Consider the following 283,761-nt stretch of genomic DNA (forward strand, 5'->3'; position numbering starts at 1 on the left):
CCTTAGTTATCCTTCATTTGAGAATGTCTTTACTTCACCTTCATTTTTTCATTTTCATGGGAAATAGAATTTGGGGTTGACAATTCTTTCAGCACTTGAAAAATATTATTTCCCTGCCTTCCATCCTGTATGTTTTTTTTTTTTTTTTTTTGCGGTACGCAGGCCTCTCACTGTTGTGGCCTCTCCCGTTATGGAGCACAGGCTCCGGACGCGCAGGCTCAGCGGCCATGGCTCACAGGCCCAGTCGCTCCGCGGCATGTGGGATCTTCCCGGACCGGGGCACGAACCCATGTCCCCTGCATCGGCAGGCGGACTCTCAACCACTGCGCCACTGGGGAAGGGGAAGCCCCATCCTGTATGTTTTTTGATGAGAAATCCATCGTCATTCAAATCATTGTTTCTCTGTACGCAATGGATTGTCCCTCTCTGGCTGCTTTCAAGAGTTTTTCTTTGTTTTTAGTTTTCAGCAGTTTGATTATGATGTGTCCAGGCATGGATTTCTTTGAGTTTGTTGTGCTTGGGATTTGCTGAGCTTCTTGAATCTGTGGGCTTGTGTCTTTTGCCATTTGGGGGAGTGTTCAGCTATTATTTCTTCAAATATTTTTTTTCTGCATTTTACTTCTTTCTCCTCTCTTTCTGGGACTCTCCTGACAGGAATGTTAGACCTTTTAATATTGTCCCACAGCTCTGTCATTGAGACTGGATAATGTGTACTGCTCTGTTTTCAAGTTCACTGACTCTTTTCTCTACCATCTCCATTCTGCTATGTAGCCCATCCAGTGAATTATTAATTTTGGTTATTGTATTTTTCAGTTCCGAAATTTCCATGTGGTTCTTTAAAAAAATACTTATTTCTCTATTGAGACTTTGTTTCCATTAGTTCAAGAGTGTTTGCTCCTACTTCCTGGGCATAGTTATAATTGCTGCTTTAAAGTATTTGTCTGATACTTCCAACATCTGCATTATTTTAGGGTTGGCATATGATGATTTTCTTTTCCTTTGTGAGTAGTTGGAAATTTCCTACTTTTTCACATGTTGAATAATTTTGGATTGTATCCTGGACATTTTGGACATTATATACAACATATCGTACTATTATATTATGATACTCTAGGTCTTATTTAAAACCCTGCAGAGAATGTTGATATTTATGTTTTGTCAGGCAGTCAGCTCAGTTAGGTTCAGGTTGTAGGTTGCAACCCACTTTCTCCAGGCAGTGGTTCCAACATCATTTCAGTTTTCAAAGCTGTTGCAGTGCTATTTGGATCCGTCCTGTGTACGTACCACCACTCTCTCTGACTCATAGGTCCTCCTTCCTTCCCTGCTCATCAAACCAGTAAGAAAGGGTTTTTTAAAGAGCCCTTTCTGTCTACATACAGTGTGCAGTTCTGGGTTTTGGGCTGCCTTTAAGTCTAGGCTGGAAAATACCAGAGGAAAAATAATAAGGAGGGGCAGGACACCAGGTAGCTTCAGAGAAAGGAATTATTATATTTATATATGCACTCAGATGTGTAAGTGTAACCTTTTAGTGCCCTGCTTCTTATCTCCTTGGCCTACCTGGATTTCAGCTGCATTTGTTGTGGACAACTGCAGAGTTCATAGAACTCCTACCTCAAGAATGCATGTGTTTTTCTATTTTCTCCTTCAGGGTCTTTGTGGCCCCCAGCATGTGCAGCTGTTAATGCCCTCTGGAGCAACCGTCAACCCTCAGCCAGATATGATCTGGTGGGTAAATAATACCAACAAACTGAATCCAACAGTACATTAAATAGATTGTACACCATGACCAAGTGTGATTTATCCCAGGATATATTCAGGCATTGGAAAACTCAAATGGATATTTGTATGCCAGTGTTCATAGCAGTATTATTTACAATAACCAAAAGTTCAAAACAACCCAAGCATCTATCAACAGATGAATGGATAAACAATGTGGGGGACTTCTGTAGTGGTGCAGTGGTTAAGAATCTGCCTGCCAATGCAGGGGCCGCGGGTTTGAGCCCTGGGCCGGGAAGATACCACGTGCCGCGGAGCAACTAAGCCCGTGCGCCACAACTACTGAGCTTGCGCTCTAGAGCCCGTGAGCCACAACTACTGAAGCCCGCGTGCCTAGAGCCCGTGCTCCGCAACAAGAGAAGCCACCGCAATGAGAAGCCCGCACACCACAACGAAGAGTAGCCCCCGCTCGCCGCAACTAGAGAAAGCCCACGCGCAGCAACAAAGACCCAACTCAGCCAAAAATAAAAAAATTAATTAAAAATAATCCACCTCCAAAATGTGGTATCTCCCACACACAGTGGGATATTATTCAGCCATAAAAGAAACAAAGAACTGTCACATGCTATTAACTTTGAGGAATCTTGAAAACATTATGCTAACGGAAAGAAGCCAGACATCAAAAGTCACATATTGCATGAATCCTTTTTTATGATGTATCCAGAACAGGCAAATCCATGGAGACAGAAAGCAGGTTCGTGGTTACCAGGGGATGGGAGGTAGGAGAAAGTTGGGAATGATTACATAATGGGTGCAGGGTGTTTTTCTGGGGTGATGAAAAAGTTTCGAAACTAGAGAGAGGTGGAGACTCCACATAGTGTAAAGATACCAAGTGCCACTGAATTGTATACTTTGAAGTGGCTAATGGTGTGTTCTGTGAATTTCACCTCCATAAAAAATAAAAACTTCAAAAAAAATAAAAAAAATAAAAACTTCAATCTATGGTGGAGTGGAAATATAAACTGCCCAAACTCTTAGAATCTAATTTAGTAATGTAGAGGAAAGTTTAAATGTATTTACTAGCAGCCAACTGCCAGAGCTCCCAATGGTCAAACTGGAGAGATTTGCTCATGAAAATCAAGTAGTATTGGATTATAACCCGAAGTATAAAATAAGTATTCATGAATCCATACTGACATAAATAAATTATTGAATAAATTAATAAGTGGGGGGAGAAGAGACAAATTTCTCATGGTGAATTCCAAATAATCAATGTAGATGCTCTGCCCTGGAGGAAGGGGAGTATAACTCCCCGCCCCTTTTGTGTGGACTGTGCACAGAGACTTCCTTTCAAAGAGTACATTATGGAAAAGGGAGCAGGGATAATAATTTTGCAGTTAAGAAACCTAATAAACTGTACTTCAGCAGGTTGATCAAGGCAACATCAATAGTCATAAACCACGTTGATCGTATATACCCTTGATAGGATATGATTAAAACAGCATTTTAGGGGAATTCCTTGCTGGTCCACTGGTTAGGACTCTGCACTTCCACTGCAGGGGGCCCGGGGTTTGATCCCTGGTCAGGGAACTAAGATCCCGCAAGCCACGCGGCACAGCCAAAAAATAAAATAAAATAAATGGCATTTTGCTTCTGTGATATACCTCCCTCAGCCTGTAACCCGATAAGCCTAATCCTGAGAAAACATCAGGTAGATCCCAATAAAGTGTCATCCTACAGTATTCATGACCAGTCCTCCTCAGAACTGTCAAGGACATCAAAAACAAGGAGAAGTCTGAGAAATTGCCACAGTTAAGTCAAGCCTAAGGAGACATGACATCTAAATATAATATGATGTCCTGGATGAGATCTTGGAACAGAAAAAGGATATTAGGTGAAAACTAAGGAAATCTAAACTGTGGACTTCATGTAATAATAATGTATCCAAATTGATTTACTAATTATAACAAATACACTGACGATAATGATGATGTTTATAGTAGGGGAAACTGTGCAGGGGTAGATGAGAAGTTGCTCATACATGTACTATATTCTCAATTTTTCTGTAAATCTAAAACCGACCTAAACAATGAAGTCTATTTTAAAAAATTTACCCAGGGCCTCCCTGGTGGCGCAGTGGTTGAGAGTCCGCCTGCCGATGCAGGGGATACGGGTTCGTGCCCTGGTCTGGGAGGATCCCATATGCCGCGGAGCGGCTGGGCCCGTGAGCCATGGCCACTGGGCCTGCGCATCCGGAGCCTGCGCTCCGCAACGGGAGAGGCCACAACAGTGAGAGGCCCGCATACCGCAAAAAGAAAAAAAAAAAAATTTACCCACCTTTTGCCATTGAAGGACATCTGTATATGGTGGTGAGGGCACAGACTCTGGATCCAGATTGTTTGGGTTCAAATCCCAAGCTCTGCCACTTACTATTTGTGGTTGGCAGCCTGCAAGATGGCCTACAGTGATCCCTGCCTGTTGGTTGTCATGCCATGTGTAGTCCTCACCCATACTGACTAGTGCGTCCTCATGTGACTGATAGGAGGTTGCAGAAATGATGGTGAGTGATTTCTGAGGCTACGTCACAAAAGGCACTGTGGCTTCCTCTGTGCTTTTTCTCTTGGATCACTCACTCTGGGGAAAGCCAGCTGCCATATTGTGAGGAGACTTGAGGAGAGGTCTACATGGTGAGGAACTGAGTCCTCCCACTAACAACCATCGCCAACTTGCCAGCCGTATGAGTAAGCTACTTTGGAGATGGCTCCTCCAGCCCCAGTCGAACCTTCAGATGATGGTAGCCCCAACTGACATCTTTTTTTTTTTTTTTTTTTTAATTGGAGTGTTGTGTCCAGGGACTTCCCTGGTGGTCCAGCGGTTAAGACTCTGTGCTTCCACTGCAGGGGACATGGGTTCGACCCCTGGTCGGGTAACTAAGATCACACAAGCCCTGTAGTGTGGCCAAAAAAAAAAAAAAAAAAGCAATGGTCAACAATGTTGTGTCCAGTTGACATCTTGATTATAACCTCATGAGAGACTGCTGCACCAAAACTATGCAGCTAAGTTGCTCCCTAACAGAAATTGTGAAATACTAAATATTTACTGGTTTAAGCCCCTAAGTTTGGGGGTAATTTGTTTCATAGCAATAGATAACCAATGCACTAATTCAGGGGTAGGCACACTTTTCTTTTCCATGAAGGACCAGATAATAAATATTTCAGTCATTGCAGGCCATGTACAGTATCTGTCAAACATCCTTCTTTGTTTTTTAAAAATCCTTCTAAAATGTAAAAAAACATTCTTAGATCAAGGGCTGTACAAAAACAAGCCAGAGGGCGTCCCTGGTGGCACAGTGCTTAAGAGTCCACCTGCCAATGAAGGGGACATGGGTTCAAGCCCTGGTCCGGGAAGATCCCACATGACGCGGAGCAACTAAGCCCATGCACCACAACTACTGAGCCTGTGCTCTAGAGCCCACGAGCCACAACTACTGAGCCTGTGTGCCACAACTACTGAAGCCCGCGCACCTAGAGCCCGTGCTCCGCAACAAGAGAAGCCACCACAATGAGAAGACCACACACTGCAACGAAGAATAGCTCCTGCTTGCTGTAACTAGAGAAAGTCCGGGTGCAACAATGAAGACCCAGCACAGCCAAAATAAATAAATAAATAAATAAATAAATTTATTAAAAAAAACAAAACAAGCCAGAGCCTCCCTGACATCTTTCCTTTCATCCTTTCTACTTTCCTTCCTTCCTTCCTCCCTCCATCACTCTCTTCTTTTTTTTTTTTTTTTTTTTTTTTTGCGGTACGTGGGCCTCTCATTGTTGTGGCCTCTCCCGTTGCGGAGCACAGGCTCCGTGCGCACAGGCTCAGCGGCCATGGCTCACGGGCCCAGCCACTCCACGGCATGCGGGATCTTCCCGGACCGGGGCACGAACCCGTGTCCCCTGCATCGGCAGGCGGACTCTCAACCACTGCGCCACCAGGGAAGCCCCCTTTTTAAAAAATTTTTTAAATTTATTTATTTATTACTTATTTTTGGCTACGTTGGGTCTTTGTTGCTGCGCGCGGGCTTTCTCTAGTTGTGGCGAGCAGGGGCTACTCTTTGTTGCAGTGCACGGGAATTTCATTGCGGTGGCTTCTCTTGTTGAGGAGCACAGGCTCTAGGCATGCGGGCTTCAGTAGTTGTGGCGCAAGGGCTTAGTTGCTCCGCGGCATGTGGGATCTTCCTGGACCAGGGCTCGAACCTGTGTCCCCTGCATTGGCAGGTGGATTCTTAACCACTGCGCCACCAGAGTAGTCCCTCTTCCTTTCTCTTTATCTCTCTCTCTCTCCCTTTATCCCTCCCTCTTTTCCTTCTCTCTCACTGTCTTTCATTCTTTTATTTATTCAGTCCTTCATTCAGCAAAATGAACACCTACTGTGTGCCAGGCCCTCACTGAGCTGCTGCAATTATATCTGTGACCAAGACAGATAGCCTCCCTGCTCTCCTGGGGCTCCCAGTCCAGTAGGGGAGACAGACAGCAAAGATGTAAGTAAAGAATCTAATTTATCATTATGCACTGTGATGTTTCCTCGGAAGGAAAAAATCAGGTTGCAGAGAGAGATAACTTCAGGGGAAGGATGCAATTTCATCTAGTGAGGGTGCTTGGAGAAGGCCTCTCTGATGGGAGACTTGAAGGGTGAGGAGAAAGCAGTCAAGGGAAAAGTGTTTTGGGCAGAAGGAACAGCTTAGGCAAAGGCCCAGAGGCAAGAAAGAGCTTGGAGTTTCTGGGAACCATGAAAGACGGCCTGTGTGCTGGAGTGGAGTGAGTGGGGAGTTGGGGGAGTTGGGGTCAGGGAGGTTGGCAGGGCCACATTGCAGGGCCTTGAGTGCTGCAATGTCAGAGCAGTGGGAACCTGGGAGGGTTTTGAGCAGGGGTTGCTGTGGTCTGATTTTCTTCTCTGATTGTCGTGTGGATTCCAGCAGCTTTACTCCCTCCCCAAGGCCTCTTGTCTGGCTCATTGATAATTAGGCCAGTGAAGGTTTATTGAATAATTCCTATGTGCTGGGTACTCACAAGAACTCTCTGAAGGAAGTAATGTTAGAGGTGAGGAAACCGAAGCACAGGAGGTGAGTAAATGGGCTAATGTCACACAGCCAGGAAGAGGTGGAGGCAGAGTTAGAATTCAGGCAGCTGCCGCCATGCTATCCTGTGGCCCCAAACCCCACCTCCTCTTCAGGTTTCTTGCCATCAACTCAGTTTCTGCCCGTCAGTCAACTGGGCCTTTCCACTTCAGAGCTGGTCAATTCCTCTCCTGCTCAAACACCTTCCATGGCTCCCTACTGCCCTTGATAATGACCAAGCCTGGTGTTCAAAACCCCATCTTTTTTTTTCTCCCTCTCACCTTCAGCCCGTCCTTGACATCCCAAGTTCAAGCCATCCTGGATGCCTTGCAGTCCCTTCAGCACTCCCTCAACCCCCACGGGCTGCTGCCTTGGAGTGGCAGTCCCCCGCTCCCACTCCAGGCCACATTGATGAAACTCATTCACCCTCCCCTGCCCCTTGGCTCCTTTCTCCAGTTGCCTGGGGTTCCCTGTCAAAGCTTGCATCAGGATCAACTGCAGAGTGGGTGCTACATTCATTCATTCATTCACTCATTCATTCAACAATCATTCCTCGAACACCTACTATATACCAGCCCCTGCTGTAGGAACTGGGAGTACCGCAGTGAACAAGACAGACATGGCCCCTGGGCTTAAAGAGCTGATATTGTGCGGCAGGAGAAATACCCAATTAACTAACAATCAAACCAATAAATATCACATACAATATATTTTTAAGTGTTACTGAGAGTGATGGGAGGAGGTCTATTTTTAGGTATGTTATAAAGCAAGTATCTTTTTAAAAATTTTCTTTTAATTTTATTTTTGGCTGCATCAGGTCTTCGTTGCGGCATGCGGGATCTTCGTTGCGGCATGCACGCTCTTTGTTGTGGCACGCGGGTTTCTCTCTAGTTGTGGCGTGCGGGTTTTTCTCTCTCTAGTTGTGGCTCGCGGGCTCCAGAGAGCGTGGGCTCTGTAGTTTGCAGCTCACGGGCTCTCTAGTTGAGGCGCGTGGGCTTAGTTGCCCCACGGCATGTGGGATCTTAGTTCCCCGATCAGGGATTGGACCCACATCCCCTGCATTGGAAGGCGGATTCTTTACCACTGGACCACCAGGGAAGTCCCCAAAGCAAGTATCTTTGAGGAAGTGACATTAAAACAGAGTCCAAATAAGGGAAGTGTTCAATCCATAAAGACATCTGGAGGAAGGTGTACCTGGTGGAGGGGACAGTGTGTGCAAAGGCCCTGAGGTGGGAGTCAACTCAGGTGTTGGAAGGACACAAAGAAGGCCAGTGTGATTGGAATGGAGTAGGAGTGAGAGGGAGGATGCAGGTCCAAGCAATGTCAGGGCAGGTTCTGCAGGGCCCCTGCTGAATGTTGAGGCAGGAACACATGTCTGGAGTTTGAGTATGATATTCCTTGCTCTTTATTTGTGGTTAAGCCCAGGGACCTGGGCATGCTTGGAGACAACCCCCCGAGAGCAGCAGAGGCCTCAGGGTCTCAGGACTCGCAGCCATGGGTGTGCATATATTCTGAAAACCCCTCTAGCTGGTCCAGCAGTTCCTTCTTGCCCACTGTCCCATCCACTGGCCAGTGCATGAGGAACGTCTCCTTGCCCAGGACATGGGTGTATCTGTGGGCAAGAGATGGCCAGGATGGTGAGGAGAGCTGGGTGCCTTGAAGGTGTGGAGACCTTTCTGACTTGCCCCTCTGCGCTGCCTGACAGACTCTCAGAGCCACAGCTTATAGTGTCCACTCCACCAGGCCATCTCAGGTCCCCCCACCTCTAGCCCATACTGCTGGGGATTAGAAAATGCTCCCCTCCCTCTGACTCTTTCCTGCCCTCTGTTGGAAATTTACATCCACATTTACAACATCTCCTTACGAATGGTGTTCCCTGGAGTTGTGCAGTGCACAGCCTGAACCTCCATTCAGGGCAGCCCTGAAACCCAAGACTCGTGTTGACAGGTGCAGTAGAAACTTTGACACCAAGGACTGGACTGGGGTAGGGAAGGGGGCCCAGGCCTGAGTCCCCAGGGCAGCAGGAGCCCCCCACGCACTCAGATTTGACTCTCCACAGGTCTGATGTCTGGCCCATGACGAGGTATGTCTCATGTTCTTGCAGCCCCAGGGAGTCACGGCAGGTGGCGTGAGTGACGAATTTCTTCATGGTGAGGGGCTTGGCAGAGTCCGTGCCTGGAGGAGAGGAGAACCAGTTTGTGAGCTTGCATAGGCCTGGCCCTCCTCCGCATTGGGACCCCCGGGGTAGGCCCCCACGCTCCCTCCTCTGCCACCTTGGACATACCACTCTTGATGATGGCTTGGAGCTGCATGTTGTAGTAGATGTAGGGGCTGGAGGCGGAGGTCTCCACAGACTCCAGCCTGGCCTTGTACACTGGGGAAGGGGTCCAGGAGGGTGTCGTGTTGGTGTCCAGCCTGCAGGTGGGCCGCCCCCTGCCCCCTGCCACTCCCCACACTCACCAAAGTCCACGCCAACCTCACAGGCTGCTGCCTGGAGCTCCTCCTGCTGCACGTGGTGGCTGTCCTTCTTTGGGGATGGGCACTGGTCTGGAAGGTTGGGGGAGGGGGGGCGGCTGTTCTAGCTGCACTGACGGAGGGGCCTTCCTCCCATCTGACCGCCATCCGGCCCCAGGCGGCAGCCGCTGGGTCTCTGGGTCTGGCCTTTCTGATCTGTAGGGTGCTCTCTCCTCCTCTGCCTCTCCGTTTGGTCTTTTTCTTTTCTGTTTCTCTCATCTGAGTTTATTATGTGTCCCTCCGTGTCTGTGTCTCCGATTCGCCTGATCTTTGGCTGTGCCTGAGTGTATGTGTCATTCGCTGTCTCTGGGTCTCCTTTTCTCTGTCTCTCTTTGCCTCTGTCTTGCTATCTCTCTGTCTCTCTCTCTCTCTCTGTCTAAACTCAGCCCAGAAGGCACCCAGGAAGTGATGAAAAGCTCTTGAACCCCTAGCCTGGCAGTCCCAGCCCTCCGTGTCCCCATGACCTCACCCTCGGCGCATCTGCACACGTCTCTGTGGCAGATCTTCCTCAAGGAAGCGTGCTCTGTGGGCAGGTTGTAGAAGGAGCTGCACCTCTGGGCTGCGAGAGGAGGCGAGCGACCGGGGTTGGCTTGGGCCAGTGCTCCTGGGGGCTGGGTGCATGTCTGGCTCCGCCCCCAGCAGGCCCCGCCCCACCTGACCCGCCCAGCGCCCCCCTTAACAGGTCCCTCCTCTTTAAAGAGCCTGCCCCCTTCTTGCCCACCCTTACCCAGCGGGCCACGCCAAGTCCCTTCTCAGCTCTGCCACACCCGCTTCCAGGCCCCTCCAGGGCCACTTTAACCACCAAGGAAGGCCACGCCCCTCATCACCACGCCCCTTGGGTCCCTTCCGGCGCCCTCTTGGCCACCCCTCCCACGGAGCCAAGGACCCCCTCTGCCACGCCCCATTCCCCCTTTTTGGCCCCGCCCCTCACCCCTCCCTTTTTTTCTGGCCCAGTCCTTCTCAGGCCCTGTACCCTCCCGGGTTACCCCTCCACCCCCAGGCCCCTGCTCACAAGGCTCATAGTAGTCGTAGACCATGACCTGGGCAGCCTGCAGGAACTCCGCCTGCAGCATCCTGTGGACGCGGAAGCCCAGCACCGTGTCTGCCTTGTGGGAGAGCTGGAGAAGGGAAGTCCTGTTTCAGCTGATCAGGGCCACTGAGCATGGGGTACTGACCACAAGGCCTTGGCCATAACCACTGACCGCATGGCCCTGACTACTGAGGAGCTGACGTCAGAGGGCATGGCCCTCGGACAGCACTGGCCAGGGTGCTGATTGTGGTTTCTCCGCCCATCTGGCTGCCCACGGACCTCTGGCAGAGGACACCTGGCCTTCCTCACCTTCTCCAGGTAGAGGACAACAGTGCTGTCGCTGGAGGTCGTCTTGGTCTCATACTGGAAGGCGTACCTCTCCACGTCGCTCGTGAGCTGGGGCAGAGGGTGAGGACTGCGCGTCGGCAGAGATCCTCCAAGGCACCCAGCCCTGGGAGCTCCAGATAGTGTGAAGCAACTCTTAGAGCTCCTGGCCCTTGTCCAATCAGCCCCACTGTTGGGGAAACTGAGGCACAGTCAGGGCAAGAATTTAGCTAAGGTCATACAGGGAGTCCCTCAGAAGTGACCATGGCCGCTGACCTTGAGGCAGGGACTGTGGGGCATTAACCTGGGGGTCTTGACCCAGGTAGATGCTGTTCTGCACCCGCTCAGGGTATGTGGGATGTTGCCAGGGCATCCCCGCCCTGCTCATTACCTGTTTGAGGTCATCCTGGTTGGGGTAGAAGCCGGTGAGCAGGGAGACCTCCATGATGGTCATTGTGGCCTCTCGATGACCCTGGTACCTGGGGATTTCACAGCACCAGTCTCTTCCCACTGTCCCCTTGCCCCTCTCCCACGCTCCCACTGTCATCACCTCGCGCCTGGACAAGGGCAGTAGCCTTCTCCTGTGTCTCCCTGTCACTCCTCTGCCCCCAAGAGGATACAGCTTTAGCAAACAGAAATCTGGTATGTTGCCTCCTTGCTTAACTTCCTTGCTTTACCAAAACACCTGGCCTCATCCTTTCACTTCACCTCCTTCCCCTCCGGCCTCTGATTGATTGCTCTGAAGTGTCAGTCTCTTGCCTGCCACTGGACCTTGGCACATGCTGTTCTCTCAGCCTGGAATTCTTCCTCCCTCTTTGCCCTGAAAAATCCTGTCATCTTTGCAATTTCAGCTGATGCATCACCCCCTCTGGGAAGCCTTCCCCAGCCCGCACACCAGATCATTCTCTAATTTGCCCTCCTGTGGCTCCGTGGACCTCTCCTTTGCCACATTTAATCACGGTTGTCATTTTGCATTGATTCTGGGTGATTATTCGGTTATTGTTTGTCTCCCCTGATAGTCTGTGAGCTCCACCAGGCAGGGAGGAGCTGCCTTGCTCACAGCTGTGCCCCCAGCTCCTAGAACAGAGCCTGGCACCAATTAGGTGCTCAATACATTTTTTTTAAAATCTGGGACAGACCTGGGTGAGGGTATTTGGGAGACAGAGCCAGACTGGGGTGGGGGCTGGAATGTCTGGAGAAGATGAAGAGAGGGGAGAGTCATGGGGTTCAGAGCTAGCCCTGGGCATCTGGGTCATGGTGTATGTTCACCATGCAGGAGCCCGCCTTTCTGGGACAGGGAAAGCTGGGGGGCAGGGTTGAGGTAGCAGGATGGTAGATAAGCATGGAAGGGTGGGGTAGGGGGCAGAATGGGGGACAGGCAGGGGAGGACAGGAGGAGAGGTAGGGATGAGGGGCCAGGCATGGAGAGGCAAGTTTGGCTGGTTCCCTCCCTCCACTCAGTACACAGGGAGAGCTGCTAAGGAGTTTGGATTCCAGGAAGTGGGTCCTTCCTCCTGCCCAGTCCAAGATCCTGGTGACCTGACCTTGTTTCCATCCGGAGCTGAAAGGTCACTTCCCCCTTTTTATTATCTGCAGAGAGAAGGCAGGAATTTAGAGGCTGGGTAACACAGCCTCTGGAGCCAGCTTCCTGGGTTCAAATCCTGGCTCTGCTATGACTTTGAGCAAGTTGTTTAACCTCTCTGTGCTTTGGTTTCCTAAACTGTAAATGGGATCATAATATTCCCAACCCAGCTGGTTAATTTTTTTTTTTTGCGTTACGCGGGCCTCTCACTGTCGTGGCCTCTCCCGTTACGGAGCACAGGCTCCGGACACGCAGGCTCAGCGGCCATGGCTCACGGGCCCAGCCACCCCGCGGAATGTGGGATCTCCCCGGACCGGGGCACGAACTCACGTCCCCTGCATCGGCAGGCGGACTCTCAACCACTGCGCCACCAGGGAAGCCCCAGCTGGTTAATTTTAAGTGAGTTAATACGAGTAAAGCATGTAACGTAATGCCTGATTAGTGCTTTATAGCTGCCAGTTATTATTACTATAGTATTACTACCATTATCGTATTACTTCTACTACTGCTACTACTACAGTTAAGAAATGGGGTCCAGGGGCTTCCCTGGTGGCGCAGTGGTTGAGAGTCTGCCTGCCGATGCGGGGGACACGGGTTCGTGCCCTGGTCTGGGAGGATCCCACATGTCGCGGAGCGGCTGGGCCCGTGAGCCATGGCCGCTGAGCCTGCGTGTCCGGAGCCTGTGCTCCGTAACGGGAGAGGCCACGACAGTGAGAGGCCCGCGTACCGCAAAAAAAAAAAAAAAGGAAAAAAAAAAGAAATGGGGTCCAAACCAAAGTCTTGGTCACTTTTAGTCCCTAAAAGTCTTAAGACTGGTGAGACTTGTTTCCCCGTACCCTGACAGTGAGCTGCCAGGGGCAAAGTCCTGTCTCTTCCTTCTTGGTACCCCAGACTGCAAACTCTGGAGTCCATTTCTGATCATCTCCACAGCCCCCTCCCTGGTCCGGCCCCATCATTTCCTGCAGGACCAGTGCAGTCACCTCTTCCTTGGTCTCCCAGCTCCCCCCTGTGCCCTCTATAGTCTGTTTCCCCCACAGCGGCCAGAGGGAGCCTGTGCGAACCTGTGCTAGGTCATGTCCTTCTTCTACTCCGAACCCTCTCTGGCTCCTATTTCACTCCAAGCAAACGCTAGAGTCCTCACCATGGCTTGTAAGTCCCTGCCCCATCTGCCCCATCACCTCTCCAACTCTTTCAACTAAAAATCTACCCCTTGCTCCTCTGTAGCCACACTGGCCTCCCTGCTATTGCTCAAACCAGGTGAGTTCATTCTTGCCTCAGGCCCTTTGCACCTGCTGTTCTGTCTGCCTGTAATGCTCTTCCCTCAGATCCTTCCTGGCTCACTCTCTCACTTCTTTCATGTCTCATCTCAAATGCCACCTCCTCAGAGAGCTTCCCCTGGACTTCCTCCAAGTCTGTAGCACCTTTTCCTACTTTATTTTATATGGTACTTATCATCACCTGCTATTATGCTTCATATTTATATTTTACAATGCAGATTCACTTATGTTATAAATAAATAACAATAAAAGTATAATATACTGTTATTGTTGTATTGTTTGTGTCCTACTAGAATGTGGGCTCCAGGAGAAGAAGGGATATTTTTCTTGTTCATGCCTACGTTCCCAGGGCCAAGAAACAGGGTGCAGCACCTAGTAAATGCTCAAAGAATAATTGTTGGGGAAGGGTAAGCTGGGACGAAGTGAGAAACTGGCATGGACATATATACACTACCAAATGTAAAGTAAATAGCTAGTGGGAAGCGGCCGCATAGCACAGGGAGATCAGCTCGGTGCTTTGTGACCACCTAGAGGGGTGGGATAGGGAGGGTGGGAGGGAGACGCAAGAGGGAGGAGATATGGGGATATATGTATACGTATAGCTGATTCACTTTGTTATACAGCAGAAACTAACACACCATTGTAAAGCAATTATACTCCAATAAAGATGTTAGAAAAATATTTGTTGAATGGCTGAATAAAGCAATAGAGATGCTTACTGAATGATAGCTAAAATAAAGTAATAAAAAAGAAGAACTGGGTATCCCTGAGTCCAGGGTCACCTTTCGGGGCTGTGTGAAGAGTCACATTCAGGTGGTACAGGTTGCAGGTGTCCTCCCAGGACTCTGGGGACCTGTGGTACATGGTCAGGATCTGTCGGAGGGGGAGGTGTCAGAGCCCATTCACACTTACTCCTTTCCTCCTTGCTTCAGTTCCTGCCTGCCCAGCTCTCTGCCCCATGGGGAATTCACAGCGAGGTCTTTCCCGTTCAATCCATGTGTTCAGTGGCCAGAACACCCTATATAGCCTAGGCAGGCCAGCTCTGTAATAGAACTTCCCGCAATGTTGGCAATAGTCTATCTGTGCTGTCTGTGTGGCAACCTCTAGACACGTGGCTTTTTTTTTTTTTTTTGGTTGTGCCGTGCAGCATGCGGTTCACCAGGGATTGAACCTATGCCCTCTGCGATGGAAGCAGGGAGTCTTAACCACTGGACTGCCAGGGAAGTCCACACATGTGGCTATTGAGCACTTGAAATGTGGCTAGTTCGACCGAGGAACTGAATTTCTTATTTTATGTAATTTAAAGTTAGCTGAAGTTTAAGGTGGAGCGTGACTTGCCTGAGGTCACACAACAAAGGCAGGGATTCAACTGTGGCTCTGTTGCCTGAAACATGATAGTGGGCTACCTTGAATTTGGTGACAAAGAAGGCTGTCCTCCTGGGTCATAGGGCATAGGGCCAGATGATGTAATGGAGCCTTCAGATATTGTGGGAAGGGTGGAGTTGTTCTCTGGGTCTTGAGAGGCACTCTGGCGGGAGAATCTTTCTTTGGGGGGCAAGGAAAGAGACCCCTTCAGGGATTCAGCATAGGAGGGGCAGAGGGGTCCAAAGATCTCTGGCCTCTGTCTTCCCTGACTCTTGACTTACTGAAAGTGAAAACCTCTATTTCCCCACCCGTCAAATGGGGCCCATATTTTTACCAGCTTCTCAGGGGGGTTTTGAGGTGTCCTTAGATTGATTCCTAACAAATGGTTGTGTCCTAAATGGTAGCTAAGATTATTGCTGATTTCAGTCTTGTTTTGGAGTCTATATTTGCCTCTATTTCCACCAACTGGGGGAGCCCTGGGCTCTAGCTAAGGAACACAAGACCTACCGAGATGGTGCCTCTTCCACTGCCGCTGGCTTTGATCTCTAGGTCATCCTGGGCAGAGAACTGAAAAGAGAGGGGAGGAGGATTTGAGGGGAGAAGAAGCAGCAAAACATGGCTTACAGGCAGTGGGGATGGAGAGGAAAGAATGCACGGGCACTGGGGCCTCAGTTATTTCCCTAACCTGGGGTCTAGTGACTCTCCCACCTCTCTCCATGAAGAAGGATTTACTTTTCCTTCTTTTTTAAAAAAAAATTTACTTATTTATGTATTATTTATTTATTTAGGCTGCACCAGGCCTTAGTTGCAGCATGCGGGATCCTCGTTGTGGCATGCATGAGGGATCTAGTTCCCTGACCAGGGATCAAACCCAGGCCGCCTGCATCGGGAGCGCGGAGTCTTACCCACTGGACCACCAGGGAAGTCCCTGCATCTACTCTTGTTTCCCTCATTCATTCTTCCCTCATCGGCCAGAGCAAAATTTTACAAATTCACATCCAATCACATCACCCCTGCTTAAATCCCACTGTTGTTCTTAGAACACTCTTGCCTCAGTGCCTTTGCACTTGCTGTTTGTTCTGCCTAGATATCCACAAGGATCACATCTGCCTTTCCATAAGGTCTTTGCTCAAATATTACCTTCTTGGTGAGACCTTCCCTACCCAGCCTAATTACAACTCCTTGATGTTCCCACCCCCTCCCTGCTTAATTCTTTCCCATAGCACTTGCCATCATTTAACACATTACATATTCTACTTATTCACATCGCTTTTTTGTCTATCCCCACTAAAATATAAAATTCTACAGGGACAGGGATTTTTTTTTTCTGTCTTGTTCATGGCCATATTCCCAGAACCTAGAAGAGTGTCTGACACACAGTAAGTGCTCAATAAAGATGATTGAATAATTGAAGGTGAATATCACCTCCTTCATGGAGTAAGGTCATGGAGATTACCTTACTCCCCATACCCAGGTTATTATGTCTTTTACACACTTATTTCATTCCCCTGTGTTCTGAAAGCTTAAAGTGGAACGTAGAATTATATCTATTGTCTTAATTTCTTTCTAGACTGTAAGTGCTTTGAGAGTAGGGACCACAGATGTTTCATAATGTAACCCAGGAGAATGCTTGGCAAACAGTAGGTGCTCAGGAAATGTTTGTGGAATGAATGAACCAATACATTGATAGTATAGCCAACGGTGATTAGGTAATATTGGTGAGGGGAGATTGCCAGGGACATGACTCTTGGTCTCATCTCCAGTGCGACTTCCGTGTGGACTTCCCAGCTGCCCCTTAGCTCCATACCTTTGCTGACCGCAGCTGGTAGGCATTGTTCTCATCGATGAGCCATTCCATGTTCAAGGCTCTCTTGGGGACTCTGATCTGGACGCGGAGATCCTGGACACCATCGAAGGGGACAGCTTCGCGGAAGCGTGTGAGGGCCTCTATGGCCACGACCGTGGTCTGGGTGTTGGGATGGGGGCCTCGGATCAGCACCGCTGACAGCTCACCGGAGCCCCGTGGGGCACGAGCACCACGGACAGCTCCTTCCGGTGGGCCAGTAGTGTCAGCACCTCGGCTAGCAACCCCCCCCCACCTCCACCCCCAGTTTCCGAGGCTCCAGTCACCTGGGTGGACTGGAAGCCTCCTCCCAGCTCCCGTTTCTCCAGCAGCCACTTGGCGATGGCGTGCGTCTCATTGTGCAGACCCAGCTCCAGCTTCTGCATCAGTGCATAGGCCGTGGCCTCAATGGTGTATAGGGAGTCCATGTCCAGGTCATCCACTGGCCAATGGGTTTTGTCTAGAAGATGGATGCCCACCTTGAAACGCAGCTCTGAGCCCACCTACCTAAACCTGCCCCCTCCTTGTGTCATACTGCCCAGTTTTTCTCATCTGCTATTTTATTGAGCACCTACTTTATGTGTAAATCTTTGCTGAGGAGGTGTGTGGACATTGCAATTTTCAGAACCACTCTAGGAGACAGGGACACTATTTAGAGCTGGGGAAATTGAGGTTCAAAGAAGCCCCTCCACATTCCTCTCAGTCCCACTGCAAATGCGTTTTTCTACCTCCACTCCTCTTGACTTGGGGAACGGAGAGGATGGGATCAGGACCCTCAGGGCTGGGAGAGGGCGGGCCATCGGAAGCAAACCCCTCTCAGTTACCTATGTTGTACGACCTTCTTTCCATCCTCGAACATACCAAGCACTTTCCCACTTCAGAGCATCTGCACGTGCCATTCCCTCTGCTTGGAATATCCTTGGCCTTTCACGTAGGTGAGCCTTCTCATCTTTCATTCCAGCTGAGGGTCCCCTTTTCACAGAGGCCTTCCCAGTTCTCCAGTCTATACTCCCCTCCCCTCATCATCTCTCCAACCCACCTTGTATATTATTATCTCAGCACCTGTCTCAATTAGTAATTCTCCTTTGATCTGTTTGTCTTCTACCTGCCTCCCCCAGGAACGTTGGGACTTCTGAGGGCAGGGACCACATCGGTCTTGTTCACCTTGGTTTCTCAGGGTCTGAGCTCAAGGGTTGGCACACCATAGGTGCTCATAAATGAAGAATCACATTTTGCTGGATTTGAGATCATACAATCCCCCTCTCTCTGCACCCCCCCCCCACCGTGACTGTGGTTAACACACAGTTGGTTGAAAAGTGGCCCACACCCACCCTGGCTGGCAACGCTGTCCAGGCGGTCGTTGGCTCGGGGACTCCTGGTGAGGGCCAGAGCATAGGAGACTATGGCTATGGCAAAGGTTGTCTGAATGTGGGGGAGTTTTTTCTCCAGGAAGTCACCGGCTTGCTTCATGCTGGCCGCCAAATTCTAGAAAGTCAAGAGAAGAGGCTAGAGGGGGAGGTGATCAGAGGAAAGGGTTCTGGGAGTTAGAAGAGAGGAAAGCACTAAGAAGAACATGAGGGCAGGGGAGCTCCCTGTGTGCAGGGGGTATGGCACCCTGCAGACCCTGCCCTCATCTTTGGGTCCTACCGGTATCTTCTGGTTGCACAACTCCTTCCCCTCATTCAGAGCAATCAGGACAAGAGCTGTGAGGGATACATCTGCCTCGGAGCCTCGGTAGCCACCCTGTGGATGCAGAACCACACCCATAATCCCTTTACCATCTTGGAGACACCTTCCCCAATCCCTCCTGACTGACCTTGAAAAGCTCCCAGGTGCTCATCTCTGGGCTGGATGATGCTGAAAGCAGGAGGAGGAGAGGGGTAGAGGAGGAGGAGCTATCTTGAGATTTGCCTGTGTGGGGTCTGCTTTGCTAAGAAAAGTTGACAGCCATGGAGGGTGCTGTGCTAAGCTCTCTGTGCTAGCTCAAAATATTCTTGCAGCAGCTCCATTCTCCTGATGAGCAAACTGAGGGTCAGAGGGTGAAGTGTCCCCATTGCTAGTAAATGACCGACAAGGTTCAAACGCCTCTTTCGTCTCCCAAGTTCCACCCTCAATCCCTGTACTGGACTGAATAATTTTCCCCCCAAATTCTTGTCCACCCAGAACCTCAGAGTGTGGTCTTAGTAGGAAATAGGGTCTTTGTAGATGTAATGAGCTAAGTTAAGAATAGGTTATACTGGATTAGGGGGACCCTGTATCCAGTGACTGGTGTCCATATAAGAAGGCACACACAGAAGGAAGAAAGCCATGTGAAGATGGAGGCAGAGATTGGAGTGATGTGGCTCAGGGCCTTTGCACATGCTGTTCTCTTCGCCTGGAGCTCTGTTTTCCATTCTTTCCTCTGCTGTCTCCTATTCCTTTTTCAAGTTGCTGCTTTACTGTCATTTCTGCCTGTAGGCTACCCCTGACACCCCCAGCGCTGGGCATGGCTCCTATTAAATCCTACCTCCTGCTTTTCTCTCCCATGGAACTTGGCACAGCTGTGACTTAAACAATCACTAGTTATAATTATTTGGTGAACTTCTGTCTTTCCCCCACTACCCAGCTTGTCAGTTCTACAAGCAGGGGCTGTCACTGTCTTGTTTACCTCTGTGTCTCCCCTCTCCCCAGCACAAGGCCTGGCGCACAGCAGTTGCTGGATAAATGTTTGTTGAATGAGTGAATAAATCACATCCCTAACGTGATAGGTGCACAGGACAGGGCTGGTATTCGGGGGAGACTTAGAGGAGGTGGCGTCTGATCTAAATCTAAAGAGAAAACATACTTTGGCTCGGTGCAGGGGAAAAAAGGGATGAGGCATGACTATACCATGCAGAGAGGGCAGCCTAAGCAAAGACACGGAGGTGAGTTGGAAGGACCTGTGAGCAGGGAGTGTTGAGGGGTGAGACTTGGGAGGAGATACAGAAGAGAAGGATACAGTAGAGAGATACTGTTGTAGGTGACTGTGTTTGTCTGTAGGTGACTGCCACAGGTGTTTGAGCAGGGGAGAGACCTCCCAGGCTGTTTGAAAGCTGTTTCTGGAGGCTGGTGTGGAGGAACAATTGGTAGGGATGGGTGTGTTGGCTGGGGGAACACGGAGGACTCAGACCCAGAGACAAGTGGGCCAGGACTGGCAATTCCTTGAAGTAGGGGTGGGCGATAGGTCCCAGATGTGCCCAGCCTCCCCACATTGTAACAGAGTGCAGCCTGGTCCAGAGCAGGGAGATGTGATGCTTGGTGCCGGACCTCGGCTCTTTCCTGTTCTCATTCTACCTGGGAACACGTCAGGGGGCTGAAATTCCCCTCCCAGTGTGCAGAGCCCTTGGGTTTTGTTTGAATGGCTCAGGCGGTGGTGGTGGGGGGTGGGCACCTTCATGGACCCCATGACCACAGGGCTTTCCTCCAAGAAGCTCCCGTCCTTCGCCTGTCTCCGGGTGACGATCCAGTTGGCAATGGTGCAGAGAGACTCAGGGTTGAGCGCCCCCATTGTCATGGTAGGGTAGGCCAGGGCGAAGACCCGGAATACGTAACTCGTGAGCCTGTTGGAAGGGAGACAGGATGAGTGATGGCTGGCAATAATCACCAAGGGGGTTCTAGGACAGAGGCGTCTACACTATGGAGAAGTCTACCCCAGAGACCACGGCCACTTGGAATGCTGCTGGCCTGCAGGCTGCCTGCCCCAAGACCCCTCAGTGGGGATACTTCTGGGGTCATCAAGCCCCCAGGCTGGTCCCTCAGGCTTCCTCCTACCAGTGTCCTCATCCTTACCAGGTGCTTCCTGGGTTTCCCTTGCTGGTGTGGTAGGTGCTATCTGCGCTCCGGTGGGTCAGCATCCGGCTGTACCCTGGGAAAACAGGTGGATGGGAATTTACCGGGAGAGTTGGTGCTTGGGTGTGGCTGTGAAGGGGGGGTTAGTTACCAGGCATAATCTGGGGGTCAGGGTGTGGGTGGGACTTAGGGGTGCATCATATCTAAATGTAACCTGGAGGAGGGGACTGGTCCAGGTGCATTAAGGAGGGAGCTGCGGGGCCCAGGTGTAAATGAAGGTCATGGCCACATGTGACAGTGGGAGCCAGGGTACAGCTGTATCTGGGAGTAAACTGGGAAACTGTGCCATTGGGGTGTGATTGGGAATTGCTGCTGGGGAGGGATCATGGAAGGTGAAACCCAGGAAAGGGCGTATCCTGAGGGGCCACTACCTGGGTGTTTTCTTGGGGGTTGTTTCTTGGCTGTAAACTAGAGATGTCAGTGTGTCTGGGTAGTCAGAGGATGTTACTCCTGGGTGTATTCTGGAGAGGGCACCTCTTGGGTGGATTCTGAGCCTTGCTACTTGGGTATTATCTAAAGGTTACCTGGAGGTTTCCCGTTTGGGTTTAACACTGGGGATGATAGAGTCTGGGTGTTACTTGGATGGAGCACCATCCAGAGCAGCTGGATGGAGAGGTGGCGTCTGTGTGTAACCAGGGAGATGGGGTCAGCGTCCAAACTAACTTGAGGGTCTCTGTCAGGCTGTAACCGGGATGTGTATCTATGGTTGTTACCTGGGGGGTTTGGATGTAACCTGGGAAGGTATTAGCATTCAGGTGTAACCGGAAGGCCACCACCTGGGATTATTCTGGAATTTTCTGCCTGGATGTTCCCTGGGGGTGTAGCCCAGGGCATGGAACTGATTGGCTATATATAACCTGGGACAGTGTCTGAATATAACATAACCTGGGAGGTTGCTGCTTTGGGGTTAACCAGGGTGTCTGTTATGAGACCTGTAGCCTGGGAGAGGGGTCAGGGTGAAGGAATAATGTGGGGGTCACAATTGGGGGACACCTGGGGGACTTGGTATCAGGTTGTCATCTGGGAGAAGAGTCAGAGTTTGGGTGCTATTGTCTGGGAAGGTCCAGTGGGGTACCCCAGGGGTACCTCAGCCACCCTCCCCAAGAGTCCCAGACACCCTCATCGAGGTCCCAGGAGGGGATCCACTCTCACCGCTGACAATGTTCTTCATCACCTGCTCCCTGAGCTCTACCCCAACCTTGTTCCACTGGCCCGTGCTATCCAAATAGCGGGCCAGGATGATCACGGGTGCCAGGGAGCTCAGCGTCTGTTCAGGGCAGCCAGTGGGGACCCTCAGCAGCCGCCTTGTTTCTTTGGGTGTCAGGCTGCCCAGGATGGTCTCTCCAAGGATGTCACCTGTCAGGTGGGCATGGTCTAAACTACCATGGCTCCCCGATGGGGACCATAGCTACCCCCAGCCCCTCCTGCCCCTGTGCCCAGGCAGGCTCTGGAGGAACCAGCCCCTCTTCAGCCCCCGCAGGAGCCAGCTCTGTCTAGGCACCTTGAATGCTGACAAACACTTCTGCCTCTGTGTTGGGCATCTTGTTCAAAAAGTCCTGTTTGGGCACCAGCTCCATCTGGGTCCGACCTGAGCAGGCACAACCTTGTGTGACAAGCAGGTTCTGGGACTGGGGAGGTCAGGGTTAGACTGCAGACTCTGGGAGAATCTCAGACTGCCCCCCTCACCAGATCCCCTCATTTCAGCCCCTCCCTCCACTGGCGCATGGTCCCAGGATCCCACGTGCTCCCTGAAGCAACCACAAACCTTGGGGGTTCAGGAGGATGCTATGGGATATTTGCTGTATCTGACCCCCTGCCTGTAGGATGCAATGAAGAAGAAAGTTAAAAACAATAGTCATAATGACAGTAAGAGGAAGTATTGCTTAGCTACAAAGAGCACAGACTTTGGGACCCAGATATCTGGGTTCAAATCCCAGCTCTTTTGCTTCCTAGCTGCATGACCTTGGGCAAATTACTTCACCCCTCTGTGTCTCAGTTTTCTCATCCATAAAAGGGAGAGTACAGCAATTCCTACCTCATAGAGTTGTTCTGAGGGTGCAGTGAGTTAATATTCTTAAAGAGCTATATTGTAAGTGCTAAAAAATGTGTTTGTTAAGTAAATAAAGTATTACTGGTGGGTCATGCACTGGTCGTGTGTAATTTTCTCAGCTCTCTGATTATTCATGGGTATGAGGATTATTCCCATCCTGAAAATGAGGAAACAGAGGCTCAGAGAAGTTAAGCAACTTGCCCAAGGACACACAGAAGAGACAAGGTTTGAACCCGAGCCTGACTCCAAAGTCCCGAAGTGGGGCCTCTGTGACTGAGCTTTCAAATCATTGTCTTGCACCTCACTCCTGTTCATCGATCTTGGGCCCACCTGCCCCTCCCGTGATCACACAGCCTGGAGCTCAGGAGAAGCCCCACTCACTGCACTGGCAGCAAGGGCTGGGGGTGCCTATTACCTGGACCAGGAGTGTCTTCCTCACGTGGTCCTGGACCCCAAAGCCCATGACTTTGACCTCTACATCCACTTTGCCTGTTTCAAGTGGGAGAATCACGAAGGGCACCATCTTGGAGGAGGTGGGGGGCACGACAACCACCTGGCGGGCAGGGGCTCCTGGCTTTGCCGCACTGCACAGTGACTCCTTGTGGGGGAACTCCACTCGGACCTGGGGCAGGGTGGGCAGTTAGAGGGTCCTGATGCATGAGGAGGCCCAGGACCCTAGAGTCACAGTCTCCTCCCTGCCCCCACCCTGAGAATCCTGAGTAGGTGACAGTGTAGCATAATGATTGAGAGTAAAGACCCTGCCTGGGTTCAAACCACTTCTGTCACTTAGGTGCTATGTGATCTCAGGAAAGCCATGTAAGTTTCCTTATCTCCAAACCAAGAACAGTCATAGCATCCATCTCCTGGGGTTATTGTGAGGCTTAAATGGGAAAATGTCTTAGAAATGTTTTCAAAAAGGCCGCCATTTCACTGGCTCCTTCGAATAATGGACACACTCCATCCCCCTTATAAGACACACTGACAGACATTTTTGGGGGGAGAGGGGAAGGCTGGGGGCTTCACCTTGACCGGGTAGGCCATGAAATTGTACAGCACAGCTTGGGTCTGGACCTGCTCATTCCTGATCACGGAGAAGGGCAACTTCAGATCCACAAAGAATGATTTCATAACTGTCAGCTCCAAGGGGTCAGAGACGCAAAGACCTAGAACCAGGAGAGCACTTGACGTTAAGCAGAGGCCAACTGCCCTGGGGCTGGCCAGGGCCACTGTTCTCTCCTATTCCTTCAGCACTGGGCTTGTGGGGTCACCTTGTCCAGCCTTGACACTGACGGCCACAAACTGCCATGTGGTGATGGAATCTGGCACGGTCACGCGGGTGCTGTAGTGCGAGATGCTGCAGAAAGTGCCAGGGTAGGTGGAAGGGAACATAAGTGAGTCTGTGCTGCCTGGACAGAGCCTCTGATTGAGGGTTACTGTCTTGGGCTTACCATCACTATGAAGGGGTCAGTGGGTCACCCAATTAAGGAAATTATCACCAGAGGGACATCATTTGGGTCGACCCACTGGGATCTTTATCCCCATCCAGGAAGTTTCCTGTCATGGGACAATGCTGAGAGCTCAATGTCACTCCTGGGGGCATTGGCCATGATGGATGGCCCCTGATGCATGGACAGGCCAGGCACCAGAGGCTGGCATGGGGGCCATAGTCCTACCCCGATTCACTTTTGGGCAGAGTAATCTTCTTCCAGAACCAACTTTCAGGGAACAAGCTCCGGACAGGCTGGTCCTCCTGGAAGATGTCATCAAAGTCCTCGTCTTTATCCACTGTAGGGAGGAGATGTGGGGCAGGGTTTCTTTTGCATGTCTCCCATGACCCACCAGACTCTTCAGTGGGGTCCTCCCACCTCATCCCTCTATGGCACATGTTACCCCTTGACCTGTCCATGGCACTCCATGTCCCTCAGTCGAGCCCCCCGACCCTGTGCCTCCTGCCGTGGCCGCCTCACTTGTCCCCAGAAGCAGCTGCTCCTCTCGGGCCTCCCGAGTCAGGGCCTCAGACACATGGCAGCAGCTCAGGAAAGCGGCGATGCAGACTGGTCCGTAGCGGACATGATGGGTCCTCTCCTCACACGACAGCCCCACTGGGCTCTCCCAGAGCCCCGCCTCACAGCACTTTCGCTCCAGCTCTGTCTTGAACTTGTTCACTGCAGGCCAGAGTTAGTGGGACAGAGGGGCTGGGTAGGACCTGAGGAAGCAGGGGCCCATCCACCTCAATGCCATGTACACCTGACCTCTGTTTAGCCATATCTCTGGCAATGCTGTCCCTAGAACTTTGCCTGTATCTTTCCCCCGAAGCTTCACATTGAACTCATATGATGAGTTCTGATGAGGAAGCTGAGCTACAGAGAGGTCAATTCACTGGCCCAGGGTCACACAGCTCACAAGTGGCAGAGCTGGGACTGGAATTTATGCTGCTGCTATTTCTTCTCCTTCACCTTTGTTTGGGACGGGGATTGGCAATGCCATGTTTATTTATTGAAGTTGTGATTTTGACTCCTGGTTTTCGTTGTGTGTTTTAAAAAAATGAGAACACAAAACTTGCTGTAGAGCATGATGTCAAGTTGAATGCTTCTAAATTGCGAACCGAAGGAATACACTTAAAGATAAAAAATATTATAGCGATTTAATAATCTTATTGTCTACCATATAACATGAATAGAACATCTATAGTTAAGTGATTGTTACCATAAATAAAACAACAGTTTATATTATGTACTTTTCTCAGAAGGTTAGCATGATTTTCGATATTGAAATTAGAGTTAGGGTTTTACCTCAATTTTTATTAGATTTCACTTATTTTCCCTTTATTTAGATCCACAAAGTCATTAGTGCTGCTTAAAAAGACTGAAAAATCTAATATTCATAGAATCCATGCTTCTAACAATAGCCAGTGCTGCCTCTCATCTTCCTTGAACTCTAGGCTTCTTGGTCCCGTCCACACCCTGGTCTTGGTCTACATATTATCCATCTCCCCTTTCATCTACTTTCCTGTATCACAGAAGCTAGACATCTAAAAACTACATTTCCCAGACTCCCTTGCTGCTAGGGTTCTGGATGGGATGAGATTCTGCCCCCCAGACGCTCTTGTATAGAATTTGGAAAGTGGAAGAGAGGTGGAGACCATTTCCCTGCAACGGTGGTAGCTGATGGGTGGGCTCCAGTCTATGTGTTTTTGTAACAGGCATAATTCTGTGTTTCACTATCTACCTGCCAGCTTCATGAGAGATATTGGCAGAGTTTCCTGAGATTTCATGCATTGAAACCTAGATTTCATGCATTGCAAGAACTACAATGGAGTGATCTTGAGTCTCAGCAAGCAGCCTTCCAACTTCCACTCCTAAAGTTCAGCTAATGATTTTTTAAATGTTTTATGGATTTTACACCTTTAATAGGATAGTAAGCACAGCAGAAACAATCACTTGTGAATATTTACTATAGACCGTGTATCTTTATAACTTTTTTTTTTTTTTTTTGCGGTACACGGGCCTCTCACTGTTGTGGCCTCTCCCGTTGCGGAGCACAGGCTCCGGACGCGCAGGCTCAGCGGCATGGCTCATGGAACCAGCCACTCCGTGGCATGTGGGATCCTCCCGGACCAGGGCACGAACCCGCGTCCCCCGCATCGGCAGGCGGACTCTCAACCACTGCGCCACCAGGGAAGCCCCAGCTAATGATTTTGAAAGCACCAAACTCTCATCATTAAATCACCTCCCCTCCCCGCCCCCCGACTGGAGTACCTAGAGTGGTTTCAGTTTTCTGTTCTAAGCCCTGATGAATACAGGTTAGGGAGCCAGGAGGGCACATCCAGCTTTAGCTCTGACCTGCGTTCCTCTTGGTCTCCAGCCTCTTCAGGGAGCGGCGGTGACGGCTGGGAGATGGGCTCTGGGGGCATTGCCAGTCTGGGGATCAGAGGGAAGAATGAGAGGACAAGTGTCAAGATCATTATCAACATCCTTGAGATTTACTGGGTGCTTACTGCATACCCAGTGCTTTATATGCATCACCTCTTTTTATCCCACAGCCTCTTCGTAGTCAAGATTTGCCTTAAACTTAAAAGTTGTGCAGGGCTTCCCTGGTGGTGCAATGGTCAAGAATCCGCCTGCCATTGCAGGGGACACGGGTTCAAGCCCTGGTCCGGGAAGATCCCACATGCCGCAGAGCAACTAAGCCCATGCGCCACTACTGAGCCTGTGCTCTAGAGCCCACGAGCCACAACTACTGAGCCCACGTGCCACAACTACTGAAGCCCGTGCACCTAGAGCCCATGCTCTGCAACAAGCCACTGCAATGAGACGCCCACGCACTGCAACAAAGAGTAGCCCCCGCTTGCCACAACTAGAGAAAGCCCGCGCGCAGCAATGAAAACCCAATGCAGCAAAAACTAAATAAATAAAATAAATTTATTAAGAAAAAAAGTTGTGCAATCTTCAGCAAGTCACTTAACCTCTCTGGGTTTTAATTTCTCCAGCTATGTAAAATGGAATAATCATAGTTCTATCTATGAGATCATGCATATAAAAGTACTTAGCACAGGGTCCAGCTTGTAGTAAATAGAAATTGTTATTTTTAAAAACATATTTATTTATTTATTTGGCTGCACCAGGTTTAGTTGCAGCACTCAGGATCTTCATTGCAGCATGCGGGGTCTTTTAGTTGTGGCATGTGGGATCTTTAGTTGCAGCATGCGAACTTTTAGTTGCCGCATGTAGGATCTAGTTCCCTTACGAGGGATTGAACCCAGGCCCCCTTCATTGGGAGTGTGGAGTCTTAACCACTGGACCAGCAGGGAAGTCCCAGAAATTGTTATTAATAACACTATTTATAGCTGAAAGAAGACCCTCCTAGTTGTCCCCAAAATATCCATTCTCCCCTATCGTTTGTGGCAACTAAACCTCCATCTTTTATGTATCACTCAGAATGAAGACTACATTTCCCAGCCTCCTTTGTACCTAGATAGGGCCATGTGACTGAGTTCTGGCCAATGAGACAAGAGAGAAGTGTACTATTCTTTCCACTTCCCTTCATCCTGGTGCCTGGCAGGAGGTCCTTGTGAGACTTCATCTTGGAATATGGCAGAGCAACAAGCTAGAAGGAGCCTGAGTCCCAGAATGACCTCTGGACTGTTACTGAGCAAGAAATAAACTTCTACCTGTTTAAGCTACTGTTAATTTGTATCTCTGATACACATGGCCAAAACTATATCTTAATTAGCATATGGTAAGTTACTTATATTATTATGTACATTTTATGGAGAGATAAACTGAAAATCAGAGAGAAAATATGTCCGGCCTGTGGTAAGTGGCAGGGTCCTAGATTTTAGCTCATCAGTTTCACACCAAAGTCCATGTTCCTAACCACTAGATAGCACTTCCCCCACCCCTGCCCTCTTCCTGCCCCCCTTATGTACCTGAGCTTGCCAAAGTGTCCATCCCTGTGCTCATCTTCATGTCCAATCCAGCATCCTTGAACACAGCAAGTCTGTCTTTCCCACTGCCTGCTGTGCAGCCAATGTCATGTTCCTCCACCGTATCCCAGACCTGAGGGTCAAGAGAGGAACCTGGATTTAGAGCCTGTATGACCCATTCAGGGAAGGTGCAATGGTGCACTGTAATTGCTGGTTCAAATAATAATTTTCACATAATCACCCATTTACTGAGCCCTTACTACCTGCCAATCTCTATGCTGTGCACAGGCTCCTTGAATCCTTGCAACCACCAATGTTGTTCATTTAATAGGTGAAGAAACTGAGGCTCCAGCTAGAATCTCCAGGCAATCTTTGGGTCCAAAGCCCACATGTTCTTACCTTCTTCTGTGTGAACTTGTGTTTGCTGTTCAAGATATAGACAGCCTTGTCCACGGCCACCAGCCCCACTGTGGCCTCTGCATCACCCGTCACCTTCAATTCCACCTGGCTGCTGGGCTGTACAGGCTGGAGGTATCCTTCATTCTTCATGCCAACCTTCAGCTAAGCAAGGAAAAAGAGAGATGTCAGGAAAAGAGGCTCATAGGTCACCAAGGGGCTTCCCCAAGTCCACTTTCAAGTTCATGCTCCCTCAGCTCTGATGGAGCATCTGGGAACTCCACCAGGCCAATCTCAACTCTACACATTTACTTGCATCTTCTCCGCCTCTTAAGTTGAGTTTTTTTGTTGTTGTTTTTTTGTTTTTTTTTGCGGTACGCGGACCTCTCACTGTTGTGGCCTCTCCCGTTGCGGAGCACAGGCTCCGGACGCGCAGGCTCAGCGGCCATGGCTCACGGGCCCAGCCGCTCCGTGGCATGTGGGATCCTCCCGGACCGGGGCACGAACCCGTGTCCCCTGCATCGGCAGGTAGACTCTCAACCACTGCGCCACCAGGGAAGCCCTAAGTTGAGGTTTTAAGGCCACATCACTTCTCCTTCCTCTCCTCTGCCTCCAGACTGAGAGCCCTTGAATTTGTACAGACCATCTCCCAAGCATTATGATGGTGGTGTACAACTTCAAGGAGTTTGACTCACCTTCTCCTTGCATTTGTCATTCACATCAATCCAAATGGAATCAGCTACCAATTCAGGGTCCTGCCCTGTTCCCCTTGGCAGTAAATAAAAAGCCAGGATGCGGAAGGAAGGAAGCATCTTTGAAGTCACATCAATAATGGCTGACGTGTAGACACTCCCATGACTTTTTAACTGATGTTTGGCATACACGATCTGACCCTTACTCAGGACCTTGGAGACAAGGGAGACTATGGATATGAGAAGGGTAGAACCAGCCCTTACCCTAGGCTATCCCAGCCCACAGGGGAGCCCCCTAGTCCTTTTGCTTCAGCCCCTAGGTCTGAGTCCATCCCAGATGGTTCTCATCAGCTCAACTTATCAGTTCGTATCAGGTCCTAACCCCTCACCAGGATGGTGAAGTGAGTGATCCAGTCCTTGGTTGCAGGATTTTGATGCTTTGTGTTGAGGCTCAGCTGGATGTTGCTGCCAACCTCTGTGCCCAATGTCTTCACCTCAATGTGCAGGAAGTTCCCTGACCCATCCTGAGTTGAGTAAGGCCAAGCTGTCATCCTGGCTGAAGCCTGCTCCTCTGGCTGGAGAGGTGCATCAGTTTCCACCTGGGGAGCATGATGGGCAAGTAAATCCCTAATAACCCTTCCAGCTCACACAGTCCCAGCCCCGTTCTCCCTGCCCCATAAGGTTGGTACCAGGATAGGGAGCTCCTTCAGATCTCCATTTGTGTTGATGGTCAGAGTGGCCACCCCACTGGACGAGGTATGTACTTTGTGGTTTTGGCAGCGGACGAGGACTTTGGAGGCTGGGGACCCATCAGGATTTGAGACGAAGACCTGTGGTGGAATCTGGCATGAGATCAAGGACAGGCCTGGGGGTGGCCTGGTGTAAGAGGTGGGAACTAATGCAATCTGGATAGGACTGCCTTGTACAGCTGTACGAGTTGTGCACTGAGCAACACCAGGGACACCTCTCATTTAGAGCCTATGAGTGGAGCCCCTAGAGTTTTGCAGAGTACAACTGTATGTGGCAGCCCTTGGTGTACAGGGGGGTAAGGGTGGGGGGAACTGAGGGTGAAAAGGGTAGGAAGAGATGTGGAGGGCTTGGGGAAAACTTGGAGTAGGATTGGCACCAAAGGATGTCTCCAGCTTTTCTAATGCTTATCAGACATTTCAAAGTCAACCCAAATGAATGTATGTAAAAATAGCATGCTTTCTGGACAAATGTAGCCTTAAGATAAACTTCTAAGCATCACTTTCCAGCCTGACTGTGATCCATAACACCCCCACAGATAAATTCTGGAGCCATCACTGTGCTTTGGGGGGACCTGGTTAAGACTTGAGGGAACCTTGGGGTTGGTCTGGAGGCATTATAGACTCAGCTCTCAGACAGATGAGCTCTGGGAGGCAGGTGAAACCTGTGTGGGGTTTTGTCGCCTGGGAAGGTCTGTTTCAGGGAGGCGTCCAGAGTCCCTGCGTGGAGTGAACCCAGACTCTGACCCTAAAGTGGAATGGCATCCCTGGCTTGAAATACTGGGGTGTCCTGGAGAACTTGATGTTGTATGGGCTCTGGACAATCTTCACCCCGGAGGTCTCGGCCTGGACCATCTCACCCCCTGGAGAGACAGGAGGATCGTAAGTTCTGCAGCAGAGGTTCAGTTTCCTGGGGAAAGGGCAGGCTGGTATGGGAGGCCCATCTTGGTGAAGGCAGGAAAAGACAGTAACACGATTTCAGCGCCTCCCAGCCCTTCCAGCATTTCCCCATTTCTCTGATGAGGAAACTGAGGCAGGAGGTGGCCCAAGGTCACATGGGTGGAGTGTCTGGGTTGGGAAAGGACACAGTGTCCTGACCTCAGCCAGGGGCGTGGGTGAGGGTGGCACCTGAGGAGAAGACAGTGACGTTGACAAAGATTGAGGCCCCAATGAAGTCCTCTTCTGGGCCTTGGAATGTGGCCATCAGTGTGTCCTTCTGGAGGGAGACGTGGCCGAGGCCTTCAAAGATCTGCTCTCAGCGCAAGAGAGAGGAGGGGAGATGGTTTCTTGGGAAATGGGTGATAGCAGAGGAAGGGGAGGTGGGGAAGGGGGAAAAAAGGGGGAGGAGAGGGGGAAGGAGAGACAGTGGGGGGGTCTCAGTCACCTCCACCCTCTGCAGGGAGCTTTGGATGGGGATCCGATGGGAATCCTGCTTCACCCCAAAGATGGCCAGAGCGTGTCCATCCACTGGCTTGTTGAATATATATCTGGGGGATGGACAGCCATCTCACTGGCTCTGAAGCACCCACACAACCTCATGTATCTGCAGAGACAGCCTGTGTAATCTCATGGGGCTGCAGAAACGGCCTTAACACTTTGGGAGGGGTGGAATTGGCCCCTGGTAACTTAGATGTTTCCATTACTGACCAACACAAGCCTGGGAGGTGACAAATATGTCCCTTAAGGCCTTGTTGGGTTGCAGATGAAGCCTGTGCAACCTCACAAGATGGTAGAGGTAAGCTGTACAGCCATATGGAGCCACAGAGAAATCTGAACAAGGACTTCACTGGTGGCGCAGTGGTTAAGAATCTCCCAGCCAATGCAGGGGACACAGGTTTGATTCCACATGCCCTGGAGCAACTAAGCCCGTGTGCCACAACTACTGAAGTCTGCATGCCTAGAGCCTGTGCTCTGCAACAAGAGAAGCCACCGCGATGAGAAGCCCACGCACCGCAACAAAGAGTAGCCCCTGCTCACTGCAACTGGAGAAAGCTCGCACACAGCAACGAAGACCCAATGCAGATGAAAGAAAGAAAGAAAGAAAGAAAGAAAGAAATCTGAACAGCCCCTGGGATGGCAAAGGTGGCCTATGAAGCCTCGTCAGGCAGTCTAGTTGACCTGTATAGCATGATAGATCTGCAGAAATGGTCTGTATAATGTCAAGAAGTGGCAGATATGGCCCTTACAACCCTAGATGGACAATATGGCCTGTACAGCCTTGTAAAGTTGTGGGGATGGTCTGTAAATTCCATAAGGCAACATATGTGACATTTGCAATTTCATAGAACTTCAGAGATGGTCTGGACAACCTCACAAGATGGTAAAGGTGCCTATGCAACCTCGTGGACCTTTAGAGATGGTCCAAACCATGAGATGTCGTATAACTCCATTAGGTAGGTAAGGTGGCCTGTACAACCCCAGAGGCCTGAAGGGATGGTCCTTATAACCTCACGGGACAAGATTGTCTCATGGGTGGCAGAGAGTGCCTCTCCTATACCCTAAGAGCTACAGAAGTGGCTCATTTCTCTCTACCCATTCAGTTTCTTGGCATTTCTGGTCCTCTGGCCAGGCTGGGGGTAACGGAACTCACCGGGCCTGGATATTCACACCCAGAGCCTCATCGTTGAGGTAGAAGAAAGTCTTGTTTGGTGTCAGCTGGACCTCAAAAGATGGGAGCACTGGGTGCAGTAAAGAGAGAGTCACCCTCAGCGTTTCACTGTCACCGCCCCCCCGTCCCCTCCCTGCCCCACTCGCTCCTTCCTCAGTGATTCTGGAAGCCCCCAAGGGCTGGAACACATAGTCCTCAGGCCCTGGCACACAGTAGGTACACCATGAGACCTTTGCATTTCCAGCCCCAGTCCTTGCGTGATCCACCTTGTCCACCCTGGCACACCCTTCTCACCAAACTCCTTCACTTCAAAGGTAGCCTTGAACTTCTGCTTGGGTGCACTTTGGTAGCTGGCTTCGATGCTCCAGGTCCCAAGACTGAGGCACAGAGAGTTAGGAGAGATGGAGCCTGAGAAGGAGAACCTCCCTCCCTCCACCCCTAGGGTCCCCAACTGGGCACCTGATGAGCTCTGGGAGGTGGAAGGAGTTTGTGAAGACACTGTCCTTGGCCAGGAGATCCTGGCTGATCACGGTGACCCCCTCCGGGTTCTGCGGGGATATAGGGGGTGGTTGGTTCATGCCCCAGGCCTTCAGCATGTGATATAACCCCAGTGTCTGGGATCCACCCTCCCCTCAGGAGAGGTCACCTTGATGTCCAGAGTGAATGTCCTGGGCACAGGATCCATCCTGTGGTTCACAGTGTACACCCGGTATTGAACTGGAGGAGGAGGGAAGGCTCTGAGCACGGGATAGAGTGTGGAGAGGGGGTGGGTATTGTCATTAGGATCTTGGGCAGTGGGGTGACCTTGGACAGAAGGACACCCTGGGGGGTGGAACATGTGGGCATGGGGAAAACTGGGGATGAGAGTCAGCGCCTGCCCCAGGCCAAGTGCCTGGGGGCTGTACCCAATTGCTCAGGAGTGTAGATGGTCTTGTCCGTCTGAATGAAGATGTAGCCAGCGTGGGGAGCCACCAGCACCAGCTTCTCCATTGATGCGGAGGCCGAGGTGGGTGCCCAGGTTGCCTGGATGATGACATACTGCGTTCCTGGTTGTGGCGGGTAGACCAGGCTCTCGGGAATCTGGGGAGAGATGCCCACACGCCTCAGGGCCTGCTGGGGTCTACATCCCTGCGGGCAAAGCCCTGGACCAGATCTTGGAGAAGCAATTGAATGGGAGCTCTCTGTTTCTGCCCTTGGGAGCAAGGTCCCCACGTGTGCCGCCCAGGTTGCTGCTGAGCAAAGGTATCCAGCCCAGCGCAGGGGTGGGGGGGGGTGGGGGGTGGGGGGGGGTGGGGGGGTGGGAGTGCGATCCCGTTTAGGCTCAGTTTCCCAGACTACCAGCAGAGGGCGCCTTTTATTAATTTGCACAGAGACGTTATACGGACTAATTAAGGCCTTTCTCAGAGCCCAGACCTACGGAACTTTGAGTTTCTAAATGGATAGGACATGCAAACTGGAATATATCTAGAATGGATAAACAACAAAGTCCTACTGTATACCACAGGGAACTGTATTCAGTATCCTGTGATAAACCATAATGGTAAAGAATAAGAAAAAGAACAGGTGAATGGATAAAGAAGTGGCACATATATACAATGAAATATTACTCAGCCATAAAAAGGAACGAAACTGAGTTATTTGTAGTGAGGTGGACGCACCTAGAGTCTGTCATACAGAGTGAAGTAAGTCAGAAAGAGAAAAATAAATACCGTATGCTAACACATATATGTGGAATCTAAAAAAAAAAAAGTTCTGAAGAACCTAGGGGCAGGACAGGAATAAAGACACAGACGTAGAGAATGGACTTGAGGACACGGGGAGGGGGAAGTGTAAGCTGGGATGAAGTGAGAGAGTGACATGGACATATATACACTAACAAACATAAAATAGATAGCTAGTGGGAAGCAGCCGCATAGCACAGGGAGATCAGCTCGGTGCTTTGTGTCCACCTAGAGGGGTGGGATAGGGAGGGTGGGAGGGAGATGCAAGAGGGAGGGGATATGGGGATGTATGTATACATATAGCTGATTCACTTTGTTATAAAGCAGAAATTAACACACTATTGTAAAACAATTATACTCCAATAAAGACGTTAAAAAAAGAATAAGAAAAAGAAGGTATATGTATGTATAACTGACTCACTTTGCTGTACAGCAGAAATTAACACAACACTGTAAATCAACTATGCTTCAATTTAAAAAAATGGATAGGACATAAGAGAAGCAGTAACTGCATCCAGGCCTTGCATCTCTCTCTCTCTTTTTTTAAAGATTTTCTTTTTGATGTAGATCATTTTCAAAGACCTTACTGAACCTACTACAATACTACTTCTGTTTTATGTTTTGGTTTTTTGGCTGTGAGACATGTGGGATCCTAGTTCCCTGACCAGGGATCGAACCTGCAACCCCTTCAGTGGAAGGTGAAGTCCCAACCACTGGACTGCCAGGGAAGTCCCACAGGCCCTGCATCTCTTCTCCAGTGTGCCTCTAGAGTCTGCCCCTCTCTATCCTTGCTGCTGACCCAGAGATTCCCTTGATGGCCACCCAACCCGGCCTGTCACCCACCATCACTGGTGCCTGGTCCATAAAGTGGTTTTCTGGTGAGAGAACGAGCTGAACCCTAGCCACTGGCATCTTCTTCATGGGGAAATCCCACACGGTGAGGTTCACCTTGAGGGGCCTGGTAAGGGGCTCTCTGGAGTCCGAGTGAGCCTGCACGTGGATGTTCTCCGGGCTACCGACCCGCAGGACCCGGGGGGTCACCAGGATGTACCTGCCAGCAGACAAACATGGGGGCACCGGGGGACTCAAGAGGTGGAAGTGATGGACGGGGGTCACATGCAGGGAATCATACAGATGGCAGATATCCCCTCAGTTCTCCAGACTCACAGTGGCTCAGCATGGGCAACGGGGGTCCCCAGGAGGAGTAGAATCAATCCTAGGAGCCAGGGCACATCCATGGCGGTGGGAGGACAATGTAGGGCCACAGGCCACAGATGCCTGTCCTCTTGTCCACCCCAGATCTGGTCTGTTTGTCTTGGCTTACCCTGGCCGAGTTAATATCTAAATGAACATGGGGAGGAAATTCCCATAAATCCAATGGGTGACGAGGGGGTTGCTCCGCCCTCCTCAGCCAATCCTCCGCGGGGTGGGGGGTGGGGGCTGGGGACAGTTGCATTGAGAAGTGTTCCAGGCCCCACCCACGCCTTTGGGGCCAGGGTGTTAGGAGGGCTCCCTTTCCCATCAGCCATGGGGTCTCGTCCTGAAGCCCTCTCCTCCCCCATCAGGGAGCCCGGGCCACGTGGCCCTGGGCATGCACTCGAGGCTTGGTTGGGATTGGCTGGTAGGGGCAGAAGGAACAAGGACTGTCCCCTCCTCTGCCCTTGTGAAACTGACGAGAGTGTCTGGTGTAGTTGTTCCAACTGGGGCAATGCAGGCATTATGTTTTCATTTCCCAATTGCAGGCATGATCAGCCATATGGCATTTAGCCATCTGACCCCGGGGACCCAGTGTAGTGGAAGCTTCTGGGAAATGCATGGGTCAAATGCTCTTACCGGGTTTCAGATCTTTCGGGGCCCAGCATGCACTGCATGGCTTTTCTCCTTCCTTGCAGGAGCCGATTACACTTGGTAAATCGTCCACTGTCTATTGTTCCTAAATCATGCCAATCTCTCTGGGCTCCTTTTCCAACAGGCAAATTATACGTATTAAACCAGGGAGGAAAACACATCTTGCTTGAAGCATTCCTGGAAGAAGGCTTTCTCTGGCCTGAAATAATTCTCACTGGCTGTTTAATATGCCCTATTAAAGACGTTGAACCCAATTTGTGGTGTCTGCCCCTTTGAAGCAGGTGGGGCTGCAGACAAGTTTGTCTGTTTCTTTCTTCTTCAGTGAAGTCAGTACTGCCAGCTTGGAGAGTCTTGCCTATTGGAGGGATCCAGACCTCGCCAAACAATGATAATATTCATTTATCCCACAAAAATTCATTAAATATTTACTACAAGCTTGGCCCTACTTAGCATGCTGAGGACACAGCAGTGACCACAATAGACAAAGTTGCTGCTTGTGTGGAATAGACTTTTTTTTTTTAATGAATTTATTTATTTTATTTATTTTTATTTTTGGCTGCGTTGGGTCTTCGTTGCCGTGAGGGAGCTTTCTCTAGCTGCGGTGAGTGGGGGTTACTCTTCGTTGCGGTGCATGCGCTTCTCATTGCGGTGGCTTGTCTTATTGCAGAGCATGGGCTCTAGGTGTGCGGGTTTCAGTAGTTGTGTCACATGGGCTCAGTAGTTGTGGCTTGCGGGCTCTAGAGCGCAGGCTCAGTAGTTGTGGCACATGGGCTTAGTTGCTCCACTGCATGTGGGATCTTCCCGGACCAGGGCTCGAACCCATGTCTCCTGCATTGACAGGTAGATTCTTAACCACTGCGCCACCAGGGAAGTCCCTGGAGTGGACATTTTTTGAGAACTTACTTTCTCCTTAAACCTCATAGCCTCCCGTGACTTGGGTTCACTGTGTGCCCACTTTCCAGACTCTATCTTTGTAGAGATTTGGGAAACTGAGTGTGTCAGACACAAAGGGGGTAGTCATTTATTCCTCAGGCATTTATCGTGCACCTACTGTGGGCAAGACACTGTTCTACATGCTCTATGTACACTCACAGAAGTCTCACAGCTGAAGTAAGGATTACCACCCATTGTACAAATGAGGAAACCGAGGCCCCGAGACGATGAACTTACCCCGGGTCAGGCAGGTGAACCATGAGGATGGGTAATGCTCTTAAGTCTATGGTAAACAATCTCTTATGAAGCAAAAAATCAACAGAATTTAATTAAAGCCTGGATCAGGGATGCAGGTGAGACCTAATTTAGAAAGTTCTAGAACACTGGTGTCCATTTGGAGTGGCATATTCCACTGTTCTCCCAGGCTCTCAGGGAACCTCCAGTGGTTCTGTTCAGCTCTCTTTTGGCTGGGGGTGAGCTCCCCCGCTTCACATCTTCATCCTTATACCAGGTGTCCACATCCCTGCCCCCATCCTAGGGGTTCCCAGGTGTCCAGGATGGGGGATATCCAAAGGTGAGGGGCTGCAGAGGTTTTATTCTCACCTTTCTCTCCAGTCTGGGCTCCTTCCTCAGTGCCAGTGTCTGTCTCCCGAGTGAGAATCTTTACCAGATAGGTGCATCCAAGCCTCTCTGCAGCACACTCAGTCCTGCAGAGGTCTCTTGAGTTTCTTTTCTTTCCTTTTTTATTTTAGCAATAAGCAGAACTTATTTATTTATTTATTTGTGGTACGCGGGCCTCTCACTGTTGTGGCCTCTCCCGTTGCGGAGCACAGGCTCCGGATGCGCAGGCTCAGCGGCTATGGCACACGGGCCCAGCCGCTCCGTGACATGTGGGATCTTCCCAGACCGGGGCACGAACCCGTGTCCCCTGCATCGGCAGGCGGACTCTCAACCACTGCGCCACCAGGGAAACCCCTATTTATATATTTATTTATTTAGGCCACACTGCAAGGCTTGTGGGATCTTAGTTTCCGACTAGGGATCAAACCCGTTCCCCCTGCAGTGGAAGTTGTTAGCGTCCTAACAACTGGACCATCAGGGAATTCCCTTGAGTTCCTATGTTGACTTGGAGGTGGGTCCAGGAAGGGAAAACTGCCCTTGGGTACCAATGCGCAGCAGAGGAGGCAGGAAAACAACTAGTGTGGGGTCCTTTGGGATATAGCCTTGCCACCCAGTGAACTGATGGATGGAGTCAAAAATGGATGCTGAGTGAATGAGTGATAGCAGGAATTCATATCTCATGCACTTGATCCCTCCAACCCACCCCAGTCCAGGTCCCCCAAAAGAAGAATGATAAGCATTTGCTCAATAATTAATAATGAAATAAATAAAATAAATTTAAGCACCTACTGCATGGCTGGCTTTGTTGCTGGGGACACAGCAGTGAACAGGATGGAAACCCCCCCTCATGGAGTGGATATTTACTGTAGCCACGTTCATCTGGACTCTCTCTTTGAATCCTCTCAGCAATCTACTGACCCATTGACCCATTTTGCAGGTGAAAAAAATCACAGAATGAAGTGTCCTGCCCAATACTGTACAGCTAGGAAACTGAGGCACAGAGAGGTTAAGTGACTTGCTCAGGGTCACACAGCAGGTAAAGAGATGGAACTGAGCTTCTGAATCCAGGTTTAAGAGGGAGCCCAAATTAGCAGATACAAACCATTATATATAAAATAGATAAACAACGAGGTCCTGCTGTATAGCACAGGGAACTACAGTCAGTATCCTGTGATAAACTATAATGAAAAAAATATGAAAAAGTATATATATATGTATATATATATATATATATATATATATAAAATCACCTTGCTATACACCAGAAACTAACACAACATTGTAAATTAACTGTACTTCAATTAAAAAACGAAACAAAACAAAGAGGGAGCCCAAGGAGGGTAGGAGGTCGGGAGAGTAACTATGGGCTCCACTCGGCTGGCCCCTGTCAGTGGTCAAGTCCAACCTCTCGAACGTGGCCACGAGAGGGCGCCAGCGAACCACCGGCCAGACGCAGAGTAGCGCTCGACCTCCTCCCGGAGGAATGTCAATGGAGGAGGGAGTAGACTTTGGCCTCTAGCCTAGAGCAGCTGCTACTGCAGCTCAGATTCCGCCCGCCTTCCCCTCCCTGGGACGACCGGTTTGCAGCGAGCCCGGGGCGGGCGGGACGGCCTTGCAGGGAGGTGTGCCCTCTGTTTTCACCCCCTCCTCCTGGGCTTCCAGCCCGAGGCTTTCCGGGAAAGGTTGGGCAGGACCCAGGTGTCAAGGAATAACACCCATAGCCACATAACAACGAACGTCTGTCACTGATGGTACACCTACTAAGTTCCTGCACTTACTGGGACTTTCTCTCCACCAACTCTTCCATTCTACGGATGAGGAAACTGAGGCTCAGAGAGGTACAGTTGATCGCTCTGGTAGGAGGTGTCAGGAGCTTCTTAGCGTGGACGGTATGCCGGGATGTGCGCAGTTTGGTCACTTCCAGTCCCAGCCACGGCTCCTTGGGTCATTTCTTGGTTTCCGCAGGGCTTTAAGAACTGGCTTTGCTTCCAGATCCCTAAGGGAATCGCATGCCTCCTCTGCGGGTCAAAGGAGGTTTCTGAAGGCAGTGAGGGTTTTCAAGAGAAGCTTATTGCTAAAAGGGGAGAAAGAATAATTTAGCAATCACGTTTGGGGTTGATTACTGGGTCTGAAAGCACCATGGAATTTCAATGATATGTGTCCCCACAGAGCTCACAGCCGGGCCAGGGAGAACTGCCCATAAATAAGAAGCTGCAAAGGCCCAGAGGAGCCTGCTCATCTCATCTAGCCTGGGGAATCAAGGAAGGCTTCCCGAAGGAAGTGGTATTTAGGCTGAGACCAAAAAGTTTCAGTAAATTAAGAATAATTGGATGGGACTTCCCTGGTGGCGCAATGGTTAAGAATCCGCCTGCCAATGCAGGGGACATGGGTTTGAGCCCTGGCCCGGGAAGATCCCACATGCTGCGGAGCAACTAAGCCCATGTGCCACAACTACTGAGCCTGCACTCTAGAGCCTGCAGGCCACAACTACTGAAGCCTGCGTGCCTAGAGCCCGTGCTCTGCAACAAGAGAAGCCATGCAATGAGAAACCCACACACTGCAACAAAGAGTAGCCCCCGCTCACCGCAACTAGAGAAAGCCCGCGCACAGCAACAAAGACCCAACACAGCCAAAAATAAAATAAATAAATAAATAAAATTAAATTAAAAAAAAAAAAAGCACGTTCAGGGGATAGAGAGGGGGCCTCTCTGAGGAGGTGACATTTGAGTCCCTATATGAGTTGAAGGAGGGAGACATGTGGATATCTGGGAAAAGTATTCTAGGCAGAGGGAAGAGCAAGTGCAAAGGCCTTGAGGTGGAAGTGTGTGTGGAGTGTTTAAGAAACAGCAAGGAGGTCCATGTTCTGGGAATGGAGTGACTTATAGGGAGAGAGTGGGATATAATCTGAGCTGAATATTCAGGGATCAGATTGTGTAGGAGGCCACACCGTTGTGGATCTGAATCTAAGTTAGAGAGAGAACCAGTGGAGAGTTTTGAAAAGGGGAGTGACATTTTCTTTCTGTGTTAAAAAATTAGTCTGGGGATGTCCTTTGTTCCTATGACTCGAAATCCAAAAGTAACAACGACGATAAAGATGAATAATTCCACAGCATAAAAATAAGACCAAATACCACCACAGAAAAGTTTTTAAAAAAACTGAGAATGGGCTTCCCTGGTGGCGCAGTGGTTGAGAGTCCGCCTGCCGATGCAGGGGACACGGGTTCGTGCCCCGGTCTGGGAAGATCCCACATGCCGCGGAGCGGCTGGGCCCGTGAGCCATGGCCGCTGAGCCTGCGCGTCCGGAGCCTGTGCTCCGCAACGGGAGAGGCCACAACAGTGAGAGGCCCGCGTACCGCAAAAAAAAAAAAAAAAAAAAAAAAACTGAGAAAAAGTATCTGCACTTCCTCCTATAGACCCCTTAATGTTCATAATATGTAAAGAGTTTCTAAGAATTAATAATAAAATATAAACAATCCCATAGAAAAAAAATTGAGCAAAAGTTGTAGTCATAATGTCCACAAAAAATGAAACAAATATTCTTTAATGCACTAAAAGACACTGGGCCTCACTCATGATAAAAGCAATGTAAGTTAAAATAAGAGAAATGTGAGATACTAATTTTTATGCATTAGATCAGCAAAACTTTGGGAGATCTATAATGCCCAGTATGGTGAGGCTGTGGGGAAGTAAGCATGCTAACATGTGGACATCAGTCCTCCCCCGTAGAGGTGAAATTGATGATGTTCATAAAAATTACAAATGCTTAGTTTCTTTGGCCAAGTAATCCCATGACAGAAATGCTTGCACATGTGTGAAATGAAGTATAAACACAAGGTTATTCATTTCAGTCATTTCTATCGTAGCCAAAGATTGGAGAGAGCCCAAACATTCATCAGTTCAACAAGATCAGTTGCATAAATTATTGTCCATCTACACAGTGGAATATATTGCAGCTGAACCAAAGAATGAGGAAGTCTTCTCAGGCTGATGTGAGAAACTCCTAAGACGTATTATTCAAGGAAATAACCAAAGTTCACACTTATGTGTATAGTATGTTGCTTTTTGTGAAAAAGTTAAAAAAAGTGAATATTCATGCTTTTCCACTAAAAGACTCCATATTTACTTTTAAAGTTGTGATAAAATATACACAACACAAAATTTACCATTTTGACCATTTTTGAGTGTACAGTTCCGTGGCATTAAGTACATTCATACTGTTGTGCCACCATCAGCACCATCCATCTCCAGAACTCTTTTTATCTTCCCAAACTAAAACTCTGTCCCCATGAAACACTAACTCCCCATTCCCCCTTCCCAGCCTCTTTAAACCACTATTTTACTTTCTGTCTACGAATTTGCATACTCTAGGTACCTAATATAAATGGAATCACACAATATATCTGTCCTTTTATATCTGGCTTATATCGCTAGGCATAATGTCTTCAAGGTTTATCCATGTTGTAGCACATGTCAGAATTTCCTTCCTTTTTAAGGCCGAATACTATTCCTTTGTGTGTATATACCACAGTTTATCCATTCATCAGGTTTTTTTTTCCTTGTATAATCAGAAAGAAAACCTGGATAAATAACTCGTGCAAGTTATAACAGGCAGTGGTGGGGGATCAGGAATTGGGCAGTTGAGGAAAGATGAGGGTAAGAGAATTGTTTAAAAAATATTTTTCATATATATATTTTATTTTTAAAAGCACTGTGAATGTTTTACCTCTTTGAAAGATATTTTTATATCTATAGGCAGGGAGGAAAATGCAGAAGAGGAGGAGGCTGGTGCAATATTCCAGGTGAGAAATCATGGTGGTTTGAGTAGGTTAGGGGCCAAGAAGGTGTTTTGAAGTGGTTGGTTCTGAATATACTTTGCAAGTCAGGTGAACAGGATCTCCTGATAGATTAGCTGTGAGGTGTGAAAGAGAGAAAGTAGAGACGACGCCAAGATTTTTGATTTGAGCAGCTAGGATGTAAAGATGAGGTGGTGGGGGCATGAGTGTAGAAATAAAGAGTCAAGGGTTAGCTGGTTATTATCACCTTCTGAGCTTTGGCCAATCTCTGCTGGTCACCAGTAGCATCCACCTGGAATTTAATAACAGCATCACTCCCCACACTGCATTTGTGTTTATAGTTGCCATCTGGATTGACGATGATTCTTCCTTATATGCAACAGAAACTGACTCAGTGTGATTTAAGCTGCAAAGGGATTTCTTGGGTAGATCCTGAGGGCTCACGGAATCACCAGCCTTGGAAGATTGAAAGGGACAAAGTGGCAGCACAGCGCAGCAGCTAAGATCACAGCTTAAATCATCCCCCTGAAACCAACCAGAGGCTCTGGCTTTTGCTGCCAACGCTGGCAATGCCACGCTCCTGTCCCTTCTGCTACCTCCTCTTCCTGACCCCTTCTGTGGGTGGCCAACTCTCAATTCTAAATCCTGTGCATCTGCAGAGTGGAATCAGGGTCACATGCTCACCCTCTAGCTTCAAGAGAAGCTGGGAGAGAAGGCCTGGTGTTTTCTTGCACCAAGAGTCTATACGTAGGGGGTTTGGAATACTGTACGCGCCACCTGCAAATAAATATCGAGTTCAGCTTCACTCATGGTGGGTATGATGGCTTTTTCTTCTTGGTAAGGAGATAAATGTGTCTTTTAAAATAAATTATTTAAAGGACTTTTTAAAATATGTTTTCAAATTTAATTTTTATTTTTTAAATTTTTATTTATTTTTTGCGGTACGCGGGCCCTTCACTGCCGTGGCCCCTCCCGCCACGGAGCACAGGCCCAGGACGCGCAGGCCCAGTGGCCACGGCTCACGGGCCCAGCCGCTCCGCAGCATGTGGGATCCTCCTGGACCGGGGCACAAACTAGCGTCCCCTGCATCGGCAGGCAGACTCGCAACCACTGCGCCACCAGGGAAGCCCTAATTTTTATTTTTTATTGGAGTATAGTTGACGTACAATGTTGTGTTAGTTTCAGGCATATAACAAAGTGATTCAGTTATACATATACAGGTAACCATTCCTTTTCAGTTACTTTTCCCATATAGGTTATTACAGAATATTGAGTTTAGTTCTAAAGGATTTTTTTTCTTTTTTAAGGCAAGAGAATGCTGGACATAAAATTCAGGACACTGGAGACCTTTGGGGTGAGGCAGACAGTGAACATCGATAATGTTCTAATGGTAGATTCTGATGGTGGGCTAGTGTGTATGCATTTTGCTTCTCTGCTCTGTCAAGTGCATATGTCACATCAGTCAGCATGTTGGATGGAAAGAGCACACTCACAGCGGGTAATTTGGGAAGTGAGGAGGACAGGAGCAATGGTTAAGGGGAGGGTCGGGGGTAAGGAGACGTGCTGCCCTGCTGGCAACCGTGGGGTCCCATCACCATCTTTAGTTGAAAGGGGCAAAAGGAGGGAGTGGTTCTCAGAAACTGGAGCTGGGGCTGAGATAGAGGGATGCTGCGAATCCACAATGACCTGCATAGAAGGAGCATGAGGGACAAACGCCGTGGCCTTTCCCCTCCCACTGGCAGAACCCAATGTAACCGGAAGCCAAAGGTGGAGGAAATTGATTGATGTAATCCTGGGGTGAGCCTCCCGGGTAAAGACCTCTCGCACATCTGCATTTCATCTATTCTTTAAAAAAATTAATTTAATTTAATAATTGACACAGGGAACTCTACTCAATACTCTGTAATGACCTATATGGGAACAGAATCTAAAAAAGAGTGGATATATGGATATGTATAACTGAATCACTTTGCTGTACACCTGAAACTAACACTAACACTAACATTGTAAATCAACTACACTCCAAAAAAATTAATTAAAAAAATCAATATTCAGGTCATGTGAAATAAAATTACTGGGATAGACTCCAAAAAAATAAAAAATAAAAATTGAGATATCATTCATATACCAAAAAATTTGCCCTGTTTAAATGTACAATTCAGTGGTTTTTGGTGGATCCATAAACTTGTGCAACCATCACCACTATCTACTTTCATATATTCTTTTTCAGGTATTCCAACTTTGCTTCAAAAGTCCAGTATGGGAGAGGGGAAGGGAGGAGTTGACTTGAAAAAATATTAAATAGCCCCCATTATCTCTGCAATGACTCAAAGAGACCTCTTCTGAGGGTCCTGGACTCAGTTTCCCTTTTCTTAGAAAAGATCACGAGAAATCCCTAAAGACCAGCATAGACTGAGTTGGACAGCCCCAGACTCGATTCCTGCCCCTTCCCCTCTGTCCCTGGCAAATGGGGATGTTCTGAGTGGCTTCATCTCATAAAACTGCAGAGCAAACATTAATTAAAAATCTTTGCCCAGAGCTTGGCATTCCAAGGTTTGAACACAAACCACAACAAAAACTGCAAGTGAAATGAAACAGTCTAGAGGACTTTCGTTTCAGCACTGTTATTGCTAACTCTGCTTGGTAGAAGATGACGTCAGGGGAGTCACCTGCCCGGGGCCACCCACTGAACGAGAGGAAGAGCCAGCATTTATGCCCAGAGTCCATTCACTTCCGAATTCTCAAGAGGAGGGCCAAGAAATTTGGGGACACTGTCTCAGGGGTTCAGATGAGACCCCTATTGATTTAAATTTTTTTAAATTGGGCTAAAATACACATAACACAAAATTTACCATCTTCACCATTTTTGAGTGTACAGTTCATTAGTGATAAGTACCCTCACATTGTTGTGTAACTGTCACCACCATCCATCTCCAGAACTCTTTATCTTGCAAAACTGAAACTCTGTCCCCATTAAACACTCACTCCCTGTTCCTCCCTCCCCCAGCCCCTGACACCCACCATTCTACTTTGCCTCTATGAATTTGACTCCTCTAGGGACATCATATAAGTGGAATCATACAGTATTTGTCCTTTTTGTGTCTGGCTTCTTTCACTCAGCATGATGTCCTCAAAGTTCATCCATATTGTAGCATGTGGTACGCAGGCCTCTCACTGTTGTGGCCTCTCCCGTTGCGGAGCACAGGCTCCGGACGCGCAGGCTCAGCGGCCATGGCTCACGGGCCCAGCCGCTCCGCAGCATGTGGGATCTTCCCGGACCGGGGCACGAACCCGTGTCCCCTGCATCGGCAGGTGGACTCTCAACCACTGCACCACCAGGGAAGCCCAGAATCTCCTTCCTTTTTAAGGCTGAATAAATATTCCATTGTAATGGGTGTATCACATTTTGTTTATCCAGTAACCCGTTGATGGACATTTGGGTTGCTTCCACCTTTTTCCTATTGGGGACAAGGCTGCTCTGAACATGGGTATACAAATATCTCTTCAAGACCCTGTTTTCAATTCTTTCAGGTAATACCCAGGAATGGAATTGCTGAGTCATATGATAATTCTATTTCACTGTTTGAGGAACTGCCATACTGTTTTCCATAGTGGCTGTACCATTTTACATTCTCACCAACAGTGCACAGGGTTCCAATTTCTCTACATTCTTGTGAACACTTGTTATTTTCTGGACAATTTTTTTTTTGATGTAGCCATGCTAATAGGTGTGAGATAGACCCTATTGCTTTTTAATTTTTTATTTAGATGTAAGAAATTGAACTTTATTAAATACAGTGATTGCTAGTGGTTACAAATATATATTTTGTGAAAAAATATACATACATTGCTGGTGCATGCACAAACACATTTTACTGATCAAGTATGTGACCAGAAAAGTCTGGAGACCCCTTAGTCAAACCAGCTTTGGCTGTGTGTATAGGTGGGGAGGAGGGATGGTGATGTTTGGATCATCCCAGAACCCACAGACCAAAGATAGCAAAGTCCAGAGGTTGACTGAGGCAGTCTGTCTCATCCTTCAAGGTCCAGCAACAATGCCCCCTCCTCCAGGAAGCCTCCCTTGCCTTCCCAGACACAACTCCAGCTCTCTGATCTGGGCTCCTCAGCCCAGGGTTCCAGAGTCCCAGGGTCCCTTCTCTCTGACCCAGCCCTGACCGCAGAGGGGTCTGTGTCTAGAGGCTGAGGGCTCTCTGGGGTCCCAGCAATGCCCAGGCACAGAATGGGTCGAGCAGAGTTTGCTGAATGAATGAATGAATGAATGAGTGGAGAGTCTGTATGGCCTGAGATGAATGTGAACCAAAAGAGGCTTGGCTGTCAGGGGTGAGGAGGGTTGGGTGAGGCTCTGCTCACCGGGGCCACACTGGGGTACGGAAGCAGCTGCAGGCCAGACATCGAAGGCCAAGGTTGAGGAGGCGTGGCCAGCGGAAGAGCAGGCGATGGGAGGTTTGCACATACAGGCTGCCGGAGGGGTCCACGGCTTTGAGGGCGGTCAGCGGAGTGTAGCGGGTGTTGGTCTGTCTGCGCAAGGGTGGTCTGGCTGAGCCGATGACCTTGACAATTACCTGTGGGGTAGATCCCTGAGTTTTGGGACCCAAGGAGAGGGGGGTTCTGTAGGGAGGGGCCCCCTCACATACCTGAGCCATGTCCTGGGGCTCTGGGCTCCCCACTCACCTTGGCCACATCCTGTGGGCTCTGTCCCACAGAGTGAAAGAGCTCCCTGGAGGCCGGGAGGTACAAATCCCGAAAGTAGCTCAGGGTGTCAGCGTCAGTGCCTGGGAACTCGGCTGTCGAAACCTGCTCCAGGAGCTTCCCTTCAAATTCGGTGGCCACCGGGCCCGGCTCCACCAGGGAGATGCTGGGAACAGGGGTAAGGGGGAGAGGGTCTTGAGCCCCAGCACACTCGCTGCCCCATTTTGCCCATTACTGTCCATCTTTCCTCTTCACGCCCCTGCTTCTCCCATCATTGTTTCATGCCTCCTTGCTCCCCCACCTCCTCGCTCCTCCCCTTCCCTTGTCTGTCCCATCACTGCCTTCATTCCCCAGTCACTGTCCAAGTGCCCGTCTCACAAGATGTTGAACTGCAGCAGCTGGACAGCCAGACCCTCGAAGAACCCCTCCATGGCGAACTTGGAGGCCGCATAGACTTCATTGAACACGACACCTGAGAGGATTACAGGAAGGTGGGCTCTTTGGGGGTCTGGGTGATGGGCTCTGTAGGTCCAGAGGGATGGGGTCTTGGGAGACAGCGCAAAGAGGATTTAGGGATCAGAGCATATCTGGGGCCAACCCGATGGGTGTATGTGATGGGAGCATATGGGGTCAGGATGAGGTTGTCTTGGGGTGCCAGGTCCCACCTCTTCCTGGCAGTGTTCCATCCACCCTCAGCCCAGGGAACTCTCCTATTTCCTTCTATCCTCTAAACCCTTGGGCCACTTGGGCATGGGATGCCCAGGGTCCCCAAGGGCAAGCGCCATTCACCAGGGTCTTTACTGGTCCCTGTTGAGCAGTGAATGTGTCCCCCTCCCTTCCAAGATCAGGAGATTCAGCTGCAAGAGAGGCTGAAGGGATGGAGCTGAGTAAATGCAGCTTTTCCATGACAGGGTAACAAGTAGGGTGGATTCCTTAGGGGACTGCTGGGGAGGGGGGCAGATCCGAGGAAATTTCCAGGGAAAGGAAGGGAGTCTAGAGAGGTTCAAGGAGGAAGGGCCCGGGAGAAAGGATGACAAGTAGATGGCCTCCATAGTAGGCCCATGGCAGACATCATTAGTCGATCTCTGCTCTTTTCCCTGCAGAACCTCAGAGTCCCCGATCTAGACATCTCTGGAGCCTGGTGGGAGGTGTTTGGCCAGAAGGAGCCTCAGGAGGAGTGCTGATGGTTCCTTTGAGTTTTGTGGGATGGTTGGAAGAAATTTTGGGAGGTTTCCAGAAGTGGGGTTGATAATGGATATGGATGGCCTTTGGCAGCATCTTACCACCCCTGTCTACTCCTGTACCATGATAGACATAGTTAATCTATCCCAGAACTTTTTCCTTCTGAGCTGCAGAATGCTTCTCAATGCAGGCATATTTAGGGAATGTGAGCTAAAACCTAATTGCCATCCTTCCAGCTGGGAGAGGGTCAGACGCTGGGAGGATTCCCAGGGGTGCAGCCCCAGGGCTCACCTTGCAGCCCCATGACACTGCTGACCACCACGATGTGGCCCCGTCGTCTCCTCTTCATGCCAGGAAGTACAGCTTTGACCAGACGGACGGCCCCGAAAAAGTTGGTATCAAAGACAGTCTGCATGGCAGCTAGGCTGAGCCCCTCCAAGGGCCCCACCAGGCCCACTCCAGCATTATTCACTAAGGGGGTAGGGCTGAGGGTTACTTTGAAGTCCCCCAACTCTTCTAGTGTCACTCCCCCAGGGACACTCCCTAAATGATCCCACCCCTCCCCCACTCCAAGTTCAGGGGTAGTCCAAGGTATCTTGGACGGACAAATGTGAAGCATTGATAATCTTTAAATATAGTTCAGCATTTGTTATAGGGGACTCTGAGCCCTGGGTAGGGAAGAGGGCTGCTGGGAACAGCCTCAACTTTAATGCATGAGCAATTCAGCTCTGACCCCAAATTGCATCAAAACAGCCACACCCTCCTTAGAAGACCGTTTAGGGACCATGAGTTGCTTCTTCATCATGCTCCTTCCCCACAATGACTCATCAAATTAATTTTCCCAACCACATATGGTTTTCTCCATATGTGAGAATTTCTATTTGATAAAATCCACCCTATCCCCAGGTCTCAGTATATTTCTTATATCTCTAATAAACTGAATGGTATCCTGGGCTCTTAGCCAACTGATCTACCCTTTCTGTCCAGGGTCAGATGTTATTAGGGAAACAAGAGAGTTAGTGCCCAGACACTGGAAAGAACTTGCTGTGATAAGGATCTATGCTTAGGCCAGGGAGGGGGCGAGTGACCCCAGGGGATGCTCAGACTCACCCAACACGTCCACTTCCCCTCCCTGGATGCAGCTGAGACACTGGGCCACTGACTCATCACTGCACACGTCCAGCTGGGCCACGGTGAGGGTCTGACCCAGAGCCTCCCCAGCGGCTGCCTCCAGTGTCCCCTTCTTTCCCAGGTCCCTCATAGTGGCCACCACTGGGGACAGAGAACAGAGTTGGAGCAGGCACTAGGTTCCTTTACCCTGTGTGTGGACTTACATGTTCCTGTGATATTTTGCATGAGTAGTCACAGAGGAATGGAGACCCACAGATTTATACACCTACATTCGTCATACAACCACAAATGCATTCTTGTGTACAGATATGTGTATATACTTCCATCCATCCATCCACTCATCTAGCAAACATTTATTGAGCATCTACTACACCCTATGCACTATTCTAAGTGCTGAGGCTATTGCATGAAATAAGATAAAGTCCCTGCCTTCACAGAATTCAAAACCAGTAGGTAAGACAATAAAATAAATAAAGAACAGATGGCTTGAGAAAAGAAATGCATGCACACCTAAAGTCAACATATGTGCAAATATGCACATGCAAGTGTGAATAACCCCATTTACATCATCAACATAGGTTCCAATTTATTGAACACCTATTATATGCCAGATAATATGCTAAACACATTTATAAACACTAACTCTAATCCTTACAAGAATCCTATGATTAGGTCATTGACTTATTTTCCAAAGATGGCCTCAACATCTTTTATCACACATGCTCTTCTAAAACCTAGCTGCTCACCCATCAGCCCATGAAATCTGATTCCTCTCCCCTTGAATCTTGTGGCTAGTTGGGAATCAATAGACTATGGTAAAGGTAACCCTGTGTGGCTTTTGAGATTAGGATGGAAAAGATGTTGCAGTTTCTGCTTTGCTTGCTGGAATACTCACTCTTGTAGGTTTCAGCCACCCTATAGCAGCCCAGCTGTCCTGAGGCCACCATGCTGGGAAGAAACCCAAGCTAGCCCAGATAGAAAGACCACATGTTCCAGTCTCCTCTGAGCCCGAAGTGCCCAGCTGAGCCCTTCCAAATTCATGACCTTTGTAGACCATGAGACATAGATGATTGCAGATATTTTACACCATACATTTTGGCATACAGCTGTGTATGCCATACACCCCATACATTTTGGGGTGATTTGCTTTTAGCAATAGTAATCAGAACACGTAGGTAATATTATTATCCCCATTAACACACTGAGGCTTAACACAGTGAAGTTTCTTGCCTGCTCCACCCCTAGCAAGTGTGAGAACTGAGATTTCAACCTGGGTTCGTCTGAATGCTGATCTCATGCAGCTGTACACATGTTTGTACCCGCCCCCCCCAACGCCTGCACCCACAATCACACACACATTTGCATGTTGTCTGTGAGCCCATGTAATTCACAGGTGCTGCACACATGAATGGGACCACATGCATCTACATATAGTGACAAGCATGGGCCCAGGGGCTGGGCTACCTGAGTTCAGATCCAGACTCTGCCAAGTTCCAGTTTGGGCAAGGACCTTTGGCAGTCGGTGCCTCAGTTTCCTCATTTCTAAGATGGGGCAAATGAGAGTGTCCACCTTTTCGGGGTGATGTGGGGATTAAATGACTTTCTATATGCAAAACACTTAGATGGAAGCCTGGCACATTGCAAGCAGTCAATAAGCATCATCTTTCAGCAGTTTTAGACACTCATCTGCCAGCCCACAGGGACACACACTGCACAACTACCTCTCTGCACACTGGCACCCAGACTGTCACACCCAAAGCTGTGCATGTCTCTAAGACAGAGGGTAGAGGGCTGGGAGAAGCAACTCTGCCAACTGGGGCAATGCCCTCACCCCTGCATACTCCTCTTAAGTAATGGCCCTTTGCTTACTTCGACTCCAGTGTGCTCTGGGTCAGAGGTTCCCATGGGCCATTGATCCCAGAGTGGCAGGGGGCCGAGTCTCTAGACCTAGAGCCCCCTCCTCCTTAAACCCTCAAGGTCAGGGTCACTTAAGAGGCTTATCTTGGAGCATTAATCTGGGGATGAGTGGGGGTGGGGACTCTTAGGGACTGACTAAGTGAAACCTCAGAGAAGCCCTCCCCAGCCAGCCCTTCTAAAAATAAATATCACCCACACCCACCCCACTTGTTTTATTTTGCTTCTGACCACTTATCTGCACTAGCCACATCACAGGATTTAAACATCTGTTTATTGTTTGTTCTCCCTCACCTCCCCCACTACATCACTACCTAGAACAGAGATTTTTGTCTATTCTGTTCGCAGCTGTGTCTCTAGCACCTAGAATCTGGCACCCAATAGGTGCATTAGAAATATTCTTTGGATGAGGGGATGATTCACAAGCAGAGGTGGGAAGGGGGCCTTCGTGTGTCCAGGGTCCTCCCCAAGCCCACAAATGCAGTCGAAGTCATGGACTAGTGGAAATAGTGCTGGGAGAGCTAAGGGTCTTGGGAAGCCATGCCCACCCCTGTCCTTCCCAGCCTCACCCTGGTCCCCTTACCCTGGTAGCGCTGCCTGGGGTCTCGAGCCAGCTGCACTGCGAGCTCCAGGCCAATTCCCGAGGAGCATCCTGAGATCAGTACAGTCCGGGGTGCGTCGGCCATGTTGATCCCTTCCTGGACGCGTGACCTCTGCTGGCCAGCACCTGACTCCCGCCACCCGTCCTCTGCTCATCTGTCCCCTCCTAAGCACGCCCCACCTGCAGGCTGAAAGGGCCCTGGGAGCCCCCAATTATGAACGGACTTTGGGCAGGCAGTTGGGGGGAATCCCTTCACTTCAATATAGTTCCTTCCGGGCTTCCCTGGTGGCGCAGTGGTTGAGAGTCCGCCTGCCGATGCAGGGGACACGGGTTCGTGCCCTGGTCCGGGAAGATCCCACATGCCGCGGAGCGTCTGGGCCCGTGAGCCATGGCCGCTGAGCCTGCGTGTCCGGAGCCTGTGCTCCGCAACGGGAGAGGCCACAGCAGTGAGCAGCCCACGTAACGCAAAAAAAAAAAAAATATATATATATATATATATTATATATAGTCCCTTTCTTTTATATGTCAAAAATGTCCTCTCGCTGCTACACTCAAAACTGGGGGCTTTTGTTATGATGATAAATTATCCAGGGCTGGGAGGAGTTTCAGGCGGTGTGGGGAATAAGTGGAGGTGTTCTCTTGCTGTCTCTACTCTGGGCAAAGAATCTGTAATTGGAGAGAGGGGACCAAGAGTGTGGTCCCAGAAGGGTCCGTTCAAAGAGAATGGGCAGAAATGTCAGAAGGTGCGATTAGACTATAGGAAGAACTTCCCAACAGAGCAAGGCAGAGCAGGAACTTTATGAGTGTTTTAGCTAGGAAAGTCTTAGTCTCTGATGTCCCTGGAGAGAGAGGAGGAGCAGCTTGGGGAGATTCCCTCTCCTCCCCCTCCTCAGGGCCCCCCTCCCCCTCAGGCCAGATGGGGCCCCACCCCCTCCTCCCTAAGGACACAGAGTCTCTTTGTCTGAGGAACCAGAGGCTGGGAGGGAGACACTGCCGGCTTCTCCCTCTTGGCCTGGGGGCGGGGAGAGTGGGCAGTTCAGGGCCCGGGATATGCCCCTTGGGTTCCTCCCTGAGGAAGCTCCTTCAGATCCAGCATGTCTGTGCTTGTTCAATTGCACAGACAGCTCCACCTGACCTGACCCGCTGGGGCCCCCTCACATGGGGGTGGGGGCATCCCAGTGGGGTGAGGGGGGGTTCCGCCTCACCCCCGGAATGGCAGGGGTCCACCCCTCCCTGTGGCAGTGCCCTGCTTAGGGTAGGGCCATACTTCCTGATTTAATGGGCCATGTGTGAGAATGGAGCTGGGGCATCCATCTGGGGCCTGAGACAGGCAGAAGAGGGCTAGGGATGGAGGTGGGAGCCTTTATTTGAAGATTAAGAGTTTGGGGAAAAGAAAGAACTGTGAGAACTGTGTTTTGGAATCTGTGGTGAGGGTTTGGGTGTGGGGCTAGGGACCCCATTTTGGAATCTGGGGTGAAGTTTGAGGTGGGGTGAAGATCCCTTATTTAGGGACCTGCAGGGAAAGTATGGAGTGAGGTCGGTACCTCTTATTGTGGGACCAGGCATGTGGGTGAGAATTTGGCATCAGAATTTGGGGCCCTGGCTGAGCCAGAAAGGATCTGGTATAAAGCCGTACCCCCTAATTCCAGGGCCTGGATGGAGGCTGAAGGTTTGAATGGGACTAAGATCTCCTTTGACGAGGCCTGTTAGGAGAAAAGGGTTTGGGCTAAGGCTGGGACCCCGGATTCTAAGGGTGAGTGGGAGTGACCCTCCTCCGACCCTGTGGGGCGAGGCAAGAAGGGCCCAGCTCCCGGCCCGCGGCTCCACCCCTAGCTGGGCAATCAGAGCTCAGCACAAACTTTCCCAATTCCACCCACCAGCTGTCAGCTACACCCCCCTTCCGCGAGCTCCGCCTGGCCCCGAGCTGGAGCGCAGGGCGAGGCCAGGGCGGGGTCTCGGGCAGTCTCCTGTGGATCCCGAGTGGAGCCGGCCGCCGCGAGAGTGCCCCGAGCCCGTGGAGTCGCCGCGCCCCGCAGCCGCCCCGGCTGGTCCCCCGCCTTGAGTGTGGGTCCCGCGGGAATGGGGAGTCGCCGGGGCCTGGGCCAGCCGCGGGCCGGCCTCTGCCTGCTCCTGGTGTCTCTGCAGCTTCTCCCCCGGATGCAGGCCGGTGAGCCGGGAGGGGGAAAATAGGACCCGGAGTGCAGGATCCACCGAGGCCCCCAAAGACGGCGTGCAGTCGGGAGTCGGGGGCGTGCATGGGGGCCGTGCACGTTGCGCGTGGCTACAGTGCGGTGTTGGGGGGCGAGTGTCTGACTCTGGGCGGTTTGTGAGTGTGACAGCTTGGGGGGGGGTCGGGGAAACGTGTGACCCTGTTTCCTGGGGGGTGCGTGGCAATGAATGCAATTTATAAGTATACATGTGTGTAACAATGTGCATGCGGCTATTTGGAGTGAAACTCTGTGTGTGCTGGGTGTGGGAGATGACGATGATTGTACGGACCTGGGTGATGGGATATGGCCCCTGGGCGAGTATGTGATTGAGCTGTGGGTTGGGGAGTGTGTGTCTGTGTGGGGGGCTGATTTTGAGAATAACCGTGTGTGTGTTATGCGTGTGATTGTGTGTCTCTGGGTGACCCTCTGAGGGTCTGAGGACTGTGGTTGTGGTTTGGGAGGCTAAATACTTGCCCATGAGGGTGATTCTCAGGGGGATGGTGGATGGTGAGCGGGGACTAGTAGGGAAGAGGGTTGATCTGGGATTCAGAGCTCCCTTTGCGTCTCCCCAGATAGCTTCACCTTATTCCCCTTCTTTCTCCCCTGCCCCTAATGAGCGCGCGCCCACCTCCTTTCCCCCCATCTCTGCCCCCCTCCCCCCTCCCCGCCCTCCCCTGAGCCGGGATCAGCACCATGGACAGGGCCTCGGGAGGGCCTCGGTGAGGGGCGAGGCGGGGCGGGGCGCGGGGCGGGGCGGGGCACGGGCGGGGTCGGGGGGAGTGGAGGTTGCTTCCCGAAGCTGAGCGAGCCTCGGGTGTTTTTCCTGAGGAATTTCTCAGGGGCCCCCCAGGGGTCCCGGGGGCCGCCGGACGGGTGAGTCAGCGCTGACGCACGCCCAGCTGCGCGAACCTGGCTGGACGCCGCGCCCCGCCCCGCAGGGTTCTGGGTGGGGGGCGCCCCGGGGTTCGGGAAGGTCGTGGTCCCTCAAGTGGTGATTGAGGGGGGCTTCCCTGGTCTGACCCCAGGTCAGGCCCTCCCCGTAATCCCTCCCTAAGGTGAACTCAGGACCCCAACACACCCACCCCCACTTTCTCACTTTCTCCTTTTCTCTGCAGTCCAGAGAGGTGTGTGTTTATGCGGATAATCCCAAGGTGGCCTATGCCCCACTCCCACGGTCACACATCCCCACAATCGTGCGGTCTCAGGCGTGCACTCAGAATATAAGGCCCCTAGGACACGAAGAACGTTAAACACCTGGGGCCCACGCCAAGGCAACCCCATCAGCCACCCGCCACACGGTCACAGCTTTTGTCATCCACCTACACTTTCAAACTCTCCCACATGCTTCCACTGGCATCCATACGACGCAGTCGACGTTCTCAACCAGTCACCCACTCGCTGACTTGGCCACACTCTCACATATAACCACACTCCTCCATCTCGAGTCTGAGCTATTACTATCACAGACTCCCGTGCATCACCTGCAGGACCTCGAGCTCACTGCCGGGACCCCAGGACAAGTCCAAGAACTGCACCTAATTCCTCCATCACAGGCCAAACTCTCACAGACATCGACACGCCACAAAGCACACACTCAGCTAGCCCCTGGTCCCTACAGAGTCACACACGTGCTTGCACAGACTCAGGCATGGACACAATCGTGCATGTACCTATTTGCACAGACACTCACACCTAGGCTCTCCTACTCATCTGAGAGGGTCCCAGCCATGTCCCAGCCCAGTCCCTGCCTGCCTTCTTCCACATCCTAGACCCCACTTAGCCTCTCCCTGGGGTCCTGACCAGCACAGGGGAGAATCTGTGGGGGAAGGGCAAGCCAGTTACTTGACAGACTGCCGCCCCCTGGCCCTGCAGGCAGGACTCAATGCCTCTTGTGTGACTCCTTGTCACAAAGCCAGCCATGGAAAGAAAGGGCAGTTGGTTTCTGAAAGGACATTACAGAAGGAACACAGATTGAAGCAGGAGACATTTGGGTTAGATGCTGGGAAAGACTTTTAAAATGTTAATGAGCAGTTGGTCAAGGAGAGACCCCTTCCCAGTGCATAGAAAGTGGAGTCTGGGTGAAAGGAGAGCCTGGGAGAGCCACACTGGGTGGAATCATGGACCTCAGCCCTCCCCTGGGCCCCCGCCCGGAGAGGGGGCAGCTGGGATGATCATTCCATGGGGGAGTGACCCTTGTGGTCAGCAGAGCCTGGGAGCCCAGATTTTAGCCCCAGGGGACTGTAACCCAAATACCTCTTAATAACAACCCAGCCACAGAACAGGCAATTAGAGATTAGAGATGGGGCCGGTGGAGGCAGCAGGGTTGGGGGGGTGGGTGCTGAGGGGGAGAGAGAGAGATGGAGGGAGTAATCCACACACAGAGATATAGAGAGGCACGGAGATAGAGGTAGGCAGAGAGAAACAGATGTGAGACCGAGGGAAATAACAATAGCAGAGACAGAGAGCTAGAGGGTGAGAGAGAACTGGGAAGTAAGAGAGGGAGGGAGAGAGAAAGACCGATTCAGAGTTGGACACAGAAAGTGGGACAGAGAGAAGGCAGGGAGGGGGAGAGAAGAAAAAAAGAGCAGAACGAGGTTGGGGGCAAGAGAGAGCTGAGGTTGAAACAGGGCTCTGGAGAGTCTGGAGACTGAGGGGTCTGACCCAGGAGAAGCTGGGTTGGGGGTGCCCTCATCCAAACCCCTGTCTCCCCCAAGTCTGGACCCCCACCCTGGATCCCAATGGTGAGGTCAGTAGAGCCGCCCCTGGGGTGAGGTCATGGCAGAATCTGGCTCCTGCCAAGAGGCTGGGTCAGGGGGTCAGTGGGACAGTCTGCTGTGGGGGAGGGGAGATCAGGCAGGAGTTTGGGGCTCAGGGGAAGACCCCACCCACCCTTGCCCAAGCCATGTGGTTCCACTTAGCACTGGCCAGGCTGCACCGGGTGGGGCTGGTAGGACGGCCTGGGTTAGGATCTCACTGGACCAGTCCCTTCCTTTGCTGGGATGAGAGGGAGAGGGTCAGAGGGAGGAGGTCAGGAGGTTATCAGAGAGAGGTGATCAGAGGATAAGGTCAGAGACGGTGATAAAATGGGGAGGTCCACAGGTCAGATGGAAGAAACTGGGATAGGAAGAGGGAAGAGGTCAGGTGGTAGTCAGAGGGAGGTGGTCAGGGTGAGGCAGAGGAAGATCAGAGGGGGTGGCCAGGAGACATCAGCGGGGATCAGAGAAAGAATGGTCAGAGGGAGGAGGCCACGAGTGATGAAGGTCAAGGAGGAGGTCAGAGGGAGGAGGTCATGGGTGATGGTGGTCGAGGAGGAGGTCAGAGGGAGGAGGTCACGAGTGATGAAGGTCAAGGAGGAGGTCAGAGGGAGGGGAGCCCAGGGAAGAGGTGGGGAGAACACACACAAGGAGCCCCTCCTCTCTAAGCGGGTTTCCCCTGGCAAGGGGGCTTCAGGCCTGGGAAGCAGCCCCAGGGAGCTGGTGCGGGGGAGTGTGGAGAGGGGGACAGTTTGGCTCTGGGGCTCAGGCCAGGAAGCTTTGATTCATCCCAGAACTAGGTCAGCTTTTTTTTTTTCTCACTGAAAACCAAGGGAAAAAAACAGGAGTCAACAGGCCGATGAGGCTGGAACAGCTGTGGAGTGGTGAGGGGGGTATGCTTCCCAGGCCTGCTCCTTCCCCCTGACCCACAAACATAGCTAGGGGGGGGCTGACTCCCCCCAACCCGAGCCACTCAAGCAGAGTGCTGGGCTTGTTGTAACTGCCCCGCACCCTGGCTTCTTTCCGTAGCAGACCCTGTGGATGTGCTGAAGGCCCTGGGCGTGCGGGGGGGCCAGGCTGGACTCCCTGAGGGTCCCGGCCTCTGCCCCCAGAGGGTGCCGCAGGGCGACCGGGCATTCGGGGTGGGCAAGGCCAGCACTCTCGGTGTCCCCACGTGGGAGCTCTTTCAAGGTGAGTCAGGGTGAGAGGGGCTGTGGTTCATCCTGGGAGCACAGGTCCCAGTCAGGCCATCTGAGCTGCCCCTTTCTCTCTGCCCTCCCAGCTGGGCACTTTCCCGAGAACTTCTCTGTGCTGATCACTCTGCGGGGCCGGCCAGCCAACCAGTCTGTCCTGCTATCCGTCTACAATGAGGGCGGTGTCCGGCAGCTGGGCCTGGCGTTGGGGCCGGCTCTGGACCTCCTAGGTGACTCCTTCAGCCCCCTCCCCCAGCAGGTCAACCTCACGGATGGCAGGTGAATATGGGGAGGGTGGGAGTCCCAGGAGAGGTGAGACGAGAGCACACCCCCACTGAGACTGTCCCCTTGTAGGTGGCACCGTGTGGCGGTCAGCGTGGATGGTGGGATGGTGACCCTGGTGGCTGACTGTGATCCTCAGCCCCCCGTATTGAGCCAGGGACCTCGATTCATCAGCACAGCTGGACTTACTGTGCTGGGGACCCAGGACCTCGGGGAGGAGACTTTTGAGGTAGCACTTCAGTGATGGGGGAAACTGAGGCAGAAGGCAGGAGGGAGATTTGTCCACAGCCTGAATCTGGAGAAGAGAACGGAGAAGGGAACTATCCAGCTTCAACTCAGCACCAGGAAGCTGAGGAAGGGAGTGCCAGGCATCATGATTTATCTTTGTGGCATGTGCCTGTGAGATTGTGAAGCCATGAATTGATCATTTGTGATGGTGCATACTTGGCTTATGGTGGGAGGATAAGGGTGTGATGTGTGACGGCTCTGTTGGTTGTGTTGGTGTGTGATTCCAGCAAGGCAGAGAGTCGTGTGGCTCTGTGACAGATGTGTTTTCGATGTGGTCATGACAGTCCAGGGAACTCATCATCTTGTTTCCCTCCTTATACCTTGAAGGGCACCTGGCACACAGTAGGTGTCACCATGTGCCGCGAGCGAAGGAACAAATGTGCCTCTGATGGGACAGAGGTTGTGGGGTGTGGCTTGTGGTTGTGGTTTGGTGTCACCCTGATAGAATCTTCCTTCTCTTAGTTTTTTGGGGCAGAGGGATTTCTGGGGCTATGGTGGGGCTACCCCCTCCCTATACTTAGCCTGCTTTGGGTGGAAAAACACCAGACCTTGATGCTTGGAATGGGGGTCAGAGTCAGCCTGCAGACCCCTTCCTAGACCCCCACTCTCTCCCCAGGGAGATATTCAGGAGCTGCTGATAAGCTCAGATCCTCAGGCTGCCTTCCGAGCCTGTGAGCAGTACCTTCCTGGCTGTGACGACCTGGATCCTACAGCCACAGGGGTGAGTAAGGGGCTTGTCCTGAGGTCGCTGGCTGAGTCATCCCTGGCTCCAGGTCTCAGGAATGAATGAATTCTGAGCCCTATCCAGGGGGCTGAGTGACCCCTGCCCTTAAACTGTTCTTAGGCATGAATGACCTTGACTTCAGGTCACATAACTGACCCTTGGCCCCTCATCATATGATTTACCTTGACCCCAGGTCCCAGGGCTGAGTGAGCCCTGGCTTTAAAACATAGGACCAATGGACCATGTGCCAGCATGACCCCAGGTGATCTGAGTGATGGGGCCTCCACTCAGGGAATCTGGACCCGACTGGAGTCCTCTTCCCAGGTACACCAGGGGGAGCCAGAAACCCCTCCCCCTCGGCGGAAGGGGAAGGGAAAAGGGAAGAAAAAAGGGCGAGGTCGTAAGGGGAAGGGCAGGAAGAAGAAGAACAAGGAAATGTTGGCCCTGAGTCCACCTCCTGTCTCCCTGGAGAACCAGGTAAGGGGTCTGCGATTTCTCCCTTCTGTTCGTTGACCGCCCTGCTTCTGGCCTCTGATTCCCACTGATCCCTTGTGCCTCATCCAAGGTCTCTTCTTCTTGTCTCCAATAACTGACCTTTGACTTCTCTCAGCTGACCAATCACTGTCGAGGGGTCTGGTCCTGTCTTAGGTGTTCTATCATATCTCCCTCCCAACTTCCAGGTCTGCAGGGGGACTAGAGAGAGGGGGCACACCCAGTTGAGTACCTTATGATTAGGGGGCTCTTGATGAGGGCTACTGCTTAAGGGGAGCCACTAGCTGGGGTGAATGATGGGCTCATGAGTTAGCGTGTCATTGTTTGGGGTTGACTGGTTGGGGTCATGGGTGAGGGTTACTCATTGGGGGTCGCTAACTGGGGGGACACTATTAGGCCTCCCTGATAGAGATTGCTGGTTGCGGGGATCATTGTAGAGAGATACTGACTGAGGTTGATGTTTGGGGGTTTCCTAGTTGGAGGTCACTGTTAGAGGTCATTGATGGAGGCCACTGTTGGTGTTATTGGTGTCTGTAGTTTAGGGTTAATGGTGTGGGGGGCTCATTGCTGAGGATCGCTAGTTGGGCAAGTCACCAGTGGGGGACCACTGATTAGAAGGCACTAGTAGAGTCACCAGTTGGGGTCACTAGCTGGGGGAGTGCCTTTCAGGGGATCATGGATGAGATAGTTTGGGAGTCCCCGATGGGTAATTCGTTGGGAAGTCATTGATGGGTCACTGGTTAGTGGAATTACTGTTTGGGGGTCGTTGATCGGGGAGCACTAGTTGAGCTCACTCATGGATATTCGTTGTCGGAGGATCTCTGGTTAGGAGGAATGATTGGTTAGGGGTCACTGGTAGGGCTTATTGGGGGTCACTAGTTAGTACTTATTGTGGGGGGGTCATTTGTTGGAGAGGTCTCTGGTTGGGAGAGTAACTGGTTGGAGTCATTGATGGGGGTCATTAATTGGGGGGCCACTGATGGTTCACTGGTTATAGAAATAACTGGTGGAAGGCCAATGATGCGGATCATTAGTAGGTGTGTATGGGTCATTGCTTAGGTCCCTTAGTGGGGATCACTTGTCATGGGTCATTAATTGGGGGTCATTAATGGGTCACTGGCTGTAGGAAAAATTGGGGGCCATTAGTTGGGGGTCACTGGGTAGGTGTCCCTGGTGTGGGCCACTGGTCGGGGTCCTTGGTTGGAGGGTCACTGGTTGCACTACATCTGCTCGCCGCATCAGTGGGGAGAAAGAGGGTTATCACTTCAGCCTAGAACAGAGACCCCAGGAGTAGCCTACCCTTTCTCAGCCCCTTCTTTAGCCTTCACCTGGGCCCCCATCACCTGCTGTGTGCCCTTGACCCAGTTCCTCTGCAGCTGTCCAGGCCAGGAGGACCTCCCACTCTTTCTCTGACTGCGGCCTGGCCGGCTGACCGACTGCTGAGATCTGCCTTGGGAGAGGACATATGGGATAGGCTTCCAGGAGTCTGGCCCTGAGTGGTGGACATTGACCCTGACCCCTGGGCTTTGGAGCCAGCCCCGCTCTGCCTTCCAGGCCTTCCAGCCCTGCCAGCCCTGCCCCTCCTCCACACACAAGGGCTCTCCCTGCTGGCTGTCCTTGTCCAGCCAGCACACCTTCGCCTGCACTGGGCAGCCCCCTGCCCCATACCCCTCTGATGTTTTTTTGGGAATCCTCCTCTGACCCCCTCCCTAGACTGGGTGCTCTGGGAGAGAGAGTCTGTCTCCTCCTTCGTCTCCCTTTTGTCTTGGTTGTCCTGACCCCAGACCTGGTACCCTCTCTGTCCTTCCTCCAGACCTCCACTGACATCCCCAAGACAGAGACACCAGCTCCAACTCTGCCTCCGACTCCCACGCCTTTGGTCATCACCACAACTGTGGCCATTGGCAGCAACGTCACCGTCCTAGAGGTTGTGGGAAGTGGACAAGGCTGGAAGGGAAAGTCCTGGGACAGTGGTGGTGGCAGACAATGAAGAGGTCAGGGGTAAACTTTGGTCTGTCCCAATGTCCTCAGGAGAGCTTGGACCCTGACAAAGGAACTGAACTGGGGACCGTGGAGACTGAGTTAGCCAGAGAAGAAGAAGAAGAAGGTGGTCCCACCATGGGCCCCCACTTCCGGGCAGCAGAACAGTCATGGAGGACTGAGCTCCAGATCTTCGCTGTGCGTCTGGGTGGCTGGGTTAGGTGCAGGGGGAGGGACTCCTACCTGGAGCCACACATAGCTGCATTCTCTTTTTTGCTTTCTTTTTATCTTGCCTAGAATGCCTTCCCACCACCCCAGTGCAGTTGACAAATATTTATCTACAGATACTATGCTAATGTGACAGGCATTGTGCTAATGAATGGCTCTGTGGGTAGGGTGACTCATTTGGTTTTTAGCCTAAGCCTGATGAGAAGCCACTTGAGATGGAATACAATCTGACTTGGGAGTTTTCAAAGCTCTCTCTGGCTGCTGAACAGCATATGGACTGTAGGGGGAGCCAGAGGGGCAGCAGGGAAACCAGCAGTCAAAAACAGAGTGGTGACCTGGATGAGGGTGGTGGCTGTAGTGGTGGCGGTCGTGATAGAGAAAAGTTGGACAGACTGGGGACATGCCCCATTTTGCTCTTGCTGCTGTACGTGGAGAACGATGCAGAAATGACTGGGTAGATGCACGGTGGCACCACTGAGTAGGATGGGGAAGCCTGATGGAGGAGCAGGTGGAAAGTGACAAGGATCTCATTTTGGATGTGCTAAACTGGCAACCCTTGTTTGATTGTCAATGCGAGTGATTGGTTAGAAAATTCTGGAGTTCAAGGAAGATGGTCTAGCCTGGAGATAAAGACTTGGAACTCATCAGCGGAGAGATGCTATCTTCAGTCAAGGGATGAGATTGCCTAGGAAAATAAGGCAGACGGAGAAGGTGTCTAGGTTCTAGCTTTGGTGTTGGACAGGGGAGAAGGTGAATAATCCTAACCATCTTACTCTGAGTGCCTGTTATGTGCTAAGCATTGTTTTAGCTTCTTTATCTTCCCGTGGGATATATACAGTCGGCATTCACCCACACATTTTGCAGGTGAGGCCATAGGAGTTGGATAAGTTGCCCAACATTGCTCAGCTATTGAGAGGCAGCTCCAGGATTAGGACTCCACACTATGCCCCAGGGTTCGTGTTTTTCACCTTGCTGCAGCATGGCCAGCTTGAAACTGGAGGATGAGCTGCTCAAAACATACTGGTTGAAGAAAGGACAGCAGAGACAGCTCAGAGGGTGGACTCTCTGCACGCATGTGTGCCTGTGCGTGTGCGTGTGTGTGTGTGTGTGTGTGTGTGTGTGTGTGGTGAGTGGGAGGTAAGTTAGCTGAGAGTTCTATGTCTCAGTTCCAGGGCTCACACCTCTTCTCTTTTCATCCCCTGCCCCAGGGCGCTGGGGAGAAGGGAGAAAAAGGAGAACCGGCCGTGATTGAACAGGTGAGGGGCCTGGGGCTGGAGGACGTGGCGGGGTCTGTGCTAGAATGGGGGTCACACTTATTTCTCCCCCAGGGACAGCAGTTTGAGGGACTTCCAGGAGACCCAGGACCCCAAGTGAGTCATGGCTGCATTCCCCTCTTCTTGTCTTTTACTTCCAGTTGGGGTATTTTATCCTCTGGGGTGGGGAGTTGGGGTGTAATGTTGCCAGATCATTTGAAGACGATTGGATATTTGAGGCTCAAAAGATGAGTAAAAATAGGGGTTGAGATGTAAAGTTGGGGGTTTATATGTGTCAGTATAGTATTGAGGGGCCAGGGGTGGCTCGGTGATGGGGTAGGAAGGTCAGCATGGGGTCAGTGTCAGTGGTGGTTTGGAAGTCAGCCTGGCTCAGACTTTGCATTTGTCATGACCTCTGTTCCTCTGTCCCCAACAGGGGGTGGTTGGCCCCTCAGGTCCTCCTGGCCCCCCAGGATTCCCTGGGGACCCTGGTCTACCGGTAAGAGACTTCCTCTGGGGTGTAAACTCCTGGGGGAGTGAGGTTTCAAGTTGGCAGCATGGCTGCGACTGGAGCTGGCTCTGACCCCGCCTCTTCATCTTCCTCGCCATCTGGGAATTATCATTCTGGCTCCTCTTCTGTCTCTGGGAGGGGGGGCTATCCCCTGCCTTTCTCCTTCTGTCTCTATCCCTGAGTGTCTTTCATCTCTGTCTTTCTCCCTATGTCTCTGTGCCCGTTTCCTCGTCTCTCTTTTGTCTGTCTGTCTCTTTCTGTTTTTGTCTCTTCCACTTTTTATGACTCTTTCTCCTTCCCTCCATTTCTCTTTCTCTCGCCTTCTCTCTCTTCTCTCTCTCTCTCCCTGCCTCTGTCTTTCTCTCTCTCCCTCCTTTCCTCTCTCCATCTCTCTGCCTTCACCTCTCTCTCTCTCCCCTCCCCCCATTTCTCTCTGTCCCCTCCTCCCTCCATTCTTTCCTCCATCTCCCTCTGTCTCTGTCCCTCTCTCAGGGCCCCGCTGGCCTCCCAGGAATCCCTGGCATTGATGGGATCCGGGGTCTACCAGGCACTGTGATCATGATACCGGTAAGAGGCAGATAGGATGGCCCAGCCTTGGGGAGTAGAATCCTGACCAAGGAGGGGGGCCTCTCCTGGAGGCTCCCCTCACTACTAGTTGCCCCCTAGTTCCAGTTTGCAAGAGGCTCCCTCAAAGGACCCCCAGTCTCCTTCCAGCAGGCCCAGGCTCAGGCAGTCCTGCAACAGGCTCAGGTGAGTGAAGGATAATTGGGAGACTGTCAGGGGGAGAAGGGAGGACACTGAGAGAATGCCAGAGATGGGAGTTGGTGAGTAGTCAGGAGACAGGTGGATATTTAACTTCTGATGATGGCTTTGTTCCCCTGTCTCTTCAGCTCTCTATGAAAGGCCCCCCTGGCCTGGTGGGGCTCACTGGGCGCCCAGGCCCCGTGGTGAGTAAGGAGGCTGCGCGGAGTGGAGAGTGCATCAGTGGAGATGACTCTAACTCAGATTCCCTCTAAGTGCATTACCTTATCTTTCTTCCTCCAAGGGTCTCCCTGGGTATCCAGGTCTGAAAGGAGAGATGGGAGAAATGGGGCCACAGGTGAGATTGGTGGGGGTGGGGACAGGGTTGATGGGAAGGGTCTTCTCACAGGGCTACAGGATAAAGTGCTAGCTGGGGAAAATGGCAGAGGGGCTGGGGTTACCCTTGCAATTACTGACATTTTTCTTCCTCCTTTCCTTTCTCTTCTAGGGCCCCCGAGGACTTCAGGGACCTCTTGGACCCCCTGGCAGACAGGGAAAGATGGTGAGTGACTCCTAGGTCCTCAGCTCATCCCTTATCCATCTCCCAACACCCAACAGGAGCCTCAGCTCTGTGCTCCTAGGGTCTGCTGGTGTCATTGGTGGGATAAGAGCACTGAGGACAGGGAATGACAGTACACTGAGGGTGTGACAAAGGAGTCTGGCCAGGTCCCCGAGTCTGGGAGGACTTGCAGAGGAATGATGCTTGAACTGAGATCTGAGGTATAACCAGGGAAAAAGGAGAGGAAGGGCATTCCAAGTAGAAAGAACAGCACATGCAAAAGAAAAGACTGCCACATTGGGGGAAATGATGAACAAGATAATTCCAGATAGTTTTTCTTTTAAATTTATTTTTTGGCTGTGTTGTGTCTTTGTTGCTGCGTGCAGGCTTTTCTCTGGTTGCGGTGAGCAGGGGCTACTCTTTGTTGTGGTGTGTGGGCTTCTCATTGTAGTGGCTTCTCTTGTTGGGGAGCACAGGTTCTAGGTGTGTGGGCTTCAGTAGTTGCAGCACACGGGCTCAGTAGTTGTGGCTTTCTGGCTCTAGAGCACAGGCTCAGTAGTTGTGGCGCATGGGCTTAGTTGCTCCGCGGCAGGTGGGATCTTCCCAGACCAGGCACCGAACCCGTGTCCCCTGCATTGGCAGGTGGATTCTTCACCACTGTGCTACCAGGGAAGTCCTCCAGATAGTTTTAAAGTGCCATGAGGAACATACAGCAGGGAAATTAATGGAGACTGAAGATGAATGTTCTTAATTTTTATGATGATGATAACTTGAACTAGAGAAAGGGCACTAGGGCTAAAGAATAATGGATGGGTTTGAGATATATTTAAGAGGTCAAATTGGTACATATAGAAGCCCTCAGCATAAGACACTGCATGAGGAAGGTGCTCGATACATGGTAGTAGATATCTTGATGATGTCACTTCCCCCATAGGGCCGCCCTGGAGCAGATGGGGCTCGAGGCCTCCCAGGGGACACAGGACCTAAGGTAGGTGATGGGGCCAGGACTGGGACTTGGAGGGACTGTCAGGGCAGAGGATTCAAAGCTCAGCTGGCGTTTCTGTCTTTCTTTTTTCTTCCAATTTATTTTAATTAATTTATTTTAAAATATTTATTATTTATTTATTTATTTTGGCTGTGCCGGCATGCGAACTCTTAGTTGCGGCATGCATGTGGGATCTAGTTCCCCGACCAGGGATCGAACCCGGCCCCTCCTGCATTGGGAGCATGGAGTCTTTCCCACTGGACCCCCAGGGAAGTCCCTCAGCTTATGTTTCTTTGTGCAGGGTGATCAGGGCTTTGATGGCTTGCCAGGGCTGCCTGGAGAGAAGGGCCAGAGAGTGAGTGTGTGAGACCCCTCCCCCATATCCAAGCCCCCTCCCGATGTTCATGACACCCTCCCCACCCCCAATATCAGAGCCTCCATTCCTGGGTCTGAGTCCTCACCCCTCATACCCCATCTCCTTTCCTGGGGGCTGGTCTCCACCTTTTGACTCTGAACTGCCCTCTGTGTTCCCCACTCCAGGGTGACTTTGGTCATGTGGGGCAACCTGGCCCCCCAGGAGAGGATGGTGAGAAGGTAAGTTTGGAAGAGAGTTAGGGGGTGGTTTGGAGGCTAGAAAGCCAGAACAGGAGCCTGGGGGAGGGGTGAAGTTCTGCACTGGAGAGTCAGGAGACCCCAGTGGGGCTCAAAGAGACAGGCTGAGAGTTGTGGGGTTAGGACTAGAGTTAAGAGGTTAAACCCAGGATTGCAGGTCCAGGATTGGGGTCAGGGGCCTGAATCAAATCACATATACGCAGTTGGCTGCATCCAGCCACACACTCTGACTCTGAGATCCCCTGGAAGGGGCTGCCGATATGAGAGAAGGTGATCCTCTGAGGGTTATACCTCCTCCCTCCCCAAGTCATATGCTTTTCCACAGGGAGCAGAGGGACCTCCGGGGCCCACCGGCCAGGCTGGGGAGCCGGTGAGTATCAGGGACCCCGGGGCCCCTCGCCTGGCACAGGGGAGGGAGTCAGGACTCATAGGACCTCAGAGCAGTGATGCTGGAGTAACATTCCTACCTCCTTGCAGGGCCCCCGAGGACTGATTGGCCCTAGAGGCTCCCCTGGCCCCTTGGGACGCCCGGTGAGAATGTCGCTGTCTCTCTACATCCCATTTGTCTTTTTCTCACCCTTCTCTCCTCTGCGTGTCCATTTCTGTTGCCTGGGTCCTCTGCCCACTCACCTTTTCACCTGTGCTTCTCAGTGTCTCAGACGCAGGCTCCTGTGCATGGGTCTGCCCTGGTCTCACACCCTCTCCTCCCCCAGGGTGTAGTTGGAAGTGATGGTGCTCCAGGTGCCAAAGGAAATGTGGTATGTGTTCTGATCCCGGACGCGTTCTGACACTCTGACCCTAGGACCACCCATATCCTTGTCCGCTCCCATGATCCCTCCATTTCAACTTCCCTGACACCTCAACACCATAATCCCTTTCGGCTTCACAGAACCCTCACTTTCTCCCCAGGGTCCTCCAGGAGAACCAGGCCCCCCAGGACAGCAGGGAAATCCCGGGTCCCAGGTTTGAGCTTTCTTTCCTGACGGAGGGGGCGGGTTGTAGTGGGGCTCAGCCGAGGTCATAGACCACTCCTGGCTTCCCCAGCCTCTGCACTTGCTGCCGCTTTCTCATGCTTTCTTTCTCTCTTTTTAAAAAAATGTTTCCAGGGAATCCCCGGCCCCCAGGGACCCATTGGCCCTCCTGGGGAGAAGGTGAGTGACAACTCTCCCAACCTTCCCTCCCCTCCCCCAACATCTTTTCCCTTCAACTCTGCCTGCAGGAAAATCTTCCCACCAGGGCCCCTTTTGTAAGCCCTGGATAATGATAAATTGCAACATTCCCTAAATAAGCTCAGAGTTACCAAGTGTCATTACTTGGGAGGGGTTGATGGCCAGAAACAGAGCCACACCAAGGCTAGATCAGAAGGGGATATTGTCAGGAGAGAGGGGAACCCTCAGAAGCCAGTCATAGGAAATATTACCAAGACTCATGGGCCAGGAAATTCCTTTGTCTCGGGTCTTGTGGTGTCATCTTTCTTCCTCTGCACATCTGTTTCCATCTCGCATGAAAAACAGGCTTCTTTCTATTGACATCTTAGTCTGTTCTTACCCCAACTTCTGTTTCTACACACACTCTTGTGCTGCGCTGTCACTGTTTCAGTCCCCAGTTCCTTATGACCTTACAGTTTCTTTATCCAAATCTATCTGATCATAGTTTCTATGAGGCAAGATATCCCTTACCTCAAAATTTCAGGAGAGAATCTGATTGGCTTATCTGGGCCAAGTGCCCGCCTCTGGACTTGTCAATGGTTTGCAGGACATAGGGGGTCACCTCATGCCTGCCTAGGCCCACACCTCTTCAGGTGGAGCTGTGGGCTGGAGGTGCTTCTAAAGGAAGAGGTGTGGCTGGGGAGTCCCCCACCCCAGCACATCTCTCACACTGTTTTTACATCCCTTGTCTCAGCCCTCCCAGAAGCAGAGGATTTCTGAGGCACAGAGAGGGCAGAGAGCTTGTCCAGGGTCACATAGCAAGTTTGGAAGAGCTGAGGATAGGTTTCCTGGCCAGTAGCATCTGTTTTTTCTCTAAGCTTGAGGTAGCTGTATGTCTGAGTAAGGACGTTCCTGGTGGAATGCCAGGCTCTGAGACCCTCTGTCTCCTCCTACTATTCATCTTCTTTCAGGGTCCCCCTGGGAACCCAGGAATTCCAGGCCTCCCAGGATCTGATGGCCCTCTGGTGAGAACTAGGTTCTGGGAGAAGGAGGAAGGAGAAGTGGGGAGGCTTGGGAACTTGGATGGCATATCAGGTCTCTGACAACTTAGAATGTTTATCTCCTAGGGTCACCCAGGTCATGAGGGCCCAGCAGGAGAGAAAGGGGCCCAGGTGAGTGACCTGGAGAGGGGCTGATTTGGGGATGAGGGTTGGCAGGCAGGGCCAGGAGTCGGGGGCTATTAAATGAGAAGAGAGATGAGGGCACTGGGAACATGGAGGGGGAAGAACAGGATGGCACTCATCTTATGTCCATCTCAGGGTCCAGCAGGGTCGGCAGGCCCTCCAGGCTATCCTGGACCTCGGGGTGTGAAGGTAAGTGATACTTGGGGCCTGCAGATAGAGTTTTGTTTTGTTTTGTTTTGTTTTTGCCTGTGCTGCGTGACTTGTGGGACCTTAGCTCCCCGACCAGGCATCAAACCCAGGCCCTCGGCAGTGAAAGTGCAGAGCCCTAACCACTGGACTGCCGGGGAATTCCCTGCAGGTAGGGTTGATTCATCAGCATTGACTTCTGGAAGCCAGCTCTATCAGAAACTTCTGTATGTGTGATGAGAGGAATCAGTCTGCCAGGCAAAGTGTGGTAGAAGTGACAATATATAGCTACTTTGGAGCTGAAAAGCCAAAGGGTAACAGTACAGCATGGTCGTCACCTTGTAGCTGAGAACAGTTAAACCCATTAGAGGCTGAACCCATTTCAATGTAAGCACACACATCACATCCAGGTCCAGGTCAGCACACTGTAATCAAGCAGAGGGTTGTTTTAAAGCTCAACCCCAGAGCCATACAATCTGCAAGCCCAGAAATGCTAAGACAAGCTGAGAGCTGTACTGAATAGAGATTCACGGTTGACCAAGTGCAGGGACATTGGAATTCACATCTGTATGGTAGCTGAGTCCAGTTACATTGTAGCCAGGTACAGGTAGCCATTACCTGTAGTCTAAAAACAGAGTTTGATGGTAGCCAAGAGCTGGCTCCTCATACTTTTGCATTATAGACAAGCTTAGTTACACTATAACCAAGGAGGTGGTTATACTGTAGCTGGCCACAAAATCCTGTGGGTGTCCAAACGCAGCGTTCCATTGTAGCCAGGCATGGTTTTCTATATATAGTTGACGGCTATGTTGTTTCTGAGTCTAGTTACATGGTAGCCACGGCCAGAGAACAATTGTAGCCAAGCTCAGTTACATTGTGGTCAATGAATTGCCCTGTGGCTAGAGACAGTCATGCTATTGTCAAAACACACAGTTATATTGTATCCAAGTATAATTTTGTTGTAGTCACTGAGTTCGGTTAATATCGTGTCTCCCTGTGTCTGGAAACAGTCATGCTATTGTGAAAACACAGTTGTATTGTATCCAGGTACAATTTCATTTTAGTGGCTGAGCTCAGTTACACTGTAGCCAAGTGCAGCTTTTCTTGTGGCCCAAGCCCAGAATTTGGCGTGAGCAGCATCTGGACGTGCACTGAGCAGTCTTGCTGTAGCCAAGCACAGACTCCCCTTGTTGCCAGGCACAGAGTCGCATTGTAGCCAGCACAATGGGAAACATTCCTTTGCCTTTAGAATGCAGCCGGCGCCTGGAATGTTCATCCTCTTTCTCCTGCCAGAAGGAACTGTGGACACAGTGTCCCTGGGAGATGGGAATCAATTACTTGGAAATTTGGCCTTCCCTGCACACCCCCACACAGATGACTTTGGGAGACTGCCAGTGGGAAGGGGCGGGGGAGAGGCAGCCTCTTGCACACAATACTAGCAGACTTTGGGGAAAGATAATTTCCTCTGGGGCTGACCCTCACCCCCCCCCTTCCTCCAGTCTGACATCCTGTGGGACTCTCCTGGCTGTTTCAGGGCAGGGGACTGAGTCTGGGGCCCTTCTTAAGTGGGGGGAGGGGGGACCTGAGAGCTTTTATATTTTTCAGGGTACCTCTGGCAACCGGGGCCTCCAGGGGGAGAAAGGAGAGAAGGTGAGAAGGGAGGGGATTCCTTGAGGGGGGAGCCCTAGTAATGGGGCTCTGGCTGTGTCCCTTCCCTGAAGCCCTGACATCTGATCTCTGTACTATCTTCCACCCAGGGAGAGGATGGCTTCCCAGGCTTCAAGGGTGATGTGGGGCTTAAAGGCGATTGGGTAAGATGACCTCCAGAGGAGGGGTCTGGTGGATCTGGGGGACTTGGGAAATAGAGAGAGGGGGTGAACTGGGGCAAAGACAGGAATGACAAAGGGACTGATGTCAGGAGTTCTTTTCTATTCCAGGGGCAACCTGGACCCCCAGGTCCTCGGGGAGAGGATGGTCCTGAAGGTCTGAAGGGGCAGGTGGGGCTTGCTGGTGAGGAAGGGCCCCCAGGCTCAGCTGGGGAGAAGGTGAGTGGACCTGGTCACCCCCTCCAGTCTATACCCCAGCTTCTAGCTGCAGGCAAGGTGTTCCCTGGCCCTTTGCCTTCTGCCCTCTGCTCTTTTTTTTTTTTGCATTTCGTGCGCCTCTCACTGTTGTAGCCTCTCCTGTTGTGGAGCACAGGCTCCGGACGCGCAGGCTCAGCGGCCATGGCTCACGGGCCCAGCCGCTCCGCGGCATGTGGGATCTTCCCGGACCGGGGCGCGAACCCGTGTCCCCTGCATCGGCAGGCAGACTCTCAACCACTGCACCACCAGGGAAGCCCTGCCCTTTGCTGTTTTATCTCCAACTTCAGGAGGCTCTCAGCTCCTTCAATTCCCCAGCTCAGCATTACAGAGCAATTCCATGCACATTATCTTATTTTTATCCTCATAACCACCACAGGCAACAGACATTTTTACACCCATTTTACAGACAAGGAAACTGAGATTTGAAATTGTTGAATGAGTTGCCCAAGAACATACCCCTAGCAGGCAGGGGCCAGGACTTGAACCCATGTTTCCCTGAATCCCCCCCTCCTACCCCTGCAACCATGCCCCAGCCTTCCTGCCCCTCCCCCACTGACCTCCAAGTTGCAGTCTCTGACTTTTGTCCCATAATCTCTCTGCAGGGCAAGCTTGGGGTGCCGGGTCTCCCAGGTTACCCAGGACGTCCGGGCCCTAAGGTCAGAAGCTAGCAGGAGGGTGGTGGGCAAGGGCAGGGTTCAGAGACTGATTAACATCTGGGGGTCCAGGCTGTGGTCTGAGGGTGTGAGCTGTCCACCCCATGGGGCATTGAAAGTGTAAGATGCGGGCTTTGGCATCAGAGAAACTTAGGCTCAAATACCCAGCCTTATCTGCTAAGTGACCTTGAGTAAGTCACACCTTACCTGCTAAATGATCTTGAACAAGTCTATTGAACCCATTTTCTCAGTTGCGAAAGGGAGATACCAGTAGTATCTACCTCATCAATTTGATTATGATAAAACTGATGATTTTGGTGGTAATAAAACTGTAGGATCCTTCTTATTTGGTGTGATTGAGGTTGGTTCAAACAAAAAGTCAGTAAGGAGGAGAATCATAAAAAATACATATTTTACATATCTTGAATTAATTATAACTTAGAATGTACTTATGTAAAACTGTACATTTGGCTGCCAATGTTTTGATGAATGAGGCTATTGGTAAGACATGTCTTTCTGCCTAAACCACACCCATATTACATCACTGATGATTTATAGTTTTTTGTTACATAAAGTGGAGCAGAAACGCAAAGACACTTGGGAAGAAATCTGAGTACAGAATCCTCCTTGAGTTCCACACTTTTGGTATCTTGATCTAGCAGTTATCTTGCTCATGCCTAATTTGACAGTGGTTTTTTTTAGTGACTTCCCTTTACACTGAGTCTTTTCCATTTAACCTAGATTTTACAGATATCTTTCTTTTCCCTTTCTACATTTCATCAGTTTTTGTAAGGTTTCATCAAGTCATATGACCCCAATAGCAAGGGCAACTGACATAAACAGGTTTGGGATTAACTCAAGGTATCAAAACTAAGAGCAGAACTCAGTCTGTTGGAACAGAAATTCATGGGAGTTAGAACAAAGCCTCCTAGCCAAGACTGATCAGTGCATCTTGGGCAACAAGCAATGAATACTTTACAGGAGGCCTGATATGTTGGCTTAGTTGAGGTCAGTGTCTTCTTCAGCTTCGGTTGCTAGAATAAAAATACCTTAGACTGGGTGATTTAAACACAGAAATTTGTTCTGGAGGCCAGAAGTCTGAGATCAGAGTGCCAGCATGGTTGGATTCTGGTAGGGCTTTTCTCCTGGTTTGTAGATGAACATTTTCTGTCTTTGTCCTCACATAGGGGAGAGGGAGAAGGAGAGAGAGAGAGAGAGAGAGAGAGAGAGAGGGAAAGAGAAAGAGAGAAAGAGAAATCTAGTCCCCTCTTCTTCTTATAAGGACACTAATCCCATTCACGAGGGCCCCACCCTCATGACCTACTTACTTCCCAAAGGCCCAACCTCCAAATATTATCACACTAGGGACTGAGGCTTCAGCATATGAATTTTGAGAGGACACAAACATTCAGTCCATAGCGCTTACTAATAATCAGCATGAATAACAAAGACAGCTAATATTTCTTGAGCACATACTATGTGCCAAGTACCTTTAAAAAAACAACAACCCACTTTCTATACATATCCCATTTAATCCTAATGAAAACCTTGTGAAGGAGGTATTGTTGGTATCCCCAGGCTACAAAGGAGACTGATGCTCAGAGGGGTCAATCCATTTGTCCAGGGCCACACAGTTAATTTAGTGATGGATCTAGGATTCAAAACACAGTTAGGGGTGAGAGGGGATATCAGAGCATATGATGTTTTCCCCCAGGTCAAGGGACGATGGGCAGGAAAGCAAGTACTGGAAGCAGTTAATTAACAAGTATTGAGTAAGCCACCACCATGTGCCAGGCGGTAGGGAATAAGACCAGAGCATTATGTCCTAGTCATTGAATAAGTAAACAGATGAGCAAGGTCATTTCAATACAAATATTATAGGGGGAACAAAATAGGACGTGATAAACAGAGCATGACTTGAGGATGTGGTGGTCAGGATGATGGCGGAAGGCTTCTCTAAGGAGGTGATGTCTGAATGAGATTTAAATGATGAGGAGTAGCTGGCTTTGTTGGGATCTGAGAGAAGAGCATTTTAGGCAAAGGCAGCCAGTGCAAAGGCCCTGAGGCAGGAATGTACTGGTATCTGAGTAGCATTAAAGAGGCCAGTGTGGCTGGAATGGAGTGAGCAAGGGAGGGGCTGCCCACTGGGGCTGGAGGAGCCAAAGAACTTTCTGGAATCCCTGGCCTGGAAATGCCTGAAAAGAGGGGGTAGCTGAATGGAGTGAGGGGCTAACGTCACCCACTCCTCACACCCATGTCTTCTCTCTCATTCTCTTTACTCAGGGATCTATTGGCTTTCCCGGGCCCCTGGCACCATTAGGAGAAAAAGGGAAGCGGGTGAGTCGCAATCCAGGGGTCAGGGGAGAGGGAAGGGCTTGCATGAGAGGAACAGAGTGTATGGCTGTGCATGATAGCACATGGGGCCCTAGGTGACTGTGTCTATGCCTGGAAGCACTTGTGTGCACACATATTGCCATGTGCAATGCAGGGCACATGTAGGTGATCCCACCTGGCATTACAGCAAATGTGCCTGCGTGTCTGTGTATGCATGTGCATCCCGTGTGCCTTTCAGTGCAGATTAGATGGGGTCTGGGTGCTGCAGCCTAGGGGCCTGTGACTGGGTGAACGAGGGCACCAGCTGCACGTACATTGTGTGACTATGGGCATACATGTGTGAGGGGGTATGTCGAAGTGTGTGGAAGAATAGGGAAATACACGTGTGTGTTTCTGCACACCTGGGGGATTGTGTATACATGCATGTGTTGTTTCGCTATGTGTGCACTGTAGCTGTGTAAATGGACATTGTGTATATGCACATGAGGATTTGTATACTGCTGTGTTTATCAGGACCGTGTCCTCACATGAATCCATGCACATACGTGTTTACACTGGATAGACACGTGTGCAAGGGACATATTACATGACAGGCTCCGAGTGTCATCTCGAAGCTGCGGTCACCCCTTGCATGCTGCAATGGCATGCAGTCATGTGTGCATACCATGCAGCTGTGATAAATAGGTGTCTGTGTGAGCAAATGTGCTTGTATGTGTGGACCTGTAGGTGCAATCATAATATAATTGGGTGCCTGTGATCTTTGCGTAGTTGCATGTGTAAGCTGTACTTATGCATGCGTGTGAATGAAAGGCTTGCAAGTGAATGTGGGGCAGACATCTTTCCAGGTCTCTGACTGGGTGCATTTGTGTGTTTGTGTCATGTATTTGCACCATCACCTTCTTCTGCTTCCCCCTCATCTAATTTACGTTCCAGGGGAAGGCTGGGCAGCCAGGCCTGGAAGGAGAGCGGGGACCACCAGTAAGAAAATGGGGGCAGGGCTGGAAGGAGGGGCTGCAAGAGGAGAAGTGGGCGGGAAGAGGGTTTGGGTTACTTCAGGTAGTCATGGTGGGGGGACCCAGAGGACTCATCCTTATCTCCTAGGCTCCCTCACCCTCTCACTTCCAATGTTTGCTTCTTTTCTATTCAGGGCTCCCGTGGAGAGAGGGGGCAACCAGGTGCCACAGGGCAACCAGGCTCCAAGGTATGGGGTGGGTGGGTGGTCAGGCCCCCCAAGCAGGCCCTCTGCCCCAGGCTCACCAAGTCCCCTCCAATACCTCCCTGTTGAGTTTGTTCTGCAGCCTGAGTCTCATTCATTCTATCCTAGGGTGATGTGGGCCAGGATGGAGCCCCTGGGTTCCCTGGAGAAAAGGTGAGTGAGTGTGTGTGTGTGTGTGTGTGTGTGTGTGTATGTGTGTGTGTGTGATTCTGGGTAGGAGACAAGCCCAGAAGGTGGGGAGACATTATAGGGCAGAATGCAGAAAAAGCACAGCCTCTGAAGTCAGAGAGCTGTGAGTTCAAGTCTTAGCTCTGCCATTCACCTGCTGTGTGACCTTGGGTGAGTCACTTAACCTCTCTGTGCCTCAGTTTCCAACTCTATCAAATGGGAATAACCACAGTCCCCATCCCAAAGGGCTGTGGTGGTGAATGAAATGACTTCCTGTGCATAGAATGCTTGACCTCATGCCTGGCCTGCAGGAAGCATCCAACAAGCTGTTGTCATTATGTGGGACTCGGGGGCAGGCAGGAGGGATGAGTGAATGATTTCTGCTTTCATTTCAGGGCCTCCCAGGTCTGCAAGGCCCTCCTGGGTTCTCTGGACCAAGGGGTCCCCCTGTAAGTGAGCTCACCCTGCTGGGGGGAAAGGGGGAGCCAGGCAGTGGGGGGACTCCTTGTTTGTGCCTCAACTCTCTCCCACCTTGTCCCTCAGGGCCCCCAAGGGAAAGACGGGCAACGTGGGCACCCTGGACCTAGAGGAGAATTGGTGAGAAACCCTTTGATCTCTGACCCATGACCCCATTAGGCTCTCCATTTCTTCCCCTCCATGACACCTCCTTTTTTTTTTTTTTTTTCATGACCCCTCCTTTTAACGTTTCTCCTCAGGGCTTCCAAGGTCAGACAGGCCCACCTGGACCAGCTGGTGTCGTGGGTCCTCAGGTCAGAGTGGACCCCACAGGTCTCCCTAGTTTTGCACTAGTTCGGGGATATTTGGGGGAGGGCGAGGTGATCTCAGGCAGACCCCCACCCCAGGCCACCTCCATTCAAGATGAGCCTTCTTCCTCTCCAGGGAAAGACTGGAGAAGCAGGGCCTCTGGGTGAGAGGGGGCCCCCAGGCCCCCCTGGATCTCCTGGTGAACAAGGTCTTCCGGGCCTGGAAGGCAGAGAGGGGGCCAAGGTGAGACCCTGCCCCGCGGGAGATCTCATCAAGTGACCCCAAAGGTCCCTCAACGTCCCCACGGCACCTCCAGGCTCAGAATCAACGCCATGGGGCAGGGGGCCCAGACTCACAGATTGAGGGGAGACGCCCTCCTCTCTGGAGTCTGACCTCCCTCCTCTGCACTCCTCCAGGGGGACCTGGGACCACTGGGACCCTTTGGGAAGGAAGGGCCACCTGGACGCAGGGGCTTCCCTGGTCCCCAAGGAGCCCCCGGGGACCCAGTGAGTATCGTTTGGAGCCCCTCCTGAATGTGTCTGGCTGGGCTGTGAAGCAGAGAAGGAAAGGGGGGCCCAGGGGAGGGGCAAATGTGATAGTAAAATAATGGCTGCAGGAGGGACAGATCCGTGAACCTCAGTGGCCGGGAAGCGGGTGAGAACTCTGAGCCCCCCAGAGTGAAGACAGGACCCGGGGGCACCTCTGGGAGTCTCTCAACTGTGAATCATCCCCTCCTCAGGGACCTACTGGTTTGAAGGGTGACAAGGGCCCCCCCGGCCCCGTCGGGGCTAACGTAAGTGTAAACCCGTCTGCTGTGTGTGGGGCAGGGGGCAGGGGTCTCAGGGTTTCTGGGAAGCTGGGTATGGTCCTCATCAAGTCTGCTATTTAGCCAAACAGGTCGGGGTCATGGCCAACTCTGCCGCTCACTGGCTGGGCAGTCATGTCACTGCGCGAGCCTCAGTTTCCTTGTCTGTAAAATAGTCCCATCTCCTAGATGATCGTAAATCTGAATGAGATGATCCGTTGGGCACATACTTACCTGCGTGCCAGACATCAGCGTTTAAAAACCTTCTTTCTCCTGGAGTTTACTGCGATCTAGCCAGGGAGATAAGGGATCAGCCGTGATGAATGCCACAAGGCAAAATAGCGCAGAGTAAAGGGGAGAAGGGGAGAGCCATTGAAATAGGCAGGCCAGGGAAGGCATCCTGAGAAGGTGACATTTGAGCTGAGACCTGAAGGCGGTGAGGCAGGGGCCATGTGGGTGTCTGGGGGGAAGAGTGTGCCAGGCAGAGGGAACGGCATGTGCAAAGTCCTGAGGCTGGAGGAAGCAGTGAGCAGGGCCGTGTGGCTGGAGGGGAGTGAGTCTAGGAGATGAGAGCATAGTCGTGCAGGACCTCGTGGGCTGCCAGGAAAACCTTTTTTTTCAACAAGTGAGGTGGGAGCCCCAGAGGGATGTGGGTGGGGAGGGGAGGCACGTGCGCTGACTCAGGTGTTCACAGCGCCCTCTGGCTGCTGTCTGGGGGAATAGATTGGATGTGCTGGTAACCACCCGACTCAGGGCCTGACTGCTTGAAAACCCTTCCAATAAATGAGAATCACCACTACTGCTCTTATCCCTGACCCTTCACCCCTGTTTTCAGGGCCCCCCTGGGGAGCGCGGTCCTGTAGGCCCAGCAGGGGGCATTGGGCTTCCTGGCCAAAGTGGAGGCCAAGGCGCTGTTGGCCCTGCAGGCGAGAAGGGGTCCCCGGTAAGTGCCTGCCCCCCATCCCCCAGGCATCCCCCAGACCCAGCCCTCTACATATCAGGAGCTCATTTCTGCCCTGGCCCCGACATACCCCTTTCCACTCCGCCCATCAGGGTGAACGCGGCCCCCGTGGTCCCACTGGCAAAGACGGGATCCCAGGGCCCCTGGGGCTTCCTGGATCCCCTGGAGGTGTGGGGCCTTCTGGCGAGGATGGGGACAAGGTGAGAGAGAGTTCATGGAAGGGGAGGGGCTGGGGGAGGATGGGGGTAGAGGGAGGCGTGGTCCTCCCTCATCCTGTTTCCTCTGCAGGGAGAAGTGGGACCGCCGGGTCACAAGGGCAGCAAAGGCGATAAGGGAGATGCGGTGAGTGGGGGGCCCCAGTGAGGGGGGTGGTCCTCGGGGAGGGGAGAGGGATGTGGAGGATGGCCAGGGGGAGGTCACGGAGCTTCCTGCCTTCGTGAGACCCATCTTGACACCTGCAAGTATGAGAAGCCACTCAAGCTACCTGGAATAAAGGGGCCAACTGCACCCCCAGTTTCCCTCTGGAAATTCAGCTGCAGCGCCCAGCATCAGGGAGCCAGCTCAGTCCCTGGGTCCTGGTGGGACTTTTGGGCAAACGTCCTGATGGGCCAAACTTAGGACAGATGCTCTGTCTGGTCCCATGAGTTGGTAGCTAGGAAGACAGGGTTGGGGGAGGGAAATGCAGCTTCTTGGTGAGGGGAGTGGACAGGGGTGCAGTGACTGACATCTCTAGTGTTTCCACTCCCCCAGTCTTGAACCTGAGGGGTTTTTGACTCTATTCCCTCCTCCAGGGCCCACCTGGACCAACAGGGATACGGGGTCTTGTGGGACACCCAGGCTCCCCGGTGAGTGCTCCCAGTTTTGTGGCCATCCCCTGGATCCCCAGTGGGAAGGGACAGTGTTCTCCATGGTGACTCAGGCCCAGACCCAACCCTGACACTGACCTACCCCTCCATGCCAACACTCAATATGAGCTCACCCCAGAATCTGACTCAATCCTGACCTCACCCCCTGAACCCATCACAACCCTAATCTCAACACTGCTTGTGACCTTAACCTCAATCCCAACTCAGACCCAATCTTCACATCCAACATTAGCCGAACCTGACCCAGTCTTACCCTTAACCCCAGTCCTGACCCACCCTCCAATGCAGACCCCAAACCCGGGCTCAAACTCTGATTCTACCTTGGCCCCAACCTCAAACCCTACCCTACATCTCCACCCCATCTGGACCTTCCCCTCACCACCTTAACTGACCTCAACTTGACCCTGACTCACTGCCCAATGCAAAGTTTTTAGAAAAACTTTGACTCAACCCTTGACTTCATTCCTAATCTCTGACGCTTAACCTGCATCCCCAACTTCAAACCCAGTCCTGACCCTCTCCAAACTGAATCCCAACCCTGAGCCTCAATCCTGACTTTGACCTTGAGCCTCTCTCCACCCCTTGACACAGACCCTAACTGTGCCTTGCCCTGTCCTCCTCCCAGGGGGCAGATGGGGCTCAGGGACAACGGGGACCTCCAGGCCTCTTTGGGCAGAAAGGAGATGATGGAGTGAGAGGCTTCGTGGGGATGATTGGCCCCCGTGGCCTGCAGGTAGGTGTCTGAGTTTAGGGGTACAGCCTCTGGTCCTTCCCACTTTGTGCCCCAATTTTGCTTCTTTGTTCCACAGGGGATGCCAGGCCCTCCTGGAGAAAAGGGGGAAGTTGGAGATGTAGGGTCCATGGTATGGACAATGGGGGAAAATGGGGTGGTGGTGGTAGGGTAGGGGTGGCCATTAAACCAATTTGGGGGGTCACAGATCACATTGTCATTTTAAGGATCATGTGGGTTACCAGCATCAAGGATGGTGTTTGTGATTAGTGGAGTTTTGAAGGACCATGGGGTCACTGGATACTCTTCTGACTGTCCCACAGGGTCCCCATGGAGCTCCAGGCCCTCGGGGTCCCCAGGGTCCCAGCAGATCAGAGGTGAGGACTCTGGGGGAGGGCAGGATGTCTCAGAGGTGAGGACATGGCTTGCCCAAGAAGGGGCCGTTGGGATCGCACAGTCCCAGCTGTACCCCTTGCTGTCTCTCCAGGGTCCTCCAGGGCTGCCTGGGGGAGTTGGTCAGCCTGGAGCAGTGGGCGAGAAGGTGAGAGAGAAAGAGAACAGGAGTCTGCCTGGGGTGGGGAGGCACAACCAGTCCTGCCTGGGGGTGGCTGCCAGGATGGGAACCCTCCTCACCTTCACTTTGCCTCCTGCAGGGTGAGCCAGGGGAGCCTGGAGACCCAGGACCCCCAGGAATCCCAGGCATCCCTGTGAGTGACTTTGTCCAGTGTCCCTGCACCCATCTCAGGGAATCCCTGACCCCTGGGCATCTAGGGCCACCATGACCTCTGCAGCCCTAGGTCACCCACTGACCCAGGACCTACAGGCATCCCCCGTTATCTTGATGACAGAGCCCTGAAAGGTATCAGGGTTGCTACCCAAAGTTCTCTAGGTTGTATACTGCACAAGGGTGTAGGGCTGAGGAGGCAGGTGGGGCTCAGGTCTAAACCACAAGCCCTGGCTTGGGGATGAGTTGCCCATAGGGGATCCCTTTTCTGATTCACTCCAGAGTGGCACATGGGCTAGCCCAAATTTGCCCATGACCTCTGGGCAACTAGACCATTCTGACCCCTGACTCCTATAAATCCTAGATTCCTCTGACCTCTGACCCTTGGGCAGTCTAGGCTACTCTGACCCCTAACCCCAGGAAAGCCCCAGGCCACCCAGATTGCTGAGTCCAGGTATGCTAACCCTTGACCCCTGGAGAGTCCAGGCGCCTCTGAACTCTGTTTCTGCAAAGGGGCCCAAGGGAGAAATTGGTGAAAAGGGGGATGCAGGCCCATCTGGGGCAGCTGGACCCCCGGGCAAGAAAGGCACCCCTGGAGAGGATGGAGCAAAAGGGAACGTGGTGAGTCCTGGGGGACATGGAGGGAGAGACTCGGGGAGGAGCACATGTGCCACCTTGAACCTGCTCCCCAACTTCCAGCCGGGGGGGGTCCCATCCTCCAGTGTGCTGATTCCACAAGCACCCCGGAACATGGCTGAGTGAATGAATGGTTGAATGAAAGAATGAATCAATATAAAAATGGAGTGGTTACATGTCATTGCAGTAGGGGAAACTTGGTTCCACACTGAGTTGTTCCAACAATGCTGGAAAGGTCAAGGTTGAGACTCATGCTGGGTCAGAGTTGGCTGATGAAGGATTTGCCATCAGGGCAGAGGTGGAGCCCCTCCCACCATGGCGATGGGGCTCGGGGTTAGGAGGGACCTTGATTTGAATCTCACCACCCCACCACTTGCCGAGTCCTTTCTCTGAGGTCAGTTCTATCTGTGAGTCCTAAGCCTAGAGGATGCAGTGAGATGATGCATGGAACATACTTAGCTCACGTTAAACACGAGAATGTTCCTTCTACCAGGGCTGGGATTTTGTGTTTTGTTCACCAGTGTATCCCAGCAACCAGAACTGTGCCTGGGCACAGTTAACTGAATGAATGAATGAACACTCCATCATTCAGAGATATAATTATCCATCATTCTGTGTTCCAGGGCCCCACAGGGCTCCCAGGAGACCTAGGCCCCCCCGGAGACCCTGGGGTTTCGGTGAGTGTGACCCCCTCCTTATTCGAAAGCCCAGCATATTCTCTATTCTGTTCCCATCTCCACAACGCCCCCACACACCTGGGCAAGGTCGATGGAGAAAATAACCTTCACTTTCCTCCAAACCTCACCCCTAAATTCTCATGTACCCCCATGACCCCTTCCGACTTTGTTCCTCCCGCCACAGGGTCAAGACGGCCCCCCAGGGGAGAAGGGAGACCCTGGAGAAGTGGGGGGACAGGTGAGTAGGGGAACAGGGGATGTGGTGCATGAAGAAGGGGGTCGGGGCTGGTGGGTGGGTGAATTGGGGGGGTCAGGAGAGTGGGTTAATGAGGTACCCAGGGCCCTTGTAGACGCACCTGCTTTGCCTCTCTGGGGCCTCACCGTGAATGTGAGTAGCTTGAGGGTAGAGGTGGGAGATGGCTGGTGCTGGGTCATATGTGGGGAAGGCTGTCTTCGCATCAAAGGCAGCCTGATGGGGACGTATGTATACGTATAACTGATTCCCTTTGTTATAAAGCTGAAACTAACACACAGTTGTAAAGCAATTCTACTCCAATAAAGATGTTAAAAAAAAAAAAAAAGGCATCCTGAAACCGTCATCCTCAACTACCCTGCTGGTTATAATCTCCATAGGGTCCACCTGGTGCTTCTGGGGAACCCGGTCCCTCTGGGCCCCCTGGCAAAAGGGTGAGTGATGAGTACCCCACCACCACCTCCTGGCTGCCCTGGCTCCAAATTTGTTCCATTCACTCTCACAGCCCCCCGCTCCCCACTACAAACGCCCCACTCTTCCCCAGAGCACCCACTCACCTCACAGCCCCCCACTCACACTTTCTCCCCTAAGGGTCCTTCTGGTCACATGGGTCGAGAAGGCAGAGAAGGGGAGAAAGGTACCAAGGTGAGTGCCCCTGCCAAGGGGTGGGGGTTCCTTATCCTGACCTGTCAGCCAACAGTTGGGCCATCAGAATGGGGAGAGGCCTGGGACACCACGGGTGCTCCAGTTCCGCCCCCCTCCCTGCTGGTTCTTGGCTGGCGGGTCGGGAGGCAGCCACCCCCTGACTCTCTCTGCCCCCTCCCTTGCCCCTGTCCTTTTCAGGGGGAACCAGGTCCTGACGGGCCCCCAGGGAGGACAGGCCCAGTGGGGACTCGAGGGCCCCCTGGGCGTGTTGGGCCTGAGGGTCTTCGAGGGATCCCCGGCCCTGTGGTGAGTGGGGTGGGAACAGGCACAGGGTGGGGGGGGTGGGATACTGCCTTCCTTATGTGCTCCCATCCTGTAATTTCTCACCATAGTTAGGAGGAGCTGACCCTGGTGGGCAGTGGGACATCCACATTGAGTTCTGGCAGAGTTCAGCCCCCCATGTTCTGCTTTGCCCTAGGGTGAACCAGGCCTCCTGGGACCTCCTGGACAGTTGGGCCCTCCTGGCCCCCTGGTAAGAGACTTCTTTGTCCCTGAGGTCCCAGCCCTGGGAACCACACTGGGCATCCAGTGATCGTCTAGTGACCATGGGTGCTGATGCTGCAGACTCACCACTCATTGACTATCCATCTGATGGTCAACCCTGACCATCTATACTAACCATCTCTTCTGATCACTCATCTCAATGGTCTACACTGACCATCCACACTGACCCTTCGTCTTGATGGTCTACACTGACTATCCACACTGACCCTCTATCTTCATGGTCTACATTGACCAAACAGACCACCTATCTTAATAGCCTACACTGACCATCTACATTGATGTTGACCACTGACCATCCAAGTTGGCCATCTTCCAACAAACCCCTTCATTCATCTCTCATCATCCCTCCTCTTTCTTGACCATCATCCCCATGACCACTTCCCTGGTAATTCCATTTGAAACCTGGGTAATTTCCCATGTGACCATCCCCCAATCACTCACATGGACCTTGAGGCTTTCTGTTTGAGACTCACCAACTGACCCCTAACTCTCCTTCCAGGGGCCCTCTGGCCTCCCAGGGCTGAAGGGAGATGCTGGCCTCAAGGGGGAAAAGGTAAGGATACCTCCTTCCATTATTTTCCTCCCCCACTTACTCCCCTCTCCTGCACCCTTACCTCCCTCTGTAGCCAGAGGGCTAGGAGATTGGAGTCTCCTCTGCCCCCAAACTCACTACTCCAAGGCTCTAGGAGAAAAATCTCCCAATCCCCCGCCTGTACTTCTTCCCCAACATGTGCCTCTTTTTTTTTTTTTTTTTTTTTTTTTTTGCGGTATGCGGGCCTCTCACTGTTGTGGCCTCTCCCGTTGCGGAGCACAGGCTCCGGACGCGCAGGCTCAGTGGCCATGGCTCACGGGCCCAGCCACTCCGCAGCATGTGGGATCTTCCTGGACTGGGGCACGAACCCCTGTCCCCTGCATTGGCAGGCAGACTCTCAACCACTGCGCCACCAGGGAAGCCCCCACATGTGCCTCTTTTATCCTCCAGGGCCACATCGGATTGATTGGTCTCATTGGCCCCCCTGGGGAGGCTGGTGAGAAAGGGGATCAGGGTTTGCCAGGAGTGCAAGGCCCCCCTGGCCTCCAGGGAGAACCTGTGAGTGTGTGTCCTGCCTCGAGTGGGCAGATTGTGTTCAGAGGGTGGTGGGGAGGCAGAAGTGGGGCTTGTTTGGAGACTGTGGGTGTGGGGATTTGGGAAGCCTGGGTCTAGAATAATAGGGGTTGTGTCTGGAGAAAATGGGGGACTCTCTCTGGGGACTTGAAGGTTGAAGTCTGCATCTGGGGTTTGGGGTCTTCTTTGGATGGAACTGGAAGCCTGTCTGGGGGATGTGTCTGGACCATAGGGATGAACTCTACCAATGATGACTCTGATGTCCTTTCTCCAGGGTTCCCCTGGTCCCATCGGCTCTCTGGGCCACCCTGGACCCCGAGGTGTGGTGGTGAGTATGAGGGATTTGTGGGGTGGGGTCACCTTGTTGGGCCAGCCAGGACTCCGGCTCTCCCTGTCTCTACCCCACAGGGTCCTCCAGGACAGAAAGGCTCAAAGGGGTCCCTGGTGAGTACTCACTGTTCCCTTGGGCTCCCACATGCCAGCTTCCCAGCCCCCTTCACTGCGCCAGAACCCTCAGGGCCTTTGCATTCATTCATTTATCTATTCAGTCAGGCAGGCATTCAACAAGTATTTCTTCAACACCTACCATTGTATTTCATCAAATCTAAGATGCCATCCAGTGTAAGATGAGCCATTATTTTATAAACTGCTACGGAAGAAAACAGTTCTACCAAGTAAACTATGACTTGTCACAGATGTTAAGATGATGACTTCAGAGATGTTCACATATAGAAGGAACATTTGCAGTTTATGCTTGGTGCTGAAAATTGCATGTCCTTACCCCCAGTGCTGTGTGTGTGTGTGTGTGTGTGTGTGTGTGTATGTTGGCAGGCAGTGGTCTCCATAGACAGAGTTCACACCCAAATGACTTCTCCCTACAGGGATCCCAAGGTCCCCGCGGAGACACTGGACCCCCAGGTCCCCCCGGCCCCCAGGTGAGTTACCCAGGGACTATGTTGGAGTGTGTCCCCCTTGGGTCCCTCAGTGCCCAGAACTGGGCGGAACACCAGGTGTTCAGGGGGTGCAGGTGGGGTGGGAGGTGGCCCAAAAGCTGAAGGAGGATCTGGGCTGTGTGTAGGGCGTTGGGGAGGACATCCATGGGGGCTCTGACCATATCTCGTATGTCCATCTCTCCCGGCCTTTCTCTGTCTCTATCTCAAACATTTGTTTCACTATTTTATCTTCGTTTCTCTCTTCCGGGTGCCCCCTCTCTCTGTCTCTCTCTGTCCTTGTCTCTCTCTCTCTCCTTTGCCTGACTTTGTGGTTCTGTCTCTTTTTATCCTCTCTCCACTTCGGTCTCTCCCCATCTCTGAGCCTTTCTGTCTCTCTCCTTCCCGTGTCTCCCTCTGTTTCTGACTGTCTATCTCCCCCGTCCCTGTCTCTATCTCTCCCTCCCCTTTCTCCTCTCCCCCTACCCCTGTGTCTTTCTGCCCCCCACGTCTTTCATTTCTGCCCCTCTCTCTCCCTGTCTCTTCCTCCTGTGTCTCTGATCTCCTCTTCTCCTCCATCCCCACCTCCGCCCAGGGTCCATCTGCGGAGCTGCACGGGCTGCGCCGGCGCCGGCGCTCGGTCCCGGGCCCAGGAGTCCCGGAGGGCGGCCTGGAGGAGGTGCTGGCCTCGATCACATCGCTGAGCTTCGAGCTGGAGCAGCTGCGACGCCCTCCGGGCACGGCTGAGAACCCGGGCCTCGTGTGCGGCGAGTTGCACCGCAACTACCCGCATTTGCCCGACGGTGAGGTTCCGTCCCTCCCCCGGCGGGCGGGGAGCCTTGGGGTCCGCCCGGCTCATCCGCCCTACCTGGCTCTGCGGCAGGGGAATACTGGATTGACCCCAATCAGGGCTGCGCGCGGGATGCGCTCAGGGTTTTCTGCAATTTCACGGCGGGAGGAGAGACCTGCCTTTACCCAGACAAGAAGTTTGAGACCGTGAGTACCTCTGGGGGTGAAGTGGGAGGTGGTGGTGGTGGAAGGAGGGACCAGACTCTGGAAACCGTTTCATTCATACCCTGTCCACACACACACACCAGGCGTTGACTGGGACTTTATTTTTCCTTCAACTAACATCTATTGAGCACCTACTGTATGCCAACTCCTTGAAATGCTGGGGTTATAGCAGAGAATCCAAAAACAAAAAACCAAACTGCTTTGCTTTTATGGAACTCATTTTCTATGGAGAAAGACAGATAAGAAAATCTAGTAAAGAAATCAATAATGATGGAGAACCTTGAAATAGCAGGTATGTGTGCCAGCCCTAAGCGCTTGGCTGCATTAACAACCACCAATGTGGCCATTCTGTTATCATCCCTAAAATAGATAACCAACAAGGACCTACTGTGTAGCACAGGGAACTATACTTAATATTTTGTAATAACCTATAAGGGGAAAGAATCTGAAAAAAATAGATATGTATGTATGTAAAACTGAATCACTTTTCTGTAACCTGAAACTAACACAACATTGTAAATCAACTATACTTCAATTAAAAAAATACAATTTTGTTATCATCCCCCAGACAGGGAAACTGAGGCACAGAGAGGGACAAGATTACCCACGACAGTGTGGCTCTTGTCCCAGCCCTTATCCACGCTCTATTGTGCCTCCTAACCTGCTGTCTTATAGGCCCCATGGGCTCCCTGCCCTCCACCTGGTTCCCCAGAAATCCTGGGGTTCTCCATCAGGGAGCCCTGAGCCTAACAGCCTCTGACACCAAGCACCAGGCTTAGCTATAGAGGGCAGTGGGTGAGTAGTGAGCTTCTGGACCCTGGACTGATCAGACTGGAATCCAGATCTGTCACCTCAGTTTTTTCATCTGTAAAGTGGGGTTCAAGAAAGTATCTACCTCATAGCGTGGTTGTGCCATTGAGGCGGCAATGAACATATCAGGGGACACTGATTGAACACTGACTATGTGCATCGCTGTGTTAATACCTCTACTGCAGGTAAAACACGCTGTCAGCGCAGGGCCTGCAAAAGTGCCCAATAATGTCCTTCTTATTTATTCTTATTTTTTACTGGTCAGAGCCCTGGTTTAGTGGGAACTCAGATACCCTAGTGGATGCAAATTTAGACGAGCTCACCCCCACCCAATTTATGGGGGCTTGAGGGCAGGGCTTGATCTCTAAACAGTTGCTGACACCTGAGGCCTGATCTCTCACCAGCTCATCTTCCTTCTTCCCAGAGAGAGGCTGGGGCAGGGAGTGAGGAACATTCTTGGTTTGGGTTCCCCAGACAGACCCTGAGATGAGGGTTTGATAAGGGCAAGTCATTTACTTAGGAGGTGATCCCAGGAGGGGTAAGTGAGAGGGGACAGGGGAGGCAGCCAATAAGGGGTGTGCTGTTAAAACATCACCATTGGACAACCAAGGCTCAGTTCCACTGGGGACTTCCAGGAGACAGTGTAGGGTAGGCTCCTGGGAGCTGTCCCCCACCTCGGGGAGAGGGAGCCGGGGCATTTATCCACCAGCTCTCATCAATCATTGGTGGAGGCTGCCTCAGAAGGCAGGAACCACCCAGCCTCTTGGGTCTGTCCTGTGCACCAGCCAAGTCCAGTCCAACAGTCAGAGGACAGACTGAGAGTCCCTGATATTTACAGTCAGTAGATTTCATTGTGGGGAGGTAAATGCAGAAAGGACATGGTGGCCCCCTGGGGCACCTGCTACACCCTCCCCTCCATCCCCCAGGTGAAACTGGCCTCCTGGTCCAGAGAAAAGCTGGGAAGCTGGTATAGCACATTCCGCCGAGGGAAGAAGGTGAGTTGCCCTGGAGGCCAAGGTGGGGATGGTATAAAACTTGGTGGGAACCAGCATGGGAATTGGAGGAGGTGAGATGAATAGGATAGAATCACTTTGCCTTCCTGATGATCACAGCATCAGATGTATGATAGGGCAAGCACAGGTCATGGTGGCGATCCAGAGGCAGTGCTGGAAGGACCTGAAGGCTTCCCGGTAGAAGTCACAGCTCAGCTGAGGTCTAAGGAATAAATTGGGTTGCAAGTTTGGGAGGACAAGGAATAGTGTTCCAGGCAGATGGAACAGGATATACGAAGGCCCAGAGTCAAGAGAGGGCCTGGTAACTATAAAGAAAAGGTGACTTGCTCTGCTCTAGAGAGTGTGGGGGGGGATGTGGTAGGAGAAGCGGCTGAGGAGGTGGGTGTGAGCTAGACCCACTTTCTCAGAAAGATCTATGAGCAGTAGGGGGCCATGGAATGTTTTTAAGTGAGGGAGGCACCGAGATTAAATCTCTGTGATGGAAAAAGGCCTCTGAGCTGCTGGTGGTGGTGATGGGGAAATTGGAGGCTGGGAGACCCAGAAGACTGATGTGTTGGTCCAAGAGAGCAAGGAAGGGACCAGGCTGGAGCTGGTGCTATGGGGATGGAGAGGAGGGCATGGCTTAGAACAACCTCTAAGAGGGCAAGTCAGTACGACCTAGTAATTGATGAGATGACAAGTCAATAGGACCTAGCAACTGATGAGATGGCATGTGAATAGGACCTATCAATAGTAATTGATGAGGTGAGTAATTGATGAGATGAGTAATCGATGAGATGGAGGGGAGGGAAGAGATAGGGATGACACCCAGGTTCCTGGTTTGAGGGACTGATGTCTAGTGAGGTTCTGAGATATGTAAATGGGAAGAAGGTCAGGTTTACGGGATGGAGTGGAATCTTGGGTTCATTTGAGATTTGTTTATGTAACATATATGTGTATGCTAAACATTGGGAACATAGCACCAAAGAAAGGCTCCTAACTTCATGAAGTTGATATTCTACTGGGAATATGACCAAGGAAGCCGACAGACAATAACCAAGGAAACAAAGCTATCATATAATGTCAGGGGGTATCTTGGTTTGGGTTCCCCTGAAACAGACCCTGAGGCAAAGACTCAATTGCAAGGGATTTATCTGGGACGTGATTCCAGAAGACATCAGTTGTGGAACATGAAATAGTATAGGGAAGAGAAGGAAGCCAGGACACGTTACCAAGCCAGTTATCTCAAGCCAGTGATAAGTTAATAATATATTTTATGTAACCCAAATATCCAAAATATTGTCATATCAGTATAAAGATTATTGAGGCATTTTAAACTTTTCCCCTCTGAGTTCTTCAGAGTCTGGTGCATATTTTATATTTATAGCACATCGTAATTTGGACACTAACTTTCCTTGGACGTACTTAGGTTGCATAAAACCTGCAGCTGAAAAAGTAGATTCACATCCTCAAGTTGGTCCAAACCTCAGTTTTCTGATAAATGGATTGAAGCTCAGTCATTAGTTATCAATTAACATTACAAGATTTAAATTAAATAATTAAATAAAAAATTAAAATTTAAATGGATGGACCTAGAGATTATCATACTAAGTGTAGTAGGTCAGACAGAGAAAGACAAATATATGATATCACTTACATGTGGAATCTAAAAAAGAATGATACAGATGAACTTATTTACAAAACAGAAATAGACTTACAGACATAGAAAACAAACTTACAGTTACCAAAGGGGAAAGGGGAGGGAGGGATCAATTAGGAGTTTGAGATTAACAGATACATACTGCTATATATAAAATGGATGAACAATGAGGACCTACTGTATAGCACAGGGAACTATATTCAATATCTTGTAATAACCTATAATGGAAAAGAATCTGAAAAATAATATATATATGAGTATATGTGTATATATATATACACACACACAAATAACTAAATCTTTTCACTGTAAATCTGAAAATAACACGACATCGTAAATCAACTCTACTTCAGTTTTTAAAAAATGAGTGCCAACAGAAAAAAATTAAAATTTAAATAAAGTTTTGAAAACTTTCTCGGTCTCACCGGCTGCATTTCAAGGGCTCAGTAGCCACACGTGCCTAGGGGCTGGCAAGAGAACCATGGATGGCCGGATGGCTGGTGGGGCTGATAAAGATGAGGACATGGCAGGGCGCGCAGGTCTGCAGTGGGTGGAGATCCTGGGAGGTGGGTACCTCAGGAAGAGTAGAGGCGAATGGAGCACCCTCACCTCCCCTTTGTCCCACCTCCAGTTCTCCTACGTGGATGCTGATGGGGCCCCGGTGAGTGTGGTACAGTTGACCTTCCTGAAGTTGCTGAGTGCCACAGCCCGCCAGAGCTTCACATACTCCTGCCAGAACTCGGCCGCCTGGCTGGACGAAGCTGCAGGAGACCATGGCCGCTCTGTCAGTTTCCTTGGGACCAACGGGGAGGAGCTGTCCTTCAACCAGACGGCAGCAGCCACCATCACTGTCCCCTATGATGGCTGCAGGGTAAGGTGGGGGGAGGTGAGGGGCTGGCCAGAGCAGGGCAGGAGGCTGTGGCTGCCCTCCCCCTGACTCAGCATCCGTGTCTTCCCACGGTCAGCTCCGGAAGGGACAGACGAAGACCCTCTTCCAGTTCAGCTCTTCCCGAGTGGGATTTCTGCCCTTATGGGACGTGGCGTCCGCTGACTTTGGCCAGACAAACCAGAAGTTTGGGTTTGAACTGGGCCCCGTCTGCTTTAGCAGCTGAGAGCTTCAGGGGTGGGAGGGACAATGAGGGAGCCCCAGGTGGGGCACATTTGGTGCTGAGGCTTTGAAGCCATCAAATTTATCGTCTTCTGGGACTGTGGAGCCAGGGGAGAGTCTGCTCATCACGGTCAAACCGTATTCCTTCTCCATTTCCGGGGTCTGGAGGCTGGACTCCCCTGGCCCATGAGTCCCATTTCCCTGCACTTCACCCCAGCTGGCATAACTGTAGTCTGGCTCTTTGTCCCCTTGATGCTCACCCGATGCTCAACTCCCTCCCCCGACCCCCATGCAATGAACTTCTAACTCAGAGCTGATGAATGCCCCCCCATGCCTGCCTCCCACCCCTCAGTCAGTGCTCTCAACAAACACCCTTTGGTGCTACCTTCTGCATAGTTAAGCACTGGATGTCTCCTGATCCCAGGCTGGGACCCCTCCACTCATTCCTCTTTTCAGGTGGGTTCACAGTGAAGGAACTGAAGTCAGACTACAGAGGGAAGTGGGACTTCCCTGGACTGAGCTGTGTGTTCCTTCTGCTGCCTCGGCCCAGCTAGCTCTGAATACGGCTTCCCCCCAGTATCTCCCCAAATGCACCTTGCCATGCCAGATGGTTTGGGGACCACGATGATGGGGGGTAAATCAGGATCCTAATGGTGCTGCCCTATTTATACCTGGGTCTGTATTAAAAGGGAAAACCCCCTCTGTTGTCTATTTAATCTGCTTCTTCCTTAGGGAAGGCTGGGATATGATGAGAGAGATTCTAGCATGATCCCCATGCCGCCCCCCCCCGCTCCGCCCCAGGCCATAGGGCATAATTGGCATCTCAAGTCTGAGAATAAACCAGTGAACTGTGTCCCTGTCTGCCTTTCATCTGATGCTGGCCATATCTCTCTTAGGGTCAGGCTCTTGTCTCACCCAAGGAATCTGTCACCACTTGTCTTAATAACTGAGTCTTTTGGTAGAGGTAGCTTTGGGGGTCGGGGAACCTAATTATAATGGGATTCACTGGAAGTGATGGGCCTGTTTATTAACTTAGGCTGCTGGAGGAAAAGTTGAAAAAATAGCCAGATCTCTAAGAGAGCAAATCTTAAGTGTTCTCAGGACAAAAAAGAAATGGTAAATATGTGACGTGATGGAGGTGTTAGCTAATGCTATGGTGGTAAATCTTTTTGCCATATATAAGTGTATCAAATCAACATGTTATATACACTTTAAACATCCACAATGTTATATGTCTATTATATCTCAATAAAGCTGGGAAAAATTGTGGACCTATTAGGAAGACATTTAACTTTAAAAAAGAAAATAGCCAGATCTCCAGGTTGACCTTGATTGGTCTTGGAATCACTGCCTGAGCTGAGGGGATGTATCAAGAGGTGACATGGAATGTGGTTTTGGTTTGAGATAAAATTACTAGGGGTCAAAGGTTTGGGTGGCAGGTCAAGGGAGTGAGTTGGGAGTGAAGAGAATTGAATTATGAGTTGACCCTTGTGGTGAGTTGGAGGTTAGGTGTTAAGGGTAGGGAAAATTACATTGAAGTGGGTTGAAGATAAGTTGAGTTGGAGGGTGGTTTGAAGTGTGTTGAATCAGTTTGGGGATCTGTTGAATTGGAGGTTGGGATGATGAGTGGATTGCATTAAGTGTTTGGAATTGGATATTGGGTTGAATTGAATTAGGGTTGATTTAAGAAGTAGAATGAACTGAGTAGAGGTAAAGTAGGGGTTACTATGAATATAGGGTAGGGATTGCCAGTATGGTAAGTTAAGATGTGATCAGTTAAGATGAGAGTTGGGTTTGGGGTGACTTGAATTTGGGGTTAGATGTTGGGTTGAAGGTTTTAAAAAACAGATTTATTGAGATATCATTCACATACCATATAATTCACCCATTTAAAGTGTATAATTAAATGGTTTTTAGGGTATTCACAGACTTGTGCAACCATAACCACAATCAATTTGGAACATTTTCGTCACCTCAGAAAGAAATCCCATATCTGTTAGCAGTCACCCATCATCTCCTCCAAACCTCTTGGTGGTAGGAAACCACTAATCTTTCTGTCTCTGTGGATTTGCCTATTCTCCACATTTAGTATAAATGGAATCATACAGTATGTGGTCCTTTATGTCTGGCTTCTTTCATTTAGCATAATAATGTCACAGTTCATGCTGCAGAATGCATCAGAACTCCATTCCTTGTTATTATTGAATAATAATTTACTGCATTTTTGTTTATCTATTCAGCACTTGATAGACATTGTTGAGTTAGGAGTGATGGAGGGCTGGTGTGAGTTAAGTTGGATCAGGTGGGATTTGTGGGTAGAGGTAGCAGGTTGGAGTGAATTGCCTCCCTCAAACCCAGGGCTTGGGACTTCCCTGGTGGTGCAGTGGTTAAGAATCCACCTGACAATGCAGGGGACATGGGTTTGAGCCCTGGTCCCAGAAGGTCCCACAGGCTGCTGAGCAACTAAGCCAGTGCGCCACAACTACTGAGCCTGCGCTCTGGAGCCCGCGAGCCCCAACTACTGAGCCTGCATGCCACAACTACTGAAGCCCGCGTGCCTAGAGCCCGTGCTCCGCAACAAGAGAAGCCCACGCACCACAACGAAGAGTAACCCCTGCTCGCCGCAACTAGAGAAAGCCCGTGCGCAGCAACAAAGACCCAATGTAGCCAAAAATAAATAAATAAATTTATTTAAGAAAACCCCCAAAACCAGAGCTTACTCTGCTATTCCTGCCAGCAGCCCTCTAAGGCCACCTGAATACTTTCTCTGGATTCCTTTATTCATTCCATAAATGTTACTAAGAGTGCTAACTCTGAAGAATATTGGTGCCCAGAGGTTAATCAATGAGTTCATCCCTTTATTCACTTATTCATTTGTTTAGCTCTATTGAGTGTGTACTCAGCACTAGGCATTGCTCCAGATGCTGGGGATAGAAGAAGGATGCTGTATCTGCCCCTCAGGATCTTACTCCTGAGGAAAACATTATACACAAATCTCTATGTAATGTGACTTCAGGTAGTATTAATTGTTGTGAAGGAAAATCAAAGTTACATGGAGAGTGATGGAGTCGGGGGCTTATTTGAAATAGGTTGGTCAGAGGCTTTGCTGAGGAGCTGGTGTTTTAGCAGAGACCTGAAGGATGAGGGAAGAACCAAGTGGAGTCTTTTTTTTTTTTTTTTTTTGCTGTACGCGGACCTCTCAATGTTGTGGCCTCTGCTGTTGCGGAGCACAGGCTCCGGATGCGCAGGCTCACTGGCCATGGCTCACGGGCCCAGCCGCTCCGCGGCATGTGGGATCTTCCCGGACCGGGCACGCAGGCTCAGTGGCCATGGCTCACGGGCCCAGCCGCTCCGCGGCATGTGGGATCTTCCCAGACCGGGGCACGAACCCGTGTCCCCTGCATCGGCAGGCGGACTCTCAACCACTGCGCCACCAGGGAAGCCCCAAGTGGAGTCTTTTTTCTTGGCCGAGTGGCTTGAGGGATCTCAGTTTCCTGACCAGGGACTGAACCCAGGCCACAGCACACAGCAGTGAAAGCCCAGAATCCTAACCATTAGGCCACCAGGGAACTCCCCATGTAGAGTCTTGAGGAAGTATCCGACACACAATGAAGAATCCGGAAACCCTCAAATACCAATGAGGGCTCTTGAGGGGGTGGTGTTTCTCCTTGGTCATCTCTTCTCCAGATGTGTTGCTTTTGCTGATTTCTTCACCCTGGGTTGACGTCTATCAACCCAAATGTAGACCTGAGCCTGCCTTCCTTTTAGTTCCTCTCTCAAACATCTTTAACTCAAGAATGCATATGGTAACACCAGTGCTGTGTGTTATTTTTCTCCTCCTGGGCACACATGATTGAGATCACATCTCCCAGCCTCCCTTGCAGTTATGTTGGGGACATGTGACTGGGTCTTGGCCAATGGGATATGAGTAGCCATAAAACCTCCCACATAGCCCTCCTTGCTCTTTCTCTCTATTCCATGAAGACCTTGGAGATCACGTGTGTAAGATGAGCGTGTCATACATAGAACTAGTAAGGGGCCTGCTTCCATGAGTTACTGCAGTTGACCCTTGAACAATGCTGGGGTTAGGGGAGCAAAGCCCCCCACAGTCAAAAATCTGCACATAACTTTACAGTCAGCCCTCTGTATCCATGGTTACAAATCTGTGGGTTCAACCAACCCCAGATCATGTAGTAATGTACATATTTATTGAAAAAAATCCACAAAGAAATGGACTTGCACAGTTCAAGCCCATGTTGTTCAAGGGTCAACTGGACTTGGAAGAACACTGCCAAGAAGACATTCATTAAACATGACCAAGAAATAACTTGATTGTTTTAAGCCCTTGAGAGTTTAAAGAATTGCTTGTTACAGCAGCTGTCATTAATTATCCTGACTAATACAGTGAACAAATCCAGCTTTTACTGAAGGCCAGCATGTAAGCATGTGTGCAAACCAGGATGTCTCATTGCAGGAAAATCAACATGTTAAAATTTACTATTGAATATTCTTATCCTCAAAAGTGCCCACCACTGTGAAATTGTCACTGGAGGTGTGCTCTTCCCAAGTCCAGGTTTCCTACCATTCTGCTGTCCTCTCCCATCTTTCCCTCCTTGACATCTCTTCTTGCCTACCCTCTTCACTCCCTTCCTCTAAGCCTTTCTGCTCTTTTTTTTTTTTAATTTAAATTTTTGGCCAAGCTGCATGGCTTGTGGGATCTTAGTTCCCCGACCAGGGATCGAACCCGGACGCCCTGCAGTGGAAGCTCAGAGTCCTCACCACTGGACCGCCAGGGAAGTCCCAAAGGCTTTCTGCTCCTAGATCAAATTTATCTCACTTTCTTATGAAGAACCATCCCCTCAACCCTTCTTACAGACCCTGGCTTCACGCCCACATGATCCATGATTAGTTCAATTGATTGTCTGCATGCCAGACACCATTCATCGAATGTTTTCCCGAATTAATTTATTTATTCCTCATCACAACCTTTGAGGAAGATTCTGTCACTACCCTCATTTTGCAGATAAGGAAGCAGAGAAACAGAGAGGTAGAGAGTAACCTGCCCAGAGTCTAGAGCTGAAGATTTTGCTAAACAAAAAAGCCATCTTCTCCCTAAAGGGAATTATTTCCATCGTAATTTTAAAAATTACATCCAATAACAGCCCAGGGTTTGAATGCAGGTCAGCTGGCATGCCCTTTTGCAACTTCAGTCCCACGCTGGTACAGGTATCTTGGAGGGGAGGAACAATTAATAGTGTAATGAGGGGGCTTCCCAGGTGGCACAGTGGTTGAGTCTGCCTGCCGATGCAGGGGACACGGGTTCGTGCCCCGGTCCGGGAAGATCCCACATGCCACGGAGCAGCTGGGCCCGTGAGCCATGGCCGCTGAGCCTGTGCGTCTGGAGCCTGTGCTCCGCAACGGGAGAGGCCACAACAATGAGAGGCCCACGTACCGCAAAAAAAAAAAAAAAAAAAGTGTAATGAGGACTCTTTAATTAGGTAAAAGCTCATTAAAGAATTAGAAACTCGGCCCTGCTAAATTAAAGGTAATTGACAAAGGTGTAAGGAGGGAATTTTAGGCCTTGCACGCTCAGCTCTGTGTATTTACCCAGCATCATCACCAGCACCCTGGCGGCTGCTGGGAAACTCCCAGCTGATTTGCATATTCAGCAGCCATAATTAATCACACTGCTTGTGCTTCAGGAGCAATTACTCCCGAGCTGGGGGTGGGGCAGGGCGGCCAGCGTGGGGGCCCGGCTGCGGTTGTAGGGGGTGGGTGGAGCAGGGGATGTTACACATACACACTCACAACATTGTCGGAGATACAAACAATGACATACGCAGACCAAGGGCTCATGGAATCGGACCCTCATCTTGTCACCTCCTTCCATCCCCCGCTGCTACCACAGCTTCAAGTCACTTCCTGGACCCACAAGCAGACTCAGGCAGACCCGCATCACACACTCCCCTACACCCTCAGGCAGATCCAGATACACTGACACACAAAGGCCACACAGACAGTTGCACACACCCAGTTGTGTCTGGACGTACACCTAGAGCTGTGCTGCAAAAACAACCGTGTTCACAAACCCACCCTCAGAGATGGAGCCACATCTGGAGGGAGATCCCCATTGTCACACATAGAACTACTGTATCCTGGGGCCTGGCACATGCTAGGAACACAGAGGAACACACAGCCCCACACAGAGACATGCCACCAACACACAAGCCACAGATGTGGGCCCAGGTGAACTCCATCATGGGTGATTCAGAGATAACCCTCCCTCTGCCCACACATTCATTCATTCATTCAATCAATCAACCAATCTTTGTTAAGCACCTACCATGTGCCAGGCACTATTCTAGGCTCCGGGGACCCAACTGTGGACAAAACAAAGATCCCTGCCCTCGTGGAGTTAACACTCTAGTGGGGTTGACAGGCAGTAAGCAAATACATATATGATATGTCAGGTGGTGCTATGAAGAAAAATAAGGCAGGGAGGAGGACTAGAGGGGTGTTCCTTGAGACAGAGTAGTCAAGGAAGGCTTCCTGGAGGATGCATCCCTGAAGTGGTGGCTCATACAGAGAGAGAGGGAGGGAGCCATGTGACATCTCACACAGCCAGGCCCAGAGGCACTGACCCATGCAGAACCATGGCGGTCCACATCTGGCCATGCAAAGAGGTCCTGACCCCACAAGGACAGACGTGTGGCTTCCTGTGCTGAGTGCCCCAGACACCAGAGCTTCCTTTCGAGAGGTCTGGACCCTGAAGGTGACAGTGCAGCACTGGGAAGACGGGTGACTGAGCAGACAGAAGACCCAGATTGACACCAAGAGGTTGTCCTGTCTTTCCATGATGCTAGTCTAATCTCTTTTATACACGCTTTTTCCCCCTTGGTAAATTTCTTATTTTATTTTATTTTTGTGGTGAAAAACTGCATTACATAAAATTTACCATCTACCATTTTTAAGTGTACAGCTCAGTAGTGTTAAGTATATTCACGTTGCTGGGCAACAGAACTCTACAACTTTTTCATCGTGCAAAACCGAAACTCTATACTCATTAAACAACTCTCCATGCCTTCCCACCTCAGCCCCTGGCCCCCACCTTCTACTTTCTGTCTCTATGGATCTGACTCCTCTAGGGACCTCACATGAGTGGAATCATGCAGTATTTGTCTTTTTGTGACTGGCTTATTTCACTGAGCATCATATCCTCAAGGTTCACCCATGTTATAGCAGGTGTCAGAATTTCCTTCCTTTTTGAGGGTGAATGATATTCCATTGGATGGATGGACCACATTTTGTATATCCAGTCATCCACTGATGGACACTTGGGTTGCTTCCAGATCTTGGCTACTGTGAATAATGCTGCTATGAATATGAAAGTGCAAGTATCTCTTTGAGACCCTGCTTTTGATTCTTTTGGATCTATCTCCAAAAGTGGAATTGCTAGATTGAGTATTATTTCTTTCTTAGAAATTGTTTTCATCCAGGCACACATTATGTACAATAAAATGCACTGATCTTAAGTGTTCTGTTGGAGGAGTTTTGACAATTGTCTACACACCCTAAACAAGATGTAGACTGTTTCTAGGACCCAGAAAATCCTGATGCCCTTTCCCATGCCCCCACCCTCACCCCTGGAGACACACCCTCTTCTCGGATCCATTCCAAGTGTGGCAAAACCGATGAATGAATTATGGAAGGTGTATGGAGGTGGTGTGGTGTAGTGGTTAGAGCCAAGCCACCTGGTCCAAGTTTCAGCTCCTTTGCTATAACAGATGTGACCTTCACCCCTCTGAACCTCAGTCTCCAGAGCTGTAAAGTGGGGTGAATAATAGCACCTACAGCGTCAGATTGTGTGAGGATTAAAGTAGTAAAAATAGATCACATACTTAGAACAATGTCTGCCATGTGGTAAGTGCTACAAAAGTGTTACATTTTAAGTGATGCATATATAAAAATATGCATACATATGCAACACTTAAAATGCAACATACAGGGCTTTCCTGGTGGCGCGGTGGTTGAGAGTCCGCCTGCCGATGCGGGGGGGTGGGGTTCGTGCCCCGATCCGGGAGGATCCCACGTGCCGCGGAGCGGCTGGGCCCGTGAGCCATGGCCGCTGGGCCTGCGCGTCCGGAGCCTGTGCTCCGCAACGGGAGAGGCCACAGAAGTGAGAGGCCCGCGTACCGAAAAAAAAAAAAAAAAAAAAAATGCAACATACATATAAATATATGGGGAGAGAGAGGGAGAGATAGAGAGAAACTTTATAATGAACACTCATGTGCCCACCACTCAACCTAAGAAATAAAGCATCATACCTGCAATTGATGCCTCCTGTATACATTTCTGCCATTGCATTCCTCTCCCTTCCCCGGCAAGGGTAGATGAATGTGGAGAATTAAAAACATGGGTTTAGGGGCTTCCCTGGCGGTCCAGTGGTTAAGACTCTGTGCTTACACTGCAGGGGTTGGGGGTTTGATCCCTGGTCGGGGAACTAAGATCCTGCATGCCGTGCAGTGCGGCCAAAAAGAATACATAAAATAAAATTTAAACCATTTACCCAATTTTAAGTGTCCAGTTCAGTGACATGAAATACATCCACATTGGTGGGCAACCATTCCCACCATCCACCTCCAGAAATTTTTCATCTTCCCCAACTGAAACTCCATCCCTATGAAACCCTAGCTCCTTATTTTTTCCTTTCCCTAGGTTGTGGGAATTTTTGACCTCAGTTTATTTCCCCATGTTTACTGCTTACAGGAAGCTGTATCCAGGGATGATGAACAACATGATTTTGCAAGTTTCTAAACTATCTCACACTGGTACAATATTGAACATGTTTTTTTTTTTTTTTTTTTTTTCTTTTTGCGGTATGCGGGCCTCTCACTGTTGTGGCCTCTCCCGTTGCGGAGCACAGGCTCCGGATGCGCAGGCCCAGTGGCCATGGCTCACGGGCCCAGCCGCTCCGCGGCATATGGGATCCTCCCAGACCGGGGCACGAACCCGTATCCCCTGCATCGGCAGGCGGACTCTCAACCACTGCGCCACCAGGGAGGCCCTGAACATGTTTTTTTGTGACTTGCTTTGTTAGTTCAGCCAGAGATTTTTTCATCTTCTCCATGTAGGCACAAGTATTTCTAGTCTTGTCTTTTTAATTGCTTTGAAAATGCTCACCTCAGCAGAGTTAGCTGTTCTCCTACTCATAAACTTTTAGGTGTTTCCCATTTTGTTCCTCTTCAAACATCTGGGCATGTGTTGCACATGGTAAGTATCTCTAGGATGTATAAGTATATAAGAAATTAGGAAATTCTGGGTTAGGGAGAAGGTGCATTTTCATCTACCCTGAGTATGATCTTCATGCTGGTTGCCCAAACCTCACTATGTACCTTTCAGATCACCACTCTCCCGAGACTCCCTTTTAGCCCTAAGACAAAGTCCAAGTTCTTCTACCTGCGGTTCTGGCCTCACTTGCCACCATACCTCATCAGGAGACCTAGCCTCCTGCACCTTGTGGCCTCAGGGCCTTTGCACCTGCTCTTCTTTCTGCCCACCACGCCCTGCCAGCTCTTACTCATCCCTCGGATTGCAACTCTGGTGTCACTCCCTGATGCTGACCCCTCAGGCTAGATCTGGACCCCCCAGTCACACTCAGTGAACCCTGCCCATCTGTGCAGGCACCCCACTCCTAACTCTCAATTACTTGAAAACGGGGCTTCCCTAAAGCCAGTGCAGGCTGGGCCTGGATTGAGTGCCCGGTCTCTGCTTGTGGATAGATGGAGGAGTCTGTGCATCTGCCTTGGGGCTGGGGTGGCAGCTGCACAGAGACCTGGGCTCCAATCCCAGTTCTACCACTTGCTAGCTGTGTGACCTCAGGCAAGTGGCTTAACCCCTTTGAGCCCCTCACTTTCCTCTCCTGTGAAACCCTTCCCAGGGCTGTTGCAGGGGTTGAAATGAGCCCCAGCCAGGTCTGACTCGGGGTAGACCGCTCTTGGTAGGAGCTGCTGTGGTTCTGAGCCAAGTTCCGGCCCCATAACCTTGGATTAGGGCTTTGCTCCTTCCTGGCTTGGCAGGGCTGGGAAGTGATGCTAGGTCTCCTTGTCCCGCCAGCTCATTCCTCAATTCCCAGGCCTTTAATGAGAACCATATGCGCTGGACGCCTGCCTGCCCACCCGCCCTCCCTCCTCCGTATCCTCCCCCAGAGAGGCCTCCTGAGTCATCTGGTCCCCCTCCCCCTCCCCTGCTTCTCACAACCTCATTCCCACACTGCTCCAGCCTGGGGTTCGCGTGTCGTGGGTGTCTGTGCTGTGTCATGGGTCCCTGTGGGTGTGTGTGAACTGTCTGCCTATACTTTGTGTTTGTGACTATGTCTGAACTGTGGGTCTGTGGGTGGGTTTTATACAAACGGTGTGCCTCTTTTGTGTGTCTGTGTGTTGTGCTTAAACTACCTGCCCTGTTTTGTGTGATTGTCTTGTGAGTTTGTGCATGTTACTGTATGAACGATATGTCTGTTTTATAGATCTCCACATACATGAATCTGTGTGTGTGAGCTCTGCGTCTGAACCATGGGGTTTGGGTGTTTTTTGTGTCAGGGGTCTGTGTGTGTGTTGGATCAAATGTATTTGTGAGTGCTGGTTCTTGGGTAACTGTGGTTGGTTCACCTCTGACGTTCTTCCGCCATTTGATGGGTGTGTGGGTGGGTTTCTGTGGGCTCTTCTGCCTGGAACGTGTATGTGGCTGTGTGTTGCATGTGGTTGTATGTGCTGGTTCTGGGTGACACTGTTCTGTCTGAGCATGGCATTGTGCCTGGACCATTTATCAGGGTGCAGTGTCCCTGGGTGACTCTATGTCCATGTTGTGTGTTTGTGTGTCAGTTCACTTGAGGCCAGGCCTGTGCAACTGGGGGACAAATTCTCATTTTCACATGGTCATTGTGTGTGTGTGTGTGTGTGTGTGTGTGTGATGCCTGGAGGGGAGGGAGTTCCTTTGGTGACTGCAGCTCCATGGTGAGAAATGCCCAAGAGAAGGAAAGAATGGGGCTGAACAGTGGGGCCAGTCTCTGGGGAACCCCCAGGCTCAAGGGCTGAACTTAGGAGCCTCTCCTAGGGCATGGAAGGAGAGCTGGGCTCCATTCTGAGTGAACAACTGGAGGACCAGGATTGGGAGCCCTGGACCTGGAGGGCGCCTGGAATGATCGCCATAGAGATGCATGTACAAGCCGGGGAGGGGAAGAGGTGATGCTCAGCTCATCTGGGATGGACCAGATCTTCTGGATGCCACGTGAACATATCCCCTGCCACGTGAACAGATATCCCCTGCAACCACAGCATAAAAAGCCTCATGTCTGGAATCCGACATGAACCAAATTATGGTGTTAGCTCTGCTGTACACCCTCTCTGTGGCCTTGCTCAAGTATCTTAATTTCTCTGAGCCTCAATCCCTCCATCTGAAAAGTGGGACTGAGGCAGATGATGTTGGTGTCCTGCCTGTATCCCCCTTGCCCTCATGGGTACCTGTGCACACTTTAGCCTCAGGGCTTTCTCAACTCATATTCTGGTCAAACCAGAAATGCTGAGGAGCTGACGCCCCTGGGAGCAGGCCTCCCGCAGTGACACGTGGGTCTTGGAGAATAAATACCTGCCTCCCTCACCCTCTGGTGGGACAGCTATGAAGGGCAGCATCTACGCTCTCTCCAAGGGGTCTCCAGGAGGACTGACCCTCAGTTGTCTATGTGGATTTGATAGGAAAGGAAAGATGCAGAACAAATAACCCAGTATAATGCTACAGAGGTCAATAGGTTGGCTTTGAGTCAGACAGAACTGGGTTTGAACCCAATGTCTGCTTTTTGTAGCTGGGTGGCCTTGGTCAAGTTAGCTAAACTCTCTGAGCCTCAGACTTTTCATTCTTAAATTGGGGATAATAATTCCTACCTCATAGGGTTGTTGTAAGAATTCAAGGAAATAGGGACTTCCCTGGTGGTCCAGTGGCTAAGCCTCCATGCTCCCAGTGCAAGGGGCCCAGGTTCAATCCCTGGTCAGGGAAGTAGATCCCACATGCTGCAACTAAGAGTTCACATGCCGCAACTAAAGATCCAGCACGCGACAACGAAGATCCCACACGCGGCAAAAAAGATCCTGCATGCTGCAACAAAGATCCCATGTGCCACAACTAAAAAAAAAAAAAAAGAAGAATTAAAGGAAATAATGCATGGAGAGGACTTCACCTGGTGTTGAGTCCTTAGTGGGAGCTCGATGAGCGGGGATGGTTGTTATTAAAGAGATATAGGGAATTCCCTGGTGGTCCAGTGGTTAGGGCTCTGCGCTTCCACGGCAGGGGGCATGGGTTTGATCCCTGGTTCGGGAACTAAGATCCCGCAAGCCACGTAGTACAGCCAAAAAAAAAAAAAAAAAAAAAAAAGTGTGTGTGTGTGAGAGAGAGAGAGATGCAGCCCTGAGTAGGTGGTAGCACACAGCCTGGGGTATTAGGACTTTATGAATGACAAGGTTTTCTCCAAACAGGTAAGGGGAATGAATATTCCAAGAACATATCAATCAGGGTTTAGCTATAGGAAATAAGGACCAAAATCAGGGAACCTGGTGCTTACAAAACTGTTGGAAGGCAGAAGGATGGGGCTCTAGGCTAAGCCTATTGGATGACTTACTACAGAACATGGCTTCTGAATTGACCCTTCCAGGAGCTCCTGCCTCTGTTATTCACATAGGAAAGTGGGGAATAACACACTGGGAACCACTGACTTCAAGAATACATCACCATAACAAGAATGAATATATGTATATGTATAACTGAATCACTTTGCTGTACGTCTGAAATTAACACGACATTGTAACTCAACTATATGCCAATAAAATAAAAAAATACATCAGCATAATGCAAAAGCAAAATCTGGTCCAGCCATATAATGGAATATTATTCAGCTATAAAAAGGAATAAAGTTCTGATACATGCCATACCGTGAGGTTTTGATAAACCTCAAAAACATTATGCTAAGTGAAAGAAGCCAGACACAAAAGGACAAATATTGTGTGATGCCACTTATATGAAATATCTTAGATAGGCAAATTCATTGAGACAGAAAGTAGATTAGAGGTTCCAAGGGCTGGGGATGGGAAAAGTGAGGAGTTATTGTTTAATGGTTACAGAGTGTTGGGGAGATGAAAAAGTTCTGAAAACAGATAGTGTTGATGGTTTCACAACACTGAAGAGGTAATTAATACCACTGAATTGTACCCTTAAAAATGGTTTAGGGAATTCCCTGGTGGTCCAGTGGTTAGGACTTAGCAGCTTTCACTGCTGAGGGCCTGGGTTTGATCCCTGAGTTGGGGAACTAAGATCCCACAAGCCACACAGTGTGGAAGAAAGAAGGAAATAAAGAAAGAAGGAAAGAAGGAAAGAAAGAAAGAAAGAAAGAAAGAAAGAAAGAAAGAAAGAAAGAGGAAGGAAGGAAGGAAGGAAGAAAGGAAGGAAGATGGAACTTCCCTGGTTGTACAGTGATTAAGACTCTGAGCTCCCAATGCAGGGGGCCCAGGTTCGATCCCTTGTCAGGGAACTAGATCCCAAATGCATGCTGCAACTAAGAGTTCACATGCTACAAATAAAGAGTTGGCGAGCCACAACTAAGGAGCCCGCCTTCTGCAACTAAGACCCAGTGCCACCAAATAAATAAATAAATAAAATATTTTTTAAAAAAGAGATAGTTTAAGTGGCAAATTTTATGATACTTATATTTTACTACAACTTAAAAAATTAATAATGTAATATACCAAAAGCCATTGAAGTATACACTAAAGGGTGAATTGTATGGTATGTGAATTATATCTTGATAAAACTGCTTTTTAAAAAAAATACATCTCCATGGTTGCAATTTAGAGATTTGGAAGCTACCATCATTGTCATTTGCAACTGCCTCTCAACAAAAGCTAGTGACACTGGTGACTGAAGACAGTAATATTTCTGCAGGAAAACCCACAATAGAAAGATGACCTCCATCCAATTCCCCCACCCACATCTCAATCTTCCAATTAATAAAATCTCATTGCCATACAGAAATCTAGCTGCAAGGGAGTCTGGAAAACATAGTTTTTAGCTTTGCAGCCTCTGTAGTGGAGGAATGCACACTAGGAGGTTGGGATGGTGCTGAGAGTCAATTCATTGTCTTTTGGTTTTGCTTACACAGGAGTTTTTCCCTCTTTCAATGGTAAAAGTTCCATATCTCCCCCCCCCCCACTTTGCTCCCTTGTTTTCCATCCAATATAGATTGAATGAGGCTAACTCCACCTTCTGGATCCAGAGGGGTGAACTATGAGCCAGGTCTGGTCAAGCCACATAATCAATTCCTCTGAAACCATGATTGGCTCAGGGATGGGCACATGACTTGGGATGGACCAATGAGAGATATTATTTTGCAAACTCTCTTTTTGCTGAAGTTGCTGCGCTTGGAAGATGAAAGCTCCTGGGAATTATCTTTAACACCTCCTGGCTAAAAGGGATCCCTTGTAGAGAATAGTAGAGATGATAAATGGAGAGAGACAGAATTCTGATGATATAACAGAACCCCTGGATCCAGCCATGCCTGAATTCCATTACCTCTGGATTTTTCTTTCAGTTATGTGAGCTAATAGATATTCTTTTTTTGTTAAGACAGTTCAAGTTGCCTTTCTGCTACTTGCTATCAAAGGAGTCCTGAATAATATATGGAGGGGTCAGCAAGAGCAAATGTATGGGTAGACATGAATGACCTAGATTCATTAACTCATTAAATTCTTCTTGATCATCTTCTCCATGTCAGGCCCTGTGCAGAGTATGGGAAAACAAAGGCCCGGACTGTTTCTTCCTCTGGCTGGACACATAGAGGGGTCACAGGTGAGTAAAGCCAATGGCATCAATTAAGAAAACCCAATGGCCAGCTGGCGAGAGTTGGCAGGGATCCACTGCCCTTCTCCCCTGCCTCTGCACATTGTGGAGAGCAGACTGCCCAGTACCAGACCCCAAGCCACCTGGTCCGTCAGTTTTGTTGTACAAGGTCCTTGAGAAGCTGATCTCTCTTCAATGATGGTGCACAAGGCAGACATCATGCTCATCGTAGCACTGACCATGGTGCTGATCTTGAAGCTGACAACTGTACGACCAGGACACTGAGTATGACCCTGACCACAGTACAACATGATAATAATTCTGACCATAGCATGGCCAGGTCACTGTCCAAAGCTAGGTCAGAACACTGACCACAGCATGACCAGGATAGTGATTGTGGCTCTGAGCCACAACACAGCCAGGAAGCTGACCACCACACTGACCACAGCACAGTCAAGAATGACCACTGGAGACCACAGTACTGACCACAATGCTGACCACAGTAGAGCCAGGATGCTGAGGGCAGTGCAGATCACAGTTTAATAGAACATTGACTACAGCATGATCAGGCCACTGGCAGTGCCACTGACCACAGCTGTGGTTATGTCTACAGCACTGAATGTATTGGCCAGGGTCTAGTCAGAAAAACAAAGCTCACACCAGATAGTTCAATAGCAAGAATTGAATATGGGGATTTAGTTACAGAGGAGTTAGTTAAGCTTTAAGAGCAAATAGGGGACGGTGAATCTACTCTAGAATAGCAAGCCACCACCTTCCAAGGGCTGAAGCAGCAAAGGGAGGAGGTGTTTACCAGAGTTACGGCCACCTGGCAAGAGCTGAATGAACCATGGTGGGGACCCTCAAAGGGGCTGAGGCCACAGAGGAGCCTGAGACAACAGCCACTGCCAGAGACACCCAAACTGGAGAGAGAGGGAGAAATATCCTGGCTTCTTTTTTCTCCGGTCCTCCAATCTCTCTCCAGACTTCCCATTGCCTGAGCCCAGCCTGGGAAATGTAGTTTGTAGGGATCAAGGGAACCTGGGAAATGTAGTTTTCAGGGGCCATCTCTCCTGAAACAGAGCAGGGGAAGGGTGAGGAATGAACCTAAGGGCCTATTGACCCATGTCAACCACACAACACAGGCCATAGCTTGACCATACAATGACCTCCTCCATGACCAATCCCAAGGAAGACATTGTCCGTGGTTCTGAAACGCAGCACTAACAAGGGCAAGGAAAGGGACAGGGACAAGCAGGGCCCTCCTCCACCCGAGTTGACCACAGCCCACTCTTCGTCAAGAGCTTGTGTGTTCCAACAACCAATACCCCTCTCCTATCCCATGCTTAATGCAGGCTTGGCCTGAGGAGTCAGCAAAAGATCATCTCCCATCTGGGAAAAAGAGGGAGAGGGATGATGAGATGCCTTTCCTGGCTCAGATTCTGTTTTGTGTCCCACATCCCATGGCCAGTGTCCTCAACCCCATGCTTCACTGTAGTAATGCTCTCTGGGGATTGGGCGCTGGGCTAGGTGCTCTATTCACTCATAAGTCACAGAAGCCCCCAACACCTCAAGAGGAAACAGGTCTCCTAAGAGAAGGAAAGCTCTTTGCCTGGGGTCACATGGCCAAGAAGTGACAGAACCAGGGTCGAACCCAGGTCTTATTGGATAACAAGCTCTTTCTCCTTGCTTTGAGAAAACCATCCACAACCTGTTATCTGCAGGGCACACAGTAGGGTAAGAAAAATGCCAGGCTTCCCCACTCCCGATATTTTATGGCTGATTTCTTTATAACCTGACTTGCTTGCTCCCTCACCCAAAAAACCATAGAGGAACTTTGGTGAGGGAAGATGTTTGGGGAGACCGACGAGGGGGGACAGGCAGAGAAAGTCCGGAGGCTGGACGAGGACGCCCTTCATATGCAAACAGCTTCGTGTGGAGGTGGCCTTAATATTTTGATTCTCTCAGGATCTTGTCTCTTGTCTTGGGCCACTGCAATGGGAGACAGAGACTGTCCCAGGTGTGATGGGGGGAAGGAAGATGCCCACCAGCTGGCCATCCCCTTTGGCCTCGTCTAGAGATCTCCTGCCCCCTGTATCTGTCTCTCACTTTCTGTCTCCATCTCCGCCCCCGTCCCTGCAGTGATCCGTCTCGAAGCCCAATTTCACAGACTGCCTCAATTTCTCTGTTGACTCCTGAGCTTTTTAAAGAGGAGGCCTCTCAGTTTCTCTTCTTTGCTACCAGGCCTTCCTCCTACGCCCCCTGCCCCTTGATCCCTCTCCCAAGCCCATTTATAGCGTGGGAAATGTCCAGGGAGGGTGAAATTGACTACTACGTGAAGGAACCCCCTCACCGTCCCCATCTCCATGAGCCACCCCCAGATTGGCCTTGGGGTTCTGGGTCGCAACCCCAGCTACCCTCTCGGGTGCCGGCTTCCACCACCCCCACCCCCACCCCCGCTTCGCCGACCCCAGACCCCGCTCCGTCGGCGCCCTAAGACGAGCTCGGGGCGGGGCGGGGGGCGGAGCCCGCAACAAAGACTCCGAGCGAGCGAGGGGCGGAATCCCAGCCGCCCGCGAGGCCGGGGAGGCGGCGGCATAGGGTCGCCCGGCCCGGCGGGCGGGGTAGCGCATGGTGGCTGTCCCCGTGCCGAGGCGTCGCTAGGGCGGGCGGGGGACGGGACGCCGGGCCGGGGGCACGTCATGTGGCCGCTCACGGTCCCGCCGCCGCCGCCGCTGCCGCTGCTGCTGCTGCTGCTGTGTTCAGGCCTCGCCGGACAGGTAGGGGCCCGGCAGGCAGGTGCGGGCGCAGAGGGCTCCAGAAGGGGCGGGGGCTCAGAGGGCCCCGCAGAAACGGGACTGGGGGCTCCATGAGCCCCCCGCGGCTGCGAGGGAGGGGGCGTCTCAGCGAGGGAGGGGCTGGGACGTCCACCCTGGCTTTGGGAATGGGAAGGGGAGCTTCAGATCCAGCCTCAGAGCTGGGATGGTTTGGGAGGCAACCTGATCCCAGCTGTGGGGTTCTCAATCTCTCGGTGACCGGAGCCCACACCCGCCATCTCGCTCGAGCTAAGTGGGGTCGTGGGGGGACTTCAGGGGGCCTTGTGTGTCGCTTATCCTTCACTTCCCCCATCATGGCAGGAGGTGCCCAGCTTTTATAGCCCCCCACTCCTCGCCCGCACCCCCAAGGTGGGCAAGGGGGCGGGGCTCACGTGTGAGTGACTGACGGGGACGTGTGTGAAGTGCTGGAGGGTGCTGGGTAAACGTGTGTGCCTTTGTGTCACAGCTGGGTGTGACTGAGAGTTTGCGTGTGTGGCTGTGCAGGTGTGCCCAACCGTGCATGACTTGGGGCCTGATTGGGGGAGGCTGTTTGTACCCGAGGCAGTCTGTATGTGACAGTGGGAGGCTGTGACTTGGAGGGCCAATGTGACAGTGGAAGGCTTGTGAGCCTGAGACTGGGACTTGTGTATCTGTGTGTGACTGGCTGTGTGACAGCAAGTGAGGACTGTATTAACCCCAGCGGTATGTGGGCAGCTGTGGCTGTGTATAAAGGAGGGTGTGTGTCAGTGTCCCCATGACCCTGGCCCACGTGCCCGGGTGTTGTACAAAATGTGGGTGACCAGGTGTGTGGCTGTGTGGGAGCTTTGGGTAACCACGTGTCATTCTGTGCCTAAGTCGCTCTAAAAGGGGGTGTGCGGGGCAAGGGCTGTGTGTGCAAACGTGTACATCCGTGTGTGTGTGTTGGTGCCTTGCACATTACATGCTTTCACAGGAGCACGTCTCCCTCTCCTTGGTACCTCATCTCTTGGGCAAGAGGTGGGGGCTTTTCAAAATGTGGGGGGTGGTCCCAGCTTTCTAATGCTATTGGGAAGCCTCTTTCCTCCTCCATCTTTGGGGGTGGGAGCCCCCTAAGTTCTCAGGTCTTCAGGAGCTCAGAGGGAAGATGGAATCCAAAATAATAAAATATTTATAATAACAGCTAACACTTATTAAGTGCTTATTATGTGCTGGGCACTGTTTCAAGCACACCGAATGAACTAAGACATTTAATCCTCTGAGCAGCTTAACTAGTGGGTGCTATTGTTACCTTCATTTTACAGTTGGTGGGGGCTGAGGCACAGAAAAGTTAGGTCACTTGCTCAAGCTCAGACAGCTTGGGAGTGGCAGGGCTAGGATTGAACCAAGGCAGTCCGGCCCCTGAGCCCATGCATTTACCCTCTTGTTAAATAATCCACTCCATGGCTGTGAACAGTGCCTGTGTAAATACTAGGAGGGTTTCTAGGTAGAAGCTCAGGGGAAAAACAGTCCTGGCACCTTCTCTTTCCTGGCCAAGAGAAGAATCAGAACCTTGTACCCACCCTGAGGGGGGCTGTTGGGAGAGGGATGGAGATCAGACTCTAGATAGAAAGATTTCCAGGCTACGAGGAGACCTCGTGAGGTCCCCTCCCTCACTCCTCTGTTTCCCTATCTCAGGACCCACATACTGGCTGGGATGGGAAGTGTGCTCAGAGCCAAGCGTCAGGCCACACACACTGGGTGCTCAACTGATATGTGAGCCCCAAAGAAGTAAAGAGAGTCAGCTGAGCGAGAGACGAGAGACCGAAAGAGGTATACACTTGAGAGAATGGTGCATAAAAATGCACCAGGAGTGAAGTTGAATTGGGTTTCCAAGAAGGACCCTTGGAGCCACCACCTGGGGATTTTCCTCCACCCCTGCTGGCCCCTAGGAAACTCTAGATTTCATGTTCTTTCGCCAAGATTGCCTAAGGGTGTGGGAGAGTCTAGTGAGAGGTGATGTTGGGTGACCCCAGAGGAGGGTGGGAGATGCTTGGGGGCAGGGCTAACATGAAGATGCATGAGAGCTATACCAGGCTCTTTAGGGGGTGGGACCAAACTGGGTTCAGTGGAGGTGGGGCTAAATGGCCGGGGGGGGCGGAGCTAAGCTGGGGTAATCAGTTGGGGTGAGGCGGGTAGGGTCCTGCTACCAACTACAGTGCCTCCAGGCGGCCATGGGCACTACAGTGTTGTGTGCCCCAGCTTGCCCACCCAGCCTGACGCCCCAGGGAAGGAAGAGGCCTGGAGAATGGATGCTCTGTCCTATCTCTATCCCCTCCATCGCTTCCCAGAACCCCCTCCTCGGTCCTTGATGGGCCCTGGTCTCCACCAGGGGTTCTTTCTAGAAATCATTCATTTGTCCGTTCAATCAACAGATATGACGGAGCATTGGAGATATAGCCATGAACCAAGTCATCAAATCCCTGCCCTCCTGGAGCTGACCTTGTTGCAGGAGAGACAGACAAGAATCGAATAAATATATAATACAATGTCAACAGCTAAATCAATATATAATACAATGCAAGTGGCATGAAGAATAATAAACAGGGTAAAGGGGATTAAAGTGTGATGGTGGTGCAGTGGGGGGCTATTTTAGCAGGTGTGGTAGAGGCGGTGTCTCTAAGAAGGTGGTATTTGAGGTGACACTTGAAGGAAGTGAGAGAAGGATGCCTTCTGTATCCAGGAGAAGAGCCTTCAAAGCAGGAAGAGCAAGTGCAAAGGCCCTGAAAGTGGGAACAAGCATGGTATGTTTGGGGAGCAGCAGAGAGGCTGGTGTGTCTGGATAGGTGTGAGTGAAGGGGAAGTTGGGGGGAGATGAGGCCAGGGAAGCCAGGAGGGACCGACCAAGTGGGAACTTGTGGGCCGTGGACAGCAGTTTGGATTTGACCCTGAGAACAGGGGAGTAGGACCTGTCAGAGGAGTTGTCCATCCCTCCAGGGTCTGGAGCTACCAGAGAGCTTGACGGGTCCAAGGCCCACCATCTTATCCATGGGAAAGATGCTCTCTTCCTGACCACTGGGAAGTCCTCCTTAAGATCTAGCTACAGGGCTTCCCTGGTGGCACAGTGGTTAAGAATCCGCCTGCCAATGCAGGGGACACCGGTTCGAGCCCTGGTCCAGGAAGATCCCACATGCCACGGAGCAACTAAGCCTGTGTGCCACAGCTACTGAGCCTGCACTCTGCAGCCCGTGAGCCACAACTACTGAAGCCTACGTGCCTAGCGCCCATGCTTCGCAACAAGAGAAGCCACCGCGATAAGAAACCCGTGCACTGCAACGAAGAGTAGGCCCCGCTCGCCACAACTAGAGAAAGCCCATGCTTAGCAATGAAGACCCAACACAGCCAAAAATAAATAAATAAAATAAATAAATTTACAAAAAAAAAAAAAGATCTAGCTACATCTTTGGTACTATCTGGGTTTGGGGTCACCTCTTTCCTGGGGTCCCCACAGGATGGGACAAGAGGAGTAGCTCAGTGTACAATGCGTGCCTCAGGGCCTTTGCACTTGACATTTCCTCTGCCTGGGACACTGATCCCCCAGGTAGCTACTCAGCTTCCTCCCTGTCTTTCTGCTTAAATGTCACCTCCTCTGAGAGGCCATCAAAAATAACCTCCCACTGCCACTTTCTGAGCTCTTACTCTGTGTTATTTTTCTTCATAGGCATTGTCACTACATTCCCAGGATTTGTTTCTTCACCTATTGTCTGTCTTCCCTTAGAGGGGCAGCTCATCAGGGTCCAGTGGTCTCTGTTGTATCATCAGTGCCTACAGCAGAGCCTGGCACGTAGTAGGTTCTCAACAAATATCTGTTGAATGAATGGATGAATCCCCCTCCTCCTCCCACAGAGTCTCTTTCTTTCTCAAACAGTGGAACTCTTGTGCCAAGGGAGGGTCGGGGGAACAACCCTCCCCTTGGGCTATCCCATACCCATTTCAACTCAACCACAGCTCCTGGATCAGAGGCATCAGGGAAACCCATCTTCTCCATCTGTGCCTAAAATTCCACCATTGCAGGGCACCACTATTTGGGGTTAAGATGCTGTTTCCCCCAGGGTGCCTTTAGAAAATGTAAATGTCCCAGGTAGATGGAAGTAAAAGGAAATCTTGAGGACTCCCAGATAATAAGTGAACTGGACGTTTTCTTCCTAAGGAATGGTGGTGTTGATGCTGAGCCGAAGATGAAGGAGCTGGGGCGACACCTAGTGGTAGAATGAGGTTTGTTCAGAGACTGTGTGTGTCCCTGTGACTCTGGGGAAGACGTGTGGGCAGATGCCCCTGGGTATGTGTGTCAGCCAGGGTCCTGATCAGGGTGTGAAGCAAACGAGGCACTTGCCTTGGGTGCAAGATTGAGGGGAGTGCCAAAAGCCTCAGAGACCAAGATAAATACTATTTTAATGCATTTTTTTTTTTTTTTTTTGCGGTACGCGGGCCTCTCACTCTTGTGGCCTCTCCCGTTGCGGTGCACAGGCTCCGGACGCGCAGGCTCAGCAGCCATGGCTCACGGGCCCAGCTGCTCCGCGGCATGTGGGATCTTCCCGGACCGGGGCACGAACCCGTGTCCCCTGCATCGGCAGGCGGACTCTCAACCACTGCGCCACCAGAGAAGCCCTAATGCAATATTTTAAGAAAATCAAAATTAATGCAAAAAATCCATGATGAACAAAATATCAAAATTTAAATAAAGGCAGGATCCACCTCTGCTCTTGCATGGCTCACCTCACTGTAACTCTGGCCCTATAGGAGTGTGTCTGTAGTGTCCATGGGTGTGTGTGTGTATGTTTAGGGACAGTGTACTTGGCATTGGCCAAACTGGACGCAGGGACATGTGTGTGCCATAATCATGTTTGTGGGTGTGTGGGCACAGTGACTCTGTGTCCATACAGGTTGACCATGTGGGCGTGTGTGGATTTCTCATAATCCCAGCAGTTGGTGTTGGCAATGACTCTGTGTCCCCAGATTCAGTGTCAGTGCCTGGGAGGCAGTAACTTGCTATTTTCATTTATTCATGCATTCATGTATTCATTTAGAAAGCATCCATTGTGAGCCTTTTGTGCCTTGAGCCTTATTGTGAGCCTTCTGTGTTTTGAGCCTTATACTGGACACCAAGGCTGGGTGACTGCTTGAGCTCTCAAGGACTGGGATGGAAGATTTAACTTCTGTAAAGTTGAGCCTGGCTGTGCTGGGGAGAAGGGAGTTGTGACAAGGGCAGGAGATTTTGTTCCCATTTTTCAGTAACTCTTGTCCAAGAACATGGACATATCTTCACTCCCAGAGCGGAAGCCTGGTCTGTCTCACAACCTCATCCATCCAGAGCTCAGCCACAAATCAAGGAGAAACCAGAGGAAAAGAGAGGGGTCAGAATAGGTTCCATGAAGTCTGTGTGCAGAAACCGACTTGTGTTGCTTCTGGGAAACCCAAGAGGGTCTCAGTGCCTGTTAGCATCTAAGCCCTGCTTAACAGATGAGAAGACAGGGAGTCGCAGCGTGAGAAGAAAGAAACCAAGAGGCAAAGTCGGTTGAAGCCATTGAGTGAAATGGCAGATAGCTTTTTACCTTTTAGGTGTTGAGAGGATCCTGGCTGTTCCCAAGAAAAATACATGGGGAGGGCTTCCCGGGTGGCACAGTGGTTGAGAGTCTGCCTGCCGATGCAGGGGACACGGGTTCGTGCCCCGGTCCGGGAAGATCCCACATGCCGCGGAGCAGCTGGGCCCGTGAGCCACGGCCGCTGAGCCTGCACGTCCGGAGCCTGTGCTCCGCAACGGGAGAGGCCACAAGAGTGAGAGGCCCGCGTACCGCAAAAAAAAAAAAAAAAAAAAAAAAAACATGGGGAGCATATGATGAGCCAGATTCTTTCTAGTCTTAATTTCTCTAGTAATTCCTATGTGAATGACACCGAGCGAGGTACTGGGGAAGTGGAGGGGTGCGACACAGCCCACTGTGGAATCGTTCTCAGGGCCAAGTAAGGGTGTGTGTGTGTGTGTGTGTGTGTTTAAATAAAAGCGTTTTTTAAATTGTGGCAAAGTACACAGAATATAAAATTTACCATCTTAACCATTTTTAAGTGTACAATTCAGTAGCATTAAGTACATTTGCATTGTGGTGCAAGCATGACCACCATCCATCTCCAGAACTCCTTTCATCTTGCAAAACTGAAATTCTACCCACTAAACAACAACTCCCCATCCTCTACCCCCAGCCCCTGGCAATCTTCATCCTACTTTCTGTCTCTATGGATCTGACTCCTCTAGGGACCTCACATGGGTGGAATCATGCAGTGTTTGTCTTTTTGGCTTATTTCACTGAGCATGATGTCCTCTAGATTCATCCATGTTGTAGCAGGTGTCAGAATTTCCTTCCTTTTTAAGGCTGAATAAAAGGAAGTTTCATTGTATGGTTGGAGCACGTTTTGTTTATCCATTTATCCTTCAATAGACATTTAAGTTGCTTCCACCTTTGGCTATTGTGAATAATGCTGCTATGAGCATGACTGTGCTAATATCTCTTCAAGACCTTGCTTCTAACTCTTGGGTGTATACCCAGAGGTGGGTCTTCTGGATTGTATGATAATCATGTGTTTAACTTTCTGAGGAATATGCATACCATTTTCCATAGTGGCTGGACCATTTTCCACTCCCACCAACAGTGCACAAGGGTTCCATTTTCTCCACATCCTCACTAACACTTGTCAGTATTTGACTTTTTGATCCTAGCTCATCCTAAAGGGTGTAAGGTGGTTCTTCATCGTGGCTTTGATTTGCATTTTATTAAGACTTAGTGATGCTGAGCATCTTTTCATGTGCTTATTGGCCATTTGTATATCTTCTTTGGAGAAATGTCTAGTCAAGTCCTTCGTTCTTTTTCAAAACTGGGATGTTTGCTTTTTTGTTGTTTAAATAGAAGGTTTTAAAGCCAGGAATGAGACATGGTTGGATTTGTGTGAGGGACAGATCCTTTGACTGAAACTAGAGTAGGGACAGTAAAGGTGTGAAGACAGAATTATTTCAGGAGCTAACAAGACCTGAGGCAAATTGGTGACAGCCAGAGGCATAGAAGCACTAATATTTGGGGGAGGCCAGGGGGACTGTACCTCGCATTGTCTGGTGTCCAAGGTCCTCAGCCAGCATTACTGTCTCCTTTGGAATCTCCTCTTGGAATTCTGAAGCAGGCAGGAAAGCAGAGATGGGAAGAGAGAGAATTCCAGGGAGAATTCAACACCATTTCCAAACATTTGCTGTAACCAAGCAAAAAACTAAAAGCAGGCATAGGCTAGAAGATTAACACCATTTGTGTTCCAAGGGATGCAAAGCTGTGTACGTGCAGACGTAAATTCATGCCTTTCCTCTGTGTGAATAAAATACCATGGAGACAAAGATGGCAGAGTTGGTTGACAGAGGCCACTTGGCTTCTTACAAAGGACAGTGAGTTTTGCTTGGTTTATGTTTTCTAGCTTTTCTACTGGAACTTCTAGCATTTTTACCTGCTGCACATCAAACAGAAATGACCCTTATGTTTTATACTTGATACCTTAATTCATATTTTTGAGTAAACGTCCTTCTTGGCATGAAACATATCTACAAAGAAGTAGGCAAATCATAAAGGTGCAGCTTGATAAATTGTCTTGAAGTGACATAGTGTTACCAGTACTAGGTCAAGAAACAGAACTTTGCAAGAATCCAGAAACCCCCTCATCCTCCTTCTACTTGCCACCTGCCCCCTCAAGAGTAACAGCTAAGCTGATGTCTCACCATGCACTGGTTTGACCTGCTTTTTAACTTAATGAAGTTATTAAGCATGTAGTTTTTGGTGCCCAGCTTCTTTTGCTCTACATAATGTTTGTAAGATTCCTCCGTATTATTGTTTTGTGATTGATTCCTTGCTTTTGTTGCTTTATGGTGTTCCATTTTGTGGATATATCGCATGTGGTATATCCATTCTACTGTTTCTTGACATTTGGGTCGGTGAAGTTTGTGGCTGAGACAAACTGTGCTGAAATAAACACTCTGACACATGTCTTTAGTGAATGCTTGTTCACACTTCTGTTTGGTATATATGTACAGTAGATTCTCTATTCGCAGTAATTATGTTCTATAAAGAATTAGTGAATACTGAATTAGTGAATACTGAATCATTGTGGGGTTAGATTCTTGCAAGCTTCTGGTCACGACATTTTTGTTGACCAAACAATATGCAACCTCCTTTTATGAATGTTTCTGTTTAAAAACACCTTATTTCATATACATTGATTCATTGGCATCAAACTCACTGCCAAAGGCACTATAACTCATGCTTGAGTGAAGCTTATCGACAAGTTGTATTTTCTCTGGAAGACACGTTACAACCTTCTTGCGCCTAGAGCACTAGACAGAACCTAGCGCTGTGCATGGGGCCACCTTAAATAGCGAGATCACCAACAAAAAGCACGAGAATGTGAAAATTTTGGCACTAAGTAGACTGTGAAAAAGACACTTGATTACAGTTATGAGAGCTAAAACAAGAAGGCCAGAGTATGGCTGTGGTGGATCTCCATTGGGAGCCTGTGTGTCCGTGACTCAATTTTTTGCTACCCTGTGAATGTCCGTGAATCACCACAAAAGTCCCATGAGGATTGATTTGGGGGTTACAAATAAATTGTAGTGAGTAGGCGAGTTTGACAATATGGAACCCACAAATAGTGAGACTCAAGTGTATATACCGAGGAGTAGAATTGCTGAGGCATAGGGGAGGAATATATTGAACTTTAGGAGATAACTACTGAACAGTCTTCGAAAGTTCCAAAGACTCTTCAAAGAGTTTACCAATTTACTCTCCCACTAGCAGTGTCTGGGCATTCGAGTTGCTCTACATCATCACCAACACTTGGTGTTGTCTTTCTGTTTCACTTTAGACATTCTGATGAGTGTTTAGTGGTATCACATTTTGTATTTAATTTACATTTCCTGATGACTAATAATATTTAAATACCTTTTCACATGCTTATTGACCACTTGAGTATCCCCTTTTGTGAAATGCCTGCTCAAGTCTTTTGCCCATTTCTCTATTAGGTTGTCTGCCTTTTTCTTATTAATTTGTAAGAATATGTGTTTTTATACATCCAAATTTTTTATCTGTGTTTCTCTCTCTTTTACATAAATTAAAAATTAGGATATCAGGTATTTGTTGGATATTGGATTGCAAATATCTTCTCCTACTATGTAGCTTGTCTTTTCATTCTCTTAGTGATGTCTTTGATAAATAGAATTTCTTAATTTGAATGTAGTTTAAATAATAACTGTTTTTCCTTCAGGGTTAGTGCTTGTTAGTGTCCTGTTGTAGAAATCTTTGCCTACCCCGGAGTAATGAAGATATTCTTCTATATTTACTTCTAAAAGATTTATTATCTCTCACATTTAGATTAAATCTACATGGAATTGATTTTTGTATGTGGCTTGAAGTAGGGATCAACATTTATTCTTTCCCTTTGAATAGGGCCAAATGACCCAGGAACGGGCTCCAGACTCTGGAGCCTGACTGTCTGGGATAGATTCCTGGGGGCTGGGAAAAGTTTCTTAGCATCTCTGTGCCACTATTTCCTCATTAAAAAAAGTTGGAATTTAACCCTATCTACTTCACAGTGGTATTCTGAGGGTTAAATGATTTATTACATGTACATTGTTGCAGATGGTGCTGAGCTCATGATAAGTACTCAATAAACCTTAGCAATTATTGTTATTGTTTCTGAGAGTTATGAACTTTTTTCCTCCTGGTAATTTTCAGTTCAGGGAACAAAGATTTCTTTTCATGGCACCTGGCCTTAGTGTGTTCAGGTTGCTATAATAGAATACCATAGACCAGGTGGCTTATAAACAACAGAAATCTATTTCTCACAGTTCTGGAGTTAGGGAAGTCCAGGATCAAAGTGAAAGTGCTGTCAGGTTTGGTGTCTGGTGAGGACCAGTTTCTTGGTGTCTTCTCACTGTGTTCTCATATGATGGAAGGGAGAGGGAGCTCTCTGGGATCTCTGTATAAGGGCACTAATCCCATACATGAGGGCTCCACCCTCTTGAACTAATCACCTCCCAGAGGCTTCATCTCCAAATACTATCACACTGGGGATTAGCTTTCAACATAATGAATTTGGGGGGGATACAGGCATTCAATCTGTAACACTCCCCAACACGATATTTAGAGTAATGATGGTGACAGTGAGAAAGGGATTCTTTCTGGAGATATTTCTACATCAATTTCAGCTGGCATTGGTGATGATTTGAATGGAGGAGTAGGGAAAGAGAAAGAAGGTGAGAGGGGCACTATCTGTAGTTTCTAACTGTGGGTACATTTGGGCCAGGACCAGGGTGAGGCAAGCAAGAAATCTAGGGTGCAAAATTTAAGGAAGGACTCATTCTCAGGTCAGTGCAGGGCTCCTGGGGGGAGGGAACTTGCAGGGAAAGTTTAGGGATATTCCCCCTTTTAAACAGTTTTATTGAGATATAATTTATATACCATTAAATCCACCTGTTTAAATGTGCTATTCAATGACTTTTAGTAAATTTGCAGAGTTGTACAAATGTCACCCCAATCCAGTTTTAGAACATTTCCATCACCCGCAAAAGATCCCTCATGCCATCCCCACCCCATCCCCAGTTCCAGGCAATCACTAATCTAATTTCTGTCACTATATATTTGCTTTCTCTGGACATTTTGTGTAAACTAATCATACAGAATGTGGCCTTTTGTGTCTGACTTCTTTCACTTAGTAAAATATTTTTGAGGTTCATCCATGCTGTAGCATGTATCAGTAGTTCGTTCCTTTTTATTATTGAATGACATTCCATTGTATACACGTACCACAGTTTGTTTATCCATTCACCCGTTGATGAGCATTTGAATTGTTTCATTCATTAGGAACAATGCTGTTATGAATATTCACATGCAAGTCTTTCCACGGACATATGCTTTCATTTCTCTTGGGTGGATGGAATTGTTGGGTCTTATGGTAAATTTCTGTTTAACATTTTAAGAAACTGCTAAATTGTTTCTTAAAGTAGTTGCAACATTTTATGTTCCCACTAGAAAGCGGTTTAAGTTTCTCCACTTCATCACCGACACTTGGTACTGCCTGTCTTTTTGATTGAGGTTGTTCTGGTGGGTGTCATGTGCTATTAGTCCTGTGAAACACACAAGTGGAGATGTCCAAGAAGCAGATGGGCATAGGGGTTTGAGCTCTAGATGGAGATCTGGGCTGCAGAAATGCTTTTGGGAGCCTCAGCTGTAGATTCATTTAGTCAGTCAATAAACAATTTCTTGAGCACCTACTATGTGCCAGTCACTGTGCTAAGCCCTAGGGATGAGGCTGTAAAAAACACAGACATGTAGGAGCCCTTGTGGAGCTGAAAGTCTAGTGGAGGAGACAAACCATAAACAAATAAAAGTACAATATAATGTCACATGGTGATAAATGTTCTTCAAAAAAATAGAGCAGAGTAGGGGGTGGGGGCAGAGGGGTTGCTATTGTAGATGAGGTGGCCAGGGGATGTCTTTCAGGATACAGTAGCCAGATCGCTCAGAGTCCAATCAGGGAAACAAACCAGTCTAGGTGTTTCAAAGAGAGGAAATTTAATATAGAGAATTGGTTAAGTGTGAGATGGAAGAGTTGAGAAGCCAGACTGATGGGATGATCAGGAATAAACCACAGCACAAAGCTACTGGAGGGACATGACAAAAGGGTGGTGTGATGAAGAAAAGTTTCTTGTGTGGGAGCTGGGATCATGGGATCATGGAGTAGGTATAGCCACTGTCAGAATACACACCCCCACCCTAAGCAGAAAGAGAGAGAAGAAATACCCTGGCCTCTCCCTTCCTCCCCACCCTCCAGTCTCCCTCCAGTGCCTCTCATTGGGTGAGACTAATAGGAAGCCAGTGTGCCAGGGAACCTGGGAAATGTAGTTTTCTGGAGAAGGGTAGGGCATTGCTCTGACTTGCACAGTGATATCGCAGAAATACAAATGAAGTAAAGGAACAATCCACATGTGTATCTGTGGTAATAGTGCTCTGGGTAGAGCAGACAGCAAGTGCAAAGGTCCTGAGGTGGGAGTGTGCCAAATGGAACCAAAACCCTACATGTGAGTGTGATGATGGTTCAGGCACAGTATACAGAATGACAGTGGCTAGGAACCTAGGACAAAGCCGTGGGAGACATTTAGGGAGAAGGCAGGAGACAGTGATAGTGCAGCCTTGAAGTCAAGGGACAAATGACTTTCAAGAAGGAGGGAGTGATTCATGAAGACTTACCTGTGAGAGTGACTAAATGAGGGCTTGTGTGAGGCTGTGGGACCAGCAAATCATAAGGTCACTGGTGCCGTTAGTGAGAGGAGTTTTGGAAGCATACAGGAGGTGGGAGGTAAGGAAGCAGAGACAGCAAGTGCAGATGTGAGTGTAGACCACTCCTTGGAGGAGTTTGGCTGGGAGGAGGCAGGGCAGTTTCCTACATCACCAATGGTGAGAGAGTGAGAGAGTAGCACTGGGTTCCAGATTATCTAGACAGGGAGGGCTTGGAGCCCAGTGGTTTTGGGGTCTGAAATCAGACCCACCTAGGTCCAAATCCTGGGCTCCCATTTATGTGCTGGGTCACCTTGAGCTGGTCCCCTGTCCTCTCTGAGCCTCGTTTCCTCTCTTGTAAATAGGGAAGTTGCTGTACTGTTCACGGGAGGTTGCATCCAGTACTCAGCAAGTGTGTTTGCAAAGTGTTCAGCACTCATAAATGCAAGCTGTTGTACAAGTAGGCAAGGAGATATCTCTCTTTTTTTTTTTTTTTTTTTCCTGCGGTACGTGGGCGTCTCACTGTTGTGGCCTCTCCCGTTGCGGAGCACAGGCTCCGGACGTGCAGGCTCAGCGGCCATGGCTCACTGGCCCAGCCGCTCCGCGGCACGCGGGATCTTCCCGGACCGGGGCACGATCCCGTGTCCCCTGCATTGGCAGGCGGACTCTCAACCACTGCGCCACCAGGGAAGCCCCGAGATATCTCATTTTTTAAAGCTCATTATCAGCTGCAAATAATTACAATGTCAGCTACTATTTGTGAAACACCATGTTCCAGACACCGGGCAAAGTGCTTTACAAGCATCAACTCTCCCTAGTCTGCCCCAGCTCACTCTGCTGCAACCACACCGGCCTCGTTCCTGTTCCTTGAACACTTATTCTCCTGCTCCAGGGCCTTTGCACTTGCTGTTCTTGGTCCCTGGAACTCTTCCTTCAGATATCCAAATGGCTCCCTCCCTCAGCTTATTCAGGTCTCTGCTCAAATGTCACATTCCCCAACCACCTCGATTAAAGTTTTACTCCCCTACCTAGTCCATATGCCCCTTCCTCCCGATACCCTAGGTATTTTACTCCCCACCCCACCCCCATTTGTTGTCTGTCTTATCCCATAGAATGTTCATCTCCACATAGGCAGGCACTTTTAAAAATAATTCATTCATTCATTCATTAATTTTTGGCTGCACTGGGTCTTTGTTGCGTGCAGGCTTTCTCTAGTTGCGGCAAGCAGGGGCTACTCTTCGTTGTGGTGCACCGACTTCTCATTGAGGTGGCCTCTCGTTGTGGAGCACGGGCTCTAGGCGCGTGGGCTTCAGTAGTTCTGGTGCAGGGACTCAGCAACTGTGGCTCGCTGGCTCCAGAGCACGGGCTCAGTAGCTGCCACGCTGGGGCTTAGTTGCTCCACGGCCTGTGGGATCCTCGCGGACCAGAGCCCCAACCTGTGTCCCCTGCATTGGCAGGCAGATTCCCAACCACTGTGCCACCAGGGAAGTCCCAGGCAGGCATTTTTTTAGCATTTTTTTAATCTGTTGTTTACGGTGCTTGGGACATAGTAGATGTTCAATAAAGCTTTGACTTGATTCTCAGGACACAGGAGCCATTTACACGTATTAGGTCCATGGGTCCTTACAACCACCCACTTTGCAGATGAGGAAACTGAGGCAGAGAGAGGTCATTGCTGGAGGTCACATAGGGGCAGAACCTGCCTCTCCCTGCTGTTAAGCTAAAAAAAAAAAAAAAAAGGATAGTTCAAGACCCCTACCATCCCTACCCCCATGTTCAGCGCTTCTCCCGAGACGAGCCCTCGGTGAGCTGCCACGGCCCAGGGAAAGGCCTGAGTCATCGCCGCCTCCATATGGCGGCGGCGGCCGCGAACTGAGGGCGACTGCGGCGGCCGCGGCGGCCGCGCGAGGTGATGCGGGGACGCCACGAGGGGGCGTGAGTGCAGGGAAAACAGAGGAAATAAAACCAGCCGGGCTCTCCTCCTGGCGGCCTCGCCGCCCCGCCGCCGGCTGGTGCATGGGTGCAAAGCTGGGGGCACTGCACTCCCCCTTCCTTCGAAGGGGCGGGCCCCGGAGCTGGTCCCTGGGGTCTGGAGGAAGGTCCGAACTATCAGTTCCCCGCCTCCACCCCAAGTCCAAGTTGTGAGTGGAGACTCAGCTGGGACTTGCCGGCAAAAGGCTAGCTCCCGTCTCGGCCGTCCGGGGTTGTAATGCCGCCCCCTGGAGTCATGGGGGTCCTCCTGTTGCAGAAGTGACCCCACTCCCCATCCCAGTTATCGCCTGTTGCTTTCGGACCTGCCACTCTGCGCTTCCCTCGTTCGGAAACAACCAAGCGGTCCCCAAAGTGGTCATGGTACCAGGGAAGCCCCTTCCCCAAGGAAAAGGAAACCCTTGGCCACCCGATTCAAGGGAGCGCACCGGAGGCCCCCCCCCATACCTGCTCTCCCGGGTTTTAGTGAGCCGGGGTCGGTGTCCTAACAGTAGGTGGGTGGGGACTTGCGACTCCGGCCCCCTGCCAGCTTTGGGTGCACGGGGTGGGGCGGCTGCCCATTTAAACGCAGGCCGAGCGCCCGGGGCTCTGAAAGGGGCTGTGAGCGGAGGGTGGCCCGGGAATACCTCGCTTCGGGGGGCAGGGGCGGGAACACCGCTGGGGGCGGGGCTGGGAATGCCGCGGCGGGGGTGGGGGCGCAGGTGGGGAATGCCGCCGGAGGGGGCCCCTTGCGGGGTGGGGCGATCCCGGACAGAGAGGGTTGCAAGGCCGGGGGAGAGGAGTGGGGACAGCCGGGGCGCCGCCCGCCCCCCGCCGGGCTCCGGGCCGGAGCCGTGACGTCACAGCGGCTGGAAGTGCCCGGCGCGGAGGCTGTGGGAGGCGCGGGAGGGGGTGGGGGGGGGCCGAGGCGGCGCTTTATAAGCGGAGCCCGCCGGGCGCGCCGAGCCGCAGCCCGCGTCCCCGAGCCCCCCTGGCCGGCCCCGGCCCCGGCCCCCCAACTCGCGCTCGCGCCCCCTGGGCGGCTGGGTGGCAAGGGACCGAGCACCAGGCGGCGGGCCGGAGAAGGGACGCGCGGCGGGCGGCCGCGGGGCATGAGGCGGGGGCGCGATGTCGGTGCCGCTGCTCAAGATCGGGGCCGTGCTGAGCACCATGGCCATGGTCACCAACTGGATGTCGCAGACGCTGCCCTCGCTCGTGGGGCTCAACGGCACCGTGTCCCGCGCGGGCGCCTCCGAGAAAATCGTGAGTGGCCGCTGCGCAGGGGGCGCTCCCGGGGGGCGTGGTGCTCGCGCCGCCGCCGCAGCAGCCCCCGGGGGCCCCCGCCCCCCAGCTTCCCGGCGCGCCCGGCCGGGGAGCGCCCTCCCGGGGCTGGGGGCTGGACGCGGAGGCGGAGGAGCCCTAGGACCCGCAGCCACCTCCGCGCCCTTTATTATTGTTATTATTATTATTTCTTATTATTAGTGTGCAGTGTCCGAGCGGCAACAATGTACTAGGCTCGCTCTGGCCCCGGGGCGCAGGCGGAAGGGCTGCGGAATTCAGCCTGGTCCGGGCTGAGTGGGCCGAGCTGGAGGGTAGATTCGGGCGGCTGGTTGTAACCCTGCCTCCGAATAGGGAAGTCTCCAGGTCTCCGAGGATCTCCACCTTCAGCATCTCTCCCTGTTTGTGTCTCGGTGTCTCTGAGTAGCCCCTTGTCTGTCTGTCTGTCTCTCTCTCCCTCTCTTCTCTCTCTGTCTCTGTCTCTATGTCTCTCTCTTTCTGTCTCTCTATGTCTCACTCTGTTCTTTTTCCTCTGGTTTGCTTCTCTATTTTCCTCTCTGTCGCGCTGTCTCTGTCGCGCTGTCTCCGACTCTTTTTTTCGTCTGTCTCTCCTTTTCTCTCCCCTGCACAGCACCCCACCCCCTGCATCTCCCTCCTCATTACCTGCCTCACCACGTGCTGAATATTCCCATAACTGACCCTCCGTAGGAGGCCCGCTCATGCTGCCCCCAGAAACTGCAGGATTGCCCCCTCCCCCGTCCCATCGATACTATCCTCTTCTATCACCAGCTTCCCAAGCCACAGAGTTTGGCTGGGGGGTGAGGGGGTGCACTCCCTCGGGGTTAATAATGGTGGTCCTGGGGTCCCGGGGAGAGGGGAGGAGACGTCCTCCACTGCAAACTTCCCTCAGCCTCCTCCAGATATGCCCCTTCCCTCCCATTCCTTACCCCCTTCAATCTGGTTTCGATCTGGAACTGGGATTCATGGGGGCTGCCTCTCTTGCTTGATGTTCCGCCAACTTCATCAGCCCCCCTGTTTAGCCTCCAACTGCCACCACACTGAAAGATAAGAGGTCTTTGCTCCCAAGGGTTGTGGGCAAGTGGAGAGGGGGGTGCCCTGCTCAGGCTTTGTCCAGCTCCTGGAGGGAGTTGTCACTGGGCTAGGCCCAGGAGAGGGCTTGCAGTTTAAATCCTCAGAATTGAAGCCGATGTGTGAAACAGCGTTTATCTGTGTGTCTGTTACATCAAGCGGTGTTTGAATATGTCCCGGTGTATCTATCTATGCACGGTGTGTGTGTGTGGGTGTGTGTGTGAGTGGAGGGTGTGAGAAAGTTTATGTGCTTTGCTAGCATGAGGGCACAAGTGTGTCTCCCTGTATATGAGGGTGCATCCCAGAATGAGTGTGGGTGTGTCCCTGAGTACTCACTGTATCTGGGTGTGGATGTGTCTGCAGCTGTATGTCCCCGACTATGGGTTTGCATGTATGTAATTTCATGTGTGCATATAAGTTTATATACATGAGTCTGAGACAGACTTCTTGCTATTGCCTTCTGAGGGGGGAGAGAGATGGTGTCTCATTGAAATCAGAAACCAAATTCCCCTCCCCTACCATCTAAAAAGTTTGAGTCACTGTAAATGTGTTCATGTATTATGTACAGCATATGGGTAAATGAGAGCACGTATGTCTGGGGAACGTGTACATAGTGTATAAGAGCATGTCTCTGAGTTATGATTTTATGTGTGTATATGTGTCTTTGCAAATATGTACAAGTACATGTTTTGTGCATATAAATGTGGACATGTATGTTTATAGAAGTGTGTGCATATATGTTCAAGTGTGTATCTGTAAATGGTCTATGAATGCTGTGTGTGCCTAGTTTGTATGCATGTGGGTGGATTCCTGTGTGTTTCATGATTTTCTGTAAGTGTGAGTGTGTGTGTGTACCCAAACTGACCTGGTCTTCACTCTAGCCCATCTGTAGCTAACAGGACCTTGATTCAATGCTTCCATGAAATCACCTGCTGAAAGCTAATAGTTCTCCCATTCCTGATCCCCACCCCATCCCTCAGTCTCACTAAGCCTTGCCAGAAGAGCTCTATGGAGTGAGATGCCAAGTAACTCAGGGTAGGACCTGGGAGGGGACTGTGACATGAGGGTGCTCAGGAAAGTGCCTTGGGAGTCTGATAGACATAGGTTGAAATCCAGACTTTCCCTTAACTTGCTCCACGACTTGCACCCTGGCCCAGTGACATCACCGTTCTGAGGTGCGGTTTCCCATCTATGAAATGAGAATGATAATTCCTACCTCACAGAACTGTTGTGGGTAAGAGGTCTACCATCCAGCCCTTCATCCATCCATCCTTCCATCTAGCTCTCCATCCATCCATCTTTACACTCATCCTTTCATCCACCCATCCATCCATCCACTCACCTATCCATCCATTTACCCATCCATCCATCTCTTCATCCTTCCATCCATCTCTCCATCCAGCTCTCCACCCATCTATCTTTCCATCCACCCATTATCCATCATCTGTCTCTCCATCGATTCTTCCACGCATCCATCCTTCCATCCATCCATCTCTCTATCCATCCACCCATTTTGTTTATTCAACACAATAATTGAGTACCTCCTCTATGTCAAGTGTGTATATGCTTGAAAATCCCAGCTCAGTGCCTGACATAGTGAATGCTCAGTTAGTGACAGGACTCTGAGTCAGATGAATCTGGGTTTGAATTCTGGTCCTGCAATTTACTAGTGGTAGGACCTTGGGGAAATTACTTAATCTCTCTAAACTCCAATATCCTCATTAGTCAAGGGGAGTTCAGAGTCCCCATTAAGCCATAGGATCCATGAGAACATCTGTGTTTTACTCACTATTGAACCCTAAGCCCTGATGCAGAGTAGGCCTACAATAAATATTTGTCAAGTGGCTGAATCAACAATCACATCTTCATAAGGATTCCATCTTCAAATGGAAAGATGGCTGGGTGCATAGTAGGTGTTCAGTAAGGAGAGTTTGCTCTGTTTGACGTTGTAGCCAAGCACGTAATAGGCACGGAATAAATATTTGTCAAGTGTCTAAATCAATAATGCACCTTCCTAAGGATTGGGGAGAACAAATCGAAGTGAGGAGGCACAGAGTAGGTGCTCAGTAAGGAGTTGTGCGAAGCTACAGAGGACCAACGTGGGTAAGCTGAGGGGTTCCGGAGCCCAGGTAGTGAGAATTCCCTGTCCTGAGGCAGACAGTTGGATGCTGGTCTTGACTTAAAAACGACCCCTGTGAGGTAGGGGTGAGCCCAGACCCTCAGGCCATTCTTGTCTCTGGTTTCCCCTCCCCGATCTGATGCAGAGAAACAGTTTGGCATTCTAAGAGATTCTGAGAGATGGTGTTACAGATCATCTCTGAAAGGGGCGCGGGGAGGGAGAAGCTGCCACTGCTACTACCTTTGGCCAACTCCCAGCCATAAACCATCCCTGTGGGATGGGAGCCTTCAGTGGAATGGCTTCTCACCTGGGGGTCATAAATTCAGAACCAGACTAAGAATTGTCAGCCCCATTGCCAGCAGCTGCCATCATTACGGGGCCTGAAGTGAGTTACCTGCATCCTGTATGTTATGCCCTTGTCCATCCCCTCCTCCTTGAGGGATGGAGGGAAGGAAGGGGAGATGGAGGAGGGATATTCTGTTTGGGGAGGACCCTTTTCCTCATGGGAGGAACAGGGAGGGTCTGAGCAGCTATCAGCAAGAGGCTCTCTGAGGACTTCCCAGTAAGAACCAAAGTTCAGAATCTATGTGTTTTCTTGACAGTTTTCTGTGCAGGGGGGAAGGACCCCAATACTCAGTATCAGTCAAGAGAGGCAAGGTAACACTGCCATAACAAGTGGCCTCATATCTCGGTGGTTTAGTACTGCACAGGTTTATTTTGTGCTTGAACTATGTATCCATGTTGGCTGGAGAGCTCTGTCCATGGTCGTCATGGACCTGGAATGATGGAGGCTCTATGGTGACATGACCATTGAAGCAGGGAAAGGAAGGTACAGCGTAGCCCCCACTGGCTCCTAAAGCTCTTCCCTAGAAGTGACACGTTACTTCTGCTCACATTTCATTGGCCAACACAAGTCACATGGCATGCTTAACCTCAAAGAGGGTGAGAAGTGTGGTCCTACTATGACCTGGACAGAGAGGAGTGGCCAAATATTTATGAACAACCCTAAGTACACTACTGATCCCTCTTCCTCTTATTCTACAATGAGAATTCTCTTGGAGGGTATCTCCATTCATTCACTCATTCATTTATTCAACAAATATTTATTGAGCACCTACTATGTGCCAGGTGCTATTCTAAGTGCCAGGGATATGACAGTGAACAAAACAGACAGAAATCCTTGTCCTTGTGGAACTGGCATTCTAGGGCAGGGTAGGGGAGAAATAAATTAGTATACAGATAAATTTATAATACTTGGTGATACATGTGCTATGAAGAAGCATAGAGCAATATAAGGGGAGTGGAGAGTGCTGGGGGGGGACTATTTTAGATTGAGTAGTTGAATTTTTGGAGAGTCAGTGAGGAAACCAGTGTGGCTGAAGCAGATTGAGTGAGGGGGGAAAGTGAGAAGAGGTGAGGGCAGGGAGGTGGTGGGAGCCACATCATGTTCCGGGGAGAGGGACTTGCAGGGATTTTAGATTTAACTTGCAACTTCTCATGCATTCCCTCTCCTCATTTCACGCTTTCTTTTTCAACAGGAACTTTTTTTTTTTTTTTTTTTTTGCGGTACGCGGGCCTCTCACTGTTGTGGCCTCTCCCGTGGCGGAGCACAGGCTCCGGACGCGCAGGCTCAGCGGCCATGGCTCACGGGCCCAGCCGCTCCGCGGCATGTGGGATCTTCCCGGACCGGGGCACAAACCCGTGTCCCCTGTATCGGCAGGCGGACTCTCAACCACTGCGCCACCAGGGAAGCCCCAACATGCACTTTTAACCTTCTAACATTCACGGTGTAGTTGACATTTATTTTGTTGTCTGATTCTCCCCGCTGTAATGTCAGCTCCATGAGGGCAGAGATTTTTTTAAAAATCCATTTTTGTTGACAGTTATAGTCCCAGTGCCTGGCACTGGGTCTAGCACATAGTTGGTGTTCAATAAATAGTTGTTAAGTGAATAAATGGGGTGCCAGGGAGGGTGCTAAGCAAAGGAGGGATGGGACTTAACTCAGGTGTTCACAGTTTTTCTCTGGCCCCTGTGGTGGGGACAGACTGTAGGAGGTGAGGGTGGGAGCTGGGAGACTGGGGAGGCGGCCACAGCACTGGTCCAGGTGAGTGATGATGGGGGCTGGACCAGGGTAGGGACCAAGGGAGTAGAGAAAAGTAGGCATATTGTAGATTTGACCCACACCTGCCTATTCACCTGTTCCTAACTGTGGACTTATGGCTTTTGCTCAAACACCTCAATATGTCAGGAAATATTTATTGAGTGCGTACTTTGTACTGGGAAGGGTCCTAGACTATGGAATATAGAGATGAATAATGCCCCGACTTCAATCAGATCGCTGTCTCATCAACAGTACTTGTGACACGACATGGTATGTGTAGAGACAGAGATATTTCTGGAGTGCTGTTGGGGCACAGAAGAGGGGCACTGAAATCAGCCAGGTTGCAATGGAGGTTTCTTGGAGGTGGTGATGTCCAACTGAGTCTTAAAGTGGAGAAGGAACTGGCCAGGTAAAAACAGAGCAAGGGCATTCCAGACAAAAAAATAGCATGGACAAAGGCTCAGAAGTGAGGAACATCCTGTTGAGGACAGGGACACTGCAAGCTGTTCAGAGTTGCTGAAGACAATGTGCCAGGTTGGGAAGACTGTGGAAGTGGCCTGAGTGGCCAGAGGGGTCTATGTCACGAAGGGATTTGGACTGAGGTGTCTGTACTTCATTCTGAGTGTCAAAGGATGGGAGACTTGGAGGGGTTTGGAGCAGGAAAGGAATATGAGGCTGTCAGTTGCATTTTTCAAAAGACCTGATTGTTAGAAAATCCTTCTAGATTGTGAGTATGAAATTTATCTCATTTTAACATTTTCCTGTCTCACTTGCACCAGATCTAAACTCCTTACCCTGGCCCAACTTGGTAAGCTTCAGTTTCTACATCCATAAAATGAGGATAATAGTAGATTGTACCACATAGCATTGTGTTCAGCCATGTGCCTGGCATGTGGAAGGTGCCTATAAGGTTCGCTATTATTATTATCACTAGACCCCCGCCTGAGTCTCAGATCTTGGATCACTCTTCTATCCCTTGCTGCTCTTCTTGTTCCTGCCTCTGGAACTTTTCACTTGTTCCCATCCTCTGGGAACATCCTTCCTCCAGTCCTTTCTCTAGCCAGCTCCTTCTCACCCCTCCTGTTCCAGCTCAAGCGTCACCTGCTCAGAGAGAGCTCCCCTGACCACCCCAACTACAGTGTCCCCACTTTATTATTTGAACCTGTTCTATTATCTTCTCAGTACTCATAACGATCTGAAATCATCTTGGTGATTGTTTGTTTACCACCAACAGAACGGAAGTGCCATTTGAGTGAAAACTTTGTCCCTCTTGTTTATTACTAGGATTTTCTCATTTGGGGCCATAGGTATTTCCTGAATGGTCTCAGTTCTGCCCCATGAGACCACTGCCCCTTTGTCCTCCTGGTGAAACTTCTGAGCCTTGATGAGTATTCCTGTGACCACTTAGTCTTCTCCCATGGCTCAGAAGTGTCTGTTTCTTATAGTTTTCTTTCTCGTGTCTTTGTTTCTCAACCCTTCTCTGTTTGAATGGATGTCCAACAAATGTGCGCATTGCCACTTTCTCACATAAAGGTATGGAGTGATCTTGCCACCAGAGAGCAGAGTCATCCGTGACTAGCAATCACTGAGCTCTTCTGTGTGCCAAGTCCTGTGTTGGGGGCTGGGGATACAGCAGTGAATAAGAGAGACTTGACCTCTTTCCTCACAAAGCTTCATAGGGAGACACAGTGAACTTGGAATTGTGCAAATGGCTATATAATTAAAGACTGGTGGGGGCCGTGAGGGCAGAAGGCTGGGAAGGGTTGATCAAGGAAGGCTTCCCTGAGGAGGTGATGTTTGCCCTGAGACATGAAGGATGAGTAAGAGTTGGGCAAAGACAGAGCTGGTAACGTGGAGGGAGAGAGGCCAAGAGAACAGGGTGTGTAAAGGTGTTGGGATGGGATGGCAGGTGGTGTGTTTGAGGATCTGGCGAGATAGGCAGATACCTGACTACCACCCTAGACCCCAAGCTTGATGCAACATATAGAACTGGCTTGAGATGCTGCCTTTGCCCATACAGTCAGCACCAACAACAGCACCATGGACAGCTACCAAGGGAGGGTGGTCTGGGCTTTGGGGCTGCTTGAGTGTAGTTAATACTGGCTTCCTCCTCTTCCAGAGGGAAGCTCTGGTTTCTGCCTCTTGGTGTCTTCATGCCCCCAGCATCCTTCTCACCTCCTGCCCTGGGCGGCTGACGCCTCTTTGTGAAGCTCCAGAGAGGAGCAACCGCAAAGCTGGGCGAGGAAAAAGCAGGCTTCTGGGGGAGGCTCAGGCGCTTTGAGAGAGTTTGATGTGGGGTTGGGTGTGTTTGTGTGTGGGAGTGAAGAAGTTGCCACTGGGAGATCTGAGGGACCAAGCTGGTTCTCAGTCCTTGTCTCTCTCTGTCTCAGCCTTGATGCTTCTCTATTTTTAAACTTTGTATTTTGAGTCTGTCTCTGTGTGTGTGTGTCTCTCTCTCACATATCTCTGTCTCATTAGTTGTCTTTATTCCTCTCTGTCTTCACTATGTATCTACAACATATGATAGACTTTCAATAAATGTTTGTTGAGTGAATATTGATTGTTATCTCTGTCTGCCTGTGTCTCATGTCTGCGTCTCTCTGTCTCTATCCTGCTCTCTGTTTTCTCTCCATCTCTGTCTTGTCTCTGTCTCTGTCTCTAAGTCTGTTTCATCCGTTCTGTGTGCCTCTATCTCTATGTGTCTCTTTTGTCTCTGGTTCTGCCATCTCTGCCTCTTTGTGTCTCTGTCACTATATCTCTCCCATCTCTGTCTCTCAGTCTATGTCTGTCTGTCAGGATTCTGTTTCTGTCTCTCTAGGATTCTGTTACCATATCACCGTAGTTACTGTATCACAGTCCAGGACCCTGACAGGGAGTGGGGGAGAGGCTCAAATTCTCAGACCTAAGATGGCTCCTGAGACAGGACAGGGCCAGAACGTATGTTGGGTGTTGGGCAGGATTCAGTGAGTGGGACAGGATGAGCCAGACAAGCATCAGCCCTTGAAGGCCCTGGGGGGACAAGGGGGGAGACGTTTGTACCCCCTGGAGATGCTGGGAATGGGGGCCAAGCTTTGATTTCAGCCCGGGGTAAAGGGTGGGTGGGTGCCCAAGCTCTAGGTGACCCTGTGCCCTCCACCCCCCATTCCCATTCCCCTCTGCTGCCCAGGAGGGCATCCCTCTAGGACCCAGCCACCAGGCCCCAGCGCTGGCTCCAAGATGGAACAGCTGTCTGGGCTGCAGCTGCAGAAGCTCATTTTGAACAAGGGAGATGATTGCAGGAGTGAGTGGGGGAGGATGAGAGAAGGGGAGGGTTGCAAGGGCCAAAGAGGAATCAGGCTTGATTGTTGCTGCTGCTGCAGCAGGTAGTTTGCCCAGAAGATGGGGAGACTGGGTGAGGCAGGAAAAGGCAGAGGGAGGTCTGTCGGCCCACGCCTGGTCCATCTGTCCCCACTTCTGGTCCTCCCTGGTGTGAAGCTTCTCTGCCTGTCTCTGGCTGTCTCTCCCTCTGCCTGTATTTCAGAGCCTGCATCTCTGACTCTGCCTGTGTCCCTCAGACTCTGTGTTTCTTGTTGTGACACCTCCTGCCCTGTATTTCAGTTTCCCCATCTCTCCCTGCCTGTATCTATCTCCCTGTCTGTCTGGCTGCCACTCCGCCTGGATCTCTGTGTATCTCTGAGCCTCCTCGCCTGCCCCTCGGTGTTGCCTTCATTATCAGAAACACGGCTAAATCTCCAGCAGCCCTTCGGACTGCTCTTTCTTTTGTTGTCCTCTCCACGATACTCAGGGGTTGGAGACAAATAGAGATGGCAAATTCCCAGGAAATGATGGGATCGTGTCCTTCCATAAAGGGATATTTACAAAGATATCTCAATTAGGACTAATTAAGTAAGCGAGTCACTTCCCCTGCCCTCTCCCCAACCCTGAGGTCCCGCAGCCTCCTGGGAGAAAACCAGCCAATGAGTGGATGGCAGTCTGGTGCTCAGATGGTGTCTCAATGTTTAATTTATAACAGCCTTCGCCTTGCTGCCCTATCAATCCATCCGGAAGGGTAAGGTGGCCTCAGGCGCGTAGATTCAGGCAGAGGCTGGAGACCTGCTCATCCCCCAGAGCATGCAAAGGCATGTGTGCATATGTTGGAGCCTGCCCTGCATGTCAGGGCGTGTTGTGGCATGTTTGAACATGTTGGGGTATGTCTTCATGGCAAACATGTCCCTTCGTGTAAGGAGAGTCCGATGGCCACCAGGCATATCTGAGCACACGGGACATGTTGGAGCAGGTCAGAGCGTGTCTCTCATGTGGGGAATGCCTGAGCATGAGGACCCCAACAGAGGATGTGGCACATGGCAAGGCACAGGGCACAGGATGGCTCCTATGCCATGCAGTGAAGGTCTGCACTTGCAAATTAAGCATTTATCCTCAAGTGCAAGGCAAACTATGTCTTTCAGGACCTCCCTGGCAGGGATAACAGAGCCATAACAATATCTACAACTTCCAGGAGGTACTGGTCACCGCCACCCGCTGCCGCCCCTGCAGCTATTGCACTCTGAGTTTCCCCATCCCCTTCAGCACTGGTGGGTCAGGAGAGTTGAGTTCCAGCTCTTTTTTTTTTTTTTTTTTTTTTTGCTGCACCGCGTGTGATGTGGGATCTTAATTCCCTGACCAGGGATCAAACCCGTGTCCCCTGCAGTGGAAGCGTGGAGTCCTAACCACTGGACCGCCAGGGAGTCCCCGAGTTCTAACTCTCGATGCACTATTTGCTCCTCTGTCCTCTGTAGTTTCCCTCCCCCAGTGCATGGCATCAGGGTCCCCATTTCCCCCATTGCTACAGTCCTACCGGGTCCCTTGGGATTACTTCTCACCTCTGCCTGCACCTTCCCACCCCACACAGTCTGTTGATGCAACCCTCAGTGTAGCTCCCATCAGAGTGATGCAGCCCAAGATATAATGACAAATCTGGAGATACAGCCCTTTGTGTGATGCCAGGGTAGTGTCGGGGCCATAAACATATCTTGAAATCTGACTTCAGTTCTGCAGACAGGCACTGGCTGGGACATTTGGTGCAGTGAGAAGGAAGAGAAATTTGCTCATTCTGGTGAATACATTCTCTTGCTATTCCAGGAAACAAGGATTCCCCAGACCTGCTGGCCAAAGCTGGCTCCATTAGCCCTTGTAAGTGCCATGTGACCTCAGCAGAACATCAGGCTTATTAGTAAAGCATAAATTCTTCAGGAATATTTCAGGACTGACTGCAATGCTAATGAGTTAGTCGGGGAGACCTAAGAGTGCAACTGACAGAATGTATACAGATGTCAGTTCCTACTGAGAAGAGTGTAGGAATGTTCAAGGCTACAGGATGGACATGAATGGACCTGGAGGATTATACATGGAAGGGTGTGGGGGTTCTTGAAGGGACACAGATGTGTAACATGTTTGTGGCTTCTGGATAGACATACACATATGTACGTGGCTGTCCAGAATAGCACACAGAGGGTCGTGGGTATTTAGAGGGGGGCATTCCCCTGCGTGATGGACACACTGTGGCAGAGCTGTTTGTGGGTTTAGGCAATGTGCATTTACATATGTGGCTACTCTTTATATATATATAAAGAGTCCTCATGCAGACTGACTCATGGGCTCACAAATTGTGCACAGAGTATATGGGAATAGAATGCTTGTGAAGACGTCTAAATGAAGGGAATGTACATGGCTATGGACAACACTGCAAGAGGCACGTATACTTGCACTTGCTCACTGATGCACACCAGCATTCGCTTGAATTTACACAAATGTGCACCTATGCACATAGCTAGTCACTGATGTATCCAGATGTTCCATATGTGTCCAGACGTAGATGCTCACAGGTGCCTGTGGATAAACACGGATGCCCACAGACAGTCACAGGGCCTCTGTGTACCCCAGTACCCACATGCCACTATTTTGGGACGCAAATGACCAACTCCCTCGCAAATTCCCCAGATTCCTGGCAAAGTGAGATCTCAAAGCAACAACAGTGACCTTGGGGGCTTCCCAGGTGGCGCAGTGGTTGAGAGTCCGCCTGCCGATGCACGGGACGCGGGTTTGTGCCCCGATCCAGGAGGATCCCACATGCCGCAGAGCGGCTGGGCCGCTGAGCCATGGCCGCTGAGCCTGCACGTCCGGAGGCTGTGCTCCGCCACGGGAGAAGCCACAGCGGTGAGAGGCCCGCGTACCGCAAAAAAAAAAAAAAAAAAAAAAAAAAAAGAGTGACCTTGGAACTGCCCCCAGACCCTTTTTGGAGGACCACGGAAGGATGTCTCAAGTCACATGAGTGCCTGGGTGACCTGGCAATGCCATCCAGAAACACAGAGCCCTGAGCCAGCCTCTCTCAGGCTGTCTTAGCTGAGATTCTCACCAGTTTGACACCCCCGTTGCATAAGGGCCAATTATGGCAGCCAATGCTCAGAAGTTGCTTAGAGTAGCACCCAGCATGTTAAGGACCATCATTACCATTGAGTAGAAATGTTACTACCATTGTGAATATTCTCCGTGAAATGCAGAGAGATCCTGGTCCTCTGCATTTCAGTCCTGGCAGCCACCGCAGTGTCCCTCCAGCGTTTCAGCTTCATCTGTTTCTCTCCTGGTTTCCTCTCCCACTGTGCGCTCTTCCCTGACATCTCTCTTCATTCTCATTTGCCTCCAAGCATCACAGTTCCAGTCTGTCTGCTTGGGGGTGGGTGGGTGTTAGAGCGTCTGTTTGGAATATAGAGCCCCCTAAAATGGGCTGGTGAAATAGGAGCTTTAGGTAAAGAATGGAGGGAGTCTCAGAAAACCCAACAGCTGGGGCTTTAGGGACTTGGAAGGCCGTCATTCACTCACTCATTTAGCAATTCAGTTAGCAAATATTTATTACCCAGCTACTAGGAACCAGGTGGACAAGATAGACAGGGTGCTTGCTCTCGTGGAGCTGACATTTTAGTGGGAAGAGACCAGTAACACACAATGAGAACTTATCGCCCAGTAAGAGCTCTGTGCAGACTTAAACCAGGGTGAGGGAGGTGGTGGAGGGGGGGCTACTCTGGATTCAGGAGAAAATCCCCACTTTCCTGTCCTCCCCTCCACTCTGGGGACCCTTCATTTCTGCACCCCTCACTTCAGCCTGCCCATGGCTCTGGTTTCTGCAGCCCCCAATCCTCCATGCACCTTCAGCTCCAGGGCCCCACTGGCTCCATACCTTTTCATTGCTTTGACCTCCATGTTCCAATTCCATTTCCCTGGACTGGAGGATTTGTCTCAACTTGTATCAGGAATCCACTTGTTGTCCAATTTGCCAGACACCTTGGGCACTTGGGAACATGTGGTTATGGAGGTATTCCACTCAGCAGGGATTTATGGGCAGGAGCTTTCTCTTAGAAGGGTCACTGGGAGGGGAAGCAATGCTAGACATCGTCACTCATTCATTCATTTACTCCATAAACTCGGACTGAGTGCCTAGAGTCTCAGGAACTGTTGTAGGTGCTGAGACACAGCTGTGAATATGATGGGTCTACCTCAGTCTTGTGATGTGTATATTATATAGAAACACACCAAACATGTAAGCAAATACATAAACAAGTTCATTTTGGATAGATAAGTGCTGTAATAAAAATAACAAGAAGTAAAGTAATGAGGCTGGGGAACCTCATTTTGTCAGGACACTGGGGTAGCCTCTCTGGGGAGGTGGCTTTTTTCCCAGCTTTATCGAGATATAATTGACATATAACATTGTGTAACTTTAAGGTGTACAACAAGTTGTTCTGATACATGTGTGTATCATAAAATAATTATCACCGTAGGGTTAGTTAACACCTCCATCACCTCACATAATTACCATTTTTGTGTGTGTGAGGTGAGAACATTTAAGATTTCTCTCTTAGCAACTTCCAAGTATATAATACAGTGTTGGTAACTAGAGTCACCATGCTATACATAATATCCCCAGGACTAATCCATCTTATAGTTAGAAGTTTGAAGAGGTGACATGTGAACACAGATGAGAAGGAGTCAGTGGTGGAAAGAACTGGGAGAGGAGCATTCTGGGAGAGGGAAGAGCATTCTGGGAGAGGGAAGAGAATTCTGGGAGAAGAACATTCTCGGAGAGGGAACCACAGTGCAAATGCTCTGACATGGGAAGGAGCTTCTTGCCTTCTGGAAAGAGGACGAGGTGGATCTATAGGAGGAGAGGATAAGGTCTTATAGTTTGGCAGGGGACACTGCATGCAGGGCCTCACAGGCCAAAGTGAGTTGTTGGGTTTTATTCTAAATACAGTGAGAAGCCACTTGAGAAGTTGCAGTGGAGAGGGGAGCCATGATCTGATTCACATTGTGTAAAGACCCCTCTAACTTCTGTGATGGGGAATGGATTCCAGGGAGTGAGCATGGAAGCAGGGAGATCAAGGAGGAGGTGACTGCAATGGTCCAAGCAAAAGCCAGTGGTGGCTGGGCCGGGATCGAAGCATCCGGAATGGTGAACAGTGGGCAGATTTGGCACATGTCTTAAAGTAGAGCCATCAGGACTTGCTGATGGATCAGATGTTAGGGGTAAGAGAAAGTGAGGAACAGAGAAATGGGGTGATGTTTAGAGAGAACCAGAGACCTAGGAAGCATTTCTAAAAGACCCCGGGGGGACCAGAGCAGACCAGATACCAGCTGGGTCACTCTGCCTCCTAATAACCTGGAAGATATAATGGCCTGAATCCCCTTCTAAGATCCATGGAAGGCCATTTATTCCCCAAGATTCCCTCACCCCCTGGAGGGCCTATATTCTCTTGGTCATCCCTGCCTCTGACTTCCTGCTTCTATGCAATTATTATTCTTCACTTGGTGTCTTGTGTCTTTTGGTCTCTGCTCTGACCTTTACCTGGACTGAGAGCTCAGTCCTTGAGGTCATGGAGAACCTCAAATGCCAGGGCAAGTCACTCAAACTTAATCCTGAAAGCACTGGGGCCATTTATCCAATCATTAATTTATTCAACAAGTACTTTTGAGGACCTACTGTGTGCCCTTCCTGGGAGATAAGATGATGAGCCAAGCAGTGCATGGAGCCTCCTTCGAAACAGGGAGACAGGTAATGATCAAATATTCACAAAGAAATATAAATTGCAACTGTGATAACAGCTTGAGGAAAAGATTCTTAGTGTTATACGAGATTCTAATAAGGGGATTTGATCTAATCTGGAAGGTCAGAGGAAGTAAGAGCTGAGATCTGAAGCAGAGAACAAAGGGTATTCCAGGCAGAGAGAATTGCTTATGCAAAGGCTCTGAGGTGAGGGAAAGTGTAGGCAGTATGACAGACCAAAGAAGGCTTTGGAGGAGAAAGACGGTGTAGGATGAAAGCAGAGAGGTAAATAAAGGGCAGACCTGCAGGGCCTTGTGACTTTGTTAAGGAGTTTTATCTGTATCCGAAGAATAAAAGGAGTCTACCAATGAGGTTTTTGTTGGGAGAATGATATCATCAGATGTGCCTCATAAAATTTCCCTACCCTCCTACACTGTTGCTGGGAATGTAAGTTGGTGCAGCCACTATGGAAAACAGTATGGAGGTTCCTCAAAAAACTAAAGATAGAGTTTCCATATGATCCAGCAATCACACTCCTAAGACATATATCTGGACATATTTGTCTGGACAAAACTATAATTCAAAAAGATAATGCACCCCTATGTTCATAGCAGCACTGTTTACAATAGCCAAGACATGGAAACAACCTAAATGTCCATCAACAGATGAATGGATAAAGAAGATGTGGTATATGTATACAATTGAATACTACTCAGCCATAAAAAAGGATGAAATAATGCCACTTGCAGCAACATGGATGGACCTAAAGATTATCATACTAAGTGAAGTAAGTCAGACAGAGAAGTACAAATATCATATGGTATCACTTACATGTGGAGTCTAAAACATGACACAAATGAACTTATCTATGAAACAGAAACAGATTCACAGATATAGAGAACAGACTTGTGGTTGCCAAGGAGGAGGGGGTTGGGGAGGGATGGATTGGGAGCTTGGGCTTAGCAGATGCAAACTTATATATAGAATGGATAAACAACAGTGTCCTACTGTATAGCACAGGGAACAATATTCAATATCCTGTAATAAACCATAATGGAAAGAAATATGAGAAAAAAAAGTTCCCTGAGGCTCCCGTGTGTTCAGTGGACTGGTAAGAGGAAGGGTAGAGCAAGGTAGACCAGATAGACTTTCTGGATTGCGAGGGTGGCTTGGACCACTGAGTGGTGATAGAGAGTGGAGAAACCTGCATGAGTTGTAAAAATATCTAGGAGTTAAAGTCAACCAGACTTAGTGAGGGAGTGGAAATGGGGGTGGGGATAATGCCTAGGCATCTGAACCACCGGCTTGGGGGGATGGAGAAGGTGACATAGGGAGTGTTGGATGAGAACTGGGCTCAAGAGAGAAGATCTTGCATTTCATTTTGAGAATGTTGAAACTGAGGTACTTTTGAGATGTCCAAAGGTGTTGGGCGGAGGGGATCAAGGAGTCAGATGTATATATGGATTTGGAGTTCTAAGGACGTTAATGCATACAAGTGATGATATAAGATTTGGTTAGAGGAAGCATCCTTAGAGAAAGACTGACGTAAAGAGAGAGCCTAAGGCTGAGTCTACAGCAGTGGTTCTCAACCCAGAGATGATTTTGCACCCAGGGAGATATTTGGCAATGTCTGCGGACATTTTGTTGTCACAGCTGAGAGGGGATACTAGCAGTGTCTAGTGGGTAGAAGCCAGAAATGCTGCTCAACATCCTACAATGCACAGAATTGTTATCTGGCCAAAATGTCAATCGTGCTTAGGTTGAGTTACCCTGATCCAGAGTAACATTTAATGGCCAGGTAGAGGAAGATGAGTCTGCAAAACAGATGCACTGGGGTAGGAAGGAACCATGCAAACATGTGTGATGGCAACCAAGAGAAGGAAATATATCAAGAAAGAGAGAAGAGTCAACAGAGTTGAACCCTGCTGAGAAGTCAAGAGAGATGGTGGGCTGAAAAGCATCCATTGGATTTAGAAACGTAGAAGCCATGGGTGGACTTTGCAAGAACTATGTTGGTCGTATGATGGGGTCAGAAACTAGATAGGAGCAGTGGAGGTGCGAGTTCAGGAAGTGAGGAAATGGAGGCAGTTAGTGTAGGCAACTAAGAAGAGGAGGAGAGGAGCAGTAGACAGATGGAAGGAGGAGTCAAGTAAGGCGGTTTGTTTTTTCGTAGGAGAGACTTGAATTTATTTAAAAACCAATGAGAGGGCTTCCCTGGTGGCACAGTGGTTAAGAATCCGCCTGCCAATGCAGGGGACACAGGTTCGAGCCCTGGTCTGGGAAGCTCCCACATGCTGCAGAGCAACTAAGCCCGTGCGCCACAACTACTGAGCCTGCGCTCTAGAGCCCACGAGCCACAACTACTGAGCCCACGTGCCACAACTACTGAGCCCATGTGCCACAACTACTGAGCCCACGAGCCACAACTACTGAGCCCACGTGCCATAATTACTGAAGCCTGAGCACCTAGAGCCTGTGCTCAGCAACAAGAGAAGCCACCGCAATGAGAAGCCCGCGCACCGCAACGAAGAGTAGGCCCTGCCCGCTGCAGCTAGAGAAAGCCCACGTGCGGCGACAAGGGCCCAATGCAGCCAAAAATAAATAAATAAAATAAAATACCTTGGAAAAAAGAAGAGAAAGTTCTGCTTGAGAGGGAGAGATTAAATATGTAAGATAAAGACAAGTAATATGATAGATAGATAAGTATAGACAAGAGACAGATAAATGCAATACATTGTATGAGAAGACAGAAGAGGACCAAAGCAAGAAAAGCTGCATGATCCTTACACGATGAAGGACAGCTCCTCCACTGTAACAGGAAGGAGGGGCTGGGATGGGGCAAACGTGTGTAAATTATGTCAGGGGAGAAGAGGGCGTTCCATTTTATGGCTGTTATTTTCCCTGGGAGGTCAGGGAATGTTGGAGGGGAACGGAGAATGTTTTGAGCTTTCCAGTGTAGCTGGAATTGCCCGTGATGGTGTGCAGGCCTTCCCCATGGTACACACCCATGAAGGAAGCCCTCTCCCACGTCTCTTACTGAACTCCTGTCCTGAGGTTTGGCATATGAGCCTAGAGAGAGATCAGATGGGGAGTGGGGTGTCCAACTCCAATATGTACGAGGTAAGACTCACGATGGGTTCTCGTAAAGTCCCCAACTCTTGAAGATTAAGCTGTTTGTAATAACTTATCAAGAAAGCCTTGTAACAATCCTTGAAAGACCCGTAAAATCCACTCTAGTGAATTTTAGATAATGCCATTGGAAAAATAAAATCCCCCTACCCTTGTTAATCCTGGAACACACCAATCATTTGCAGTGGACATTCATTCAAGAGGCCTGAGCACTTGTGGGGGAAGTGATCCATGAGTGGGGAGATGCCCAGGAAGAGGAAACTTCAGCTGTTCATTTCCCACCTATTGTAGAAAGCTGAGCTAGGGCAAGGTGGGCTCAGATACTAAGATAGACCTGGGGAAGCTGCATTCTGAGATAGATCAGGCTCAGCTCAGGTCCTGAAACTGGAGATTAATTCAAGTCCTGGGGCAGAGCAGAGATACACCCCTGAGGTCTTAAGATACTCCGTGGTTGACCCTGAGACACACTAGGGTCAAGCCCAAGCCCTGGATGGACAAAGACTGAACTTGGGTTTGGGGATAGACCAAAGATAAACCTGGTCCTAGGAGACCTAGGAGCCCAGGAATGAATCCAAGTGCTGGGTGAGTCAGGGCTACAGTATGAGTTTGAGAGAGACAAGGCCAAACCCTGGTCCTGGGATAGACAAGAGATGAACCTGAGTCCTGAGGTGGTCCAGTGCTGAACCCATATCCTTAGAGAGACCAGAGCAGAGCTTATGAAGATACAGACAGAAAATGGGCTTCTCTTGGGAAAGCTGGGGAGAGCACGCTTGCCCTCGGGGGCTCTCCCAACCTGTTGAGCCACTTTGCTCTAACTGTTGAGTACCTCTTTGATTAATGTCCATTGTCAATGACACGGCATGTCCCAGGAGTAATGAGGGGAAGTGAATTTTATTTGCCGATGCCAGGTCATCCTAAGACCCAGGTCGGAGCCAGCTCAGGCCCATAGGCCCAGAAACATGCTCGGCAGAGCTGACAGCTTGGGAATGTCCAGGGTAGCCAAGCCTCCCCTCCCTCCATGTTGTTTGTTTGTTTGTTTGTTTTTGTTTTGGGCTTTTTTTTTCTTTTTTTTTTTTGCGGTATGCGGGCCTCTCACTGCTGTGGCCTCTCCCATTGCGGAGCACAGGCTCTGGACGCACAGGCTCAGCGGCCATGGCTCACGGGCCCAGCCGCTCCGCGGCATGTGGGATCTTCCTGGACTGGGACACGAACCCGTGTCCCCTGCATCGGCAGGCGGACTCTCAACCACTGCGCCACCAGGGAAGCCCTGTTTTGTTTTTGTTTTTCAGGGTTTTTTGGTCATGCCACACATCTTGCAGGATCTTAGTTCCCTGACCAGTGATCAAACCTGGGCCCTGGTAGTGAAACCACTGGAGTCGTAACCACTGAACAGCCAGGGAATTCCCCTCCTTCCGTATTGACTGTGACCACTCTGATGGAGACTAGAGTGATGCTTACACTTCACACAGGCTCATCACGCACAGGGGCTCATGCATTCACACTGCAACAGGTACACACAGCACACAAACCCATGCAAGTGCCTCAAACACACAGCAACACGCTTTGCATAAATACGCACATTGATACAGCTGCCATATACAAATCCTCACGCACACACACATACACAGAGGCACAGACTGCATCACAGATACACTGCCAGCCAGCCAAGACAGTGCATTCAGACATAGCCTCCCACACCACAGTCATAACACTTTCATATTTACAACAGTGGCACTACTCTAGGGGATGCGGTGTTCTCTGAGAACAGTGCCCCCAGGAGTTGTGCATGCAGTGCCTCGCCATTCACATTCACTTTTTCTTACCCACCTGCAGAGCCTTGCACAGACTTACTCAGTCCCTGTTTTATACAGTGATATGTGCAGTTGCATCCAGTTGCTGATGCTTTCACACTTAAGCCTGTACATGGCTACACACTCACGTGTGTTCTTGGCCACACGGACACAGACGTGCCACTCGTCCATCTCACGCACTCTCAGGCTCTGTGCTAGTCAGCGTAGGTGAGGCTGTGCTGCATAACACACAGTCCCCAAGTCTCAGCGGATTAGCATGACCAAATGAGCGATTGCTCATGCTACATGAGGGCTGGCAGGGATCTCTGCCTTGTGTGTCAGCTGCTGGAGGCTTCTCATCAACACACACTTCCGCAATTCCTGAGGCAAGAACGTGGCAAATCACGCGCTGGCTGTTAGAGCTCTTAGCCGGAGGTCACTTCCACTCACATAGCGTTGGCTAAAGGAAGTCCCAGGGCCACATTGGGGAAGTACAGTCCTATCATGTGCCCAAGAGAGAACTGGAAATTGTGTGAACAGTTCTATCAGCTGCCACAGTCTCTTACACATTCGAAGAGTTAGACATTCACAGAGGCAGACCCACACATGCACATTTTATTTCTTCCCATGTGGACTAGTCTTTGGCACCTGTTCTCCTCCATGGGACGAGGCAGGAGGCCACACATGCCCTGCCCATAGTTTGCCTCCAGAGCTCCATTGTTTCATGGCACATCTGAGGGATCTCCTGCTTCCTCCTGAGCTGCAGGGTCTCAGGGCAACAAGTTTCCAAGCCCGTGCTATAGTCAGAGCTGAGAAAACAGCATACATACCTTCTCTTCCCCCCGGCGAAGAAGAATAGTAGGCATTGGCAGATCTCCGTATTGGCCGAGAACCTTCCTCATCTTGCCAACTGCAGCTTGGAAGAGGAACACCGAGGGGAGAAGGCGATTCCAGAGAGACCCCAGTCCTCTCCATCCACGTGTCCTCCCGTCACCACCAGGACCCTCTCCTTCCCCTCTCATGGCCCGCCCCACTCCTCCTCTGACTACTTAAATATTCCAAGGTAGGAAACTCATGAATATTTATAAGGGCCTGGCAGTGAGGGAGATTAAAAAAAAAATTGGAATCTATGAACCAGGATCCGTCTATAAATAACAGGCCCGTGGCTGGCGGGGCTCTTCCCTCACCCACCACATTCCTTCGACTTCAGCTCCAGCCCCATCCAAACCTCCCAGAGCTACCCCTCCTCACTCCCCCCCACTCCACACACAGCTTGGCTGTGGATACATAAATCCCCATCGTCCAGTGCACTGTCACACACACAGACACACACACACACACATTCCCACACAGCTGAGCACACATTCGCACCTGCCTGGGATCTAGCCCACTGCCTCCTTTCCACACACAGACATGCACTTGCAAAATCGGCCTGAACACGTCCAGGCAGCCTCCTCCTGTGTCCACATTCAGACAGATACAGGCATTTAGGCTCAGGTCCGCACACACAGCACAGAGCCTCACACAATCTCATACACCCAAAGAGATGCTTGTGGACCACTCCCTGACCCACAAGCCAATCATGGCATTTCCCCTCAGTGGGCCTCGGTGTCCTTATCTGTGTAGGGGGACACTCAGAGTCCCTGCCTCATAGGGAGTTGTGAGAAATTTTTTTTAATTTTTAAAATTAAATTAATTTATTTATTTTTGGCTGCATTGGGTCTTTGTTGCTGCACGCGGGCTTTCTCTATTTGCGTCTAGCTGGGGCTACCCATCGTTGAGGTGCGCAGGCCTCTCATTGCAGTGGCTTTTCTTGTTGCAGAGCACGGGCTCTAGGCACTGGATTTCAGTAGTTGTGGTGCATGGGCTCAGTAATTGTTGCACACGGGCTTAGTTGCTCCGCGGCATGTGGGATCTTCCCAGACCAGGGATCAAACCCGTATCCCCTGCATTGGCAGGCAGATTCTTAACCACTGCACCACCAGGGAAGTCCCGGGAGTTGTGAGAATTTTTTAAAGTAAAAAATGGATACCTGTTGTGTTCAAGGCACTATTCTAGGTACTGGTGAAACAGCAGTGAACAAAAACAGGTGAAGATTCCTGCCTGACATTCTGGAGGGGAACAAAAAATTAATGCATAAATGATGTAGTGTGTTGGAAGCTGATAAAGCAAAGAAGGCAACGGGTGGTGCTGAGACATTCGTAGTTCTGACTGGAGGAGGAGGGGTGTCAAGGAGGCCTCTTGAAACAATGGCATTAAATAAAGGAGTTGGAAGGACATTCCAGGCAGGGGGAATAACGGGTGCAAAACCTCATATAGAAGTGTGCTCGCGGTGTTGTAGGAACAGAGGAGGGCTGTGTGGCTGGAGCAGTGAGTGGGGGGGAGCATGGAGGAGGCGAGGGCAGGGAGGGGACGGGGACAGACTGTGCAGAGCCTTGTGGGCTGCAGGAGGACTTTGGCTTTTACGAGTGAGGTGGGAGTCAGAGGCTTCTGAGCAGAGGAAGAATATGATCTGACTTGTGCTCACAGGCGCCCTCTGGCTGCTGCAGGGGGAACACACTGTGGGCGGTGAGGGTGGGATCCAGGGTACCAGGGCAGAGACGACTGCACCAGGAAGACGCCCGTCCAGAGCGGGAAAAGTGCATAGATTCCGATTGTAAAGAGGTAAGAGAAAGAGACAGTTAAAGCTGTCTCCAAATGAATGCATTTAAAGGATTCATTCTTTATTTCCAGAAATGTTTATTGAGCACCTACTGGGTGCCAGGCACCGTTCTGGCTTGAGGACACAGCAATGAGCAAAGCAGTAAACATCCCTTGGATGCTGCCCTTGGAATGCTGACAGCATCACGGGGCAGACAGAGGAAGCAAGATAAAGTTTAATGTCGGGTCAAGGGGCAGTACATTTCATGCAATAAAACGCAGCAGAGCGGCGAGCCTAGGGGAGTGATAGGGGCTGCACATTGCAGGTTGGGTGGACTGGGCAGAGCTGGGGATACATTCTGACACGAGCGCTGTTATCAGGAGTGGATGATAGATGGCGTATGTAGGTGGAAATGACAGAACCTGGTGCCTGAGTGTGAAGATGAGCTTTGAAGGGACACCCACATAAATACCCTCTTCTGTTGAATGTTCATTGTTTCCCCCCATCTTAGGTTGGGTTCCTGAGAAGCAGAACCCAAGACAGGGATTTGGAACACATGACTAATTGTGAGTGGAGGGTAAGGCAAGTGGGACGAGGGAAGGGGACTCGGGTACATTCCAGGCTTGGCCTGATCCACAGGGGTCGGGGGAGCTCTGGAACATACATTGTACCGCAGAGGGGTGGGCTTTTGGACCCCTGCATCAATCAATCATTGGCTGCCCCTGGGGGTGGGGGATGCCTCCGAGGCATCTCCAGTGTGTGGTAGCTCCCCAGAGCCAAGGGCAGGTCTCCAGAGAAGGTCACCAGTGCTAGCTGTGAGCCTCCACTCTCAGCAGCTGTGGGGTGTGTGTGCCCCATTATAAGAAGATCTAGGCAGAGCCCCAAGAGCATTGCCTACACCCCCAGGCTCCAACAAAGAGGGTCATGGGAGCACCAGGCACTTATGCCAATCACAGCGCAGATGTCTGACACCAGAACCTGTTCTCAGCTCTCTCAGGATGAAAATCAGGCCAACTTGGCAGTGGGGCTCCCCTCACACAGCTGAGATCCTTTCCGGATTCATTAACTGCTGGAGATTCAGCTCCCCGCTGCCCAGACTTGCCTGGGAATTGCAGAAGGGAGCTGTGAGGAAGAGATGCAGCCCTGAAACAGATCCGAGTAGCTCATTTCATTCTTCCATGGTCCTGTAGGAAGGCACTGCCATCATGCCCATTTCACAGATGTGGAAATGGATGCACAGAGAAGTTAAATCACTTGCCAAGGTCACACAGCTAGAAACCAGAGGAGCCAGGATTTGAACTCAAGTCGTTAGGATCTGGGGTCTATATGCTTCTGAGCTACATTCAACTGCCTTAGACCCCACACCCCCTTCAAAACCCAAAGCCCCTGTATCCACCCTGAGAGGAGTGGGAAGAAGGGAGGAAACCCTGAGAGAATAGAACAGAGAATATGTGAAGGGTGGGGGAGAAAGAGGTCACCTGGAGAACTTGGAGTGGCATGAGGCACTCATTCATTCATTCATTCATTTGTTCGTTCATTGATTTACTCGTTCATGTCCTGGTGATGCCTGCCTACTCTGTCCAGCACGTGCTGGTGTCGGGGCCGCAGTGGGAAAGAGCACCCAACTGTGCCCTTTTGGAGCTCAAGGTCTGATAGGGCACGCAGACACTGATCCAGGCAAGAAAATGTATCAGATATAATGACCTTGTAAGAGGGAAGGGGTAGGGACTTTGGAGACACACACACAGGGGATTCTGACCAGTCTGAAGGGATGGGGGAGGCTTTTCAGAGGTGGTAATGTTTACTCTGAACCCTGAAGGATGCAGAGAGTTTGGACAGCCCTGGGGTAGTTGGCAGGAGGATGGCAGAGTAAACACCAGCATCTCTACAACGCCACAGAACTGGGTTTGTAATTCTAGCTCCACTATTTAATATACAGAGCAAGCAGCACCACCTCAGGGTTTAAAAAATGTTGTACAAATACTTATTGAACACCTACTATGTGCTAAGTGTTGTTCTAGGCATTGGGAACATGGTAGTGACCAAGATATAAGGTCCTTGTATTTGTACACTTCTCCTACACTACCCCAGCCAACAAATGTATATAGTATGATTTCTTCCACGACAAGTACCAGGCAGGGAGATGGGGACTGAGAAGATCTTCTTTAAGGAGGTAATCAAGGAAGGCTTCTTGAGGAGGTGACTTTTAAACTTAAGTGACTTTTTTTTCTTTTTTCTTTTCTTTCTTTCTTTCTTCTTCTTTTGGCCATGCTGCATGGCTTTCGGGATCCTAGTTCCCTGACCAGGGATCGAACCTGGGCCCCTGCAGTGAAAACGCCAAGTCCTAACCACTGGACCACCAGGGAATTCCCATAAACTTAGGTGACTCTTAACTATGCATAAGAAGGATCCAGCATTATCACTGTTCCTTCAAAGACTTATTATTGTGAGGCATGAAATGGGACAGTTGACTGAAACAGATCCTCCCTAAGTGTGTAGCTTCGTAATTAAGACAACTTTAGAGAGAGGCAGGCTGGGCCCTGAGTCCTGTGGGCTGGTCATTTACATGGTGTCCCTCAGATTCATTCCTTGCCCTCCCCTTGTTTTTGGTATCAGAGGGGGGTTGACCCCCTGAAAACTACATTTCCCAGGTTCCCTTGCTCACTGGCTTCCTGTTAGATTTGGCCAGTGGGAAGCCGTGGTGGCAGTTGGAGGCGGGAGGAAGAGAGAAGTCAGGGGATTTCTCCCCTTGTTTATTTGCTGCAGGCAGTGGCCTTGTTGTCCCCTCCTTGGGTCCAGCTCCACTAACCCCCTTTGCCCTGCCACCCTGCAGCAGGTTTTTTTTTTTTTTTTTTTTTTTGTCACAACGCGTGGCATGTGGGATCTTAGTTCCCCAATGAGGGATGGAACCCGTGCCCCCTGAAGTGGAAGCACAGAGTCTTAAGCACTGGACCACCAGGGAAGTTCCTAACCCTGCAGCTTCTTACAGTTGCTATTCTTTTGATCAATTCACCTTCCGCACCTACCCCATCCAGCCCTTCTGGCTCCTCGGCACCACACTCCCCATATTAAATTCCCTCCATGGAACCATCTAGCATGGCTTCTGTCCCTCAACAGACTGATGGCATGGTAGGCTCTGCCCCTTGCCTTTCCTCCCTGACTTCAGCTTAGGACACCCCCTACATCCCACAACTGTCTGGAGGTGAATGGAGGTGATCCTATCAGGAGCTGACCTTCCACAGTTCTTACTACGTATGGTTTGAAGCTCTATGTGCTCAGGCACTCATTTACCTCCACCACAATCCTAAGAGGTGGGTGCTGCTGTTAGCCCTGTTGTTTTGTTTGTTTGTTTTGTCTTCGTTGCTGCGCACAGGCTTTCTCTAGTTGTGGCAAGTGGGGGCTACTCTTCGTTGTGGTGCGAGGGCTTCTTATTGTGGTGGCTTCTCGTCGCAGAGCACGGGCTCTAGGTATGCGGGCTTCAGTAGTTGTGGCATGCAGGCTCAGTAGTTGTGACGTGCGGGCTCTAGAGCGCAGGCTCAGTAGTTGTGGTGCATGGGCTTAGTTGCTCCGCGGCATGTGGGATCTTCCCGGACCAGGGATCGAACCCGTGTCCCCTGACTTGGCAGGCGGATTCTTATCCACTGCGCCACCAGGGAAGTCCCAGCCCTGTTTTATATATGGGAAACCGAGACACAGTGAGGTTCAAGTCACTTGCCCAAGGTCACATGGCTGGGAGGTGGCCCTAGGAAGTCCCTCACGCACGCACATGCCTGCATAGTGCCTGGCACATGGACGGCACTCGGCAAGGCTGGTGATAATGATAATCATTACATGTGGAGCTGGTCTCTGGTGAGTGCCAAGACTGGAGGTGATGCTGAAACTCCACCTTGGACCAGTGCAGGAGCCGGCAGTCACAATGCATGCTGACTTAAGGTCCTGCTGGGACCCATGACCTGGTAGAACAATCCTCAGGCTCCTGCTGGCTCCTGTCCCAGCCCTGGAGGAGAGGGGGCAAAGGGCCTCTCTACAGCAGCTTTGGCTGAGAGCAGCTGCTCTGTGCTGAGCCAGGATCAATTTCCCTTCAAGTGGACCATTCACACTAACAAAGGGCTCCAGTGACCCAGGTGGCCATCACTGCCTCCTGCCCTCCGAGCAGAGGATGTGCCTCTCGGCCGGAGCTGTTTTGCTTTGAGATCCATTTCTTTGAAAGCTCTGGAAAACTTCAAAGGATGGGCCGAGTCAGCCCCCCAATGTGCTCACCTGAATCTTGCTGGTGGATTTCTCTGCCTCTCTGTCTTGCTCTAACCAGCCCACCCTCAATGATCTTCCTGACCAGATCTTTTCTCTGCTCACACATGGTTATGGGCTGAACGATGTCCCCCCCACACCCCACCCCACAAATTCATAAGTTGAAGTCCGCACCCTCAGGACCTCAGAATATGACTGTACAGTTAAGTCCCCTCTATACAAATGAGTTCTGTTCTGAGATCATGTTTGTAAGTCCAACAAAGTTAGCCTAGGTACCCAACTAACACAATCGGCTATATAGTACTGTATTGTAATAAGTGTATAATACTTTTCACACAAATAATACATAAAAAACAAACACGAAAAATAAAGAAAACTTTTTTTTTTTTTGCAGTACGCGGGCCTCTCACTGTTGTGGCCTCTCGCGTTGCAGAGCACAGGCTCTGGATGCACAGGCCCAGCGGCCATGGCTCACAGGCCCAGCTGCTCCGCGGCATGTGGGATCTTCCCGGACTGGGGCACGAACCCGTGTCCCCTGCATCGGCAGGCGGACTCTCAACCACTGTGCCACCAGGGAAGCCCAAGGAAACATTTTTAATCGTACAGTACAGTACCTTGAAAAGTACAGTACAGTACCAGCTACATCACCACTGCTTTTACGCTTGCTTCCGGACATCCTGGGCTTGACATCCTGGGGGGATGCCCAGAGGAGCCACCAGTGTCAGGAGAGGAACATTGCCACCGTGAAACCATTGCTTGGCAGGAAGGGAACCAGGGGATTCAATACCCCAGACTCTTTCCTCTGCCTGCCCCCCACCCCAGTCTCTCGTGGTCACACTCACTGGCCAGACGTTGCTGGAAGCTGGAGGGCGGGGGCTTCTGGGAGGTGGAGGCTGCAGGGGTCAGCCGCCTGGAGCACAGAGCCGATGGAGAAGTGGGGAGAGAGGACCTGGAGGGGCAAACAAAATATCCAGCTCATCTCCTGGCCTCCCGATTTGAGCTTCAACTTGTGCACCATCTTCTCCCTACTGGAGTAGAATCTTTGCGAGAACAGGGATATTTGCCTATCTTGTTTGCTACTGTGTCTCCAGTACCTGGCACAGAGTAGGTGCTCAATCATCAGTACTTGTGGGATGCCTTCGCCCATGCTGTTCCCTTTGCCTGGAACCCTTGTAACCAGGCTCTGTAGCCATCCTCTGCTCTTGTGCTCGCTCCATCACGGCTTTGTCTCGCTGTTTTCTAATCGCCTCTTTGTCTTTCAAATATCTTAGCTCCCTTAACCCTCAAAACACAAGCATTGTCATCACTCTTCTCCGCTTTGAGGAAATTGAGGCACAGAGAGAGTAACTCGCCCAAGGTAACCCAGAGCCAGGATTTAAATGCAGACTGTCTGAGCCCCAGATACTGGGCTGCCTTTTTGGATTCCCTGTCAGCATCTATTTGCCTTTTTTTTTTTTTTTTTGGCTGCACTGCACAGCTTGCGGGATCTTAGTTCCCCGACCAGGGATTGAACCCTGATCCTGGCAGTGAAAGCACCGAGTTCTAATCACTGGGCCACCAGGGAATTCCCTCTATTTGCTTATTTTCATGCCATAATCAATTTTATTGCACTCACGTGTATATTACATTGCCGATGTTAAGCTATTCAAATACACTAACAACAACCTCAACGGGCATCAGTTCTATTCTTAGCTCCATATCACTGGTGGGGAAACAGAGGCCCAGGGTGGCTAAGTCACTCACCCAAGGTCACACAGCACAGCTGAGATTGGAACCCAGGCGACCTGGCTCCAGATTCGGTGCCCTAAATGACCGTGCTCTGTCGCCTCACCTTGGCTGGGGGAATTGAATGCCCGTCTTTGAAATCCTGAATGTGAGTCCAAGGTGTAGCCAAATGATAAAAGGTTTGGACCCCAAATTAACTTGCCACCCCCAGCGGCGCACACAGAGCCCACGAAAGTCAGTTTTCAGGCAGTGCTGATGCCTGGCTGTCCCTGTGAGTTATTAGCCAGCAGATCGGGTGTTCCCTGTCACGTCCTGGCCACACTGTCCAGCCTTCAAGGCCTCCCTCCCTCCATCCCCCGCCTGGGAGCCTCAGAGCAAACACCTCCATTTTGTGCAGGGGCGTCCCTGGCTCCCGGCGTGAGATTCCTGAGGCAGCCAAAGAAGGTCAGCTTCCCCCGTGACGACCTTTTCCGTGCACCGATGGATTGATTTCAGAAATCCAACTCCAGCCAATGTGCCCATCCCCTACCGCAGGCACTGATGGCTGCAAATTTATGCCCAAGCCAGAAATTGAATTCCTATAGGTCGAGAGAATTGTCAGAAAAGCTCACCTGCGCTCATTTTTACTTCTGACAAACGTCAGGAGAGAGATTAAACCTGGGCTGGTGTCTTCCAGCAGCAGGGACTGTGGTGACGGGGAAATGACCTTGACGTGGGTATTTTCCTTACATTCCCTGGCTTCACCTTGGCCTCCCAGAGCTGAGAAATAAAAAGCAACCAGACCCACAGGCCTGTGTGGTTAAAGGGAATTCCCATTTCTGACCAGCTAATGTTAAAGAGGGGCAAGCTCTGTGTACCCAAAGGCAAGTCTCTTGGTCCCTGTGGCAAATATTGAGCCATACAGAGGGATGGGAAATAAAGCTTCTAATTCATCTCCATCACGTGACAGCCAGGCCACTTCCTGCCCCAGGTCCTGAGGCCAATTCAGTCTCGGCAACTCTGCAAGGTTCTAATTAATCTTCCCTGTGCTATGACAGAGAGGACATAAAAATGTGGATAATGGGATGGGACTTCCCTGGTGGTCCAGTGGTTAAGACTCCACATTTCTACTGAAGGGGTTACAGGTTCGATCCCAGGTCAGGGAACTAAGATCCCGCATGCCGCACAGCGAGGCCAAAAGATTTGTTTTTAAATGTGGATAATTCTGTAGCCCCTCACCCCCACTCTGCCGCCTGCCCGAAGGCCAGGAAGGAAGAAACAGAAATCAAATAATAGCTCTGGGAAGGAAGAATCCCCGTCTTGCTAGAAAATATCTCTCTCACTTGCCTTGAAAAATGAGACGTCTGATGCAAATGTAGCTGCTTCCCTTTGGTACAAAAGCCCCTAAATATTAAAGAAATGAATCCTTGATGTCTACAAAGAAAGGATCAAAAATGAAACTTTCTGAAAGGAGAAGAGCTTTTATTTCACTGTGAACTTTTCTAGATCTGGCCTCTGGCAGGGATGCCTGCAGAACATGGAGTGCGGGAGGATAAAGAAATAAATGACTGCCATTCTTGTATTCATTCATTCATTCATCATTCAGGAAGTGTCTGTGAAGCAGCTACTGCATGCCAGGCATTGGGCTGTGAGCCAGGGAAACCTCAGGGAGAAATTAGGACCTGCTTCCCGCCCTTGAAAGCTGGTGGGGCATTCTACAAAGTCTCTGACCAGTAGTCCTCAAAACTGCCAAGGTCATGAAAAGCAAGGAAAGATGAAGAAACTATTACAGACCAGAGGAGATCAAGGAGATGTGACAACTAAATGCAATGTGGAATCCTAGATGGGATTCTGGATCAGAAAAGACATGAGTGGAAAAACTGGAGGAATCCCAATAAAGTCTGGAGTTTAGTAAGAGTGATGAACCAATGCTGGTTTCTTAGTTGTGACAAATGTGCCACAGATATGTAAGATGTTAACAACAAGGGAAATCGGGTGAGGGGTGAATGGAAGCTCTCTGTCCTGTCTTTACAATTTTCCTGTAAATCTAAAATCCTTCTGGGACTTCCCTGGTGGTCCAGTGGTTAGGACTCCCACGCTTCCACTGCAGGGGACACGGGTTCAGTTGCTGGTCGGGGAACTAAGATCCTGCGTGCCCCGCAGCTTAGTGAAAAAATAAAATTAAAAATGATCCATTAAAAAAAATAAAAATTAGGGGCTTCCCTGGTGGCGCAGTGGTTGAGAGTCCGCCTGCCGATGCAGAGGACATGGGTTCGTGCCCCAGTCCGGGAAGATCCCACATGCCGCGGAGCGGCTGAGCCCGTGAGCCATGGCCGCTGGGCCTGCACGTCCGGGGCCTGTGCTCTGCAACGGGAGAGGCCACAACAGTGAGAGGCCCACGTACCGCAAAAATAAATAAATAAATAAATAAATAAATAAATAAATAAATAAATAAATATTAAAAGGATAAAAAATAAAATACTTCCAATATAAAAAGTTTATTTAAAAAAAAGTTAGCAGGGGACATAGAACAGTTCTAGAACAGTGCTGGTTCCGTGAATTGATATAAAAGCTCCCCCTGACTGGGCAGTCATAATGTACCAGGCACCGTGACTGACTCTTGACATGTACCAATTCATCATTTTCACAAGAACCCTGTGAAGCCTGGCCGTTATTATCCCAACTTTTAGATGAGGAAATGGAGAGGTTAAGAAAGCCACAGAGGGGTTAAGCTACTTGCCCAAGGTCACACAGGAAGGAGTAGATCAGAATTTGGACTGAAGCAGCCTGTGTGATAAGATCTACAGCTGGCTGTTCATGCACAGTATTTACTGAGCAGTTACTATACCCTTCAGAGGCTGACTAGAGAAACAACTCTTCTAGGGCTTTCGGGGATTTTAGTTCAGGGGATTGGTTACAAAGATGATGGAAGAGATGAAAAACTAAACAGAGATGGAAACGAAAACCAGAGACTAGCAACAGCTGAGAGCATTTATTCCCCTAGGACGGGTGGTGGTGGGGTGGTGGATAGAAGAGGTGGTATAAACAGAGCCCAGGCCTGGGATTCCCAGTGGGAGCTGAAGCCACGGAACCAATGCTGGAGCACAGGAGGCAGAGAAAGCAGGGAAACACCGCTGCTTCTCCCCTGGTCCTGCCCTCATATCCTCCATGAGTGCCTCCCATTGGCTGAACCTTTCTGAAAGCAAAGGAGTGTGAGAGCTGTAGTTCCCAACCGTATGCAGCAGAGCAGGGGAAGGAAAGGATGAAAATTCAGCCATCAGGCAGCTTACACTTCAGTGTGTGTGCGCATATGGGGGGACCAGGCAGGAAGGGGAAGGGATGGTTTTGGTTCCCATTTTACAAATGAAAGAGGCAAAGGGATCTGCTTAGAAACTCACAAAGAGGAAGTGGCAGATCCAGGATTTGGACGTGTATTATGGGTTCAACCTCGTAGGGTTCTTCTGAGGATTGGTGAGAAACGAGCTGCAAAGCCCTTAGAATAGAGCCTGGCTTACAGGATATGCTCCATAAATGTTAGTTGTTATTGATGAGAAGGAGGATGATAATAATTATTATTACAACTACTGTCATTGTTATGATGCTAAAGGACTTTCCTTTGCATAGAACTGCTGTATCCCACTGTCAGGACTCTGTGTGTGTATGGGTGTGTGTGTGAGGGGGTGGGGAATGGGGACCATTTAAGGGAGGGGTCCATCCTGGAACCAGAACACCCCACTCTGCTGAGACCTGAGCAGATTTTCCCCATGTGAAGGAGGAGAGGGAGAGTGTCCTAAGCAAAGAACACAGCACGGACAAAGATGCAAAGGCAGAAAGGGGAACTGAAACAGCTGTATGTGGGTGAAGACAAGTAAGCGGTGAGGCTGAGAATTCAGCCGTACCCAAGTGGGCAGGACTGGTGAGTGCGTCCAGGTGGCATTTGGGCTTTATACTGAGGGCACTGGGGGCCATGAAGGGTCCACTATGGGGGGGTGACACTTAGTAAACTTATTTATTTTTGGCTGCTTTGGTTCTTCGTTGCTGTGCGCTGCTTTCTCTAGTTGCGGCGAGCGGGGGCTACTCTTCCTTGCAGTGAGCGGGCTTCTCATTGCGGTGGCTTCTCTTGTTGCGGAGCACAGGCTCTAGGCGCACGGGCTTCAGTAGTTGCAGTGTGTGAGCTCAGTAGTTGTGGCGCACAGGCTTAGTTGCTCTGCGGCATGTGGGATCTTCCCAGACCAGGGCTCGAACCCGTGTCCCCTGCACTGGCGGGCGGATTCTTAACCACTGCACCACCAGGGAAGCCCGGGGGTGACACTTTGAAAGCTGGCTCTGGCTTCTCTGGGGAGAATGGATCAGTGGATGCAAGGCTTGAAGCCAAGCTTCCATGGAGAGAGAGTCTTCTCCCATGAGCATAGCGGCTAAGAGTGAGGACTTGAGAGTCTCACAGGCTGGGGTCCAAATTCCAGCTCAGACACTTGCTCTGTGAGTTTGGGCAACTAACTTTCCTCTCTCTGCCTCAGTTTTTCCATCCGTAAAAATGGAGCTAATGTTAGTACATACCTCATTGGGAGAGGGGAGGCTACAAGGATTTAAAATTTGTAAAGCAGCTTAGAAGAGCATCTTAGTTCATTCAGGCTGCTATAACAAAAATACTGTAGACGGGGTGGCTTAAAAAACAACATTTATTTCTCACAGTTCTGGAGGCTGGGAAGTCCAAGATCAAGGTGCTGGCAGATTCAGTGCCCGGTGAGAACCAGATTCCTTTTTCATAGACGATGTCTTTTTGCTGTGTTCTCACGTGGCAGAAGGGTTCAGGGAGCTCCCTGGGGTGTCTTATAAGGGCACTAATCCGACTCCCAAAGACCCCACCCCAAAATACCATCACATTGGGGATTAGTTTTCAACATATGAATTCTGGGGAGACAGAAACAGTCTATAGCAAAGAGCACTCTATAAGTGTTAAATAAAATAAAAAACCAGGGCTTCCCTGGTGGCGCAGTGGTTGAGAGTCCACCTGCCGATGCAGGGGACACGGGTTCGTGCCCTGGTCTGGGAAGATCCCACATGCCGCGGAGCGGCTGGGCTCGTGAGCCATGGCTGCTGAGCCTGCGCGTTCAGAGCCTGTGCTCCACAACGGGAGAGGCCACAGCAGTGAGAGGCCTGCGTACGGCAGAAAAAAAAATTAAAAAATAAAAATAAAAACCAGTAGGAGAGGCTTCTCATGGCTTTTAATCCCATCTCTCTGCTGAGGGCACCCAAATATGTATCTCTAGCCAAACCCTCTCTCCTCTCCCTCCTCTACTTGATATTTCCACTTGGAGGTGGTCACAAGCAGCATAAATGGAACATGCCTTCAGGCTGGACTCTTGATTTTCATCCCGCCTCTAATTTTCCTCCCTGCCCCACTCCACATGGGCTCCTCCTCCAGCCTTTTTCAGCTCAGTAAATGGTATCCCCCATCCATGCACTCCATTGCTTGGGCCCCAAAAGTTGGACTCATCCTCAACTCCCCTCTTTCCCTTCCGCCCCACACCTAGTCCCTCAAATCCTGCGGGCTCTGCCTTTATATTTATTTATTTATTTAGCTGTGCCGTGAGGCATATGGGATCTTAGTTCCCCAACCAAGGATCAAACCTGTGCCCCCTGCAGTGGCAGCGCGGAGTCTTAACCACTGGACCACCAGGGAAGTACCGGGCTCTGCCTTTAAAACATAGGAATCTACCCATTTGCTGTCCCCATTCCATCTACCCTGGTGCAAGCCCTCATCATGGCTCACCTGGATGACTGTGGGGGTGAACAGCATGTTCAAAGGCCCTGGGGTGATAAAGAGCTCAGAAGTCATTGGGAATCTGAATGTAGGCTGGTGAGATTCAGGAGACTCGAGTGAGGGTTTCTTTCTTCCCTGAGGGGTCTCCTCAAATGGGGTGTTATTGAGTGCTGGGGACGGGCAGGAACTTGTCCTTTCTCAAAGCAAACTGGTCTGATGACTGGAGTGGCCTTCGTGTTGTAGCCTGGATGCAGACCTCTGTCCATCAGCCCTACCCTTAGGGCTGTCTGTGGGCATCCACGGTGTTTCCGACAGTCTGGGCCACACTGCAAGGGAATGGACTGCGTTTGTAAATTCTTGCACAAGGCAAGCCTCCTCCAGGGAGAAGGACCCCAGGGAGGGCAGTCAGTCAAATTCAGGGGCCTGTGTCTCTTCCCATCTTTCCCAAGGCAGTCTATTTCATTCATTTTGGTCCACGTTGGCACTGTAATGGCAGAGCCTAAGACATCCGGGAATGTATGTCTGGACCGGGGCCCAAGGGACAATGGGAGTCTTCTGCCATGGCTTGGCTGGCTTCAGAGGGTGAGAGGTGGTGTATGCCAGCCTGAATAGCCTCTCAGGGCAAGATGGCTTATCTGCATTGGAAGGGAACGAATGAATAAATGAATCGGGAATTCCCTGGCGGTCCAGGTGTTGGGACTCAGTGCTTTCCCTGCCGAGGGCTTGGATTCAATCCCTGGTGGGGGAACTAGGATCCTGCAAGCCACAGGGCGTGGCCAAAAAAAAAGAATGCATGAATGAATGAACTCACAGTCGCCCCCCCTCATCCCATCCCAGCCCCTCCCCCGGCCACGGACTCTCACAGGCCAAGCCCCAGCTGCTCAGACTGAGGGAGGCTCTGGTTCTCCATCTCGGCACTGGTGGTGAGCTGATGTCTTCTTTAAAGCCTGTCAAGCTTATCACTCAGCGGGGATTTGCCCAATACTGTTAGGTGTAACAGGAGCAGCCTGCTATTATCTCAAGCCCTCCAAAGGGACTCAGGCCCCGTCATGGCTGAGGCGTGGCAGATAGGTATGTCCCTGATCATTCATCACGCCTTTCTGCCGTCCCTGCAGTCAGAGGGAAGCCGCCGCCGGCCTCTGTGCCTGTCTCAGATGATCTGCAACTTGATCTCAGACAGTCCCTCCCTGGGACAGACGGAAACTGATTTGATGGTGGAGGGGAAATGCATGGTGAATCCGTGATGGGCTGTTTGCCCATCAGCATCTACTTATTCAACAAACATTCACCATGCAGGCCTGGGGGATTCAGCAATGAGCAAAGCAGACAGAACTCCCCTTTCCCATGCTTTTTCCCATCCGGGGGGCGGAAGCAGGCTTTGAGCCAGTGGTCACACCCAAGAGGTCCCAATGGCCATTGTGATCAGGGCTTGAAGGAGAACAGGGGAGGTGCAGCATGGTGGTGTAGACTGTGGAGCCATGTGGCCTGTGTTCAAATCCCAGCTCCACCACTTATAGACTGTGAAGCTCTGGGCAAGAGATTTGAGCCCTCTCTCCCCTAGTTTTCTTCACCTCTCAAAGGTGGATAATGACAGTGCCTGCTTCCTAGTGCCATGGTGAGAACTCCATCAGTTAAAGCATGCAAAGTGCTTAGAACAAGGCTTGACATACAGTAAGAAATACAAGTATTAGGGGAAAAAAGCACAGGATGCATTGAGAAGTGGGTAACATGGGCAAGGGACAGTGGAGGCTGCTTTTGCAAGAGACATTTATGCTTGAGCCCTAGAAATGGGGAAGAGTTAGCCCAGCCATGAGATGGGGCAAGAGTTTTGATGGCAGAGGGACCAGCCAGTGCAAAGACCTGAAGGTGGGAAAAAGCATGGTGTGTTCCAGGAAGAGGAGGATGCCTAGAGGATGGGCCACAGAGAACACGGCCGTGTGAGCCTTGGGGTTTCATTGTTGTTTTTTGTTGTTGTTCTTTGGTTTTGTTTTGTTTTGTTTTGGCTGGACCGCATGGCACGTGGGATCTTAGTTCCCCTACGGGATTGAACCCGCGCCCCATGCAGTGGAAGTGCGGAGTCTTAACGACTGGATCGCCAGGGAAGTCCCATGAGCTTTGTTGATTGCCTGTTACACTGAAACAGGACTCCCCTCCACCAAATTACATCAGGGAGATGTAACTAGGACCAGAAACTGAACTGGCCGAGTCACGTGGCGAGCAGGATGGAGCAACGTCTATGTCTGTCTTTGGTAGGACTCGACACCCTGTCTCTCCCTGTCTCTCTTTCTCTCTCTCACTGCCATCCGGCTGTGACTTCTCATCATCTTGCATTCTCAGCCCCAAATCCAATGGACTTTCACCCATTCTTCCAGATCATCTCAATTCAGTGCCCGCATCAAATTCAAACCATTTTGACTTCAGGAAGTTATGAAATTGGCTTTAGAGCATCATGAGGATTATAATAATAACAATAGCAAACGCTTCTGTAGCACTTACTACATGCTGATGACTGTTCTAATTGCTCACAAGTATAGTATTGTTTTTTTTTTTTTGGCCACGCCATGCAGCATGCAGGATCTTAATTCCCCACCCAGGGATTGAACCCGTGCCCCCTGCATTGGGAACGTGGAATCTTAACCACTTGACCACCAGGGAAGTCCCCTCTCACATGTATAGTATTGACTCGTTCAAGCTTCCCAGCAACGCTGTGAGGTGGGTATAAATTATCGTGTCCAATTTACAGAGGAGGACAAGGAGACACAGGGAGGTTAAACAACTCACACAGCAAGTGAGTGGCCAAGCCAGGACATCAACCCAGGCAGCCTGACCCTCAGACCCTGCTCTTCACCGCCTGGCTCTACTCTAGCAGCTGAGTAGGAAGAAGGAACATCCAGAAGAAACGAGTCGTTTCCATTGTAAGGATGTTGTCTGGAAAGATGCTGGTGACATCACACGGACTCCTTTTTGGGAGGACCGTGGGAGAGATCCTTGCCTGTTCTTGGTACTAAAAATAGTTAAGTTTTCTCCTGAGCATCTGGTGTGTTTTTGTTTCAGGACACTGGGAGCCGCATAAATGACCAGCTTTCCCTTTTTGAGTTGGCGGCTAAGGAGCTTGAAGCCAAATTTATGGCCCAACCATATGCTGGTTGTTCAAGTTTTTAAGGGATGGGTTTTTCTTAGCCTCACTTCTGGCTCTATGTCCCCACTTTTTCTCTCTCTTCCTTGCAAAAAAAAACCCCAAACCCCCCACAAAACTTTCAACGGACTGAAAAAGAACTTCACAAGAACAATACGTGTTTATTGTAGAAAACTTAGAAGGTAAATTTGAAGATGGGGATAAAAATCCCTGCTGGTCTCCGATTTTAATGGCTGCATAGTATTCCCTGCTGTAGAGTTTTAAAATCAATGCCCCTACTGGCAAACGACTGGAGGGGAAAAAATTCCAGTTGTCCAATTTTAGACAGCAGTTTAATGAGCATTCTTGTAGCAATTGAGTGCTTGTCACATGATTTCCTTGGGCTAAATTCTTAGACTCAGATTGGCTGCGTTAAATACAAATGTAGAAACCTTAAGGCTTCAGCTCTGGATTGGCAGACCGCCCTCCAGAAATATCTAATTCCTGCTCTCCTATTTAACTGGAGCTATCGTGTGGTATTTTACATATCCTTGTAAACCACTTGCAGTTCTCTCTGGAACAAGGCAGCCAACAGATAAATATACGAGCCCCAAGCCACTTCTGCTTCCTGATTAAATTATTCCACCTCAAACGCAATAATATCCTTGACTTATTAAGAGGCAGCTGCTTGCTCTGTTCCTGTTTGCTAATCCCCAATAGCCAGTGCTCAATGGTTGGCTGCCCCTGGGATCCTGTAGCAATCCCTCGGCCCCCGGAAGAACCAAGAATTGTTTTCTGAACCAAGACGTAGGTGACGGAGCTGTAGGCTGAGCTGATGATCCCGGACGCGAGAGCTAGAAAAACTTCTCCTGCGTGTCCTGTACTCAGTCGATCCTGGACCTGTTACAGAGACTGCTGCTTAATTGGGGCAGCAGCCTGGGTGAAATCATTTGAAAAATCCCAGCCACTATGGAGAACAGTATGGAGGTTCCTTAAAAAACTACAAATAGAACTACCATACGACCCAGCCATCCCACTACTGGGCATACACCCTGAGAAAACCATAATTCAAAAAGAGTCATGTACCAAAATGTTCATTGCAGCTCTATGTACAATAGCCAGGACATGGAAGCAACCTAAGTGTCCACTGACAGATGAATGGATAAAGAAGATGTGGCACATATATACAATGGAATATTACTCAGCCATAAAAAGAAACGAAATTGAGTTATTTGTAGTGAGGTGGATGGACCTAGAGTCTGTCATACAGAGTGAAGTAACTCAGAAAGAGAAAGACAGATACCGTATGCTAACACATATATATGGAATCTAAGAAAAAAAGAAAAAAAGGTCATGAAGAATCTAGGGGCAGGACGGGAATAAAGACACAGACCTAGTAGAGAATGGACTTGAGGACACGGGGAGGGGGAACGGTAAGCTGTGACAAAGAGAGTGGCATGGACATATATACATGTGAGGTGAGACAGGCCACCAGATCAGAAGTGTCTGTACTGGGAGAGCTCCGCGGCTCTCACACCTGCTGTTATAAACATTTCCCTTAGTTATAGGCGTTCTCTATCCCTAGGACTGTGACCTCTGAGAATTTGTGACTTTGGTTTGAAGATAAACCCAGTCTGGGAGAGCTGGCCTTTGGACTGTCAAACACAGAGCCTTCCAGGGCATTCCAATAGGTTCCCAAGGACATGAATTGACTGTGTATTTGAACTTGAACCCGATGGGCGAAACTCAGGCTCTTTGCCGTGCTGAGATTTGGCAGCCAAACCCCGAGCATTTAATTACGCTGCTGCAGAGAACACTCCAGCGAGGTGCGTCCAACGCAGACAATTATTTTAGGAAAGCCGTGGAGGCCTTCTCTCTGCGCCACTTAAATCTTGCTTCTCTTTTACAATTCAATATTTCGTGCGTTGAGAGAAAATGGCTTGTTTGCTTCAAAGGACACGCTACAGAATGTAGGAAGGGGATGTTAATTATGTTGAACCGGGCTGCTTTGTCTCTGCACAAATGAGAATCTTCGGGGGGTTCTATCCAAATTGCATGGGGATCAGAGCCAGGGGAGCACAGATGGAGATGTTTGGACTCAAGTTCATGGTTTTGTTTTTTTTTGTCTTTGTTTTTTGAGAACTGTATTTGTCATGAAAAAAGGTGAAGCTAGTTCTGCATTCTCCTAGAACCAAAGGTGAAGGCATTCCTGAATCACTTTTTTTTTTTTAATTTTTATCTTATACTGGAGTTTAGTTGATTTACAGTGTGGTGTTAGTTTCAGGTGTACAGCAAAGTGATTCAGTTATACATATACATGTATCTATTCTTTTTCAGATTCCTTTCCCATACAGGTTATTATGGAGTATTGAATAGAGTTCCCTGTGCTATACGGTCAGATCTTATCGATGATCTATTTTATATAGAGTAGTGTGTGTATGTTAATCCCAACCTCCTAAGTTATCCCTCCCCCTCTGGGTCACCCTTTTTGTCTTAGGCCATCCTTCTTGGTTTCGGTCAGGCTTCTTCAAGAGCAGAGCTGGATGAGAGGAGTTGAGTGCAAATACTTAGCTGGGATGCGGTCCCAGGAGGAACCAGTGGTGAAAGGGAGATGGGAAGTGAAGGAAACCCAGGCAGGGCAATCTAATGGTGCCACTGTGGGCACCTGGACCACAGATCCCCATGGGATCCTCTGGGAAACTGCAGGCAGCAGGCACCCCAGAGTTCTCCCACTGGAGAGGCGAGAGGGCTGGTATTTATCACGAACTCCGTGGAGACTTCCGGGTGGGAGGTGCTTCTGCCTGCCCAGTGCAAAGGCGGGGGTGGGCTCGGACCACCCGAGGAAGCCCTTGGCAGTGGGGGATCCTGGGCGCTCTGCAGTAAGGCTGGAGTGTGGGCTCCACCTGGACCATGCCTGCGTGCAAGGGAGCCTGGGAAGGTGAGTGACTTCATTCCTCCGCCGGGGAAACATGGACTTGTAAAGAGGGGGTTCCCTCAACCTCCGAAGTGTGTACATAAGGCTCAAAGAATGACTAATTACAATAGTTTCAGGTGGCGTCTATGAATGGTTTATTTATTTATTTTTCTTATAAATTAGCGGACGAGTCAAGCTCATCTGTACAGTGATATCACTTGCTCACATTCCAATAAGCTAAAAAAAAAAAAGGCTTTATTGAGTGGGAGAGAAAAAGGTGGGCTAACAGCTGGAGTCTCTGGGATTGCTCATAACTCACAGCCTGGCTTATCTCTGCTACAGCTCATGGGAACAGCCTCTGCAGGGTGATAAGTAGTGGCTGTGCAAATGATCCATGATGGTGAAGCTTTGTTTCTCTGTAAAACACTTGGGGTTTTATCAGACTTTCTTCCATGTCTTAGGAATGCATTCTGGATAGGACCAGCATCTTCTACTTCCCATCTCCTCGGTTTCCACCCATCATGGCTTGTCTGGACTCTTGCAGTCACCTCTGCCCTGGTTTCCCACCCTTGTCACCTCACACCCACAGTCTGTTCCCCCCACAGCAGCCAGGGGGCGCTTGTGAACAGCTGAGTCAGATCCTGTCCATCCTCTGCACAGAACCCTCCTTGGCTCCTACCTCACTCAGAGCAAAAATCAGTGTCCTCCCCATGGTCCACAAGGCCCCGCATATGCTGTCCTGTCCCATCCCTGTCCTCATCTCCCCCACCCCCCGCACAATCTCTCCCTCGGTGACTCTGTTCTAGCTGAACTAGCCTCGTCCGTGTTTCCCAAGCATATCAGGCATGGTCCGGCCTCAGGGCCTTTGCACTTGCTGTTCTCTCTGCCTGGAACATCTTTCCCCAGATATCCTCATGGCTCCTCCCTCACCTCCTTCAGGTCTTTACTCAAATGACATCTTCTCATTAAGCCCTTCCCAGGGCCCCTAAAATTGCAATCCCTAACCACCCCCCAACCCTAGCATCCTCCATCATTTCTTCCCTGCTTTACTTCTCTCTATGGCACTCATCACCCTTTAAATACTTGGTGTTAAGTTATTTGTTTATTTCTGTTGCTCTCCACTTTAATGTAACTCCTAGAGGAGCTTTTGTGTTTGTGTTTTGTTTACTATGTTTTCAATATCCAGAACAGAGCCTGACACACAGTAGGAGTTTAACAAATATTTGTTGAACATATGAGACCACCATGCCCTGATTAAAAACAAAAAGACTGGGATTTGTGACTGACTCCAGTACGTTCTGGGGAAGCTCAAGGGGGCCTGATCTGGGGGCCCAACACGTCCCATCCAGTGAGGATTCAATGCTTTTTGAACAATGTTTCTCCAATCCGTCCAGATATTGGTCAGAATTTGTGTGCCAGAAGTGTCCCTTCCTCTCTTCCCTTCTCCTGGCTCACTCATCACTCAAGTTCAACTTACATGTCCCTTCCCTGGGGCACCTCCTCTGAGACCCTCAGCCTGGGAGGGTCTGTTACTCTCTGTACTTTCTTTATAGCATTCACTGCAGCATATAGTTCTAGAAGTAATGGCAGAATTCCCTAATTCATGTCTGTCTCCTCCACACCTATGGGCAGCAATCGATATGCTTTCTTCGTCTCTCTCTTCCTAGACCCTATCCCAGACCCATGCCTGGCATAGAATAGGCACTCACTAGATATTTTCTAATAATTTTGGAAAAATATGGCTCTGATGAACATGAGCCATAGGACACACGCATCCCTTAAAAACTTGAACAACCAGCATCAGTTCCCTGATGAACATGAGCATTTCAAAGGTTCTGATAAGTCCTGCATTAAAGAAACTCGTTTCAGGAATTCCCTGGTGGCCCAGTGGTTGGGGCTCTGTGCTTTCACTGCTGAGGGCCCGGGTTTGATCCCTGATTGGGGAACTAAGAGCCCTCGAGCCATGCAGCGTGGCCAAAAAAAAAAAAAAGAAAAAAAGAAAGAAACTCGTTTCACTCAGCAATGCACAAACATATTTGACTTCAGAGTACCCTCTTCCCAGCATGCCTGGTAAGATTGCCAGGGTTCCAAGGAGCATGGTTTGGAAAGCACAGCCATAATTGATCCCTGAATTATCTGAGCAGCATCAACTGACTTGAAGTTTAGTTTAGGAGGAGTCTAAAAGTGATACCTTCTAGTCAAGGGCTTGGAGGTCTCTGTGAGGAGTCTGTCACCCTTTGGCCATCACCCTGCCTCTTCTCAGGAACAGGGGTTGGTGGAAGGGGGAATGACAATAGTAGAGTTGTGCTTAGTGGCCCCCAAGATATATCCAGAACCCGTCTGTCACTGTGGGTTGAGAAGCAGAGAGGAAGGTTCAGGTTTGAGGGTCGGTAGGAGTCTGGGTCTATGTTCTAATGGTGGTTATGGAGGCATTGTTGCATGCGTGTGCAAATGCTTTTGAGAGAATGAATTCCCCTCTTTGGAAGGGCTCAAATCCCACAATTCTTTGCCATGTTCCTTCACCCCTCATACCTCAGTCTTATCATCTGTAAAATGGGGCTCCCGGAGGAGGGATTGAGATCACACACGTCTGGCACTTAGCACATGGTCTGGCACATTCCAAGGGTCCAGCAAAAGACGTCTGTCATCTCTCCGGGGCCCCCTTTCTCTCCCAGGAGTGATGGGGTGATTCCCCCATTGGGTTCCCACTCTCTGACCCTGACCTCCCCACAGACCCTCTTCCAAAGCCCAGAGGAAGGCTGGCAGCTGTACACCTCGGCCCAGGCTCCTGACGGAAAATGCATCTGCACGGCCGTGATCCCCGCGCAGAGCACCTGCTCCCGCGATGGCCGGAGCCGGGAACTGCGGCAGCTGATGGAGAAGGTAAGAACCTTCCAGGTTCCCTTGTGAAAAATCTCCCAGTTCCCACCCTGCCCTCTGCCCCCATCCAGGTCAGCCGGGGCCAGATCTAGCCATGCAGATTATTCAGAGCTGGTGGATGACCTGGCTCCCCTCCAGGTGGATATTTCGGTCAATATCTGTTCAGTGCTTTCTTTGGAGGAGAAGCTGAGCGTTGTATGGGGACGGGGAAGGAGAACCCCAGTGGCAGCATCTGAGTCTTCGGTGCGTGAGCTCTGGCCCCACCACGCACTCAGCCAGACTCACCTGCTAAGAAGGGTCTCGCCCTCCATCCCAAGAGACTTACATAAAGATGCCTTCCCCTTCTGACTGTGGTTGATATAAACTGGTCCCCATTCAATACATTCCCAAGGATATTTCGGTGCCCTTTAGAGGCCGACTGCTGTCCCTTGCCACTACCCAGCTGAACTGCCCATTAGTCACCTCTGATGTCGGTGTTGAAAGTGACTAGCAACTTCCCACCGCCATCCTGTAGAGGAGGAAGCTGAGGACAGAAGACATCCTTGTTGGCACCGGAGTCTTCCATCCATTAACTCTGTAGGATCCTGCCCTGCCCGTGACACTGGAACTGCTTTCCCCAACAGTGCAGAATGGCCATGTGGTGTCCCCTGATTGTTGACGATGACCGTAAAAATGTTTTGTGGCGTCCAGGATGGGTATCAGGCTCTTGGCTTCCTGAGAACTTCCAAGTGTCACGTGAACAAGGGTTCAGGAAATTCTGTGTATTTCAACAAGCATCCAGTGTTGCCTGTGAGTTCACCTTGGCCGGGAGGAACTCAACTTAGCCAAGTGGAGGTGGGAGCTAGGGGGCCCTCAGTCTGGATTAGGAGAGGTCAGGGCAAGGGGAATTTCAGTTCCCTCATTTAGCCTAAAGGAATTTATTGAGCATGTAGTATTTACTGAGCATTCAGCTGTGGACAAGCCAGACACTGGGTCTGCCTCTGAGGATCCCACCTAAAGGAGACAGATGAATCAGAATGTTCCAGGTAGTAGTCATAGCTGGAAAGAAAATAACCACGTAAGGGGGAGAGGGTGAGTGGCTGCTTAAGGCAGGGTGATCAGGGAAGGCCACTCTGAGGAGGTGATGCTGGAGTTGAGACATGAAGGATGAGGCGCAGCCAGCGGCGAAGACAAAGGGTACAGCGCTCCAGGTAGGGAGATCAGCAAGTGCAAAGGCCCTGAGGACGGAAGAAGCTTCAAATCTATGTGAGCGAAGTTGGGCTGGTGGTTGCAGTGGATGAACACGGCGCGTAGGCAGGCAAAGGGGCAGGACCAGCTCGCAGGGTCTGCAGGGGAAGGTGATCCAATCTTCCTTTTGAAAAACTCCCTCTCGGGACTTCCCCAGTGGTCCAGTGGTTAAGACTCCGCGCTGCCACTGCAAGGGGCCTGGGTTCGATCCCTGGTTGGGGAACTAAGATCCCACACGCCTCGCAGTGTGGCCAAAAAAAAAAAAAAGAAGAAAAAAGAAAAAACTCTGTCTGTCTGCTCTGTGGAGACTTGACTGATGGGGATGAGAGTGGAGGCAAGGAGAACAGGGAGGTGGTGGTGGCCAGACTAGTAGCCAATGGATGGATTGGGCCTGCCATTGGGAGGTCAGGTTGCTGGTAAGGTTGGGAGGAGAAGGTTGGTTGGGTGTTTGGCCTCTGGCCCCGCCAGGTCTTGTCTGTGGCATCCCGGGGACGGGGACAGGAGTGTGGCTCTCCCTAACCCTCCCAGTTCCTAGGTTCAGAACGTCTCCCAGTCCATGGAGGTCCTTGAGTTGCGGACGTACCGTGACCTCCAGTACGTGCGAAGCATGGAGACCCTCATGCGGAGCCTGGATGCGAGGCTCCGGGCGGCCGACGGGTCCCTCTCAGCCAAGAGCTTCCAGGTGGGTCCTTCTGGGTTCAGGTCAGAGGTCAAGAGAAGCATTGGGATTGGTGCCCATTAGTTCCCAGAGTGGGGGCCACATCTGGGAAGGACTGAGTGTTGGCTGGCCCAGATCTAGGGTCCAGTGTGGGCTGAATGTCAAGGGCCAGGTGTGCATCAGAGATATAAGGGGTGAAGCTGTGGGTTGAAGGCTAGGCTCAGGTCTGGGTCACTGGTCAGGGGTTGGGATCAGCAATGGTTCCACCTTGGGAGCAGGAGATGAAGGACAGGATGACGGAGCTGTTGCCCCTGAGCTCGGTCCTGGAGCAGTACAAGGCGGACATGAGGACCATTGTGCGCCTGCGGGAGGAGGTGAGGAATCTCTCCGGCAGCCTTGCAGCCATCCAGGAGGAGATGGGCGCCTACGGATACGAAGACCTGCAGCAGCGGGTGATGGCACTGGAGGCCCGGCTCCACGCCTGTGCCCAGAAGCTGGGTATGCTTTGATGCTTGATCTTGACCCCTGGCCTCCACACCCAACCCCCAAACCCTCTGTGTGCCCAGGGCATGGTTTTGACCTCTAACTTCAAAACTTTGACCCTTGACCTCCCTACCCAAGGCCAAAACTAGACCCAGAAGCTGGAAATGCTCCTGACCCTACACTTCCAGTCCCGCACCCCCAACCTAACTCCCCCTTGGCACCAGATTTCTGGATCCTTCCTCACCCCTGTTCCCAGCTCTTCAGTTTGATCACACTACCTCATCCTTGCCCTGCCTCCCTTGCGCTCTTCCCATTCTCCACCCTCATCCCCCCTGTTCCTGCCTCCCAGGCTGTGGGAAGCTGACGGGAGTCAGTAACCCCATCACCATTCGGGCCATGGGGTCCCGCTTCGGCTCCTGGATGACTGACACGATGGCTCCCAGTGCGGATAGCCGGGTGAGTGACTGGGCCCATGCCAGGGGTCAGAGCCTATACTGGGGAGGAGACATAGCCTGTGGCTGCCCCTAGGTGCCAAGCGATTCCACATCAATGATTATCTTGTAGGCCGAAGTGTCTTAGGGTCTCCAGGGCCCTTGGACCTCCCCCTGACTGTCTAGCGACCACCAAGTGACCAAGAACTTTCCAGCCCTGTGAATCCATACGTCAGCTGACCTCCAATGACTGTATAGAGACTAATGGTTACTAGTACTAATGGCCAGTTCCCAGTGACCACTGACCTCAAAGTAACCACCAGTGACCAGTCCCTTCCCAAGGACTAGGACCTACCAGCACCACTCAATGACCTTTAAACTTCTGGTGGCCACCATGGTCACAATTGCCTATCACCTCTGATCCACAGGAACCATCTATTAACTGCCTAGTGACTATCCTAGTGACGGATGTTGGTCACTGGGCAGCCATTGAGTGTCATAGATCAGAGGTAGCAAATAGCCACTGCCCCACTGTGATCATTGGCCTCCCAGGCATCATGGTGGTTCAACCAAGGGGTTACGAGCTTGGGTTTGGGGGGAATTGCCTGGTGGTCCAGTGGTTAGGATTGGTGCTTCCACTGCTGGGGCAGGGGTTCAGTCCCTGCTCAGGGAACTAAGATCTCACAAAACACGAGGCACCAAAAAAAAAAAAAGAAATCAGACTTGGAGTTATATCCCGCTTCCACCAATTCTTAGCTGGGAAACTTGGGCAGGTTCCTTAATGTCTCTGAGCCTCAATTTTCCTTATCTTCAAAATGGTTATGATAACATCAGCGTTACAGGTTTTAGGATGCTTAGCCCGATAACCAGCATGAGCAAGGGCACTCACAAATGCTGACACCATGGTGACAGCGAAAGTTGTTGACCGAGAGGATGCTGACGTTCATGCCGGTCACCTCGTGGTTACAGGAATTACCCACAGGCAATGGGTTCACGTGACCTCTTACCACCCAAGGGCAGCCTAATGACCACTAGCCATCCCATATCCAATGACCAGTGAACTCCTAGGCCCAGTGAGTCAGCAGGGACTGCCATTTCCCCGATTCTTGGGGATCAAGCACTGTCCTCTGAGTGTCAGAGACCAATAGCACTCCCTGACCAAATGATCCCAGTCACTGGGACGATGCCTGGTCATGAAAGGTCACTGGACACCCCATGACTGAGTAATGACCACTTAGTGACTGTTGATCCCTAATGGCCACATGATTCCTGAGTGGCTGCTGGGACCTTTGGGTCATTGGTGGTGATCCACCCGTGACCAGCGGCTCTCTTGTAGGTCTGGTACATGGATGGCTATTACAAGGGCCGGCGGGTCCTGGAGTTCCGCACTCTGGGAGACTTCATCAAAGGCCAGAACTTTATCCAGCACCTGCTGCCCCAGCCGTGGGCAGGCACGGGCCACGTGGTGTACAATGGCTCCCTGTTCTACAACAAGTACCAGAGCAACGTGGTGGTCAAGTACCACTTCCGCTCGCGTTCTGTGCTGGTGCAGAGGAACCTCCCTGGGGCCGGCTACAACAACACCTTCCCCTACTCCTGGGGTGGCTTCTCGGACATGGACTTCATGGTGGACGAGAGTGGGCTCTGGGCCGTGTACACCACCAACCAGAACGCAGGCAACATCGTGGTCAGCCGGCTGGACCCGCACACCCTCGAGGTTGTGCGGTCCTGGGACACCGGCTACCCCAAGCGCAGCGCCGGCGAGGCCTTCATGATCTGTGGCGTGCTCTACGTGACCAACTCCCACCTGGCCGGGGCCAAGGTCTACTTCGCCTACTTCACCAACACGTCCAGCTATGAGTACACAGACGTGCCCTTCCACAACCAGTACTCCCACATCTCCATGCTGGATTACAACCCCCGCGAGCGGGCCCTGTACACCTGGAACAATGGCCACCAGGTGCTCTACAATGTCACCCTCTTCCACGTCATCAGCACCGCAGGGGGCCCCTAGGGGCTGCCGTCGTGGCTCATGCAGCCACACGAGGGCCACGGGAGCCCTTTCTACTCCGCCTGTGGTCCTTCCAAGTTTATCTTTCTGTCTCTGTCCTGCCCTCTCTCTCCCTCTCCCTCTCCCCTCCTGTACTGTTTTTTCTCTCTCCACCTTTGCGCCCAGCTTTCATTCTCTGCTTCTGTATTTGTCAGTGCGTTTTCTCAGTATTGTCTCTTCTCTATTGATTTTGAGACTTCGCTCTTTCTTTTTCTTGAGGCCTCTCTATCTTTTGATCGATGTGACCCTCCAGCTCTCTCTCTCTGCCTGTCTCTCTTCCCTCCCTCCCTTCCCCCTTTGCATCCCACCCAGTCCTCCTCCTCCTGGCTCCACGTCCCCTCCTCCCGACCCAAGGAGTTGAGTGCATGGATGTTTCTTTTTTTATTTACACTTTTTCTTTCCGGGTTGCTGGAATAAACGGGACCTTTGACATTTGATGCTTCAGCTGCTCTGTGTGTCTGGAAGGGGCAGAAGAGGCCAGGTGGAGGGTGAGCCTGGAGGCCCATCCCAGCGGGGTCCCCTTGTCCCAGGCCACAAGCTTTGAGAACAGGGGCAGGTAAGCCCAGCCTGGGGGGTGGGTGGGTGAGGGCCCTGGCAGGGCGAGCCCTTTGGGAAGACAGGCGAGCATACCCAATCCAAAGTTGTTTCAATTGATCCAAACAACATGATCCAAATAACCAAGAACTCTATCACAACGATGAAGACTGGCTTCAAATGAATATTCTTAGTCACTGGTTTTTTTTTTTGTTTGTTTTCACTCACTTCACACAGGTGCATCACTGACCCATCTGGCAACTTTTAAAATGGGTTTTTAACAATTTGGCTGCTTTTAAGAATAGGGGTATGAGAGGGTAGCGCACAGAATTTGTCCCTTTTCTTCTCTTTTTTCTTTGTAACATCAAAATCATTTTGTATGAGTTGCACCTGTTCTGAGTTAGCTGATAAAAAAAGATAGCAATTCTGAACGTGCATGGGGGCCCTTCCGCTGGACACACCCACGCCCTGTGCCTGGGCTTGGGCAGGGAGAGTCCCTGTTGTGGGGACCTACATGGGGACTGGAGCTCCTGGTGGGGAAGGACGGGCAAAGCTAGCAAGTATCAGAGACAGGAAGGGAAGGGGTGTGTGAGCGCGTGGGGCAGAGACTGAAGTAAGCAGAGGCCAAGGCCTCAGGAACCTTGGCAGTGTGACTAAGGTGGGGTGGGAGGGGGTCATAGAAGGGGAAAAACAAAATGAAGGCTTTATTTTAGCCAGATCTTTGGTAGCCTGGGTGACAGACTGCAAGGAGATGGGGGAAGACAGTCGCCTCCGAAGCTGTGGCCGCGAACAAAGGTAGTGCTGACCACTCCCCACCCCCGCGCTCGCCCCAACGCACGGGCCCGCCTGAAATCTCTAGCAGAAACATTGTGCAAACAGCCCGCCGGCCCAGACAACACCCCCACCCCGCCTGCCCCTGCTGAGGCCACGGAGGCCAAACTTGCTCCTCTGGGAGGAACCCTCCTCCCTGTCTCCCCGTCTCTAATTAATGGCCTGATTAAATCATCTCCGCTCCGTGCTGGTATCTCCGGGAACTCGGGACACTGGGGCTGTATTGCCGATGAAACCAATGAATAATAAATGCGACTGCCTAATGCATTCATTTAAAACCATTTTTTAAAGAAATCTTCAAGAAAAGCAATTAATTTCCATTTAAATTAACAAGTTCGACATTGAAGAGAATCGATTCCTGGATAAGCACCTTGAGAGGCACTTCGCTCTGTACCTGCTTTTAAAAAACAAACACACAAACAAAAAACAGGCACAGGGCGAGGGCACCTAGAACATCCGCGCCCCATCCCTCCAATTTGTATTGGGCATCAGACAGATGCCCACAGGCGCCCCTTCTCTCTTTCACACACACACAGAGAGGCAGGCCCAGCCCTCCTTATACTTTTGGGTTGGTGGTTTTTGTTCCAAGGTTGGCAAGGAGTAATAACCCCCTGCCCCTCGACCCAGGCGAGGGTTGCGTGTCATCTGCGTGTGTCCTAGGCTGCCTATTGCTTACCCTGACTTCCCCTTTTGTGGATGTGTATCTGGCTACATCGGGGAAGCTTTGTAGCCCATCCCGTGGCAGTACCCATGTTACCCCGAGCTGAAGTAACTGGCTCTAGCCCTGCTCTGTGGCCACAGAAGCCTGAGCTGGTGAAAACGGCAAAAGAGTGGAAACCAGCCCCCTGGGTCGAGTTTGGGCCGGGAGGTGCCAGACCAGTGACAGGCTATTCTCTCACCACGCTGAAGGCCTGGGATTTAGGGCCTCCCTTCTGGGCAGGAGGGGTGTGGAGCAGGTGACAGAAGCCACAGCTCGTGAATCACGCGTGCTGAGTGGGCTCTGGGGGCATGTTTACCAAGGAGCAACGTTCTTTTGTTTTGGGTTTTGGCCGCTGCACAGCTAGATAAAGGAAGAGGGAGGTCCATGAAGGCAGGTGGTCACGCCCAGACGGGGGGGTGGGACCCCCGGGTCACACAGGACAAACACCTAAGGCCAACTAGTCACATGGGCACATGCAGGCTTGGGCGCGCGCACACACACACAGATGCCCAAAGTGACAGGGAGTGAGTGACACAGAGAAAATTTCCCTGGGACTTCCCTGGCGGTCCATTGGTTAGGACTCTGTGCTTCCACTGCAGGGGGCACAGGTTCAATCCCTGGTCAGGGAACTAAGATCCCCCAAACTGTGCGGCTTGGCCAAAAGAAAAATTTCCCTGCCAGCCCCACACGGGAAAATGCACACACACACACACACACACACACACGCACGCACACACACCCGCACCCTCCATTCCCTGGCAGCATCTCAGATGCCTGGGAGCCCAGGGAGACCTTCCCCGGGCCTTTGGTGCTGAGAGCAAGGCACAGGCCCATCCTCAGGTGGTGCCTTGGAGCAGGACCCTGAAAACCCTTCTGCCCCCAAGTACTCGTTTCCGATCCTTCCCAGAGGCTCCTTTGGACATGGAGGGGTGCAGTAACGGTTGACAGAACGGTTGGCGCAGACAGCAGGGCTGCTGCCTGCTTGTGGCCTCCACGGGGGGTGGGAGAGGATTCTGCCTGGAGGGGCAGCCAACCAGCCGGCTCTCCCCAGCCCACCAGAGCTGAGAGGAAATTCATTAAACCTTCCTAATGACAAAGGCTCTGGCAGGCGGCAGGCAGAGAGCGATGGCTCCAGAAGCTGGCCAGATGGGGGTCGGCCCAGGTGGCTGTTTGAGACTCGGGGCTTTTATCAGAGACTCAGCTTTGGTGGGGACGGGGGGCGGGGGGGTGGGGGGTTCCCTGGTGTCAGGCCAGGCAGGGCTTTATTTTCCTCAGGTGCCCAAGCCCCGCTAGCCCACCACCCGCCCCCGCCCCGGGCTGGTCCCCATGAAGCAGGTGGGTAGACCAGGCCTAACCGCCTCTCAGCAGCTCTGCAAACCTCCTGACTGACCTGAGCCCCCAGCCCAGGCCCTGGCCCCAGGGTAGCTACCAGAAGGTGATGGACAAGAGGTGGGCTGCACCCCAGCCCCCAATCTGAAGAGGAGGAAGGGTCCCCCCCAACCCCCATGTGCCACAGCGATTCCCTATGCTCCACGACAGCCCCTCCCCCAGAGGGTGGGGCAGGATCCCTGCTCTCAGAGGCGCCTGGCAGGGCCCCCCCACCAGGCTGGCCCCCTGCTGCCATGGTAACAAGGCCTGCAGAGGCCGCAGGACCCAAGCACAATCTGCCAGAGCGCTTGTGGTGACAGGGAAGCAGGCCTCAGGGTGCTGGGCGTAGTTCATTCTAACTCAAGTGGCCCATGTGCATGAAGGGAGTTGGTGGGAGGGGGGCGGTGAGGGCACCCAGGGCACAGGGCCTTCAACCCTGCTCCACCCGACCTGCTGAATCCAGAGCTGGGGGGTCAGGACCCTTGCGTTCCAGGACATTCTTTAACACCCAAGTGTGAGGACTGCTGGTGCAGAGCAGTGCTCCACTTCCCCGAGAGCCTGGGGCCCCCAAGCCCAGGAAGAGGAGAGGCTTCTCAGGGAGGAAAGGCGGCCTGGACACCTGGACGCCAGGGATTGTGGGAGATGATCACTCCCCCAACCGTGCCCCACTCACCTCTGCAGGGAGGAAATGAGAGACAGGGACAGCAGAACAGTGGTTCCAGGTTTAATGGAGGCCGGGGAAGGTGCTGCACCGCTGCTTAGAGAGGGCCCCCAAGCAGCAGGCAGCCTGGGCCCCAGGCGGAGCATTTGCTTTTTGCAACTGAATAGAAGGAGGTGGCAAAACCAGAAACAACTCAAGGCCCTCCTGCCCCCATCCTGGACCTGGGGGGACACAGGGGGCGGCTCAGCTAACCAGGCCTTCTCTTTGGGACAGGTCACCCCCAGCCCTTGGATCTGGAAGCCCTGCGAGCCTCTCCACCCTGCGCCCTTCTGAAGTCAATTCCTAAAGGGGAGGGGAGTCTGGCAGGGAGCCCCCGGTGGTGAAGAGCCCCCCTCCCAGCCATTTTGGGATCAATAAATACTGTGTGACACGAGCAGGGAGGGGGTACCCACTGGTCAGCGGTAGCAGGGAGCAGAGTCTGCGCGCCCAGCCGCCCTGTCCCGCAGCCACCCCAGGGGGGGCGGGGGGTGTGTGTGTGGCAGGCCTGGGCCGTCCACACCCCTCATTCCGTGCGAAGGATGATGTGGATGCCAGAATCCGTGAATACGGGCCCACTCATCTCCCCCGTCCGCAGTGCAAAGGAGGCGTCTTCAAATGGCTTCTGCATCTGACCTGGGGAAGGAAGCATGAGGGATGGCAGGTGGGGGGTCAAGACCCGGGCTGCAGGCCAGGACCAGGCAGGGCAGGCAGATGGGGCTCCCACCTGCACCCCCGGGCACTCATTTGGACTCATTCGTCACGTGGTTTAGGGCCCGGTCACAGTGGCGCGTGGGGCCCAGCTGAGGGCGGCAGGGCAATTAGGGAGGCCCCGGGAAGGCTGAGGACAGCCACGAGGGATGAGGGCAGAGCTGCGGTCTCCGCTGCGCACGTAGAGACGCGTTCTAGGGGTGAACTGGTCTCCCTGCGCCAGTCCCCAGCCCCTGCCACACCGTCTGTCTCCCCTGCCTCCTGGGGCGGGCAGGCGGTCCACAGACCCTTGCTGGCTCCCCGACACCCCTCGCCCCAGCCTGGGCCCCTCCCTGATGCTCTGTAGACCCCAGGGAAGGAGTGGGAAGGAGGCGGAGGCCTGGTTCCCTCTGCTCCTCCCTTTTCCACAGCCCCAGCTGGAGAGGCCTGAACTCGGGGTTGCTGATCTGACCCCCTCCTCCCCTCATCCCTGGTTTCCCCACCCATGAGGGCGAGGCAGGGGATGCTGGGGGACATGCCCTGGGGCTCTAAGGGGCCCCAGCCTTACACCTCCAATAGGAGGAGAGGAAAATGGCAGCAAGTACCCACCTTGGTGGGCCCGTGATGGGGACAACTGAGCAGAGACACACGGATGGACTCCCCACCGCAAGAGAGAATGTCACTGGGGAGAAGGCTCTGCGGCCACCACCCCCAGAAGGGCGGCCTCTGAAGCCTGAGGGAGGGACTTTGCTGCCACCTGGTGGACTCCAAAGGCCCATGCGACAGGCGTTACCCCTCCCGATCTCCAGGTGGTGGGCGGGCGCTGGTGGGTCAGAGGGTCCTGCCGGGGTTTGGTGGTGCCCATTCCTCGCGCACCTCTGCTGAAGGCACCCAGGTCTCCCCTGGCCTTGGCGGAGCTGCAGTCGCTGAACTGTGAGGCCAGAGATTCAAAGTCCTCTTCTCCCGACTTAATCTTCTGGATGTAGCCTGCGAGGGGGACACACAGGGAGACCTCCCCGTCAGGGGTGGGGCGGGGCAGACGGTTCCAGGAAGGGCGGCACCCCACTCAGAAAGTGCCTTTCACGTGCATGCGCACCGTGACCCCATGGTGACCGCAACAGCCAGCTGGTCTCACGTCCCATCCCAATACCGCCCGCTCTGTCACTCCCCACCACACACACACTCAGCAACATACAATGAACAGAGCATGGCCTCTTCCTACCTTCACACATACTCTGAGAGAAAATCTACCCCCCAGGCCCTGCTGGGGAGGACAGCAGAAGACAGGACAGAAGTTAAAAAGGGACACTGGGACCCAGGGGTCCCCCAAGAGCCCCAGGGCAGTGGTGGAAGCCCCAGTGGAGAGTTTTCTAGAGGCTTCTAGGAGAAAGGCAGGAGGCCAACTCTGCCACAGGAGACGGCTGGGTCCTCAGCCCGTGGGCCTCAGTTGTCTCATCTGTCCAAAGTGTGAGGAAGGCCAGGGCCACTTACTGGGGCATTGTGAAGAGACCCAGCAGCGGCCTAGCCGGGGCTCGGGAAGGGACATGCGTCATTCCCACAGACTGCGCCCCAGAGACAGCAAGGTGTGTTGGTAGCGCACCAGATTCACCCCCTGTGCAGCCCAAACTGTCCCCATTGGGTACCGATTCTCCCCGGAGGGACGGGGAGGCTGGGCTGATGGGAGGGAAGGAAAAGGATGACTGAGGGGAAGGGCTCCCAGCAGAGGGCGCCAGGGGGCAGCACCGAGCACCTGTGTGACTCTCACAGACCCTGCGTGTGCGGGGTAGGAAAGGGCCGCCAGCCATTCTCCTGAGTCCAGGCAGGAGCCTCTGGAGCAAGAACCCATCCTGTCCTCCCCAGACCACCACCGGAAAGCCCCTTGCCTTGAGCTAGGCCTACGTGGCTTCCCTGACAGCCACTCTCCTGGGAGGCATTATCCCTGAGGCCCCCGGGGGGACCTGGGACCATGCACCACCCCCAGCTTAGCAATGGGACACCAGCCCACAATGGATGTGAGAGGCACCCTGTCACACCCACCGGTGGGTTTCTGAACTCCATGGTGACACCTCTACCCGATGCTCCTGTCTGACCTAAACGAGCCTGTGACACGCCTGGTACCTGAGCACCACAGGGACACTGCGGATTAATCTACCTGGTGCTCTGAGGCCCAGACACGCAGCCAGGCCATCTGCCTAATGCTCGGCTGGTGCAAACTTCACCTCGGCCCATGGGTCCCTGACTCCTGTCCGACCTCAACGTCACTCTTATCCATCTATCTCCCTGGAACGACGGTGAAGCACACCTATCACTCCCCGCCCACCCCCATCTCACCACATGTCACAGCAGCAACTGTGTGTCCCGGTATCTGATCTGCTCGGCTGCTTCCACAGCTGTCCCGGTAACCCCTGCCTCCCCCGTGTCCCTCTCGTTCTGTTCTGACTGTCCCTTTACTTCTGAGCCTCAACTGTCAGTCATTTGCCAGCAGTCCACAGTGACCCGTAGCACAGTGCCCGGCACAGACAGACACCTTGACAAATGGCACCTGCTGTCACCATTCTGTTCCCCCTTCCGTGTGGGCTGTGCCAGCCGGTGATGAGGCTGCCCCTACTTCTCTCCGACCTGCCCATCCCTGGTCCTCCTCGCCTGCACCTCGCAGTCTGCGCTGGCCGTCACTGTGATGTGCCGCCTGGTCAGGCAGGCTCTCCGGCGGATGCGACACAAGCCCCACCCTCTGTGGACTGCACGCATGCTGCACTGGCTTCTGCCGTAATGCTCTGTGGTACTCCCGACACCGCCCTGGGGCTGCCAGGTAGGTGGTGCCCCTGTGCCAGACGCATTCACGGGTGACTGCGATCTGAACCGGATGTCACTAGGATACCCCTCCTCTACCTCCTCCTCTCCCTGGATTCTGGTTGCGTCCTCAGCCTCACCTGGGCAGCACCAGGATATCTCCTCTCTCTTCTGTCTGGACCTCAGTAACACCAGCCAGAGAATCCTGAGTGCACACTGCCCCCCAGGGCACCTGCCCGCCTCCAGGTACCTTGGGGGGCACTGCTGCACATGCCCAGCACTTGGGGAGTCGGGCCCAGCCCTGAACCCTGTACAAGCACCCCCCTGCTGCATCCTCCAGCAGCTGGAGCTGTGGGCACAGTGGCAGGGAACCCCCGAGACTAGGTGGCCTGGCCAAGGTGTGCACACAGTGCATGTGTGCATGCAACAGCAGCCTAAAGACTGAATAAAAGCCAAGCTTTTGTCCCCCATAGTTTTTTGTTTGTTTGTTTTTTGGGGGTTTATTTGGCCAGCCGCATGGCTTGTGGGGTCTTAGTTCACTGGGCCCCTGGCAGTGAAAGCGGAGTCCTAACCAAATGCCAAAGAATTCCCATGTCCCCCGTAGTTCATAGCACCCAAATCTTCCTCTGAGCAGCCAACTCTCTCAGAAAATATTCTGCTTGGATGGGAGCCTGAAATGATTTTGTTTAAAGAAACAACGCTTCCTTCCTGAGCTTCCCTTTCAAAAGCTGGCCTTCAGGGGTCTGGCCACAAGTCAAGATGCAAGGCTACCTTCAGAACCCCCTGTGTCCCCTCAGCTCAGTCTTACACCCCCACGGTGTCCCGCCCAGTCTTGCCCCCCCCACACACCCCCACCTCTCAGCCTTTGCTTAACCTTTGTTTAATCGTCTCTTCCCACCGGAAGCTCATCTGCGGTCCTCTGGTCTCACCCAGCAGTCTCCCTAAGGCCCCACTAGGCGAGGTGCCTCCCTGGGCCCTGCATTTACCCCTTTCCTGTTTGTGCGTCTGTTGCCGCCTCACACGGGGAGGACAGGGACCAGGTCGGCCTTGCTCACTGCTGTGTTCCCAGCTCCCCGTGCTGTGCACTGAACAGGTGTTCACTAATGTTGAAGGAATTCGTGAATAAATGAGACAGAAACAGGTCACGGGGAAGGAGAGAGAGGGATCCACCACTGGGTTCTGTAGACGGTAATGCTGGAATCTCATGCCTTTTTTCTGTGAACCTCAGGCTCAAATGCTACAGAGGAGGCAAGAAAGGAAGTGCAAACCAGACACCCTGGGCTGTTCCCAGCAATGCCCTGCCTCACCCGACCGGCAACACCCCTACCCAGACAGCGTCCATCGAACCCTCACCTGACAGGGCAGCTGAGGCAGAGCAGGGTGGACTGGGACCCCAACTACTGTGTTCGGATCCCAGCTCTACCGATCCTGAGCCTGCAACCCTGGTACGTGATTTCGTCTCTTGGAGCTTCACTTGCCTGGTCTGTAAAATGGGCTAATTATCAGCTCTGACCTTGGAGGGCTGCTGTGAAGGGTAAAGGAATTACTGTCAGAACAGTGCCTGGTGCAGAGTGAGCCCCTGAAAATTACTAGCTGTCAGTCCATAAATAATACGGGTTGAATGTTTATGTCCCTCTAGAATTCATATATTGAAGCCCTAACCCTCCAATGTGATGATATTTGGACATAGGGCCTTTGCTGAAGTAATTAAGGTTAAGTCATAAGGGAGGGGCCCTGATCTGAAAGGATTAGTGTCCTTTTAAGAAGAGACACCAAAAAGCTCTCTCTCTTTTTCCCCACTGCATGCACTGAGGTAAGGCCTTGTGAGCACACAAAAGGTGGCTGTCTGCAAGCCAAGGAGAGAGGCCTCAGAAGAAAACAAACCTGTTGACACCTTGATCTTGGACTTGCGGCCTCCAGAACTGTGAGAAATAAATGTCTGTCTAAGCCACCTAGCCTATGGTATTATGTCATAGCAGCCTGAGCTGCACCATAATTATTTCAGGGAAAGTGAGTGAACAAACGGACTGGTCTCTGACTCTAAAAAGGTTTAGACGGGACCTCCCTGGAGGTTCAGTGGTTAAGACGCTGCGCTTCCAATGCAGGGCATGTGGGTTCTACCCCTGGTCGGTGAACTAAGATCCCACATGCTGCACAGCACGACCAGAAAAAAAAAAAAGGTTTAGAGACAAACTAGGGAAGGGGCCTGGACAGGGAAAAAGGTGACAGGATTAGGTCTGCCTTCCTTCAAGGCCCAAATCCCAGCAGGGGGTGCCTAGAGAGGCCAGAGACCCAGCCTAAAACCAGCAGGCTAGAAGGGAGCCACCCACCTTGGGTGGGGACACTGGGCCAAAGGTGCTCACTGACCCTCAGGCCCTGGGCACAGTTACATGTAGGGGGACTGCTGCTCACATCAGGGCCTCCCTGGGACCCTCAGGCCCTGGGCATATGGGGATGGAGGGGTGGGAGTAGGCAGGGAGGACTTCTCCATGGCCTGGCTTCCTTACACAAGGACACTGGCAATGACAGGCAGCCGGTCCCCAGATCCCTGACAAGCCTGTGGCCGCAGCCCAGCAGCTGCAGAGGAGCCAGCACTTGGAAAAGGAGCCTCAGCAGAAAATGTGGACGCACTGCCGGCAGCCTGTCCCCTTGGGGCAACCGGGGAGCACAGGACCTAAAAGCAAACTGACGGACCCAGGCTGCCAGCTGCAGAGTGTGCCGCCCAAATCCTGATCTCTTTATCACCTGGAACAAGCCCATGACGAGAACAGGGGAGAGGGGAACAACATCCACTTTCATGAAAGAGAAAACCAAGCCCAGGCGCCCAAAGCTTGCTGATGTGGCATACGAGTGTTTGGTTACCGAGTGCACCATGGCCCGGGCCATCTCACTGCACCCTCGTAATGACCCCCGAGGGGGCCTGCCTCAGCCCCATCTCAGGACACTGAATAAAACCACAGCCAAGGTCACTGGAGGGTCTGCACGCTAAACCCACCAGGCCTCCCACGTCCTGGCCCAGAGCTCCACCCATGGGCCATGGGGAAGCAGCAGGGAGCTCTTGGTAGGCAGAAGCCTTGTCCAGACCATGGTGCCCACCACACACTCCTAAATGACTGGGGTCGAGGCTCTGCTGTGTAGACAGGAAGCGTCTGACACTGAGCCCATTGCTCTGCTGAGCATTCAGCTGCTGGCTGGCCCCTGGATCTTCATGGCCATCCTGTCCCCATCCTACAGATGAGGCAACTGAGGCTCTGAGAGTAAAGACACTTGCTTGAAGCTACACCGCTGGCACCGAGATCCATCTCTGTGTGACTCCAGGGCTGGGCCACACTGGTTCTGACCTTATCCCACCCCTGCCCCTCTAATCCATCACCCCGTCCTCCCAATTCTGCCTCCTAAATCTCTCTAGAATCTACTCTACCTGCTTCCTACCTGCCCCAAGTTCAAGTCACAGCGTTTCTAGTTGCAATTCCTCCCACAGCTTCCACCAGGCCCTCTGGCACAGGCAGGCACGTCGGACCCCTGCTAACACTCCCGAGTGTGCACTGACTTAAGGCTAGGCCCCAGGGCCCAGCTGCTTACTGGGCACACCCCCAGACACCCCTTCCCAAGACCCAGGCTGACCTCAGCACACCCAGGCTCCCACTGCAGTGTGAGCCCCACCAGACACATCCCTGTCCATTCTAGAGATGGGATGGGGGGCATCCTCACCTGCCACTCCCAGGCAGTCCCCAGGGCCCAACAGCTTTCCTTCCACGTGATGCTCAGATACCCCCATGTCCACCTGCCATCTCTGGCCAGGACTGTCGCAAGGGCTTCTGTCTCTGGCCTGCTGCTCTGCTGAATCCAGGTCCTCTCACGGTTGCCTTGCCAACGTCTCTTCCTCAGACCCTCGGATTTAGTGAGTCTCTACCCAGACTGTGCCTCTTCCCAACCCCCTCAACTAGCGACGGCACCTCCTCTGCTCAACCTCCAAGTGCCCATCACCTCTTGCTCGCTCTCATGTGGTTCGGAAGCCTCAGAACAGGGACCCCTCTAGGAGCTAGGAGGACCCAAGAGGTCATCTCGTGATTCCTCTGGGTTTCCTGCCACGTCCTCTTCCCCTGGGGCCGCCAGACCCCACTCATTGCTCACAGCTCACCGCTGGTCCAGCCAGCCTGGGCCCTGGGCCTTCTGGCTTTCTTGGTGCGTCACCTTCCAGCCACATGGCTCTTTCCTAAAAGCCAGTGCCACAGGGCCCCCCTCCCAGTCACACATGGCCATGTGTTTCCGGCTGTCTCTGGGAAAGGACCCAAACTCTTGGCCTCACTCTGGACCGTCCTCCACCTGGCTGGGACCTGCCCTTGAGGGGTCTCATCCCTCTTCAGTCCCCTGCACAGCCTTCCCCCGAGTCCTACCTACAGCCCAGCCACAGGCCTTCATTTCTGTTGCTTCCTCTGCCAGGGATCCTTCTCGCTTCCTCCTGATTCAGGAAACCAGGCTGCAAGCGCTGCCGTAGGCCAGGCTTTGTGTTGGGTGGCAAGAATACAGTGGGGAAAGAGACAGATCCAGTCCCTGCCCTCACGGAGCTCAGGAGGTGAGCTCTTTGAATCCGCCTTCAAGATTCTGTGCAAGAACTTGGCTCTGCTCTACAAGGCTGGGAGGTAGGAGGCTAAGAGGTGCCATTTATCAGGTGCCAGACACTGTATGGGGGGTGTAGGTGTGGGTACAGGTGTGTTTAAGTAATATCCCATGGGTCAGGGACTTCCCTGGTGGCGCAGTGGTTAAGAATCCACCTGCCAATGCAAGGGACACAGGTTTGATCCCTGGTCCGGGAAGATCCCACACGCCGCAGAGCAACTAAGCCCGTGCGCCACAACTACTGAGCCCGTGTGCCACACCTACTGAAGCCCGTGCAACTAGAGCCTGTGCTCCGCAACAAGAGAAGCCACCCGCGCGCCGCAACGAAGAGTAGCCTCTGCTCGCTGCAACTAGAGAAAGTCCACGTGCGGCAATGAAGACCCAACGCAACCAGAAATAAATAAATAACTAAAAAAAATAAAATAAAATCCCACCGGCCAAGTACCAGACCAGTGATGTCATAGCAAAACAACAGCCAATTTGGACTGATTATGCCAGGGCTGTGCTAATAACAACCATCATAATAGCCACCAGCAATTACAGAACATTTACTAGATGCCAAGGCTGTTATTCATGCTTTACTGCATTAGGGCAGAGTCTTCTCAAGTACCCTATGCAATGGGTCCTATTATCATAACGCTAATTTTACAAGTGAAAAGATCGAGGCTCTGAGATGTTAAGTAACATGCTCAAGGTCACACAGCCAGGACCTGGCAGAGCTGGAGGGGCACTCAGGCTATTTGGGCATGGGAGAGAGATGGGTTATGTGGGGTTGGAGGGCCCAGGATCTCTGGTGAGAGAGGCTGAGTGGATGATGAAACCACACGTGTGATCCAGACCAGCACTGTCCAACAGAACTTCCTGCAAGGATGGAAACATTCTCTATCTGTGCTGTCCGAGACGGCAGCCACTAGCCACATATGGCTACTGAACAGTATGCCCAGTGTGACTGAGGACCCAATCTTTAATATAACTTAAATTTAATTAATTTAAATGGAAATAAACACATGTAGGTAGTGGTGGCCACACTGGACAGCTCTAGACCAGGGTGCTGCGAACTATGTCCCACGGGTCAAATCCTGCTGTTTTTGTAAATAAAGTTTTATTGGCACACAGCCACACCCATCTGTTTACATATCATCTATGGCTGCTATGGAGTTACCAAGCAGAGCTGTCAGAGACTGTATGGCCTAAAAAACCTAAAATATTTACCATCTGGCCTTTTCAGAAAAAGTTTGCCTACCAACTGCTGTTCTAGACTGTGGAGGAAACACAGAACAGAATGAGAAACAGCCTCCTCCTTCAGGGCAGAGTTAATTCACCGACTCTGCCTTTCCAACCTCCCCCCTGACCCATCCATACATGTGCCCCAGGACCCTGCTTGATGATACCTCAAGGAGAGCTCCCACTAAACGAGGACCCACTATGTGCCACGCACTTTCTCATCTCACTGAGTTTTCACGATGGCCCTTGGAGGCAGGTATATGATGATGCCCATTTTACAGAGGTGAAAACTGAGTCTCAAGTTGAGAATGTCAACTTGTGAATGTCCCAAAGTCAAGGAGCTTATAGTGGCATGGCTACCACCTGAACCCAGGTCTGCCAGCCCCAAGGTTGGGTCCTCCCCACCTACCCTGGCTCACCCTCAAATACCAGCTGGAGGGGAAAAAGAGAGGCAGCCGTGAGAGGCAGGCTTGTGTCATGTACAGGCACTTTCAGGTCTGTCAAGGCCACAGCTGACAGCTGAGCAAGCTGGGGTAGAGGGTCTGGCATGATTTCTACAAGGCCCAGTCTGGCCCCTGGGGAGAGGGACCTGCCACCCGATCCCCAGACCCTGTCTCCACCTCTGCTCACCATTGATCAGCTCCAGAGCCTCCTCCTTGGTCCGGGTGATCTTCTCCTGCCGCCAGGACGAGGGCCGCCGTGACTGGCTGTGCTTGACCAGCAGGTGTGAGCAGCGGACCCTGGCGGGCTCCCCTTGTCCATTTTTGCCGCCGCCAGTGCTATTGCCACTCGGCCGCTCCCACTGGCTGGCGTTAGTGATGTGATTGAAGTAGTACACCCGGCCTGGAAGAGGGGGGAGTGGAATTCAGCTGGGACCTGCTCAGAGGACACCACCGTGAGGCCGTGATAAGGGACTGGCCAATGAGATGCCTCCATTCAGCCAACCCACTGCTGTCCACCAGTGCCACCAGGCCTTAGCGAGCTAACATTCTAGATGGGGGCAGACAGACACCAAACAAGCAATAAAACCACGTTATAACTTCAGTCATTCATAACTTCAAGGGGGAAAATAACCCCAGGTGAGGAAGAAAGGTTCCAAGCGTGCACTCAGCAGCCAGACCGCCCGTTCAAATCTGCCACTCTGCCACTCACTCACTGTATGATCAACCTTCCCTGGGCCTCGGTTTTCTCACCTGTAAAATGGAGATAACAGCAATACCCGCCTGAAGGGTTGCTGTATGAGTTCATACCTGTAACGTGCTTAGGATAGCACCTGGCACACATTAGGAGTGTGGTAGCAACTATTATGTCCATTTTATAGACCACAAAACTAAGCAACATTTCCTGGGTGTTGACTTTCCTCCAGGCACATACGGGGGAGGCAGGAACTGTACCCATGTGCGTCAGACACAAAAGCTCTGCTCTTTTCCCCTACCCAGTGTGCTCTGCTGCAGAACTGGGGGCCAGCGTTACTGGGGCCAGATGTTACCCAGAGACTAAGGAGCATGGAGTGAGGGCCGCAAACAAGAAGCTTGAAGTAGGACCCAGTAGAGATAGGGTGTCATTCCAGGGGCGGAGAGTTTGCCTGGGTTTCGTGGAGGACTTGTGCTCACCAATGTGAAGGGATGGATGTCACCCACGGGGAACACTGTTAGGGTTGAACTGGGAAGAAATGGAGGGAGTGGGGGCCCAGAATTGGGCAGAGCATCAGCTTTAGGCTGCAGGTCACAGCCACAGGCCAGGGCTGCAGCAGGGTGGGTGACAGCTGAGCCACTGACTGCCTCTAAAACCTTGGCAATGGGCTCCATCTCCCTGAACCTCAGTTTTCTCATCTGAAAAGTGGGGGTGAGGTGAGAGAATAAGGACATCAAACCTCATGGGGTTAATGTGGAGAGTTGATGATGATGTATGCAAAGTGCTCACCAGAGCTCCTGGCGTTCAATAAATCGGAATTCTTACTGCGACTGTGAGCTCTGGTCCAGCGGAGCGAAACACTGGACCTCAGTGTATCTCAGTGGTTTGCAGTAACAAGGGCAGGGGGCTGTGGAGTCAGACTGACTGGATTCTAACCCAGCCCCCACCCCCTGAAATGAATGACCTTGAGCGAGTTCCTTCAGTTTTCTGGCCTCAGTTTCCTGACCTGCAAAATGGGAGTAATAATAACTACCTACCTTCCAGAATTGCAGCCATTCAGAGAAAGAAAACACCTAAAACGCTTCGCACAGTGCTTGGCACTGAGATAAACGTGCCCTATTATTGACATTATTATTGGGGGAAAAGGCTTAAATCGGGTCCTGGACCACGGGGGGATGTTCTCAGGCAGAATACCACCGGGCGGATATCGCAAACTCAGAATTAGGTATGGATGGCAGCAGGCATGTTAGCAGTAAGAGGTTGTGGACCCGAGGCCGAGCAACCCTGGGGCCCCGCCCTGAGCATGGGGTTGGGGTGTCCTCCCCCAGGGGTGCCCCCTGGGCCCAGCGGGGTGCAAAGACCTTCTCCCCGGACGTCAAGTGCATTAGGCCGAAAGAAAGGTGTCGGTCAGATCGACAGGGCCAGGGCCATCGCCTGAGGGAGTGCCGAGGGATCACCGTCCCCCTACCACCCGGGCAGTGCGAAGGGCCTCTCCGGCCCCGCCCCTTGTCTCAGTTTCCTCAGGGTTCCCCACTCCTCAGGCTCGCAGCCCCCACGGGGTGAGCCGGGCCGTCACCCTGGGACGACGCGGAGGAGCCAAGACCCCACGGCAATCGAGCGGCGGCCCCGCGCCCGAGGGGCGAGCTCGAGCCCTGCTTCCGCGGGCCCTCGCGGCCCCGCCCCAGCCCCGACCCCCACGGCACCTGAGCTGCGGCTCATGCGCTTCTCCCAGCCGGGCGGCAGCTTCTCCTCGTCCGCCATCTTCCCTCCTGCCGCAGAGCCCGCTCCGCCTCCGCCGCACCGCCCCTGCCGCCCGCGCCTGCCCACCGCCGCTGCCGATTGGCTGGGCCCGCCCCGCACCGGGGCCTAGCGACGACATTCATTGGGTGCTCCAACTGTCCGAACGGGCTCTCTGGCTTCCTATTGGGCAGAAGCGGGGGTGGGCGGGACCTCCCACGGTTTTACCTGGGCCCCGCCCCCGGTCGGCCCCACCCAGGCCCCGCCCTCCTCCAGGCCCCGCCCTCCTCCTTTCCTCGGCCCCTAAGTGGTGGGAAAGGGACAGGAGCCCTCCTTGTCAACGCCCTTTGCCGAGCTTCAAAGAAGTCCTCACCTCTCCTTTGCGTCCTTCGCCGCAGAGCTCATCCGATTGGCTACTGCAGCAGCAATTCCCGCCTTCCTAAGCCGTACCCGGAGGGCCGCAGCTCCCCATGCGGAAGTGTCTGGTTTGTGTGGAGGTAACTGCAGCAGAGAAGGCTCTTGGCAGAGGCTGCGCTGCCTTTGCTGTTGCCATAGCAACGCAGTTACCTTGGTGATGAACAGATAGGAACCCAGTAGCCTAAATTTGGCTCCTCCATCCTCCCTCTTCCCACCTGTTTCCTCCAGATGTCCAAAGCTAGCCCACCTCCTTTTAATTTTTTGTGCAAGTCTCTTTCCCTATGCTACTGACCCATGACCCAAGCACCTTACACTTCCGTTGGAGTCTACTTTACTTCACCTATTTCCTCCCAGTCTGGCTTCTGCCTCCGTCCTGGGTAACTAGTGGGTGTTGGCATTGCCATTCAGATGGGACAACATGGGAGGCGCGGGTGGGAGGATGATGAGCTCAGTTTGAGTCAATTTATTTTTTAATTTATTTTTTATTTAAGTATAGTTGAATGAGTCAATTTAAAATTAAGTCTGTGGCACTCGTGGGACACTGAGAAGGTGGTTGGAGACCTAGGGCTGGAGATAGACATGGGAGTCAAGACACCAACAGGGAAGAGTTCAACTACAGTTCATCTATAGCATAGACCCTTACATAACCGTTAAAAAGAATGAGGTGTAATGACATGAAACACAGGGAAACGTGTTATGACAAATTATAGAGGCAGGATGGGAGTTGAAGGTTAAGAGCACTCAGGAGGCAGATTGCTTTGAGTTCAAAGCCTGGCTCTACCATTTGCTATGACCTTGAACAAATTACTTAACTTCTGTACTTCAGCTTCTCCATCTGCAAAATGAGGGTAAGAAAAATACATATCTCATAAATACCTTTGATGTAAAGATTAAATGAGGTAATCTATATAAAGCACTCAAAAACAATGTCTGGTCCATAGCAAGGATATGTGTTGCTGGGTGAAAAAAAAAGCAAGTCACAGTACAGTGTGGCAATTATAGTATGTATGAAAGCATAACAAAACCAAAAAAAAAATCAACAAAAAATAATTTAATTATGTGTATTATTAGAGTATGTATAATTATCTCAATTGTGTAAAAACTAGAGTTTTATATCACAGAAAATTTCTGGATTTATTCAAATATGTTAATGACTAACACTGGTGATTCAGGTGAAGGAAGAAATGGGAACTAAGTTCTAATATAACATTTTGATTCTTTTTTACAAGCATATATGAGCACAGTAGTAATAATACTTTTTAAAAGATAATTTTAGGTAGACTTAGGGCACAGCTGCAAAAGTAGTATAGTTTTCAATGTCCTTCACCCAGCCTTCCCTTATATTAGCATCTTACATAATAGAACAGAGGCTCTCAACTAGGGGTGATTTTGCTCCCCAAGGGACATTTTGCAATGTTTAAGACATTTTTGATTGTCACAAATGGAGGAAAGGAGATGCTACTCGCATTTAGTGGGTAGAGGCTGAGTATGTTACTGAACATCCTACAATGCACAAAGAATTATCCACCCAAAATGTCAACAGTGCCAAAACTTGAGAAATTCTGCCACAGAATAATGATCAAAACTAAGAAATCAACATTGGTACAATACTATTAACTAAACTAGACTTTAAAAGAATTTCCCCAGTTTTCCCACTAATATCCCTTTTATGTTTCAGGATCTACATTGTCATGTCTCCTTGGTCTCTTCCAAAATATGTCAATTTCTAGGTCTTTCCTTGTCTTTCATGCTCTTGATACTTTTGTAGAGTAGAATGTCTCTCATTCTGATGTTTGGTCATGATGGGGTTTGTCTGGTATTTTCTCATGATTAGATTGAGGGTATACATTGTTGAGAGGGATACCACAGAGATGATATGCCCTTCTCAGTGCATCATACTGGGTGATCAATGATGTTTCAATGTATTACTGATAGTATTAGGGTTTCAACTGCTGCATAACAAATTACCCCGCAATTTAGTGGATTAACATTTGCCATCTCAGTTTCCAGTACAGTTTAGCTGGTGTCAGCAAGGGTGTCTGTGGTCTTATCTGAAGGCTTAACTGGATAGGATCTGCTTCCAAGCTCCCTCCTATGGCTGCTAGCACGATTTAGTTGCTAACAGGATACTGGACTGAGGACCACAAGTTCTTCACTGGCTATTGGCTGGGGGTCGGTAAGGCAGCTCACAACCTGGCATCTAGCTTTCATCAATGAGCAAGAGAGCAAGCAAGATAGAAACCAGTCTCTTCACAACCCAATCTCAGAAGTGATATACCATCACTTATGCCATATGCTGTTTGTCAGAAGTTAGATCTACCCTATACTCAAGAGGAGGGGATCACACAAGGGTATGAATACATGAGATCATTAGGGGCCATCTTAGAAGCTGCCTCTCAGTTGCGATGTTTTTGATCACTTGGTTAGGGCAGTATCTGAACTATTTTCCCCTGTGTAATGAATAACTACTTTTGGGAGAGATAGTTTTCAGACTGTGCAAATATCCTACTTCTGCTTAAACTTTTGCCCACCAATTTTAGCATCTATTAGTGCATCTTGCCAACAGCAATTATTACTACGGTGATGCAAGGGTGGGTGATTTCTTATTTCTCTCTTTCCTTCTACAACTAACTGAAATCCTTTTGTAATGAAGAGTTGTCCCTTTCCACCCACTCATTTACATATTCAGTTATTTATTTATATGAGCATGGGCTCAGGACATTTAATTCTTTGGGTTAGAATCCAATACTATTGTTATTTTGTTGCTCAAGTTGTTCCAGATTTGGCCACTGAGAGCTTTTTCACAGGTTGGCCTCTGTGCCCTTTCGACATGCTTCCATCCTTTTTATTTGAGTACTTCTTACCTTCTGGTACACAAATTTTGGGGGTTTGTATTTTAAGCAGACAGATAAGGAGGATACTGACCTATAAGAACAGGAAAATACAGGCTCAGCTTGTACTTTCCCTGCCCTAGCTCTGGAATCAATTACTTCTCCTCCCCCCCACCCCCACTCCAAATTACTTCTCCCAGAAGCCCTGGTTCCTTTTATTGGAGAATATTATTTAGAAACCAAGATCTGGCTGCTGGGTGTGCTCACTGATACTGGGGTGTCACGGCTTCTGGTCCCCCTAAGTGGGTAAAGGAAATATATGGATATATGCACATGTCTATATTTCTACATGTGTCTGTAAACATATTAAACAAAAACCATGAGTCCACATTGATAACTCCCAACTCTAATCCAGCCCCACAGGGTTTATTCTACCCAACCCCTTCCACTGTACCCTCTCCTAGTTTTATTTGTAAATTCTTTCTCCAGCAGCAAGAAACCTGGCTCTAATTATATACAATATATTATCCAACCCTGTGTGTGTATACATGTACTAGTTTCAGATTTGCTAAATTATACCACTGTGAGGAACCTAGTTACCAACTAAAGTACAGTGTTTGTGTATAATTGTTTTTTCTTTATCCTTACAGTATTAAATCAAATTACTTTTTCAAGGTTATTTAGGTCAGCTCCTTTCTCCTCTAACCCCTTTGGTGGGGTCATGTGATTCATTTGTAATACAGGCAGATTTATTTGACAGCCTGCATTCCATCTTTCTCCCTATGTCCTGGTTGGCAAATGCTGAGTCCTGCATCCACCACTACAGTTCCAGACATAGCAGTTCCATCACCACAAAAATCCCTGCATACTGCCTTTTTATGTAAAAAAAAAAAAAAAAAAAGCAAACAAAAATCAATAAAAATACTAATTAAAAAGAATGAAACAGATAATTTATATAGAAAGAAGTAAAGCATAAAAAAGCAAACCGCTGAATGGTATGCAAATATTACAAAATATATAATTATTCCAATTGTATAAAAACTATAGGTTATATTTCAGAAAATTTCTGGATTCACTCAAATGTTAATTATTGCCACTGTCAGTGGGGATATTATAAAAATAAGAAATTTTTTTTTTTTTTTTTTTTTTTTGCGATATGCGGGCCTCTCACTGCCGTGGCCTCTCCCACTGTGGAGCACAGGCTCCGGACGCGCAGGCCCAGCGGCCATGGCCCACAGGCCCAGCCGCTCCGCGGCATGTGGGATCCTCCCGGACCGGGTCACGAACCCGCGTCCCCCGCATCGGCAGGCAGACTCTCAACCACTGCGCCACCAGGGAAGCCCAGAAACAATTTTTAACAAAACATTTGGATTTTTTCTACAAGCAGTTATTGGCACAGTCTTTTTTTTTTTTTTTTTTTTTTTTTTTTGTGGTAGGCGGGCCTCTCCCGTTGCAGGGCACAGGCTCTGGATGCGCAGGCTCAGCGGCCATGGATCACAGGGCCTAGCCACTCCGCGGCATGTGGGATTTTTCCCAGACCGGGGCACGAACCCGTGTCTCCTGCATCGGCAGGTGGACTCTCAACCACTGCGCCACCAGGGAAGCCCCTTGGCACAGTCTTTTGAAAAATAAAACTGAAGTTTATATAAATGCATTGAGAAAGGCCTGACCTCAGGAGAGAGAATGGGGCCAGGAGTGGGGTCTTACTTTTAGCCTGTACTTTTCTATGCTGATTTGAAAACAAGGACTCACCTTGTCAAGGCTGTCATGAAATTAAAAAAAAAATTGGGGGGGGGTTGTTCTTTAAGCAGACAGGTAAGGAGAATACTGACCTATAAGAGCAGGGGTACCAGAAAACAGAGATTTCTAACTTGTCAGGAGGAAGTGGAGTCCTAGGGACAGGAGGGAAGCCAAGGGAGCAGGTAGGGAGGTGGCCAATGGAGACCAAGGTGAGACCATCACCCCAGGCAGCCAGCAGGTCTGCATCCCAAGAAGCTTGGTGTCAAAAGGCAGGCAGAAGCCTGGATGGAGCAGTGAGCTAGACTTGAACATGGTTATATCCTGAGGAGGATCAGCCAAGTCAACACACAGAGAGGGGAGAAGGGATGGAGCAAGGTTCTAGGTGAAACTCTCAAAGCAGCTCCAGAATGTGGCTCTGGGAAAGGACAAGGCCAAGGTTGACCCCAGGATCTGTGGCCAGGGGAACAGAAATGGAGTGTTTGGGGTCCTGTCTACTCAAACCTGAGGGAAGAAGGCAGGAGACAGCTAATAATGCTAGGCATCCTGCTGTTTTAACTCCATTATCTCATCATTATCTCATGGAAATGTGACTGTCATCATGGTTCCCCTTTTTAGAGGAAGAAACTGATGATCAGAGAGGCTGACTCCTCCAAATTCCACTGCTAATGATCAAAATTCAAACCCAGTTGGTCTGACTGTTGAGGCTGGGTTCTTCTTATAGCCTATGCCACACTGTTTTACTCTGTCCATAAGGATTTCATAAGTGTTAAGAACTGTGGCTGCTTAATCATGCTTTATCTCATCTCCACTTCACAACCCACCACTGAAGTAAACATGGTCGGTTCCAGTTTGGATAAGAAAATGAAGGTTAAGGGAGATTAAGTAACTTGCCCAGGGTCACGGTTGGTGGCAGAGCTGGGATTCCACCCATAGTCTCTCTGAATCTAAACCTGTATTCCTAACTACTACATCTACTGTCCTTACCCAGAGGTTCCTTGGTCCATTAGGATGACAATAATCCCAGGATCTCTTGACCTTCAGAGACACATGGCTAGCCCCAGAGCTCTGGTCTTCCATTCAGGCTCCCAGTCTACTGGCTCCCTCATTGATCCAATCTTGAACTCTTATTGAGCAGCTGGGTACTGAGAATATAGTGACGACCAGATGCCAACCCTCCCCTCAAGAGACAGCCCTCACTCAAAGATGACAACAGTGAATGAAGCAGCCTCGAAGTTTTTATTAACATGAGTTTTCAAAAACAAGCATCCATATTAGTGAGGGGGGCGAGGGTGGGGGAAGAGGGAAGGACAGGGAGAAGGAATTCTGCTCTATTGGTAATAAAGCTCCAGGTTCATCCCATCGTGGATTTCATCTGAAGTACAGGTGTTAAGGAATCCTCGCTGTGGGCTCCATCCCCACCCCTCCCATCTGTCACAGTTGGGTCAGGGTGGCCACATTTTAATTTGGATCATTTTAATTTGAAAAGAATCCAAACTTTTTAAAAAGTTCATGTTCCTCTGGCACAACAAACATGCCCGAGTCTCCCTCCACTCTGACCTCCCGTAACCAATTCAAGTGGAGCTCAGTAATAAATACTTTGACTGAAAAGTGTCAAAGTCTTACAAGCCGAGTCAAATCAAAACATTTCACCAACCACCCTCCTCCCCCAACAAAATAATTACATGGCTCCCATTTTCTAAATACTTAGCATGTGCCACATATTAAGTTAAACACATTATGTGCATAATCTCATATAGACTCCAGTATTGAACAAAGAGAATCAAGTCTGGGTATGTAGACCCTTCCTCAAGAAGTCAAAGGATACAGTCCCCCAGAGATACGTGGTCCTTAAAAATCGTGTACCTGCGGGATAAAAACTTTTCAGGAAAAAGCCTAAGGAGGCTCTTCAGCCTGGAGGCAAGCTGAGGAAGTTCTGCCTAAGCAAAGGGCTGGCTGCAGCCCTCCCCTAACCAGAAACTTCTGGCCTGCTCCTGTCCAGCCCCCAGCTCTACCCCTGTACTCACCACTTCTTCAATACGATCTTGTTCCAACGGGTGCCAGTTTGGGCTGCAATCAGCTTCTTAAGGTCCCCGATGGTGTCATCAGTACTGGACGCAGAGGAATTAAGGAAAATGGAAGGGGTAGATAGAACGCGACGAGGACATTTCCAGGAGTGAATGCACTCTGCCAGGACCCCATTCCCGCCCCCACCCCTGCCCCCGGGTTTAACTAAAATCACCCTACAACATGGACTGAGTTGCCTGCCTCATTCATGTCAAGCACCCTCCGGAAGCCACCGCCTCTCGGCCGCCAGTGGATACTTGCACTTAACGCGGACCTTCTTCCCCAGACGGTCGTTGCAAACAACCTCGATCATCCTGGCTGGAGCTACACGGGGCGGGGATAGAGGCAAAAGAATCAGGACTTCAGGGGTCCCTCAGGCCCCAAGGCACCCGGTTATTGAGACTTAATGTTCACGCCCCCCTCAATCCCCCAGATCGGACTCTTCCTGGGCCCCAAGTCCCGTGTCCCAGGACCTCGGACCCCACGGCGACCGCGGACTCCAGGCAGCAGCGCGCTCTACCCGCCGTCCCGGCCCAGTCCCATTTCAGGTAGCCTGAAGGCCGAGCCTCGCCTCTCGCAGGCGGGCGGATCCTCGATGGCCGGGTCCCATCAACTTTCCCCTACTCCGGACCTCTCCACCTGGCCCCCTCACCTCGAATCTCCTGGAACCAGCAGACGCCACACGAAGCTCGCTCGAAGGCAGAGCCCCAGCCAGCGGTGACGCTAAGAACCGGAAGCGGAAGTGCGCAACCGAAAGCTCCTCCCCCCGCCCCTCCCAGTGTCTGTCAACACCCCGCGGAGTTCGCAGCCCCGGGCCGGATGTGGGCTTGCGGTTCCCAGGAGCAGCTTTGGGGTCCCGAGCCTGAGTAGAGGGACACATGTGGACGGAGCGTGGAGCCGAATGAGGGTCCCGGCGGAGGGGGGGGGCGTGGAGAGTCAGAGGTCATGAACCGGCGCCCAGCCGTTTGGATGCAGTTAGTTGAAGGCTTTTCGCTGTGCCGAGACGCCGTCTGGTGTGGCATCTCGGGGGGCGGGGATTACCTCTCGTTCCTGAGCCTGACGGAGCCTTTAACTGCAGCTTTAGGGCTTTGGGGAGCCTGGGTCAAGTCCTGCGGGCATCCCGTCCGCCCCCCTGCCTTCATTCAGGGCTGGGCCTCGGAAGCGTTTTGCTCACCCCTCCCCTCTGCTTATCTCGCCTGCCCCCAGGGACATCTTGGGTGCAGACTTCAGTCGATAAGTGAAGGAGCCTCCTGATCCTGGCCTGGATACCAGCACTTACCAGAATGGAGTTCACGTTGCACGCCTACCTGCAACACTGACGAGGAAGCCGGAAACTGCACAACTGCAAAATATCTCAGGTCTGTATCTTCAAGGAAGGTCGCTCCCGCCCTACAGGGGGCACTGTGTAGCAGTTCCCAACCTTGCCTTTCAGCGCCAAAGCAGCCCCTGAACTGGTCTGGTTCCCCAGAGCTGGTGGGACAGAGAACACCCCTCCCTAAGTCCAACCTGCCAATGGAACTGACTCTTGAACTGTTCCTTCTCAGCAGACAGGATTCTCCTAGTTTGGTGAGCCTAAAAGGATTCACTCTGAAAAGGGGCCACCACTTCTTTTTTTTTTTTTTTAATTTATTTTTGGCTGCGTTGGGTCTTCGTTGCTGCGCGTGGGCTTTCTCTAGTTGCCCCGAGCAGGGGCAACTCTTCATTGCGGTGCGTGGGCTCCTCATTGTGGTGGCTTCTCTTGTTGCGGAGCACGGGGGCTCTAGGTGCGCGGGCTTCAGTAGTTGTGGCACATGGGCTCAGTAGTTGTGGCGCACAGGCTTAGCTGCTCCGCGGCGTGTGGGATCTTCCCGGACCAGGGCTCGAACCCGTGTCCCCTGCATTGGCAGGCGGATTCTCAACCACTGCGCCACCAGGGAAGCCGCGGGGCCACCACTTCTGATTCACCCAATCCACCTTCTCAAACTAGGATATGAGATTAGGTGGAAGACATGAGATGCTTTCTTGGGGAAAGGGAGGGTGCTCTGTGACCCTGTTGGGGCCGTCCTGCCTTAGGGAACTGGCCCAAGGAGTCCCACCTCAAACACTAGACTCAGGGGCCTTCCTGCCTCAGGACTTTGATCCGTTATTTCTCCGACCCCTGCAGAATCCCTCTGAGTGGGCTTGAGAGGGCAGGGAATCTGAATGGAAAGCTTATTCAGATTGGAGACACAGGCTTTGGATCCAGACAGATGAGTCAGAACCCCTTAATATTAAGCTGTGTGATCACAACTCTTCCCCTCTCTGATTCTCATCTTCCTCATCTATGAATGGGGAGAGCAATCCCCACCCTAGGATTGTAGTAAGAATCGGTCTTGGACCAGCCCCTGACAGTCCTCTTGCAGAAGAACAGATGGGGCAAGAGAGGGAGATGGGAAGGTCAAGGGTGAGCTTGAGGGGACTAATGTGCCCGAGGAAGTTTGGAAGGAGCACATCTTTGCATTCACATAGAAATACTAGGACACACCAGATGTTGATGGTGTTTACCACTAGACGGTGGAATTGCTGTGTCTCATGTTCCTCTTTTTGGTGCTTTTGGTGTTTTCCCAGATTACCTACAATGAACATATGTTACTTTTGTAATCAGAAGAAAAAGTAAATGTTATTTTTTTAAAACAAGAAGTTCTATTTTTTCAATGTTTGATTCAAAGATAACTAGGGAATTCCCTGGTGGTCCAGTGGTTAGGACTCTGCGCTTTCACTGCCGAGGGCCCGGGTTCAGTCCGTGCCCAGGGAACTAAGATCCCAGAAGCTGTGTGGTGCAGCCAAAAAAAACCCCCCAAATTTTAAAAAAAATTTTTAAAAAGGGGGAGCTAAGGCACAGGATGGTGATGCTGAGTTATGGGCTGGGGGGGGATTGGAAAGGGGTGAGGAGTGCTGCTGAAAGGGGAGGAATATAAAGTCTGGGATTGTTGGGGACTTGGGCTCCATGGGCAGTAGTGGGGATCTAGTGGGGGGCTGCCAGCTCCAACTGGGCTAAGGCATCCTGAGGAAGTGGAGGGGATGGGCAATGGGAAGTCCCAGGACTAGGCTGCCACTGCTGCATGGACTGTTTCCTCCAGAGTCAGGTGGGAGGGGGAAAGGCCTCAGGAGATAGGACACCTCACCTTAGAGACCTCTCTCCACATCCTGGTAAATACCATTCGGCGCTTCCCATGAAGGGACTCAGTGCCTGCCCATTGAGGGGCCAGGACAGCCCCATCCTCCCGTCTAGGCAGCCGAAGGACCTGCTGTTAGAGCTGCTCTTGTGAGGAGGTAGGTGCTTCCCAGGAGGGAGAGTTCTGGGTCCGAACTCAAGGAGCAAGCTGGGCAGGGCCCCTCTGCCCCTTAACACCTAAGTTTCTGACCCAGAGGAAGGAGCTTATACTTGGGGATTCCCATCCCTCCACTCCTGTATGCTTGATGGGGAGGAGATGGTTCTTAGGAAACCCCTGTAACCGAGCTGGGGTCAGGGACACCTGCGTTCCGCTGAACTTAAAGGTTCACCAGAGGGGAAATAATCTTAGAGGTGGAGAGAGTTGCTCAGGAGGTCCCTTCCCCCAACATCTCAGCCTGTCAGCAGGCCTTGGAGATGCAGCAGTGTCCAAGGCCGACCTGCCACCCCAGAATTCAGTCTGATACAGGAGGAAGACAAGTAAAGAAGAAGACAAGTGAAGAGGTCCTTGCAATACAGTGTGACACAGGTGCTGTGAAGGGGAAGCCCAAGGCGCTGGGAGCAGAGGAGTCATTGCCCCTGCATGCTGGCCTGGGCTTTGCAGAGGGAACCGGAGAGCACTGTGTTAGAAGCCCACGCTCTGGCATCAGAAAAATCTGGGCTTGTGGGCCTGGCAAGCGACTTGACCTCTGTGTGATTCTTGTGGTCTTTTCTTCCACAGTAGTAAAATGGTTGCCAGAGCATGAAGCATTTTTTTCTGTACTCTTGTCTGAGGAAAAATATCAAAGGGGTTGGATTTAGTAATAAACATTTGGAACTTTCTTGCACATGGTAAAAATTCAAGCAGTACAAAAGTATTACATACGGCAGCATATTTTAAGTTGTGTCAAAGGGCAGAAATGAATGACTTAGTTTTCATACAGGCCTTTATATATAAAATGAAACACAATAAATATATATATATATATATATATATATCCAATGAGATCAAACAATACACTGTTCTCTACACCTTTTGCTTTTAAAAGACAACAATATCCTAGCGATTGTTCCAAACAGCACAGAAAGACCTACCTCATTCTTTCTGACAATTTTGAGATCCTAGAAGTGGAATTATTGGGCCCTACAGGGGCTGCAATCTGATATTGCCAAACTGTCTTTAAAGATTTTGCATCAATTCTTCCCCATCTGCAGTGGTTGAGAAGGTCTATTTCCTCACACCAAGGCTAGTGTGGGTATTTTCTGGCTTCCTCATCTTAATCTGATAGGTGAATACCACAGTGTTTTACTTTTTATTTATTTATGGATAAGTGAAAGCATACAGATTTTTAAGCTTTATTCAGATATAGTTGATATACAAAATTGCACACATTTAACATATACATCTTAATGAGTTTGCTTTTTTTTGGGGGGGGAGCCGGTCTGCCCATCATGCGGGATCTTAATTCCCCCACCAGGGAACGAAGCTGCACCCCCTGCAATGGAAGCACAGAGTCTTAACCACTGGACCGCCAGGGAAGTCCCAGTTTGCATTTCTTTTTAAAACAGTTTTCAACGTCTCCAATTTCTTCTGTGTGTGTGTATTAAAAACATGTATTGCCAGGGAATTTCCTGGCGGTCCAGTGGTTAGGACTTGGTGCTTTCACTGCCCTGGCCGGGTTCAATCTCTGGCCGAGGAACTAAGATCCTGCAAGCCGCACAGCGTGGCAAAAACAAAACAAAACAAAACCAAAAAAACAAAAAAAAAACAACCCAAAACCATGTATTGCCATTATAGGCTCTTGGGAGTGTGATTTGGCAAAACCTATTCAGAATTAAACTTCACATGTCCTTTGACCCATCAACCCAACTCCTGGTTATTTATCCTATAGAAATAAACACATAGGAGGTATATATTACATATGTATGTGTGTGTGTGTGTGTGTGTGTGTATATATATATACACACACACACACACACACACACACACACACACATATGCATGTACTTACATATATAAAGAGAATGTTTAGCGCCGATAATTGCGGTGATAGAACTGGAAGCAACGTGAATACTCATCAATACGGGAATGTTTGAATAAATTTCACTGCCCTTATGAATTGCAACTTTAAAAGTGAGTGATATATTTAGGAAAAAAAGTGATATATATCTGGAGGGAGTGTCAATTCAGGCCCTGTGGAGAACAATTTGGCGCCATCAATAAAAGCGAAAAATTCAACACATCTTTTAACAAGCTATTTCACTTCTACATATTTATTCTCGAACTCTCCGCGTTGTCCTCGGCTCTTGGTTCCGCCCTCAATCCCACCCTTTAGGGCTCGTGACCGCCCCAGCCACGGTTTCCCGGCTTGGTCCAAGCCCCCCACCCCCCAATCTCGTTCCCGCTCTTAACCCCGCCCCCGGGCCTCGTCACCAATCTAGCCACGCCTTCCGGGCGTGGTCCTAGTTCCCCAGGCACGCCCCCCGAGTCTCTTTCCCTCCCTTAACCCCGCCCCCCTGGTCTCGTCGTCGCCCTAGCCACGCCTTCCGGGCTTGGTCCTAGCCCCTACCCGCACCTTCGGTGCCGCGTTCAGATCCCGAGCTGGTCTGGCTCCGGGGCCCAACCACGTCCACGCAAGAGGAAAGCCAGAATTCTGCAGGCTACCGGAAGCCACAACCACCTCCCTGCTGGCACCCTCACTTCCCACCGTCTCAGGGGCTTCCAAGGCGAGTCACCGAGCCCCTTTCGCCGGAAGCGGAAGTGCGTGTCGGCGGGATCATGGCGACTTTTGCGGACTTGCCGGACTCTGTCCTGTTGGAGATCTTCTCTTACCTCCCGGTTCGGGACAGGATCCGCATCTCCAGGTGCGGCCCCGCCCCGCGCGAGGGAAGGGCCGGGCGGGGGGGTGCACCAGGAGATGGACATCTGTTCCCCGCGGGGCCGGGACGTTCTAACGGCGGGTCCCCTTCCCCAGGGTCTGTCACCGCTGGAAGAGGCTGGTGGACGACCGGTGGCTGTGGCGACATGTCGACCTGACGCTCTACACGGTATGCGGGGCTGGCCGGGCAGGTCTGGGCCAAGGTCGGGTTGGCCCGACCTCGAGGACCACGCCTCCAACCCTGTGTTTCGAGCGAGGCTGTCCCGAGTGCATCCCGGCCGCGTCAATTATTTGCTCCACTGTGACCTCCAGGCCTCAGTTTCCCCACGTCCAGAATGGGTGTTACCAAAGTCGTACAGGGAAGGGGCTTATTGATGAGTTTTCATGGAGAAATCATTTTCCATAGTCAACTTATTTCCAGAATTAATCTCCTGAGTGGTGCAGGCAAACCATTTCCACTTTCTCCCATTTGCATTTTATTTTTTTCTTTTTATTATGAACTATTTCAAATATATGAAGAAATGTACAGAGGATAATATCTGAAACTATGTACTCACCACCTAGATTTAACCTTTTTTTAACCTTTGGCCTTATTTACTGCTGATCTTGTGAAACACACATACAAATGTTTATATATACACATGTGCATACAACATTTTTAGGCATATTTCTTGCACTTTTGAAACCCTCCTCAGAGGTAACCACTATCATAAAGTGGATTTGTATCCCTTCGCGTTGTTATTTACTTCTTATGTGTGTGCCCGTAAGCAACACACAGTATTGTTAACGTATTTCTAAAATTTAGATAATGCTGCTCTACTCTTTAGATAGTTAAATGCTGTTTTACTTATATAAACAGCTTTATTCACACATCGCTTTTGAGATTTATTCTAATCAGCACTTGTAAATCTAATTCATTCCTTTTAACTGCTGCTAAATGAATATACCACAATTTGTTTATCTGTTTTGCTGTTGACAGATGGTTAGGTTATGTCCAACTTTCTACTGTTGTGAACAGCTTTATAAGACTTTACTGTGCATATGAATCACCAATGGGGATCTTGTTAAAATGCAGATTCTGATTCAGTGGCCTGGAGTGGGGGCCCCAGATTCCAAATTTCTAACAACTTTCAAGGTGTTACTAATGCTGTTGGTTCTTGTTCCACAAGAATGTCCTTGTGTCTGTCTTCTTGCATCCAGGTACCAGTTACTCTGAAACCTAGAAGTACAATTTCTGAGAGGTAGGATCCGTTGTGTTTTCTCACTTTCAGTTCTTCATCTGCAGTTCCAAAATCAGAAAGCCAGAAAAGTGAAAAGGTTTTTTGTAAGCTTGGCACAAATTCATTTGGTGGCAACACCTGATGTGAGCTGGTGTGAGGCTATTAATGTCCTTTTCCTTATCCCACTTGGAATAAAAGTCATGTTATACTGAAAAATATTAATCTGATAACAAGGTGCTGCCCTTGACCCTTCTGATGGTATTATATATGGTATTTGTACCACATTAATTCTGAATTCTGAAACCCGTCTGTCTCCAGGAGTTTTGGATAAGTAATTGTGGCCTTGTATAGAAATTATTTTATTGAAATCACCTTTAAAAATGGTTATTTTGGGGCTTCCCTGGTGGCGCAGTGGTTGAGAGTCTGCCTGCCGATGCAGGGGACATGGGTTCGTGCCCCGGTCCGGGAAGATCCCACATGCTGCAGAGCGGCTGGGCCCGTGAGCCATGGCCGCTGAGCCTGCGCGTCTGGAGCCTGTGCTCCGCAATGGGAGAGGCCACAGCAGTGAGAGGCCTGCGTAACGCAAAAAAAAAAAAAAAAAAGGTTATGTTTTCTGTACTAAAAAACTAATACACTACATAATAATGTAGTTCTTAGTTATTTTTTCTGCCATTTTATTATGAGAAATTTCAAACATATATAAAAGTTGAAAGAATAGTACAGAGAACACGAAGTTGCCCACTATTAGTATTTAACTACATTTGTTTTATCCCCTGTTGACCGATCCATCCATCCCTCTTTCCATCCATCAATCCATTTTATTTTTTAAATGCACTTCAAAATAAGTTGCAGACAAGAGTCCACTTCATCACTAAATACTTTAGCATATGTAATAGAGATTAACTAGAACATTTGTTTTGCGTTTCTCTTTTTGAGGTTTAATTTTTAAAAATCACACAAGTCATGAATAATTCTTGTAAAAATGTTGAAGTAGTATAACTATGTCTGGTGATGGATGTTAACTAGACTTATTGTGGTGATCATTTCACAAGATATACAAATATCGAACCATTGTGTGTACACCTGAAACTAATATAATATGTCAATTATATCTAAATTAAAACAAAAAACCATTGAAGTATTGCCACAGATGAAGCTAAGAGCCTTTGACAGTCATCCCCTAGTATCTTCAACCCTCCCCCAGAGTAACCACTATTATAAGTGTGGAATATTTCCTTCTATCCCATCTTCTATGCATTTATACCCTTGGCCCTGTATAAGGGAAGGAAAGTACAGTGGTTACAAGAGCAAGATTGTCCTTTGGAGTCAGGCTGTGTTGAATCATAGCTGTACTCTTGCAACAAGATTCTGGCCACTGCATTTTTCCAGAGGTACCTACTACACAACCAAGTACTGTGTGAGCTTTCTAGTTCAATGCTCATCACTGCACCTGGCAAACAGTAGGTACTCAATACAAGTTAGCCATTATGGTTGGAATAATTGTACCCATATAAAATATATAGTATTGTTTCTTGTTTCTTTAACCTTTGAAGTATCATTTTGCCACTCTTTCCTGCATGTTTTGAGGAGTTACCAGGGTTCATATCTCTGGATCTACTTTGTTCTTAGTTACTACCTACATGGCTGTTATCTTATCAGTGGACATTTGGTTTTTGCTGTTAAAACCACGATCTCAGAAACCAATATTTCTGTAGGGTAAATTCCACAAAAGAGGTCTTACTAGGTCAGGCAGTATGTGCATTTAAACAAACTGAAAAATTAGTTTTAAAAAAATAATATGGGGGGCGGTGCAGAAAAGATATACACAGGATTCAAAAGGTACAAAATAATAAAAATTGGAAAGTAAGGTCTCCCTACTTCTGTCACCCAGGTCACCTTGTTCTTTCCCAGAGAAGCAGCAGATGCTCCCCCACCCCTTTTTTTTTTGTGGGATCTTAGTTCCCTGACCAGGGATCAAACCCGGGCCCTCGGCAGTGAAAGTGCAGAGTCCTAACCACTGGACCGCCAGGGAATTCCTGCTCCCATATTCTTAAAAACAAAACAGGTGCCAGTGGGTGTCCACATTTTACATTTCAGTAAAAACCACCAGGTCGCATTCCAAAGTAGCCAGACCAAGTCCCACCAGCAGGACCTGAGAACTGCTTCTCCACATCCTGGCCAGTGTTTGATATTATGAAACTTAAAGGATTTTCTCATTTTGTCCTTTTACAAGTAAAAGGGATTCAACCTCCGGCTTCGTGGCCGTTTAAAATTTTGCCAACGGTCGCTTCTACTTTTGTGAGATACCTTTTAGTGGGCAATATTTCTAGTGAGTCCCTTTCCCTCGGCCCAAACTTGCAGGTCCAGATCTTATCAGGAAGATTTGATTCCTCTGTCAAGAGTAGTCAACAGGGGGGAGGGATAGATTAGGAGTTTGGGATTAAAATATACACACTACTGTATATAAAATAGATAACCAACAAGGACCTACTGTATAGCACAGGGAACTATACTAAATATCTTGTAATAACCTAAAATGGAAGACAGTGTAAAAAAAGAATATATATATATTCTGAATCTGAATCACTTTGCTGTACGCTGAAACTAACACAAGATAGTAAATCAGCTATATTTCAATAAAAAATTTTTAAAAAGAATTTAGGAATAAAAGGATTAGGGATACCAAGAACCCAACAGAAAAGGTGTAACTGAGAGGTAGCAAAATATCCTCTTGCCTGGTCATGGATTTTGCTAATTAAAAAGTCATATTTACAAAAAAAAAGTCGTCAACAGATTTTATGGTATGCAATTTCTTTTAAATTTTATTTATTTATTTATTTTTGGTTGTGTTGGGTCTTCGTTGTAGTTGTGGAGAGCGGGGGCTACCCTTGGTTGCGGTGCGTGGGCTTCTCATTGCGGTGGCTTATCTTGTTGCAGAGCACGGGCTCTAGGCACGCAGGCTTCAGTAGTTGTGGCATGCAGGCTCAGTGTGGCTTGTGGGCTCTAGAGTGTAGGCTCAGTAGCTGTGGTGCACAGGCGTAGTTGCTCTGACGCATGTGGGATCTTCCCGGGCCAGGGCTCGAACCCTTGTCCCCCGCACTGGCAGGCGGATTCTTAACCACTGCACCACCAGAGAAGTCCCTACAATTTCTTTTTTCTGTCCTTTTTTTTTTAAACCTAAAATGTACATATAATGAAATGCACAGGGTACCAGTTATAGTTTGTTTGTTTGTTTTCTACTAAGTCTAACTTCCCAGGGCTAATTTTTGCAGCTTTCACTCTTACCAAGCTGTGATTTTTATTTTTTTCTTTTAACCTAGATCTAATTTACCCTGGGCAGTTTTAGCCTTTTTCAGCTTTATTTTGTATTGCTTATTTCTATGAGGAGGTAGTCATTAAGAAAGGGATAAAAATATTGCCAGGTGGATTCACTTTCTTGCTTACTGCAGAAGATAACGAGAATCCACTCTCTTGCTAGAGACAGATCTGTTATGGTCTCTTATCGCCATTGCTTTTGTTCCAACCTAGAGGTCAAAACAGATTAAATCATCCTGTTGCTCCTGGGGAGGTATCTGGTTGCGTGAGGCTGGTGAGGGAAGGACAGAATTCCCAGGGAACATCAGAGCCCCAGCTGGGGACTGCCTGTCTCCAGGCAGGTGGGGGCCTTGGAAGATGCCCCACATCTCTCCCCCAGCCACAGCCCCCCCGCACCCCGTTTCTGGTTCTTACAGATGCGGCCGAAAGTCATGTGGCACCTCCTTCGCCGGTACATGGCATCCCGGCTCCATTCCCTGCGGATGGGCGGCTACCTGTTCTCGGGCTCCCAGGCTCCCCAGCTGTCCCCCGCCCTGATGAGGGCCCTGGGCCAGAAGTGCCCCAACCTCAAGCGCCTCTGCCTGCACGTGGCCAACCTGAGCATGGTGCCCATCACCAGCCTCCCCTGCACCCTGAGGACCCTGGAGCTGCACAGCTGTGAGATCTCCATGGCCTGGCTCCTCAAAGAGCAGGACCCCACCGTGCTGCCCCTGCTCGAGTGCATCGTGCTGGACCGCGTCCCCGCCTTCCGTGACGAGCACCTGCAGGGCCTGACGCGCTTCCGCGCGCTGCGCTCGCTGGTGCTGGGCGGCACCTACCGGGTGACCGAGACCGGGCTGGATATGGGCCTGCAGGAGCTGAGCTACCTGCAGAGGCTGGAGGTGCTGGGCTGCACCCTCTCGGCCGACAGCACTCTCCTGGCCATCAGCCGCCACCTCCGAGATGTGCGGAAGATCCGGCTGACCGTGCGGGGCCTCTCGGCCCCTGGCCTGTCGGTCCTGGAGGGCATGCCGGCCCTGGAGAGTCTGTGCCTGCTGGGGCCGCTCATCACCCCAGAAATGCCTTCCCCGCATGAAATCCTCTCCTCCTGCCTCACCATGCCCAAGCTCAGGGTCCTTGAGCTGCAGGGGCTGGGCTGGGAGGGTCAGGAGGCGGAGAGGATCCTGTCTAAGGGGCTACCCCACTGTATGGTCATTGTCAGGGCCTGCCCCAAAGAGTCCATGGACTGGTGGATGTGACTGCACCAGCCGACCCTGAGACCCCTCTCAGCTTTTATTAATGAGTCCCAGACCCTCTGAGCAGCACCTAACCGTGGGCAGGTAATCCGGCTGGGCTGGAGAGGTATGAAGGCCACAGGTAGAGAGAACCCAAGCCTTGACTCCTTCAGATCACTGGAATCACGGTTTGCCAGCTGCGTGGCCTCTGTGACATCAGCCAGCCTCTCGGAGGCCCTGTCCTCACCTCCAGAAATGAGGAAGACCATAGCTACCTCTCGGTTATGTTGCAAAGCCTTCCCCTTTACCAGCCCTGAGGCCCGAGAAGGTCCTGGATGAAGAGCCATTCTCAGGAACAGGACAGATGTGGAAGGGTGGGTTAGGAGTTAGGGAGACCTGAGGGGTCAAGGCCCCTTAGGAAGCCTGGAAGGGCTGTCAACACATGTGCACCAGCACACTGACACATCATTGACATGCCGACACAGCACTGATAGTCCTACATGCATGCAGGAGACACGGAGAGTACGGCAGATACAACTCATGCTTTGATGATCGAAATGTTAATAAAGGTTCTAAGTTGTCCTTTCAGTATTTTGTATTCTGTATTTTCCAAGTTTTCTGCAATATATATTATTTTGCTATTAAAGAAAAATAATCATATTTTTCAAAAAAGCATTTGGTTTATTCATTCAACAAATGTGTCTTCAGCCTCCGCTCTTTTGCAAGCATGGTTCTAGGCATTGGGACCACAGCAGTGAACAAAACAGACAAGGAAGAAGGCAGGATGATAAAGGTGAACACATGCATGGAACAGTTTCAGAGACTCTGATGAGACAATAAACCAGGGCCACGTGATGGAGGCACACGTGTTTGGCTGAGTGGGCTCGGTGGGCCTCTCTGAGCCGAGAGCTGAGAGGTGAGGAACCAGCCCCGGGAAGCGGTGGGGAAGACAGAAAAGGCAAAGACTTGAGATGGGAGTGAGCTTGGCAATTTCCAGGGATGGGAAGAAGGTCCAAGTGGCCGAGGGAACAAGGGGTGAGCAATCAAAAGTGAAGTCAGAGAGATGATGGGGAGAGGTTAGAAGGGCCTCACAGGTGGCTCTGGTTTTAGGGGTTCAAAAGGTAGCAACTCCTTTTCCTGCCCTTTGAGTCTGAACCACTTGAAAGATGCAGGTGGCGGACTGATCGTGATCCTAAGTGTTCACCCATGAAATGAGCGTTACGTTCTTTTTTTTTGAAGTATAGTTGATTTACAATGTTGTGTTAATTTCTGCTGTACAGCAAAGTGACTCGTGACTCAGTTACACATACGTATATGTATATACATTTTTTTTTTTTTTTGGCCACACTGCATGGCATGTGGGATCTTAGTTCCCCAGCCAGGGATCAAACCCGTGCCCCTGCAGTGGAAGCGTGGAGTCTCAACCACTGGACGGACCTCCAGGGAAGTCCCTGTCATCTGTTTTAAAATGTGCCTGGACAATAGTGCAGCCTTAGGGCAGGGTCCTGGTACCCCCGCTCAAGGGATATACATAATATCTTCAAGCTGTTTTGCAGATACTGAAACCTCCACCAGGTGGGAGAAGTTAATGGTATGGTGCCCACAAGCATTTAGACCCCAGACCGGTTAGAACCAGAAGGTTAATGATGCTGACTCCCACTTACCTCACCACCAACAAATCACAAGAATGTCCATGAGGGACTACCCTGGTGGTGCAGTGGTTGGGGGTCTACCTGCCAATGCAGGGGACGTGGGTTTGAGCCCTGGTCTGGGGGGATCCCACATGCTGTGGAGCGGCTGGGCCTGTGCACCACGGCTGCTGAGCCCGTGCACCTGGAGCCTATGCTCTGCGACGGGAGAGGGCACCGCGGTGGGGAGCCCGCGCACCGCAGCGAAGAGTGGCCCTCGCTTGCTGCAAATAGAGAGGGCCCACAGGCAGCGGCGAAGACCCAACGCAGCCCAAAATATAAATAAATAAATAGACAAATAAATAAATAAAAAGAATGTCCACGAGCTGATCACGCCCTCCTCTTTGAACCATTACTATAAAACTGCTCACTACCCCACTCCAGGTTGGGACACACAGTTCTGAGGACATTAGCCTGCTGTGGCCCCCTTTGCCTGGCAAAGCAATAAAGCTATTTTTTTTTCTAATTCACCCCCCCCAAAATAAAAATAAAACAAGACAGAATGTACCTGGAACTTGTTTTAATCTCGTATAGTAAGGTGATAGACGTGGAGACAGCGGTTGTATGGCCATTAGCATAACTGACACCATCTTGGGCCCTGTTCCTCCTGACCTTCCACTGACCCTATGCAGGACTGTACTGTACAGTAAATCACTTCTCTGTCGTCAAGGGCTTTGTAGTTAATACTGTTTCATAATCATTAGGTTCAGGTGGCCTCTATGCTCTGTTAGGCCCCAAACGATGAAAACTTTCACTGCTGATGTATTCCCGGCACCCATGAGACTAGTTACCCATTTATAAATCTTGACTTAGGAATGCACATCCTGTTTCCAAGCACCTTCCCCCATACCCTAGGTTAACTATAAATTGCCCAAATGGCCCCTCGGGGATGTGGAGTGAGGCTGTGAATGCTTCCGGATCGCTGTCCACCTGATCCCACCCTGTGAGCAAGTTACCCTCTAATAAACGGATCCATTGATTATATGGAGCTGCCTGCCTTGTTTTTCGGTCTCAAGATGCCTTCTCATTTCGGTGGTCTCTTTTCATTCTCTCCATCCTCCAACTGTCCTTTAAAGAAGGGCTTATTACTACAATTTCCAAGAGGAGGGGCGTGCCATGCCATACACGGCCACACGGGGGCGCACCAGGACTGGTCAGAAGGAGTGAGGGAAAAGCATGGGCCAGAGCCTTTGTTATGGTTTTTGCTGGAAGGAATGGGAGAGGCAGGGGAGGCCAGCAGAGCAAGCTAAGAATTGCATGGTTTAAATAATTTCAGTGGGAGACTTCCGTGGTGGTCCAGTGGTTAAGAATCCGCCTTCCAATGCAGGGGGCGTGGGTTTGATCCCTGTTCGGGGAACTAAGATCCCCACAAGATCCCACATGCCGTGGGATCACAACTGAGCCGGCAGGCTGAAACTAGGGAGAGAAGCCCATGCGCCACAACAAAAGATCCCGCATGCTGCAAGGAAGATCCTGCGTGCTGCAACTAAGACCCAACGCAGCCAACAATTAATTAATTAAATAAATAAATAAATAAGTTTTCAAAGGCATTTAAATAAATAAATAAATAAATAATTTAAGTGGGTTCTAGGCTCTAGGGGTGGTCCCTAGTTGCATGTTACATGGTCCTGGGATGATTTAGGGCAGAGGGAATATTGGTTTAGGGTCCCAGGGTAAGATAAAGGAGGTGATCAGATTGGCTGGTTTGCATATGAGAAGCGGGCTCCCAGGCATGTAGTTTGCTATCTCTAGGAACTAGCTAACCCTGGGAGGGGTGGTCTTTCCCCAGGTTTGCAAGACCTAAGATGTCAAAGCATCATAAAATGTAGAAAAGAAAAAACATGATTAATACACCCTCCCATGGGAATTCCCTGGCTGTCCAGTGGTTAGGATCCGAGCTCTCACTGCCAAGGGTCCAGGGTTCAATCCCTGGTCGGGGAACTAAAATCCCACAAGCCATGCAGCGTGGCCATAAAAACCCCCAAAAAACAAAACAAACAAAAAATACACCATCCCGTGAAGGTAAGGTATCATTTATCGAGTGCTTGCTTATTGTATGTCAGGTACTGTGCTCAGTCCTTCATTTACAGACTCCTATCAGCAGCCCAGTGAGAAAGGCACAGAGGAGGAAACTGAGGCACAGAGAAGTTAAGTTGCCCAAAGCCACACAGCCAATGAAGTAGCAAAACTTGAGTAATCTTATTCCATGATCTTAACCATTATGTGAATTTGCTTTGTTGACATGGAACATTATGTGAAAGGATGGCCCAGTAACTGTGCTCCATTAGACAAAAAACTTTTTTTAGTTTATTGAGGCATAATTAATGTATAACAAACCACATGTTTAAGTAATTTGATGACTTTTGACATGTGTACACTCGTAAAACCATCACTACAATCAAAATAACAAACATTTCCATCACCCCCAAAAGTTTCCTTTTGAGTGGCCCCTCATAACCCTCTCTCCATTCCTGTCCCCAGGCAACCACTGATCTTTCTGTCACTATAGATTATTTTGCTTTTCCTAGAATATTATATAAATGGAATCATATAGCGTGTTATTTTCTCTGTGTGTATGGGAGGGGTCTTATTTCTTTCACCCAGCGTAATAATTTTGAGATTTATCCAGACTGTTGCAGGGATCAAAAATTTTTTTTTTTTTTTTTAATTAATTTATTTTTGCTGTGTTGTGTCTTCATTTCTGTGCGAAGGCTTTCTCTAGTTGTGGCAAGCGGGGGCCACTCTTCATCGCGGTGCGCGGGCCTCTCACTATCGCGGCCTCTCTTGTTGCGGAGCACAGGCTCCAGACGCGCAGGCTCAGTAGTTGTGGCTCACGGGCCTAGTTGCTCCGCGGCATGTGGGATCCTCCCAGACCAGGGCTCGAACCCGTGTCCCCTGCATCAGCAGGCAGACGCCCAACCACTGCGCCACCAGGGAAGCCCAGGGATCAAAAATTTGTTCCCAGGAATTCCCGGGCAGTCCAGTGGTTAGGACTCCATGCTTCCACTGTAGGGGGCCCCTGTTTGATCCCTGGTGGTCAGGGGAACTAAGATCCTGCATGCCCTGCAGCGTGACCAAAAAAATAAAAACCAAAAAACTTAAGAAAAAAATTTGTTCCTGAGTAGTATTCCATCATACGGCTAGAGACAATTTGTTATCCATTCACTGATGGATGGTTATTTGCGTTTAAACATATAATTCTTGAGCAGAAATTAACACAACATTGTAAATAAACTATACTTCAGTTAAAAAAGTAAAGTATAAAATAAGCCTTGGGACTTCCCTGGTGGTCCAGTGGTTAAGACTCCACAGTCCCAATGCAGGGGGCCCGCATTCGATCCCTGGTCAGGGAACTAAAGATCTCACATGCTACAACTAAAGATCCCGCATGCTACAACTAAAGATCCCGCATGCTAAAACTAAAGATCCCGCATGCTGCAACTAAGACCCGGTGCAGCCAAATAAATAAATAAGTAAATATTTTATTTAAAAGAGCATTAAAAAACATATAATTTCTGGTTAACAAGAAATTTTCCAGATGTTGAAAATAATACCTGCTTGTAAATAATTTTAACATTACAGACATTGAATCTATTTCTAATCCCTGGCCCGCAGGGAATCATTGTAAGTTTGGCTTATCATCTTCTAAAACTTTCTTTGTCTTGTTGACTGAAAAAAAAAGCACAATGTGAGAGTTGTGAGTTAAGTTTTATTAGGGACAAAATGAGAACTATAGCCCAGGAGACAGCCTCTCAGATAGCTCTGAGGAACTGCTCCCAAGAGGTAGGGGAGGAGGTCAGTATACATATGACTTTAATGAAGGGGATACGTGCAATCAAGCACACATTTGGTAGAAGGTTGCTGCTAGTCGCAAGGGGCAGATGTCTCCGTTAATAATTTTAGTGCTTTTCTAAATATGAGACGATGGAAGAAACTAGACTGATGAAATCTTCTGAAAAATCTAACCATCGGAAGACCTGTTCTGTCAGTTTTTCCCAGAGCACAGAGTGCCTCATTCCTGATCTCCACGCTGAACTCCTTTCAGGGTGTGTTGAAGGTCAGCCACTGCAGTGGCTAGTGACTTCATTCTTGTAGGACCAGAAAGCAAGTGACAATTTTTAGTTGGCAGTCTATTATTGTTACTTTGGACAAAAAACAATCATGGGCATCTCTTCATTTCCCTCCTGAGTTTGAGACCAGTCACAGGAATTAGCAATGAAAACATCAGCTTCATGGCCCATAAAAGCAGGACTGAAACACGTGGCTCCACTATGCAGCCCGGTGGGTTTTCTGATATTTCACCTCTAAGTTTGCCAAACCTACTCGGGCATGGCAGAGCTGGTCAACCACAAGGCTCCTGTAGATGCTTACTGCATGGCCCCAGCCTGATCAAAATACCTTCTGTCTGGGGCCCAGAAGACTCCAAAAGGCAGAGAGAAAGGGTGTGAATCGTTCAAACTCAGCTCCTTCTTCCAAACCCACTATTCAGATAAAGTGTGTGCACGTGTATGTGCAGAGAGGGATCAGGACTGTTGCTTCAGCTGAAATTCCCCCCACTCGGACCCAGGGAGCCAGAGGAATGGAGTTTCTGCCCTAACTCAGACTAAAGTAGATGCATACCTGTTTAAAAAAATTTTTTTTAATAAATTTATTTATTTACATATTTTTGGCTGTATTGGGTCTTCGTTGCTGCACGCCGGCTTTCTCTAGTTGCGGCGAGCGGGGGCTACTCTTTGTTGCGGTGCGCAGGCTTCTCATTGCGCTGGCTTCTGTCATTGCGGAGCACGGACTCTAGGCGCACGGGCTTCAGTAGTTGTGGCACATGGGCCCAGTAGTTGTGGCTTGAGGGCTTAGTTGCTCCGCAGCATGGGGAATCTTCCCGGACCAGGGCTCGAACGTGTGTCCCCTGCATTGGCAGGCGGATTCTTAACCACTGCGCCACCAGGGAAGTCCCCATGCCTGTTTTGTGTCTATTTCAGCCTATCGACAAGGATGCTATCAGCTAGGGATGCCTGGAGCACTCACCTGGGCCCAGACTAAATGCAGCGAGCCTCCACAGACATTTCCCCAACCTGAGCCACTGCTGTGTGGCTGGACTGGCCCTTACGGTTTCTTATTATGACTGTGATGAAATAAATTTATTTTAAGGCTGGACAAGAAAAAAATTAAACATAAGATTCTCTCTCTGCCCATTTGGGCCACTACCTCCTCTCCTTTGTGTACAATGTGCTTCTGCATTATACATTAACCAGACCTCCTTAGAAGACACAAGAATACCTGCCCCATTGTAAAGAGCAATTTTCTCCTGGCACCAGCAAGGTAACTCCTTGGGAGATAACATTCCTTTCTTAATCTTGTAAAAGGTCACAATGACTGACTATTTGCCTTGTACGTGCAGATCTGTACTGTGTGAACTCTCAGCATGTCACTTTGATGTATAACCTTTTTCTCAAAAAAATGTATATAACTGTGCTTTGACCTGTAGCTGGTGGAAAAGTCCTCAGAGCTTTCTGAAAGACTGTCTCCCAGGTTATAATCCTCAGGTTGGCTAGAATAAAATTCTCTATTTCTTTATTAGATTGGCTACTAATTTTTTTTCACTGACAATTTCAAGAAGCACCTCAGAAACAATCAGCAGGGAACTTGAAAAAACAAGGCTTATTAGTCACAGGTCCTAAAAGGTATGAGGGCATGCCTAAGGTCTCAGATAGAAGGAGATACGAAGCACAGACCTGGGTTCTGTCTTTCTTGGGGTGGAGGGTGGGGTGACAAGTATTTTAAGGTTTTACTCTGTATTGGTGAATTTAAAACATAAGAGCAGGAACTAGGGGGCAGGAAGAGAAAAATGCAATCACTTAAACAATCAGTTATCTAGGTTGCCCAGGGATCGCTAAAAGAGGACCTTCGTGGATGGGGCAGCCTTGTTTCTATCTGGTTGTTCAGCTAGTAACTGTGTTATGCAACTGGTAATAGATTTATCTGATATGGATGTCTTTGAAATAGATGCCTCAGCAATCAAAAGCTAATGTCAGCCATGTACACTGCACCTCCTTAAATGCAAAGATATTCCCCGAGCTTCTTGGGGAGAAACTCCCCCAGCAAAAGAAGAGCCTTTTTCTGTGTAACTCTTTAAGATGCTTGCAGATCTCGTCGGAGTGTTCTCCCTCTTGCAATAACCATTTTGAATGAAGTCTCCCTTTACCAATGTCCAGAATTATTTTTATTTGACAATGCAGAACAAACAAAAATCCTCATTTTTAAAAATATCTATATATTTATTTTATTATTTATTTATTTGGTTGCGCTGGGTCTTAGTTGTGGCAGGCGGGCTCCTTAGTTGTAGCATGTGAACTCTTAGTTGCAGCATGCATGTGGGACCTAATTTCCTGATCAGGGATCGACCTGGGCCCCCTGCATTGGGATCGCGGAGTCTTAACCACTGCGCCACCAGGGAAGTCCCTCAGAGTCATTCTTGACTCCTTGCCCCCAAACTACACAACAAATCCATCAGCAGACAGTCATCGGCTCTGCCTTATTTCTAGCATCAGAACACTGTCCCACTCCTTCCATCCTCCCCTGCCACCTTTGTCCACACATCTCCATCTGTCATCAGGATTATTGCCTTAACTTTCTAATTGTCCTCCCCAATTCTATATTTTCTTCCACACAAGACAGAGATCTTTTAAAAATATACATCAGATAATGTAGCTCAAAACCCTTCAGGGGCTCCCCACTGCACTCAGAGTAAAACCCAAAGTTCTTACAGTTGCCCAGATGGCCCCATATGATCTGACTCTGTCACTTCTCTGATTTTATCTCCTGCTGGTCTCCAACCTTCACAATTCACTTCAACCATTTTAGGTATTGAGCTTCTGCTGTTGGTCAAAGAGGCCAAACTTTTCCTGCCTCAGGACCTTTGCACTTGCTGTTCATTCTTCCTCCAGAAATTCTCACAGTCCCCAAATTCCTTCAGCCTGATTGCTGGGGGTAATGTGGAAGTACTGTGTCTAGATAACTCTGGGCCTTAGTTTTCCCATTTGCCAAACCATTGCTCTTCCCCACACAAGCCCAAGCACTAAGCACTGTTAGAACCCAAAGGTATAGTGGTAAGGAAAAATGCTTTTTTAAAAAAAATATTTTCTCTCTCTTTTTTTTGTTTTTTTTCTCTTTTTGTTTATCCTTTTCTTTTTTAATTTTAAAATTTTTATTATTTTATTATTTTTATTTATTTTTTTACTCAGATGGCATTCTCTCCCTCTCCCAAAGGAAGAGAAGGACGATCATCAATGGCTAATGGCAGCTGCAGAAGCAACACCAATAACCAGCTTCATGCTCAGGACACAACACTACACCTCCTCCTCGTGGTTTCAGGTGCTCTACACATTCAGAGAAACTTCTCTAGAAACGACCTATAGAAATGATCCCTGAGGGCTTCCCTGGTGGCGCAGTGGTTGAGAATCTGCCTGCCAATGCAGGGGACAGGGGTTCGAGCCCTGGTCTGGGAAAATCCCACATGCCGCGGAGTAACTAGGCCCGTGAGCCACAACTGCTGAGCCTGCGTGTCTGGAGCCTGTGCTCCGCAACAAGAGAGGCCGCGATAGTGAGAGGCCCGCGCACCGCGGTGAAGAGTGGCCCCCACTTGCCACAACTAGAGAAAGCCCTCGCACAGAAACGAAGACCCAACACAGCAAAAATAAATAAATAAAAAAATTTAAAAAATCTTTAAAAGAAATGATCCCTGAAAGTATAGTCTTGAAAAATGCTTTCTTAAAATGAGAACTTTCCAATACGGAAAGGAAAGTTTTATGGTTGATTTCAAAAGTAGCCAGTTGAGATAGAATCTAATACCCTTGATTCCCAGCAGATGGCAGCACATCACCAGATTTGCCATGTAAATTATTCACTATAACTTCATGGGACTCCCCTGACAACTACTGAGCCTGTGTGCCACAACTATTGAAGCCCGTGTGCCTGAAGCCCATGCTCCGCAACAAGAGAAGCCACCGCAATGAGAAGCCTGCACACTGCAAAGAAGAGTAGCCCCTGCTCTCTGCAACTAGAGAAAGCCTGTGAGCAGCAACGAAGACCCAACGCAGCCAAAAATAAATAAATTTATTTGAAAAGTATTATAACTTCATAACACAGGAATTAAGAGAAGCTGCTAACATTTGTATTCCTCTTTACCCTTCATAAGGGGAAAAATGAAAGGAATTCGTATTTGTTGAATATCCACTTTATCAGCAGGATACTCTGATTTACACCTATGATTTAAATCAGAGCACATCCCTCATCTCTCAGAACTCCCCCAAAATAATCAAATGGGAAGTGAAACGAAAATTTAGATGTATGTATGTACAGTGTCTAGGAGTTAACCTAATAGAAAGATACAACCCACTGAAAAAGAAAAATTTAAACTTTAACACCCTAAAGAAGGAACAGGGTAAACAGAGGATGATCCCTTTGTGATCAGATACCTTCCTAAACCCGGTGTTCTGTTGTATAAGGGTCCGGAATGGTAGAGAAAAGGAGCAAGAAAAGCCTGTATTGGATATCCTGAGGGCTGACCAACTAGAAGCGAGGCCCCGCCCAAGCCCCGCCCTCACACCTGAACCCCTCCCCCAGCTCAGACCCTGAGCCTGGAGCCCGGCTTAGCCCCGCCCACCAGATCCTGTACCTACGCCCAGCCTCGCCTTCTAGGATTGGTCTTCAGCCCCGGTCACGCCCCCAGGCCTTATCTCCGCCCAGGCCGCGCCCCCCAAGAATCTTTCTCCTCTCTAGCTCCGTCCACTTACCTTGGTAAGTGGCACCAGGTGGGAGCGATTTCAGGAACACGGCTACCCCTCTGGCTTCTTTAGGCTCCTCCCTAGGGCCCCGCCCCTTTCCGGCTCACAAAACGGAAGCGGAAGTGGGAATCAGCGGGCTTGCAGCCTCAGCGGGCGTCAAGGTCACTCAGCAGAGGTAAGGACTGCTGAGTTGAGGGGTGGGTCAGGGTCACTGGGTAGGTTCAGTCTTGCCCCAGTAGTGCTTTTTTCCTGACCCGCTGGGGTGGGGGAAGAGCTGAAGTGGAATTACGTTCAGGTGACGCTGGGCCTCTGTTTTCTCATCTTTCAGACTGTTGTCCACCCTCCCGTCCACAAGCACAAGGCAGGTGTTAGAACCCAAAGGTATGGTGGGATGAGAAAATGCTTCTTTAAATGAGAACTTTCAAAACAACATGGGCATGGATGATGGCAAAAAACATGCTTTGTGAAAATTAATAAATAAAGCCTCATTTAAAATGGAGTCAGGAGGCCAGAAGAGGGCCCTCTCATGCCCTGCTGTTCAAGGTCAATTGTATGCCCCACAAGAGGAAGCATACCTTGCTTTCCCAAACTGGAAGCACACTTTGCTATCCTGAAGGAAGAATTTTTCCTGTCTCAGCAACAGCCCACCACTGATGAGAAACGTGGCAGCTTAGCCAAGGAGAAGCTGTCACCACCCTGAACTCGTATTTCCTCTAGTGAGCTTTCGTTTAGGACAGCCCCTTCCAATTCTTCCCTATTCCTTATAAAAGCAGGCTCCCTTTGTTCTCTGGACATGCCTGTGGTTCACCATAGGTTGTATATCCTGAATTGAAGTTCTTTGCTGTTCCCAAATAAACTCGTTTTGCTGGTAAAATAACTTGATGTTTTAATAATTTTAGGCCAACAAAGCCTTACACAAAACAGTGTATATTATATGTTTCTATTTAGATGGAGTTCTAACAAAAACAAAGTAATCTATAGTGAAAAAATTCACAACAGGGGCTGTTGGGGGGTTTTGGATGGGAACTGACTGGGAAGGGATGTCAAGAAATTTTCTCGAGTGAGGGTAATAGTCCATCTTGATGTGGATTTGGATTACACAAATGTATGTATTTATCAAAATTCAGAAAATGCACACTTCAGATTTTATATTTCACTTTATGTAAAGTTTTCCTCAAAATATTGTATGCAAATATTAAGCATTAGTTAATGATATACATACTGAAAAATATAGGAAGATGCGTACTGATGTAACAATTTGCTTTGAAAATCATGAAGAAAAGACTGATGGGTAGATAGAAGGATGGCTAGATATGTGATAATGCAATTGTAAAATGCTAATGGCAGAATCTAGGTGGTGTGTATAAGATGTTTAGTATAAATTTTTTCCAACTTTGGTATATATTTGAAAATGTTCATATTAAAATCTTAGGAGAAAAGCTCAATCAAAACTCTTGGGGGGGCTTCCCTGGTGGCGCAGTGGTTGAGAGTCCGCCTGCCGATGCAGGGGACACAGGTTCGTGCCCCGGTCTGGGAAGATCCCACATGCCGCGGAGCGGCTGGGCCCGTGAGCCATGGTCGCTGAGCCTGCGTGTCCGGAGCCTGTGCTCCGCAACGGGAGAGGCCACAGCAGTGAGAGGCCAGCGAACCGCAAAAAAAAAAAAAACAAAAAACCTCTTGGGGGATATGTTATTATTTATTCCCACTTAAGAAGAAAACACAAAAGGAAAAGTGTTGCCTACATCAAAATTAAATAAACTGTTGAAAGGTAGGAAACAAACCAGGAGAAAATATATGCAATATAAAAAAGATAAAGGAGAAAATCCAGGATATACAAGTATATAACTTACTTTTATGTATCAAGGACAAAAATGCAAGCAATTCAATAGAAAGCTGGCATGGAAATAGGCAATTTATAGATGAGGAAATACCATAACCATAACAGTAAAGAGTGATCAGTTGGACTTGTAAGCCTCAAAAATAAAACAGCAAATTATTTTATCAGCAAAATCGGTTTATTTGAGAATGGCAGAGAGTTGTAATTTGGGACAAGCAAGCTATGGGGAATTATGGGCAAGTCTAGAGAACAAAAGGGGGGCTTGCTTTTGTTAGGTTTTGGGAGAAAACTGGGGAAGGTTGTTTTGAACAAAAGTTCATTGGAGAAGAACATTGTTTCTCATTGGCTGCAAGTGGTGGTTAGAGCATTGTTGCTGGTGCAGGGAGGTGTTGACCTGAAACAAACAGACTGCCAGATATTTCTCCAGAAAAGATGGGTTTATTTGGGATCAGCAGAGAATTGCAGTAGGGGGTCTGCAACAATGGGGAGCCATGTGTAAGTCACTACATGGCAAGGGAAGGAGAATGTTTTTATAGAGGGGAAAAGGAAGTTGGGAGGGCTATAGTAAACAAAGAGTTCATGGCTTGGGGCTTCCCTGGTGGTGCAGTGGTTAAGAATCCGCCTGCCAATGCAGGGGACACAGGTTTGAGCCCTGGTCTGGGAAGATCCCACATGCCGCAGGGCAACTAAGCCCATGCGCCACAACTACTGAACCTGTGCTCTAGAGCCTGCGAGCCACAACTACTGAGCCCATGCACCTAGAGCCCGTGCTCCACAACAAGAGAAGCCACCACAATGAGAAGCCCGTGCATGGCAACGAAAATTAGCCCCCACTCGCTGCAACTAGAGAAAGCTGTGCACAGCAACAAAGAACCAAAGTAGCCAAAAATAAATAAATTTATTTTATAAATAAATAAAAAATAAAGTTAGTTAAAAAAAAAAAGAGTTCATGGCTTTTCATTGGCTGAGTCCTTGCCAGGAAAGAAGAGGAGTCTTCTTCCTGTTGGGTTCTGCTATAAATGCAAGTTGTGAGAACTTACTTTTCGGTTCTCCCAACTCTATTTAATTGAGGTTACTGTTTGTTAATTTTTTACCTTGGGATCTTCCTTCCCTTTTTTTCTTTTCTTTTTTTCTATTTAAAAAAATTCTACACCTGAAACTAACATGACATTGTAAATCAACTATACCCCCAAATAAAATGAAAATTAAATTTAAAAATTCTTCCTTTTTTTTAAAAGCAGGAGATAAAATTCCTATGTGAAAAATGTCCTCCCTTGTACCGTAATAAAAGTAACATTCTATTTTCCTTCTTCCTGCTGTTTATGGAGGCTGGAACAAGTGGTATGTGATTGAAAGGTCTCCATTCAGGGCTTTCTGACTCCATTTAAAATGAGGTTTAGGGCTTCCCTGGTGGCGCAGTGGTTAAGAATGTGCCTGCCAAGGCAGGGGACATGGGTTCGAGCCCTGGTCAGGGAAGATCCCACATGCCGTGGAGCAGCTAAGCCCTTGCACTGCAACTGCTGAGCCTGCGCTCTAGAGCCTGCGAGCCACAACTACTGAGCCCACACGCTACAACTACTGAAGCCCACATGCCTAGAGCCTGTGCTCCGCAACAAGAGAAGCCACTGCAATGAGAAGCCCGTGCACTGCAACAAAGAGTAGCCCCTGCTCGCTGCAACTAGAGAAAGCCCACGTGCAGCAACGAAGACCCAATGCAGCCAAAAATAAATAAATTTTTAAAAAATAAATAAATAAAATGAGGTTTATTTCTTTTCACAGATGACACTAAAGAACTCTGTTTATCCAAAAGACATCATTCAGAAAGGGAAAAGTAAGCTATAATGAGGGGTAGGATATTTGCAACATATATATCTGAAAAGTAACAGAATAAGTGAATAAAGTTTGCAAATCATAAGAAAAAGACAAAGGTCTGAAGAAAAATGGGCAAGAGCCTCGAGTAGGCAGTTCATGAAAGATTTCCAAACAATCAATAAACACATGAAAGGACTTTCCTGGCAGCCCAGTGGTTAAGACTCCACGCTTCTGCTGAAGGGGGCACAGGTTCGATCTCTGATTAGGGAACTAGGGTCCCTCGTGCTGTGCGGTGTGGCAAAAAACAAAACTAAACCAAGCCAAATCACAAACAAATGAAACGATGCTCAGTTTCAGTGATCAGTGAAATGGACACAAAATCATGCTGAGATACTAGTACACCCAGCACAGTGTTGAACTTTAAAGGCTGACAATATCAAGTATTGGTAGGGATGTGGAGCAACAGGAGTGCACATAGACTATGTGGGAGTGTAAAGTTTTACAATCATATTCCTTCTAACCAACAGAATTTGGCTATATGCAATATGCAATACGATATGGCAGAGGTGATGGGATGCCTCTCCTGTTTTATACAATGCATTGTGTTGTATAAAACTTGGTAGCAGGCTTGTCCTAATCTTCCTCTGTTGCTGGCATTGAAGAAGCAAGCTCTCATGAACCATACAGCCAAAAGGATAATTCTGCCAACAACCTGATGGAGCTTAGGAACAGATTCTTTTGCAGTTGAGTCTCTGGTCAAGATCCGCCCCTGGGTGACATCTGAATTGCAGCCTTGTGAAACCCTAAAACAGAGAACCCAGCTAACCTACAGAACCTGAGATAATAGGTGTTGTGTAAGCCAATTAGCTTATGGTAATTTGTTACGCAGCATAGAAGATTAATACAATCCATTTGGAAAACAGACCTATTATGGTAGAAGATATGCATGCCCAAGGACCCTGTAATTCCACTCTTTGGAATGTATATAACAGGCATGCTTGCACATGACCACCAAGAGCTATGTACAAGAATATTCATATAAGCAGTATTTGAAATAGCCCCACACTAGAAACAATTTAAAGTCCATCATCACTGATATGGGTAAATAAATTGTGGTGTATTCAATACAATGGAATACCATACACTAATTATCAAGAATGAACTCAAGGGCTTCCCTGGTGGCACAGTGGTTGAGAGTCCGCCTGCCGATGCAGGGGACACGGGTTCGTGCCCCAGTCTGGGAGGATCCCACATGCCGTGGAGCGGCTGGGCCCGTGAGCCGTGGCCGCTGGGCCTGTGCGTCCGGAGGCTGTGCTCCGCAACAGGAGAGGCCACAACAGTGAGAGGCCCGTGTACTGCAAAAAAAAAAAAAAAAAAAAGAAAAAGAAAAACATTTGATTCATATGCAATGGTTCAAGAAGTCAAGAAAACATTATAAATGATCATACGAGTCAGGCCCAGTATCTTGGGCTAGCTGTCTACTTTTGATGTTGTCTTCTCATCCTAGTAGGAGTGTAGTTTGGACTAAGTGTGTTTTTTACCCACTTTTTTTTTTTTGGTAACATCTTAAACCTCAAGAAAACGTTAACATCCAGTACAATGAATGTTTGTTGTAGTAGATTCACTTATTTTTAGCACTGTGCAGATTTTTTCTCTTGTAGATTTATGAATACATTGTATAGTGAAGTGTTTGAGTGTAAGTTGAAAATAAATTGCATACATGCTACTTGACTTTTAAGAACTTGGTAAGGCTTCTCCTAAAGATGTGGGCATTATCCTAGTAAAATCATAATATTATTTCATACAAGGAAAGTAAAAATAACAATGTCTTCTAATATCTACTCTAAAAGGTTAACTTCTCCACGTTGTTCCAAAATATGTTTTGGGTAGTTTGGGGATCTACAACCCAATCAGGGTTTATATATGACAATTGTTTATGCCTTTTACTCTGTTTTAACCTAGATCACTTGCTGTTGTTTGTCTATTATATTCATTATATTGACTCTTTGAAGAGTCACATGCCTTCTTTTAGAAAGTCACACATTTTGATATTCCTGCTTCTATTTTCACAGTATGTTTAAGTTTTCCTTCATGTCTTGTATTTCCTGTCAGTTAGTAAATGGGTTCAGAGGAGAGGTTGGCAAGCTTTTGGTATGAACAGGTCCAGATAGTAAGTTCTTGATGCTTTGTGGGCTGTAAGGTACGGAATTACTCAGCTCTGCCTTTGTAGTGGGAGAACAGCCAAAGACCTAAGGAAACAAATGGTCATAGCTGTGATCCCAAGAAAATATTTACAAAAACATGCCTGTGACCAAAGTGTGCCACCTTCTGGTGTAGAAGCTTCAAAAGTTCATTTCAAAATATTTTGAAGGTGATGTTGTGTACATCAAATTGCATTCCATTGGGAAGATGTAAACTTATGACATCCCTTGGTTAGTGTGCTAGGTTTGATTACTTGCTTAAGATAGTAATCACCAGAGCTCTCTATTTTAAAGATAGACTTTTCCATAAGAATAAAAGCATCAGATGTGGGGTGATATTTTGATACTCAGAATCTTTTTCCCCCTAACAGTTGTTTTAGTATCTGTTAATAAGCTGCAGTAAATAAGTTTCTAGGGTGTTTTTCTAGGTCCAGACAAGTATACATTTACTTTTGTTGGCTATTACAAATTCCCTTCCATAGCTTGTGCCATTTTGTAGTTTCTGATCAACTTTAAAAAATATATCTAAAATTTATTATGGAGAAACATAAGGAACAAATTTTATTTTTTTTAATTTATCCATTTTATTATGGTTCATTATCAGAAATAATGGATACCTCTAAGTTTCTTGGTGGAGAATCCATCACACCTAAAACATGAAAATTATGTAGTACTCAGTATCTAATAACAGGGAAGAGGAACAGTGGAATCAACAAATATTTAATAATAGTGATGGCAGTTGCTTGGCTCTGGCTAAGATTTCCTTTTAAGTGTAACAAATTTTAGTTTTAACTTCAAGACACTTGTTTTCAAAAAGAATATCCTATCCAGTTTCAGTTTTTTAAAAAAATTTGTTGAAGCATAGTTGATCTACAATGTTAATTTCTCTTGCACCGCAAAGTGACTCAGTTACATATGTATGTGTGTGTGCGTGTATATACATATATATATATATATATATGTATATACACTTTTTCATATTTCCCATTATGGTTTATCATAGGATATTGAATATAATTCCCTGTGCGTAGGACCTTGTTGTTCATTCATCCTACTAGTTTGCATCTGGTAATCCCAAACTATCAATCCTTCCCTCCCCCACCCCTCTTCCCCCCTTGGTGACCACAAGTCTGTTCTCTCTGTTTTTTTTATAGATATGTTCCTTTGTGTTGTATTTTAGATTCCACAGATAAGTGATATCATAGAGTATGTGTCTTTCTCTTTCTGACTTACTTTGCTGCAAATGACATTATTTTTATGGCTGAGTAATATTCCATTGTATGTATATACCATATCTTCTTTATCCATTCATCTGTCAGTGGACATTTAGGTTGTTTCCATGTCTTGGCTATTGTAAATAGCGCTGCTACAAACATAGTGATGCATGTATCTTTTTGAATTATAGTTTTGTCTGGATATATACCCAGGAGTGGGATTGCTGGATCATATGGCAACTCTATTTTTAGTTTTTGAGGAACCTCCATACTATTTTCCATAATGGCTGCACCAAATTACATTCCCACCAACAGTGTAAGAGGGTTCACTTTTCTCCACACCCTCTCCCACATTTATTATTTGTAGACTTTATAATGATGGCCATTCTGACTGGTGTGAGGTGGTACCTCATGTTGTTTTGATTTGCATTTCTCTAATAATTAGTGATGATGAGCATCTTTTCATGTGCCTATTGGCCATCTGTATGTCTACTTTGGAGAAATGTCTGTTTAGGTCTTCTGCCCATTTTTCGATTGGGTTTTTTGGTTTTTGTTATTGAGTTGTATGAGCTGTTTGCATATTTTGGAAATTAAGCACTTGTTGGTTACATCATTTGCAAATAATTTCTCCCAGTCCATAGGTTGTTTTTTCATTTTGTTTATGGTTTCCTTTGCTGTGCAAAAGCTTATAAGTTTGATTAGGTCCTATTTGTTTATTTTTGTTTTTATTTCTATTGCTTTGGGAAACTGACCTAAGGAAACATTGGTAATATTTATGTCAGAAAATGTTTTGCCTGTGTTCTCTTCTAGGAGTTTTATGGTGTCATGTCTTATATTTAAGTCTTTAAGCCATTTTGTGGTTACTTTTGTGTATGGTGTGAGGGTGTGTTCTAACTTCATTGATTTTACATGCTTCTGTCCAACCTTTCCAACACCACTTGCTGAGCAGACTATCTTTTCCTCATTGTATATTCTTGCCTCCTTTGTTGAAGGTGTGTAGGTTTATTTCTCAGCTCTTTATTCTGTTCCATTGATCCGTATGTCTGTTTTTGTGCCAGTACCATGCTGTTTTGATTACTGTAGCTTTTAGTATTGTCTGAAGTCTGGGAGGGTTATGCTTTCTGCTTTGTTCTTTTTTCTCAGGTTTGCTTTGGCAATTCTGGGTCTTTTATGGTTCCATATACATTTTAGGATTATTTGTTCTAGTTCTGTGAAAAATGTCTTGGGTAATTTGATAGGCATTGCATTAAATCTGTAGATTGCTTTGGGTAGTATGGCCATTTAAACAATATTAATTCTTCCAATCCAAGAGCATGGGATATCTTTCCATTTCTTTGAAGCATCTTCTATATGCTTTATTAATGTTTTTAGTTCTCAGCATGTAAGTCTTTCACCTCCTTGGTGAGGTTTATTCCTAAGTATTTTTTTGGATGTGATTTTAAAAGGGATTGTTTGCTTACATTCCCCTTCTGATATTTCATTGTTAACATAAAGAAATGCTACTGATTTCTGTATGTTAATCTTGTAACCTGCTTCCTTGCTGAATTCATTTATCAGTTCTAGTAGTTTTTGTGTGGAGTCTTTAGGGTTTTCTATATATAGTATTGTGTCATCTGCATATAAATGACAATTTTACCTCTTCCCTACCAATTTGAATATCTTTTATCTCTTTTTCATGTCTGATTGCTGTGGCTAGGACTTCCAATACTATGTTGGAGAGAAGTGGTGAGAGTGGGTATCCTTGTCTGGTTTCACATTTTACTGGGAAGGCTTTCAGCTTTTATTATATTGGCTGTGGGTTTGTCATAAAAAGCTTTTATTATGTTGAGATATGTTCCCTCTATACCCACTTCGGTAAGAGTTTTAGTCATGAATGGATGTTGAATTTTATCGAATGTTTTTTCTCCACCTATTGAGATTATCATGTGGTTTCTGTCTTTTGTTGATGTGGTGTATCACGTTGATTGATTTGTGTATGTTGAACCATCCTTGTGACCCTGGGATGAATCTGACTTGGTCAAGGTATATGATCTTTTTTATGTGTTGTTGGATTCGGTTTGCTAATATTTTGTTGAGAATTTTTGCATCAGTATAAAAGATATTGGCCTGTAATTTGCTTTTTTGGTGTTGTCTTTATCTGGTTTTGGTATCAGGACGATGGTGGCTTCATAGAATGTCTTTGGGAGTGTTCCTTTGTCTTCAGTCTTCCGGAAGAGTTTGAGAAGGATCAGTATAAATTCTTCTGTGTTCAGTAGAATTCTCTTGTGAAGCCATCTGGCCCTGGGCTTTTGTTTGTAGAGAGTTTTCTTTGTTTGTTTGGTTGGTTTTAAATCACAGATTCTACTTCACTTCTAGTGATTGATCTCTTCAAGTTATGTATTTCTTCTTGATTCAGTTATGGTGGGCTGTATGTTTCTAGAAAGTTGTCCATTTCTTCTAGGTTGTCAAATTTGTTGGCATATAATTGTTCATAGTATTCTTTTCTTTTTTTTTATTTCTGTGATATCAGTTGTGATTTCTCTTTCATTTTTATTTTGTTTATTTATGTCTTATCTCTTTCCTTCTTGGTGACCCTGGCCAGTGGTTTGTCAATTTTGTTTATCTTTTCAAAGAACCAGCTCTTAGTTTTATTAATTTTTTTCTATTGTTTTTTAATCTGTATTTTATTCATTTCTTCTCTGATCTTTATTATCTCCTTCCTTCTGCTAACTTTAGGTTTTGTTTCTTCTTCTTTTTCTAATTCTTTTAGGTGGTGGCTTAGGTTGTTTATTTGAGATTTTTCTTGTTTCTTAAAGAAGGCCTGTATCACTGTGAACTTACCTCTAAGAACTGCTTTTTCTGCATCCCATAGATATTGTGTGGTGTCTTCATTGTCATTTGCCTCAAGGTATTTTTAAATTTCTTCTTTGATTTCATCATTGACCCATTGGTTTTTTAGTAGCATGTTGTTTAGTCTCCATGTAATTGATTTCTTCTTGTGGTTGATTTCTAGGTTCATGTCACTGTGGTCAGAAAAGATTCTTGAAATAATTTCTATACTCTTAAATTTGTCGAGGCTTGTTTTCTGCCCTAGTATGTGGTCAGTCCTAGAGAATGTTCCATGTACACTTGAAAAGAATGTGTATTCTGTCTTTTTTGGACGTAATGTCCTGAAAATATCACTTAAGTCTAACTGTTCTTTCGTGTCATTTAGCATCTCTGTTGTCTTACTGATTTTCCATCTTGAAGATCTGTCCATTGATGTGAGTGGGGTGTTAAACTCTCCTATTATTATTATACTCCGATCAGTTTCTCCCTTTATGTCTGTTAGTATTTGTTTATGTATTTGAGTGCTCCTATATTCGTTGACGAGTGTAATATCCTCTCCTTGTGTCAATCCTTTTATCATTGGATAGTGTTCTTTATCTTTCTTTATAGCCTTTGCTTTAAAGTGTATTTTGTCTGATATGAGTATTGTGACTCTCACTTTCTTGTCATTTCTGTTTGCATGAAATATCTTTTTCCATCCCCTCACTTTCAATCTATGTGTATCCTTTGCCCTAAAGTGGGTCTCTTGTAGGCAGCATATTGTAGGCTCTTGTTTTTTTTTTTTTTTTATCCAATCTGCCACTCTGTGTCTTTTGATTGGAGCATTTAGTCCATTGACATTAAATGTAATTATTGATAGGTATGTATTTATTGCCATTTTAAACATTGTTTTCTTATTGATTTTATATTTCTTCTTTGTTTTTCTTTTTTTTCCTTTTGTGGTTTGATGATTTTCTTTTGTATTATGCTTATGTTCTTTTCTGTTTTTGTGAATCTATTGTATATTTTTGATTCATGGTTACCCTGCTTTTCAAGTATGTTAACACTTTCCTATATCTACTTGCCTTAGACAGGTAATCATATAGGCTCCAACATTATAGAAAAAAATCTACATTTTCTTATTCTCCTCCCCTACATTTTATGATTTTGATGCCCTCTTTTACATCTTCATGTTTATCCTTTTGCTGTTCATTGTGGGCATCATCGTTTTCACATAAATTTTTAAATTTTTTAAAATCTGTGTACTGGCTTATTTAAGTGATTTACTTTCCAATTTTGATTTTCTCTTTCCTATAGATTCTTACTTCTTTTCCATTTAGAGAAGACCTTTAAATATTTCCTTTAAGATAGATTTAGTATTGCTGTATTTGTTTAGTTTTTGCTTGTCTGAGAAATTCTTTATCTCTCCTCCTATTCTAAGTGATAATCTTGCTGGATAGAGTATCCTAGGTTTCAGATTTTTCCCTTTCTGGACTTTGAATATATCTTTCCACTCCCTTCTGGCCTGCAACGTTTCTGTAGAGAAATCAGCTGATATCCTTATGGGGGTTCTCTTGTGATTAACTCTTTGTTTTTCTCTTGCTGCCTTTACAATCCTCTCTTTAACTTTTGCCATTTTTTATTATTATATGTCTTGGGTTTATCTTGTTTGGGACCCTCTGTTCTTCCTGTGCATAGATATCTGTTTCCTTTAGGTTTGGGAACTTTTCAGCCATAATTTCTTCAAATACATTTTCAATCCCCTTTTCTTCTTTCTTCTCCTTCTGGTATCCCTATTGTGCATAGATTGGCATGCTTTGTATTATGCCATAGTTCTCTTATAGTGTTTTCATTTGGCTTTCTGCTGGCTGTTCTGATTGGAAGATTTCCATTATTTTATCTTCCAGATCACTTATTCATTCTTCTGCATTATTCATTCTGCTTATTCATTGTCTTTAGCTCAGCTTTCGTCTTGGTGAATGAATTTTCTAATTTTTCTTGGCTCCTGCTTATAGTTTCTAGTTCCTTTTTACAGTAATCTGCATTTCTATCAATAGTCCTCAATTCCTTCAATATTTTGTCTCCTTTTTGAACTCAGTGTCTATTAGACTGAAGAGGTCTGTTGCACTGTTTGTTCTTTCAGGGGAATTCTCTTGATCTTTTAATTGGGAGTGGTTCCTCTCCTTCATTTCACTTATATTTTTCTTGATCTGTGAGTTTAGGAGAAACAATTATTTACTGTGGTCTTGGAGGGTATTTTTCTGTGGCAGCATCCTTGTATAGCCTGTGTGGGTTTAATATTTTTTTGGTGCGAGAGCTGTTTTCATTGTGGATGCCTGCTGCCTCTTTCCTCAGTGTATGCTGGCCATTATCCCTTTGATAGGAGGAGTAACTGGTGTTGTGGTGACCAGAGCCTGCACTGGACATTGAGTGGGGCCTCCTCTTTGCTCTGCGGTTGTCACTGCCATGTCAGGGGCCTATTCCCTAGTTGTTGAATAGAAATCCCTAGATCCATTTCTGAGTTGCATTTCTGATCTGCGGTGTGAGGTAGATGGGATTGGAGTCCTCCCACTGGGAGAGAAGCCACTGAATATACCTCTGCCAGAGGTGTTCACTGGTGAGTGTGCTCTGTTGTGTCACCTGTCATCTGTTGTGTGGGCTCACAAAGTACACTGTTGTTGGCACTGCCCTCAGCCCCATATCAACCTTGGGAATGCTGGCAGTTAGCCCTGGTGTCCCTCAGGCATTGTTTTCACAAGGCCATCAGCACAGATCCACTGAAGTCAGGTCCCAGGACTGCAATAGTCATGCACCGGGACCTACTGTGGGAGCTATGGAGACAGCTCAGACCCTGGCCTAACCCAGCCCCTGCATGCACGTGTCCATGAAGCCCACGAAGCCCACAGCTGCTAGGGCCAGTCCTGTCCCAGCTGCAGGAGCACTCGTACACTCAGATGTCCTGCAGACGCTGAATTTACAAAGCCGGTGGTGGAGGTGTAAATCTGCAGCTCATGCTGCCCAGGGGAGAGATTTCATCCCTGCTTCCCAAGTCACACGGTCCCTGGGGCTCAGCTGTGCTTTCAGCCTCACCTCTGTGAGCGGGCAACCCACTAGCAACTGGGGAGCGGGAACCCCCGAGGCGGTGATTGGGGCATGCTTCCCAGAGCCCGCATAAGCAGGAGCTGGCACATGGAGAAACAGGCTGTAATGGCATCCCTTTCCCTCCCTTCATGTGAAATGAACCCATTACTTTCTTCCTGATGGGCAGCTTGGCTCACCACCCCCTTTTCTGCCTGCACGTGAGACAGGGCTACTCTGGCTTTTCACAGCAGTGGTGTGTATTTATGTGAGATTTCTTGAGTGTGCAGGGATATTCGGGAATTTCGAGCTAGAGTGGAATGACTTCCAGGCAGTGGCTGGGAGAATTATGATTATCTCTGGGTGCTCATGCCTTCTTTCTTTTCTTCTAGGTGTTTTTTCTAAGGATAGTTTCTGCCTTTCTGAGAAAAAGATAGAGGCAAAAAGGATGATGGCTGAGTATTTGAGAAATTGTTCTCAGTTAAGGAGACAGTGTGGGTAAGAAGAAAATGTATTCTTCTACAAAATGACCTACTGCATCCACCAGATGGACATTTTGTTTTGGTAGAGCTGTGTCCAGAGCTTCTTTTTTTTTTCTTTTGCATACGCGGGCCTCTCACTGTTGTGGCCTCTCCTGTTGTGGAGCACAGGCTCCGGACACGCAGGCTCAGCGGCCATGGCTCACGGGCCCAGCCGCTCCGCGGCACGTGGGATCCTCCTGGATCGGGGCACAAACCCGTGTCCCCTGCATCAGCAGGTGGACTCTCAACCACTGCGCCACCTGGGAAGCCCTGTGTCCAGAGCTTCTTAAAGAAATAAAGTCGTTGCAGGACTGAATCCCTGATGAATTCCCTCCAAAACTGGAGGCTCCTACTGGTGACAGATTACCCTGAATAATCTCAGTATTTCAGTAATTACCTCCTAATATTGCCCCTCATGATGGTGACTGCATATTTTTAATTTTGCTTGGTGTTCTTACATAGTAAGGAAGATGACTGCATTTCTCAAAGAATGTATTCATTCATCAGCATTTAGAAGTGTCTCCAGTTGGCTAAGGTCTGTGCTGCAAGAAGGAAATAAAAGGCTTTTAGGCTTATTCTATAGAGATAAGTTCATGTGTTACATGTTCCTTTAGAGCTGTAGCTGAAGGATGTCAATCATGAGTGAGTGTAGATAGAAGAGAACCTAGGACCAGTGTGTCCTGGGGGAGATGATGAGAGACCTTGAATCCCTCTGTTGCCATGGGTCACCGGTCCCCATTCCCCACTGAACATGGGTAGAGGTCTTACTTTACTGAAGCTAGTATGTGTGTGATGGTTGAGAATTCAGTGACCTTCGCTGATGTAGCTGTGGACTTCACCCAGGAAGAGTGGACTATACTGGACCCCTTTCAGAGAAAGCTTACAGAGATGTGATGCTGGAGAACTACAAGAACCTGACCACAGCAGGTACAGCTGCCACCATTCTTGTAGCCTCTTAGGGAACAGATGTATATGACGCACCTTCTGTGTTGCATGGTGGGTGATGTTAAATCTGAATACAGTGGAAAGTAACAGACACTGGTCTCTACATGAATGGTTTTCAATTTGGGTGGTTTGTGTAAAAATGTGGTTCTAGGACTAGCAGCATCACCATTAGTCTTAGAAATGTGCCTTCTCTTTCTCCACTTATTGAATCAAACTCTGGCCTTGGGGCCCAGCCATCTATGTCGTAATAAACACTGGACTTGATTCTCTTGGACACCAAATGTTGACAGTCACTGGTGTATTGATTTCCCCATGTGAACGAACATCTCTTTTTGCACTTCATTTCCCATTTCAAAAAAGTCTTAAGCTTTGTAATTGTGTATAGCAATCTGAACATGGGCTTCAGGGGCCAGAGAGAAAAGATCTTTTTGGAGAACAGAAAGAGGTGAATTTTCATTTTTATCTCTTCTGAAATAATTTTACCACTTTTTTGGAAATATAGGACCTGAGTCATTGAACAGTTTCTCATATTTTGCAGGAGCTTTTTCCATTAATATATCTTTGCTCATGAGCAGGGTATCAATTGTTCAAACTCTCTCTGATCTCTTGGTTGGAACAAGAAGATTTGAGAACAGTGGAGAGAATAGGAGTCCTCCAAGGTGAGTGATTCCCTGGTCAATGAAAATTTCAGTGTCTTTGGAATTATAATAAGGAAACATGAAGTGTTATGAAAAGACAACCCTCAGAATGGGAGAAAATATTTGCAAATGAAGCAACTGACAAAGGATTAATCTCCAAAATTTACAAGCAGCTCATGCAGCTCAATATTAAAAAAACCCCACCCCAATCCAAAAATGGGCAGAAGACCTAAATAGACATTTCTCCATAGAAGATATACAGATTGCCAACAGACACATGAAAGAATGCTCAACATCATTAATCATTAGAGAAATGCAAATCAAAACTACAATGAGATATCATCTCACACTGGTCAGAATGGCCATCATCAAAGAATCTACAAACAGTAAATGCTGGAGAGGGTGTGGAGAAAAGGGAACCCTCTTGAACTGTTGGTGGGAATGTAAATTGATACAGCTACTATGGAGAACAGTATGAAGGTTCCTTAAAAAACTAAAAATAGAACTATCATATTATCCAGCAATCCCACTACTGGGCATATACCCTGAGAAAACCATAATTCAAAAAGAGTCATGTACCAAAATGTTCATTGCAGCTCTATTTACAATAGCCAGGACATGGAAGCAACCGAATTGTCCATCAGCAGATGAATGGATAAAGAAGATGTGGCACATATACACAATGGAATATTACTCAGCCATAAAAAGGAACGAAACTGAGTTATTTGTAGTGAGGTGGATGGACCTAGAATCTGTCATACAGAGTGAAGTAAGTCAGGAAGAGAAAAACAAATACCGTATGCTAACACATATATATGGAATCTAAAAAAAAAAAAAGAATGGTCATGAAGAACCTAGGGGCAAGACGGGAATAAAGATGCATACCTACTAGAGAATGGACTTGAGGATACAGGGAAGGGTAAGGGTAAGCTGTGACAAAGTGAGAGAGTGGCATGGACATATATACACTACCAAACAAAATAGATAGCTAGTGGGAAGCAACTGCATAGCACAGGGAGATCAGCTGGGTGCTTTGTGACCACCTAGAGGGGTGGGATAGGGAGGGTGGGAGAGAGGGAGATGCAAGAGGGAAGAGATATGGGGACATATGTATATGTATAACTGATTCACTTTGTTATAAAACAGAAACTAACACACCATCGTAAAGCAATTATACTCCAATAAAGATGTTAAAAAAATAGTAACATGTCAAGATGTACTTTCTCTCAGAAGGCTGAGGTCATTGGTCTCTGATGTTTTAGGATATATTCAAATTGTCATATGTACTTACTTCACATTTACTCAAAATTTCCTCTGAGTTCGCAAAATGGCTTGTTCTGTTTCTTTTTTTAAGTTTATCATTTTTATGTATGCTATTTTCCCGAACATCCCTCCTTTCCTTTACTGATAATATTTAGTCTTTTTTCCCCATCATATCTTTTTAATTAGCTACTGTATTTTGACTCTGCATTCCTAGCATTCTTAAAATTTGGCAAACCCAAACTCCTCAAATCTGTTATGTGTTTTTTTTTAGTATCTTTAATTTGGAAGCAAATAAAATGATATTATTTTTAGCTTCTTCAACGTACTCTTTGTTTCTTGAAACTCTTATATTTGTTATTCTTTTTTTTATGGGAAATGCAACTTAAAATCAAAGACCCAACAATTCAGCAGGATATTCTGGGGGGAAGAACATCTGTTGGGATGGAAACAGTAACATTGGTAAGTTTGAAACATCATATCATTTTTCCACATTTAGAAAAGAATGGAAATTTTATTAGTTATGGCATGAGCACAAGTGATAGATGTTTGCAATAAGTGGCATTCTCCCAGGGGAGAGCAATGTCTCTGGCGAGATATTCTGAATACACTAAGTCCCCTACATATGAACCTTCAAGTTGTGAACTTTCAAAGATGCGAATGTGCGTTCGCATGTCCAATCACGTAAGTTAGTTCACGTGTCTGGCGTATATTGTCACATACGTTCATCCTCTATAAGTGGTTGTGCTTTTGTGTACTGTACAGTACTGTATACAGTACAGTAGTAGAGTATCTTTATTTCAACCCCAGGATGTCTGGAAGGAAGCATAAAAGCAGTGGCAATATAGCTGGTACTTCTAAGAAGTGCCAAGTGTTAACAATGGAAACATAAAAGTGAAAATAATTGAGAGAGTGGAGCGAGGCGAAAAGATGGTAGACATCACTTGTTCTTACAACATGAATCGTTCAACCATTGGCATGATTCTAAAGAACAAGGACAAGATCATGGATCATGTGAAGTCTGCTGTGCCAATGATGTCAACAATAATATTGAAGAACTGTGGAAAAGTGATGGAGGAGATGGAGAAACTTTTCAGGGTGTGGATGCAGGATCAGCATCAGCGTCAAGTCCTGCTCAGCTTATGCTGATTCAAGAGAAAGCTAAAAGCCTTTATGAAGACTTGAAGAAGTAACATGGCAAAGAATCAGAGGGCCATGATTCTTCGCACCAGGGAAGTCCACTGAACAGGTTTTTAATGTGGATGAGACAAGACTGTACTGGAAGAGGATGCCAGACTGAAGTTACATCAGTAAGGAGGAAAAGTTGATGCCAGGCTACAAAGCAGCAAAAGGTAGGCTAGGACTTCCCTGATGGTGCAGTGGTTAAGAAGCCACCTGCCAATGCAGGGGACATGGGTTCGATCCCTGGTCCGGGAAGATCTCACATGCTGCAGAGCATCTAAGCCCGTGAGCCACAACTACTGAGTCCACACACCTAAGGCCTGTGCTCTGCAACAAGAGAAGCCACTGCAATGAGATGCCCACACACCACAATGAAGACTAGCCCTCACTTGCCGCAACGAGAGAAAGCTCGTGTGCAGCAATGAAGACCCAATGCAGCCAAAAATAAATAAATAAATAATAAATAAATAAATGTATTAAAAAAACAAAAAGGTAGGCTAATTCTGTTGTTTGGTGGCAGTGCTTCCAGGGATATGAAGCTGAAGCCTCTCTTAGTTTATCATTCAGAGAACCCAAGAGCCCTTAAAAACATAGCCAAGGGCTTTCTTCCTGTTGTGTGGAAGAGTAACCCCAAAGCTTGGGTTACACAGGCCATTTTCCAGGACTGGTTTCTCCACCACTTTATCCCGGAGGTAGAGAAATACTGCTTGGAGAAGGATGTCCCATTTAACATTCTTTTGCTGCTTGACAGTGCTCTGTGCCACCCCTGATTCATGGACGACTTTCATCCCGATGTCAAGGTAGTGCATCTGCCACTGAATACTACATCGCTCATCCAACCTATGGACCAGGGAGTTAAAGTGACTTTCAAGAAATGTTATTTATGTCACACTTTTCGTCAGGCACTAAAGGCAAGTGACAATCAGGAACAATCTTGTGACAATTTTGGAAGGACTGTAACATCTACAAGGCCATAAAAATCATTGACTTTGCTTGGCATGAGGTTATGGCCATCACCGTGAATGGGGTTTGGAAGAACATTTGCCTGAAGTTTGTTCATGATTTTCATGGATTTGAGAAGGTGGATGAGTAGTCCAAAGAGGTCTTCAGCAACTTAGTGACCCTCAGGGAGAATCTGGAGCTAGATCTGCAAGAGGACAACTTTATTGAACTCCTTGCTATGCAACATGAGGAGTTTACTAATGAAGACTAATGATGGAATTGGAGGCCCAGAGAAAGGATGAAGAGAGACAAGAGGAAGAAGAAGTAACTGAAGAACCGAAGAGATTCACCATGCAGGAAATGGCAAGGGGATTTTCTTATTTGTGGAGGCACTGTTAGATTTTGAGGCACAGGACCTGAATGTAGAATGGTACACGAAGGCTGCTGCAGCTGTTCAGAATGCAGTCCAGTGCTACTTTGTCATCTATGATGAGGGAAAAAGAGCTATTACCCAGACATCACTGGATCATTTTTTCTAGAGGATAGATAGAATTGAATCCAGCAAGGAACCAGAACCTGTGCCATCAGCATCAGGCATGAGTGAAATTGCAGCTTTCCCTCCATCTCCTATTGCTGATGATTCTTCAACTCTACCATCTCCCACTTCCCCTCCCTCGTCCAGTCAGTAATTCTTCTTGCCTGTTCACTTGATGCCAGCCCCTGTATGCCAGCTGTTGTACTGTACTACTGTACTTATCAAGGTACTGTACTGTAAGATTAAAATGTTTTATTTTTTGTGTTTGTTTTTAATGTGTTATTTGTGTAAAAAGTATTATAAGCCTATTACAGTACAGTACTACACAACTGATTGTGTTAGTTGGGTACCTAGGCTAACTTTGTTGGACTTATGAATGTGCTCTCAGAGCAGAACTCATTTATATGTAGGGGACTTACTGTATTCTGAATATGATGAATTTGGGGACATCCTGAACCTACCTTGAAACTTGGTCCTTCAGAGTTCCTGGAAGTCCCACTTTCCACATATATAACTAGGCATTGAGATTTTACAACAGTCCATGAAGCTGTACAGGATTATTTGAAGGTTGGAGTAGATGGAACATCATTCTGGCATAAGGATTCCATCATTTAACTTGAAAGAAATCAACAGGGCAGAGGTGTATGAATGTAATAGAAATGGTAAAAGTCATCATCATTGTCGTAATGATGTTTCAATTTTGACATGAGTAGGATCAATTAATGAATCTGAACAATCTTTGCATCATCATTCATCTATCCATCCACAGGCAAGAATCCACAATGGATGGAAACTCTGTAACAGTGAGCAACATAGGAAAGACTTCAGTGAACACTGGAGAACTCAAAATGGAGGCAACACTTAACGAGCATAATTAGTATGGAAAAAGCTTCCTTACTCCACAGAAGAAAACCTCTACTGTTGAAAAGTATTCTGTGTTTAATCAGTGTGGAAAAGCCATCATCCTGACTCCAGATATTGTGGATGGGAAAACCAGCATTGGAGAGAAAGCCTTGGAATGCAGTGATGGTGAGGAAGCCTGTGTGAATCAGCCTTCCCTTCAGGCACAAGTGGAAACTCAGAATGGGGAAAAACCCTGTGAACAGAAGGAACATGGGAGAGCTTCTGTTCACTCCACAAGCTGTGGTATACGTGTACACAATCACACCACAAAAAAAGGTTATGGGTGAAAGCAGTGTGGGAAAGTCTGTAAATATCATACATCCATTAAAATTCACATGGGAACCCACACTGGAGAGAAACCCTATAAATGTAAAGAACATGGGAAAGACTTTGTTAGTGCTTATTGGCTTATGAGGCAAATAAAATCTCATACTGGAGAGAGGCCCTTTATGTGTAAGGAATGTGGGAAAGCCTTTATTAGAGATTCTCAACTTTGCATATAAAGTCTCATACTGGAGAGGAGCCCTTTTTTATATGTAAGGAATGTGGAAAGTCCTATAGATATTCCTCATACTTTAAAAAATACATTCTTCTTCACACTGCAGCAACACCATATAAATGCAGGGAATGTGAGAAGGCCTTCATTAGTTCTAGTCAACTTAGGAAACATGCAAAATCTCATAGTGGAGAGAAGCCCTTCCCATGTGAAGAATGTGGAAAGTCCTTTAGAAGTTCCTCTGACCTTAAAATTCACATTCACATTCACACTGGAATAAAACCCTACAAATAGGAGGAATGTGGGAAAGCCTTCATTTGGAATGCAGGCCTTTCTAGACATGTACAAACTCACAATGGAGAAAACCTAAGGATGTAAACAAAATGAGAAAGACTTCAGTTATTCCAATTCCTTTTAAATCCATGAAAAACTTATCCTCTAGAAAAATCCTATAAATGAACAATATGTGGGAAAGCCTTTAATTCTCTCTATTCCTTTTGTCTTGAAAGAAATCACCTTGTCCTATCGATGTCAGGCATGTAGGAAAGCCCTCAGTAGTCCTGATTCACTTAATCTGAAAAGAGCACACTGGAGAGATGGCCTTCAAGCATAAGGAATGTGGGAAAGTCATCCATCTCACAACCCAGCCTGTTAGGGCTCACAGTGAAGCCATACTACTGTGAAACATGGTAAGCACTTTACTGTTTCCTCAGGGAAATATATATTCCTTAAATATGGGAGATCTTGCAATGCAGAGGAATGCTACTAAGGTAATATTTGTGGAAAACTGTACTTCTCCTGAGTACTTTGATGTTGACTTGAGATTACACTGTGGAGAAGAATATTATGGATGTAAAAATATTGCAGAGTCATCATTTCTTTCCCCATTAGAATGTTACTCATCAGGAATTCCCTGGCAGTTTGGTGGTTAGGACTCAGCGCTTTCATTGCCGGGGCCCAGATGTGATCCCTGGTCAGGGAACTAAGATCCCGCAACCCATGCAGTGTGGCCAAAAGAAAAAGAGAAAAAAAAAGGAATGTTATTCATCCATTGGACATGGGGTGATTCACAATTAAGAGAAATGAAATGTAGGAAATATGGGAAATGCTACCCTGAGTCTGAAATCTTAGGGTTTCTGTAAAAGGATAGTGTTCCGGTTGGTCCCAAAGATCTATTTTGAAATTTGTCATCTGGCCCTGACCTTTCCTGGGCAGTGGTACGTCTTTCTCCTCATCGTCAGGCCAGGCCAGTCTAATTGCTACATCTTCCAGGCCACAGCCTGGCCAAAAGTGGGCCTACAGGATTCACAGTTAATCCTCTTTGGACCCCCTGGTTTCTCCTTGTTGGGTGGACCTGGTTAAGACGTTGCAAAGACAGGGACTGCTTGGCTGTGTATGGTGCTCGTCAAGTCCCAAAGGCTGAAGTGGAGAATATAGTACATCTCTGTAAATTTGTAAAGATGGCCTTGTCCTCTCACAGTCCTGATCCTTTCAGGGTCAGGATTAAGCATGGGATGAATGGAGAAAAAGTGAGATTTCATCTATTGATGTGAGACACCCCAATTTTCTGATCTTTGCGGGAAAACAACACCCTGACACCTTGGAAGGCATTCAACCTCAGGCATTGCAGGAAGAGGGTAAAAGCAATGAATGTTCTCTTTCACCCCTATATCCAGCTCCAAACCCATGGGTAACAATCATATTATGTGTCTGGGTCAAGCAACCTCTGCTGTTGGTGACATGGCCTCCCTCTGGGTTTGTCATCCCATCCAAGTGCTTGAAAAATGAAAAACTCATGTGACTGTGACTGCTCCTGATAATGTACGCTGCTTGATGCCATGACTGGCAGTTCCTGAAGGTGGGCTTCTGGTGCAGAGACAGGCAAATGACCAGTACACCTATTATTCCTCTTAAAGATGGGTTTATGGAGGTTCAGCTGTCTTCAGTTGCTCCCCCATCTTTGTCACCACTGGGAATTACAGAAATTGAACAGGATCTGTCTGGACTTTATATTGGCTCAATTCTACCAGCTGTCAGTAACGTCCTTGGTACAGGTATACCAACCGCACCATTATTGCCACCAGAACTAGCCAGTCCCTCATTTATGTGCCACCAGTGAACCCAGCTACTGCATTACCAGGTCTGATGCATTTACCAGCGGGTATGCCTAACCTCTGCACCCTCCCCAGTCTTAAGCTTCCCGCACCCCACGTCATGCCAGGTGTCAGCTAGCCAGAACTTGTTAACCCGAGTATGTTGCCCATCTTGCCTTCCTAGAACTCTGTCTAATAAACACCTCATTTCAGCCTCAGATAAAAAGTTACACAGTTCTCATGTTCGAGCAAGCTTGGGTTACATCATGTATGGCCATCAGGGTGCATGACACTTTCTTGATGACACTTTCTTGAGGCTAATCAAACCATTGTAATGATAATCCAAATCAAGCTTAAAACAAAGCCTGGACTGGCATTATCTGTGAACCTTTCACAGTAGTTAGGATTTATTCAGAGTGGTTTTTGCGGGGAAATCTTGACATTGTATTTCTAATCTTTTTTGCTTAAAGGTATAATAGTCCATATTTACTTTCCTGTTCTGCCTTTATCTGCCCCAGAATATTTATGCCACTGTGGGTGTGTATGTAAGACCTTCCTTATTTTCTTGCCTCCTTCATTTCCCTCATATCACTTTTGAACTGATATATTAATCATTACTTTATTATCTACCTCCTACCATCATATGGTATCGTCTAGGCCTCATACATTTTTTGTATACATTGCTCATGTCTTCTCAGTTCCTAGCACAGGGACATAACTTAATTATTTGCTGAGAGATTAAAGGAGAACGCCAGAGGGAAGAACTTAAAAGGAGATACAGGCCTCCAGGCTTCTCCAGGCTCCTTCAAGGGAACGTCAAGTGGGTCAACTGAATAAAATATTTCATTCTTTTTCTCTTCATAATGCCCAGCAGCAGTTTATACTGTGTAAGCCATATATAGACTTTAAATTTTTTCTATAACCACAAGAAACCAAAAAGAAATAACTGAGATCTTTTTCTTTTCTTTTTTTTTTTGGCTGCGATGAGTCTTTGTTGCTGCACGCGGGCTTTCTCTAGTTGTGGTGAGTGGGAGCTACTCTTCGTTGTGGTGCGTGGGCTTCTCATTGTGGTGGCTTCTCTTGTTGTGGAGCATGAGCTCTAGGTGCGTGGGCTTCAGTAGTTGTGGCACGTGGGCTCAGTAGTTGTGGCTTGCGGGCTCTAGAGCGCAGGCTCAGTAGTTGTGGTGCACGGGCTTAGTTGCTCTGTGGCATGTGGGATCTTCCCAGACCAGGGCTCGAACCCGTGTCCCCTACATTGGTAGGTGGATTCTTAACCACTGCGCCACCAGGGAAGCCCCTGAGATCATTTTTAATAAATTTTATTTAACCCAAGATATCCAAAACATTTCAACATAGTAAGTGGTAGTGGAGCTATTTAAATCCTTCATATGGAGTATTCAAAATTCACTGGATACTATATATTCATCAGATGTAACTGATTTGTGTTTAGATCTCAAAAAATTACAGTTGAAAGGATAACTTCCAATACCCAACATATTTGCAACAATTTTCTACATACAGGTGTGAGGCCAGGCGCTCCGGAGCCCTGGGTGCAGATTTAGCCTCGGACTCTGGTGTCCTGAGTAGTCATCACATGGCCTCCAGACCCACCCTCTGACCCAGAGTGCCAAGAGTCACCACAGGATGAATACAGCACATCAGTGAAGGGTGTGTGTGTCTGAACACATTTACTGACCAACTGGAAATATCCAAATATCCGTGGATAAGGAAAATGTGGCACAGCCATACATTTGAATACTATTGTACAATTATAAGGAACAAAGTACTGATGTGTGTTTTTCACATGGATAACTATGAAAAATCATTCTGCTAAGTGAAAGAAGCCAGATACAAAAGATCATCTATTGCGTGATTCCATTTATATGAAATAGCTAGAAAAGGCCAGTTTATAGAGACAGAAGCAAATAAGTGGTTGCCTAGGACTGAGGTGGCCATTGATATTACCTGCAAATGGGCACAGGGGAACTTTCTAGGGTGATAAAAATGTTCTAAAACTGGATTATGGTGATGATTGCATAAGTAAAAATTTACCAAAACCATTGCCCTTATGCTCTCAATGGCTGAATTTCATGATATATAAATTATCCCTCAATAAAGCTATTAAATAAATTTTTTAAAGTTTTATTCTGGACTCACTCAAGGTGAATTGAAAAGTTCCACCTTTGTTTTCAGCATGCATTATTACACACCAATATTATTATGGTTACCACTCTGAATTGCAACGTGTTTACCTCTTTGGTCCCCAGTTTTGTTCATATGAAGTAGGCAATAAAAACACTATGGATTAAACTTAGTGGAATCAAGTTGAATTAAAGCCACACTGAATATCTTTTTCCCAAGGGTGGAAAGCGGGGTGGCGGTGGTGGGATGAATTGGGAGATTGGGATTGACATATATACACTAATATGCATAAAATAGATAACTAATGAGAACCTGCTGGAGAAAAAAATAAACAAACCCCACTATGGATTAAACTTAGTGGAATCGAATTCAATTAAAGCCCCACTGAATATGTTTTTCCTTACTAATACATTACGATTTTCCAGTAATTTGAAGATCTTACTATATACCCAGTATTTGTTTTGTGTTTGTTTTTGTCATTTTTGCCCCCAGAGTCCTTAGTTCCATTCATGGTATTGTTTGGATATTCTTCATAGTCTTCATCATGTGTCTCAGCTTTGGTTCCCTGGAAGCAGGTGCCGAATCAAGGATTTATTTGGAAGCACATTATTGGAAGAAGCAAGGACCATGGAACATAGGTTAGAGAAAAGGGAAGTGATACAGGGCAGAAAACACATGCAATAAAGCTCATCTTAAGTTAGCTTGCACACGAGTGAGCAGAGTTTTCATCCTGTAGGGAAATTCTGGAAAATAGCACAAAATCCAAGCTTCAGAATGATCCCAGCTAAGGGGTGAAGAAGACGGTATACCCCACAACTGTCCATCAAGAACTGTCCCTCGTGGGGCATAATTCTCCGTCAGGTCTGTCGTCACACATTGGGAAAAGTAGGTTCTACCTGGTGCTGACAGTGGCAGTTAGGCTGCTGTGCAGTGGAGATGGTGAAGGGATCCCAGGGAATGTAGGAGAAATGCTGACAGCTTCTACCACTCCACCCTTTGCTGCAGACTCAATTCTATCAATATTCTTCTCAAAAAGTGGACTAAGTTCTGAAAACACTCCACAGGTGTGTGATTACCACTCCTGCTGGCACCTTCAAAGAGTGCCCTCCCCCCAAATAAGCCACAAGAGAAAACAAGTTTTATTCTACTGCATTCATTATTAGATGTTTTAGGATATTGGGGTGTATCTTAAAACTGCAATGATAGCAAATAAAGGTCCAGCAAAACAAAAGAAAGAGGAAAGGAAGGGAGGGAGGGGGAGGGAGGGAGGAAGGAAGAAGGCAAAGAATGAAGCAATATCTCATAATTGTTCTATGCTATATACTTCTATGAATCATGTGAAAAAACTAACGTTCAAAACTAGATTCCCACTCGAAGCTGAAAATCTCACAGTTTTCAGGAAAATGCTGGATAGCAAAGTTAGGAATGTGGGCATAGTGTTAGGTTTTCAGGGTAGACTCCATTCCATTCCCAATCTGTTTGAAAAATGAGATAAATGAGAGAAAACACCTTTTGACAATTTTGTCAAGATAACATAAAACGTACACAAAACAAGAACAGCCTTGGTATGCGAATCACTTTGGTTATGACTGTTGTGTGATTTTCATACCATTTCTTCCAGAGAAAAGCAAACACACAAACAAATTAACGTGAAGAACATGAACATTTGAGAGGATAATTTTGGGGGAAACCATGCCATACGTGGTATAAGTGTTTCAAACCTAATGTTGGAAATCGCCAGAATGGCTGTAAGAAACCCAGCCCAAGATGGAAATGTATGGGCTGCAAATAGGAAGGAAAAGTCAAAAGGAATTACTGAGGAGGGTGTTGAGCAGGAACTAATACAAACACAAATAAAAGCAAAGTCATAGGTGCTTTGAGAAAAGAAGAAATGAAGCATGTCTTTTAAGGGAAAAGAAAATCAGGAGATATAAATTCACAAAATTTGTTTTTGCAGCCCACAGTGTCCACTTAGTTCTGAGGCCAGTGGCCCCTCACAGACAAGTGGTACCTAAACCGAGGAGCCTTCCCAGGGCCCCCTTCACATCCTTGTTCCTCAGGCTGTAGATGAAGGGGTTCAGCATGGGGGTGAGCACGGTGTACATCACTGAGGTGATGGAGCTTCTCTGGGGAGAATGGGTCACAGCAGAAGTGAGATGGATCCCTACACCTGTCCCATAGAACAAGGAAACCACAGAGAGGTGAGACCCACAGGTGGAAAATGCTTTATATTTTCCCGCTGCAGAGGAGATTCTCATTAAAGAGGAGACAATTCGAGAGTAAGAGAAGAGGATTCCAATGAGGGGAACCACACCCAGCAGGGCAGTGGCCACAAACAAGAAGATGTTATTGATGAGGGTGTCAGAGCAGGCCACCTTTAGAATCTGAGCCAGTTCACAGAAGAAATGTGGAATTTCAGTGCCAGTACAGAAGTTCAGCCACCTCGACAGTAGAATATGAATCAGGGGAACCCAGAAAATGAGGAGCCAACACATGAGAACCAGGAGGCCACAGAAGCGGGGGTTCATGATGACCGTGTAGTGCAGTGGATGGCAAATGGCCACAAACCGGTCATAGGCCATCACAGTCAGGAGAAAACTATCCATTACAGTAAAAATCATAAAAAAATACACCTGAGTGAGGCACCCTATGTAGGAGATGCTTTTGCTCTGTGTCTGGATGTTCACCAGCATCCTTGGGACAGTGGTGGAGACGAAACAGATGTCCACCAAGGAGAGGTTGGCGAGGAAGAAGTACATGGGGGTGTGGAGGTGGGGGTCTGAGCTGACGGCCAGGATGATGAGCAGGTTCCCCAGCACAGCGACCAGGTACATGGACAGGAACACTCCAAAGAGGAGGGGCTGCAGGTCAGGATCGTCTGAGAGGCCCAGGAGGAGGAACTGTGATACTCCTGTGTGGTTTCCTGCTCCCGTGTCGCTGGTGAGTCTGCTGGGGAAGGAGGCAAAAGCAACATTCAGTGAACAGCCAGATGGCACCTCAGCTAGTCATCACTTATGATTCCACCTTTAGGTCGATATCCTTCACCCTCTATTAGTCCTTGCAATGACAGTGATTCACTCAGCCAAATGGTAAACCATTTCCATTTTAAATGTATTTATTTAGTGGTTTTAAAATTTAGCAGAAAAAATATTTTTATCTCCTACTCATTGGTTCTAACTTTTTTATTATTGGAGTATAGTTGATATACAATGCTGTGTTAATTTCTGCTGTTCAGCAAAGTGAATCAGTTATACACACACATACATTCTTTTTTATATTCTTTTCCATTATTTATCTCAGGATATTGAATATAGTTCCTGTGGTATGCAATAGGACCTTATTGTTTACTCACTGGTTCTAATTCTATATGAAGCTATGGACATAAACCGATTTCTTTTATGATATGACACTTGCAAAATAAATGAAGACATTTAATATCTTTTCTTTTTGATCTCCATATTTCCTTCTTTCAAATAGTTCAATAATAGTTATTTAGACGGGGATTCCCAACTCAGACAAACTTAATTCTATGATCTGATGCCCCTTGTTCTGATAGTTATCTCTCAAATGCCTTAAGTGCCTTATTATTATTTATTTTTAATTTTTAAAAACGTAGCAGTGCATCCTGGGTCGGCGTAACCATGGCGGCTCGTATCCTTTGCACCTGTGTCTGCCGACTGCCGGCGGCCTTCGTGCCACTGCCCAGGCTCCCCACACTGGCTGCGGCCCAGCTGCTCAGCACACCCTGTTCCCCGTGGGGGCCCGGACGAGGCCTGGGGCTCCGCAGCTGGCCTCGGTGCTCGGTGCTCGCGCAGGTTCCAGGTGGAGTTACACAGCTGTGCCGCCAGTATAGTGACTCTCTCCCTTCGACATTAGAGGGAATCAAGGACCATGTTCTTTATGTCTTGAAACTCTATGACAAGACTGACCCAGAACAGCTCTCAGTAAATTCCCATTTTATGAAAGACCTGGGCTTAGACAGTTTGGACCAAGTGGAGATTATCATGGCCATGGAAGACGAATTTGGGTTTGAAGTTCCTGATATAGATGCGGAGAAGTTAATATGCCCACAAGAAATTGTAGATTACATTGCAGATAAGAAGGATGTATATGAATAAAAAATCAGACCCATTTTCTTCACTGAGAGAAGACTCAGAAGATGCTGGGAAGTGTCTGGAAGTGAGAACGCATCTCTGCATCATAGCTGACTTTGACAGAGTAATTCTGTTTAGATTTGTATTTAAATTGTCTTAAGTGTTTTTGCTCTTTGAAAATAAATCTATAAAACCAAAAACAACAGCAACAGCAACAAAGTGTAGTTACTGCTATAACCTTCTTTGTGAGAATTGAAAATGCCTTTGTGCACAGTAGGATCCCAGTAAATGATAGCTATTATTATTACTAATCTATTAATTTTATGACAGTTATTTTTGATACATAACTCTCCCAAAGTATGATAAAAAGATGCCATTCAGATAATGGGATCTTGACTCAGAATTCCTAGAAGAGGATTTTGGTCCACCACCTTAAGGTCTGTGTGACCTAATCTCTCTTAGCTGCAGATACCTCACCTCTACAATGGGAGTAATAAATATTCCCAGCATTGTAAGACTGATGAGTGAATTAAATGAGATGATGCATGTAATTTTTCTAGTGTGGTTCTTGTGACATACAGCAGACACATGATAAATGTGAGCTTCTTAACAAAACAATAAATCTGTCTTTAGTGACTATCATTAATCATTATTCCCCTTAAACAGGGGCAGCCAGTCTGTTATCTCTTTGGACTGCAATGCAGCACTTCTAGTTAATGATGATCCCTATGACTTCCTCTTTCAGATACCGCCTGCCAGGTGGATTCTGCCAAGAAGATGGAAATCCGTGTGGACTACACACATAAGAAGGGTAAAGAAAATCCCAAAACCATAAAATAAAATGCAATGGAAGTGTCAGAGTGTGTTGTATTAAAAATCAGCACAGTGAAGCGTAAAAAAAAAAGACTAGTAGATTTGATTTAAAATACTCAAAGCTTCTATAAAAAATCTAACAAATCATTCTTTAAAAAATGAAAGGCAAATTTAAGATAATTATAAGTGTTTACATTCTCCTTGATAGAAAAAAGCTCAGCGTTATTATGCCTACAGAATGCAATTTATATTTTTTTTACATAAGCAAAGCAGGATTTATTGAGCGATAGTACACTCTCAGGAGAGGAAGCAGGCAGGCTTAGGTGAGCAGCTGCTGAGAATGCATTTAATTAAGAGAAAAAAGTAACTGGGGATCAATTTAGTCTGGGACGGTGGATAGAAGAATCCTCTCTGAAATAAGAATATTGAGCTATGAGAGGAAGGGTGGGTAATTGTTAATCAGAGAAAATAAGGAAAGGACAAACATTTTGGGCTGAGAGAAAAGAATTCACGGTAGCCCTGGGGTTGGTGAGCTTGGTAATGCAAGGGATGTGAGAGGCCAGTGAGATGGAGAACAGAATGAGGGTAGGAGGACAGAGTGTGAGGCCCACAAGTCAAACATCCTGTACTGTTCTTGATGTGCCTCTCATGTTGGTAATTTTATATTTATTTGTGGGTCAGAGATCATGACCATTTTTGCTCATCATTGTCTTTCCAGGGATTTACATGGTGCCTGGAACATAGTAGGTGCTCAAAACATGCAAATGTTAGATATGTAATAAAGAATGAGACCAAAAGTATCAACTGTAACACAAAAACAGAACCCTCTAAGCCCATCATATGCCTGAATATAGACACAAATTAGAATAGTAAAATTAAATTGCATTCATATATAGTTTAAAAGAATAATATATCATGAACAAGTAATTCCTACTCTAGGAATGGATATCTGGTTAGATATAGGATGTTTGCTAACATAATTCATCTAAAAAATAGGCCAGTGAAGAAGAATCATAACCATAATTACAGTAGAAAATGCTTTTGAGAAAATGTGACAACAGCCATTACTGTGGTTAGCAGCCAAGACAGAGCCCCTTGCTAAATAAGGAAGCTAAGGACAATTTCTTTCTTTTTTAAAAAAATTTTATTTATTTATTTACTTTTGGCTGTGTTGGGTCTTCGTTTCTGTGAGAGGGCTTTCTCTAGTTGCGGCGAGCGGGGGCTACTCTTCATCGCGACGGACAATTTCTTAACCCAGTAAAGAATAGGTATTTTAAAACTGCAGCCAAAAGGCTATTCTACATTAAAGCACTAAATATTTGCATTAAATTCATGAAGAAGACAAGGCAGTCTACTCCAAGTTCAATCACTTGATATTCTCTTAACGATTTAAACAGATGGTAAAATGAGCAAATGAAATAAGCCTGAGTACCAAAGGTCAGTAATAATTACATTGTTTGTAGTTGATATTGTGGACACAACAAGGTGGATAAGGTGAAACAACAACATCAATACAGAGATATCGGGTCCTGTCAGAAACTCTAATTTGCCAGCAGAAATAGGGAATCTAAAAGAAAAATCCAATCACATGAGGAACAAAATACACAATACCTCATGCATAACAAATCTCCAGTGAATAGTTAATGAATAAGTGATTGGACACAGGAAATCTAAGAGGACCCTAGAATTGTGGGGAAGATCAGAGAAGAGGTGGAGAATCTCTGGAAAATAACTCACTGGGGAGAGGGTCTAGATTCCAAAAAAATGAGAGAAAGAAACAGGACTGGGTTCAGTAGAAACTAAAGTATCTTAAAACTACAGACTTCCCGTCATAGACTAAATAACTATGAGACTGTCCCAGTCTCACTATTCTAGAGGTAAAGCCCAGTACCCACCTTCACTCCTGTTTTCCTTCTTACTCCACCAGGCTTTACTGGGACACGGTCTCTGATGGTCATCAGTGAAGCTTTTTGTTTTCGGCAGTCTGTCTCTGGGAAACCCATGTGGGTTTTCACTGAGCCTGGGAGCAGAGAATTATAGGAAAGGGACAACAGGGACATGTTATTATCATCTCAATGGTTGAACTCTCAGAGCTCCTCATTAAATAAATTGTCCTAGTGATTCTTCTCTCTCCCAACATCTCAAGTCCCTTGAGGTACAAAGATAAGAGAATGGAAATTTTTCAGCCAACCTTGTGTATAGGTAGGCAACAGTGGGGGAAGCAAGTATATTCTCCAAGGAGAAATTCTTTCTTTGGTTTGACTTACACGTGACAAGATATCCCCTAAGGAATGTTTAATTTCTACAAGAAGCCTACATGGAAGCCTTTGTAGATATCAGGGAGGGCTCTGTTTATTACCTCTAAATAGAGGAGAAGGGGCAGTAATTATCCAGGTAGATTGGGTTGAAGAGTGAGTATTGAGGAAACACATGTGGCAAAAATAAATGACCTGTAAAGTTTGTCAAGGAAGGGGAGGACAGAGATAAAGTCTCTTTCAGCCTAAAGGAAGTATCTAATATGAGAGGGTTAAACCTAAGATTCAATGGAAGTTACGGGAACACATTTAATTTCAAATTGAATGATGATATTTTGTGCAGGCATTTGAATACACAGGAATTTCTGGGCATGTAATTCATAGGATGCGTTATACACTCTAAAACGACAATCATAATATGCTGTATGTCCAGTTTATAGGACATGGTTCCAGAAATCAAGGGTTGGAAGCAGAAGTGAAGCCTTGTAACGTCACTCCCAGTTGCTATGGGGGAGTTTGTGCTCCAGGTCTCCACACTTCTGGCCTCTGCAGGTTTGGAGGCCTTGACACCTAAAAAGAGCACTTCCAGAGACATGGCAAAAGTCCCTTTGAACTTCAAGCTATGCTACTGCCTGACATTTCAGGTTCTACATGTCAATAACAGGAGTCACCCTCCAGGCAGGGGTAATTGACCCTGGTGATCAGTGTCACTGTATGACCCTGGCAGTGGGCAAAAGTCCCTTTGAATTCAAGCTATGCTACTGCCTGACATTTCAGGTTCTTCATGTCAATAACAGGAGTCACCCTCCAGGCAGGGGTAATTGACCCTGGTGATCAATGTCACTGTATGACCCTGGCAGTGGGCAGTGGTACGCAGCTGAGCTCAGTCGGTGGCTAGAAGCAGGAGCAACCTCAGAGCAAACACAGTGGATACAGATGGTGGTCAGTTATGCTCCCACAGCAAGAGATCTGAGTGGTGTGACCTTGGGTGAGGCAGCTTCCTTTAGCTGAGGGCACTTCTCAAAGAGAAGGCTCAGGGCAGTCAAATGGCTGCACTCCATATGCTTGGGAAAATAAGCCTTTAATTCTGAGGGGAGAAGTGGGCAACACAGAACTGGATTGGCTACAGTCCATCCCATTGGCTGTTTGGATTGTGATCTGTAACAACACGCAATGTGTCCCATAGTTGCTTATCTTTGATGCATGGGGGTCAGGTGCTGGGAAGGACTTTCCTTAGGATGTGAAGGCCAAACCAAGAACTGAAGCATCATTAGTAAGGCTCAGCCAAGCATAATCTTGTCTTTCTGACCTGCTTCGCTATAAAAATCCAATTCTCTCTACCACTATTGCCATTAAGACAGAACACCAGACCAACACATGCCACTGCCAAGTGGAAGTAATTAGTGGGGTGTTTCTCAGACACATTAAACTGATCCTTTCCAAGGTCAAACTAGCGTTTTTTTCTTCCCCAAACAAGTTGTATTGGAGAGGTAATACCATAGATGATGTGAACAGATGCACATGTGGAATTGTGCTAGATGGTTAAGTATTATTTCCATTATGTTAAAATAGTTTTCCTAATTAGTCTTTACTTTTTTTATTGGCACTTATCTCAAAATCTAGTTTTACCATTTGTTTATATGTTATTTTATTTTCTTTCTCCCAACAGAATGTACACTCTATGAAATGTCAGCCTTCATTTTGTACAAAACTTCATACCAGTACCTACAATATAACAGTTAATAAATATTTAAAGGCACAAATCAGTCGATCACACCATTGTTATTACTAGAATTAGAAATAAACTAGTTCCAGCTTCTGGGGGAAAACAAGGAAAAAAATAGAAAAAAAAAGAAATGAACTTGGGAGGACAAAAATGTTTCAGTTTTTCTCTTTCCTAGTCTTTGCCTGGTACTAAGCATCACCTACACAAACTGAACATTTGTAACTATCAGAAATTTGAATAATGGATGTAATTCATCTGTTAATTACAGAATGTCTTGTTTTCCATATGTCTTTTAATGACATGTAAATTTTAGGTAATTTTTCTCTTTAAGGAAATGTTCCAGATCTAATAGTAGTGTAAATAATGGAATATAAAAGAAAACAAAACTATAGTCAAGAAGCATAAGGTTCCTCTTCTTAAGCATGTTTCTCACATGATTAAGAAGAGGGAATAGATACAGAAGGGTATATTACACATATTTGGGTACTATTTTTTTAAAAGAATTTTATTTTATTTTATTTATTTTTATTTTTAAAATTAATTAATTTATTTTTGACTGCATTGGGTCTTCGTTGTTGTGTGCAGGCTTTTCTCGAGTTGTGGCAAGCGGGGGCTACGCTTCTCATTGGGGTGGCTTCTCTTGTTGTGGAGCATGGGCTCTAGGTGCGCAGGCTTCAGTAGTTGTGGCACACAGGCTCAGTAGTTGTGGCACACAAGCTTAGTTGCTCCGCGGCATGTGGAAACCTCCTGGACCAGGGCTCGAAACCGTGTCCCCTGCATGGGTAGGTGGGTTCTTAACCACTGCGCCACCAGGGAAGTCCTATTTGGGTACTATTATGGACTGAACTGTTTTCACTCAAAATTCCTAAGTTGATGTCCTAATTACCAGTGCCTTAGAATGTGACTGTGTTTGGAGGAAGTGCCTTTAAAGAGGTAATTAATTTAACATGCGGTCATTAGGGTGAACCTTAATTCAATCACCCTGGTGTCCTTATAAGAAGTGGAGATCAGAACACACAGGGAGACCAGGGCAACCTGCACAGAGGGATGACCATGTGCAGAGTCAGCATGAGGGTGGCCGTCTGCAATCCAAGTGAAATGGAGCAGTACCCTATGGTCTATGTCCCCCTTTTGTCTGTGGAAAAACTTTAGCGAAAGAATAAGTTTAATCAGAGAAGTGAGAAAATGCAGAAACAAAGGAAAACAGTTAAAGGAGACTGTTTATTATTATTAAATAATAATAGTTTAGTCATTAAGCAGAGTCAAGTAGTTTTAGTTCCTCCTCAAGGGCTATAGATAATATTCTGAGCCATATCCTGTGAGCTGTCTTTTACATACTGAACCCCACACCAAGTGGAAGAAGTTAACTACGTGATGACCAGACTGTAGCCATGACATAAGCTGTCAAGATTCTGAGAATTGCCATCAAGGAAATGGGAACAAACCGACCCTGGAACTGAAGTTAACTGTACTTAAAACAATCAAGATGACGCTGATCAGACCACCACATGACCAATTTCAAGAAGACTGTCAGAGCTGACTGTACTGTTTCTGAATGTAGCCGCCTCCCTTCATCTATAAAAGCTCTTGCCCCCGATTGTCAGTGGTGGTGGGGGGGTAGTCGGCCTTTGGACAGGCATCTGCCCTCAATCCCAGTTGCTGGAATCCAAAGTAAAGCAAACTTTCCTGTCCACCAACCTTGCCTCTCTGCTGGCTTTTGAGCAGTGAGCAGCCAGACCCTACTTTTGGTTACACAAGGAGACTGGCCTCAGAGGAGACCAGCATTACTGAGACCTTAATATTGAACTTCCAGCCTCCAGGATTGTGAGAAAATAAATTTCTATTGTTAAAGTCACCCAGTCTGGTTTTTTTTGTTTGTTTGTTTGTTTGTTTTTTGTGGTATGCGGACCTCTCACTGCTGTGGTCTCTCCCGTTGCGGAGCACAGGCTCCAGACGTGCAGGCTCAGCGGCCATGGCTCACGGGCCCAGCCGCTCTGCGGCATGTGGGATCCTCCCGGACCGGGGCACGAACCTGTGTCCCCTGCATCGGCAGGCGGACTCGCAACCACTGCGCCACCAGGGAAGCCCCCAGTCTGGTATTTTGTTACAGCAGCCCCAGCAAACTAATACAGGCACCAATGCAAAATCCTCTTGCCTCATCTTTTACTTGAGCCATGTCTGCTGTTAATTATTTCAATGGAAGCAGTGACAAGCATCGCCCAGCTCCAGTTGGACAGCATCTTCCCACAAGCCCATGCCAAGCACCTTCTGCTTCTTGCCCTGAAGCTTCTCTGATACCACACTATGGGATATCTGAAGGAATCTGCTCTGTATTTAGGAGTGTGCAACTCAGAAATATAGGGATGCTAATCTCTCTTGGACCACCTCTGGCTCATAGAAAGCATGGGCTGATGTCTCTTCATCCACTGAGTGGAAAGTTCTGAGACACATGTCATGATGTACCTCAGAAGGGTTTGGTGGGATTTAGCACTAGCCATCAATAAAGGAATCAAATTTTTTTTTAAAAAGGAAGATAAAGGTTAAATACAGGACTGAACGGAGGAGATAGACTATCTCATGGATTGTCAGGCTTATCAATATGTGAGGATCATTCTAAGGGGTCCAGGAAGTTGAGGACAGGCAGGTAGAAGAGCCCTTGAGGAGCATCCTGAGCGGTGAGTACGCAGCCCCGTCCTCTCCTTTTAACCTCTAATCCTGGCGCTGGGCCTTGCACCGCCTCCAACATCACTTCCGGTTGTGGACCCCGCCCTCTGGCCTAGCCCCGCCCACAGGCCTAGTTCCAGCCTCAACTTTGTCCGCTGGGCCTGTTCCTGCGCCCGACCCCGACCCCGAATCGACCCCACGCCCCTCAACCGCAACGTGCAGAGAAACGACAAGTTTCCTCCTGCAATGGTGGAACTTGGCTGACAGCCCCAACCTCAGAGCCCCGCCCCGCCACGACCGAGGTAGGAAGCGGAAGTGCGTCACTGGTGCGCGGCAGCCTTCTGTCCCGCGGTTGCGCGCCTCGAGGAGGGAGTCGCTTTGGTCGTCGTGCTTTGCAGCGTGTCCTCGGTGAGGCCCGCGTTAAGGGAGTGCTCTGGGATGCACGGAGCGCATTAAAGGACAGGTTTGGCTCGGGCTTTCAGAGGGGTCTCCTTGGGCAGGCCTGGGCCCTCCCCTCACGTTCGCCCGGACCTGAGCCCCCGCCTTCAGCGAGTTCGTAGGTGCGGCAAGGGGCGTCTGCGGGTTTCGTCATGCACGTGCTTCCCTATTCGGAAGCCTGTGACTTTAGTCCATGAGGACATGAATATCCGCTGTTCCAGCCAGGTTGCTCAGGCTCCTGCGCCTTCTGGTTATCATGAAGGTAGTGATCCTGCCGTGTTCGTGTGAGTATGAGGGTGTCCACTTGAAACTGCAAGAGTTGTGAGTTGAGTTTATTGAGTGTGTTACTGAGGACTGTTGCCCAGGAGTCAGCCTCTGAGATAGCTCCGAGAAATGGTTCTGAAGAGGTAAGGGGGAATGTTAGTATATATGTGGTTTTGGAGAAGGGTATGTATAATTGACCACAAAAAATTAATCAGTCGATCTAAGAAAGAATTGGAAAATTTTATTCAAGCCAAATTTGAGGATTATAACCCTGGAAGAGCATCTCAGAACGATCTGAGAAGTGTTTCGCCTTTTAGAAATCAAGACTCAGTTTATATAAGTTTTTTGAGACAAAGGGCTTTACATTAAATGACTTTTTTTTTCCCGCCACGCCTCGCAGCATGCAGGGTCTTAGTTCCCAGGGATGGAACCCACGTCCCCTGTGCTTGAAGCGTGTAGTCTTAATCACTGGAGCGCCAGGGAAGTCCCTCAGTGGTGCATTATTGACAGTTTACATAATCCAGATTGAAGCGCCATCGTGGTGGGTTCTGTGACCCTGTGACCCTTTACAAGTTCAAGAAGGGTTGTTACCTTTTAAGTTGTCTTGATGCTCGGAGAATGTTGCTGTTTATGGTTGAGCAGGTATTCCTGTGGATGGGGGAGGTTTGGTCAATGCATAATGTGGGTACACAATACACAGTGGGGGGAGAGGGGAGGCCAAAGGGTAGAGAAGAGTTTTTTATGTCTAAATTTTCCTCGTCTTGCCATAAATAAGGATTTTATTTCACATAATCAAGCATCTTGGCGCAAGGTTCCTGCTAGTCAGGAGGAACAGATACTTTAGTTAATGGTTTTAGTGTGTTTCTAAGTATAGGAGAATGCAAGAATTGGGGTTCATAAAATTTTCTTCTGAAAATATCTAACTATCTGAATGCATGCATGTTCTGCCAGTTTTCCCAGAGCACAGAGTGCCTCATTCAGAACACATATGAATTCCTTTCAGGATGTGCGAAGGTCAGCCACTATGGTGTCAATGATTCAATCTTAGTAGAACCAGCCATTCTTCGGCTGGCAAGGGAAATTGTTTCACAGGGCTCCTCTCTTCTATTTTTTTTAAATTTTATTTATTTATATATTTCTTTATGGCTGCGTTGGGTCTTCCTTGCTGCACATGGGCTTTCTCTAGTTGCGGTGAGCGGGGGCTACTCTTTTCTTATGTAAAGAAAAGAAAAGAGCCTCCCCTTTTCTTACGCAGTTTCATTTGAGAATTTGTTTTCATCTTTGCATGTGCTTTATTTTTGAACAGTACATACAGGTAGAAAGATGAGATGCTTTCTTGGGTATCCATGGTGTGCTAATTTCTGTATATTAATATATATGTATGTAGACCACAAGTCTTTCATCTAAAGAAAAGCAAGGATCTTAGCCATCTTTTCATCTGAACTTAGGTCGGTATACGTGCAGAGTTAAAACCGGGTCCTCAGGAGAAAAAGATGGGAGGATTTATGACACTGGTTCTAGAATAATTGAGCTTACCATGGACAGGACTTTTGGAGTACATGTGTCCCCACTGCACCCAGTTTTTTTTTTTTCCGTAAAATCTTTAGGCTAAAGAAAATCTGAACATCTAGCACCAATGAATGTTCACTATGGTAGATGCACTTTTTTTTTTTTTTTTTTTTTTGGCTGCGCGCGGGCTTTCTCTAGTTGTGGCGAGTGGGGGCTTTTCTTCCTTGCAGTGCGCGGCCTTCTCATTGTGGTGACTTCTCTTATTGCGGTGCACAGGCTTTAGGCACGCAGGCTTCAGTAGTTGTGGCGCGTGGGCTCAGTTATTCCGCGGCATGTGGGATCTTCCCGGACCAGGGCTCGAAACCGTGTCCCCTGCATTGACAGGCGGATTCTTAACCACTGCGCCACTAGGGAAGTCCCAGATTCACTTATTTTTATTTAGTATTTTGCATGTTTGCTCTCTCAAATAAATAAATGCATTGTATAGTGAACTGTTTGAAAGTAAGTTGAAAATAAATTGCATACATGATACTTGAACTTTATATATTTGGTAATGCATCTTTTAAAAAATTTTTTAATTCCATCACTATATTTATTTATTTATTTTTGACTGTGTTAGGTCTTCATTGCTGCATGGGGTTTCTCTAGTTGCTGCGAGCAGGGGCTACTCTTCGTTGCAGTGCACGGGCTTCTCATTGCGGTGGCTTCTCTTGTTGTGGAGCACGGGCTCTAGGCACACAGGCTTCAGTAGTTGTGGCATGTGGGCTCAGTAGTTGTGGCCTATGGACTTAGTGGCTCCGTGGCATGTGGGATCTTCCCGGACCGGGGCTCGAACCTGTGTCCCCTGCATTAGCAGGCGGATTCTTAACCACTGTGCCACCAGGGAAGTCCTGATAATGCACCTTTTAAAGATAGGAATATTGTCCTAGTAAAGCCAAAATACTATTTTGCCCACAAAAATTAAAGATAATATCATAATCTATTGTCTACTCTGTGTAAAAACTAAACTTTTCCGTGTTGTTCCAAAATATTATTTTGGTTGTTTTTGGATCTAAGACCGAGTCAAAGTTTATATGTAGTGACTGTTTTTGTCTTTAGTCTTTTTTTTACCAGATCAGTTCATATTGTTTGTGCAATATATTGACTTTTTGAAGTCACACCCAGTCTTCTAGAAAGTCACACATTTTGATAGTTCACATTTTATTTTCAGGCTGTGTTTAAATGTTTCCTCCATGTCATGTATCAATATTTCCTGTGAAATGGCAATTGGATCCTGAGCAGAGGTTCGCAAACCTTTTGTCTGAAAAGGTCCAGATAGGTGTGGAATTACTCATCTTTGCCTTTGTACTGGGTGAGCCGCCATGGGCATAGCTGTGTTCCAGAGAAACTTTATTTACAAAAACAGGCCTGTGACCAAAGGGTGCCAACTCCCGGTGTAGAGGCTTCAAGATAAGTTCAGGATATATTGAGGGTGATGTGTCCATCAAATTGCATTCCGTCAGGAAGATATAAATGTATGCCATCCTTTGATTTGTAATGCTAAGTTTGATTACTTGCTGAAGGTAGTGATCACTAGAGCAGTCTGTTTTAAATATAGAGTTTTCTGTTTGAGGAAAAAATACTGTGGGATGATACATTGATGCACAGAATATCCTGTTCCTCAGCAACCTTTCTAACAATTGACTTAGCATTTGTTAATAACTTGCAGTGAGTAAACTTGTGTATATATTGTTTCACATTTGTAGGGGTGTATTTTCAGGGTGAGCTTCTCAGGTTATTTTTGTAGGTCAAAGGGAAAATATACTTTTGTTCGGTATTATAAATTCCCTTCCATAGGTCTTTGCCACTTTTCCGTTGCTGATCAAGTTTAAAAAGCATGACCAGAATTTATTACGGAGAAACATAAGGAAAATTTTTTGCCTTTTTTTTTTTATATAAATCCATCCACAGCATGGATTTTTTTTTTCTTGCGGTACGCGGGCCTCTCACCGCTGTGGCCTCTCCCACTGTGGAGCACAGGCTCCGGATGCGCAGGCTCAGTGGCCATGGCCCACGGGCCCAGCTGCTCCGCGGCATGTGGGATCTTCCCGGACCGGGGCACGAACCCGCATCCCCTGCATCGGCAGGTGGACTCTCAACCACTGCGCCACCATGGAAGCCCACAAGTAGTATCTTTTTAAATGCTGTGAATCAAGAGAAAATATGAATGTGTTTTAATTTTATGAACAACAAATTCAACAATTTAATCAGAATCAGTGGCTGAGCACTGAAAAATAACTTCTCCATGAAAATTCACTTTGTTATTATAATCTGAGCAAATGCTTATCTACGTAAACATATGGTGGTTTGGAGATACCTTTTCCTACTGAAAAGAGGCCTCTGATTCCCTAAAGGTTCATCCAGAGTAACCATTCCTGTTTGACTCCTTATAGACACTGATGTATCTAGGGGACTAGGACCACTCCATAGGTAAATGATGAGAAGATTCCCCTGGCAATGTGGGTTGCCACAAAGCACTGAAGTGTCCATGTGATGTGGCAATTTCCATATTACTTTGTGTATTTGCCACTTCTTGGTCCCAGTGAAGTAGCTGTGACATAGTGAAGTAATTGATGAAGGTTCTGAAGATAAAGTTGGTGAGGATGTGCATATACTGTTGGTTGAGTTCATTGGAAAACAATTTAAAATTTTCACATATGCCTTCACATGTGTATCAAGATAAAAGTAAAAACTTTTCATTCCAGTGTTATCTGAAAGAATCCTAAGTTGGAAACAATTCAAATGTGGATTAACAGAAGAATGGACAAATTGTGGTATGCTTATACCATTGGAAAACTCTGAAGCAAATGGAAGGAATAAATCAAAGGTAGATGCAACAGTGTGGATAAACTTCACAAACATAATGTTGAGTGAAAGAAGCCAGACATAAAAGAGAGCATGGCCCTAATAGGGACATGAAAAGATGCTCAACATCGCTAATTATTAGAGAAATGCAGATCAAAACTACAATGAGGTACCACCTCAAGCCAGAATGGCCATCATTAAAAAGTCTACAAATAACAAATGCTGGGGAGGGTGTGGAGAAAAGGGAATCCTCCTGCACTGTTGGTGGGAATGTAAATTGGTGCAGCCACTATGGAAAACAGTGTGGAGGTTCCTCAAAAAACTAAAAATAGAGTTGCTGTGTGATCCGACATTCCCAGTCCTGGCCATATATCTGGACAAAACTATAATCTGAAAAGATACATGCACCCCTATGTTCATAGTAACACTATTTACAATAGCCAAGACATGGAAACAACCTAAAAGTCCACTGACAGATGAATGGTTAAATAAGATGTGATATACATATCTATCTATCTATATATAGATAGATAGACAGATATAGATATAAATATCTCTATATATTTATATATATATCTTTTTTACTCAGCCATAAAAAAGAATGAAACAGTGCGATTTGCAACAGCATGGATAGACCTAGAGATTATCATACTAAGTAAAATAAGTCAGAAAGACAGATACCATATGATATCACTTATATGTAGAATCTATAATATGACACAAATTAATTTATTTATATAACAGAAAGAGACTCACAGACATAGAGAACAGACTTGTGGTTACCAAAAGGGAGAGTAGGTAGGGGAGGGATGGAGTGGGAGTTTGGGATTAGCAGATGCAAACTACTATATATAGGATGGATAAACAACAAGGTCCTACTATATAGCACAGGGAACTATATTCAATATCCTGTAATAAACCATAGTGGGAAAAAAAAAGAGCATGGCCCTCTGATGCGGACCTCATTAGGGAAGGTGTATGTATTAGTTATCCATTGCTGCCTAACATGTTAAAACAAATTTTGAGCCTTAAAACAACACACATTTATTATCTCACAGTTTCTTTGGGTCAGGAGTACGGCTAGAACTTAGGCAGGTACTCCTCTCAGGATATCTCTCCACACTGTAGTGAAAGCATTTGTTGAGTTGCTTTTTCATCATGCTTAATTAGGAAAACTTAACGAGACCTTAACCAGGGAAGATACTTGTTCTACAGTCACTTGGGTAACCTGAAAAATTCATTTCCTTACAGCTGTAGAACAGCTTGCTGGTGCCAGTTTGAGGCTACCTTTGATTCCTAGAGAGGCCACAAAAAGTTTCTACACACAAGGTCACATACTTCATTAAGCCAGCTATCAGAGGGTCTGAACTCAGAGAGGGCCTGGAGCCTCTGTAGAATTCTAGACTTACGCCTGGTGGTCAGCCCTCTAATATAATTCCTGTATTGGTGACTGAAATCAGCCTTGTTAAATGTAGGTCACCGCTGAGTCCAAATTTCAGCCATTCAACAAAGTAAGCTGTTAGAACCATCTCCAAGTCCATGAGCTAATATATTAAGTCCACACTAACAAGCACACCATGTCAGTCAGTTGGCTTGTTTAGATTATATTCCAATTCTTCTTGGTCTAACAACCTGAGAATCCATTCCTACACATGTTCCCTGGTCCCTTCTGATATATATTTGCTGAGTGGATTTCTTTTGTATGTAAGCGATTTTCTCCTGGCTTATGGTGCACACCTGTCCCATTTGGATTTTGCACTAGTTGTGAGTCTAGAGACAACAGGAGGTAATTGTGGTGGGTCTTGAGAATGAGCATTCCTTCCAAGGCATCTGCTCCAAGTGAGATTATCAAGCAGAGGAAGGCGAGTCTCCTCAGAAACCTAAGGACTAGTTACTTCCTTGATAAGGGAGGCTCAGAGTGTCTTGGGGGGGTCAGGATTGTGAGTTTCATCTGGGTCCATGTAGATGTCGCCGTGCCAAGTTTCCTGTCTCATTCTTCTCTGATCAGTACCCTCATTTTCACATGAAAAAGTATGTGAGGCTGACTTTAACCGTGTTGAATAATTGAACTTTACATATGATTTTTAGCAATATCTTCCCTGTCTTACCACATGAAAAGAGTTTTTAACCTGTCATGGAATCTCTCTGGTCTCCGAATTTGACTTGAGCTCCAAGGTAGCAAGCAGATCGGACTGTGTCATTTTCTGGGTAGCTATACTCAAAAGAATCCGTCACTCATCACATCCATTTTAATCATCATTATTGTTGTACCATTAAGTGTAGCATTTGCCTAGTCTCCCAAGGTGAATACCATAATCACCATAGGGGATAGCTTGACCATTGTAATTCTGTGAATGTCTTTTCCATTGGTAAGGTGCTGAGCTCTATGCCCGAGTCCAAAGGCTTCACCAAACATATCCCAAATCTTATCTTTACTGCTTTGTCTCCAGGGATCACTGTACTCAATTCTGTATGAGTCTACATGAAATTAGGAAGCAGAAATCACACTTAAGCTGGAGAATTGTGATATAAAGATGTAAAGAGAATTCTAACGCATATCCTAGAGTTCATGGAGAGTACCTAGGGAAGGCCCAAACTTGGAGGGGGGTTCTCTCCTGAAGACTGGACTTCAGACCTTGCTGGAGAAGGGGGTGTGGCAGCCTGTTAGATGGTGAAGAAGTTTTCTAGGTTGCCAGGGCTAGAAGTAGTCAGCAGTCACTGGGCAAGGAGGAAGCATCCCTCTGGGCTGCAGAAGAGCCATGACTGTGGGAAGATGTAGAGGGGGAGTTGGGGTGCCACTGGCAGTGCAGGACCTAGAGCACTAAGTGTCCATGCAAACATGGACTTGTGGGAAACAAGTTAAAGGTGTGCAGATAAGCTGACGCTGGTGTGAGTCCTCAGAAGAAGATGGTGTTCCTCCCACCCTTACATTCTTTCTTTTCTTTCTGTTTTTGTTTTTTTGGCCACACTGTGGCTTGCAGGATCTTAATTCCCAGACCAGGGATTGAACCCCGGCTTCAGCAGTGAAAGCGTGGAGTCTTAACCACTGGACCGCCAGGGAACACCCCACACATACATTCTTAGAGTCATTAAATACATTTCCGAAGACTGAATATATATGTTGTGTTATGTACAGTTATTTAGCTATAATGTAGATGTACTTGAAGAGTGAATGTGAAGGACCTCTGGTGTTTTTCAATCACCAATCACTGAGTGACTTCATCGGGCCTCTCTGCTATTCTTTGTACTGGTAGACGCTGACATCCAAAACAGACACAGTGTTACCTATGATGTGCAAAAACAAAAACAAAAAAAACAGACAAAAACTCTCCAAGCAAAAGCTGATCCTAATGTTAGACAACGCTGTGAAAAAGCATTGCTGCAAATACTGAGGTCATTGTATAAAAGATTCTGTTTCTCCAAAAATTAAAAAATAAAATGTATATCCCCTCAATAATATTCTTGCAAATATCTCAAACACTGAATGACAGGAGTAGAAGTAGACAAATCTGCAGTTCTAGTGGGAGATTTTAATATATTTCACACATATTTTTCATTAAACAGAGGAAAATCAACTAGTATATACATTTGAAAAATAATGTGGGAACTGCTTAATATGCATATATTGCATTGTGTATCTAGTACCTTAGTGAAATCAGAAAGTTCTTGTCTGGGAGTGAGTGTGAAGGAATGGACTGGAAGGGGCAAGAAAGCTTTTCAGGGAGATAACTGTGTTCAGTATCTTGAATAGAAAGGTGATCACATTTATATGCAGTTGTGTATATGTGTATATGTAGTTGTTAAAACTCATCCACTAAATACTTAATATCTGTATTTGATTAGACATTAATTATATCCAATTAAAATATGCCTAAAGTGCAACATTCTATTAGAAACCACCTGACTAAAAGACATTTTGGGCTCATTCAGGCCAAGGATCTGTAGTTTGAGACCCCTAGTAGTACGTATATTTATACTAAGAATCTAAACAATTTTTTTTTTTTTTGCGGTACACGGGCCTCTCACTGTTGTGGCCTCTCCCGTTGTGGAGCACAGGCTCTGGACACGCAGGCTCCGTGGCCATGGCTCACGGGTCCAGCCGCTCCGCGGCATGTGGGCTCTTCCCGGACCGGGGCACGAACCCGTGTCCCCTGCATTGGCAGGCAGACTCTCAACCACTGCGCCACCAGGGAAGCCCCTAAACACATATTTTTTTATGACCATTATGTTTTGAGTTTTAGTCTTCTCAACTGAAGAATAAGTACTGTGGAGTTAGTGAGGGCGAATTTGTTTCACTGATATTTATATCTGTGGAACTTTCATTGTTTGTCATCATTTGAATACCATTTTGTACATTAGCATTTGGTCTGTTGGTCTTTGTTTGATATATTAAAGGTTATTGATATTTAACAAAAGAAATTAACCCTAAATACAGAATGTTAGAAGAGAAAGGAACACGAAGGACGTCTGTGGAAGAAATGAATAAACATAAAAGTGAATTTGGCAGAAAATTGAACTGATAAATAATATGAAAAGGCAGTTGTTTGAAAAGATTTGTAAAATAGATGTTGAACAGTGTATGATAGGGCAGCAGACTTGTTTGTTTCCAACTGAGAATATGGGGGCTTCTCAGTTCTTTCATGTATTCTGAGTTCTTTTGTAAAAGCTTTGAAATTCTTTTTTTTTTTGAGTCAGATGTGGAAGAACCAATGATTATTTTCCTTTTGTTTCATTATTTTGCCTAGGAATCAGCAGAATATATGTGCTTTCTCTCTCTCTCTCTCTGTCTGTGTATGTGTGTGTGTGTGTGATTTTCTTACCTGCTCGTTTTCCCATATCACTGATGTCTTTATTTATTTATTTATGGCTGCATTGGGTCTTTGTTGCGGTGCACGGGCTTCTCATGTGGCTTCTCTTGTTGCTGAGCACGGGCTCTGGGTGTGCGGGCTTCAGTAGTTGTGGCACACGGGCTTAGTGGCTCTGCGGCATGCGGAATCTTCCAGGACCAGGACTCGAACCTGTGTCCCCTGCATTGGCAGGCAGATTCTTAACCACTGTGCCAACAGGGAAGTCCTCACTGATGTCTTGATACATCAGTTATTATTGTCTGTATTCTCCAGTAGGAATGTTGAATCATAATGCCTAGACATTTTCTTTGTATAGTACTATTAATAACTTCCTAATTATTTACTAAAAGAATAAAGGAATAGTAAGCCTGTCATAAGATCCCAGAAGGAGGCCCAAAGCTTCATACTTCTCCAGCAGCCTACACTCTTGCTGTCCAATACATATATAGTGTGTAGGGGGGAGGCGTAAATTAGGTGCTTGGGATTAACATACACACACTACTATATATAAAATAGATAACTAACCAGGACCTACAGTAGAGCACAGGGAACTCTACTCAATATTCTGTAATAACCTATATGGGAAAAGAATCTGAAAAAGAATGTATATATGTATATATATAACGGAATCACTTTGCTGTACACCTGAAACTAACACAACACTGTGAATACTTCAATAAAATTAAAATAATAATGATTAGAAAACCAAATATAATGTATAGATTATACAGTGAAAATATTTTCAGTACCAACAATAACAAATGAAAAGAGTGAGCTTATTTATAAGAATATATTTTATTTTACCCTATATATCCTAAAATATTACTTAAGCATGTAATCTACTAAAAATGAGATATTTTACATTACTTTCTTCATTTAAAGTGTCCAAAATCCACTGCACTGTAAATTTTTATCAGCTTTACTTGATTAGTGTGTATTTATTTATATATATGTTTTGGCCACGCCACACGGCATGTGGGATCTTATTTCCCCAACCAGGGATGGAACCCGTGACCCCTGCAGTGGAAATGCGGATTCTCAACCACTCAACTGCCAGGGGAGTTCCTTGATTAGTGTTTAGATCATACAAAATTTACAGTTGAAAGAGCAGATTCAAATACTGAAGTTGTTCCAAATATATAAAGGACTTATAAACTCCTAGTGAGACATCTGGTACATGATGGTTGTCAGTAAGTGGCAGTTGATGTTACTGATACTCTTGTTATAGAGCACACTGTGTTAGTAGCTTTCATATATGTCATCTACACAGGAAGAACTAATTTATCATGTTGGATGACTGATAATTAATATTTGTTGATTTATGATTGATATGAAGCAGGGCTCCAGATAATGATATCTCCAGGGGGATGGAGATGGCCCTATCCACTTACATTCTTAAGCTGCCCTGAAATGATCTTGGTTCAGGAAAAGAGTGTTTATGCACATTTCACCTTCAGCCTTGTAGGATGACAGCCTATCATATGTCCCATGATAAGTCCTCGTTAATGCTTTTTTTCCCAGAGACTCAGCTTTAGGTTCTGCCTTTACGATGCAGATTTCTTTGGTCTGGGCTGGAGCGGTCATGCTGCTTGTTGATCTAGGAGGAACTGAAATGGGCCAGAGAATGCTGTTCTCTAAGACAGCTTCCTGATCTGTATGCATTAGGTAGAGTTGTTGCGTGCGTAACCCTATGCATGTATTTTATTGCCTTGATGAGCGAAGAGTCACATTACTCAGGGCTTATGTTTCCTTACCTGTGAAATGAACCCATTACTCTTTGCCAGGTGTGCAACATGGCACACCATTTACCTCTCTGGCTCCAGGTGAGACAGGACTACTCTGTTATTTCATGGCAGTAATGTGTATTTGTGAGTTTTTTTGGTTTTCGGTTTTTTTTTTTTTTTGTGGTACGCGGCCTCTCACCGCTGTGGCCTCTCCCGCTGCAGAGCACAGGCTCCGGACACGCAGGCCCAGCAGCCATGGCTCACGGGCCCAGCCGCTCCGCGGCACGTGAGATCCTCCCAGACCAGAGCACAAATCCACGTCCCCTGCATCGGCAGGCGGACTCCCAACCACCACACCACCAGGGAAGCCCCTTGGTTTTCGTTTTTATTTATTATTATTATTATTTTTATTTTGGCTGTGTTGGGTCTTCGTTGCTGTGCGAGGGCTTTCTTTAGTTGCTGCAAGTGGGGGCTACTCTTCGTTGCAGTGTGCGGGCTTCTTATATGTGGTGGCTTCTCTTGTTGCAGAGCGTGGGCCCTAGGTGTGAGGGCTTCAGTAGTTGCAGCACACAGGCTCAGTAGTTGTGGCACTCAGACCCTAGAGTGTGCAGGCTTCAGTAATTGCAGCACGTGGGCTTAGTAGTTGTGGCGTGCGGGCTCTAGGGCACGCTGGCTTCAGTAGCTGTGGTGTGTGGGTTCAGGAGTTGTGGCTCACAGGCTTAGTTGCTCCGTGGCATGTGGGATCTTCCCAGACCAGGGATTGAACCTATGTCCCCCGCATTGGCAGGCAGATTCTTAACCACCGCACCTCAGGGGAAGTCCCAGCTTTTGGTTTTTAGTGTGTGTTTATCCCAAAGTTGCAATGTCGATTTTATTTTATTTTTTAAAATTTTTTGTTGATGTATAGTTGATTTACAATAGTGTATTTGTTTCAGGTGTACAACATAATGATTCAATATTTTAATAGATTATACTCCATTTAAAGTTGTTACAAAATATTGGCTGTTTTCCCTGTGCTGTGCAGTATATCCCTGGTAGCTTATTTATTGTATACATAGTATTTATAGCTTCTACCTCTTAGTCCCCTACCCTGATCTTACTGGCCCCTCTTCCCCTTCCCCACTGATAGCCACTAGTTTGTTCTCTATACCTCTGAGTCTGTTATTATATTCATTTGTTTCCTTCATTTTTTAGATTTCACATGTAAGTGATAACATGTAGTATTTGTCTTTGTCTGACGTGTTTCATTAAGCATAATACCCTCCAGGTCTATCCATGCTATTGCACATGGCAAAATTTGATTATTTTTTATGGCTGAATAATATTTCACTTTGTGAATCTTCTTTATCCATTCGTGTGTTGATGGACACTTAGGTTGCTTTTATATCTTGGCTACTGTAAATAATGCTGTGAACATTGGGGTGCATGTATCTTTTCAAATTATTGTTTTCATTTCCTTTGGATATATACCCAAAGGAGTGGAATTGCTGGACCATACTGTAGTTTTTTGAGGAATCTCCATACTGTTTTCCATAGTGGCTGTACCAATTTACATTCCCACCAACAGAATATGAGGGTTCCCTTTTTTTTCACATCCTTGACAAATTTGTTATTTATGGTCTTTTTGATGATAGCCATTCTGATTGGTGTGAGGTGATATCTCACCGTAGTTTTGATTTGCATTCATCTGATGATAAGTGATGTTGAGTATCTTTTCATGTGCCTGTTGGCCATCTGTATGTGTTCTTTGGGAAAATGTCTTTTCAGGTCTTCTGTTCATTTTTTAATAGGATTGGTTTTTTGATCTTAAGTTGTATGAGCTGTTTATATATTTTATATATTAACCTATTATCAGTCATATCATTTGAAAATATTCTCAAATTCAGTAGATTGTCTTTACATTTTGTCAATGGTTTATTTTGCTGTACAAAAGCTTTTAAGTTTAATTAAAGCCCATTAGTTTATTTTTGCTGTGGTTTCCTTTGCTTTAGGAGAAAGATCCAAAAACATAGTGCTGTGATTTATGTCAAAGAGTGTTCTGCCTGTTTTCTTCTAGGATTTTATGGTTTCTCTTCTTACATTTAGGTCTTTAATTCATTTTGAGTTTTTTTATACACGGTGTGAGAAAATGTTCTTATTTCATTCTTTTACATGAGCTCATTTTCTCAGCACCGTTTATTGAAGAGACTGTCTTTTCTCCATTGTGTATTCTTGCCTCCTTTATTGTAGATTGACTATAAATGTGTGGGTTAATTTCTGGGCTCTCTATTCTGTTCCATTGTTCTGTGTGTCTGTTTTTGTGCCAGTACTATACTGTTTTGATTACTGTAGCTTTGTAGTATAGTCTGAAGTCAAGGAATGTGGTACCTCAAGCTTTGTTCTTTTTTCTCAAGATTTTTTTGGGTATTCAGGGTCTTTTATGGTTCCACATAAACTTTAGGATTATTTGTTCTAGTTGTGTGTTGTGAGTATTTTGCTGGGGATGGCATTAAATCTGTAGTTGCTTTGGGTAGTATGGACATTTTAACAGCATTAATTCTTCCAATCCATGAACATGGAATATATTTCCACTTCTTTGTAATATCATCTTCAATTTCCTTCAGTGTTTTATAGTTTTCAGAGTATAGGTCTTTTTTGGTTAAGTTTATTCCTAGTAATTTAATTCTTTTTGATATGTTTTTAAATGGGATTGTTCTCTTGTTGTCTCTTTCTGATAGTTAATACCATATAGAAAAGCAACAGATTCCTGTGTATTAATTTTGTATGCTGCCACTTTACTGAATTCATTTATTAGTTCTAATAGTTTTTTTAATTTTTTATTAGAGTATGGTTGCTTTACAATGTTGTGTTAGCCTCCACTGTACAACAAAGTGAATCAACCATACATTCTAATAGTTTTTTGATGGAGACTTTAGGGTTTTTTTTATATATATAGTACCATGTCATCTGTAAATAGTGACAGTTTTGCTTCTTCCTTTCCAATCTGGATGCCTTTTATTTCTTTTTCTCATTTGATACTGGTGGCCAGGACTTCCAATACTGTGTTAAATAGAAGTGGTAGGAGTAGGCATCCTTGTCTTACTTCTGATTTTAGACAAAAACCTTTCAGCATTCCATTGAGTATGTTAGCTGTGGGCTTGTCATAAATGGCCTTCATTATATTGAAATACGTTCCCTCTATACCAGCTTTGATGAGAGTCTTTATCATGAATAGATGTTGAATTTCATCAGATGTTTTTTGTTCGTTTACTGAAATGATTGTGTGATTTTTTTATTCCTTTTGTTAATGTGGTGTATCACATTGCTTGATTTTCGGGTGTTGAACCATACTTGCATCCCTGGAATAAATCCCACTTGATCATTGTGAATGATCCTTTTTACAGATTGTTGAATTCTGTTTGCTAATATTTTGTTGAGTATTTTTGCATCTATATTCATCAGGGATATTGGCCTGTAGTTTAATTTTGTTATACTGCCTTTTTCTAGTTTTGGTATCAGGGTAATGGTGGTCTCATAGAAAGAATTTGGGAGTGTTTCCACCTCTTCAATTTTTTGGAATAGTTTGAGAATAGGTATTAAGGGACTGCTCTGGTGGTCAGGTGGTTAGGACTCCATGCTTCCAATGCAGGGGGCATGGGTTCAATCCCTGATTGGGGAATTGAGATCCCTCATGCAGCATGGCATAGCCAAAAAAAAAAAAAAAGGTCTTTAAGTCTTCTTTATACGTTTGGTAGAATTCCCCTGTGAAGACGTCTGGCCTGGACTTTTGGTTTTTGGGAGTTTTTGATTCAGTTTCAACACTAGTAATCAGTCTGTTTAGATTATTTATTCCTGATGCACTTTTGGAAGGTTGTATGATTCTAGGAACGTATTTCTTCTAGGTTGTCCAGTTTGTTGGCATATAACTGTTTATAATATTCGTCTTTTTTCGTAGTATTCTCTTATGATTATTTGTATCTCTGTGATATTAGTTGTAATTTCTTCTCTTTCATTTTTTTATGAGATTATTTTTTATTTATCTTTTTTCTTTTGCGGTACGTGGGCCTTTCACTGTTGTGGCCTCTCCTGTTGTGGAGCACAGGCTCCGGACGCGCAGGCTCAGTGGCCATGGCTCACGGGCCCAGCCGCTCCCTGGCATGTGGGATCTTCCCGGAGTGGGGCATGAACCCGTGTCCCCTGCATCAGCAGGCAGACTCTCAACCACTGTGCCACCAGGGAAGCCCTATTTATCTATTTTTTAATTAATTGATTTTATTTTTGGCTGTGTTGGATCTCTGTTGCTGCACGCGGGCTTTCTCTGGTTGCTGCGAGCGGGGGCTACTCCGTTGTGGTGTGTGGGCTTCTCATTGCGGTGGCTTCTCGTTGCAGAGCACGGGCTTTAGGCATGTGGGCTTCAGTAGTTGCGGCACGCAGGCTCAGCAGTTGTGGCTCGTGGGCTCTAGAGTGTAGGCTCAGTAGTTGTGGCACAGGGTCTTAGTTGCTTCATGGCATGTGGTATCTTCCTGGACCAGGGCTCGAACCTGTGTCCCCTGCATTGGCAGGCAGATTCTTAACCACTGCACCACCAGAAAAGTCTTTCATTTCTTATTTTGTTTATTTGGGTCCTTTTATTTTTCTTCATGAGCCAGACTAAAGCCTTATCAACATTATTTATCTTTTCAAAAGACCTGCTCTTGGTTTCACTGATCTTTCCTATTTTTTTGTGGGAGGTGTCCTCTATTTTATTTATTCCATCTCTGATGTTTGTTATTTCCTTCCTTCTGCTAACTTTGGGCTTTGTTTTGTTTGTTCTTTTTCTAGTGCATTTGGATGGTAAATTAGGTTGTTTGAGATTTTTTTTTCTTGAGGTAGGCCTATATCATTATAAAATTCTCTCTTATAACTGCTTTTGCTGCATCCCATAAATTTGGGGAAGTTTTGTTTCTGTTTTCGTTTGTCTTGAGGTATTTTCCGATTTCTTCTTTGATTTCATCATTGACCCATTGGTTTTGTAGTAGTAGTAGTATGTTGTTTGGTCTCTACATGTTTGTTCTTTTCCCGTTTTTCTTTCTGTAATTGATTTTTAGTTTCATACCACTGTGGTCAGAAAAAATGCTGGATATAATTTCTATGCTCTTAAATTTGTTGAGCTTGCATGTCATCTCTGTTGGAGAATGTTCTGTGTGCACTTGAGAAGAATGTTTATTTTGCTGTTTGGAGGTGGAATGTCCTGTAGGTTGTCTATTAAGTCCAACTGGCCTAATTTGTCTTTTTAAAAAAATATTAATTTAATTTGTTTATTTGGCTGCACCGGGTCTTAGTTGTGGCACGCAGGATCTTTAGGTGCGGCACGCAGGATCTTTTAGCTGCAGCATGCGGAATCTTCTTTTAGTTGGGGCACATGGGATCTTTTTCGTTGCAGCACATGGGAACTTTTTAGTTGTGGCATGTGAACTCTTAGTTGCAGCATGCGGGATCTAGTGCCCTGACCAGGGATGAAACCTGGGCCCCCTGCATTGGGAGCGTGGAGTCTTAGCCACTGGACCACCAGGGAAGTCCCTGGCCTAATGTGTCTTTTAAGACCACTGTTTTCTTATTGATTTTCTGTCTGGATGATCCGGCCACTGATGTAAGTTGGGTATTAAAATTCCCTATTATTATTGTATTATTGTCAGTCTCTTCCTTTATGTCTGCAAGTATTTGCTTTATTTATTTAGATGCTCCTGTATTAGGTCCATATATGTTAACAAATGTTATAATTGATGCCTTTATCATTACATAATGCCCTTCTTTGTCTTTTATTTAGACTTTTATAGTCTCCTCCATCTGCTATGAGTATGGCTACTCCAGATTTTTTGTTTGTTTGCATTTGCTTGGAGTATCTTTTTCCATCCCTTCACTTTCAGTCTGTCTGTGTCTTTAGCTTTACTTAATTTGTGGTTACCATGGGGTTCATATGTTGACCAGTAACTAGATCTACTTGTTTTAAACTAATAGTCATTTAATTTCAAGCACATTCTAAAAGATCTACATTATTTACTCTTTCTTCCACATATTTTTTGATGTTGTATTTCATGTTTATCCCTTAACTGATTGTTGTAATTATTAGTTTCTTTTAATCTCTGTACTAGCTTACTTAATGGTTGGTCCATAGCCTTTACTATATATTTACCTTTACTAGTGGGACTTTTCTTTCCTATACATTCTTTCTTCTTCTTGTAGTTTTTTTCTTTTCCACTTAGAAAAGACCCTTTAACATTTCTCTTAGGGTTGTTTTAGTACTGATGAACTATTTTAGTTTTTGCTTGCTTGAGAAGTTCTTTATCTCTCCTTCAGTTTTGAATGATAACCTTGCTGGGTAGAGTATCTTAGCTTGTATGTTTTTCCCTTTCAGCACTTTAAATGTATTGTGCCCTTTTGTCCTCATAGTTTCTGCAGAAAAATCAGCTGATAGCCTTAAGGGGGTCCCTTGTATGTGACTCTTTGTTTTTCTCTTGCTGCCTGTAGAATTCTCTCTTTAACTTTTGCATTTTAATTATGATATATTTTGGTGTGGATCTCTTTGGGTCCATCTTGTTTGGGACTCTGTGTGCTTTCTGTACCTGGGTATCTGTTTCCTTCTTCAGTTTCAGGAAATTTTCAGCCATAATTTCATCAAATACATTTTTGACCCCTTTATTTCTCTTCTCCTTCTGGGACCCCTATAATGAGAATGTTAGAATGCTTCATATTGTCCCACAGGTTCCTTAAACTGTCCTCTTTTCTTGTTTTCTTTTTCATGCTGCAGGGCTTGCAGGATCTTATTAGTTCCTTGACAAGGAATCGAACCCAGGCCCACAGCAGTGAAAGCACTGAGTCCCTAACCACAGGACTGCCAGGGAATTCCGAAACTGTCCTCATTTTTGTTAACGTTTAATTGAATTAATTTATTTTTTATTTTTGGCTGCATTGGGTCTTTGTTGAATGGATGGCAGATCTAAAAACACCCCAAAAATGTTTTCCAACAATGTGGAGAATTTTAGTTTTACACAGTGTAGGTACTAGATGATATTATTTTTAATTTTCTTGGGTGTTATAATTGTATTGTGATTTTTAGTAAGACAATGTCTTTTTTCGTTAGCAGACACAGATCAAGTAAAGATAAAAAATCATGTCTCTGTTTTCAACTTACTCAAATAGTTCACCATAAATTTATCTGGGGAGAGAACATGCAAAATGTTAAAAGTAGGTCAATCTACTGTCATGGGGATTCACTCTACTATTTTTCGTTTGTTTGGTTAGTTTAAGATATTTTGAAAGAAAAATGTGGGAGGTGGGGTGTGAGGGAAACAGTCCAAACATCCTGTTAATGGCAAATTCAGTTAATCTAGTGTTAGTGTAATAAATCTTCTATCCTTTCTTCTTGGGGGACTGTTTTGAAGCTTGGTGGGGATGTATAAGCCTCAGAAGACCAGATGATAAAAACCAAGTATTCTTGCCTTTCGTCAGAAGAAAGACTTGTGGTCTACACACGTTTTTACTTACCTATAGATACATGTATGCCCAGGACATTCAAGTATCTTCTCTTTCTACCGAAAGTGTCAAAGGTAAATAAAGGGCAAAGCTCAATTCTCAGATGAAACCTTCTTTTGCATATAAAAGGTAATAAAGGACCCCTTGAACCATCTTTCCAGCAGTGCTCACCAGAATACGGGGGAATTGCCAGATCCATGAGGACATGAGGGCACGGAGATGGAGTCAACGTGACTCTAACAGCAGAAATTCTTTTCCTTACAGAAAAAAATGAACAAACTTGACTCTGAAGACTTCTGAACAGAGGTAGAGAATAGGTGGAAAGACCTGGTGGACGCTCTCTGGATGCATCTGCCAACTTGGTTCAGCCAATCACAGGAGTGATCTCTAGGTCACAGCTGGACCTGGAGGACCCGCAGTCCCAGCACACGCGAGCAGAGCGGGCCAGGCCTCCCCCAAGAGGCCGCTGAAGCCTCCTGGGACAAAGTCGTCCTTGGACGCCCTCATCCAGCCCAGGACCCTCTCGTTCACGCAGGCCTCACCGAGCTGGGATGGGACTGACCCCCACGAAAGTGGAATCACCCTGGGAGATGCAGACTCGGTGCCTGAAAGACAGACTGAAGCGCTTGCGTCGCTTGCGTCACTTCCGTTCCCTGCCCCGGAGAGGAGGGGCAGGGCTTCAGGCATCAGCCAGGTTAGACCACTTCACACAATTTGTACGTAGTTCCCTCCGGAGTGGATGCGGATGGGCCTTTGGCTCAGCTAAGTGCGGCAACTGGGGACAGGATCAGGCCAAAGGGACAAGGCAGAGGCTAGAAACAGGCTTGTAGCTGGGGCTTCGGCCGAAGACCCTGCCCACACCCAGGGGCGGGGCTGCGGGACCAGGCCCAGGGCGGGGTTTAGAGGCTGGAAGGGCAAGACTGGGGTTGAGGGTCTACCCCATAGGATGTTCATCAAAAACTTTCCCACCACCTATCCAGCTTCCTAGACTCTTTATAGGGATTCTCCAATATTGAAAAGCCTGCTCATCCTTGAAGTGGCGGTCAATTCAGTCAATTCTGTTTTTAGGCCTTTGTTTTCCCTGATTGCTTTTTATTTATATGGACACCATGCTAAAATCTAATAGTGGATTCCTTTGCGATTTCAATGTACAGATATATTCTGTAAATTTGAAAAATTGTTTTCTCTTCAGATACATACTTCTGAGTTTGTTTTTCATATCTAACAAGACAGGCTAGGACTTCCCCTACTATGTTAAAATAGCACTGATATCGGGCATTTTTCACCTGCTCAGGAATGGTACTAAAGTTTCTCTGATAATTTTGTTTATTGTGTCAGTGAGTGGCCTTTGAGAGTTAATAAAAATTTTAAAAACCCTCATTTACTAACACATTTTATGAGGCGTGTTCCCATACATTATTAAGAGTGTTTACATCTATCAAATCGTTATTCTCCTACATTAACTTTTAATCTTTTGCTGTAAAATTTTTTTAAGTAATTAAAGAATTCTTCAGTTACATAAAAAAATTATTTTTAAAAATAATTGCTGGATTTCCTACCTTGCTTTAAAAAGTCTCCTCAAATTATTGATCATGTACAAATTTCCTGAATTTTTTCTGAAATGTTCTGCTTTAAAAACATTTAAATAGGGGCTTCCTTGGTGGCGCAGTGGTTGAGAGTCTGCCTGCCGATGCAGGGGACACAGGTTTGTGCCCTGGTCTGGGAAGATCCCACATGCTGCGGAGCGGCTGGGCCCGTGAGCCATGGCCGCTGAGCCTGCGCGTCTGGAGCCTGTGCTCCGCAATGGGAGAGGCCACAACAGTGAGAGGCCCATGTACCAAAAAAACAAACAAACAAACAAAAACATTTAAATATATAATTTTCATGGAATGTATTTTCCTCTGTGGACTGGGATAGATCCAATATATTTTCCTCCAGAAATACGAAAAAAAAACTTAGTACCACTGATCGAAAAACTGTCTTTGCCTGCCTGATCTGAAATCCCTAGTTTATTAAACAACAAATTCTTACATATATACCTGAATCAAGTCCCAGACTATTCTGTGCCAGTAAGATATTTATTAATGCCAATATCACTGTATTTCCTTTTGATGACAGTAATTTAAGTTTTAATACTAGCAGTAAAAATATAATGGTAGCTAATGTTTTTGTATGTTATTGCTCTAGGTGTTTCATACATTAAAGTTCTTAAATGTAACTACTCAATGATATGGGTACTATCATAATTTTCTCTTTTGTTTTGGGGAACAGCTTTATTGAAATATAATTCCTATACCATACAGTTCACCCATGTACAACTGTTTATCAGGTTTTCTTTCCTTTTTTTTTTTTTTGTCACGCCAAGAGGCATGTGGGATCTTAGTTCCCCGACCAAGGATCGAACCCCTGCCCGCTGCATTGGAAGCAAAGAATGTTAACCACTGGACCACCAGGGAAGTCCGTTTTTATGTCTATTAATCTGTTCCTTATATTTCCTTCATGTTCATGTATTTGGTGTGTTTTAACCCTATGTAAAGGTCAACTTTTCTTGGTTTAAAATAAATTGAAGTCTTTAATAAATCAAAATCATAACACCAGCCTAACTAGTAATCTAAAAAATGGTATTTAATGATGACAGACATGGAAAGTTCCACTCTTCATTATGCATGAACCAAATTCACTCTCACAATAACACCACAGATGAGAAGCCTGAAACCTGTAATCACGGCATAAGTCTATGTTGTCTGCCATTAGGATCTGCTTTTTTGTGTGTGTATTTTTGCTGTGGCATGTGGGATCTTAGTTCCCTAATCAGGGATCAAACCCGTACCACCTGCATAGGAAGCGCAGAGCCTTAACCACTGGACCATCAGGGAAGTCCCAGGATCTGCTTTCTTACGGAGAGTTTTTGCATGTCATGGGCAGCACTATATATATATATATATATATATATATATATATATATATATATATATATATATTTGGAGTAAAGCTGTTTTACAATGTTGTGTTAGTTTCTGCTATACAACAATGTAAATCAGCTATATGTACACATATATCCCCTCCCTCTTTAGCCTCCCTCCCCCCATGCCTCCCACAGCTCCAGGTCATCACAGATCACCAAGCTGAGCTCCCTGTGCTATATAGCAGCTTCCCACTAGCTGTCTGTTTTACACATTGTAGTGTATATATGTCAATGCTACTTTCAATTCGTCCCACCCTCTCCTTCCCACTGTGTCCACAAGTCCGTTCTCTACATCTGTGTTTCTATTCCTGCCCTGCAAATAGGTTCATCAGTACCATTTTTCTTTTTCTTTTTTTAAAAAAAATTAACTAATTTATTTTTGGCTGCATTGGGTCTTCATCGCTGCGCACCGGCTTTCTCTAGTTGCGGCGAGCAGGGGCTACTCTTCATTGCAATGCGCAGGCTTCTTATTGCGGTGGCTTCTCTTGTTGCAGAGCATGGGCTCTAGGTGTGCGGGCTCAGGAGTCGTGGCTCACAGGCTCTAGAGTGCAGGCTCAGTAGTTGTGGCGCACCGGCCTAGCTGCTCTACGGCATGTGGGATCTTCCTGGACCAGGGCTCAAACCCGTGTCTCCTGCATTATTTATTTATTTGGCTGTGCTGGGTCTTAGTTGTGGGATGTGGGATCTTTAGTTGTGGCATGCAGGATCTAGTTCCCTGACCAAGGATTGAACACAGGACCCCTGCACTGGAGTGTAGCGTCTTAGCCACTGAACCACCAAGGAAGTCCCTAAAACAGACGTTTTAAACCAGCTAACAAATGAAAACTCAGATTTTAAAAGGCCTAGATTTTTAAATTACTACTGAATTCAGACCCTGAACTGAGGGATGTATTGGGTAAAAAAATGAAAAGAAAAAAACCAAACCACTCAGCCAGCATTTCACAGAAGAAAAACTGAATAAACATCTAACACAAAATAGAATTTTAAAATGCACACATGCAGTATCAGTCCTGTAGGTTTCCTGAACAGGGAGGTTAGTAGCCTCACAAGTACAGCTACCTCAGCCATTCAAAAACAGGAATGTCCCAATCCCCAGGGAATCACAGACCACCCATTATGTGTCAAGTGGCCAAGCAGTCAGGAGAGAGAAAAGGCAGGAGGAAGACAGCTGCCTGTGAGAGCAGCAGGTCTGGGTGAAGAGTGAAGACAGGACCAGAGCTGCACTGACTGCAGGGACCCAGAAAGGCCAGGGGACAAAGCCAATGGGAAACTCAAAGGATGGCACCGCCTGGGGCTGAGGGAGACAGCCAGCTCCAAAGCCGTCTGGGATAGAAACGGCCAGCAGGAAGCCTTCATGACCCAGGAAAGCTGGGGAACAGTCATAGCCTTTTCCATCGTCATTACTGTTATGTCCACAGTGGGCGATCATGCAGTCTCCACAGCTGTGTCCCCTTATGGTGGTGGCCAATCTTTACCTCACATTAGTGCATTAATTTCACTGTTTCTGACGAACCTATTTGCAAAACAGAAATAGAATCACAGGTGTGAAAAACAAACTTATGGTTACCAAGGGAGAAAGGGAGGGAGGGATAAATTGGGAGATTGGGATTGACACATACACACTACTATATACAAGATAGATAACTAATAAGAACCTACTGTACAGCACAGGGAACTCTATTCAGTACTCTGTAATGACCTATATGGGAACAGAATCTAAAAAAAGAATGGATATATGCATAACTGATTCACTTCGCTGTACAGCAGAAACTAACACAACATTGTAAATCAACTATACTCCAATAAAAATTAATTTTTAAAAAATTTCACTGTTTCTGATGATACCGAGCACTTCCCCACAGGGGTATCCAAGTCCCTGTCAGACTCTGACAGTGGCTCTGTCACTTCTCAGCAGGGACTTGGTTCTTTTTCCCACTTGGGCCTGTTTAGGCTCTTATAACTGGACTGATTTCTGGGTCTCTGGGTCAGTGTGCTGCTGAGGAGTTGACAATGGGCATTTATGTATTCACAGGTCTCAGAACACTTCGTGCAAGGGAACATAGATGCCCCTACTCTTCTATTTAGAGGTAATAAAAGGAGCCCTCCCTAAAATCAACAAAGGCTTCCATGTTTTGGTTCTTGTAGAAATTAAACATTCCTTAGGAGATACATTGTCACTTTTAAGTCAAACCAAAGAAAGAAGAATTTCTCCTTGGAGAATGTACGGTCTTCCCCCACTACTGCCTACATACACAGTACACTGGCTGAAATATTTCCATTTTCTTATCTTCGTACCTCAAGGGAGCTGAGTTGTTTAGAAAGGGTAAAGTCACTAGAACAATTTGTTTAATGAGGAGCCCTGAGAATTCAACCCTTAAGATGGTAATAGTGTCCCCATTGCCCCTTCCCTGTAATTCTCTGATCCCAGCCTCAGTGAAAACCCAAATGGGTTTCCCTGGGACAAAATGCAGAAAAGAGGAAGCTTCAGTGACGGTGTCGCACTAAAGCCTGGTGGAGTAAGAAGGAAAAGAGGAGAGAGGGTGAGTACTGGGCGTTACCTCTAGAATAGTGAGACTGGGACAGTCCCATAGTTATTTAGTCTATGACGGGGAAGTCTGTAGTTTGTGGGTACTTGAGTTTCTACTGAATCCAGTTCTGTTTCTTTCTGTCCTTTTTTGGAATCTAGACCCTCTCTCCAGTGAGTTATTTTCCAGAGATCCTTCACCTCTTCAATCTTTCTCACAATTGTAGGCTCCTCTTAGATATCGTGTGTCCAATGATTTATTCATTAACTACTCACTGGAGATTTATTCACAGGTATTATCAATTTTGTTCCTCACGTGCTTGGATTTTTCTTTCCGGTTCCCTTTTTCTGCTGGCAGATCTGACTTCCTGAGAGGACCTGATATCTCCCCACTGGTGTTGTTTCACCACGGTATCATCTAAGAACAATGTAATTATACTGATATTCAGTATTCAGGCTAACTTCACTTTGTTTTTACCATTCTCTTTAAATCATTAAGAGAATATCCAGTGATTGAATTTGGAGTAGACTGCCTTGTCCTCTTCATGAATTTAAAGCAATTATTTAGTGTTTTAATGTAGAATATCCTGTTGGCTGCAGTTTTAAAATACCTGTTTTTTACTGAGTTAAGACATTGTTCTAAGTTTCCTTATTTAGCGAGAGGCTCTGTCCTGGCTGCTAACCACAGTAATGACTGTTACATTTTCTCAAATGTATTTTCTACTCTAATTATGGTTATGGTTCCTCTTCCTTGGCCTATTTTTGAGATGAATTATGACAGCAAACATCCTATATCTAACCAGATACCCATTCCTAGAGTAGGAATTACTCGTTCATGATATATTATTCTTTTAAAATGTATGTGAATGCACTTTAATTTTACTATTCTATTTTGTGCCTCTATTCAGGCATGATGAACTTGGAAGTTTCTTTCTTTGTGTTACAACGATGCTTTTGGTCTCAGTCTTTATTACATATCTAACGTTTGCACGTGTTCAGCACCTACTGTGTTCCAGGCACCATGTACGTCCCCGGAAAGACGACGAGCAAAAACGGTCACAAGCTCTGTCTCACCTGCAAATAAATATAAAATTACCAACATGAGAGGCACATCAAGAACAGCACAGGATGCTCGACTTGTGAGCCTCATACTCTGTCCTTCTGACCCTCACTGTTCTCCATCTCACTGGCCTCTCACATGCCTTCCATTACCAAGCTCACCAACCCCAAGGCAAACGGTGAATTCTGTTCTCTCAGCTCAAAATGCTTGCCCTTTCCTTATTTCCTCTGGTTAACAATTACCCATCCTTCCTCTTGTAGCTCAATATTCTCATTTCAGAGAGGCATTTTCTACACACCTTCCCAGACTAAATTGATGCCCAGTTACTTTTTTCTCTTAATTAAATGCATTCTTGGCAGCTGCTCACCTGAGCCTCCCACTTCCCCTCCTGCGAGTGTACTATTGCTTAATAAATCCTCACTTTGCTTATATAAAAGAATATTAATTGCATTCTCTAGGCATAATAATACTGAGCTTTTTCCTATCATGGAGAATGTAAACATTTATATTCATCTTAAATTTGTCTTTTATCTTTTTAAGGATGATGTGATTTATTTTGTAGAAGCTTTGAATATTTTTAATCAAATCTATCAGTTATTTCTTTTACAATTAACTGTGCTGATTTTTTTTTTTTTTTTTTTTTTTTTTTTTGCGGTACGCGGGCCTCTCACTGTTGTGGCCTCTCCCGTTGCGGAGCACAGGCTCCGGACGCGCAGGCTCAGCGGCCACGGCTCACGGGCCCAGCCGCTCCACGGCACGTGGGATCTTCCCAGACCGGGGCACGAACCCGTGTCCCCTGCATCGGCAGGCGGACTCTCCACCACTGCGCCACCAGGGAAGCCCCTGTGCTGATTTTTAATACAACACATTTCCACTCAACATTATATATGAGCTCACACTCTCACATGGGCATTGCATTTTATTTTATGGTCTTTTGATTTTGTTTACCCCTCTTAAGTGTGTAGTTCACATACTTTTCTCTCTTCTTGGAAGAATCCACCTGGCAGACGGTATCTGAGAGAGTGAGCCAAAGGGATCGTCATTAACTAGAAGTACTGCACTGCAGTCCAAAGAGCTAACAGCTGGTGTGTTTATACTGATCAGAATTCCATCTTTGCTGGCTGCCCCTGTTTAACTGTAATAATGATCAATGATAGTCACACAAGACAGATTTATTAAGAAGCTCACATTTATCAAGTGTCTGCTGTATGTCACAAGAACCACACTAGAAAAATTAAATGCATCATCTAATTCACTCATCAGTCTTATAATGCAGGAAATATTTATAACTCCCATTGTAGAGGCAAGGCATCTGCGGCTAAGAGAGATTAAATAACTTTGTCAATGTCACACAAGCCTTGGTGGATCAAAATTCTACTCTAGGAATTCTAACTCAAGATCCCATTTTCTAAGTGACATCTCTGTATCATACTGTGGGAGAGTTATGTATCAAAAATAATTGTCATAAAAGTAACAGATTAGTAATAATAATAGCTATCTGTTACTGGGACCCTACTGTGCACAAAGGCTTTTTTTTGTTTTTTTGGTTTTTTTTGCAGTATGCGGGCCTCTCACTGTTGTGGCCTCTCCCGTTGTGGAGCACAGGCTCTGGAAGCGCAGGCTCAGCGGCCATGGCTCACGGGCCCAGCTGCTCCGCGGCATATGGGATCTTCCTGGACCAGGGCACGAACCCGTGTCCCCTGCATCGGCAGGTGGACTCCCAACCACTGCGCCACCAGGGAAGCCCCACAAAGGCATTTTTAATCTTCACAAAGAAGTTAACAGCAGTAACCATACTTTAAGAAATAAAAAATAATAAGACACTTGAGAGTTAAAGTATCACAACAATAGGGAGCATCAGGTCATAGAACTGTTTGTCTGAGTTGAGAATCCATGTCTCAGTAACTATTACTGAGTTACTAGAATGGAGGAAGTATGGAGAATAAAAAGAAAAGATATTAAATGTCTTCAATCATTTTACAAGGGTCATGTCGTAGAAGAAATTGAATTATGTCCATAGTTTCATACAGAATTATAACCAGTGAGTAAACAAGAAGTTTCTACTGTATAGCACAGGGAACTAAATTCAATATCCTGAGATCAATCATTATGGAAAAGAATATTTTAAAAAATTTATAGGGAATTCCCTGGTGGTCCAGTGGTTGGGACATCACATTTTCACTGCTGTGGGCCCAGGTTTGAACCCTGATTGAGGAACTAGGATCCCAAAGTCTGCATGGGGCAGCCACACAAAAAAATGTATGTACATACATATATGTATGTATAACTGAATCACTTGGCTGTACAGCAGAAATTGACACAGCATTGTATATCAACTATACTCCAATAACAAAAAAATTTAGAACCAGTGAGTAGGAGATAAAAATATTTTTTCTGCTAAATTTTAAAACAGCTAAATAAATACATTTAAAATGGAAATGGTTTACCATTTGGCTGAGTGAATCACTGTCATTGCAAGGACTAATAGAGGGTGAAGGATATCGACCTAAAGGTGGAATCATAAGTGATGACTAGCTGAGGTGCCATCTGGCTGTTCACTGAATGTTGCTTTTGCCTCCTTCCCCAGCAGACTCACCAGCGACACGGGAGCAGGAAACCACACAGGAGTATCACAGTTCCTCCTCCTGGGCCTCTCAGACGATCCTGACCTGCAGCCCCTCCTCTTTGGAGTGTTCCTGTCCATGTACCTGGTCGCTGTGCTGGGGAACCTGCTCATCATCCTGGCCGTCAGCTCAGACCCCCACCTCCACACCCCCATGTACTTCTTCCTCGCCAACCTCTCCTTGGTGGACATCTGTTTCGTCTCCACCACTGTCCCAAGGATGCTGGTGAACATCCAGACACAGAGCAAAAGCATCTCCTACATAGGGTGCCTCACTCAGGTGTATTTTTTTTTTGATTTTTACTGTAATGGATAGTTTTCTCCTGACTGTGATGGCCTATGACCGGTTTGTGGCCATCTGCCATCCCCTGCACTACATGGTCATCATGAACCCCCGCTTCTGTGGCCTCCTGGTTCTCATGTGTTGGCTCCTCATTTTCTGGGTTCCCCTGATTCATATTCTACTGTTGAGGCGGCTGAACTTCTGTACTGGCACTGAAATTCCACATTTCTTCTGTGAACTGGCTCAGATTCTAAAGGTGGCCTGCTCTGACACCCTCATCAATAACATCATCTTGTTTGTGGCCACTGCCCTGCTGGGTGTGTTTCCCCTCACTGGAATCCTCTTCTCTTACTCTCGAATTGTCTCCTCTTTAATGAGAATCTCCTCTGCAGCGGGAAAATATAAAGCATTTTCTACCTGTGGGTCTCACCTCTCTGTGGTTTCCTTGTTCTATGGGACAGGCCTGGGGATCTATCTCACTTCTGCTGTGACCCATTCTCCCCAGAGAAGCTCCATCGCCTCAGTGATGTACACCGTGCTCACCCCCATGCTGAACCCCTTCATCTACAGCCTGAGGAACAAGGATGTGAAAGGGGCCCTGGGAAGGCTCCTCGGTTTAGGTACCACTTGTCTGTGAGGGGCCACTGGCCTCAGAACTAAGTGGACACTGTGGGCTGCAAAAACAAATTTTGTGAATTTATATCTCCTGATTTTCTTTTCCCTTAAAAGACATGCTTCATTTCTTCCATTCTCAAAGCACCTATGACTTTGCTTTTATTTGTGTTTGTATTAGTTTCTGCTCAACACCCTCCTCAGTAATTCGTTTTTAACTTTTGCTTCCTATTTGCAGACCATACATTTCTGTCTTGGGCCAGCTTTCTTACAGCCATTCTTGCAATTTCCAACATTACATCTGAAGCACTTATATTAAATGTGGCATGGTTTCCCACCACAGTTGTCCTCTCAAATATCGATATTCTTCACCTAATTTGGTTGTGTGTTTGTTTTTCTCTGGAAGAAATGGAATGAAAATCATGCAGTAGTCATAACCAAACTGCTTCACATACCAAGACTGTTCTTATTGTTTTATGTGTATATTTTATGTAATCTTGACAACATTTTTTTTTTTTTTTTTTTTTTTTTTTGCGGTATGCGGGCCTCTCACTGTTGTGGCCTCTCCCGTTGCAGAGCGCAGGCTGTGGATGCGCAGGCTCATCAGCCATGGCTCACGGGCCCAGCCGCTCCACGGCATGTGGGATCCTCCCGGACTGGGACGTGAACCGGTGTCCCCTGCATCGGCAGGCGGACTCTCAACCACTGCGCCACCAGGGAAGCCCTTGACAACATTTTTAAAGGTATTTCTCTCATTTACCCCATTTTTCAAAGAGATTGAGATTGGGATGGACTCTAACCTGGAAACCTGACACTGAGCCCACATTCCTAACTTTGCTATCATACTTTTCCTGAAAAGAGTGATGTGATTTTCAACTTCAAGAGTGGGAACTTAGGTTTGAAAGCTAGTTTGTTCAGGGGATTCATAGTAATATATTGCATTGGGTAACTCTGAGATATTGCTTCACTACTTTGCCTGCCTTCCTCCTTCCTTCTTTCCCTTCCTCTTTCCTTTGTTTTATTGGACATTTATTTCCCATCATTGCAGTTTTAAGATACACCCCAAGATCCTAAAACATCTAATAATACAATGGAATAAAACTTCTTTGCTCAC

General features: G+C 48.2%; 10 protein-coding genes across 16 annotated transcripts; 5 read left to right on the plus strand and 5 right to left on the minus strand.

Moving 5' to 3' along the window:
- Positions 1-7,480: 7,480 nt before the first annotated feature.
- LOC308616074 (complement C3-like) lies at positions 7,481-35,558 on the minus strand. Of its 5 annotated transcripts, XM_081232084.1 has the most exons (41): positions 35,430-35,558; positions 35,106-35,313; positions 33,447-33,621; positions 33,188-33,258; positions 33,001-33,089; positions 32,836-32,918; positions 32,524-32,611; positions 31,318-31,420; positions 31,062-31,182; positions 30,681-30,796; positions 29,877-30,017; positions 29,577-29,786; positions 29,191-29,400; positions 28,499-28,660; positions 28,103-28,232; positions 26,517-26,594; positions 24,642-24,839; positions 24,348-24,459; positions 23,943-24,028; positions 23,698-23,837; positions 23,090-23,296; positions 22,390-22,441; positions 22,126-22,212; positions 21,777-21,980; positions 20,565-20,640; positions 20,167-20,335; positions 18,405-18,500; positions 18,089-18,242; positions 17,045-17,217; positions 16,722-16,880; positions 15,422-15,481; positions 14,332-14,422; positions 12,235-12,280; positions 11,083-11,170; positions 10,677-10,763; positions 10,350-10,455; positions 9,807-9,896; positions 9,284-9,370; positions 9,108-9,197; positions 8,863-8,998; positions 7,482-8,435 (listed from the first exon to the last, which is right to left on the minus strand). In XM_081232084.1, the coding sequence occupies exons 1-41, from the start codon at positions 35,498-35,500 to the stop codon at positions 8,303-8,305; spliced, it is 4,983 nt and encodes a 1,660-aa protein (XP_081088210.1). In that variant the 5' UTR covers positions 35,501-35,558; the 3' UTR covers positions 7,482-8,302. The 5 variants fall into 5 exon arrangements, with proteins under 5 accessions (XP_081088211.1, XP_081088213.1, XP_081088214.1 ...); XM_081232085.1 differs by lacking the exon at positions 10,677-10,763 and having other exon boundaries at positions 7,481-8,435; XM_081232086.1 differs by lacking the exon at positions 23,090-23,296.
- Positions 35,559-46,824: 11,266 nt separating this feature from the next.
- On the minus strand, positions 46,825-52,080 carry RDH8 (retinol dehydrogenase 8; the record flags this gene model as incomplete). Its single annotated transcript, XM_081232242.1, has 6 exons — positions 46,825-47,040; positions 47,150-47,333; positions 47,546-47,639; positions 48,641-48,820; positions 49,460-49,621; positions 51,978-52,080. The coding sequence occupies 6 exons, from the start codon at positions 52,078-52,080 to the stop codon at positions 46,825-46,827; spliced, it is 939 nt and encodes a 312-aa protein (XP_081088368.1).
- A 1,963-nt stretch (positions 52,081-54,043) lies between these two features.
- COL5A3 (collagen type V alpha 3 chain) lies at positions 54,044-92,036 on the plus strand. The gene is made up of 67 exons (XM_081232269.1): positions 54,044-54,162; positions 57,988-58,149; positions 58,241-58,430; positions 58,506-58,662; positions 59,338-59,442; positions 59,770-59,922; positions 61,751-61,864; positions 61,969-62,115; positions 63,354-63,401; positions 63,474-63,515; positions 63,835-63,897; positions 64,402-64,476; positions 64,576-64,659; positions 64,800-64,856; positions 64,955-65,008; positions 65,159-65,212; positions 66,144-66,197; positions 66,496-66,549; positions 66,735-66,788; positions 67,132-67,176; positions 67,284-67,337; positions 67,520-67,564; positions 67,716-67,769; positions 67,913-67,957; positions 68,926-68,979; positions 69,082-69,126; positions 69,274-69,327; positions 70,930-70,974; positions 71,082-71,135; positions 71,262-71,369; positions 72,011-72,064; positions 74,345-74,398; positions 75,329-75,373; positions 75,543-75,596; positions 75,720-75,764; positions 76,175-76,228; positions 76,323-76,376; positions 76,496-76,549; positions 76,680-76,787; positions 76,961-77,050; positions 77,284-77,337; positions 78,185-78,292; positions 78,403-78,510; positions 78,599-78,652; positions 79,102-79,155; positions 79,802-79,909; positions 79,986-80,039; positions 80,230-80,283; positions 80,394-80,447; positions 80,560-80,613; positions 81,144-81,251; positions 81,890-81,943; positions 82,128-82,181; positions 82,577-82,630; positions 82,788-82,841; positions 83,040-83,147; positions 83,320-83,373; positions 83,905-83,958; positions 84,388-84,495; positions 84,785-84,838; positions 84,919-84,954; positions 85,392-85,445; positions 86,035-86,242; positions 86,323-86,435; positions 88,190-88,258; positions 90,547-90,786; positions 90,881-92,036. Exons 1-67 carry the CDS (start codon positions 54,075-54,077, stop codon positions 91,025-91,027), a joined length of 5,241 nt encoding a protein of 1,746 aa, XP_081088395.1. The 5' UTR covers positions 54,044-54,074; the 3' UTR covers positions 91,028-92,036.
- A 16,559-nt stretch (positions 92,037-108,595) lies between these two features.
- OLFM2 (olfactomedin 2) lies at positions 108,596-172,071 on the plus strand. The gene is made up of 6 exons (XM_081232205.1): positions 108,596-108,674; positions 166,685-166,834; positions 168,594-168,740; positions 168,995-169,214; positions 169,549-169,655; positions 170,967-172,071. Exons 1-6 carry the CDS (start codon positions 108,597-108,599, stop codon positions 171,642-171,644), a joined length of 1,380 nt encoding a protein of 459 aa, XP_081088331.1. The 5' UTR covers position 108,596; the 3' UTR covers positions 171,645-172,071.
- Positions 172,072-175,824: 3,753 nt separating this feature from the next.
- On the minus strand, positions 175,825-188,079 carry PIN1 (peptidylprolyl cis/trans isomerase, NIMA-interacting 1). The gene is made up of 4 exons (XM_081232262.1): positions 187,972-188,079; positions 185,765-185,977; positions 177,377-177,487; positions 175,825-176,446 (listed from the first exon to the last, which is right to left on the minus strand). The coding sequence occupies exons 1-4, from the start codon at positions 188,027-188,029 to the stop codon at positions 176,337-176,339; spliced, it is 492 nt and encodes a 163-aa protein (XP_081088388.1). The 5' UTR covers positions 188,030-188,079; the 3' UTR covers positions 175,825-176,336.
- A 6,131-nt stretch (positions 188,080-194,210) lies between these two features.
- Positions 194,211-196,428, minus strand: UBL5 (ubiquitin like 5). Of its 2 annotated transcripts, none has more exons than XM_081232254.1 (5): positions 196,337-196,428; positions 195,315-195,381; positions 195,018-195,101; positions 194,819-194,856; positions 194,211-194,365 (listed from the first exon to the last, which is right to left on the minus strand). In XM_081232254.1, exons 2-5 carry the CDS (start codon positions 195,368-195,370, stop codon positions 194,322-194,324), a joined length of 222 nt encoding a protein of 73 aa, XP_081088380.1. In that variant the 5' UTR covers positions 195,371-195,381; positions 196,337-196,428; the 3' UTR covers positions 194,211-194,321. The 2 variants fall into 2 exon arrangements, with proteins under 2 accessions (XP_081088380.1, XP_081088381.1); XM_081232255.1 differs by lacking the exon at positions 196,337-196,428 and adding an exon at positions 195,710-195,810.
- Positions 196,429-200,792: 4,364 nt separating this feature from the next.
- FBXL12 (F-box and leucine rich repeat protein 12) lies at positions 200,793-207,526 on the plus strand. 2 transcript variants are annotated; one of them, XM_081232244.1, is made up of 3 exons: positions 200,793-201,091; positions 201,202-201,274; positions 206,057-207,526. In XM_081232244.1, the coding sequence occupies exons 1-3, from the start codon at positions 201,006-201,008 to the stop codon at positions 206,876-206,878; spliced, it is 981 nt and encodes a 326-aa protein (XP_081088370.1). In that variant the 5' UTR covers positions 200,793-201,005; the 3' UTR covers positions 206,879-207,526. The 2 variants fall into 2 exon arrangements, with proteins under 2 accessions (XP_081088370.1, XP_081088369.1); XM_081232243.1 differs by lacking the exon at positions 200,793-201,091 and adding an exon at positions 202,306-202,346 and having other exon boundaries at positions 201,243-201,274.
- Positions 207,527-243,905: 36,379 nt separating this feature from the next.
- Positions 243,906-244,839, minus strand: LOC308616143 (olfactory receptor 7D4-like; the record flags this gene model as incomplete). Its single annotated transcript, XM_081232265.1, has 1 exon — positions 243,906-244,839. The coding sequence occupies exon 1, from the start codon at positions 244,743-244,745 to the stop codon at positions 243,906-243,908; it is 840 nt and encodes a 279-aa protein (XP_081088391.1). The 5' UTR covers positions 244,746-244,839.
- A 713-nt stretch (positions 244,840-245,552) lies between these two features.
- LOC308616141 (acyl carrier protein, mitochondrial-like) lies at positions 245,553-246,162 on the plus strand (the record flags this gene model as incomplete). Its single annotated transcript, XM_081232263.1, has 1 exon — positions 245,553-246,162. One exon carries the CDS (start codon positions 245,553-245,555, stop codon positions 246,027-246,029), a length of 477 nt encoding a protein of 158 aa, XP_081088389.1. The 3' UTR covers positions 246,030-246,162.
- Positions 246,163-279,139: 32,977 nt separating this feature from the next.
- LOC308616115 (olfactory receptor 7D4-like) lies at positions 279,140-282,672 on the plus strand (the record flags this gene model as incomplete). Its single annotated transcript, XM_081232232.1, is given in 3 exon segments — positions 279,140-279,208; positions 281,717-282,038; positions 282,040-282,672. Coding segments are annotated over 3 exon segments (966 nt in total). The 5' UTR covers positions 279,140-279,197.
- Positions 282,673-283,761: the final 1,089 nt, after the last annotated feature.

Source organism: Mesoplodon bidens (assembly GCF_964165515.1).
Source record: "Mesoplodon bidens genome assembly, chromosome: 4".
Taxonomy (NCBI): Eukaryota; Metazoa; Chordata; class Mammalia; order Artiodactyla; family Ziphiidae; genus Mesoplodon; species Mesoplodon bidens.

Excerpts from the sequence above, each read along its gene's own strand:
- LOC308616074 (XM_081232084.1), bottom strand. The coding sequence starts at position 35,500 with ATGGATGTGCCCTGGCTCCTAGGATTGATTCTACTCCTCCTGGGGACC. Across the intron at positions 33,090-33,187 it reads CATTCACTCTGGACATCAAG|AACCCGGAGGGGGTCACCGT; the intron begins GTGACCTCTCCT and ends ATATCCCCGCAG. Across the intron at positions 28,661-29,190 it reads ATGACAAATGCAAGGAGAAG|CTGAAGGTTGGCATGAAGAA; the intron begins GTGAGTCAAACT and ends TTCCTTGCTTAG.
- COL5A3 (XM_081232269.1), top strand. The coding sequence starts at position 54,075 with ATGGGGAGTCGCCGGGGCCTGGGCCAGCCGCGGGCCGGCCTCTGCCTG. Across the intron at positions 63,402-63,473 it reads AACCGGCCGTGATTGAACAG|GGACAGCAGTTTGAGGGACT; the intron begins GTGAGGGGCCTG and ends TTTCTCCCCCAG. Across the intron at positions 83,148-83,319 it reads GAGGGATCCCCGGCCCTGTG|GGTGAACCAGGCCTCCTGGG; the intron begins GTGAGTGGGGTG and ends GCTTTGCCCTAG.
- OLFM2 (XM_081232205.1), top strand. The coding sequence starts at position 108,597 with ATGTGGCCGCTCACGGTCCCGCCGCCGCCGCCGCTGCCGCTGCTGCTG. Across the intron at positions 169,215-169,548 it reads CGCCTGTGCCCAGAAGCTGG|GCTGTGGGAAGCTGACGGGA; the intron begins GTATGCTTTGAT and ends CCTGCCTCCCAG. Across the intron at positions 169,656-170,966 it reads CTCCCAGTGCGGATAGCCGG|GTCTGGTACATGGATGGCTA; the intron begins GTGAGTGACTGG and ends GCTCTCTTGTAG.
- PIN1 (XM_081232262.1), bottom strand. The coding sequence starts at position 188,029 with ATGGCGGACGAGGAGAAGCTGCCGCCCGGCTGGGAGAAGCGCATGAGC. Across the intron at positions 177,488-185,764 it reads GGCTCTGGAGCTGATCAATG|GCTACATCCAGAAGATTAAG; the intron begins GTGAGCAGAGGT and ends TCCCCCTCGCAG. Across the intron at positions 176,447-177,376 it reads CCTGGGTGCCTTCAGCAGAG|GTCAGATGCAGAAGCCATTT; the intron begins GTGCGCGAGGAA and ends TTCCTTCCCCAG.
- UBL5 (XM_081232254.1), bottom strand. The coding sequence starts at position 195,370 with ATGATCGAGGTTGTTTGCAACGACCGTCTGGGGAAGAAGGTCCGCGTT. Across the intron at positions 194,857-195,017 it reads AAGATCGTATTGAAGAAGTG|GTACACGATTTTTAAGGACC; the intron begins GTGAGTACAGGG and ends TTTATCCCGCAG. Across the intron at positions 194,366-194,818 it reads CCACGTATCTCTGGGGGACT|ATGAAATCCACGATGGGATG; the intron begins GTATCCTTTGAC and ends CCTGTACTTCAG.
- FBXL12 (XM_081232244.1), top strand. The coding sequence starts at position 201,006 with ATGGCGACTTTTGCGGACTTGCCGGACTCTGTCCTGTTGGAGATCTTC. Across the intron at positions 201,092-201,201 it reads GACAGGATCCGCATCTCCAG|GGTCTGTCACCGCTGGAAGA; the intron begins GTGCGGCCCCGC and ends CCCCTTCCCCAG. Across the intron at positions 201,275-206,056 it reads TCGACCTGACGCTCTACACG|ATGCGGCCGAAAGTCATGTG; the intron begins GTATGCGGGGCT and ends TGGTTCTTACAG.